At 52.2% G+C, this 251,788-nt stretch overlaps 15 protein-coding genes, 1 long non-coding RNA gene and 1 other non-coding gene across 42 annotated transcripts; 12 read left to right on the forward strand and 5 right to left on the reverse strand.

The window, feature by feature from the left end:
- The first annotated feature begins 15,916 nt into the window (after positions 1 to 15,916).
- On the forward strand, positions 15,917 to 16,984 carry NANOS2 (nanos C2HC-type zinc finger 2). Its single transcript, XM_038528527.1, has one exon. The coding sequence runs from the start codon at positions 15,982 to 15,984 to the stop codon at positions 16,396 to 16,398; it is 417 nt and encodes a 138-aa protein (XP_038384455.1). The 5' UTR covers positions 15,917 to 15,981; the 3' UTR covers positions 16,399 to 16,984.
- Positions 16,985 to 27,919: 10,935 nt separating this feature from the next.
- MYPOP (Myb related transcription factor, partner of profilin) lies at positions 27,920 to 36,061 on the forward strand. Its single transcript, XM_038528526.1, has 2 exons — positions 27,920 to 28,456; positions 33,293 to 36,061. Exons 1-2 carry the CDS (start codon positions 27,958 to 27,960, stop codon positions 34,012 to 34,014), a joined length of 1,221 nt encoding a protein of 406 aa, XP_038384454.1. The 5' UTR covers positions 27,920 to 27,957; the 3' UTR covers positions 34,015 to 36,061.
- A 1,242-nt stretch (positions 36,062 to 37,303) lies between these two features.
- On the forward strand, positions 37,304 to 40,160 carry IRF2BP1 (interferon regulatory factor 2 binding protein 1). The gene has a single exon (XM_038528525.1). It carries the CDS (start codon positions 37,999 to 38,001, stop codon positions 39,751 to 39,753), a length of 1,755 nt encoding a protein of 584 aa, XP_038384453.1. The 5' UTR covers positions 37,304 to 37,998; the 3' UTR covers positions 39,754 to 40,160.
- Positions 40,161 to 48,363: 8,203 nt separating this feature from the next.
- FOXA3 (forkhead box A3) lies at positions 48,364 to 56,369 on the reverse strand. 3 transcript variants are annotated; one of them, XM_038528529.1, is made up of 3 exons: positions 56,160 to 56,294; positions 52,657 to 52,854; positions 48,364 to 50,130 (listed from the first exon to the last, which is right to left on the reverse strand). In XM_038528529.1, exons 2-3 carry the CDS (start codon positions 52,663 to 52,665, stop codon positions 49,147 to 49,149), a joined length of 993 nt encoding a protein of 330 aa, XP_038384457.1. In that variant the 5' UTR covers positions 52,666 to 52,854; positions 56,160 to 56,294; the 3' UTR covers positions 48,364 to 49,146. The 3 variants fall into 3 exon arrangements, with proteins under 3 accessions (XP_038384457.1, XP_038384458.1, XP_038384456.1); XM_038528530.1 differs by having other exon boundaries at positions 52,788 to 52,854; positions 56,160 to 56,293; XM_038528528.1 differs by lacking the exon at positions 52,657 to 52,854 and having other exon boundaries at positions 56,160 to 56,369.
- Positions 56,370 to 57,179: 810 nt separating this feature from the next.
- On the forward strand, positions 57,180 to 94,478 carry SYMPK (symplekin). Of its 3 annotated transcripts, none has more exons than XM_038528531.1 (27): positions 57,180 to 57,314; positions 60,968 to 61,091; positions 61,636 to 61,701; positions 63,138 to 63,191; positions 63,283 to 63,356; positions 65,883 to 66,009; positions 66,919 to 67,168; positions 69,165 to 69,335; positions 70,577 to 70,816; positions 74,331 to 74,485; positions 76,776 to 76,926; positions 78,135 to 78,339; positions 79,674 to 79,824; positions 80,687 to 80,922; positions 81,885 to 81,966; positions 82,214 to 82,327; positions 83,407 to 83,554; positions 84,648 to 84,808; positions 86,505 to 86,613; positions 86,871 to 86,971; positions 87,481 to 87,571; positions 88,281 to 88,382; positions 91,968 to 92,155; positions 93,006 to 93,182; positions 93,369 to 93,464; positions 93,718 to 94,056; positions 94,231 to 94,478. In XM_038528531.1, exons 2-27 carry the CDS (start codon positions 60,987 to 60,989, stop codon positions 94,363 to 94,365), a joined length of 3,828 nt encoding a protein of 1,275 aa, XP_038384459.1. In that variant the 5' UTR covers positions 57,180 to 57,314; positions 60,968 to 60,986; the 3' UTR covers positions 94,366 to 94,478. The 3 variants fall into 3 exon arrangements, with proteins under 3 accessions (XP_038384459.1, XP_038384460.1, XP_038384461.1); XM_038528532.1 differs by having other exon boundaries at positions 57,190 to 57,302; XM_038528533.1 differs by lacking the exons at positions 57,180 to 57,314; positions 60,968 to 61,091; positions 61,636 to 61,701; ... (3 more) ...; positions 66,919 to 67,168; positions 69,165 to 69,335 and adding an exon at positions 69,985 to 70,169.
- Positions 94,479 to 94,639: 161 nt separating this feature from the next.
- On the forward strand, positions 94,640 to 116,955 carry RSPH6A (radial spoke head 6 homolog A). Of its 3 annotated transcripts, none has more exons than XM_038528536.1 (7): positions 94,640 to 95,468; positions 98,411 to 98,648; positions 105,829 to 106,596; positions 107,691 to 107,835; positions 108,567 to 108,684; positions 112,980 to 113,248; positions 116,819 to 116,955. In XM_038528536.1, exons 1-6 carry the CDS (start codon positions 94,804 to 94,806, stop codon positions 113,215 to 113,217), a joined length of 2,172 nt encoding a protein of 723 aa, XP_038384464.1. In that variant the 5' UTR covers positions 94,640 to 94,803; the 3' UTR covers positions 113,218 to 113,248; positions 116,819 to 116,955. The 3 variants fall into 3 exon arrangements, with proteins under 3 accessions (XP_038384464.1, XP_038384465.1, XP_038384463.1); XM_038528537.1 differs by lacking the exon at positions 116,819 to 116,955 and adding an exon at positions 113,603 to 113,798; XM_038528535.1 differs by lacking the exon at positions 116,819 to 116,955 and having other exon boundaries at positions 112,980 to 113,378.
- On the forward strand, positions 115,168 to 122,312 carry DMWD (DM1 locus, WD repeat containing). Of its 5 annotated transcripts, none has more exons than XM_038528542.1 (6): positions 115,168 to 115,634; positions 116,819 to 117,001; positions 119,208 to 119,391; positions 119,614 to 120,476; positions 121,342 to 121,416; positions 121,764 to 122,312. In XM_038528542.1, exons 1-6 carry the CDS (start codon positions 115,194 to 115,196, stop codon positions 121,809 to 121,811), a joined length of 1,794 nt encoding a protein of 597 aa, XP_038384470.1. In that variant the 5' UTR covers positions 115,168 to 115,193; the 3' UTR covers positions 121,812 to 122,312. The 5 variants fall into 5 exon arrangements, with proteins under 5 accessions (XP_038384470.1, XP_038384471.1, XP_038384466.1 ...); XM_038528543.1 differs by having other exon boundaries at positions 119,208 to 119,760; positions 120,062 to 120,476; positions 121,764 to 121,993; XM_038528538.1 differs by having other exon boundaries at positions 119,208 to 120,476.
- A 1,077-nt stretch (positions 122,313 to 123,389) lies between these two features.
- On the forward strand, positions 123,390 to 134,138 carry DMPK (DM1 protein kinase). Of its 6 annotated transcripts, none has more exons than XM_038528544.1 (15): positions 123,390 to 123,803; positions 126,077 to 126,168; positions 126,453 to 126,536; positions 126,627 to 126,722; positions 127,294 to 127,442; positions 127,780 to 127,873; positions 128,526 to 128,732; positions 128,817 to 129,080; positions 129,756 to 129,841; positions 131,105 to 131,216; positions 131,917 to 132,131; positions 132,226 to 132,323; positions 132,489 to 132,535; positions 132,822 to 132,907; positions 133,245 to 134,138. In XM_038528544.1, exons 1-15 carry the CDS (start codon positions 123,644 to 123,646, stop codon positions 133,402 to 133,404), a joined length of 1,950 nt encoding a protein of 649 aa, XP_038384472.1. In that variant the 5' UTR covers positions 123,390 to 123,643; the 3' UTR covers positions 133,405 to 134,138. The 6 variants fall into 6 exon arrangements, with proteins under 6 accessions (XP_038384472.1, XP_038384478.1, XP_038384473.1 ...); XM_038528550.1 differs by having other exon boundaries at positions 128,817 to 129,065; positions 132,818 to 132,907; XM_038528545.1 differs by having other exon boundaries at positions 123,522 to 123,803; positions 132,818 to 132,907.
- On the reverse strand, positions 131,475 to 133,496 carry LOC111097810. The gene is made up of 2 exons (XR_005354563.1): positions 132,963 to 133,496; positions 131,475 to 132,394 (listed from the first exon to the last, which is right to left on the reverse strand). It is a non-coding gene; the product is annotated as an uncharacterized LOC111097810 (long non-coding RNA).
- An 822-nt stretch (positions 134,139 to 134,960) lies between the features above and the next one.
- Positions 134,961 to 139,086, forward strand: SIX5 (SIX homeobox 5). Its single transcript, XM_038528534.1, has 3 exons — positions 134,961 to 135,833; positions 136,714 to 137,516; positions 137,768 to 139,086. The coding sequence occupies exons 1-3, from the start codon at positions 135,028 to 135,030 to the stop codon at positions 138,385 to 138,387; spliced, it is 2,229 nt and encodes a 742-aa protein (XP_038384462.1). The 5' UTR covers positions 134,961 to 135,027; the 3' UTR covers positions 138,388 to 139,086.
- A 701-nt stretch (positions 139,087 to 139,787) lies between these two features.
- On the reverse strand, positions 139,788 to 165,185 carry MEIOSIN (meiosis initiator). The gene is made up of 16 exons (XM_038525549.1): positions 165,158 to 165,185; positions 163,200 to 163,439; positions 161,515 to 161,879; positions 160,295 to 160,365; positions 154,429 to 154,555; positions 148,968 to 149,079; positions 147,205 to 147,342; positions 145,987 to 146,226; positions 144,964 to 145,072; positions 144,030 to 144,130; positions 143,402 to 143,557; positions 142,938 to 143,128; positions 141,838 to 142,002; positions 141,517 to 141,761; positions 140,583 to 140,672; positions 139,788 to 139,972 (listed from the first exon to the last, which is right to left on the reverse strand). The coding sequence occupies exons 1-16, from the start codon at positions 165,183 to 165,185 to the stop codon at positions 139,804 to 139,806; spliced, it is 2,547 nt and encodes an 848-aa protein (XP_038381477.1). The 3' UTR covers positions 139,788 to 139,803.
- On the forward strand, positions 163,225 to 178,211 carry FBXO46 (F-box protein 46). 4 transcript variants are annotated; one of them, XM_038528552.1, is made up of 3 exons: positions 163,268 to 163,357; positions 174,326 to 174,650; positions 175,217 to 178,211. In XM_038528552.1, the coding sequence occupies exon 3, from the start codon at positions 175,295 to 175,297 to the stop codon at positions 177,146 to 177,148; it is 1,854 nt and encodes a 617-aa protein (XP_038384480.1). In that variant the 5' UTR covers positions 163,268 to 163,357; positions 174,326 to 174,650; positions 175,217 to 175,294; the 3' UTR covers positions 177,149 to 178,211. The 4 variants fall into 4 exon arrangements, with proteins under 4 accessions (XP_038384479.1, XP_038384480.1, XP_038384482.1 ...); XM_038528554.1 differs by lacking the exon at positions 163,268 to 163,357 and adding an exon at positions 172,370 to 172,389; XM_038528553.1 differs by lacking the exon at positions 163,268 to 163,357 and adding an exon at positions 172,472 to 172,906.
- A 4,351-nt stretch (positions 178,212 to 182,562) lies between these two features.
- Positions 182,563 to 190,456, reverse strand: QPCTL (glutaminyl-peptide cyclotransferase like). 3 transcript variants are annotated; one of them, XM_038528560.1, is made up of 7 exons: positions 190,170 to 190,456; positions 188,932 to 189,075; positions 187,686 to 187,967; positions 186,073 to 186,234; positions 185,886 to 185,985; positions 185,301 to 185,417; positions 182,563 to 183,318 (listed from the first exon to the last, which is right to left on the reverse strand). In XM_038528560.1, exons 1-7 carry the CDS (start codon positions 190,350 to 190,352, stop codon positions 183,173 to 183,175), a joined length of 1,134 nt encoding a protein of 377 aa, XP_038384488.1. In that variant the 5' UTR covers positions 190,353 to 190,456; the 3' UTR covers positions 182,563 to 183,172. The 3 variants fall into 3 exon arrangements, with proteins under 3 accessions (XP_038384488.1, XP_038384486.1, XP_038384487.1); XM_038528558.1 differs by having other exon boundaries at positions 189,575 to 190,306; XM_038528559.1 differs by having other exon boundaries at positions 186,073 to 186,225; positions 189,575 to 190,305.
- Positions 190,457 to 190,548: 92 nt separating this feature from the next.
- Positions 190,549 to 196,007, forward strand: SNRPD2 (small nuclear ribonucleoprotein D2 polypeptide). Its single transcript, NM_001252412.1, has 3 exons — positions 190,549 to 190,599; positions 192,350 to 192,529; positions 195,742 to 196,007. Coding segments are annotated over exons 1-3 (357 nt in total). The 5' UTR covers positions 190,549 to 190,597; the 3' UTR covers positions 195,917 to 196,007.
- Positions 196,008 to 197,667: 1,660 nt separating this feature from the next.
- GIPR (gastric inhibitory polypeptide receptor) lies at positions 197,668 to 208,627 on the reverse strand. 3 transcript variants are annotated; one of them, XM_038528556.1, is made up of 14 exons: positions 208,552 to 208,627; positions 207,204 to 207,331; positions 206,713 to 206,812; positions 206,159 to 206,266; positions 204,988 to 205,091; positions 203,762 to 203,865; positions 203,417 to 203,561; positions 202,548 to 202,707; positions 202,278 to 202,338; positions 201,889 to 201,958; positions 201,683 to 201,771; positions 201,453 to 201,591; positions 199,473 to 199,514; positions 197,668 to 199,376 (listed from the first exon to the last, which is right to left on the reverse strand). In XM_038528556.1, exons 2-14 carry the CDS (start codon positions 207,273 to 207,275, stop codon positions 199,170 to 199,172), a joined length of 1,401 nt encoding a protein of 466 aa, XP_038384484.1. In that variant the 5' UTR covers positions 207,276 to 207,331; positions 208,552 to 208,627; the 3' UTR covers positions 197,668 to 199,169. The 3 variants fall into 3 exon arrangements, with proteins under 3 accessions (XP_038384484.1, XP_038384483.1, XP_038384485.1); XM_038528555.1 differs by having other exon boundaries at positions 197,668 to 199,514; XM_038528557.1 differs by lacking the exons at positions 202,278 to 202,338; positions 204,988 to 205,091; positions 206,159 to 206,266; ... (1 more) ...; positions 207,204 to 207,331; positions 208,552 to 208,627 and having other exon boundaries at positions 197,668 to 199,514; positions 203,762 to 204,107.
- Positions 208,628 to 215,915: 7,288 nt separating this feature from the next.
- On the forward strand, positions 215,916 to 241,457 carry EML2 (EMAP like 2). Of its 4 annotated transcripts, XM_038528561.1 has the most exons (22): positions 215,916 to 216,266; positions 219,027 to 219,245; positions 219,338 to 219,461; positions 219,633 to 219,737; positions 221,619 to 221,647; positions 221,840 to 221,969; positions 225,422 to 225,571; positions 226,073 to 226,142; positions 226,245 to 226,355; positions 227,415 to 227,510; positions 228,400 to 228,534; positions 229,371 to 229,470; positions 232,148 to 232,302; positions 232,450 to 232,575; positions 234,451 to 234,582; positions 237,057 to 237,124; positions 237,992 to 238,080; positions 238,317 to 238,414; positions 238,854 to 238,941; positions 239,410 to 239,505; positions 240,587 to 240,717; positions 241,050 to 241,457. In XM_038528561.1, the coding sequence occupies exons 1-22, from the start codon at positions 216,095 to 216,097 to the stop codon at positions 241,173 to 241,175; spliced, it is 2,550 nt and encodes an 849-aa protein (XP_038384489.1). In that variant the 5' UTR covers positions 215,916 to 216,094; the 3' UTR covers positions 241,176 to 241,457. The 4 variants fall into 4 exon arrangements, with proteins under 4 accessions (XP_038384489.1, XP_038384492.1, XP_038384491.1 ...); XM_038528564.1 differs by lacking the exons at positions 215,916 to 216,266; positions 219,027 to 219,245; positions 219,338 to 219,461 and having other exon boundaries at positions 225,412 to 225,571; XM_038528563.1 differs by lacking the exons at positions 215,916 to 216,266; positions 219,027 to 219,245; positions 219,338 to 219,461; positions 219,633 to 219,737 and adding an exon at positions 221,017 to 221,116 and having other exon boundaries at positions 225,412 to 225,571.
- On the forward strand, positions 221,405 to 221,493 carry MIR330 (microRNA mir-330). The gene has a single exon (NR_049482.1). It is a non-coding gene; the product is annotated as a microRNA mir-330 (primary transcript).
- Positions 241,458 to 251,788: the final 10,331 nt, after the last annotated feature.

The following is a 251,788-nucleotide window of genomic DNA, read 5'->3' on the forward strand; positions in this document are numbered from 1 at the left end:
GTTCAAGTAAATGCAAAATTTGGACAAGATCAGGGGATTGTATCAATGTCTGCATCCTGGTTGTGGTATTATATTATTGTCTTGTATTATCATTTAGGCAAACTGATTTAAGAGTACACAGGATTGGGACACCTGGGTGGCTCAGTGGTTGAGCGCCTGCCTTCAGCTCAGGGCATGATCTCCAAGTCCAGGATCGAGTCCTGCATTGGGTCCCTTACAGGGAGCCTGCTTCTTCCTCTGCCCATGTCTCTACCGCTGTCTCTCTGTGTCTCTCACAAATAAATAAATAAAATATTAAAAAAAAAAAAGAGTACACAGGCTCTCTATTATTTCTTATGACTGGATGTGACTCGACAGTTTATCTCAAAATAAAAAGTTTAATTTGCAGGGGCAGCCTGGGTGGCTCAGTTGGTTAAGTGTCTGCCTTCGACTCAGGTCATTATCCCAGGGTCCTGGGATTGAGCCCTGCATCCAGCTCCCTGCTCAGCGGGGTGTCTGCTTCTCCCTCTCCCTCTGCCCCTCCCCTTGCTTGTACTCCCTCTCCCTCCCTCTCTCAAATAAATATTTTTTATTTTCTTTAAGATTTTATTTATTCAAAAATAAAAAATAAAATAAAAATAAATAAAAGATTTTATTCATTCATGAAAGACACAGAGAGAGAGAGAAAGGCAGAAACACAGGCAGAGGGAGAAGCAGGCTCCATGCAGGGAGCCTGACATGGGACTCGATCCCAGGTCTCCAGGATCACGCCCTGGGCCGAAGGCAGTGCTAAACCACTAGGCCACCCAGGCTGCCCAATAAAATCTTAAACAAAAAGTTTAATTTTACAGACGCCTGGTGGCTCAGAGGTTGAGCGTCTGCCTTTGGCTCAGGGCCTAATCCCGGAGTCCTGGGATTGAGTCCCGCATCCAGCTTCCTGCATGGAGCCTGCTTCTCCCTCTGCCTGTGTCTCTACCTTTCCTTCTCTGTGTGTCTCATGAATAAATAAATAAAAATTTTTTAAAAGTTTAATTTTAAAAAAATCATTTATGAGATGCAAACACAGGATAAAAACCTGCAGAGTTTACCGTATAAACAGAGATACAAAGGTGCTGTATCCTCAGAGTGTTTTCTGGGCGTACACAGATGGGTTTCACATTGTGGCCGCCAAAGTCAAGGCCCAGGGCCTGGCCAAGACAGGAAGTAGAATGAAAAACCCTTCCATATTAAAATGGGACCCCAAAGTGTCTTTCCAAGTTAGGGCAAGCCAGATCTGAACCTGCCTCCTTGCCCCAACTCCAGGAGCAACAGCCCTGATACTGAGCAAAGCAGGTGAAGGAAATTTTCAAAAGTCCCTGAGAAGTTGTGACCTCAGAATGACTCAAGAACAGATGGACACCCCTGGGATAGATAACTGGGTGAGTCAAAGAACATTAAGGCAGAACTGGATCGGAGGTGGCTCTGATTGGAAGGGTTGTCCCAGAGCACGGCCAAAGCAAACACAGCCTCTGGCGGTATCACATCCCTATCAGGACTAGGGGAAATCCCACAATTGAATGTAAACCTCAGTGATCATCAGTCAGAAATAATCACGTCACAAGGAAATACTACAACACCAGCAAGAGCCAAGAGAACAGAGCAGGTGTAGCCAGACTTCAGGTGCTAGAAAGATTAGACGCTGATTTTAAAGATTTATTTATTTATGATAGACATAGAGAGAGAGAGGCAGAAACACAGGCAGAGGGAGAAGCAGGCTCCATGCCGGGACCCCAACGTGGCATTCGATCCCGGGACTCCAGGATCGCACCCTGGGCCAAAGGCAGGCGCTAAACCGCTGAGCCACCCAGGGATCCCCCTCGACGCTGATTTTAAAAGTTACACTTACCATGTTGAAATAAGGACAGGCCCCCACCTGCTGGGGGCCATCTGCTGAGACAACATCTGCTGAGAATTAGGAAACTATAAAAAAGTGATGGTTTTTTCTAAAGATAACCAGACAACTAGAAATGAAAAAAAGACAAGGGATCCTGGGTGGCTCAGTGGTTTAGAGCTGCCTCCCACCCAGGGTGTGATCCTGGAGTCCCCGGATCGAGTCCCATGTTGGGCTCCCTGCGTGGAGCCTGTTTCTCCCTCTGCCTGTCTCTGTCTCTGTCTCTGTCTCTGTCTCTCTCTCTCTCTCTCTCTCTCTGTGTGTGTCTCATAAATAAATAAACAAAATCTTAAAAAAAAGAAGAAGAAGAAGAAGATTGGGGGATCCCTGGGTGGCTCAGCAGTTTGGCACCTACCTTCAGCCCAGGGTGTGATCCTGGAGTCCCAGGATCGAGTCCCGCATAGGGCACCCTGCATGGAGCCTGCTTCTCCCTCGGTCTCTATCTCTCTCTCTCTCAAATAAATAAATAAATAAATAAATAAATAAATAAATAAAATATTTTTTTAAAAAGAGATAAAGAAAAAGAAAAAAGACAAGCACTGAAATTTAAAACTCAACAGGTGTGTTTAACAGCAGAATGGACACAAAAGATGAAAAGGCAGAAGAAGTCATCCAAGACATAGCATCAGGAAAGGGAGAAATGGAAAACACCGAGGGAGAGAGAGGCTAATAGATAGATAATGTAGGGAAGAGGAAAAAAAAATGTAGGGAAGAGGTCTAACACATATACTTAATGCCAGGCCTAGAAGGAAAGGAGAGAGAGAATAGGGCAGAAGTAATACCTGCAGAATGGTTGAAAATTTTCCAGAACCTATAAAAGACATCAGATTACAACTTGAAGAAGCCAGCAAATCCAAAACAAGACAAAGAGGAATACACACATTGAGAACTCATAATAAACCTGTTAAAAAGCAGCCAGGGAAGGAAATAGATTACTTTCAGCGAAAGTAGATTGTTAAACTGGAGGTGACTTTGGGGCACCTGTCTGGCTCAGTCAGAAAACTATGCAACTCTGGATCTTGGCGTGGTGAGTTTGAGCCCCCTGTTGGGTATAGAGAGTACTTAAATAAATAAAACAAAAAAACCCCTGGGGGGGCACCTGGGTGGCTCAGTGGTTGAGCATCTGCCTTCAGCTCAGGTCGTGATCCCAGGGTCCTGGGATCAAGTCCCATATCTGGCTCCCTAAAGGGAGCCTGCTTCTCCCTCTGCCTGTGTCTATGCCACTCTTTCTGTCTCTCATGAATAAATAAATAAAATCTTTTTAAAAAATAGTAATGTTAATGTCTAGTGGGGTTAAAATAAAACAGAAGAGGGGGATCCCCAGGTGGCTCAGTGGTTTAGTGCCTGCCTTTGGCCCTGGGCATGATCTGGGATCCAGTCCCGCATCAGGCTCCCTTCAGGGAGCCTGCTTCTCCCTCTTCCTGTGTCTCTGCCTCTCTCTCTCTCTCTCTCTCTGCGTGTCTCTCATGAATAAATAAATAAAATCTTTAAAAAATAATAAATAAAATAGAAGAGGATAGACTTAAAATTGCAGACAGAAGTAACTCATATATTGGGAGCAAATTAAGTGGAGTTAAAGTGTTCTAAAGGCCTTATATTATCCAGAAGTGGATGAAAGTTTAAATACAGAATTCAATATGTTAATTATGCATTTGTAATTTCTAGGATAACCACTGAAAGAACAGAAACACATAAACTCCAACTTGTGTTGGGGGTGCAGGATGGGAATTTAATGATTAAGAAAAAAATACCCTGTCAAACAAACAAACAAACAAACAAAAAGAGGAGAGAAACAGACAAATAAAAAGTACAAAATAAAATGGTAGGGGATCCCTGGGTGGCTCAGCGGTTTAGCGCCTGCCTTTGACCCAGGACATGATCCTGCAGACTGGGATCAAGTCCCATGTCGGGCTCCCTGCATGGAACCTGCTTATCCCTCTGCCTCTCTCTCTCTCTCTCTCTCTCTCTGTCTATCATAAATAAATTTTTAAAAACCTTTAAATAAAAAAATGGTAGATTTAATCCCAATATCTTAGTGATTATATTAAATGTAAGTCGATGAATAGGTAAAAGACAAAGACTGTCACACTGGAAATTTTATATGCAATAGCTCACTGGATATGACTCAATATAAATGAGATTTTCTTTCACAAAACTTTCTTTTCTTTTTTAAAAGATTTTATTTATTTATTTGAGAAAGCACAGAGGGAAAGGGAGAAGCAGAACCCTGAGATCATTTAACTGACTGAACCACCCAGGCACCCCAGACCTCTTCTTTTGAAATAATTATTTTATTTTATTAAAGATTTTATTTATTTATTTATTTATTCATGAGAGACACAGGGAGAGAGAGAGAGAGAGAGAGAGAGAGAGAGAGGCAGAGACACAGGCAGAGGGAGAAGCAGGCTCCATGCAGGGAGCCCAATGTGGGACTCGATCCTGGGTCTCCAGGATCACGCCCTAGGCTGTAGGCAGTGCTAAACCACTGAGTCACGGGACTGCCCTGAAATAATTATTTTATTTTTTTTAATTTTTATTTATTTATGATAGTCACAGAGAGAGAGAGAGAGAGAGAGAGAGAGAGAGAGAGAGAGAGAGAGGCAGACACATAGGCAGAGGGAGAAGCAGGCTCCATGCACCGGGAGCCCGACGTGGGATTCGATCCCGGGTCTCCAGGATCGCGCCCTGGGCCAAAGGCAGGCGCCAAACCGCTGCGCCACCCAGGGATCCCTGAAATAATTATTTTAAAGTAGGCTCCACACCCAGCGTGGAGCCCAACACGGGGCTTGAACTCACAACCCTGAGATCAAGACCTGAGCTAAGATTAAGAGTCAGATACTTAACTGAGTTGCTCAGGTGCCCCGAAATAATATTAGATTTACAGAAAAGTTGAAAAGACAAAGCAGAGAGCTCCCATGTATACTTACCCAATTTCCCCTAATTTTACACAACCACCTATGTTTATCAAAACTCAGAAATTAACATTGGCACAATACAAGTGATAAAACTAAAATTTATTCAGATTTCACCAGTTTTGACAACAATGTCTTTTTTCTCTTGCACTATCCATAATCTTTTTTTAAAAGATTTTATTTGTTAATTCATGAGAGACACAGAAAGAGAGAGGCAGAGACATAAGCAAAGGGAGAAGCAGGCTCCATGTAGGGAGCCCGATGTGGGACTCGATCCCAGGACTCCAGGATCACGCCCTGAGCTGAAGGCAGATGCCCAACCACTGAGCCACCCAGGCATCCCTCTCTTGCACAGTCCAACCCAAGATATCACACTGTATGTCATCTTTATCTCTCCTTTGACTCCTCAATCTGGCACAGTTTCTAGGTCTTTGCTTATTTTTCGTGACTTTGACATTCTTGAAGAGTACTTCGTTGAATCAGGTATTTTGTTGAATAGCCACCATCAATTTGGGCTTGTCTGATGTTTTCTCATAATGACTGTAGTTCTAGATTTGGGGGGAAAAGATCACAAAGGGATGATGCCATACTTATCTATCATATTATATACATGATATCAATGTGACTTCAGGGGACATGTTAACTTTGATCACCTGGGTAAGATGATGTCTACCAAGTCACAATATTCTAAAGTTACTATTTTTCGGGATGCCTGGGTGGCTCAGGGATTGAGCGTCTGCCTTCAGCCCAGGGCGTAATCCCATGGTCCTGGGGTCGAGTCCTAACTTGGGCTTCCCACTGAGCTTGTGTTCTCTGTTGCTCTCTCTGTCTCTCTCTCTCTCTCAAATAAATAAATAAAATCTTTAACAAAAATAAGTATGTCTTTAAAAAAATATGTTATGACTCTAACAAAAATATTGGATTTTTGGTACTTTAAACTCTAAAGCTGTACCAAATTACCAGAATGTTGAAAAGCTCCGTCACAATCACCACCAGAGTTCCCATTCACCTTTCCTCCAGTTCCCTCCATGTCCATCTTGATCTACTCAGTTTTTGCTCTGTCTAGAAGTTCTGGGTGGTAGCAGTGAAAAAGTGGCTCAAGATGAGGCTGGAGAAAAACTGAGAAACTATTTCTTGGAGTAAGAGAGTCAGTGATGTATTGGAAAAAGCCCTTGGCTGGGGTAGGTTCCTACCTCAACCCTCCCCAATTCTGTCGTAGTTTTGTTCTCATTCATTTAATCCCCACAAATTGCCCTGATCGTCCAGCTCCATGTAGGGCAGTGCTAGGGGCACAGCTGTTATCAAGACACTCTTGGTCTTGCACTCATGCGGCTTCCAGTCCTGTGGGGGAGACAGACTGGTCTCCCAGACAGTAATAACCTCGAGTAAGTAGGGCTGGAATGGAGTGAACACAGGGGGCTGCAGGAGCCCCAAGGGGGCCCCTGATCCAGCCTTGTGGTCTCAGAGGGCTTTCTGGAAGAGGGAGCATCCAAGTTGAGATTTTTTTTAAAGATTTTCCTTATTTATTCATGAGATACACACAGAGAAGCAGAGACATAGGCAGAGGGAGAAGCAGGCTCCCAGCAGGGAGCCCAATGGGGGACTCAATTCCAGGACCCCGAGATCACATCCCTAGCCAAAGGCAGATGCTCAACCACTGAGCCACCCAGGTGCCCCCAAGCTGAGATTTGAAGGAGCAGTAGAAATTAGTGGGCAGGAATGTTTCAAGCAGAGGGAATAGTATATGCAATGGCCCAAAATGGAGAGAAAGCCTTGAGTGTTTTCTAAAGCTCAGATATGACCATGACCTTCTCCTGCTTACAGACCTTCCTAGGCTCCCCAGGGGCCTTCTTAATGCATAGTTCAAATTCCTTAGCTTGGCATTCATACATTCATTCAACATTTACCTACTCTGTGCTCTCTGATGAGTGTAAAGATCAAAGTAATTGCTAATATTTGTTGAAACAGCTACTGTGTGTCAAACACTGTTCAAAGCACACATTGATTAGCATGTGTTAACGCCTCACAACATCCTTAAGAGGTGGGTACCTTACTTTTCTCCTGTTCAAGATATAGCCAGATTGAAGAATTTGTAACAGCGATTGCAGGAAGTAGAAGAGCTGGATTTGAACCTGTGACTCCAGAGCTCATGATGGCTCTGTGTTGACTCACCCAAGGCACGGGCTGTGGGGAATTGTGAAGACCCATTACGTTCATTCATGCATCTATACTGTCCATGGTATACCAAGCCTGGGAATACTGTAGAGAATATTAGCCAGACACTGCCGTGTGAGACTCACACTCTAGTAAACTAGCTGATGTTAAACTAGCTGATAAACAGAGTAATGACAGAGTAAGGAAATGAGGGCAAGACAGGGGACGGGGGGGTGAGAGGGTGAGCTCTATTGAGACTATGGCCATTGAAGACTCATTTGGGTTTGGGCCAAGATTTGGATAGAGCTAAAGAGCTGGTCTCAAAAAAAAAAAAAAAAAACAACCACAAAGGTGAGTGGGGAAGAAGAGAAGTTCAGGGAAGGGAAAACAGAAAGTGCAAAAGCCCCATGGCACATCTGAGGGTCAGAAAGAAGGCCTGGATGAAAAGAGAGAGATTGGAAATGAGGTTTGAGAGATCACAGTAGAGGCCGTGGGTGCCAGAGGGGATTGTGGATATGGCATTTAGGGACCTGCAGGCCATGGCAAAATTTTGGGACTGAATTCTGAGGTTCACAGAGAATGAGAGAAAGTTTTAAGCAGGAGCGACAGAACTTGATTTGCATTTTAGAAATCTTATACTGTTGCTATGCAATAGTCAACATCCAACCGCTTCCTTCTACTTCTTCCCTGCCCACACCTGCCCAAGCCTCCATCACTTCTCCCCCAGACTGAACCGGGCTCCTGGCATCTACTCTCAACTCCCATAGTCTTTTCCTCCACCCAGCAGTCAGAGGGACCCATTAGATCTTGAATCTAATCATGTCCCTTCTCTGCTCAGAAAACCCCACTGTCCATGGCTCCCACCTCACTCAGAGCACAAGCCAGATTTCTTACAGTAGCCCACAGGGCCCTGCATTAGCTCTCTCTTTTTTTTTTTTTTTTAAAGATTTTACTTATTTATTCATGAGAGACACACACACACACACACACACACACACAGAAAGAGAGAGAGAGAGAGAGAGGCAGAGGGAGAAGCAGGCTCCATGTTGGGAGCCTGACGTGGGACTTGTTCCCGGGACTCCAGGATCACGCTCTGGGCCAAAGGCAGGCGCTAAACTGCTGAGCCACCCAGGGACCCCCCTTGCATTATCTCTTACCACCTACTCCTGCTCTCCTTCTCAATCTACCCAAACCACAATGTTCTTTGAATACCTCAGTCATGCTCTGACCTCAGGGCCTTTGCACTGGCTGTTCCCTCTGCCTGAGACTCTCTTCTCTCCCCATATACCTGTAAGACACACTCTCTCTCTCTCTCTCTCTTATTTTTTTAAGATTTATTTATTTACTCATGAGAGCCACAGAGACACAGGCAGAGGGAAAAACAGGCCTCCGCAGGGAGCCCAATGTGGGACTCGATCCTGGATCCCAGGATCATGCCCTGAGCCACCAATTTGTCCTAAGACTCCCTCTCTTACCTCTTCCAAGAGACCTTCCCTGACCACTGTCTGTCTCCCTATCCCCGTTATCTTTTTTCTCTATAGGACATAGCCTTACACAATATATTATCATTTGTCTGCCTTATTTGTTATAATATAAAATTCCAGTTCTATGAAGGCAGGCGCTTTGGTGTGTTTTGCTCATCGCTGTATCTGTAGCACTTACAGCAGTGCAAGACACACATTAAGTAATCAGCAAATATTTGTGGAATGAATGAGCAAATAGTCTCCCATCGCTGTGCCTCTGCATAGCACTCGGCAGTGAATCTTTAGTGAGGGAATAAAATTAAACATAATGGCTAAAGCTCGCTATGTATGTACCTATGCTAATGACTTTAGCTGTGTCGTCAGCTGTCGTCCTCAAAACAGCCCCATAACAGCAGGTCTGCAATGATCTCCCTTTTGGTCAAACGGAGGAAACAGAAGTCCAGAGAGGGGACATTACTTGCTCAAAACCACACAGCTGCCAAGTGGCAGTGCCAAGATTTCCCCAAGGCCCTCCGTTTGCAGCGGCCACACTCCCAACCACCCGACTGCGTATCTTATTATTCTCATTTTCTGTCTCTTGTTTCCATCGTTCTCTGCTGGAGCCTCTCTCCTGCAATCACTCTGAGTGTGAGGGCGTCCCCCTCCTCTCTCTGCAGACCTGCATTTGAATCCAGGCTGACTGGACATCGGTGAGAGATGTTGCCTCTCTGTGCCTGTTTCCTGCTCTGTAAAATGGGGATATTAGAAGACTACTTGCCAGAGTTGTGAGGAGGCTTCCCTGAGATGCCACAGGCCAGTACTTAATAAATAGAGATCGTGGGGTGCCTGAGTGGCTGAGTGGTTGGGCCTCATCTGCTTTTGGCTTGGGGCGTGATCCCGGGGTTCCAGGATCCAGTCCCTCATCGGGCTCCCTGCAGGGGGCCTGCCTCTCTCTCCTTGTCTCTCACGAATAAATAAAAAATAAATTAAGGGCAGCCCTGGTGGTTTAGAGGTTTGGTGCCTGCCTTTGGCCCAGGGCGTGATCCTGGAGACCTGGGATCGAGTCCCACGCGGGCTCCCTGGGTGGAGCCTGCTTCTCCCTCTACCAGTGTCTCTGCCTCTCTGTCTCTCTCCCTCTCTCTCTGTCTCTCATGAATAAATAAAAAAATCTTTAATAAAATAAAAGAAATATTTAAATAAATAGAGATTGTGAAGACAATGACCTTGACTTCCTTGGTCCTGGGGGAATCTCTTTCACCTCCCCATCTTTCTTTCTTTTAAAAAAAAAAAGATTTATTTGAGAGAGAGAGAGAGAAAGAGCAGGAGCAGGGGGAGAGGGCAAGCAGCTTCCCCTGCTGATGCTGAGCAGAGCAGGAGCCACGGTGGGGAGGGGGGGCGCTCCATGCAGGGGCTCAGCGGGGACTCGATGCCAGGACCCTAAGATCATGACCTGATCTGAGGTCAGATGCTTTGAACCCACTGAGTCGCCCCGCCTCCCCATCTTGGTGTCTGCACAAGGGCACCTCTTGGTCCCTCTGGGAATCCCTGCCCCCTCTCCCCATCTCCCCCACTTTCTCGGGGTCCCCCTCCTCCTGACTCCCCCTCGCCCCGCCCAGCCCCTCTCTCTGGACTTCCAGGCACCAGGCTGAGAGGGAAACTCACGAGTAAACAGGGCAGCCTGGAGTCTGGAGAGTGGGGCTGCCATGGTGGGGGTGGAGGTGGCCATGGAGTAAACAGCATGGCTGATGAATTTCTCATCAGTATCATCTCCCACTTGCCCTCAGCCCCAGCGGCTCCATGGAAGAAGGCTGGTCTGGGGAGGGATGTGCTTCAGTTACTGTTCCAGTAAAACACCCCCAGGAGGGGGAGGAAGGGTAGCCATGGCCCTCATAACAGAGCCCTAGGAAAAAACCACTGGGGAACAGGGTTGGGGGTGAGGGGGCACAGAAGAAATAATAAAGAAAAAAAAAAAAACAGACTTGCAAGCAATAGAATCTGAGAGTCTCCAAACAGCAGGTGCCATGATTAAGGGGAGTCGCAGAACCTCCAAACCTCTACTCCCCGTAGCCACCTCACACATGCAGGGGATGCCACAGCTTCAGGGGTTGGCAGTGGGTCCCCGCGTCCCTGTCCACACCCAAGGACTCACATCTGCTGAGCGTTGGTTCCCAGCTGTGACTTCATGGAAAGCGCTTCGTGCGGAGACCCCTGTACTCACCCTGGTTCCTCTTTCTAGGAGCCCTCTTCTTCCATATGGTCGATTCTGGTCTCTTCTGCCTTCAAAAAGGTCCCATCGATGGTCTCACGTGTTCTCCCAGTGGGAAAATCTGTGTGGCTCAGCTACCCCTGTCTTTGCCAGTTTCCCACCTGATCCTACAATCCCTACACCTGGCATGTCCGTCCCCACTCCCCTGCTTTCTGCTAACCAATTTGCAGACTTTCACAGGAGTCGGAGGATGTCCTGGGTTCGGCTCCAGGACACTTCGGCTTCACTCACTGTCCATATAACCTTGGACAAGCCCCTTGGCCCCTCTGAGCCTCCCGTTGCTCATCTGTAAAATGGGGCTCTTCATACACCCTACCTTACAGGGGTGACACAGAACATGGTGCTGACCTCCAGGAAGTGCTCAGTTGGTTAAGCATTGCCCTTAAAATTACTACCTTAATCGGAGCGCCTGGGTGGCTCAGTTGGTTAAGCATTGACTTTTGGTTTCGGCTCAGGTCACAATCTCAGGGTCATGAGATCGAGCCTTGTGTCAGGCTCCCTGCTCAGCATGGAGTCTGCTTCAGACTCACTCTCCCTCTGCCCCTACCCCCACCTCTAAAAAATAAATAAATCTTTAAAAAAAATATTGCCTTAACTGTGTCTTAATTATCCTGGTTAACATTTTTTTTTAAGATTTATTTATTTATTCATGAGAGACACAGAGAGGCAGAGACACAGCAAAGGGAGAGGCAGGCTCCATGCAGGGAGCCCGGTGTGGGACTCCATCACAGGACCCTAGGATCACGACCTGAGCCAAAGACAGATGCTCAACCGCCGAGCCACCCAGGTGTCCCATAGCTACCATTTAATAAACACATCCAACGAGCCAGGTTCTGTGCTATTTACAACCACAACTGGAGTCTGTTCTCTGGGGCATGTCCTGGCATCATTCCCCCTTGACAGATGAGAAACTGAGGCTAGGAGAGGTTAAGTAATCAGCCCACTTGGCAAGCAGGTGGTAGAGCCAGGCTAGAACCCAGGGCTGGTTATTGAGCATTTACCTGTGATGCTGTCCACCAACTAACCTGAGGTGTTTCATGCTCAAGTGACCCCACTGTCTGACCCAAGGATGCCAACACTCTAGAACACAGAGGTCTGATTCACTTCTTCAGGGAGGTGAACCAGCAGAAAACTTCACAGCCTACTAGATAACCAGGAGTGTACTTTTATTTACAGGTTTCCAGAAAGTGCTTGGTGTGCACATGAATCCAGGGACCTTCACCAGGAACCATGACTTAAAGAACTGAATCTTGAATCCTTCTCATCCAGAGGTGTTTCTACATCTGCAAAATAAGAAAGTGGGGCAAGCTAGACCAGGTGGTCTGGAAGATCCTATGGAACTCTTGGATGCATTCATTTATTCATTCATTGTGTTGTCAAGTATTTATTGAGGCCGTATAGGGCAGTAGTTTAAGGGAAAGACTTTGGACTCAGGCAGACCCAGGTTGGAATCCCGGCTCTGCTGCCTGCCAGCTGTGTGACCATGGACAAGTCACCTAACCTCTCTGAGCATCAGTTGCCACCTCTGCAAATCATGACTACTAATAGCACTTAGCTGAAGAAAATGATGAGGGTTAAGTGACTTGAAATGCATACATGGCCTTGTTGGGGACAGCCTCAGCCCTGCCTTCAGGGGCACACAGTCCAGAGGGAGAGATAGACCCATTCCCAGTCAGTGGTAACTCAGAGTGGGCAGAGCTGGGACACCTAGAGAAGTTGACCCAGGGATTCAGGGTCAGGGGGGTCAGGAGGCCTTCCTGGAGGAGGAGACATTAGAGCTGAATGGTGACCGCCGTTGTGAGCACTCAAGATACAAGAGTCACCATGTGAAAACTTATCATTGGTCTGTGGACATTTAGAGCAAGAAAACAGAACATGGTCCTGAGACCTTCATCCATCGATTCATCTTTTTTTTTTTTTTTTTGTAAGTAATCTCTACACTCAACATGGGGCTCAAACTCACAACCCTGAGATCAAGAGTCGCGTGCTCCACCACCTAAGCCAGCCAGGAGCCCCCATTCATTCTTCTGGTTAATATCCCCTGCTCTGCTCAATGCCCAGCCCTGCACTGCACAATGTTGAGGCCACATTGCCCAAGACAGCCCTGGCCCTGGCCTCCCAGGGCTCACAGGTAACCACTGAGGACAGAGATTGAACAATTCATTATCTAAATCATGACTTCAAAAGGAAATGACAGAAACCTGGGAAATCATATGGCAAGAAAACCTTTCCCATGACATTCATGAATTTCCCCCTTTGTTGCCTCCCAACCATGAGCCCATCCACAGAAAAAATACATTCACTCAATAAGCATTTATTAAGGGGTGCCCAGGTGGCTCAGTCGTTTGAGCATCTGCCTTTGGCTCAGGTCATGACCTTGGGATCCTGGGACCGAGCCCCACATCAGGCTCCCTGCCCAGCAGGGAGTCTGCTTTTCCCTCTCTCTGCTCATCCTCTCTCTCTGTCTCTCTCAAATAAATTAAATCTTTTTTAAAAGAAAATCATTTATTAAGCTCTTTTTTTCGCGATGAACTGATTTTTATTTATTTTTCTTTTTAAAAATATTTTATTTAAATGCAATTTTATTAAGCTCTTTCTGAAGGCACAACATAGTGTCTGCCATCAGGGTTTCTTAAGTGATTTGTTCAGACTTTGCTTCCTGACCAAACTGAGACAATGTGAACTGATGGGGACAGCCCCTCTGCCCCTATTCAATCAACAGCAAACAGAGTAGTGTCCTAAAACACATTTCTCCTATGTCCTTCCCCTGCTTATACCCATCAGTGGCTCCCTATTACTCTGAAGGCAAAGACCAATGGGCTGACTTTGGCCTATATCCCTGGTTCTCACTCTGTGAGACCCAACATTTGCTTTATCTAACATTTTGAAATGTCTCTCTGATGTTCTGAAATAGGGGGCATCTGGATGGCTCAGTCACTTAAGCATCTGCCTTCGGCTCAGGTCACGATCTTGGGGTTCTGGGATTGAGCCCTGAGTCGAGGGCTGTCTTCTCCCTCTCCCTCTGTGATTTTTCTCTCTCTCTCACTCTCTCTCAAATAAATAAGATCTTAAAAAAATAATATTCAGAAATTAAACTCATAGGTACTATAGCCCATGAACACACAGGTTGTATTTTTAAAAATTAATTTTGTGTCCTAACTGAACTCCAAAGGGGAAATAAAAGCCATTTATAATAAAATAATAATCTATTCTCATGTATGCATGCTCAAATAAGGCCAATCTAAAGCACATCTCATTAGGCAGATACTAGCATCTCTGTGTCGACTCCTACAAATGAGACAGGAGCAAACTGTGTTGTTTGGACAGTTGCCACAATCAGCATAGCCTCGGGTGGTGGGGCTTCTAGAAATAGTGAATAGCTCTGAATAACAATGTACACAGTGGTTGCATTCCAGGAAAAGGCAGTGTATCTGAAAATACCGTAAAAGCACTAGTGTTTATATGCAAGACACAGCTGGGTTCTAGACTTGGATCATCATAAATGGGTTTTCCTACATATATGGGTGTCCAGTGGGACATTGGGTGGCTAAGTGGGGCCCAAGAGCATGCGGATTGCTGAGGTATCCGGCATCTCTAGTCCATGCCCAGTAAATCCAGCCACACTGCCAATCACTGTGACAAACCCAAAGGACCCCACCATTTCCAAAACATCCCCTAAAAGCAATCGACAGTCTGATGGCTTCCAGCCTGTGCACACCAGGATGGCTTATCTTGAGATTCTCACTCTGTTCCGTCCACTCCACCCACCTCGCTGTCCCCAAACTTCAGGCCTCCATGTCTCGTGTTCTTCTTTTTGGAAGATTCTTCCTTGTGCTCTCAGCTTCTAGGCCACTTCCCCCAGTCCAGTCTCCCTTGGCGTCCCCTGTCTATATGTAGTTCAGTGGTTTGGGTCTATTATTTTCTCATTTGTTGGCTGTTCCTCAGCCCCCAACCTCCGCAATGGACTGGAAATAGGCACCAGATTAGTGTCGTCACTGCTGACCAGCATCCGACCTAAGGAGCCTCGATGACTCTGCACTAGACAAATGTCAGGGAGACAGAGGTTAGTGGAAGAAGAATTCCTGGAGGTGATGTGGGCAAGAGGCAAGGCTTTTCTTAGCTGCCAACCTCAGATAGGATTTGGGACAATGCACAGAGCCATGGTGGAGCACTCTAAGTGAGACTGTGCCATGCCATGGGCCTCTGCTACCTCTAAGATCAATTCCCAGCATTTCTAGAGTGAAAATGAGTGCAAATTCCAACTGTGCCATCTCCCTCCTGAGTGAACTTAAGTACATTCTTTAACCTCTCTGAACCTCATATTCTTCTCTATAAAATGTGAGTGATTATGCCCACCTCCCTGAGTGGTTATGAGGCTCAAGTCATGTTCATAGATCTCACGTATAAAACATTGAACACCGAAGTGTGCGCTCAAAAAGTATCTGTCGAATAGAGGGCTCCCAGTTCAGGACCTGGGTCAGAGTCCCAGCTCCGTGGCTTGCATGCTCTGTGACTCCAGGCCAGCGAGTTTCCCTCTCTGAGCTTCAGGTAACTCAGTCTATCCTGTGGGGCTCTTAACTGTGTTTCCCGCATAGATGTTGTGAGAGTGAGATCAGATCACACAGGTGCAGCACAGTAGGGCTCCTGGTAAGGACCTGTCATTATTATCCGGAATGTAGGGCGCCTGGGTGGCTCAGTGGTTGAGGGACTGCCTTCTGCTCAGGGTGTGATCCCGGGGTCCTGGGATCGAGTTACGCATAGGGCTCTCTACAGGGAGCATGCTTCTTCCCCTGCCTACTGCTCTGCCTCTCTCTCTCTCTCTCTGTGTGTGTGTGTGATGAATAAATGAATAAAACCTTATTATTAGGAATGGTTCTGGGGTATAGGGCAGCCCCCAGCCTTGGGGTAAATGAGGATGGGGAGCGAGGGGGCATTTGCACACATGGAACTTTATGGAATGGATAGGGAAATTGAGGCCCAGGGAAAGGAAGGGTCTTTCCAGAAGTCACAGGGTAGCCTGGAAGCAGAGCAAGGACCAGAGACAAGGGGAAGGGCCTCCTTCCGATCTCCATGGGGGATTACAGTCAGATGGGGATCCTGGGCAGGGAGTGGGCCCTTTAAATCTTAAGCTCCACCTTTGTTTAGAAGGGTCTTTGGGGGAGTATAAAAGGGGGTGCAGTTCCTCTCTGCTCCAGAAAAGCACCTGCTGCTCCTGCCCACTGGCCCCAGAGCCCTGGCCTTCTTCCTCTAGCCACCCACCACCTCCGCCTGGGAGCCATGCAGCTGCCAGCCTTCGACATGTGGAAGGACTACTTTAACCTGAGCAAGGTGGTGTTGGCACTGATCCAGAGTGGGGGGCAAAGGCCAGAGGCCCAAGGGAATGGGGAGCCGAGACCTGGGCCCCAGCTGGGGCAGGATCAGGGTGTGGGAGGGCCGGGGGCCAGCCGAAGCCTGGCCACCCTGTGCAATTTCTGCAAGCACAATGGGGAATCGCGCCACGTCTACTCCTCACACCAGCTGAAGACCCCAGAGGGTGTGGTGGTGTGCCCCATCCTGCGGCATTATGTGTGTCCCTTGTGCGGGGCCACCGGCGGCCAGGCTCACACGCTCAAGTACTGTCCGCTCAACGGCGGCCAGCAGTCTCTGTACCGCCGCAGTGGCCGCAATTCAGCTGGCCGCAAGGTCAAGCGCTGAGGATCAGGAGGTGCCTACCCCCCTTCTACCCCCAACCCTCCTGGTTTGGTCCCTGCCTAGTCTCTGGACCCTCCCCCTGACTCACCCAGCCCTTTGGAACTTCTGGCTCCCAGAGCTACATCCCTGCGGGATCCTGAAACAACAGGCTGCTGGGGAGCCCCGCCAGCTCTGCCCCCCGGGGCCTCTCAGGCCTGGAGCTCTGTCCTGGGGGTGTCTGTGGATTCTTGGTGAGGCAGGACTGCTGCCCTCTGGACTGCAAGGCCTGGTGGCTCCTTCTGGACCACCGTTTGTGGATCTTTAGTCTTTCTGGGGGCCAGTGTCACCAGCAGCCCCATGATCCCATTCCTGGTGGACTTCTTGGATTATTGGACCTAGAGGACCCAGCGTGCTCTCCCAGGCCCAGCCTAAGAACTTGGAGAGAGTGAACGAGACTGGCTTGGACACTCTAGCCCAAGAACATCAAGATGTGATTCTGACTTGAGACCAGCTTTGTCCACCTGCTTCAGCCACCACATGTGAACTCATGGTTTCACCGTGGACTTCCCTGGATTGTTCCTTCCCAGCCCGGGCAGCCCATCCACCGGGAGCTGGGGACAGGAGGAGGCATGCGGCAGGAGGCAGGGAAGGGGGGGGGGCGAAGGGGGGGACCTTGTCTTGGAAGGCTTATCTGGGAGTGGAGAGCTTGGGGTGCGCTGCTGACATCCTTCAACTCCCCCTGGTAGACCTTGTTGTTCATTCTGTTTCACTGCACTCCCGCCCCCAACACCCCCAACCGCAAATCACCAATGGGTGTTTCCCACAGCCGGAGGGCGGGCAGCTCTCCACTGCCTCCCACCCACCTTTCAAGGTAGTTTGCTAAAAGTCTTTTTTCTTTCTCCCAGTTTTCTTTTTCATTTTTTTTTCGTCCTCCAACATTTAATCAATGAAGCTCCGACAAGAAAGGGGTTTTAGTGCCCAGATGGGAAAGGCAACTGCCTAGATTTTATTTTAGGGGCAAGGAAAAGAAAGAGCCCCGGTCAGATTTTTAAGTTGCTCCGTTTTTGGCTCAGGGCTGGGCCCTGGGTGTTCAGCACTAGTGAATAAAGAGCGTTTCTGGTTGTCTCTGAAGTCACTCTGGTTCTGTCTTCTCACCTGGAGGCTGGGGGAAGGAAACCACGTCTGCCCCAAGGCATGGAAAAAGGGAAGGGGTCTTGGGGTCCTTTCACATGCCCCTCTTCATGTCTCCACGTCTCAGCCTCCACCTTAACCCCAGATTCCATTTTTTTTTTTTTTAAAGCTTTTATTTATTGGGATCCCTGGGTGGCTCAGCAGTCAAGCGCCTGCCTTCAGCTCAGTGTGTGATCCTGGAGTCCCGGGATCGGCTCCCACATCAGGCTCCCTGCATGGAGCCTGCTTCTCTCTCTGTTTGTGTCTCTGCCTCTCTCTCTCTCTCTCTATGTCTCTCATGAATTAATATATAAAATATTTTTAAATTATTTATTTATTTATTCATGAGAGGCAGAGACACAGGCAGAGGGAGAAGCAGGCTCCCTGCAGGGAGCCCGATGCAGGACTTGATCCCAGGGCACTGGGATCACGACCTGAGCCAAAGGCAGACACCTAACCCCAGATTCCTTCTCCATGTCCTTCTTGGGGTTCCCCCCTCCCACCCTGCTAGACCACAGGTCTTCCAGGACCAACTTTATGGTAGTTCTTAAATTCTACTCCCAGACGCTCTTTGGAGAGGTGGTGAAAAATATGGTCCCTAGCCCCTTGGAAATGCCCATATGCACAAAATGTTGCTTATAACATCAGGGCTTCTTTTTTTTTTTTTTTTTTTTTTTTTTTTGGCTTCTTTTTTTTTTAAGATTTATTTATTTATTCATGAGAGACACACAGAGAGAGTCAGAGACACAGGCAGAGGGAGAAGCAGGCTCCATGCAGGGAGCTTGATGTGGAACTCGATCCCAAGACCGCAGGATCACACCCTGAGCCAAAGGCAGATGCTCAACCGCTGAGCCACCCAGGCACCCCTAACATCAGGGCACCTTGTACCCCACTGGTCCACACATATTTACTAGGCACCTATTTTGTGCCAGGCACCTTTCTAGGCATGGATGGGTATATCAGTGAACAAAGCAGATGACACTTCTGGCCTCATGGAGCTGACTTTCTAGTGGGGTAGGAGGTGCACTGACCATCAATCAACAAACACATAATAAAATGGTGGATGATAAGTGCTCTGCAGGAAAACAAGGTAGGGTGAAGGGATGCAGGGAGAAAGAAGAAACTATTTTCCACAGGGCAGTCAGGGAAGGCCTTTCCGTGGAGGTGACATTTGAGCAAAACCCAAACGAAATGAGGAAAGCAGAGAATATCTGGAGGAAGGGAATTCCTGGCAGAGGGGACAACAAATTCAAAGGCCCTGCAGTGGCAGGAGGCCAGCTGTATGGTAAGAGTTAAGATCAGAGAGGTACATGAGGTGGGCAGAGAGTTGAGGATCTTGCAGACCCTGGTGAGAACTTGACCTTCATTGTGCATCCTCAGACTGTGCGTGGCACCATAGACCCCTCCCTATATATGCTAGTCACATAGAGAACCAAAGACCCCAGTTAAGGATCTCTGCTCCCAGGTTCTTTTCCAGAAACACAGCTCTGTCCACAGTAGAGACCCCTCCTCCAAGTTAAACCAAATGATACATAACAAGAAGATGCCCCAACCCCGGAGCCATGGTGTTCCCTGGGCAGCAGGTTGAGCCCCAGAAGAAGAGGGAGCTGCATGGAGCAGGAAGATGATGGCCTTTCAAATGGACCGATGGAGAGCTTCATAGTTTAATAAAGGGACCCCGTCTGACAAAGTGTGGGCAGCAGGTACAGAAAGCGACAAGTGGTGGTACATGCAGTATTTGGGGGCATTACAATGAGTGGAGGGGTGCATGTCAGACCCCGAGAACTGAGGGAGAAAGATACGAGGGTGCATCTGGAGTGTGGAGGATGGGAGGCTCTTGGAGACATCCATGAGCACCTCACAAGGTTGAAGCATCCTGGAAGCTTCTGGACACCTGGGATGGGGCTCAGAGGAGAGAGCTGGAGATAAGCAATTAGTGGTTGTCAAGCTTGCAGGTTTTGTTTTTTTAATGACTTAAGTCATTTGTTCAACAGATAATTGAGTGGCACGGTAGATGACAAAAGGGAAGAACATAAAGAAGCCAAGGGAACAATGGACCCTGACCTCTATCACCTCCAGCACCTCACACCTGCAGAGCTCCGTGCTCCTCTGCCAATGGCTCCTTACCTGCAGCTTTCTCGTGACCTCCACACCAGATTTAGACCCAACTCCCCACTGAGCCCAGACTTTCAACGAGTCACAATATCCTGGCTGCCTTCCTTAGATGCCCAGGGTGAAGGGAGTTGTCTGGATGACATGCAGGGGTCTGGTGCAAATCTTGGCTGGGGGTAAGGGGTCAGTTAGGACATGGTGAGTATCAGGTGCTCAGGGGGTGTTATAGGTTGAATTTCATCCCCCCAAAAAGATATTTTGAAGTCCTAACCCCCAGTACCTCAGAATGGGACCTTCTTTGGACATGGGGTCATTGGAGATGTAATCCTTTTAGATGAGGTCATACTAGAGTATGAGGTGCCCTTAATCCAACTTGACTGGTGTCCTTATAAGAGGAAAGTAGGGGCCTGGGTGGCTCAGTCGGTTTGACATCTGTCTTCGGCTCAGGTCATGATCCCAGGGTAGTGGGATCAAGTCCCGTGCAGGGTTCCCTGATCAGCAGGGAGTCTGCTTCTTCCTCTTCCTCTGACTCTCCCCTTGATCCCCACCTGCCTCTGCCACTCCCCCTGCTCCTGCATGCTCTCTCACTCTCTCTCAAATAAATAAAATCTTTAAAAAAAAAAATAAGAGGAAAGAGGTACACAGAGGAAGACAGAGGCAGAGATTGGAGTGATCCTGCCACAAGCCAAAGAAGGCCACAGAGCTGCAAGAGGCTGCAAGACGCAAGAGAGATCCTCCCCTAGAGCCTTCAGAGGGAATGCAGGAATGCCAACAGCTTGGTTTCAGGATTTCTAGCTTCCAGAACTGGGGGAGTACATTTGCGTTGTTTTAAGCCACACACTATGTGGTATTGTTATGACTGCCCTTGGAAACTGAGGCATCCCTAAAAACTAATACACAGGGGCACCTGGGTTGCTCAGTGGTTGAGCATCTGCCTTTGGCTCAGGTTGTGATCCTGGGGTCCTGGGATCAAGTCCTGCATCGGGCTCCCTGCAGGGAGCCTGCTTCTCCCTCTGCCTATGTCTCTGCCTCTCTCTTTCTCTGTCTCTCATGAAAAATAAATAAAATCTGAAAGAAAGAGAGAGAGAGAGAGGGATCCCTGGGTGGCTCAGCGGTTTAGCGCCTGCCTTGGGCTCAGGGTGTGATCTTGGAGTCCCAGAATTGAGTCCTGCATCGGGCTCCCTGCATGGAGCCTGCTTCTCCCTCTGCCTGTGTCTTTGCCTCTGTGTGTGTGTGTGTCTTTCATGAATAAATAAATAAAATCGTAATCAATCAGCTCATGAGAAGGCTGGAGGCGGGGAGCCACGGGCAGAAGTGAGAGGCACATGGAGCTCTGCAGGTGTGGGTACGTTGAGCCAGGATGCAGAAGGGCTGGCATCCTCTAGCATCTCCTCCATCTCCCATGAACACAGAGACAAGGCAGCTGGGCAGACGGTCAGCACACAAGGCAGCCTCCCAGACTCAGGGCAAGCACACAAGGGGCAGGGTGGTCTGGGAGGGCAACCAGAATCTTCTGCTCTGGGGCTTCATGCACCCACTCTGTGCCTTCTAGAACAGAAGAGAGGAGACAGAGGCTGCACTTCATGCAGAGAAGCAAGTGCTTAGAAGTGACCTCCTCCTTCCAGAACCACTGTGGGCTTAGGAGGGGAGGTTCTATACCCACTTCCGCTGGGGAAGGAGAATCAGATCCACTAAAGATGGATCTAGAACCCCCACAGTGTTCTCACTGTGCCCTGAAGTAGCGCAAGCCTGAGGTTGAATCCCTGAAACTCAGGTTCCCACCGTATGCATGATGCCTGCCAGTGTCTGGGTCTCGGAAATTGAATTTGGGCCCCGTGGGAGGTCCACGTGTCCTGGTGAGCTGGAACTAGAAGTTAAAGCTGATTTCCACAGTTGACCAGAATTGGGGCCATTGTGGAGGATTTTATACAAAGGACAGGAAAAGGTAGCTCTGTTAACTAAAGTATTAACTTTAATCTGCATTGAGCATGCCAAGAGATCACTTTTTGGGTTTCCCTTCCTATTGCTTTATGTGTCTTTCATTTGTCCTTTTGGTCTCCTCCCGCCTTCTTTCTCTTCTCCTTTCTTTCTTCCTTCTGCCCTCTCCCGTCCCACCCTCCCTTCCCTCTCCTCTGTCAGTCATTCTGACAAATGCAAACCTTTCTCCCAGACTCCACTCTCATCATGCACCCCTGCCAATGCAATACCCACCCAGATGTCTCATCATGTTCAAAACAGAAATCCTATTGGCTCGGAATTCACCCAGAATCTGACCACCTGCCCCCAGCCCACTACTACCTACCTGATCCCCACCATGACTGATAAGTTTCCTTGTCCCTCGTGTCCCTGCTTCTGCTCTTGACCCTCCAGAGTACATGTCAAATCCCAACATAAGTGATCCCATTAAAAACAAGTCTGCTTGTGCTGCTCCTCAGCCCAGTCCTTCCATGGTCTCTGTCTCACTATGTAAAAGCCCAAGTCCTGGCCTCTCTCTGGGCTGGAGGCAGGGAGAGGCCAGGACCTCTTCTTCTACCCACTCTTTCCTCCCTCCCTCTTCCTTCAATGCTCCAAGAATATTCCTGCCACCGGGCCTTTGCACTTACCCTTTCCCCTCCTTGGATTGCCCTTGCCCCAGAGAGCCACATGGCTACCTTCCTTGCCTCCTGCAGTTCTTTGCTTACATGTCACCTTCTCTGTGAGGCCTTCCCATGCCCACACTCTGGATCTTTCTTACCTTGTTCTACTTCTCTTTCCTCCTAACACCTTCCACCATCTAGCATGCTTTACTGCTCATTTATTATGTCTGTGGTTACAATGGTCAGTTTCATGTGTCAACTTGGCGAGGACTACAGTCCCCAGCTATTGAAACACTAAATCCTGGTGTTGCCATGAAGGTGTTTTGTAGGATGTGATTAAAGTCTATGTTTAGTTCACTTTAAGAAAGATTATCCTGGATCATTGGGATGGGCCTGATCCAATTAGTTGACAGGTTTAAGGAAGAGAGCTGAGAACGTCCTCTCTTAAATTCAGCTCCTTTCACTTTTTACTGCAAACGATAGTGAGAAGTCCATTTCACATCTTGATTCAACACGCGCACACACACACACACACACACACACACACACCTGGTGCAAAAGTTTCACAAAATAATAATCGTAGTAATAATAATAGGACAATTATTACGCACCTAGGAACTGCTCAAATACTTGATACCTAGTGACCCATCACAGTCCAATGAGGTGGATTCTGAGGTTAACCCCCACTTTCTGGAGAGGAAAAGTAAGGCCTAGAGAGGTTAAGTCACCTGTCCAAGGTTACATAACAAGGAGAGGGAGAATTTGAACCCTGACAGGATGCCTCTGGAGTTGAGCAATTTCCACTATCCTGAGATGCATCTTATCTCCATACCGCGCAGTCTCATTTTTTCCTATTCTGCTTTATTTTGTTTCTTTTTTTTTTTTTTAGATTTTATTTATTTATTCTTCAGAGACACACAGAGAGAGAGGCAGAGACACCGGTAGAGGGAGAAGCAGGCTCCATGCAGGGAGCCCGACATGGGACTCAATCTGGGACTCCAGGACCACACCCTGGGCTGAAGGCAGTGCTAAACCTCTGAGCCACCTGGGCTGCCCTATTTTGTATCTTTAATAGTTGTTGCATCCCATTAAACATTTTTTCAGGACCCACAGTTTGGAAAACATGTCTTAGAAAGGCTTCCCTGATTTATGCCCCATCGCAGGGCCTTGCTCTCTGACCTCCTACACACACACACACAAACACACACACTCACACACCCCGGGGTTCCCCACGCCTCACCTCTGCCCACAGCTCCCTGCCTCCAGCCCTTCTCATGAGCTCCACAGCCCCCCAAACCAGTCTTCTTTGGTGTCACCAGCATCCTGGGTGCCTCATTTTGATGCCCAGCATATTAATTTTCCCCGAGTTGCCATAACAAAGTATCACAAACCAGTGACTAAAAAAAAAAAACAGTGACTAAAAACACAAAGGTAGGGATGCCTGGGTGGCTCAGCGGTTGGGCACCTGCCTTCTGCTCAGGTTGTGATCCTGGAATCTGGGATCAAGTCCCACACTGGGCTCCCCTTGGGGAGCCTGCCTCTCCCTCTGCCTCTGTCTCTGCCTCTGTCTCTGTGTCTCTCATGAATAAATAAATATTTTTTATAAAACCCCCACACACAAAGGTACTCTTCTCCATTCTGGAGGCTAGAAATCCAAAATCAAGGTGTTGGCGGTGTTGCGCTCCCTCTGAAGGCTCTGGGGGAGGATCCTTCTATGCCTCTTCTCTTGCCTCCTTGCTTTCTTCCTTGTCTCCTGCAGCCTCAGCTGCCCTGGGCCTTCCTTGGCTTGTGGCAGGATCACTCCTAGACCAGAGTACTGACGGTCACCTAGAGGGCTCCCTTCCCCTCCCCAGACCGATAGTTACATGCCCTGTACATACTACCTCTCAGATGTCTTCCAGTTCATTTCTACCCTTTGCACCATCCCTGCCTAGTCCCCTCCTCCCCTCTTTCTATCCCCTTTCTGCCCCTGTCCCAGATTTCTCCTTTGAGTCTAGCCAATAATCTTCCCCTTCCCACCTATTCTCTATACAGCTGAGTGGGGTTGGGGGGTATCTTTCTAAAGCACGAATCAGACCGTATCTTTCCTTGCTCAGAACCCACGGCCTGTAGGATTGTATTCAAGCTCCTTAATGTTGCCCATAACGCTCAGCAGGGGCTGTCCCGGACCCCTGGACTCTGATCCCTCATCAGACACATGGTGGGACCTCATATAAACCCAGCCCCGCTGAAAGTCAGCTTGTTACCCACTGTGTACCTGCACTCAGAGAAATGTGATCAGAGAAAACCCGATCTCACTTCAATTTCAACACCAGTAACCCTGAATGACTGGGTCTATTGTCTGTTTCCCTGGGTACTCACTCATTCTTTCAACACTTTCTCCTGTCTCTTCCCTAACCTCAAGACCTCCCTGTCATCTCAGACCCTTCTTCCTACTCTCCTGAGACAATCTAAGGAACTCCTCTCCCCTCCCACTATATTGTGTGGCTGAACAGCCCTTGCCCCTTAGACTACCCTCCACTCCTGCCCTCGGTCCCACTCACCATGCCCATTCCAGGACATTGATCCAAACACTCTCCCCTCCCTCATGTGCACCATCAACCTCCCTTCTTCTGAATCATCCTAAATTGGCCTACAACATAGTATTACAATTCCTATCTTACATAAACCTCTTAAGATCCCAGGCCCCCTTCCAGTAGACCCCTTTGCTGGGCTAGAAAGGATCATTGAGGCTGGCTCTCTCCAAATCTTAATCAATCAATAAGCCCTTTCAATCAATCAATCAATCAATCAAAAAACCCTCTCTTTTCAGATTTTATTTATTTATTCATGAGAGACACACTGAGAGAGGCAGAGACACAGGCAGAGGGAAAAGCAGGTTCCGTGCAGGGAGCCTGATGCAGGACTCGATCCCAGGACCCTGAGATCACCACCTGAGCCAAAGGCAGATGCTCAATCACTCAGCCACCCAGGTGCCCTGATTTATATGTCATTTAATCACTGACATCTCCTAAAGTTGTATCTCAAGACTGAACCTTTCCTCTAAGTCCAGTCTCAAATATCCAACTGCCGATCTGACAATTGTCCTTGGTTGAGTGAAGGGCACCTCAAGTTTGGGCAAACCTGAACTCTCGATCCTCTTGCAGCTCTGCCCATCTTTGCTTCTAGTAGCTCCAACCTTCCTGTTGCTTAAGTCAAAGATGTTGGAGTCATCCTGGACTCCCTTTCTTTCTCCCACTTCCTATACCCAACTATACTTCACTTCACCTCCACAGCTACCACCCCAGCTGGAACCATCACCACCTCTCTCCTGAACCATCTCTCTCCTCAACTCAGCTTCCACTCTTGCTTCCTAAATTCAGTTCCCCCAGAGGAATCCTATTAAACCAAGAACAGTTAGATAGATCATGTCCTTCCTCTACTCAAGGGTCCTCCTGTGACTCGAACTCCTGTAAAGGCCAGTGTCCTTACAGGGACCCATGAGCCCTATGCCATCTACCTCCCTGCCCTGCCCTGCCCTCCCCATTGGCCTCCTCAACGTTCCTGGAACACAGGAGACACAGTCCCATCTACCTCCCTGCCCTGCCCTCCCCACTGGCCTCAACGTTCCGGGAACACAGGAGACACAGTCCTGCTTCTGGCTTCACCGGGTCCCTCACCTCCCTCACGTTGTTCACTCAAATGTCACCTTCTCAGGGAGGTCTCCCCTGGCCACCTTATTTTCAAATTACAGACATGCCCACAAGCACCATACTCCCCAACTCTGTTTCCTACCTCCATTTTTTCCGTAATACTCATCAATCACCTCCTCACTTATGTATCTTATTTATTTTGCTTATTGTCTGTTACTCCCGACTGTGAGCTCCATGAAGGCACAGATGTTTCTCTCGTGTTCACTGCACTTGGAACCACATAGGTGCTCAGTAACTGTTTGTTGACTAGATGAATGAAGCGCCGTTTGTTGAATGACCTTGAGGACTCCTGCAAGATGCAAAATGCATTTCTCGGCCCGACTTAACTCCATCATCCTTTCCTCCAGCTCACCCAACCCGTGTTCTAGATTCAGTGCTGCCTCCGAGCATGCTTTAAGTCATACCTGCGCCAGGATCACCCTCCCCTGCAGACTCTCCCTCTAAATCCTTCCTCCCCGCTCCATGACGTCAGTGTGTGGACGGGCTCCCCCCTCCCACCTCCCGGCAATGCTGGAAGGTTGACGGGTTGCCCTGGTTACTGCACTCGCCCGGGATGGAATATCCCCAGGGTGCCCCGCCCCAACGGGTAATAGTTGGTTGGCGGATCCAGAGCAGCCCCGCGCCGGGGCAAGTACCCGCGGGCGGCAATCGGGGTTTCGTACGCCCCCACGCCACCCACGCCGTTGTCATGGAAACGGAGCGCTTCCCTCCAGCGCCGTCTCCCTCCCCTTTCTCCTAGAGAAAGATACCCAAGTATAGTAAGAGGGTTAGGTAGGAAGACTGTCAGAGAGGCGAGGACGCCGCTCGTTCTCAGCGACGAGCTCTCCATTTCTCCCACCTCCTCCAAGGATTGCTACGCCTGCGCAGACACGGAGCCCCTGGTACCAAAGCGAGGGGGAGCGAGGGCGCGCATGCGTGGACAGTTTTGCGCGTACGCGGCTGTGGCTTCAAGTGAGGGAACCTAACGCCGCGCTAATGTTGCGCCTGCGCAGCTAAGCCCGGCTCGAGGAGGCCCTTGGAAAGCAATTCTGCGCTTGCGCCGTGGGAGGGGCGTGAAACTCAAGCGGTAAGGGCGTTGGGGGCTGACTGGCGCTAGGTGCGCCTGCGCCGTGGCTCTTGGGGCGGCCGGGGGCGGGGCCCAGAGGGGGCAGAGAGAGGAGGGGGGAGGGAAGAGGCCGCAGAAGCCCGAGCCTTGACCGACGGGCAGGCGGGGGCTGCGGCGGCGCCGGTGAGTGACCCGCGGCTCGACTCGGTCCCCATCCTCCACGACCCTCACTCTTCCTGGAGTCCCCCATCGCCTCCGTTGTCCCCTCTAACTCCCGGACCCCATTTCTCCCGGAGCTCCTCTTAATTCCTGGCAATCCTCAGAGCCCCCACAATCCCCGCATACCCTAATCCCTCGTATTTTATAGTCCCCGCGCCTCCACTGTCCTAGAAGCCCCCAGTTCACCGTTAATCCTGGGCATCCCTTCTGAGGACCCCTTCTCAATACCGTTCTTACAGACGTCCTATTGCCCCGGAACCCCCAAAGCGCTCCTCTGCTCCAGATCCCCCTTCTTGCTGCATCTCTCCTTCAGCATCTCCTGACCCCCATCACCCCCATGCTGCTTCGACCCCCGAGACACCCTCATCGCCCCTCCATTTCTCATTCTCCTGTCCCCCCATTCTCCTCTAACTCCTGCAGACACCCTCTCCTCCTTCGCTTTGCCTCCTTTCCCTCCACCCCTCCAGACCCTCCCCCAATTTCCGTCAACTCCTCGGCGTGGCACTTTGCGCCGCGCGAAGCACCGGAGGAGCGCTCGGCGGGTGTCAGCTATTATTAGGCACTCCGAATGTCCCGCGTGGCTCGTCGCCCCCAACCACTCAACGCCGCAACCCCTGGCCCCGGGGACACAGGAGGCGGTGTCGGGGCGGCCGGGGTGGGGCGGGCGGCGCGCGGACGCCGAGCCCCCGCCAGCGCCGTGCGCCCTGTGCCCGCAGCGCCGGCGCCCCCCCATGCGCCAGGCGGCCGGACGGCGGCGTCGGGGGGCGCCATGGCCTCGGCGGCGGCGGGCGAGGCGGAGGAGACCACCCGGCTGCGCAAGCCGCGCTTCTCGTTCGAGGAGAACCAGATCCTGATCCGCGAGGTGCGCGCCCACTACCCGCAGCTCTACGGCGCGCAGAGCCGTCGGGTGAGCGTGGCGGAGCGGCGGCGTGTGTGGGACGGCATCGCGGCCAAGATCAACGGCATCACCAGCTGGAAGCGCACCGGCCAGGAGGTGCAGAAGCGCTGGAATGACTTCAAGCGCCGCACCAAGGAGAAGCTGGCCCGCGTGCCGCACTCCACGCAGGGCGCGGGGCCTGCCGCCGAGGACGCCTTCTCGGCGGAGGAGGAGACCATTTTTGCCATCCTGGGGCCGGGCGTGGCGGGGCCGGCAGCAGGTGCAGGGGCCGAGCAGCCCTCCGGGGCCGCTTCCTCGCAGCCGCCCGCCCCGAGTGCCGGCGCCCAACGCTACGTGCTGTCCGAGGACCGCAGGGACGACCGACGGGCAGGTGAGTTCCTTCCAGCATCACCTTCCCCAGAGCAGACAGTCGCAAAGTCAGCCGCGTGCTCCGCACTGTTCCCCAGCCCTTTCCGTGGCTCATCACATCCTCACTACAACCCTGTGCGGTGGGTGCTGTAATTATTCCCATTTTAAATATGGGGAAACCGAAGCTCAGAAAATGCCCAAAGTCCCACAGCTCATGATTGTGAGTCATGAATGGAACGCAGACTTAAGAGGTCTGGCTCCAGAGTCCACACACCCAGCATTCCCAGCACATTCAAGATTTCATTAAACGCAACATAGGGTAGTGACGATGGAGGCAGACTGTCCAGGCTTCAGTCACAACTTTGCCACTCAGCTGGGTCACTCTGGGTAAGTTACTGCAGGTCACTTTCCGCCTCTGTAAAATGTGGATGAAAGAAAATAGTCCCTACTTCAAAAGCTTGTTGTGAAGATTAGATGAGTTAATATGTGAAAATTCCTTAGTACGGCTGGTGTCTCCTGCACAAGGTCATGCCATGAGTAGGGGAAGTGTGGAGAACAGAGTACAAAAACTTCCACTTAGCCTTGACTTTGGATTATTCTTTCTTCTACAGCTATTTCCCCAACCATCTGCCCTGTGCTGGGCAGTGCTGGGGACCCAATGGTGCCTGAGACATCCCTAGCCCTGACCTCCTGGGGCTGAGCTGTGGGAGTCCAGCAGGGGCACCTGACCCAGACTGGGAGGTGAAGGAAGGCTTCCTGGAGGAAGAGACATCAGAGACACAGAGCAAGAATGAGGAGCTGAGGAGTGTTCCTGGGAGAAGGAACAGCATGTACAGTGGCTTTGAGACAAGAAAGCTTAGCCAGTTTAGGAATTGAGGAGTTTCCAATTTAGGGGAAGGGGAAAGTGAAAAAGATTGAAGAAAGGAAATGTTTTTGAGAAGAGGTCAGAAAAGTCAGCAGAGGCCAGACCATGCAGCAGCTTCTAGGCTGAGGTGAGGGTTTTATCCCAAGCGCTGTAAGAAGTCACCGAAGGGTTTTGAGAAAGAGAAGGTCATGGAAGTGATCAAACAAGTTCAGGACTATGTGATTCAGAGAGGTTCATTCACTTACCCAAGGTCACACAGCAAGTAAGTAGTAGAATTGGGACTCAAATACGAGTTGTGTCCAACTCACAGTGCATGCACTTAACCACTAGGCTAGACGGCCCGGAAATATCAGGAATGATTGATACTGACTGAGAGTTAATGCATATGCCGGAATTAGATCACCGGCAGTTTGTAAGTGAAGGTCAGCACTTTAGACTTTTTATCTTCAGGGTGTTTGGGAGGCCTGAAAGCCATTTTGGGCAGGAGAGAGAGACACAATCACTTGGGACCCTTGTTATCAGTATGAATGTCAAACCTCATCGTTTCTGTGAAATGGCCACATTGAACCAGAATGGAGATGGCAACCTTAATTTTTTTTCAAGAGTTGTACAATTATTGTATTCATTCATTCATTCAACAAATACAAATTGAGCACCTGTTGCCAGGCAGGCATAGTGGTAGATGCTGGGGATACAGTGCGGAAAAAGGCAATTTCCCTTTCCTTATGGAGCTGGCATTCCAGTTATTGGAGACAGACCACAAACAAGTAGCCCCCAAACAGATCATATACCAGGAGATGATTAGAACTAAAAAGAAAAGGGGTACCTGGGTGGCTCAGTGATTGAGCATCTGCCTTCAGCTCATGTCATGAACTCAGGGTCCTGGGATCGAGTCTTGAATCGGGCTCCCCGCAGGGAGCCTGCTTCTCCCTCTGCCTGTGTCTCTGCCTGTGTGTGTGTGTGTGTTTCATGAATAAATAAATAAAATCTTTGATTAAAAAAAACTAAGGAGAAAAATAAAGCATGTGAAGAGAATAGTGAGTGATGAATGTCAGGGCTGCTATATGTAGGGTAGTCAGGGAGGGCATCTTTGAGAAGGTGGAATCTGAGCAGAGACCTGAAGAGAGAAACTGAGCCAAGCAGCTATCTGGGAGAACAGCGCTTCAGCTAGAGGAAACCACACATGCAAAGGCCCTGAGGCAGGAACATGCTTAAAGTGTCCTTGATTGGAACCTCACACAGAGATTACCCACCGTGTAAACTCATAAAAGAGGAACTGCTGTGATTGAAGGACTGGAACCGTGTCTGGGGCAGCCTGAGGCATCTCTGTTGACACTAGAGGGAGACCTAAGGATAATTTCCCTCTCACCCAGTATTTGAAAAACAACAACAACAACAACAACAGTAACAGCATTGAAGATTTACTGTGTGCCAGGCACAGGGTTTGCCAGGCAGAGGCCTAAACCCTGTGCCTGGGGTGATTCATATAATCCCTATGATGGCCCTCAGGGAGATGTTCTGGTTATTGAGTCACTTGGTCCTTTGCTCACTACATACCTATTTACAGGTGGGGAAATTGAGGCCCAAAGTTTGCAAATAAATCCTTTTAAATCTTGTCATGACCCTTCTGTGACCCCCCATGAGCACAAAGGCTGGGCCACTTTCTATTGTTGAGTAGGCTAGAAGAGCAGTATTGCAGAGTCGCTGCAGTCCCTACACCCCTTATGAGGGAGGCTCACTGCCCTTGGGCCCACAGCCTGGTCCAAGGAGTGGCTAAGAGCATGGGTTCAAATCTCTCCTCTCCCATTCACTAGCACTGTGACATCTCTTGGGGCTTCAGGTCTCCTCATCTGTAAAATGGGTTAATAATGACAGCACCTACCCCCAGAGAATAGCTAAGAAGAAGCACCAAAATACTATAGGAGGAAAGCTTAGCTGGTTTGCCTGGGGCTGAGCCAGGAAACTGTCCAACAAGTGTTAGCTCTGGTTATCACCTCTCTCCCCACCTCCCCTGCCTCCCCCACCTGGCTGGCCCAGGGAGGCTGGGCCCAGCATTTAAGTCTAGAGGTGGCTGGCTGTGTCTGTGACAGGAGAGCTGGGAGATCAGATTTGGCCTTGGAGCAGGAGACAGGCTTCCCTGAGGAAGGAGTATCTGAGCTGGCCAAGAGGCCATGCAATGGGGCTGCTCCTGGTGGAGGGAACTGCATGTATGCTGGCTCTAAGCCAAGGAAGAGGGACAAGAAAGGGGTAAGAGCTGAGGCCTTACAGCCTTAAGGAGGGGCTGGACTGATCCCCCGTGGGTTCTGGGGGCCTGTGGGCGGGTTGCAGCAAGGACCTGGGGCCCAGTGCCCCAGTCAGTGCTGACTCCCTGGAAGCCACAGTTCCTTTTTCATTAAATAAAAAATTTTGTGCTGGACATTATTCTAGGCGCTGGGTAAACAGCGGTGAACAAAACAAAGCCCTGCCTGATGGAGCTGACATCAGGAGAAGGAGACAGACAACAAACACAGAGCGACCCCATGCCAGGTGGAGCTAAGTGGTATAAAAGAAATCAGGTAGGGTTAGGAGAGAGAAAAGGACAGAGACGGGAGCTACTGTAGACAGAAGGTCATGGAAGGTCCTCCCAAGGAGGCCACATTGGAGCAGAGGAGCTGAGGGAGGGAGCCAGGCAGGTATCTGGGGAAAGAGCTTTCCAGGCCAAGGAACAGCAAGTGCAAAGGCCCTGAGGCAGGAGCAGGCCTCTTGTGTTTGTGGGTTGACAAGCAGGCCAAGGTGGCTGGAGCCTGGTGAATGCGATACAGAGGGGAAGGGTGCAGATGAGGTCAGGGAGACAGTGGGGTAAATTGTGCAGAGTCTCGGGGGCCTCGAGGGCTTTGATTTTACTCTCAGAGATGAGAACCCCAGGGAACTTTTGAGCAGAGAAAGACCACCCATTTAAAGCATGAACAATGCAGTAGCTTTTCACATATTTATGGAGTTGTACAACCATCACTATCAATTTTAGAACATTTTCATCACTCCAGAAAGAAACCCTGCCTCTCTTAGCTGTCATCCCCAGCTCTGCCCAGCCCAAGGTGACCACTAATCTACTTTCTGTCTCTGGTAGATTTGCCTGTTTTGGACATTTCATATAAATGGATCATAGGCTATGTGGTCCTCTGTGGGTAGCATAGCTGACATGTTATTTTGGTGGGACGTCAGTAGTCCCAGGTGGGAGATGCTGGTGGCTGGACTAGGAGGGGCCGTGGAGGTGGACAGAACAAACAGGTTGGATGTTAAAATAGTTTGAAGGCAGAGCCAGTGACATTTGCACATGGACAACAGTGTCCTGGATGAGAAAAGGAGTGAAAGATTTTGGCCCAAGTGACAGGAAAGACAGGAGCTGTCATCAGGGGAGATTGGGATGGCTGAGGGAGGGGTGGGAGATGGAGGACCAGGAGCTCGGCTCTGGGCCAGAGAATTTGAGGCCTGGCTAGATGACGGAGGGGGTATGCTGTGTACACAACTGGAGGAGAGGTTTCAGGCTGGGCCAGGAAACCTGGGAGCCTCTGTTTGCAGACTGTACAAGTTCCTGAGCATGAATGAAATCTCGGGGGAGAGGAGTCAGGGAGAAGCGCAGCAGGCTTGGGGTTGAACTGGTACAGACACAGCTGAGATAGAACTCCTACCACCTGATAGGACAGAGCCCAGCTTATGCAGCCTGAGAGGTGTGTGATGGGGGGAGTGTCTAGAGCGTTCAGAGCCTTCTAGAATGTTGGTGCTGACTGGCTCAGCAGGGGACTTCCAGGACCCTGTCTCCACTAAGGCTGGCATCGGCCACCAGGTGGTCCTTAAATATATTGACTCTCTCCCCTGTGTTCTCCTCCAAGGCTTGATTTGCCTTGGGTTTTGAAAGGATGGCTCTGGGGCCTGGGTGGGTGGGAAGTGAAAAGGGGAAATCAAGATGGCAGTGGGGGGGTCACTGTCACCTTACCTACATCTCTCTCTCTACAGATACACCAGCCCACAGCAAGGGGGGTTCCAGCAGCCCTGAGCAGTGGGCCCGGCCCTCCTGCAGTCCCCAGGAAGGTGGCTGCCCCCCACCGAAGGAGCGTGAGTCCCCGCCCCCTCCAGCCCTGCAGACGGTCCAGTTGCCCCGCCTGGCCTTGTCTCCACCGCCCCCAGCCCCTCCACCACCGCCGCCGCTGCCACCACCACCCCAGGCACCTCAGCAGGTGCATGTGGCACCCTCGTCCCCCAGCCCACCACCTCCTCCACTGCCAACACCCACGCCCTCGGCCCCAGACCCCTCTCTGGACTTCCTGCGGGCTCAGCAGGAGACTGCCAACGCCATCCGGGAGCTGGCTGGCACCCTTCAGCAGGGACTGGCCAAGCTGAGTGAGGCCCTCAGCGCCCTACTGCCTCTTCTGCCCGGAACCCCAGTCGACAGGCTGCCCCCACCCCTGCCCCCACCCCCACCCCCACCCCCACCCCCCAGGCCCGTCCTGCCCCCACCTACCCCCAAAGTGGAGATCACCCCTGAGCCCGTATCTGTGGTAGCTGCTGTGGTGGACGGAGCGGTGGTAGCAGCCAGGGGGGTGATCATTGCCCCTAGGAGCGAGGAGGGGACCCCCCGGTCACCCCCAGCCCCGCTTCCTCCCCATGACTCACCCCCACACAAGAGGAGGAAAGGCTTTCCTACACGGAAGAGGCGGGGGCGATGGAAATCTCCGTGAAATCTGCTGTTGGGTTTGAGCTTGTCTGGGCTCCTCTGCCTGCACCTCCTCCCCCCAGCTTAGCCCAGTGGAGGAGGGCAATGCACCTTCCCCATCTCAGCTGCACCCCAGCTCCCCTGCTGCAGGGGCACAAGCACCCCACTCCCTATACTAGTTAGTGCCTGATTCTCAGGGGACCTCGTTGATGGGTGCCCCGGCCCTTTCTCCAGTACAGCGCTGTCTGCCTGGCTGCTTCCCTGAACCCTAACTTCTAAGCCATCAATTTTACGTTATTTATTATTGCCCTCTGTGGGTTTCGGAGGGAACCTCTCGGGTCTGCACATAACCCCCTTCCCTAACAACTCCTGGTCTTGACTTGAAGAGAATTGACCCGTAGTGGCCTCCTCGCTTCCCCGATCCAGACTTTGGAGGGGGTGGGAGTCTCGAGACACATCAGAATATGGATGGCAAAGGATATAGCAGTCTATACCCTAGGGAGGGGGGGTGGAGTTCTCATGGGAGGTATAGGTGGGGCCCTCTGCCTCCCATTGCTGTGTCTGACCTCCAGGGCCCATCCCCCTCATTTCTCCCCCGTGGTGACAAGATATGAATAAACTTATTTTTAATACAAGTACTTTGGGCTCCGAGACAGGCCTGGGGTTTCAGCACTGACGCCTGCCCCACCCCTCCATGAACACGTGGCATCCTCCCCTTGAAGTTGGAAGCTGGCCTTTCCTGAAAGCCATCGAGTCCTGTTTTCAAATCTTACTCCTACTTACTCATCCTTCTGACACCTCTAAGTGTCACCTCCAGGAGAACTTTCTGGATATCCTCCTCCAGGCTAGGATGGGTCTGCCTCAATTACTGTCTAGTATCCTGTGGTCCCTAACTGAACACATGCCTTTATCCGTTTAAAGCCAGTTCCTCCATCCCCACCCCCCAGATTCAGGAAGGCAAGAACTGGTTCTCTTTTTTACTCCTAAACCTGCTGCAAAGCAGAGTAGCAAAGTAGCTAATAACCACCACCCTGGATCCGGTCCTACCTGGCCCAGCCCCTGGTGCCACCCTGGCCAACTGTGTGGGCCTTCTTTTTCCTCATCTGTAAAATGGGCACAAAAACGTAGGAGGCTACAGCTGCATTCCATTGTCATTCTTCAGGTCTCGACTCCAATATTCACCTCCTCAGAAAAGGCTTTCCTGGCAATCTCTACCCACCCCATCAGTTAGGCAGGGAAAATCCAGTTAAATAATCATTTGAGTAAACTTAAATTGATTTGTCTGCCTCCATCACCAGGATGAGCCTTGTCAGGGCAAGCAAGGCCTGTACCTAGCTCAGTGCTGTGTCCTCAGCATTGCCCAACACAGAAGAGGGTTGCATCTTTGAGTTAATGGGCAGCTCAAAAAGCAGGGTTGCCATGTATGGTGCTCCTTTCCTGGGCCAGGCACCATGCTAAACATTTTTACTGGTTTTCCTTTAAACTTGAACCTGCCCAATGAAAAGCAGACTCTCCAGGGGTCTCTGTTTTTTTCCTGAGAAGTTTAGGGACTTTCCCTAACCTTGCCAGCGGCCAATCCCAATTCAGCCACCTGAAGCTGGACTCTGGCCAGAACTCTTGATCCCCCCACTGGTGTTTCCTGAAGAATGGCTTAAAGGCAATTCTAGGAGATATGTGGATAGCCTTTTTAATGATTCTATATGGTGTGTTAACTTGATTAAAATGTAGCTAGTACCCCAAAACTGCAGCTAGTACCTAAAAAAACCTACACTTGTGCACATAATACAGACATACCTCGCTTTATTGTGCTTTGCTTTATTGCACTTTGCAGATACTGCTTTTTTTATTTTTTACTAGTTGAAGGTTTGTGGCAACCCTGTGTCAAGCAAGTCAATTGGTGCCATTTTTCCAACAGTCGCTCACTTGTGTCTGTGTTACATTTGGTAATTCTTGCCATATTTCCAACTTTGGCATTATTACTACATTTGGTATGGTGCTCTGTGATCAGTGACTAAAACTCAGAGCTCAGATGACGGTTAGCATCTTTTAGCAATAAAATATTTTAAAATTAAGGTATATATGTTGTTTCTTTGGACGTCATACTAGCGCACGCGCATAGCGTAACCTTCACTTTTAGACGCGCTGGAAAAACCGAGAAGTTCATCTGATTTGCTTTGTTGCTAGATTTGCTGTATTGTGGTGGTCTGGAAGGAGCCTACAATATTTCCGAGGTATGCTTGTATTTCTTAGGATGAGGCAAAAGTAATCCTTTTTAACGCCTTTACACACACACACACACACACACACACACACACACACCCCACCTCAGGGGAGTCAATTTCCAGAAAATAATCCAGGTGGTAAGTGAAATTGTGAAGCTGACACTGATTGGCTAGCAAAATCAGAGCTGCTAGGATAGCAGCAGGATGTGGGAGAGGAAGCAGACAATCCAATTAGTTTGAGAACTACTAATGAATGCAACTCTGACAAGCCATTCAGATATTTTTTGAGCGCTTATCCCAGCTTACAGAGAGCAAGAGGGTGATGGGTGTTAGAATCTGGAGACTTCTCTCCTCCCCTCCCTAACTCTTCCTGCCTGACTCGCACCGTTCCCGATGCTAGTCCGGGGGATGATGCGGGGTGTCCCCAAAACCTGGTTGGTCCGATCAGGTAGTAAGCACTCAAGGTTGTAGAAAAATCACCCCCCACAACTCTTGCTCGCCATCTCTGGCCTCTTTCTCTTCCACCAAATTACCGAGCCGTAGAGGATGAGGATTCCCTCAACCTGGTGCTCCCCCAAAAAGTAAAGCGCCCAGAAATTGAGCCGGGGGTGGGAGACAGCGGGAATGGGGAAGGCCTCCTCTCCACCTCCCAGACAGCGGAAGTGCGTCAGTTTATCCTCCCGGCAGAGCATTTTGGGAATTGTAGTGAAGCGGTGGCGGGGAGGCGGGAGGGAGAAACACCGCGTAACCCTTTGTAGACCGGAGCGCGCGGCCGAGCCGGAACGGAGTTCGAGGGCGCTCCACCACTCTCTTTAATAGATGAGACGACTGAGGCCAAGTCCTGGCCCAGAGGCCTCCGTTCTTCCCCTCGCTCCGGCTGTTCCCGGCCCAATTCAGAGAATGCTACACAAGACAGCAGGAAAACGAGGTGCCAAAGCAGAACCCTCCCTCCCCGAGTTGCCAGCTTTCCCGTCCCCCCTACCCTGCAACCATCCAATCAGAGCCCCTCCGCCCCGCCCCAGAAGCTGCTGCCTCCCTAACCAGTCATTGGCCCACCTTTGATGGGCGGGGAATCGGGCTTCAGAGAGAGCAAGACTTTTGCCTGAAGGTGCACAGCAAGTCCGATCCGACTCTAGACGCCCGAAAGCTTGTCCACTTCCTACCATGTCTGAATCCGGGGTAGCTCTGACCATTCAGATATCATCTCCGCTCCCAAGCCCCAGTGCCCCAGCTCCTCTGAGCACGCCGAGCTCACCGCCGGGCAGCGTCGAGCGGTAGGATTTGCGCGGCTGAGAGACGGCGAGCCCGCTCCTCCGGCGCCAGCCGTCCCCTTTAAGAATCGGCCCCGGCGGGACTACGTTTCCCAGAAGGCTTTGCCGGCGCGTTATGTAACTTTCCCTGCGAAGCGGCCTCTGGGGCAGAAGGAGGTGGAGGCGGCGGCGGCCGTTGCAGCGGCGGCGGCGGCGGGAGCGGCGGGACCCCGAGGCGGCGGCGCCCGCGGCCCATCGCGGGGCCGGAGCTGTGCGCCTCGGCCGGGAGCCCGGAGCGGGCGGAGGCGCCGACGTGCCTCCTACAGGCTTTTCAAGGAGGCGGGAGTGAGGAAAAAGGCTTAGGGCCCAGGGGGCGGAGAAGGGGGGCCGGGCCTGGATCCGCGGGGAGGCCGAGCCGGAGAGGCCTGACTGTGGCTCGCGCGGTCCCCGGGACGCGAATCGAACGTCGGGCGGCGCGGATCGAACGTCGGCGGCGGGTGGAACGCCGGGGCTCAGCGGCGCGCGCGCGCGGGGGTCATGGCGTCGGTGCAGGCGTCCCGCCGCCAGTGGTGCTACCTGTGCGACCTGCCCAAGATGCCGTGGGCCATGGTGTGGGACTTCAGCGAGGCTGTGTGCCGCGGGTGCGTGAACTTCGAGGGCGCGGATCGCATCGAGCTGCTCATCGACGCTGCCCGCCAACTCAAGCGCAGCCACGTGCTCCCCGAGGGCCGCTCCCCCGGGCCCCCAGCCCTCAAGCACCCGACCACTAAGGACCTGGCTGCGGCCGCCGCACAGGGGCCTCAGCTACCGCCTCCGCAGGCCCAGCCCCAGCCGTCAGGGACAGGCGGCGGCATCTCGGGCCAGGACCGCTATGACAGGGCCACATCGTCCGGCCGCCTCCCCCTGCCTTCGCCCGCCCTGGAGTACACCCTGGGGTCCCGCTTGGCTAATGGGCTGGGCCGGGAGGAGGCCGTGGCGGAGGGGGCGCGAAGGGCCCTGCTTGGCTCCATGCCCAGCTTGGTGCCCCCCGGGCTGCTGGCAGCTGCAGTGTCTGGCCTGGGAAGCCGAGGGCTGACGCTGGCACCCGGCTTGAGTCCTGCCCGTCCAGCTTTTGGCTCCGATTTCGAGAAGGAGAAGCAGCAGAGGAATGCGGACTGTCTGGCAGAACTGAACGAGGCCATGCGTGGCCGGGCAGAGGAGTGGCACGGGCGCCCCAAAGCTGTGCGGGAACAGCTGCTGGCCCTGTCTGCCTGCGCCCCCTTCAACGTTCGCTTCAAGAAGGATCACGGGTTGGTGGGGCGGGTGTTCGCTTTTGACGCTACCGCCCGCCCGCCGGGCTACGAGTTCGAGCTGAAGCTTTTTACCGAATACCCCTGTGGTTCTGGCAACGTGTACGCAGGAGTCCTGGCCGTGGCTCGCCAGATGTTTCATGATGCTCTGCGGGAGCCGGGCAAGGCTCTGGCCTCATCAGGCTTCAAGTACCTCGAATATGAACGGAGGCACGGCTCAGGGGAATGGCGCCAGCTGGGGGAGCTGCTCACCGACGGGGTCCGCAGCTTCCGAGAGCCCGCTCCTGCCGAGGCCCTGCCGCAGCAGTACCCGGAGCCAGCCCCTGCAGCCCTCTGTGGCCCACCCCCGCGAGCCCCATCCCGGAACCTGGCGCCCACGCCACGCCGTCGCAAGGCATCCCCTGAGCCCGAGGGTGAGGCGGCTGGCAAGATGACCACCGAGGAACAGCAGCAGCGGCACTGGGTAGCGCCCGGTGGCCCATACTCCGCCGACACCCCCGGTGTGCCTTCACCCATCGCCGCCCTGAAGAATGTGGCGGAGGCCCTGGGCCACTCCCCCAAGGACCCTGGCGGGGGCGGGGGCCCTGTACGCGCTGGGGGTGCCAGCCCCGCAGCCTCCTCCACCGCCCAGCCTCCCGCCCAGCATCGTCTAGTGGCCCGCAATGGTGAGGCAGAAGTCAGCCCCACGGCAGGGGCAGAAGCTGTGAGCGGGGGTGGTAGCGGCACCGGGGCGACCCCTGGGGCCCCCCTGTGCTGTACCCTGTGCCGGGAGCGGCTGGAAGACACCCACTTCGTCCAGTGCCCCTCAGTGCCCGGACACAAGTTCTGCTTTCCCTGCTCACGGGAATTCATCAAGGCACAGGGCCCTGCCGGGGAGGTGTACTGCCCCAGTGGAGACAAGTGCCCCCTGGTGGGCTCCTCTGTCCCCTGGGCCTTCATGCAGGGCGAGATCGCCACTATCCTTGCTGGAGACATCAAGGTTAAGAAAGAACGGGACCCCTAGGCCACCACTGTCACCAGTCTACTGCCTCCCACCCCCTTGCTACCCACCGCTTCTGCGGATAAATTATTCCCTCTCCCCCAGCCCAGTGCTACCCCCACCTGTGTACATACCCCCTTCCTCATCCCAGATGGGTCCCCTGGGGTAGATGCATTGAGGGTGGGGGGAGAAAGCTTGTGGCTTCTGTTCGAGGGGGTGTTTGGGGTCCTACGGCCCCTCCAGTATCCCTCGCCCCTCCTTGGCTTGGCTTTGCTGCTGCTTGTAGTTGGGGGAGAGGTGCCCCCCTCCTCCTTGAGAAGGGGCCTCCTGAAATCTCGCTCTTTATAAACAAAGCAAAAGCATTTTATTGCCCCCCCCTCCCGCCCCCTTTTCCTCCTTCAATAAACCGAAAGATGGTTTTTTTTTTTTTCCTTCTTGGTCCCTTAGTTGTGTGAGATGCTGCGCCCTCTCTGGGACCGAACTGGTCCTGCAGGGAAGGGACTTTGCGTTGTAGCCTCCAGGTGGCGCCCTTCACTCAGGCGGGCCCGTTGACTGTTTTTAGAAAGGCGGACCACAGCTCAAGCGTGCTAGCCATCTGCCCATTTTCCAGATGGCAGAACTGAGGCCCAGAGCACGGGAGGCTCCTTGCGTGGGAACCAGAGCCAACCTAGGGAAGGAGGTTTCCCTTCCAGGCCAGCCCCTGTATCTGCCCAGGACGTGAGGGTACTCCGCGCCCTCCAGGAGAGGGGAAGGAGGCATCAGGAGGCTTCCTAGAAGGGAAGGATAGTGAGTTCTTGCTCAGAGGCAGAGAATTAGGCTACATTGCTTAGGGGGACTGACCTAGGAGAGGAAATTTACCTCTGTGGGGTACCCTAACAGGATTCCTGGAAACAAGGGGACTGCTTCCTGCCTCTGGTGGTGCCCTGAACTGTGCTCCTCGCGCCCATCTTGGGAGACCAGTCTCAATAGTGGCCACCCTAGGACACCGTGACTGGCAGGGTAAAAGGCACAACCCTTGCGGCCGGCCGCCTCTGATGTGCGCGGCCTTGTCCCGCACCTGTCCCGATGGGCTGATCATTAACCAGGACTTCCTGCTCTCTGGCGTCAAGAGGCGGGGCCTGAGCAGCCTGCGGCAAAGCACGGGTTAAGGGGAGGGGGCCGCCCCAAGAGCCCAGCCCCCACCCCTGCAGTCTCCCTCTGCGACCCCAAAGTGGAGATTGCGGGAAGGGGCGATTCGGGGCGCCAAGGCCAGCAGATGGACGGAAAGATGGGGGAATGATAGTGTGTCCTGTGACCGCGCAGCACTGGCACACAGCCCTGAGACCCCAGACTGCCCCACATCTCAGGAACACAGGTGTCCCACCACCTAAGTCTGGAAGACCCTATAGTCTTGACTCATCCTCTTAGCTACCCACGTGTCCCACACATATCTGGCAGATCCACATGTCCCAAATCCCAAATATTAGGGACCCGGAGACTTTGTCCTCAACATCTGGAGGACCCTTAACTTTGAACCCCCAGTTCTTGGGCTGGAGGGAGGGGGTGCTCCCATCCCCTCCCCCAGCCATCAGGCCTCAGGTGTTGTCACCCCTGGTACTGCCAGCCTGGGCCCTGGGCTGGGCTGGGAAAACCAGCCCTGATTAAATATACCAGGCGATAAGCCTGGGGCAAGGGAGACGCTGGCTGGAGCTCCAGGCCTGGGCACCCATCCCCAGCAATCTTGTGGCATCCCCCTGCCCCAGCTCTGCAGACCCCAGCACTAGGCAGTTTCCCCCCATTCTCAGGGCCTCCAAACACCAGGACCCCCTGGTGAGGGCTGAAGAGCTGGGGAGGACACCTGGTCCTTTAAGAACAGCTGGTGTGGGAGGGTGGGCAGGGGAGTCACCCCCAGCCTGGCTGGTGTGTATTCTAGATAGAGGTTGAGTTAACCATTAACAGAACAGACGGTCTGACCTGTGTGGGTGTGAGGGGCTGGATCCATCCCCCCTTCCCCCCTGTGCCAGGGTGGGGCCAGAGTGGAGGGGTTCTGGATTTATTGGGGGATCAGTGAGTAGATGAAGAGACTTCCCAAAAGGAGAAATGGACAGGGAGACCCAGGGAATGATGGTGAAGGTGGAGAGGGAGAGGTGGAGTAGGAGCTATAGAGATCAGCTCACTGGAAGAAGACAGAGACCCAGAGGGGGACAAGAGAGCTTGAGAGACCCTCCGAGATGGAGGAGATGCCGTGGACACAGAGATGCAGACAGACTTTCAGAAAAGCTAAGTAGAGAAATCCCCAGAGAGGTTCAGAGACACTGAGATGCACAGATGAGAAGCCAAGAACAGGGACCTCGAAGGAGGGAGAGAGAGGAATTGAGATCGGAAGAAAGAAAGACTGAAATCAGGGAAAGGTATGGGTTTGAAACAGAGAGTAGAGACATCCTCAAACTCAAGTCCTAGGAGACTGAGAGAAAGAACGCAGATCCATGAAGAAGGGCCAGGCTGGGTCTGACTTGATCACTTGGTCCCCACAACAAGGCCTGGCTCACTCCCACTCATCCCCCAGGTCTCAGCTCAGCTGACATCTCCTCCAGGAAGCCCTCCTGGATCCCCAGGCTGTGTCAAGTGTCATTTCTGGGTTCTCACAAACCCTGCATTCCCCTATCCCAGCCCAGCACATTCTGGATTATCCCTGGGGAATGAACTGTCAGCCCCATGAGGGCAGGGCCAGGGCTATCTCAGTCGGCGCTCTGAACCCAGCATCACCCAAAACAGAGTTAGTTAAAAGGGTGGATAGAGTAATGTGCTCCTTCCCTTCGAGAAATATTCAGCATTCTTTGTGTGACAAGCACTGCGGTAGGTGCTATGGATACAACAGGGAACCGAATGCAGCCCCTCCTCTCATGGAGCGAACATTGGGGTAGGAGATACAGACAGATCCATAAAATGTGACAGCCACGGAGTGGTAAGTCCTAAGGAGAAAAAGTAAACTGGGGGAAGGGGATAGAGAGTGATGGAGGTTGCTGCTGTCAAGAAGGAGGTAGAGGAGGTCTTGCTGAGGAGCTGACACTAAACTGAAAGAAGAGAGGAGGGAGCGAGCCAGGAGGAAATCAGGGGGAGTAGCAGATGCAAAGGCACTGAGGCAGGAGCCTGCTTGGTTTGTTCCAGCAGCAGCCAGGTGGCCAGTACCACTGTGCCAAAGGGGAGGGATGAGGTCAGAAGGGGCACCTGGCTGGCTCAGCCAGTAGAGCGTGCTACTCTCGATCTCAGGGTGGTAGGTTCAAGCCCCACGTTGGGAATAGAGATTAAAAGTGAGATTGAAAAAAAAAGAAAAGAAAAGAAAAAGAGGGATCCCTGGGTGGCGCAGTGGTTTGGTGCCTGCCTTTGACCCAGGGCGTGATCCTGGAGACCCGGAATCGAATCCCACGTTGGGCTCCCAGTGCATGGAGCCTGCTTCTCCCTCTGCCTGTGTCTCTGCCTCCCTCTCTCTCTGTGTGTGACTATAATAAATTTAAAAAATTAAAAAAAAAAAGAATGAGGTTAGCGAGGTGGTAGGGGAAACTCGGGGGGCCTGTAGGCCGTGGTTAGGACTTCAGATTTTATTTTAATGGGAATGGGTAGAGGGTTTCATGTACTAAATGAAGAGAATGGAGGAAATGGGACAGACATAGCCAGGAATCAGCTGGGGTGGACAGCATCTCATTCCCCCATGTCTGGGGCTTCCCAGACAGCCTAGCACCTGGGCCCGACAACACTGTGTGTCCAAGTGAACAAGCCCCAAAGCAACAGCGCAGAAGTCAGAATGACATTAGGTGGATGGACAGACTCCCGGAGAGAAGCCAGGTGAGGACCCGGGGACGCCCAGGGACAACAGACGCGCGGCTGAGACAGTCAGCCAGCCAGCTGAGAAGTCCCATTTCTTCCCCACCCGGAAAGCTTCCCTGGAGCTGGAAAAGTCCCCAGGCCCCCCTGCCCGCCTCGCCCGTGGCGTGCCCACTCACACCTCAGGCAGAGGAAGCTGGCAGGCCCCACAGGAACCTTTCTGTGGGTGGGGGGGGAGTGGAGGCGGGCGGGTGGCAGGGACGAAGGGAGAGGAGTGGCGGGCGGGCAGGCAGCGGGCAGCGGCTACACAAAGGCCCCAGTGTCTGCCCCTCCTGCCCCCGGGTACAGATATAAATAATATGTGCATATACATTTATATATATATATGTATGTATATATATATATATATATATACCAGCGGGCTGGGGGTGGGAGGCTGGGGGCCACACACTTCCCTAGGGGTCCGGGGATGGCAGCAGTCTGCTCCTGTGGGGGCTGGGGGCTCCGAGACACGCAGAGATGAGCAGCCAAGACCGACAGACACAGGCCGAGAGGGACACAGTGACAGGAGAGAGAAACTTACAAAGCGTGGAAAGAGCAACAGAAAGACAGAGACCCAGAGTCAGAACCCAAGGGGCAGGGGGAGAAGGCTGACTCCAATCCAGGCAGATCAGGAGGTGAGGGAGGGGCACCTGGGGGCTCCGTGGTTGAGCGTCTGTGTTTGGTTCAGGACATGATCCCAGGGTCATGGGATCGAGTCTGGCATCGGGCTCCCAGGAGGGAGCCTGCTTCTCCCTCTGCCTATGTCTCTGCCTCTCTCTGTGTCTCTCATGAATAAATAAATAAAAATCTTTTTTAAAAAGGGGGGTGGGAATTAAACTTCACTGCAGGGAAACAGAGAAAGTTGGACGTAGAGGGACAGTGACAGAAGGCAGATGGGGGTCATTCCAGAGAAAGGCGAAGCCGCAGAGTGACTCAGGTGAGAGGAAGTGAGGACAGCAAGGAACAGAGAGAGAGAGAGAGGCCAGGAGATAGCCAGAGAGAGAGAAGCAGATGGAGAGGCAGACAGGGCCAGCCGAGGCTGGGGGCTTGGGGGAGGCTCGTGCCCATGGGTGACGGGCGGGTGAGGGCACATCTCCACTTTGGGGGCAGCACCTGTGGGACTCTGGTACAAGCCCAGTCCTGGCCAGGCCAAGGGGCAGGGAACGGAGGTGAGGGAGGTGGCCCTTGGGTTCCGGATCTTGGTGTTTACCTGTGGCAGGCATTGCAAACAGGCGCCCAGCCTGGCCCACGGCAGGCGAGGGTGGGATGGGCTGGGCCCTCGTCCTGGCACCAGTGGGCCCGACACGCCCACCTGTGGCCTGGGTGGTGAGTAACGCACACGGCGACACCTGGGTAGATGGTGACACATAAGGGAACAGACATGGTGACAAACAGGGACAGATATAGGCAAACCCAGAGTGACAGAGACATAAACAGACTCACAGCACCCAGTGACAGAGACACTGGAGCAGACACAGTGACAGACACACAGGAATAGACATCAGGGTACAATGATAGGCAAACATGAGGTTAGGCACAGAGATGCAGTGACAAGGCACAAAGAGTGACAGAGAGGACACAGTGACAGGCAGGCACATACGACACACCCTAAAATGCTGACCAGAGACACAGCACGAGTAACACATAAGCCTGCGACACAATGATCCTGACATGCTGACACCAAGATAGATGTGTGACATCCAGTGACACAGATACACACAGACACACTTGTAACCCCCCTGGACTGCTGGCTCCTGGGGGTGCTTCCCTCCTCCTGTTGCAGGTTGTGGCAGGGAATAGGGCTGACTCCGAGGGAGGACTCAGGACCCCAGGGCCCTGGCTGTGCTGTCACCCCTCTCATGCTCTAGAACAGCACAGTGATTAAGGGACACTGGCTCTGGGCCAGACTGCCAAGGGTTCAAGTCCTAGCTCCCCCGCTACACTACCCCTGTGACCTTGGGCAAGTGGCTTCACTTCATCCTGCCTCAGTTTCACCAATAATATATAGGGAGTGGGAAGGATTGAGTCAATCCATTCTGTAAGGTGCTCACACAATGCCGGGCAGATGAGAAGCCCCAGTAGCTATTATTATGAATATTCTTTTAACATTATTCTCACACGCCTTCCGATGTAATGGGACCTCTGCCCGCAGCTGGGACCCTGCCCAGGCCCTCTGTTTCCCCACCCATGGGCCCCTCCCTTGGACTGTGTCACCTCAGGCCCACAGGCTCTGTCCAGCTTCACCTGTCCCAGCCCTGGCTTCTCTGTCCCCGTGGCTATCCCTCCGTCCCTGATCCCTGGCATCCTCTGGTCTGTCCAGGCGTCCCACGTCTGAGCGTGGTATTTTTCCACGCTGGACATCAGCCGGCTGTCCCTGGGGTGGGGGTCACACCTGCCCACGCCAGCCGAGCTGGTGGCCACCAGACACCCTGACGGATGGCCCCACCCTCCCCCCAGGACCCTACAACAACACCCGCCCCTCCGGCCACCTGAGGTCCCTACTGGGGCGGCCTGAGGCCCAAGCCTGGGGACAGGAAGCCCCAGGCCTGGCCGCCCTGAAAGCCTCTTTCAGCCTGGGCCTCCTCCCGCCACCACCGACTCCTCCTGCGGAATAATATTTGGGCTGTTGGCCGGGGGGCGGGGGCCAGATCCGGAGGCCGCCTGGGAGAAGCCAGAAACCGCAGGGCTTCCTGCCTCGGGCCGGCCGACTCCGGGAGAGACCCCCAGGCCCGAGGGAGGGGGGCAGGCGCCCGGGGAGACTGAGGGCCTTTCTCTCGGCCCCAGTTGTTTTTTCCAGGAACCAGGAGGAATTCCCCGGCCTGCCCAGGACAGCCGAGGCTGGTGGGACGGCTGACGGGGAGCCAGCACGGCAGGGGGCGGGGGGTGGTGGTGACACGCAGCCGGGCAGGGCGGGCACAGCGACAGAAATAGAGGGCCTGGCCTGCGAGGTGGCAGGTAGAGGCAGAAACTCAGGAACTGGAGACCAGAGAAGGAGGAGTGAGGCTGGAGATCCAAAGGAGTGGGGGTGGGGAGGGTGGGGGACAGACCCGGGAAAGGAGTCACAGTCCCCAAGAGAAGGAGGGAGCCACCCAGGGCCCAGAGAGACGGAGGGACAGAGTCCAAGCAATGGAGTGAATGAGAGAGAAAGCACAAGGCCGACTGTCTAAGAGGTAGACTACAGAGGATGAGCAAAAGTGTTCAAAAAAGCCAAGAGACAACAGCCCAGCCCAAAGAGAGGGCTAAGGACAGAGTGACACAGAGAGAGGACACTAAGAGATAGAAATATGGACACACAGAAACTGGGGGGAGACACTGCGCACACACTCGTAAACAGGCAGCCTTTGGTCTCTGAACGAATGTCTGAGGAACAAATGAATGAGCCACTAGAGAACCAAGGACCGAGAAAGGCAAACCCCAAAGAAGGAAAGACAAAAATAAGACCAAACCTGCCCACCTGCTCTAGCCTGGCTGAATGACGCTGGCCCAGTCCCCTCCCTTCTGAGCCTCAGCTTCCACTCTGTGAAGTGAGAGGCAGGGTGTGCACACCCTCTTCCCCCCAGAGCCACGCGATTAGAGCATCTGAGCACCTGCCACCAGACTCGGGAGCCTAGGGAGAGACCTGGAGGAACAGGGACACCCAGACACCCACCAACCCCCAGAGGCCCAGAGCTGCCAAAGGAGGACCGAGCTCCTTCTCCACACACCTGCCTGCAGAAGAGACAGGGGACCCTCCACACAATAGTGACAGGCATAATAGGAGGGCACAAGCGGACTCTTTTAAACATACAGGCAGAAAAAAAAAATAAACATGCAGGCAGATGCTGACACAGAGGTACACAAAACACACAGCGACAGGCAGGTCTGTGACACCGACTGAGCCACATAGAGATTCCTGGAGGCATCAGGTACGCAAACTGACATATGGAGACGTGCGCCTAACAGTGTGAGACCCACAAGGACCCAGGGGTAGGTGTATAAAGAGAACCACATGCACAAAACAGTAAGAGACGGACGCCTGGTGGCTCAGTGGTTGAGCATCTGCCTTTGGCTCAGGTGGTGATCCTGGGGTCTGGGGATCGAGTCTTGTACCGGGCTCCCCGCAGGGAGCCTGCTTCTCCCTCTGCCTGTGTCTGCCTCTCTGTGTCTTTCATGAATAAATAAATAAAATCTTTAAAAAACAAAACAAAACAAAAAACAGTAAGAGATCCCAGGACACCCACAGGTAACACCCAGAGTGTGAACAGACATAAAAACCCACATGATGGAGCAATACAAAGCATAGGTAACACTCAGGGGTAACAATAGGCAGACCCCAGAGACCCCAGTGGGCACAGTGATATCCTATGACCAACGGAGGCCCACACTCCCCCACCCAGATAAGCCCCAACACACACACACACACACACACACACACAGTCTCCTTTAATTAACACCTTGTTTGTGCCTTCTCCTCCTCCCCAGTTTAACCAAAAATTAAGCAGCCCCTGGGCTCCTCGGGCCTCAGAGCTGGAGGTGTGTGTCTGGGGAGTGGGGGTGGGGAGATGGCCTTGGTCACTGCGGAGCCACCTCCCCCTGCTGCCCTGGCCCCACTGCTGCGGGGGCTGCTATCTGTGAGCAAACTGTCCTTGGGGTCAGGGACAGCAAAGAGCCAAAGGTCAGGTCGATGCCTCCCCCAGCCCTTCCCCCAGAGGCAGCCAGCTCTTAGGGGCAGGAAGGAGAGGGGACAGGGACACAGCAATTCAGGCGTTCAAGCCCCACAGGGCCCACCCGCCAAGGAAAAGAGACATTCAGCAAGAGGCAGAAACAGTGCCTTTAATGGTCAAACACAGCCAGTATCCCGCTTCCCAGGCAAGAACCAGACTTCAGTAGAAGTTCCCCACACCCTAGCCAGTCCATTCTGGTTTCTCCGGGACCAGAGGGGGGAATGGGCTCCAGAAAAAAACAAGGAGTATTCTCACCTCCATCCCTCACTCAACTCACACCAAAGAGACGGGGATGACAATGGCCAACCCAGGGGCTGTGGGAGCTGTCACAGTGCACAACGGTATACTGGTTATGTCAGCCAACCAAGATGGTGGCCATCATAGCACCCAATGTGCCAAAAGGAGATGTTATGCAGGATGGTGGCCAACTTGGTGTCTGGTACACCAAGAAGTCCACCAAAAAGGAAGTGATTGCAGCGCCCAACGGGCCAGAGAAGATGTCATTGAAATGATATCACCATCGCATCCAAAGGGTCAATCAAGAGGATGTCCATCGCCATGTCCAAAGGGCCTACTAAGATGTCATCCCAGATGGCGGCCATCAGAGTGCCCAATGGATGGATTAATCACATCAATCAACATGGCAGTCTTTGTAGTGCCCAGTGGGCACACCAAGACGTCAACGGCAGTTATCACAGTACCCAAAGGATTGACACGATGCTCACAGAGACAGCAGTCACCACAGTAATAGACCAACCAAGATGTTAACTGATGGGACAAGCAAAGTGTCACCAGGAGGATGAACCAGGCCCCAAGCGCCTGATGGTGTGAGCTACAGCCATACCCCGCCCACCATGCTCCCACACCCCTGCTAGGATGCGTTAAGCAGAGAGCGGGAATAGACACCCTGGTAGTACACCCCAGGCTCCCCACCCTCTGCCCCATAGCCCCCAAACCCCACGTCCAGTTTAGGAGGTGCTGGTGTCTGTTCTGACATCAGATTGTTGATGGAGAAAGGGTGGTTGAAGTTGTAGGGTGCATCCAGCTTCAGCTCCCCCGGGAGCTCCAGGCCAGTGAAATAGGGTGTGGAGGAAGGGGGTGAGCCACAGTCCAGAGCCCCCACATCTTCCCCGCCGGGGGCCTCCGGCTCAGGTGGTGGAGGCTGGGGTTGCGGGGGAGAGGTGACCTGGGCAGCAGGGGTGGTGGCCGAGGCGGCGGCCCCTGCACTGTTCTTGGAGGTGGAGGTCCCGCCAGTCCCTTTCTTCACCTTCTCTTCCAGCTTGAAGCGCTTCTGGCGGCGCAGGTAGCAGCCATTCTCAAACATGTTACCTGAGCTGGGGTGCAGGGCCCAGTAGGAGCCCTTGCCCGGCTTGTCTGGGGAGCGCGCCACCTTGACAAAGCAGTCGTTGAAAGACAGAGAGTGGCGGATGGAGTTCTGCCAGCGTTGCTGGTTCTCCCGGTAGTAGGGGAAGAGGTCCATGATCCACTGGTAGATCTCGCTCAGGGTCAGCATCTTGCCCGGCGCCTGCTGGATGGCCATGGTGATGAGCGAGATGTAGGAATATGGCGGCTTGGCGTGGGCCAGTGGCCGCCGGTAGCCTTTGGGCATCTCCTTCCCCGGCACCAGCCCCGCTCCCGGGCCCCCATACCCCGAGCTGCTGCCCCCACCACTGCTGGCACCCAGGCCCGGGAAGGTGGGCCCCAGGGGTGCCGCTGGGGCTGGGGGCGCCAGGGGTCCTGAGGGCAGTGGAGAGGCAGGGAGCCCCCCGGGGGGGTAGGGAGAGCTCAGAGGGTTCAGGGTCATGTAGGAGTTAAGGGGGGCCATGCTGGGCACTGGGGTCACCGGTGAGTAGACCTGCAAGGAAAGAGAGATGGGGAGAGGTCAGTGAGCTGCCGCTCTGCTGGTCAGCAAAGGGTTACCGGCCCCCCTGCTATGTGTCCATCTGTCTGTCTGTCTGCCTTGCTTCTTTTTTTTTTTTTAAGATTTTATTTATTCATGAAAGACGCAGAGAGAGAGGCAGAGACATAGGCAGAGGGAGAAGCAGGCTCCCTGTGGGGAGCCTGATGAGGGATTTGATCCGAGTACTCTGAGATCATGACCCGAGCCAAATGCACATGTCCAACCACTGAGCCTCCCAGGCATCCCTGTCTTCTACAAGTCCCTCCCATCCTTACCTCTGTCTGTAGATGGCTGTCTCTGGAAGTCTCTCTTCCCCATCCTCGTGTACCCCATCCCTGACTTCATCCTTCATCCCCTATGTTCCCATATATTGGAGCTCATGCTTCAAGTGGTTCTCAAAGTGTGGTCCAGGATGCCTTGGGGAATCTCCAAGACCCTTTTAGGGTGTCCAGGAGGTCAAAATTATTTGCATATAATGCTAAGAAATTATTAGCTTTTTCATTCTCTTTTTCTCAGGAGTGTACAAGTGAGGCCACCGGACATGTGACATTGCAACAGACCAAATGTAGAAGCAGCCACAAGAATCCAGCTGTCTCCTATCGAACCAGACACTGAAAAAATTTGCCAAAAATATAACAGTGCCACTCTTCTTGTTAAATGTTTTTAAATGTAGTTATTTTATTTTATTTTAATTTTAAAAATAGTCTCCATGCCCAACATGGGGCTTGAACTCACAACCCTGAGATCAAGACTTGCATGCTCTACTAGCTGAGACAGCCAGGTGCCCTGAAATATAGTTATTAATAAAACAAAATATTTATGCAAAAAATTGTTAGTTTAAAATGACTTAGTTTTAAATTAGTTTAAATTGTTAGTTTAAAATTAAGAATCTGCCTTCGGCCCAGATCATGATCCTGGGGGTCCCAGAATAGAGCCCCACTCCTCCTGCTCAGCAAGGAGCCTGCTTCTCCCTCTCCCTCTGTCTGCTCCCCCTGCTTGTCTTCTCTGTCAAATAAATGAATAAAATCTTTTTTTTAAGATTTTATTTATTTATTCATGAGAGACACAGATTTATTTATTCATGAGAGACACACAGAAAGAGGCAGAGACATAGGCAGAGGGAGAAACAGGCTCCATGTAGGGAGCCCGATGTGGGACTCGATCCCGGAACTCGGGGATCACCCCTGAGCCAAAGGCAGACACTCAACCACTGAGCCACCTAGGCGTCCCAAATGAATAAAATCTTAAAAAAAAAAAATCAATCCATATTTTAAAAATTTCTCAGTTTTAATTTCTAATGCGGTAACTTTTTTTAAACGCAGTAACGATGGATAGACATAATTTACATGAACAAAAACTGTTTGGGGTCCTCAATAATTTTTAAGCATGAAAGAGGTCCTAAAATTGAAAAAATTGAAAACTCCTGATTTATCTAACCATCTCATCTACACGGGTACTCTCTATCACTTTTCGGACTATAGAATTACAGTTGTTTTAGATCAGAAATGTTTCAGGATATGGGGACGCCTGGCTGGCTCAGTCAGAAGAGCATGAGACTCTCGATCTCCCAGATGGTGAGTTCGAGCCCTATACTGGGTGTACAGCTTACTTAAATAAATAAAAGTCTAAAAACTTTTTAAAAAATGTTTCAGTCTGAAAAAATTACATTTCAACCTAATATATATCATCTCGTTACTATGTATCACTGAATCTAAGACATCACTATTTGTTTTTTTTTTTAATATTTTTATTTATTTATTTATTCATGAGAGACACAGAGAGAGAGGCAGAGACACAGGCAGAGGAAAAAGCATGCAGGGAGCCCGATGTGGGACTCGATCCTGGGTCTCCAGGATCACACCCTGGGCCAAAGGCAGGCACTAAACCACTGAGCCACCCAGGGATCTGACATCGCTATTTGTAAGCTGCGGTGTTAATTTTAAGTACCAGTAAGCAAGGGGAAAAAAACATTCTCAATCCCTGGACACTGTTGACTGTAAAACCCATCCCATTTTCAGAAACGTTCAAATGAAAAACATGCATCTTAGCTCAGTGAAATACAGAGGCATTGCTAGGTCTAAGTAACCCTCTCTTCTTTCATCCATTGAACAAATATCTGTTGGCCACCTACTTTGTGCCAGGCCCTGCTCCAAGCACTTCACAGGAAAGGTCTCCCTTTCAACCTTTACAACCAACCGCACCACAGGGGAGGTGCTATGATGACACCCATTGTATAGCTGACCAAGCTGAGGCCCAGAGAGGTCGTCCAGGGTCAGACAGTAAGGAAGGGGCAGGACTCTGAATTTAGGCAGTCGGGCTCCAGACCAGCACTCTGGATCACGCTATAAAAGCAGTGACCAAGACAGACTTCAAGACCTGCCTTCACAGACCTGACAGTCTAGCAAGAAATGAACAAGATAAACACGGAAAACAGAAAGCATGGTGGGTGGTGTGTATTTACCCCTCGCTGTGTGTATTTACCCCTTCCATCCACTGTCCACCATCCTCTCTCCCCTAGTCCACCAACTGTCCTGCTCCTTTCCCATGAGGGGCTCTTGTAGCACTGCAGGGGGGAGCGGGGAAGGTGCTGCTATATTTCCAGTAGGAGCCACCTTTGCTGTGAGTCAGTGGGTCCTGTCTCGTCCCCTGTCACTGTAAGGGTCTGCGGCTCCCAAGGTCCTGAGAGAGAAGGGAATTGCCAGGGTCACGCAGAGTCAGGGACAGGTGACAACCAACTCTAGTCTGAGCGCAGACAGAGAATCTCTCTCTCTCTCTCTCTCTCACACACACACACACTTCCAGGGAGTTCTTTTGTCTCTGGTCTCGAGTCTCCCAGCTGGCTCCATGTGTATCTGTCCATCTCTTTCCCGTCTCAGTACCTCTCCGCTCCTCCCCTCTACTCCCCAGTCTCCTTCCAAGCTGCTTTTCCCAGCCCTATCTCTCCCCACCTCTTTCTTTTCTTTTTTTTTTTTTAATTTTTTTTTTTTTTTTCATACAGAGAGAGAGAGAGGCAGAGACATAGGCAGAGGGAGAAGCAGGCTCCATGCACCGGGAGCCTGACGTGGGATTCGATCCCGCGTCTCCAGGATCGCGCCCTGGGCCAAAGGCAGGCGCCAAACCGCTGCGCCACCCAGGGATCCCTCTCCCCACCTCTTTCTTGCCCCTCTGCTTTCCCTCCTTCTCCTGTCTCTCTTATCTCTCCCCAAACCCCTGCCGTTCCCTCCTCATGACTCTCTCAAACCCCATCTTTCTCCCCCCACCATCTCTCCCTGTCTCTCTCTGCCCCACTCCCCTGCCATGTCTCTTTCTTTCCGGCACTTCTCTGTATCTCTGTCTCCTGGCCTCAGCATCACCGTCTCCCCAGAAGCCTCCCACTAAAACTGGAGTCACAGCTACCCCTCCTCCGTGCACTGGTATCCCCACCACCTTGGCGGATTGTACCCCCTCCCCAGAATAAGGGAAGCGGGTCTTTCAGAGCTGAGGAGAGGCAATGCACTCAGGGGCATCCACAGAGAGTTCCTAAATCCCTCTGTGACCCCCACTCCAATGCTCCAACCCCATCAGGCTCTTTTGTATCACAGAGGAAGGGTGATTGGGACCCCACAGCTGTCCTTTTCTGGGTCCCCACCCACCCGGAAGTCCTCCTTAAGGTCTGACCTTAAGCACTCCAGCAGCCCTAATCCACCCTAGGCTTTCCCACGCCCCAGGGCTGGGATGAACCCCCAGTGTCCGGGTGTAAGCCGGATCTCCCCTGCCAGGGCGGGGCTGAGATTGGGGGGGAAGCCCTCAGGGGATCTGCACCCCCATACCAGGAGGCTGGACTTTCTCTCCTTTCATTTCCTTATTGTTTCTGGGGGAGGGTGTGACAGGGAGTCCGGGAAGGCAGTGTGAAGCCAGAAGCCTCCTCCCAGTCCCAGTCCTGATCCTGCAGCAGCCCCTAACACTCTGAGAGGCTTCAGAGTTCCCATTTCTAAAAGGGGGGAGCTCTTGGACCAGCTGATCTGTGAGAACTGGAGCCCAGTGGGGACACCCCAGGGTGCTAACTTTCCAATTTCCTTCCTGACAGGGAGCCTGACCGGGGGTGTCAATCACCCCAGCAGGAGGGTGCTGTGAGCAAGAAGCAGTTTGGGGACCCTCTCAGTTCTTAGTTGCTGAGCGAGTGCAAATGTTTCTCTCCCTATTGTTCAGACTCAGGGGGAGAGGAGGTGGCTCAGCTGGTGGGAAGGCTGGGGATACCCTATTTCCATTTCCGACACCTCATATGTTAACTTTTTCTGAAATATGCCCCCAAATGCTAATCAACTCTAGACGGTCCCTCAATTTCTGACACAATTTCCGTGCAAATTATTAAATTTCACCCTGTGCCCAGATAGTGACTCCTCCATCCTAGACCCGCACAACTTACTTCTTAAAGATGTACCCCAACCCCAGAAACACAGATCTGTAGCTGGTCTTTTAAAATCATGGCCCCAGGCTCTAACTCTCTAGGGGTTCAGCTAGGATTCCCCCCCAACCCCACTACCTGGGAGCCTCCACTTCCAACCAGGTCTCTGCCTTCCCCACCATACAAATGACACCTCCAGCAGTTCCAGCTCCAGTTCTCAGCACTCTCAATCCCTTCCCTGGTCGGCCTGCCCCACCCCACGTGCACCTCACACCTCCACAGCCCCAGGACTGGCCCCTCCCGGGCACTTTGCCAAGCCCCGCAGGCCTGGGGAACCAGGAGTCCCACCCCGAGCTTCAAACCCCAGCCCCAGAACTCAGGCACAGTGGGGGCCCCTGTAAACACCCAGATCTCAGAATCCGTGGAGATCTCAGACATTCCAGTCTCCTTCTGACTTGAAAGAAGCCTAAAGTCTCTTTCTAAGTTAGGAACCTAAATGTCTGGACCCCCCTAACCCTCCTACCCTCCCCTGCCATTTCATAATCTTGACGCTTGAAAGAACCAGCTAAGAGGGAGCCCTTGCAGCAATAGGACTGGGAGTTAGACTTGGGGAAGGACTTTCCGTCTGCTGAGGTGAGGGGATTAAGATCCACTCCGCCCCCTACTCCAAGGGCGGCCTTGTCAGAGATGGGACAAGAGAGGACATTAGCAATTACTGGAGATTACTGGAATGGGGGTGGTGGTGGTGTGAAATCTGAAACCCTCAAGTCTCCAACAGGGAGTGTCCCTGCTGAGGGTCTCTAAAAACAATTAAACCACTGAAGTTCAGTCGGGAGGGCTAAGGGTCATGAATAAGGATGGGGGGTGGAAATTGACCTCTCTCCTGACAATGCTGTTGCTCACATCTGCTCTCAGGCTCCCAACTCTGATCCCATCTGGGCCCCCATCTATCTGAGCCCCAACTCTTACCCACCTGTTATTACAGTTTCCCAAGCCATGTTTCATCTCTGAGCGCCTCTATCTCTTAACTCTGAGCACCAATACCTTTTTCTGACTCTTAGATCGCCACCCTCAAGATGCTTATGCCCAACCCCAATTCTGATTTCTACCCCCAGGACCCCTCATCTTTAACTATATTCAACCCCTGGGCTCCCACCTCGGACTTTCCTTAAGGGTGACCTTTCTTTTCTCTCATCTCCTTGTTCCAGGTCTTCCCTCCTCCACCCCTCTGCTTTTGGACCCTATTTCCCAATCCCCCAGCTCTGTCCCCTATCCTGGAACTCCGATTCCTATCTTTGATTTTTTCACTTTAATCTCTTGGGTTTGAGGTCCCCAACACCCAAGCTTCACGTTTAAACTATGACCTGACCCTTGCCTAAATTTTTCCGTTTGAGCCCTCGCTCCAACCAGCCGAAACCGCACTCCCATGCCTCCTTCCCCCATCCCTGACTCCTACACCTGGTCTCCGTGTCTCTGGTTCCTCTGCTCCTCAACAGCATCGGGACCCCCATTTGATCCCACACCCCATCCTTACCCCCATTCACGCTCGCACCCTGATTCCTGCCCCCCACTTCCCGCTCCGCCATCCCCGAGGACACACCTCGCCCGCCTCCGGGTAGTAGCTCCACTCGGCCAGGTCATGGGCCTCCATCTTCACCGAGCCCAGCATCCCCCGGGCCTGCGCCCCCTCCCGCCCTCGCTCCGGCCCGGGGGGAACCGAGCGCTTCAGATCTCTCAGCCGGCACGGCCCGAGTTCCGACCGCTGCCCGCCCGTCCGACCGCCCGGGGTCCCAGCCGTCCTGGGCGCCGCGGGAGGCGGCCACGCTTTATAGCTGGGACACCCCCACCCCCCCACCCCCCGCCCTTGCCCGCCCCGGGCTCCCCTCCCGCCTCCCCGAGGGCGGCGCGCTCGGCCTGGGGCGCCCCCTGCGGGATTGCGCGGAGACAGACCTCAGGCGCCGGGAGCCGCAGCCCGAGGCCGTGAGAGCTGGAGGTGGTGGAAGAGCAAGCGAGCCACGGGTGGGCGACACTGCCCATGCTAAAGTCCTCCCCAAGGGCAGAACCCTAAGGCTCTTCTGCCCCAGCGGGTTTCATTATTTGGACAGGAGTGGGCGAACAGCCAGAGCCCGGCATGACCGAGACGGAGGAAAGGGGCCTCAGAGCGCAGGGGACTCCAGAGGTCCGTATGCTACGGTGAGGACCATAAGAGACCCTCGGCCCCACATTCCGATTGGACGGACTGGAAGACTGAAGCTTCCGACAGCTGGAAATGCTCCAGACAGCGTAAATGGCCAGGACCTAAGGTGGAGGGGATCGGGAACTCTGCTTAGACTCCACTGGAGCAACAGGCCACCTCCAGGACCTCGGAGCTTCGCTGCCCGGACTCTCCGCTCGCTCTAACACCAGCCGTCCAGGGACTCAGAACCACCGTGTACTCCATTTCCCAGAAGCCTCTGCCTCCCTTTCCGTCCAGTGCCTCTGGTAAAGGACTACATTTCCCCTAAGGCTTGGCGTTCAAAGGCCGGAAATAAAATGCTCCCGGGCCTCGTCGGGTAGGGGCGGGGGGGAGGCGTAAGGCCTCTAGCGCCGCAGGAGGTAGGGGAGGGGGCGGGCCTCAGTGTGGACTCCATTTCCCAGCGGCCCTGTGTGCGCGGCGCGTGCGCAGTGTCCCGGCGGCGAACGGAAGATGGCGACGGCGGCGTCTGTGAAGAGGCGCTGCTGAGGGGGCGCGAGGGGGACGGAGGTCGGCGCCGCGGTGAGCGGGGGGCGGCGTGGGGGCCCGGGAACGAAGGGAGGAGGGACCCTGACGCGGCAGGGGCGCTGGCCGGCGGGTTGGGGCGCTGAGAGGAAAGGGGAGCAGTGACGTTCGGGACCCCAGTTTCTTCCCCAGCTCAGGACCCTCCCGTGGCTCCCCAGTGCCCTCGGGGCAAAGTTCCAACGTGGCCCCCAAGGCGCGTCCGCCCCGCCGGCCCCGGCTCGGCCTTTCTGCTCGTTCCTCACTCCTCACAGCTGCACTAGCCTTCCGGTTCCTCAAACTCGCCACGCGCCTTCCCGCCTCAGGATTTTTGCACATGCTGTCCCCTCTGCCCGCAACATCCTTTTACCCATTCTGCCTGGCTAACTCCCATTCATCTTTCGGGTCTCGGCATCAACGTCACTTCCCCTGCAAAGCCCTCCTTTCCCGCCCTCCGTCCCGAAATTCGCCTCTTAAACGCCTCTCATAGGTCCCTGTGCCTTTCCTTCATGTCACATGTGGTCTGATTTATCACTGGACCTTTATCTGTGGGGTTTTTTGATTAGGTCCTTGATCGTGAGCTCCACGGGGACAGGGGCTTAGAGTATGTGTTGGTTATCGCTGTGTTCCCAGCACAGCGCTGGTCACACTGAAGACACCCGGTTGATGTTCGTAGAATGAATGAAAGATACTTCTGGGGTTACTTCGTGTATGGGGGGAGTCGTCATACTCCCAGGTGGGATTGGTGTAGTGGTACTCCGTAAGGAGTACACCGGGAGACAAGGGGAAACAATGGTAGTTGGTAATAGCAAAAATGCTATAGACACCCCAAATGTTCTTTAATCGAGAGACTGGCAGAAAAAAAGCTGATAACATCTACATAATAAAATATGCAACTGTGAAAGGAAATGCGGGGTTTCAGGGAGGGAATCACGAAAATACCTATACACTGTGATTAACCCACTATGAGTGGGTTCCAGAATATATTCAGTGAAGACAAATGAAATAGAAGGTAGTGCCTATTATATGCTCCCTTTTTTACAAAAGAAAAGGGAAATGTAGATATACTTTTTTTTTTTTTTTTTTAAGGATAAACCAAAAAGAAGAAGGGGAAGAACACAGGGTTACAAAAAAAAAAAAAAAAAAAATGTAGATCTCAATGTATGATTGTCATGGAGAGAGTGGAAAGGTTGGAAAGGTTGATCATGAAAAGGTTCATTATGTTCTGATAAGGGACAGCAGAATGCTGGTTGTCAGGTGACCATGCCTCTTGGCTTGCACAATAGATCTGGGATAGAGAAGGAATTCCTTTCAGAGAGGCGGTCCTGCACAGTGATGAGGAGGATAGATTCTGCAGTCCTACTGCTGCATCTGTATCTTAGAGGCTCTGAGCCTTCAGTCAAGTGACTTTACCTCCCTTGCCTTCAAATTTCCTCATCTGTAAAATGGAGCTTAAAAACCATACCTGCCTCAAAGAGTGGGTGTTGTGAAGTTTAAATAAGTTAACATGTGGGGTGCCTGGGTGGCTCAGTTGGTTAAGTGTCTGTCATGGGCTCAGATCATGATTCCAGAGTCCTGGGATCGAGCCCTGCATCAGGCTCCCTGTTCAGTGGGGAGCCTACTTTATCCTCTCCTCTCTGCTCGTGCTTTCCTCTCCCTACCTTTGTCTCTTTCAAATAAATAAATAAATAAAATCTAAAAAAAAAAAAAAAAAAGTCAGCATGTGTATTAGAATTGTGCCCAGCACATATTCTTAAATATTAGCTATTATTTTTCAAGCATTCTAGAGCCAAAGGGGGGGGGGGGATCCTGAGTCCAGTAATTGGGGAGGCCCTTTGACATTCACTCAGATATTTATTGAGTACTTACTAGGTGCTAAGCACTGTTCACATGATGGAGATCTTGAAAGTGAACAAACACACACAAATCCTGGCCTTCATGGAGCTTATATGTTGATGATAATAAATGTGGTGTAGAAAAACAGAGTAATAGAGGGAGAGGGAGACGGAATAGATGGAGAGGGAGACTGCCCAGTTAGGGCAGACGTGGAGCAGAGACCCTAGAAGAAAGTGAAGGAGTCCTCATACAAAGTCCTAGGCCTTGGTGAGGATGATGTCTTCGACTCTAAGCAAGGTGTAGCTGTGTGAGGTGACAAGGAGACTAGGAAGAACACTGTTGGATACTCATTCAGCAGACATTTGTTGAATACTGTGTACAATATATTGCATTCCTTTTTTTTTTTTTTTTAAGATTTTATTCATTTATTCATGAGAGACACAGAGAGAGAGGCAGAGACACAGGCAGAGGGAGAAGCAGGCTCCATGCAGGGAGCCTGATGTGGGACTTGAGCCCGGGACTCCAGGATCATGCCCTGAGCCGAAGGCAGACGCTTAACCACTGAGCCACCCAAGTGTACCCAATATATTGCATTCCTTTTAAAAGGTACATCTTTTTCACCCTCCTCAAATTGTCTTTAACAGTTTAAGCAACACCCTTCAGATATTTTTCAGGAGTATGTACGTAAAAATAGTAGCTGTATTGATCTTGTGTTTATTTTGGTATACTAACTCATCTATTCTTCAGAATAGTCCTGGGAGGTAAACACTGTTGCCATCCCTGTTTCACAAAAAAGGAAACGGACCCAGTTCATTTTGTGTATACATACACAAACTTGACAAAAATGGATTGAGTTGCTATATTCTGTGATGCTATAGGCTGTCACAGACATCTTTTTATGATAATACATTGACACTCGCCAGATTTTTTTTTATTTTTCCCCCTCTTCTGCTTTTTGCTTTGTCTTTTCAGGGTCTTTAAAAAAATACGTGTGTATGTATATATCCCTTTATTAAGAAGGGAGCATGTGGCAAACATTGTCTTCACTTTGCGTGTTTTTACTTAATAGATGCTGGAATCCACTGTTCTAGCAATGTATAGAGATTTTCCTTCTTTTTTCATCCCTCATTCCTTTTTACAGTTGCATAGTCTTTTATTATGTGGATTTAACATGGTTTTTCAGCCAGTCTGCCTGTTTGAGAATGCTTGAGTTGTTAATAGTCTTTTGCTGTTAGGAATAATGCTGTAATGGATCCTTATTAAATAGTTTTGCCAAATGTGACTTTGGGGACAGATGCCCTAAAGTCTCTCCTTCCCCCATCCCCTTTTTAAAAAAGCAACTCCATAGTATTCCAGAAAATGGCTGAAATGTGATTTATTTTTAACTAGCCTTTTCTGTTGTGTTGAATACTTAGCGTGTGGAACTCTGTACCTGGTATTCCTCAGAGCTATGTTTTAGAAAGCTTGATGTCCTGACTGGTCCAGAGTACAGTCCAGATGGCAATATGAGGCACTGAAACCAGCGAGGTGGCTGCTGTGTGTTCATTTGTTCAGTCATTCAGCAGTTGTCTGTAGTCAGCCTGCTATGTGTAAAGTACTAGAGGTGAAGCCTGGTACTCCACGAGGTACTGCCTCTGACCTGGGAGACATCAGTCTCTCCCAAATTATAACCCCTACATATACAGTCTAAGACAGACTCTGGGATGGGAGAGGGGCTTCAGAAGATCCCACAGGACAGGACAGAATGGAAAGGAGAGTTGCGACCTTTGTGGATGGCAGAGTGAAGGTCCACCCTATCCACAGGGTCCCAGAGCTTGATCTATCCTCTTTTTCTCCAGGAAGTACCGGACAACAGCCATGGCAGGCAGCAGTGGAGATAGTGTCACTCGGCGGAGCGTGGCATCACAGTTCTTCACACAGGAGGAGGGGCCGGGCATCGATGGCATGACCACCTCAGAAAGAGTGAGCAAAGAGAGAAGGGCTTAGTGATGCCTGGGTGGTTCAGTGGTTGAGCATCTGTCTTTGGCTCAGGGCATGATCCTGGGGTTCTGGGATCAGGTCCTACATTGGGCTCCCTACAGGGAGCCTGCTTCTCCCTCTGCCTATGTCTCTGCCTTTCTCTGTGTGTCTCTCATGAATAAATAAATAAAATCATTAAAAAAAGAGAAAGAGGGGATCCCTGGGTGGCTCGGCAGTTTAGCGCCTGCTTTGGCCCAGGGTGTGATTCTGGAGTCCTGGGATTGAGTTCCACATCGGGCTCCCTGCATGGAGTCTGCTTCTCCCTTTGCCTGTGTCTCTGCCTCTCTCTCTCTCTCTCTCTTTTTTAAAGATTTTATTTATTTATTCATGAGAGACATACAGAGAGAGAGAGAGAGAGAAGGGCTTAGATGGGGAGGCACAGCCCCGGTCTTTGGGCATTCCGCCCTCAGTTGCAGGGCCCACAGGGTGCCAAATTGGGTGGGCTGGCAAAACTAGCACCATCACCTGCCTCTCCCCCTCCTTCCAGGTGGTGGATCTCCTGAACCAGGCAGCACTGATTACCAATGATTCAAAGATCACAGTACTCAAACAGGTGAGGAGATGGGGTGATGCTGGGCTAAGCAACACAAGGGTAGGGGTGGGAACATGTGAAAAAGAAGATATTGCTATAACACTAGTGTCCACATTTAAGATATGCTTACTGTGGTGTCCGGTGCCATACAAGCATGCTGTCATTTAATTCTCACAAAAGTGGGGCACCTGAGTGGCTCAGTGATTGAGTGTCTCCCTTTGGCTCAGGTCATAATCTCAGGGTCTGGGGATGAGTCCCACATCAGGCTTCCTGCGGAGAGCCTGCTTCTCCTTCTGCCTTTGTCTCTGCCTCTGTGTGTCTCTCATGAATAAATAAATAAAATCTTAAAAAAATAAAAATAATAATTCTCACAAAAGCTCTGTGAAGCAGGGTAATTTGGTGCCCAATTTCTACAGAAAGCAGCAGAGTCTCAGAACTTAGAATAATGAGCCTCAGGTCAGTATGCCAGAAGCTAGTTGAACTAGGACTTGAATGCTGGATTCCAGCTCCAAATCCTATACTCTTCATCCTTATATTTTCTCTCTGCCAGGTTTCTGTCTAGTGGGAAAGACATGCAGGTTACCACACAGTGGGAACAAAGTGGACAGGGCTGGGATGGAGGAACCCAGTTTTGCTGTGGGAGTCTCGAGGGGACTGCTGACCCAGCCTAGAGCTGGGGAGTCAGGGAAGGGCTTTCTGGAAGAGCTGGAGAATAAGGAGAAAAGCAGGCTAAGTGAGAAAGGGAGAGTGTCTTGAGAGGAGCTTATGCAAAGGCAAAAGAAGATATGAAGACGTAGAGGGGAGGGGCCAGGTATGGTTCAGACCAGGAGGCAGGTGCAATTCAGAGGTCAGATTGCCTGGGTGAGAACCCTAGTTCTGCTCCTTGCTCATCGTGTGGCCTTGGGTAGCTGACCTGACCTCTCAGCAGTAGGAGCTGGGCATGTGCTGGCACCAGGCTTCTCTGAGGACATCTGTTGGAAGAGTTTATTCCAAAGAGCCTGGCAAGTCCAAGGACATCAGGAGATGGGTTCTCTCTGTCATGAAATGCCTGCTGAATTGCGGCAGTGTGAATGGGGAATAGAAACAGAAGGAGAGTGGAGAGAATTGATGGATGAGTCTCAGGAAGGAATTCGTACAGCATTTCCCTCTTCTTTAGCCCCCTGGTGTATCATGTGCTCACTACCGATTAGGGCCCTGCACCTTATAGGGTCTTCTTATTAAAGCCTCACAAGAGCCCCATGAGTTAGTGTTTAAGATCCCCCATTTTATAGAAGAGCAGACAAACTCAGGGCAAGCCACTTGCCAGGACCATGGTTGGGAGTGGCAAAGCCAGGATTTGAACTGAATTTCTCTGCTGCCTACCTCTATGCTGTTTTTTCCTACATGCTCCTATCTGTACTGATTGGAGCCTGGTTTTATATGTGTGGCTCTCCTCCTCATCCCCAGTGTCCTTCCAGGTCCAGGAACTGATCATCAACAAAGATCCTACACTGCTGGACAACTTTCTGGACGTGAGTGACCAATGAGGGAGAGAGGGTGTGAGTATAGGGGTAACGGGATGGATCCTGGTGCAGTCCTGACCCGCCTTCCTGATGTTGGCAGGAGATCATCGCTTTCCAAGCGGACAAGTCGATCGAAGTGCGCAAATTTGTCATCGGCTTCATCGAGGAGGCATGGTACGGGGTGGCTCAAAGGGAGCCCCTGGGAGTGCTCCTGGTGGAGACAGCCTCTTCAGCTCCCCTCCTGGCCCTGCCCTCTGCTTCTCGGACCCATTTTCTCTCCCATGCACACTGATTGCTCAGCAAATATCTAATAAGGTCGAAATCTTGGAATCATTCGTGATTCCTCTAGTTCCCCCACACTTCATATCAGTCCTTACTTCATATCGGTCCATACAGTCCTTACTGAGGACGTCCTCATATCTATGTCCTCAGTAAGGACTGTTGGCTCTACCTTCTAAATTTAAACAGCATCTGACCATTTTTCAACCACTTCCTTGGCTGTTAAGGTGCTCCAGGCCACCATTACCTCCCACCTAGATGGCTCCAGTGGCCTTCCATCTGCTTCCTCTGCTTACCTAACCCTCTCTCTTCTATTTAATTGAAGAGAAATGCACATAACACAGAATTAACTATTTTTAAATGAACAATTCAGTGGCATTTAGCACATTCACCCATCTAGTTCCAAAACATTTTTATCCTCCCCAAAGGAAATAGCAGACCCATGCCCTACTTCCTCTCACAGTAGCCGGAGTGAGCCTACTAAAATGTGAATCATCTCTGCACTCAATTCCACTGGCCCACTGTCTCACTTAGTTTGAAACCCAGACTCATCCTCACTGTCACCTCATCCTCTGGTGCCCTCCCTGATCTTCACTTACATCCTCCGTCCTCCCTCTTCCTCCTCCAAAAACACTGTTCTCTCAGCTTTCTGTACCCGCTCAAGGGATGCTCACCCCAGGGAGCCACCTGGCTCACTCCTTCACTTCACTCTGGTCTTCCTCAGCAAGCTTTTCCTGGCTTTGCACTATTCTTTCCAGTGTTCTCACTAGTTGAGATTACCTTGATGCTTCCCTTCCTCACAAAAATGTCCGCTCCACGAGAACAGGCCTTCTCCATATCATAGACCACCATATCCCCACACCAGAATGGTGTTGGCACACAGGAGCAACTTAACACATATTTGTTGAACAAAAATTTTAACGATAGTAGTGACCACATGGAAAGCTTACTCTGCCATGTGCTGTGTTAAATCCCTTCCTCTGTTTTCACCTGTAATCTTCACAGCAGCCTTGGGAATGGAGGGTTTGCTCTCCTTTTAAGGAAGGAGAAACTGAGGCTCAGAATGATAAAGTGACCTGTTCAAGCTGAGTCATTTGTTCATTCAACATTTTTTGGATGTTTTGTGACTCAGAGAAAGTAAAATATTTTGTTTTCTCTTTGTCAGGCACTGTACTAAATGCTTCACCTAGTTTGTTACATACTTCAATCTTAAAAAATAACACCATGGGTTAGTTATGTGACCCGTTTATCTAAAGACAGCACTGTGATTCAGAGAGGCGAAGTGAGATTCTTAAGGCCACACAGCCAGTATGTGGCAGGGCTGGGATTTTGACCCATATCTGTAATGCCATTGCCACAATTTGTAATCTCCACCTTTAACTGGGAGAATTTGTGATAAATTTTCTGAGTTTGAAAATAAAATAAAATGTTCAACAGGTATGTGCCAGGCATTTATGTCAGGCTTAGGAAGACAACAGTGAGTAAATACAGATATTGTTTCTGACTTCATGTAGCTGGCAGTTAAGGTTCTTTTTTTTTTTTTTTTTCTTAAGATTTATTTATTTGAGAAAGCACATGCACACAAGCAGGAGGAGGGGCAGAGGGAGAGGAAGGAAGAGAATCTCAAGCAGATTCCTTGCTAAGTGCAGAGCCTGACTCTGGACTCAGTTCCGTGATCCTGAGATGACCTGAGCTGAAATCCAGGATCAGTCACTTAACCGACTGAGCCACCCAGCTGCCTCGAGTTTCATTTTTTTTGGCTGATCAGCTTAGTATTTAACTTCAGATTGTAGACTGTTGTAAAAATTACATTCATGATCTGAGTTCTAGGTGTGGACTTCTTGAATTTTTTTATCCATTGAACAAATATGTATTTCATTCTGCAACAAAAAATTGAGACTCTGCTCATATGACTAGAAAGGGTCCCCCACTTGCAGAGCCCTCAGACTGAAGTAAACGAGCGAACAAAACTCAGAATTGCATAAAGCAAAGTGCTTGAAGGTGATGACAGCTAATATTTATGAATGCTTTTTGTACCATTCCAAGTACTTTACAAGTATTGATTCAGTGTTCACAGCAAGCTACAAGGGAAGTACTCTCCTAAATGAGACAGTGGGTTTGTCTGCATTCACACAATTGGCTGGCAGTCCTGCCCCTGATGTGAATAGCAGGACCCTACTGGAGTGAAAGTGGGCATTGCAGGACAAACTCGAGAGAGGCTTCATGGGTGGCTGTGAAAGTGCCAAGCATTCTCAGTTTCTGGATGTGCTGACCAACGAGACAGATGCTGTCCCTGACCCTGCCCACCTCCACTCATCTCCTGACACACTGACCCCGATTTCCCTTTCCTTGTGGACCGCAAGCTCCCGTCACATATCCAAAGACCACCTTGACCTTGGCCTTTTTTCTCTATTCCCCCAGCAAACGAGACATTGAGTTACTGCTGAAACTGATTGCAAACCTCAACATGCTCTTGAGGGATGAGAATGTGAATGTGGTGAAGAAGGCCATCCTCACCATGACCCAGCTCTACAAGGTGGCCCTACAGGTAAGCAGTCCCTCCCACCTGGGGGTATCCCAGTCTGACAGGTCTCTTTTTTTTAAGATTGTAGATTTTATTTATTGAGAGAGAGCATGCACATGTGGAGCACAAGTGGAGGGCAAGGGAGGGAGAGGGAGAAGAAGACTCCCTGCTTAGCAGGGAGCCCAATGTAGGGCTCTACCCCAGGACCCTGAGATCATGATCTGAGCTGATGCTTAACCCATTGAGCCACCCAGGCGCCCCTGACAGATCTTACTTACAGCCTTTTCAGTTATATGGGGACAAGTCTGTTAAACCAGGGACAGATCAAATTCTTTATGGGCAAAATGTGCTATTGATCTTTGGGAACAGACAACAAAGGGATCTAATATCCTGATGGTCAGGGAATTGCCATTAATCTATCCTTCCATCCATTTATCCATTCCCCAAATACTTCCTTTGTGACTCAGATGTGCTGGGTCCTACCTTTGTAGGTGCTCACAGCCCAGTGACAGAGGCAGATGCTTATCAAAGAAGCATAGAAGCTTCAGTATTGCACTGTAGTGAGTACTATACGGAAAAGCACACACTGTGGTATGGTGTTCATTAGCATTAATGAAATGAATCCTTTTAATCCCTGCCACCATGTTGTGACGTCAGTATTGTTATTCCTTTGTCTTAAGATCTGAGCTTCTTCACTCTGGATTGTCACTGTCTGTGAACCTCGTAAAGGCAGAACCAGACCTGTCTTGCTTACCCCTGGGTCTTGTCCCGAGTATCATCTAGCATAGGGCTTCAGGCAGAGTTGTAGCTCAGTACATGTTTCCCAAATGAATTTATTCATCAGTATTATGGGTCTTCTGCGTAGTGATAGAGTTGGCCATTGATGTCTTGTCCCCTTCTCTCTGTCTCCATTCCTCCTTGGCTCCCTCACAGTGGATGGTAAAGTCACGAGTCATCAGTGAGCTCCAAGAGGCCTGCTGGGACATGGTGTCTGCCATGGCTGGGGACATCATTCTGCTGCTGGATTCTGACAATGACGGCATCCGCACCCACGCCATCAAGTTTGTGGAAGGCCTCATTGTCACCTTGTCACCCCGCATGGCTGACTCAGAAGTGCCCCGACGCCAGGAGCATGACATCAGCCTAGACCGCATCCCTCGTGACCACCCCTATATCCAGTACAGTGAGTGCCACTCATCAACTCGTCCCATTTGTCAGTCACTAACTATGCTAACTTCCTCCCCCTCCTCTCCCTTTCCTTTCTTGGTTTTTCATTTCTGAAGACAGTATATATAAGACATTGATTAAGAGGGCACCTAGGGGGACACCTGGGTGGCTCAGCGGTTGGGCGTCTACCTTTGGCCCAGGGCGTGATCCTGGAGTACCAGGATCCAGTCCCATATCAGGCTTCCTGCATGGAGCCTGTTTCTCCCTCTGCCTATGTCTCTGCCTCTTTCTCTGTGTCTCTGTCATGAATAAATAAATAAAATCTTTAAAAAAAAAAAAAAAAAAGAGCACCTGGGTGGCACAGTCAGTTGAGCATCTGACTTGGTTTTGGCTCAGGTTATGATCGATTGAGCCCATCAGGCTCCATGTTCAGCTGAGTCGGCTTGAGATTCTTTGTCCTTCCTCTCCCTCCCCCTTTACTCCTCCGAGTATTTTTTTTAGAGACAGAGCATGTGCATGTGTAAGTGGGGGTGGGCAGAGGAAGAGAGAGAGTCTTAAGCAGGCTCAGTACCCAGTGCGGAGCCCAAGACAGAGCTCAGTCTCACAACCCTGAGATCATGATGCAAACCAAAGTCAAGAGTTACCTAGGCACCCCTTAACAGTTTTCTTAGTTGCAAATTATAAACATATATATGTGTATACTGAAGTGTCAAGCAAAACATACAGAGTATGTGTAAGGGTGTAAAGGGAAAATACCACCCCCCAGTTCTGCTTCCCAGAGTTAAATACCATTAAGAGTATATGTCTTTCCAGACCTTTTCTATGCAGGGATGGATATTTTATATATGTTCATAGACCCTGTGATTGTTGGCTTTTTTATTATGAAAAACAAGATCCTGCTTTATATTTTCTGTGGAGAAGTTTAGAGTGGCTTATGTTTGAATCCCTGCTCTAACCTTGGGCAAGCCACCTGTTCTCCCTGAGCCTGTGTCTCCATTGGTAAATTGGGATTCATGATTGTGGCATCTACATGGTGGTATAGGTATGAGCATTTGGTAAGTCAACATGGTTGTCATGGTCAGCTATAAACGTTAGCTATTCTTATATATTGTTTTTTCCACTGAGTAGTATTATCTTTTTTTTTTTTTTTTTAAGATTTTATTTATTCATGAAAGACACAGAGAGAGGCAGAGACACCGGCAGAGGGAGAAGCAGGCTCCCTCCCTGCAAGGAGCCTGATATGGGACTCGATCACAGATCCCAGGATCACGCCCTGAGCTGTAGGCAGACGCTCAACCGCTGAGCCACCCAGGCATCCCTTTTCCACTGAGCAGTATTATCTTAAGTGACATCTTCACTTATCAAAGTCATGTTCAGTTGCCCTACAGTGTTCCATAGTGCGGTCATATCTCAGCCTGTTTTTTATTTGCTATTTTAAATAACATGGTATCCAGTATGTTTTTGCATAGAAATCCTCAAGAAAGATATCCACCAAAGTTGTTAAGCATTAACCTTTGGGGGCCAGATCAAGGGGAGTGGTGGTACAAAAGACTTTGAGTGCTTTGTCCATGTGTACGTATGCATATCTTTGTATTCAGAGTTTCACCTCAACATCATTCGGATGATCAGATTCCTATAGTTCGATATTTAAAATCATTTTTAGTCTTTACATTGGAATCCCATGCTTTGAGCATCATCTCTATATTTTATACTTTTTTTTTTTAAATAAGCTCCACCACACCCAATGTGGGGCTTGAACTCATGACTAATCCCTAAGATTAGGCTTCGCATACTCTTCCTACTGAGCCAGCCAAACACCCCTAAATATTTATACTCATTAGTGGACCATCTCATAGGACTCAATCTAAGTTTTCTGTTTTCCCAGCCCTTCCCAACCATCCCAGCCCTTCCCAACCAGAAAGGTCTTTCTCCTCTTGGCCTCAGCACTGCTCTCTCCAGAGTTCAGTGGAGAAAGACCCCCTGCTAACTGGTACTCTTCTGTCCCTCATTAGATGTGCTGTGGGAGGAAGGCAAGGCGGCCTTGGAGCAGCTGCTCAAGTTCATGGTCCACCCCGCCATCTCCTCCATCAACCTGACCACAGCTCTGGGCTCACTCGCCAATATCGCCCGCCAGAGGCCCATGTTCATGTCAGAGGTGATCCAGGCCTATGAAACCCTGCATGGTAGGTTGGTCCCCTCCCTGCCCTTTGTCCGCTGGCCAGTCTGTTCTTTCCTGAGAAAACGTGAGCCAGGTAGTGGGTCCCTGAGGGGTTCATCAGTCTAGTCTGGATGCAGGAGGCATTGTTTCGGCTAGATGGGAATCTTTTGGAGGCATGGAACAGAAACCTGGTTCGAAGTTGGCTTTAATATTAAGGTATGTGTGGAGGAAATGGCATGACGTCTGCAAAATACTTTAAAATATTCTAGCCTTCCCTCACCCCAACAACAACAAAAAAGAGCAGGAAGGATAAGTATCCCAAAATAAGCAAAGTGTTGATGGGTACCTGGTTATTTCTTACAGTCTTTTGTGCATGTATGATAACTGAAGTGTACGGGGTTTAGGTGTGAATGTGTGCAGATCAGAGATCTGTCTCCATTTCTTGGCTCTTATTTTCTCCTTACAGGCTTTATTCTGTTCTGTGTCTCTTTCTTGGGGTAGCAAAGATGGCCCCCGATAGCTCTAGGCTTCCATTCCATCCACTTGGCAACCCCAAGGGACAGAGTGTTTCCTTCCCAGTCATTCCAGCAAAAGTCCAGAGGCTGATGCCTATTGTTCCTGATTGGCTGAGAAGACATTGGCAGCTTATCTCTGAACCAATCACAAGGGATTGCTAAGGGATTGCATTGTTCTTACTGGCCCTGAGTCTCTTGCCCACTTGAACTGAGAATGGAGCCCCGGTGGTTCCCTCAAAGGAAAATGGAAGCATTGTTGGCCGAGGAAGGAGGGAAGGATGCCGGGCAGGCGAAAATACAGGCATCCTCTTTCTCTGTGGAACAGGGAAGGCTTGTTCATCAAGGTGACTGTTAGACATTGGAAAATCATTCTGGTGGCAAGACCAACGAGGTGCACTGTTGTAGCAGTTCATTTGGGGCATTGCAGAGGTGAAGGTGGTGATGATAGCTGTCCCCAGGGGAGGCATGCTGGAATTTCCAGACCAGAGATGTGGGGGAGGTGAGGCTTCATGTTTAATAAAGGGTGGGTGAGCTTCTTCTTTGTTCTAAGGTTGACTAATCCTGATGGAGACCTCTTGAGGGTTTTAAGCATCAGCCCATACACGGGGAAGGCTACACATTAGACCTAAGAGCAAAGGAACTTTTCTAGGAGACCCTGCAGCTACCGCCCAAGCTGGGGCTTGGGCAGTAGTACCTGCAGGGCCCCATAAGCTATGTCCACAGAACAAAGCTCCTGCTTCTTTCCTCGTAGCCAACCTGCCCCCGACGCTGGCCAAATCTCAGGTGAGCAGTGTGCGCAAGAACCTGAAGCTGCACCTGCTGAGCGTTCTGAAGCACCCAGCCTCCTTGGAGTTTCAGGCCCAGATCACCACCCTGCTGGTGGACCTGGGCACACCTCAGGCAGAGATCGCCCGCAACATGCCCAGTGGCAAGGATGCCCGCAAGCGGCCCCGAGACGACTCGGATTCCACACTCAAGAAGATGAAACTAGGTGAGCTAAGGAGCTCGTCCAGGTGTCCCAAGAGATGGTGTCAGGGACTGACTACATTTACGATGTTCAGTTATTTACACTAAACTATGAACTTGACCTATATTGTATTAGTTAATATTGTGTTGTAAATTAAAGTGTATAAATATGACATAGCAGGTATCAGAATAGCATCACCGAAGTGTGTGATATACATGGAAGTAATTATGAAGTACTACACTTATGTTTTCTTTCAGAAGTACCAGAGTTCTCAGAAATATCCTGTTTTTTTTATAATTGGATTTTCTTTCTGAAGTAATTTCTTCTTTTTTTTAAAGATTTATTTATTTTAGAGAGCATACGTGGAGGGTTGGAAGAGGGGCAGAGGGAGATGGAAAGAGAGAATCTCAAGCAGACTCCCCATTAAGTGCAGAGCCTGACTCAGGGCTCGATATTATGACCTGAGCCGAAACCAAGAGCCAGACACTTAACCGACTGAGCACCCAGGCGCCCCTGAAGTGATTTCTTAATGGTTGCATTATTTTGTCAATAGTATCAACCATGGCAGCCTTCCTTACTCCACAACTTTCTAAATCACTGATACTTGTTTCTAGAATATTTATGAGAGAATTGTTTTTTTTTAATTATTATTTTTTAAAATAAGGAATTTATTTTTATATAAGGAGTGAGGTGGAGATCTCTCTCTCCCATAATTAAGCATGCAAAGCAGAGTGTTCCATACCTTAATATATTTAGTACTTACCTTAGGGCTTCTTCCATATCGGCACTTAGGAATCTACTGCATCCTCTTATGGTGGTATAATAGTCTGTAGTGCATGTAGATCACTTTAACCAGTCCTCCTGTTGATGGACATTTCATCTGTGTCCTTTTTTTTTTTTTTTTTAAGTGTAAAGGTTGCTATAGTATCAGAGTCTTGAGTGTATGTCCAGTTATAGGACAGATTGCTAGTAGTGAGATTGGTGAAGCAAAAGGTTTGTGCATTTAAAGCTGTTTTTTGCCCACCAATTTTATTGCTGTATTTCTTTAAACTTTCTATTCTGAAGTAATTTTGAATGTGCAGACATGTCACAAGAATAGTACTGAAAGCTCCTACATACCTTTGACAAAGTGAGGCTCACAAGTCACATTCATCACTCCCCCTTAGCTTCACTAATCAGTTCCTCAGCCTTCTGCTTCATAACCTTGCAATTGCAAAGAGTCCAGGACCACTGTTCAGTAAAATGTCCCTCTGTGTGGGTTCATCTGCTCTGGCTTCCTGACTGGATCTAGGCTCTGCACTTGGAGCTGGAACACTGCCAAACTCATGCCCTGACTGCTGCCTCTGTGTGGTGTCAAGGGGGCACATGATACCAGTTTGTCCCCTTATTGGTGATGGGAGCTTTGATTGCTTGGTCAAAATAGTGTCTATCAGGTTTCTCTAGTATTAAATGCACTTTTCCCTATCATAAATACTAAGTGGGGAGAGATACCTATACTGTGTAAAAATACCTGATCCCCTTCAAATTGTGACCCAGTGTTTTTAACATCTGTTACTGCTCTAATGATTATGAGAAGCTTTCCTTCTGCATTTATTAGTTGGCATTCTGTAAGGAAGAGCTTTCTTCTCTCTACTTTATTATCAGTTAGACTTGTGGATTCTTATTCTTTGGGTTGTTCCATTACTCTTGTTACTCATTTGGTGCTCACATTGCCTCATGTATAGCTAGGGGGAGCCTTTGAGCTGGCTGCTATGACCCTTTGATTTGTCCTGTAAGTTTTTTTGAGCATTTCTAATTTTCTAGCATAACAAGATACTCTGGACTCATCTTGTACTTTCTTACTCCAGTCTTGGAATCAGCCTTTTCTCTAAGGAGCCCTGGTTGCATTTATTTATTTATTTATTTATTTATTTATTTATTATTTTTATTTTTTTTAAGATTTTATTTATTCATGAGAGACACAGAAAGAGAGGCAGAGACACAGGAGACACAGGCAGAGGAAGAAGCAGGAAGCCTGCGGGGAGTCTGATACAGGACTTGATCCCAGGACCCTGGGATCATGCCCTGAGCCAAAGGCAGATACTCAACCACTGAGCAACCCAGGTGCCCCAGCCCTGGTTGCTTTTAAGGATGAAGTAGTTTCAGAAACCAAGATCTGAGCACCGGATGTGCCCATTGCTACTGGGTACATAGAAATTCTTGATAGCCATTGCCAAACTGTTTTGCAAAAAAAAAAAAGCCACACCACTGTATATAACCCCAGAGGTGTGTGAATGCCAGTTACCCCATTCTTACCAGTCCTGGATGTTCCATAAACCCTCTGGGTATAAACAGTATCCTAGGTTTAAATTCATTTTCTTGTACATGTTGGAGTCAGGCTGCACATCACTTTACATTTATTAGTCATTTGGGTGTCTGTGAAGTGCCCATTCTGTTCAACCTTTTGTAACTGAATTATATATGCCCTTGGTCTTGGTTGATGCTGGGTATCAAGTTTTTATTACATGCACTGCAATTTTTTTTTTTAAGAGACTGTATAACAACGGCGCCTGACTGGCTTAGTCAGTAGAGCATGAGACTCTTGATAATGGGGCTGTGAGTTGAAGCTCTACTTCATGCCCTCCAAGCTGGGCATGGAGCCTACTTTAAAAAAAAAAAAAATTTTGGGCAGCCCGGATGGCTCAGAGTTTAGCGCCACCCTCAGCCCAGGGCCTGATCCTGGAGACCCAGGATCGAGTCCCACGTCAGGCTCCCTGCATGGAGCCTGCTTCTCCATCCGCCTGTGTCTCTGCCTCTCTCTCTCTCTCTCTCTCTCTCTGTCTCTGATGAATAAATAAATAAAATCTTAAAAAAAATTTATAACATTAGATCATATTTTTGCCGTTATCTACTTAAATTATCACCCTATTAAACATTCCAGCTTCAAGAAACATCTTTGTACGTAAAGCTTTTTCTCTGTATATTATACCTTTGATGTATATTTATGAGTGGAGTGTTTAGTGTTTATCTAGAAGTTGTCAAAAAGGTGTGCACATTTAAAAGTTTGCACTATGGTCAAATTACACTTCCAGAAGGCCATACCAGTTATATTTCCATAGTCTATACCCCTACTAACAATTGTCACTACCAGTCTATTAATTTTTTTGTCAATCCCGTGGGCTTACTGGGTTGTCTTTACATTTTCCTGATTCCTGGTGAGGTTGAGCAGTATTTCAAAGATAGAGGTTTTTCAGCAATAAAGCTTAGTGAAATTGTTAGGTAACCTTTTCATCTTCTTGGAGTTTAGTTTGAGCAGCGAGGCTGGTATGGCTTATTTCCATTTCCCAGATGAGAAAAGCAAAGCCTGGAGAGGCAGGTCATTCCCCAGGGTCACACAATGCTTTGATGGCAGAGCACGGCTGTGGCCCAGGTCTTTGCTCACTGCACTCCTGCTTGCTGAGGCCCCCTGGGGGGGGCAGGGACTCCCTGGGCTCCCCTGGAGGGGAAAGGGCATATTACTCACTCTGGCACCAGCATCTTGTCTCCTTCCCTCTCCCAGAGCCCAACCTGGGGGAAGATGATGAGGACAAGGACTTGGAGCCAGGCCCGTCAGGAACCTCAAAGGCCTCAGCCCAGATCTCAGGCCAGTCAGACACAGACATCACAGCCGAGTTCCTGCAGCCCTTGCTGACGCCTGACAATGTGGCCAATCTGGTAAGGAGGGAAGGGGGCTGTTTCCCACAGGGCAGGGAGGAAGGATTTCTAGTCCTTTTGCTGCCCTTCCACTCCATACTGCCCACCTCTTCCAGATGACATTGGTCCCAGAGCACCTCTCTGTTGTTTGTGTTAGGAGGGTGTGGTCCAGTGGGCCCTCTCAGTGTTGGATGGACCTTTTCCCTGATCTTTCCTGGAGATCACTTGTCACCATCCCCTGGGAGTCCCTCTTTGGATAATCTGAGTCCCATCTGAACCCACACCTGCCCCCTCCTTTGAAGGGACAATATATTAAGTGGAGAGCAAATCCCATGACTTGTTTTCTAAGTGGTGTGGGATTGGCATTGGTGGGACAGGATGGCCAGTGTTTTCCTTAGATTCTCAAAGATAGCCAGCCCTACAGTGAAAGAACTGCTGGTTTGAGTTGATGGTGGGGACAGCAGGGAGGGTGGTCTCACGTCAGTCCTCACACTATAGCAGCACCCAGACCTTTGCATTGGGTGCTCATGGACAATGTCTCTTCCCATGTTCAACAGCAGTCTCCCGTAGCCCTCCCTTCTCTCTGCCTAGAGGCTCCACAGTGCTTAGTTGTCAGGTGAATGAAGTGTCAGGAATTTTGTTGCCAGGGTAAAAGGAGTTTTCTTTTTTTTTTTTTTTTAATTAATTTATTTATTTATGATAGTCACAGAGAGAGAGAGAGAGAGAGAGAGAGAGGCAGAGACATAGGCAGAGGGAGAAGCAGGCTCCGTGCACCGGCATCCTGACGTGGGATTCGATCCCGGGTCCCCAGGATTGTGCCCTGGGCCAAAGGCAGGTGCTAAACTGCTGCGCCACCCAGGGATCCCCAGAAAGGAGTTTTCTACCCCATTCAGATCTCTTTGGTGAGAGCTCCAGGTCTGGAAATGTGTCTGCCCCCTGCATCATTCCTCCTTGGAAGTTCCACAGGCACCACAGACTCATTATGTCAGAACTGAATGTTTGGAGTTTCTACCCATGCCTTTCTGCAGGCCCATGGCCCTCTCTGTTCTTGGCATACTAGTGTCTCAGGTCCCAACTCAAACCTGGGAGTTGAACTCTTTGCCTCCCACCAGTCCCTCCTATCTTCTCCATCCCCCAGGGCCCCTGCCTGCTCCCTGGCTCTGGCTTCCACTCTCCCTGTGGCAGCCAGAGGCATCTTCCTAAAGTATAGGTTGTGACGCTCCCCTTCCAACCCTGCTGTGGCTCTCTCTTTCCTTCCAGATAAAATTTGGATGCAGCTTGCCTTAGGCCCTCTTTGATGATGCTTCCATTAACTCTTTGTATCTTGTCTGTCCTCATCACGCTGTTTTCAAATTATTCGCCTAAAGTTCTTAACAGGATTCTTTTAGTTTTATCATGCCTGCTGTCTCTGTAGTAGTGTGCAGCTCCTTTGTCCTTAATATTGTGTCCTTAGCACCTTTTTTTGTTGTTCAATCTCGCCATCAATTTGTTTGTGTTTGGTCATTTCAAAGAACTGGCTCTGAAGTTTTGATGATACTCTTTGTAACCTCTTCTGTTTTATTTCTGTTGTCTTTATTCTTTCCTGCTGCTCTCTTTGGATATTTTACCCCAGAATTTTAAGTTAAATGCTTGGCTTAATAGTTTTTGGTTGTCTTTTCCAGTATAAGCATTTACGGATCTGATTTTCCGTCTAAGAACCATTTTAGCTGCATCCCGCACATTTTGATTTGTAGTGATTTCATTCTCCCTGTTCTAATTAGTTTCTTATTTCAGATATATATTTATACCTCGGGAGGGATGCAGGGAGTTCGAAGTGACCTTTTGTTACCAATTCCTGACAAAACTGGATGGTCTCTTGTTAGGATACCTTTTTTTTTTTTTTTTTAGTCAGTTTCTGGTTCATAGGACATTCTTAACTGAACTTGCAGTCTCTGGGTAGGGTGTCACAGCTGCTCAGCCTTCCCCCATGCTGCTCTAATGCCTGGAATCCATAGCCCGCTCCCACTGTGAGGCATCACCCTGTGCCAGTCTGAAACTGGCCCTCCTCTCCGTTCTCAGCCTCGGTGCTGCTTCCCCGGAGAGCCAAAGCTGCCTCAGCCCTCCTGAAGCATCTTGTGGCATCCTTTACTTTCCTTCCTGGTGCACCACACTGCTTGTTTTCTCTCTGACTTCCCCAGAAATCTGAGCCCCACAGGAGCAGGCCCAGGACTTTCGTAGTCTCTGCCATTTCCCCAGCCTTGGCCTGGGTGGGGAACAGATCCTTGTGGAGTCCATGAGTAAGGAAAGGCTCCTCTCCCTGGGCATCCTGCAGGTACTCATCAGCATGGTGTACCTGCCCGAAGCCATGCCCGCCTCCTTCCAAGCCATCTATACACCAGTGGAGTCCGCAGGCACTGAAGCCCAGATCAAGCACCTGGCTCGGCTCATGGCCACACAGATGACAGCTGCAGGACTAGGGCCAGGTGAGTGTCATGTGGAGCTGACCTGGGCCAGGGGTTCGCACAGTGAGTGCTGGGTTCTCCTTACTGGAAGGGCATGGTGCTACCTTACCTCCTCATGGTGGTACAAATGAAACTCACATGAGATGGTAGGTGTAAATAATTCCGGTCCCTTAGATATATTGAGTGCTTACGATTTTCAGGCTCTGGGCTTTGAATCCAGCAGGCCTGGATTTGAGGTCTCAGTTGAACCAGACTACCTCAGCCACTTAATAAGTGTGTGACTTTGGTCAAGTTAACTGAACCTCTCTGTGACTCAGGTGTTTGCCTATGTTAACAATACTAGTGTAGTATAAATTACATACAGAGAAACACAGCTCTTCACTGTACATCTTAGTGAATTTTCGTAAAATGAACACTCCCACATAGCCACCACCCAGATGGAGATACAGATCACTTCCATCTTTCCAGAACATTCCTTCTTACTCCTATCCAGTCAGCACTTAGAGCATCCCACCTCCTGAGATAATCACTTTTCTGCTTTCTGTCTCCCTAGATTAATTTTTCCTGAACTTCATATAAATGGGATCATAGAGAGTCTGGCTTCTTTTGCTCGGCATAGGTTTTTGAGATGCCTGCATGTTGTCATGTGAACCAGTGGTTTATTTTGTATTGCTCAATAGTGTTTCCTCATGCAAATAGGCCATTGTTTGTTTATCCACTCTCCTGTTGATTGACCTGTGGTTCGTGTCCAGCTTTTGACTGTTGTGAATGAAGCTGTACAAGTGTTTGTGTATAAGTGTTTTTTGGGATTTGTTTGGGCTGTGGGGTGGGGGTGGGGGGTTGTTGGGATTTTTTGTTTGTTTGAGTATAGTTGGTGTATACAAGTTTTGGTGTACATGTGCCCTCCTTTATCTTGAGTATATACCAAGGAGTGAGATTGTTGGGTCATAGGTTAGGGTATGCTCAGTGCTACTAGAAACTGCTCATCAGTGTTCCACCATGGCTGTGCTGTTTGATACTCCCGCCCACAGTAAATGGCATTTCTAGTTTGAGCCCTGGTTGTATGCAAAATGAGGATAAAAAGTATGCCTGTTTCAGAATGGTGATTTGCAGACTTAAATGAGCTTTGTGTGTATAAGGCTTAGACTAGAACCTAGCACACAGGAGGTCCCTGGATGGGAGCAGAGGGGTAGAACATTCCTGGAGCCCGTTTGCTACCTCCCCCTCAGGTGTGGAACAGACCAAACAGTGCAAAGAGGAACCCAAAGAGGAGAAGGTGGTGAAGCCAGAGAGCGTCCTGATCAAGCGGCGCCTGTCAGCCCAAGGCCAGGCCATCTCCGTGGTGGGCTCCCTGAGTTCCATGTCTACTCTGGAGGAGGAGGCGCCCCAGGCCAAGAGGAGGCCAGAGCCTATCATACCTGTCACGCAGCCCCGGTGAGTTCCCTGGCAGGTGCAGGACTGAGGGCCTGGGTTTTATTTATTTATTTATTTTTTTTTTTTTTAATTTTTATTTATTTATGATAGTCACAGAGAGAGAGAGAGAGAGGCAGAGACACAGGCAGAGGGAGAAGCAGGCTCCATGCACCGGGAGCCCGATGTGGGATTCGATCCCGGGTCTCCAGGATCGCGCCCTGGGCCAAAGACCGGCACTAAACCGCTGCACCACCCAGGGATCCCAGGGCCTGGGTTTTAGTGTGTACACTAAGTGCATGTGTGTGTGCATGTGTTAAAGACAGACTGACAAACAGATAAACAGGTAGGGCCAGATGAGGATCTGTCTGATTCCCGAGTCAATGCCATACCACGAAACCTTGTCATTTTCTTTTCCATAAAAATACCTCCTTATTTATGTTTAAAGTTGGGATGATGGTATCTCTACGGATCAAGGGAGAATTAAATGAGTTCATAGTGATAGGTAATAAAATTAGATAATCCATGGGGATCCCTGGGTGGCTTAGCAGTTTAGCACCTGCCTTCGGCTCAGGGCATGATACTAGAGTGCCGGGATCGAGTCCCACATCGGGCTCCCTGCATGGAGCCTGTTTCTTCCTTTGCCTGTGTCTCTGCCTCTCTCAGTCTCTCATGACTAAATAAATAAAATCTAAAAATAAATAAATAAAATTTTCCTTTAAAAAAAAAAAGATAATCCTTGAGGTTGAAAGTGAATTTGATGTAAAATATTTAGCATGATTCCTATATGCTAAATGCTTTATATACTTTATACAGGATGACAACAACCGGTAGTACTACATGACATACATGCTACTGGTTGTTGTCATCCTCCTCTTCATTATTATCCAGCTTAGAGACCAAAAACTCCTGCCAGTCCCTGCCCCTCCCCAACCAAGACCTGCTGTCTGGGCCTGATCCTGAACTCTGAGCTCTCCATTCCCCTCACTCCCTCCTCCAGTCACATGGGCCCTTGGTTCTCCTTGAACAGCCAGGCAGGTCCCTACTGGAAGGCCTTTGCACTTCCTGTTCTCTCTACCTGGGAAGCTCATTCCCCTGATATTTGTCTGTCTTGTCTGCTTGCTTCATTCAGATCTGCACTTCCACATAGCCTCCTCAGAGAAGTATTTCCTGAGACACACTTACAAAAACAAAGTGGCCCTCTTCTTATTACCCTATTCCCTGCCATGCCTGAGTCACAAGAGAATTAGAGAAGCAGTATAGTGGGGGGTGAGGTTCTCTATATGGCCTGAAGTGGGTCTGGGCTCCAGAAAGGATGTTTTCAGTCACCGTCTCCCTTTCCCTACTCTTTCATGTAGGCTGGCGGGCGCTGGTGGGCGCAAGAAAATATTCCGTCTGAGCGATGTGCTGAAGCCCCTCACAGACGCCCAAGTGGAGGCTATGAAGCTAGGCGCTGTGAAGCGGATCCTACGCGCGGAGAAGGCCGTGGCCTGCAGCGGGGCGGCCCAGGTGTGCTCCTGTCTCCCTAGCCCATGCTTCCAGACTCTCTCCCCATGAGCCTGCCTCACAGCCCAGGGAAGAGACAGCCCTGGGCTCAAACCTCCCAGGCTCTGGGTCCCAGCTGGGCTGCCCACCAGCCTTGCATGCCTCTCTTCTGTCCTCCTCCAAACGGGGGCAGCAGCAGCAGCTTCACACAGTAATGAGGAGGAGGAAACATACGGACGTGCACATCTTTTGCTCAGCGTGGGGCTGGCTGCCCAGGAGAGCCCTGCAAGTGAGGGCTGCTATTGTGTTCTATCTTCCTGGTGGTAGATAGTGTTCCTCTTCTTCTGTGGATTCAGATGGACCAGGTCTAAATCCTGATTCTCTCATATGCTGGCATTGTAACCTCAGCCAAGTGACTTTCCCCCCATATTCCCCCCATTTTTTGAAGTTTAATTTTAATTAACCAAGAAGTATATAAAGATATCCTCTCTGTTAAAAAAGAAAAAAAAAATTTCCAGGCCATAGAGGCCCCATAAGTCTTCTTTGGCCCCCACCTGCATCCCATCTGCTGCCTCAGAGGTGACCAATGTACAAGTTAGGGGAAGCCTTCAGGATCTTTCTCTGTGTACTTAAGTATATAGATACTACTTTTACAAACTCAGTTTTATTCTATGATGATTGATTTCCATACGTACCTACCCATTTTTTCTCTCCCACACAAATGAGACCTACGGGGTATAAGATTCTTCAGCTTGCCTTCCTTGCGTAACCCCCAGGTCTGCCCTGGAGGTCCCTGAGCCTGGGCAGGAAGATGTGCAAGGCACAATCATGAGGTGCCTGGGATTGCCCAGTGCCACACCAACACATACACCCACTCTCCTGTCAGGTGCGCATAAAGATCCTGGCCAGTCTGGTCACACAGTTTGACTCGGGCTTGAAGGCCGAAGTCCTGTCCTTCATCCTGGAGGATGTGCGGGCCCGCCTGGACTTGGCCTTCGCCTGGCTCTACCAGGAGTACAACGCCTACCTAGCAGCCGGTGCCTCAGGCACCCTGGACAAGTACGAAGACTGCCTTATCCGCCTGCTCTCCGGCCTGCAGGAGAAGCCAGACCAGAAGGATGGGTGAGAGGGACAGTCCTGGCTCTCCTGTGTCCTGCCTTTCTTTTGTGGTTTGATCACCTCCCTCTTCACCAGCCAAATCCAAGTGTCCATCCCCAAGACTCTCTGCTCTCCCTGCTCTCTGGAGACACATACAAGGCAGATTCCGGGTGGGCTCTGGGGCCTACTCCCTGGGCTTATTCTCAGCTCTGCTGGTTGCCCTCTGAGCCTCCATTCCTGTAGATAACAGTGCCTGCTTCATAGGCTTGTTTCTGAGGTTGGCTTCTCCCCAGCCCCATCTCACCTGAATTGCTCCTGTAGCTTCCCTCCTTGTTCTCAACCTCCTGCTGATCTATCCATTCGCAGCAACCTGGGTGACATTTTAGAATGTAAATACTAGTTTACCCACTAAAAACCTTTCCTGATTCTCCACTCTTAGGATAAAATACAGCTTTCTATCTGTGCTCTATGAGACCTGCATAACCCAATTCCTACCAACCTCTTTACCTTCTTTTTCCACTCTTCTACTCCTCACTTCCCCCCCCTTGAACATGCCAAGTTCAGAGCTTGGCAGTTCCTGTTTCTGTACCTGGAATGCTCTCCCCACAATTCTTTGCATGACTGGCTCTTTCTCATCCCTTGGCATCAACTCAGTGTTACCTCAAAACAGCGGTTTTTGTCCACCACATCAGAAAAGTGGTACCTGTCCTCATGCTCCATCATTCTCTCCCATTGCTGTAGTAAATGACAAAAGTTAGGAATCCCCATTTTGACAAAGGTGGGAAACTGAGTTTCAGAGAGAGAAAGTCTCTGCCTAAGTCCCCCAGCTGGCAGGGCTCGAACCCTGCTCTGTTTACCTCCAGAGCTCTGTATCCAGGGGGTTGAGCAAGCTGTATGTGACGGACAGCCCTGCCTGCTCCGAGCTCCAGCAGGATTGGGAAGCTTCTCTGCCTTGCAGCCTTTCCCTACCCCTTCTTTTCTGACAGGATCTTCACTAAAGTTGTGCTGGAGGCACCACTGATCACCGAGAGTGCCCTAGAGGTGATTCGCAAGTACTGTGAGGATGAGGTGAGGACAGCCAGCCCATCTCCCTCAGGCCCTAGGATCGTGATGCATGCAGGAGTCCTGCGGGAGGGGGCGGGGGGCACAGGCCTGTGTTGGGGGTCTGCAGAGCACACGGCCTAGACTTGTGGCAGGGGACTCGGTGAAGGACCCAGTCCTTCTGTCCAGTACCAGATATGAGGGAGGCCAGGGAGATATCCCAGAGGCACACTGCAAGTGGACTAAGCTCTGGTTTCCCTCTCTTCTGCATCAGAGTCGCACTTACCTGGGCATGTCCACCCTCCGAGACCTGATCTTCAAGCGCCCATCCCGCCAGTTCCAGTACCTACATGTTCTGCTAGACCTCAGCTCCCACGAGAAGGACAAGGTACCCCTGCCACCCTATGCTGGGCCATACTCAGCCTTTCCTCTGTCCTGAGCACCTAGCCCAGCCTCTTCCACATGCCCCTGAAAGTCCTCTCTGGGCCTGATGCCCTTCCTGCAATAATGTTTTGGTGGTGGATATTTTTTCATTTATGGGGGCAAGAAGCTGCCTAGGATACATATATACACTCATCCTCCCAGGGAGAGCAGTCGCATTCTCCCTCTTACTCCATGCGTGTTGGGGAGCCCCTTTAAGGCCTGATGCTATGCTGGGAGCTGTGCTGGGACCTTGTCGGGGAGCTGACAGGAGAGGAGCTGTGTGGCCCATTGGTGAGCAGTGAGGACACAGCAAGCTCATGGGGTGGAGCAGCATTAGAACAACAGCACATGCAGCTGTGGCAGCCCTGGGGAGGGGCCTGACCTACCTGATGGGGGGATGAGCAGGGGTGGGGTTTAAAGGCTTGTGGGGTGCAGGTGAGCCAGGACCTGAAATAAGAGTAGATGGTTGTGGCTGAACAGAGCCAACAAAATGTGCACATGCATGTGATAGAGAGGGCCCTTGACCCATCGCTGCCCAAGCATTTTGCCACCTCCTTTCCTGGTGTCACGGGTCCATTCATCCAGCAGACCCCTCACTGCAGACTCTGGCTTGGGCCTTTGGTGCTGCTGGAGACAAAGCAATGCCCAGAGACAGTCTCTGTTCTCAGGGCTCTTGGCAGGTGATGTCTGAGTAAAATGGGATATAGCCAGTGACAAGCATTCTGGGCAGGGGGATCCTTTTGTGCCAAGTCTCAAAGCCAAGGAGAATGCTGTCACTTTTGAGGAACAAAGGAAAGCTCATTCTAGTTGGAATGTAGCAAGCAAAGCAAGAGACAGTAAGAGATAGTGCTGAGCAGGTAGGTTAAAGTGATGCAGGGCCTGATTTGGGCCAGGAAACTTCTAAGCCAGCAATCAGCCTGTGGAACAGGTAATTCAGGTAGGCTAGACCTTTCTCAGTCTTGGGCTTGTTTTCCCACTGGTCCTGCCAAGCTCAGCATGGCAGTCTCCCTCTACTCCACCATCTTGCCCGCACTCTCTCTTCAGGTGCGTTCCCAGGCCCTACTATTCATCAAGCGCATGTATGAGAAGGAACAGCTGCGAGAGTATGTGGAGAAATTTGCCCTCAATTACCTGCAACTCCTGGTCCATCCCAACCCACCATCCGTGCTGTTTGGAGCTGACAAGGATACAGGTTTGGTGCAGCTTCATCAGATGTGTATTGAGCACCTGCTGTATCCCAGGCTCTGGGCCAAGTCCTGGGAATGGAGCTGGATTGAGGCTGAGGCAGCCAGGCAGTAATAACCAGAATGAGCAGGCCTAGGGGCTGTGAGAGTCCAAAGGGTTGTCTCACCCCATCCCCAGAGGTCAGGGAGAGCATCCTAGGACATGAGGTGGTGGATTGAGAGCCAGAGGACAAAGGACAAATAGGCAGGGACAGGGCTCCAGGAAGGGCCAGGCATAGGCCTGTTCCTTCAACAAAGCCTCAGGTCCCCCAGAATTACAGGTGGGAAGACCCAGGCCCCAGGGGAATGGACCATTAAACTGGAAGGTTCAGGGGTGCCTGCCTGGCTCAGTTCGTGGAACATGCAGCTCTTGATCTGGGGGTCATGATTTCAAGCCCCATGTTGGGCATAGAGCTTATTTAAAAAAAAAAAAAAAAAAGTTAAAACCTAGAAGGTTTAGGCTATGGCGGGAAGCACAAGGCCTTCTGGGAGAATAGGAGCCCTGGCATAGCCTGAGTGCCTGGAAGACCTCCCAGGAGAGACCTTGGTTATGTGGGTTGAGGAGATAAAGAGAGTGGGGTTGGGCAGCAGCATTTCAGGCAAAGAAGTGATATGTGCAAAGTGACCTGTTGCAGGCTCTGGGGAGACTGTCAGAAGTAGGATGTGGCCAGAGCACAGAGGCCCAGGGATGGGGGCCACCCCATACAGCCTCTGGCACATAGAGCAAGATGAGGCACTGAGACTTTATCCTGGGCATAGGGTAGTCATGGGAGCATGGAACAGGAGAAGGACAGGGTGAAAACTTCACTTTGGAAAGATTCCTCTAGCTGCTCTGTGAATTGATGGTTAGAGACTAATTGGGACATCAGAGCAGAGGCTCCTAAAAGGGGAGCAGTCCCGGTCTCACCCCATTTTCCTGATGATTGGCTTCCTGCCCCAGAACAGTTTGCTTCCCAGGCTGCCTCCCTTTTGTTCCAGCCCCTGCAAAGAAGGGACAGACAGTAGGGTGGGAAATGGTTCGGAAGAGAGTGGTCCCTGATTCCCCACCCCCTGCCCTATCAGAGGTGGCGGCGCCCTGGACCGAGGAGACCGTAAAGCAGTGTCTGTACCTCTACCTGGCTCTCCTGCCTCAGAACCACAAGTTGATCCACGAATTGGCAGCCGTGTACACTGAGGCCATTGCTGACATCAAGCGGACGGTGCTGAGGGTCATTGAACAGCCGGTGAGGCCCCTGAGCCCACCAGGCTCTGCCCCCCACCCCAAGGGCAGGGCTGAGGCCCCAAGTCCAGCCCTTACCCTGGTATCTCCACCTTGGCATGTGCTAAGCACCAGTGGTGGCCACTCTGGGCCAAGCAAGTTAGTAGCTTATGGGTGGTCCACATGCCCCATCTGCTGATGAAAGAACAATCCTGCAGTTACTAGCCTGGAGTTGGACAGACCTAGGTTCACATTCTGCCTCTCACTTTGTTTTGTTTTCTTTTTTTTTCTTTTCCTTTTTTTTTTTTTAGATTTTTAAAAATTTATTCATGAGAGACACAGAGAGAGAGAGAGAGGCAGAGACATAGGCAGAGGGAGAAGCAGGCTCTCCACAGGGAGCCTACTTGGGGACTCAGTCCCAGGACCCCAGGGTCGCTCCCTGAGCCAAAGGCAGACACAACCACTGAACCACCCAAGTATCTCTCTGCCTCTCATTTCTCACTGTGCAAACTGGCACCTCCTCGGGGAAGGATAATTCAGTCCCCCAAGCTTGTTGCAGGGGTTCCATGAGCTCATATATGTAAACATTCATGTCACTGTCACCGTTTATGAGCTGGGATTCCATTGCTTTGCCAATGGGAATCTTTAGTTGTCATTACACAAGTCCCTCCTGCTCCTCTCTCTGGAGCCACAAGGTCACCCGCATGAGAAGCAATTCTTCTTGCAAACTGGCACCTGAAATTCAGACTGTCTACCCTTCCAATTTGCAGCTAGATTTGAAACATTTTTTTTGTATTTCTCTGTTTCTGCCTTTTTATTATTATGGAAAATTGCCAACATAAAGAAAAGGAGAGACTATGGTATGCTAACCCCCAAATACCCACCAACCAGATTCGGCGGTGTCCTATCCCTCTTTTCAAGGTGAGCCCACCAGACTGTGAGCTCCTGGAGGGCAAAGACTGCCAATTCCATGGACCATTATAAAACCTCTGTTGACAGAGGAAGGCATGAGCCCTCAAAGCCTGGCTGTGCTTCCTGCATTTCTTGCTCACAGAGTGGGGCAGGCTGCAGACACAGGTCAATCCCTGATCTGAACAAGCTGCCATGCTGGGTGCTGGCTGTCACTGATGGCTTTAGAAGCCTGAAAAGTCTTCACCAAGGAATTGGAGGGCAGTTTGGGCATTAGAGGTCGAATTAGGTCAGAGGTGACAGAAAGGGCCCTGCCTGCTAAGTAGGCGGCCAGCACTGGTGAAGGCTTGGGAGCTATAGCCAGTCTGTGCCCTGTGAGATGGGGTAGAAGCAGCACAGGTGCTGCTGCCCTGCTCCTCCCTTCCCTGCATTTCCTCCAGTTCTCTGAACCCCGACACCAGTTCCCCCCCACCCCAGATTCACTGAGGTATAACTGACACGTAGCCTTGTGTTAGAGGCATAAAGCATAATGTTTGGGGATGTGTATATATTATAAGATGACCACAGAAGATTAGTTAACATCTAATTAGTTAACAAACTATAGTTTGTTTTTTTTTCTAGTGATGAGAACTTTGAGATCTCTTTAAAGAGATCTACTCTTTATGTTTCCAGTTCTTGCTTCAGAGTCCCATCATCCACCAGCCACCCTGCCTCTCACACCCGGGCCTCCCTGAGTTCTCCCCTTCGGCCCCCTTGTCGTCCCCACATCACCAGCCCCCTCCCCAGCCTGCCATCCCTCCCTCTCTCTCTAGATCCGAGGAATGGGCATGAACTCACCAGAGCTGCTGCTGCTGGTAGAAAACTGTCCCAAGGGGGCAGAGACACTGGTCACACGATGTCTACACAGCCTCACGGACAAAGGTGCCATCCCCCGGGACCCCCACCTTTCATCCTTTCCTCCATGTCTCAGACCTTCCCCACGTGCCCTTCCCAAGACCTGGCCATCAGAGCTGCTGCGTATATTGCTAAGTGCATTTGAGAAACTAAGGGCCAAAGATTCCTGCTCTGAAATGGAGTTGGCCCTCCCCTTCCCTCGCACACGGCCACCACCATTTCTCCTTCCTCTTGGTGCTCACCCTCACCCCACCTGTGCCTCCTGCTTACTCTCCTGCCTGCAGTCCCACCCTCCCCAGAGCTGGTGAAGCGGGTCCGGGATCTCTACCACAAGCGATTGCCAGATGTCCGCTTCCTTATCCCTGTGCTCAATGGACTGGAGAAGGTATGGCGCTAGATGTCCAGATGCCCCCTGATGAAGACAGGCCAGGGATGGGGAGGAGGCAGGTACCCATGTCAGACGCTAGTGAGCCCATCCCAGGTGCTTGTCAGACTATAGGGCGGTCTCAACTCTTGCTTTTGTCCTCTGTGACCTCAGCCAGGCCACCCCCTCTCTGTGCCTTGGTTTCCTCCTCTGTCAAATGAGGATCACCAAACCCCCCCCCCCACACACACACACACCAAGGCCTAAATGTGCTTCCCCTACCCAGGTCTTGTTCCTTACAGTCTGGGGGTCCTGGCAAGCCTTAGTCTTCTCGTTTGTAAAGGGGATGATGTGGGTGGCACAGGAAGGCTCAGATGGGGAGTGATGAGGGTGGGGCGAGTCAGGCCCAGTGATGGGGAGAAAATTCAACCCCAAGGGACCAGAGGGAGTGAGAGGAGGGAAGTATCAGAAGGCGAGCAGTTGGGATGGGGGTTGCTATCTGACCTGCCTCCCCTGCCCTCCCCCTGCAGAAAGAAGTGATCCAGGCTCTGCCAAAGCTCATCAAACTCAACCCCATTGTGGTGAAAGAGGTCTTCAATCGCCTGCTGGGCACCCAGCATGGTAGGTGACATCTTTGATGTGGTCAGAAAGAAGCAAAGCAGAACTTTTTTTTTTCTTGGTGGGGAACAAAGCAAAGTTTACCGAGCGATATAGTACACAACTCCTGAAGAGGGAGGATTCCCAAGAGTGTTGCTCAAAGAACTTTCAACTTAGGAAAACTACACAGTGACTGGGATGGATTCTTTTCCCTCACCCCAGGGGCTGGTGTTACGGAGGGAGTGGAGGCTGCCCATTGCACACATAGCATGTGATCTCGAACCCACACACAAGAGCATCTGGGACTCTCAAAACCGCACCAGCGGAGTGCCATGTCTCCTAGCTGTCTCCACGCAGCATCGCCTCTAAGTGCTGCCAATGAGCCCGTTGCCCAGCCTAGCCTGTGCTGTGCAGGGGTCCTGTCCTTCTGTGGTCACAGCCCAAGGAGGAGGGAGAGGACCTGCTGGAGCACATCAGATGTTGCCCTAGGAGGGAGGGACCCCACGTGGGGTGGGGAAAGGAGAGCAGCAAGGTGAAGGCCTCAGGCTGTGAAAGAAGGCTTCCTAGAGGGGGTGGCATTTTTCTTCCCCTGTTCCTCTGTCCTCCCAGGCCCATCGAAGCAGAGGGTGTCTCATCTTCATTCACCACTCCCCTAATCTGGGAGACCCAAACACACCTTTTAATTTAGGTGTCCACGCTGTCTCCTTCCCCTTCCTACTCCCTCCCACTGCAGGCGAAGGGAACTCGGCCTTGTCCCCCTTGAACCCTGGAGAGCTGCTGATCGCATTGCACAACATCGACTCGGTGAAGTGTGACATGAAGTCCATCATCAAAGGTGAGGCGCTCCCCCCCACTTCCCCCAAGTGGCCTGGCTGCTGCGGACCTGGGGAAGAACCTCAGTCACTCACATGTCCCCGCTGGAATCTGCCAAGTTGGAGATTATGCCACCTGCAACCCCATCTCGGCTCTGGACACCTACCCTCATTCCTTTGCCTCCCTCCCTTCCCTGCCCCCTCCTTCCCTTCCTCCATCCAAGGAACTGGTGCCTCTGCTTTGCGCTGGCACAGAGTAGTCCTCAAGAAAGGTGGGGAGCCCCTTCCTCCCGAGTCCTGGCCCAAGGAATGGAGGAAGCAGAGCCCTTGGCAAAACAGGGGCAGAAAGACACCAGCAGAGCAGATGGAGCACACCAGGGCAGTTGTTGAACCAGGAGTAGATGCCAAGTCCGGCCTGGGCTCCAGTTGAGGCAGGAGAATGTGCCTCCAGAGCAGGGGGTTGGGGACAAACTGGCTGCTCACCTCAGTCAGCAGTTTGCTAATAGCTGCCTTCACCACTCACCGAGCACTTACACTGAGACAGGCTATCCTGAGTGCCTTACAGGCCTGCCTGCCAACACACACCACCCACTACCTGGTGAGTATGCTGACTTCCATCTTATAGATGAGGAGGTGGTGGTTCCAGAGAGGTTGAGGAACTTGCTCAGGGCCATACACAAGCTGAGTGAGTGGTGTAGTGGAACCGCAGAGTCTGACGCCCGGTAGACCCGAGCTGGAATCCAGCTCTACCAGTTCCACTCACCTGGGGCACGCTGGGTCTCGGAGCACCACCTCCCGTAGGAGGACTGTTTCTGGCCCCAGAGTCATGCTTTCCCACCAAGGTGGAAGCCCTGACTATCGCCCGCTCTACTCAAGACACCTGTTCTTTGATTCCTCCTCTTTCCTTTAAGAGCAGGGAGGGAGTGACACCCCCCCCCCCCCCCCCCCCGGTCCATGACCACCCCCAACCACCGCTTAGCTTAGCATCTTGCCTAAAATAGCTCCTCCGTGACTACTTATTTCCTAGCCACCCTCAGCAAGTTCTCTCTCAGAATCTTTGCGGTCAAGAGAGGAGCTTGCGGAAGTCTAAAACTCACACTACAACTGAGGAGGAACGAAGGCCTCTAGTAAAAGAACAGTAAAGTGAAAAGAGTCTCAAAGGGGATCATCCAGAAGTGGCCTTTTTAAAGTTCATTTGTTTATTTAAGTAAGCTCTACACCCCACATGGTGCTCGAACTCACAACCCCGAGACCAAAGGTCACACACTCCTCCAACTGAGCCACTCCGGTGCCCCAGAAGTGGCTCTTTTGCAGGCTGTGGCCCCTTTGATGGTGTCGGGGAAGCTGGGGCCTATCCCAAGGATGATAGCCTCACACAGTTTTGCATACAATGTGAGGGGATTCACAGATCCCACTAACCCCTTTAACAGACCCATATTAAGCCCCAGGGGAAAAAAGAACCTTGCCATAGGTTGCTCGGGTGGCCAGCAGCCAGGTCCCTGGAGATGTCCTCAAGGCCCGGCCTTTAGAGGCCCACCGATTCCTTCCTTCAAGCCTAGGCCTATATAGAGCCTCCATGCTGCTAAGCATGAACCTTCCAGCCACTCTCCCTACCTGCTGTTCATCCCCAGCACCCAATCTGGTGAATTCCCAGAGTACATTTCTCTGCTCAGGCTCCCGTGGTTTTCCTGGATGCCCTAGTAACCCCTTTCAACTCTAAGCTCCAGATCCCAAAGTCCAATCCTGTTTTGTACACCATTGGAATCTCCCATGCCTGATAGTATAAGCATTCAGTCATGGCATGCACTCCCCACTTAAGCCACGCTCTTTCTCTGGTGAGCTGGACCTGTCCCCAGTGGTCTGGTGCAGCAAGTAAAAAAAACTGAGTGCCTCTGCTGAGCCCTCTGCCCATGCAGTGCTGGGGACACAGCAGTGATAGAGACAGCCCTGGTCCTGCTCTCCGAGGCTCACAGACCATCTCCAGACAGTAAGAGCCCACGCAGTGAGCAGGGCTGGAACAGGGGAGCCCCAAGAGGACACCGGAGCTGAAACCACAGGGGGATGAATAGGGGTGAGGTAGACCCTGACCCCAGAGAAAGGAAGAATATTTCAGGGGCCAGCAGATGTGCTGAAGAATATTTGCAGGGGCCAAGAGATGTGCTAGCGTGGCCTGGTTCTAGAACTGCAGAGATGAAGTGGACTAGATCTTGTGGTTTAGGGGACGGGACCTGGTTAGGAGAGGTCAGGCTTTAAGCAGTAAAAACAACCATGCCTGGGCCCCACCCACACGGGGTTTCATAGGTCACAGTAGTAGATTGGACTTGATCTCTTGACCTCTGGGAGGTACAAGGTCAGGTGAGCTTCTGAAAGGAAGGACCCCTCCACCTGCTATGGAGGATGGATTAGAGGGCTGGGTGGGAGGCCCAGAAGGAGACTGAGGCTAAGGGGGAGAACGGGGGTTGGTGTGGACCTTTTTAGGCAGAGCAGCAGGAGCCAGCCACTAACTGGAAGGGAGAAGAAAGAGCTTTCTTGGTTTCTGGTAGGTTCACTCTGGCTTCTGTGCTGTCCTTCTACACTCTCCTCTGCTCCGTTAGCCTAGATACCTGCCCTACCCCACTCTAGTCTCCTTCCTGCCTGTGTTCCTGTAATCCCTCCATCCTTCCCCTGTTCCTTATAGGAGCCCCCTCATTCCTTATAGGCACCCACTCCTGTTCTCCATTAGCCTCTCAAGGATTGGGGGCCTCTCTTCTGGCTCAATAAAGACTTCCTGGTTGACAGACTCACATGGCAAGTGGTGTTTGGGGAAGAAGGGATTCAGAGGCAGTTCCTGGGGTCTCCCCATTAGCACAATGGATTGGAGCACCGCCAATCCCACTGGTTTTGGGGTACCACGACCCATTCATGAGGGAACAGACCCCACGGTCTGCCCTGGCCTGCCTACCTTTGTGGATCTCCTTATTCTGCCAGCCCTCCTCGGGCCCTTGCTGGCACTGGGTGTTGAACTGGGGAGCTCTATGTATGCCCACACTTCTTCTTGCTCCTTCCTCCTTTATTACTGTGCCTCCCACATGGCCCTACCCCTGGTATCTCCAGCACCAGCACAAATCCTTAATGCTTGGTCAGAATTGGGAGTGGGCAGTCCCTTGACCATCCTGCTGGTGGACAGCATCTCCCTTCTCCAACAAGGGGACTTATGGAAGTCACAGCTGCCTTCCTCTCTGGTAGAGATGGAAAGGGGAAGCCAGAATGGGCCTCCAGGCACTGGCAGCCTGTCTTTCCTGCCTGAGCCTTTCCATGGGTTGTCCCCAAAGAAAAAGGGCCAGGGCCAAGGTCTGCCCACTCTGCCCAGCCATAGGGCTTTTAGCAGCTGGATCTGTCTCTTCCCATGGACCAACAGCTTAGGCCTTCCAAAGACCAGGCCACAGTGTCCCCTTGGGGACTTGCTGGGTGAGAAAGTCTCTGTCATCTGGAGCTTCAGGAATGAGGGTGAGACCTTCACTCGCATGGGCAGATGAATGGGCTCTTCAGGCTCTCTAAGGGTGGTGGGGCTCCCACCTCCCAGGGGTTGCTGGGCAAAGGGGATAGGCCCACTCTCCGCCTCCTCACAGCCACCAACCTGTGCTTTGCGGAGCGGAACGTGTACACATCGGAGGTGCTGGCCGTGGTGATGCAGCAGCTGATGGAGCAGAGCCCCCTGCCCATGCTGCTCATGAGGACCGTCATCCAGTCTCTGACCATGTACCCCCGCCTGGGGGGCTTCGTCATGAACATCCTGTCCCGCCTCATCATGAAGCAGGTAACCCGCCCCTGAGCGCCGTAGTCCACTGCCTTCAGTACACTGAGGATAGATTGGAGACAGGACCCCAGGCTTTTCCAGCCTGCTCAACCTCCCCCGCTGCAGAGGGAGCCAGGATGAGGCGAGTGCGCTCTATGAGATCAGCCAGCTCCTTTGCCCTGTCCTGAGCCAAGACAGTACAGCCCAACAGAGGTCGCTAACTCAGCTCAAGGATGCAGTTTGATGGGTGATAGGCAGGAACAGGTGGTAGGCTTCACGGACGTCCCAGGAGAGGTGTAGTGCCCCAGGCTGCCACCTCTGCACCCAGCCAGGATGCGTATTAGAGCTGAAAGGTGGGCCTGTTTCTCATGAGAAGCTACAAATCTGGGTTTCTAGAAATACCATGATCAAATAAACCCCTCTCACAAGCTCTCAGATTAGATTCAGCCTACAGGTTGCATGCACACTTTGCAACATCTGGCTTAGAGGTGAAATGCAGATTCAGACAGCGCTGGGTTCAAACCTTGGTTCTTCCTCACGGTACCTGCCTGACCCTAGACAAGCCCGCACACCTCCCTGGGCCTCATGGTTAGCAGGGCTGATGTCACCCATCGGGGCTGCTGCAAGAGTAAAATGACCCAGTGCTCACATGAATGGGTGCTCTGTTTTCTTTCTCTGAGCTGCCCTGATGCCTCAGCTGCTTGGGATCAGGAAGAGAAAGTCCTCTGGAGGGCTGGAGGTCAGGGCTGGAGGTAGCCAGGACTCTTGGATAGTAGGGATTTGGGCCCCATCTTGGTAAGGTCTTTCTTTCAGTTTCTGGGGTGGCTGCCTGCGTGCCCCCTCAGGACCACTCCCTCCCTGCCCTGTCCAGGTGTGGAAGTATCCCAAGGTGTGGGAGGGCTTCATCAAGTGCTGTCAACGCACCAAGCCCCAGAGCTTCCAGGTCATCCTGCAGCTGCCACCCCAGCAGCTGGGTGCCGTCTTTGACAAGTGCCCAGAGCTCCGGGAGCCCCTGCTGGCCCACGTCCGATCCTTCACCCCCCACCAGGTACCCCAGGGTGTGGGATGGGTGGCCCCATGGGTTCAGCCCTTGAGGACTAGATGGGGGTGGGCCGAGGGGAGCCCTGCACTGCCACAGAAGCCCAGGGGCTCTGCAGGGTCAGGGACCAGGGATCCGGGGTGTCCACTAGGGGTCTGAGCACTCCATAGAGCCCCCAACCTGCTCTTCCCCTAGCAAGCACACATCCCCAACTCCATCATGACCATCCTGGAGGCCAGTGGCAAGCAGGAGCCAGAGGCCAAGGAAGTGCCTGCGGGGCCCCTGGAAGAGGTGAGGGCCCACAGCCTCCCACCCCCCAAGCCATCAAGGCCCACCCTGTCCCCCTCCTCACCCCAGCCATCTCTGTCTGGTGGAGGCTCCTGCTGAAAGGGATGGGAGGTGGGGAAACAATTGCCCCTTACATACTCCCTGTGCCCACCCTGCTGTCTGCCTCAGGGTGCTTTCTGGGTCCTTGACAGCAGCCTATGACCTGGTCCGCCCTCCCCCCGACTCTGAGTTTCTGTGTGCCATTCCCCACCCCTAGGACGACCTGGAGCCTTTGGCCCTTGCACCAGCCCCAGCCCCGCGCCCCGCTCAGGACCTCATCGGCATGCGGCTGGCCCAGGAGAAAGCCTTAAAGCGTCAGTTGGAGGAGGAACAGAAGCTGAAGCCAGGAGTGGGAGCCCCCTCGTCGTCGTCGTCATCGTCGTCGTCGTCCTCTTCCTCCACCCGGCCAGGCCCTCCCCAGCCCGAGGAAGCCATAGATTTCCGGGAGGAGGGGCCCGAGTGTGAGACCCCCGCCATCTTCATCAGCATGGATGACGACTCGGGGCTGACCGAGGCCGCACTCCTGGACTCTAGTCTTGAGGGGCCCCTACCTAAGGTAGGGATGACAACCTCAAAACAGCAAAGGAACAAAACAATTAGGGCCCCCGGGTGAAGGGTGTATGCCAAGTGCCCAGGGTCTTGGGAAGGGGAGGGTATAGCCCTAAGGAAGCTATGGAGGTAGGACCACGCTACGCTATCCTTGACCCGCTCCCCCTTCTCCTGTCACCAGGAGGCAGCGGGCGGGTTGACCTCAAAGGAGGAGCGCAGTCCCCAGACCCTCGCCCCTGCCGGAGAAGACACCATGAAGACCCCCAGCCCCGCCGCCGAGGAATCCGGGGAACCCGAGACCAAGGGGAACAGTTGACCGGGCTTGGTGGGGAAGGGGAGTGGGTCAGGGAGCTCGGGAAGGGCGGGGCGGGGCCTAGCCGGCGGGGCTTTGCCTTTAAAATTAAAAAGATCGCGGGTCTGGGGCGTGGATGCAGTCTCTCCTCTCTACCTACCTGTCAGCTGTGAGACTGCACAGATCAAGTGAACGCCCCCAGGTGCTGGCGGGAAGACTGTCAGGCCCTCGGTCGTGGGGGTGCGCCTGCGCAAAAGCCAACCCCTGGCCCCGGCGTCCCCGCGCGCCCCCGCGCGCCCCCGCGCGCCCCCGCGCGCCCTCCCCTGGTAACGGCCCGCCCCCTCCCTCCTTAGAAACGGGCGCGGCTGTAGAGGCTACCGGGCTTGTGCCGGCAGGTGGGCGACTGATCTGGCCTGCCTGTCTGCAAGCCTTCCTCCAGGAAGCTGTGACCCTTTTTGAACTATGGGGGACCCACCGCCCGACCCTGAACCCCCCTCCCAGCAACCCTCAAGTTGGAGGAGTTCCCAGACCTCCCAGCGGCGCAGTTGGGAAGTCAATCAGTTCCAGCCCAGCGTCTCTGAGGAGGTGCAGCAGATACCCCTCGATGGCCTGGACCTGCAAAGCAGTCAAGGGATCCCCGCGAGCCAGACCAACCTGCGGGGCTGGTCATCAGGGGCCAGCCTGACCCAACCGGAGAACTTGATGTACCAGCCTGAGGAAGCCCCGTTGGGTGGTCTAGAGTACCCATCCCTGAATATGGGCTTTCCCTCCGAGTTACAGCCCCAACCTTACCTGGAAGAAGGCGAGAGCCAGGCCACCCGAACGGCCAGCCTAATGCTGCAGCAACTACAGCAGGGCCAAGGCAACCTCTTCCAGCAACTGGACTCTTCCTACCAGCCCGACTTATTGGGCCAGTTCAACATGTACCAGAGAGAAGACCTACAGTTCGACCAGGGTGCCCAGCATGGGCCCTACATGAGGGATGACCCCACCCTCCAGTACACGCCCTCTGAGCTGGGCTTCATGCCCTTCAGTATGGAGGTGCCTGAGCCAGAGCCTCGGGAGCTAGCTGTGCAGAATGCCAAGGCCTACCTGCTGCAGACCAGCGTCAGTTGCAGCCTCAGCCTGTGAGAAGGGGCTCATGAGTGGGGAGGGGGTGTGACCCAGGCAGGGAGAGGCCCCACCCACCCCAGCCCCATCTCTGCCTAAGGTTCTGGGGTCTCTTCAGACAGGAGATCACCCCTCATGGGTCACCAGTGCCTGTTCCAGGGGCATCTAACTCAGACCAGGAGTCAGGGGATGAAACTGCTAACAATAGCTAACATTTACTTACCAGACATTGTGCCACCATTCACACATTAGCGCCTGGTTCTCACAGCTGAGGTTAGCACACCTACCTTTCCTGTTTTATAGAGGATAAACCAAGGCAGAGAAATTAGGTCCCATATCCAAGATGATAACAGCTAGGATGTGGCAGATGCATGTAATTTGGCTCCTGAGGCCCAATTATCCACTAATTTTTTTTGCCTGGAGAAGGAGCTTGCCAAGGCCACTTAGCTGTCCCCATTACATCTTTGTAAAACTTGCATTCTAGTGGCAGAATGGACAATATAAAAAGTGATAGGCAATGTTAAGAGCTTAGGGGAAAAATAAGGCAGGGTAAAGGGGGGGTTAGTGAGTACATGTTACAATAGCATGAGGTCAAGGAAGGCCTCAGAGGGGGTAACTTTTGGTCAGGGACTTGAAGGAGAGCATCTTGCACGTAACTGGAGGAGAAGTTCAGGTATAAGATACAGCACGTTTAAAAGCTTTAAGGCTCGCTGTGTTTGAGGAACAGCAAGGAGGCTGGTATGACTGGAACCAAGCAAGAAAGGGGCAGCAGGAAGAGACAAGGCTGGAGAAGTAACAAGACTTGCTAAAGGACAAAACTGACCCCATGCCTCTCATGTGCAGAGCTTGCCATGGCCCCCCAGTGCCCTCAGGGATAGGTACATGCCTCTCATAACAGCCATTCAAACCACTATTGGCTCTCCAAACTTCATCTCTAGATCCTAAATCAGGAGTTTAGTCAAAACATCTAGCTCTTCCCCACAGTTCCTTCCCACCCTTGGGAGCTTCCTATTGAAAAGCTGGCAAAGTCTGACCTCTCCTTACCTTTTCCCAATTCAGTGATGGCTCTCCAGCATAGCCCAGACTGCTGCCAAAGGGTTTCCATCCAGCAGAAGGTTAGACATACATGCTTTGAAATCAGACCAGCCTGGTTTCAAATCCTGGCTGTGCAACTACTGTGTGACCTCATGACTTCAACTCTTCTGAGCCTCTGTTTCCTTAACTGAAGAGTAGGGATCATGATTGTTTCTCAGATGTATGATTGTGGTGAGAATCCTGCACTGCTCTCAAGTGTCCAGCATAGTTCTGGGCTTGGGTGCAAGGAAGCCATTACTGTCATCACTCTGCCTCCTCTCCTCCCACAACCCCTCCGCCCACTCCAGCCACTCTGACCTCCTCAGTGTTCCTCCACTATGCCAGGCTCAAGTCATCTGCATGTGATTCCCAATCACATCCCCTGCAAACCATGGCAGTTTCAGTACTTTCTTTCCAATCCTTTTTACCTTTCCTTTCTTTTTCATGTCAGATTGCATTGGCTGGGACTTCCAGTACAGTGTTAAATACAAGCCTTGAAAGCAAGCATCCTCATTCCCAGTCTTTTCACCATGTTTGGAGTGTGCTGTAGGTTACTTGTGGATCCCCTTTATACAATTATAAAAATTACCTTCTATTCCTAGTTTGCTGGGCTTTTTTTTTTTTTTTTTATCATAAATCGGTGTTGTATGTTATCAAACACTTTCTCTGCACTGGTTGAGGTTATCTTATAAATGTGTTTTAAGATTTATTATTTTAGAGAGCACACACAAGTATAGGGGGAGGGGCTAAGGGAGAGAATCCCAAGCAGACTCTCTGCTGAGCAGGGAGCGAGCCCCTCTCAGGGCCCCATCCCAGGACCCTTGAAATCATGACCTGAGCTGAAGTCATGAGTTGGATGCTTCTGACTGAGCCACCCAGGTGCCCCAACTTGTTATATATATATTAACATGATGAGTTATATTTTTTCTACTTTTCTATATCAGCCCAGTCCTGTTATTAGCCCAGTTTAATCATGGTATGTTGTCTTTTTGAGAGCAACTTTTTGCTGGATGCCAAATGCTAATATTTAGCTCAGGATTTCAGCATCCAGGGGCCCCTGGTTGGTTCAGTTGGTTAAGTGTCTGCCTTTGGCTCAGGTCGTGATCCTGGGATCTCCCTGCTCAGCAGAGAGTCTGCTTCTCTCTCTGCCTCTCCCAACCTGCCACCTGTCCCCTTGCTTGTGCTCTCTCACTCTCTCTCTCTCTCTCAAATAAATAAAATCTTAAGGGGCAGCCCTGGTGGCTCAACCATTTAGTGCCGCCTTCCACCCAGAGTATGATCCTGGAGACCCCGGGTTCAAGTCCCACATCAGGCGCTCTGCATGGAGCCTGCTTCTCCCTCTGCCCCCCCCCTTTCTCTGTGTTTCTCATGAATAAAATCTTTTAAAATCTTAAAAAAAAATCAGCATCTATATTTCTAAACGAGATTGGCATGGAATTTGCCTGTCTCCTAGTTTCCTTGAGTTTTATTAAGATTCTGTTAGACTCATGAAATGTCTCAGGGCCTATATACCAGTTGCCCCCTCTGACTGAAACACCCCTAATATCTGTATGATTTGGCTCCTCACATCATTCAGATCTCAGCTTAAATGTCACCTTGGTGTGACTTTCCCTGGCCTCCCATATTCACAATGGGAAGCCATCTATCCCTGGCATTCCCTGTCCCCATTCCCTGCTCTGTCTTCACAGAAGGACACACTATATATTTTGCCTATTGGGTTAATGTCTGTCTCCATCAACGAATGTCAGCTCCACCAGGACAGGGACAGTTTCTCTTCTCCACGAGGGTCCCCAGCGCCAGGCACAGGACCAGGCACATAACAGTGAGCTCACTGAGCTGAGCTAGTGCTGTTTCCCACCTCCCACTCCCTCCCCGCGGGAGGCAGGTATGAGCACCTGGTGAACCTGCTGACCAAGATCCTGAACCAGCGGCCCGAGGACCCCTTGTCCATCCTGGAGTCGCTGAACCGCACCACGCAATGGGAGTGGTTCCACCCCAAGCTGGACACCATGCGGGACGACCCCGAGATGGAGCCCACCTACGAGATGGCGGACAGACAGAGGGGGCTGTTCCTTCGGAGTGGCGCGGGAGGCGAGGGTGAACAGGAGTTGGAGGAGGAAGTGGTAAGTGAGCCGGTGGGAGGGGCGCGCGGCGCGACGGGCGGTGGCCAGGGCTTAGGCACCCCTGAGCTCAGGTCTGCAGGTGAGGGAGCGCACGCGGTAACCACCCAGAAACACAAACGATTTCGGTTTCATGTGCGCACCGGTCCGAGGGGGCCAAGACCAGTCACTGAGGGCTTAGAGTGCTCGGCCCAGGGGCTCGGGCTTTTTCCTGAGCGCCCTGGAGTGCCCTGCAAGCATCTGAAGCAGAAGAGCTAGTGGGCTCTGCTTTTTAGAAACCTGACTCCTGCAGCCGCCTCGAAGTGGAGACTGGAGTCTCTTACTGTCTTTTCTTTAATCCTTCCTCCCGAGAATAATCTGCTTGCAGACCTCCTGGAGTCTTCTCAGGACTGAAGTGCACCACACCCCCACCCCGCGAGTCCTTGGACGCAGTTTCCCCTTTTGTTAAGTTGAGACCCTCTAAGAATTCTTCCACTCTTGGCCCCTTAACATTTCGCTATCCTCAGAATATTTAATTCCACAACTATTGCCAGAATTGGTCAACAGCCGAGAAATCAGGTAAAGTGTTCTTTCCCTCTCATGCAAGAAACATTTGTGGAGAACCCTTGTTTAGATCCTTCGGATACCTCCTAGGCCCTTGCTAAGAGCTTGAAGAGCACTGTCTCCTTTCATCCCTGAAGCAACCCTGCAAGGCAAGTGCTACTTATTCCTATTTGTGGAGGAAACACGTAGGGTCAGAGGGCACAGAGGAAGCACCATGACCTCCAGAGCCCCTGCCATACACAACCTTTGCCCTGTCTGCAGCTGCTGCTGCTCTGTGCTCACTTCCAGCTATGATTCTGAGACTCCAGGATTCTGGGGAAGGAACGCGCCACCCATGGGCGAGGAGAGCCCAGGTGGAAATCCCAAGTCTTGGGCATGAAGTTTTACCTGGGAGTGTGGTTTTAAATTTCAGATCTGGGGGCAGCCCGGGTGGCTCAGAGGTTTAGCGCTGCCTTCAGCCCAGGGCGTGATCCAGTAGACCCGGGATCCAGTTCCACATTGGGCTCCCTGCATGGAGCCCGCTTCTCCCTTTGCCTGTGTCTCTGCCTGTGTGTGTGTGTGTCTTATGAATAAATTTTAAAAATCTTAAAAAATAAATAAAATAATAAATTTCAGATCTGGAGGCCCCACCCACTTAGAACTTCACCTTTCCTAACCCTTCCTACCCTGCCCCCGGATCTAACCCATATCTAAGGCACTATCTAAGGCAGAGAGGGCCCTGCTGCACTCCTGGGAAATTCTATCCCTTGGGAGGCTCTGCCCCTTTATATGTGTGTCTGGACAGGGGTGGTCCCCTGAAGGCCCCACCCCACCCCTTTAGAACTTGGGAGCTGGAATTCTTTTTTTTGTTGTTTTGTTTTTTTTTACTTTTTTAAGATTTTGCTTTTATTTTATTCATGAGAGGCAAAGGGAGAAACAGAGCAGGGAGCCTGATGTGGGACCCGATCCCAGGACCTCAGGACCACGACCTGAATCAAAGACAGACACTTAACTCACTGAGCCACCCAGGTGCCCTGGAGCTGGAATTCCTTTATATATATATATGTATATATACATATATATATACATATATATATATATTTTTTTATTTAGTCATGAAATACACACAAACACATAGAGGCAGAGACAGGCAGAGGGAGAAGCAGGAGCCCCATGTGAGACTCCATCCCAGACCCCATGATCATGCCCTGAACCAAAGGCAGAGGCTCAACCACTGAGCCACCCAGGCATCCCTGGAGCTGGAATTCCTAATGCGAGGTCTGCAAAAGGGCAAAATTGTGGGCATTTGTGACATGTACATGTCTCTAAGAAAAGACTTAAAGAAATTCAGCTTTTTGTGTTTATTTTTCTGATAGAAATGAGGCTCTCATTTCCCTTTTCCTATTTCTTCTAAATTGCTAGCTGAGATCCTCAACAGCCTTTGTGGAGTAATGCATTCTTTCCTTACCGCTTCCTTTGAAATGCCATCTCTATGATTTATTTACACCTATATGGACTTGATCTGTTTGTGGATTCTCTTTTCTTCACCTTCACTCTGTGTATGGCTCTCTGCTCTAGAACTCTCCAGCTTGCTGTGTAACAGCCACTGCAATGCAGATTTGGCTATTTGGTAGCAGAAGGCTCCCTGTCACTGTGCCTCTGTTTCGTAACAGAGGCTGGTTATTCTTCCATTTATAATTTCAGACTAACTTAGGGCACACCTAGCATGAAGTTGGCCTGGGGTTCCCTCTCTCCCTCTCCCTCTGCCTCTCTCACCTCTCGTTCTCTCTCTCTCTCTCTCAAAATAAATAAATGATACCTTTAAAAAGTAACTTCAGACTAACTTTAGTATTACTGCATCACATTCCAAAAACTAACACTTTACTGTACCTGTTTGACAGCATAGATCACATTAAGGCAGGAAGTAGATGATGTTGCAGAACTGGAGACAAGTGGTTAAAACAAGATAGAAGTTTCTCTCACACCTGATATTCACACCTGATATTCAAGCAGTCCACAGCTGAGAAGGTTGGCTCCCCTGGGAAGGGGCACTGAAGACTGTCTTCTCCCCCATTCCCAACCCCCTTCCTTGTTTCTACACCAAGAGAACAGTGGTGGGGTTTTTTTTTAAGATTTTATTTATTTAGGGGATCCCTGGGTGGCGCAGCAGTTTGGCGCCAGCCTTTGGCCCAGGGTGCGATCCTGGAGACCCAGGATCAAATCCCATGTCGGGCTCCTGGTGCATGGAGCCTGCTTCTGCCTGTGTCTCTGCCTCTCTCTCTCTCTCTCTCTCTCTCTCTCTGTGACTATCATAAATAAATTAAAAAATTAAAAAAAATTTTTATTTATTTATTCATGAGAGACACACAGAGAGGCAGAAATATAGGCAGACAACCAGGCTCCCTGAATGGAGCCTGATACGGGACCCAATCTCAGGACCCCAGGATCATGCCCTGAGCCAAAGGCAGATGCTCAAGATGCCTGAGAGGCTCAGTGGTTGAGCATCTGCCTTTGGCTCAGTGCAAGATCCTGGGATCCTGAGATCTTGATTGAGTCCCACATCGGGCTCCCTGCAGGGAGCCTGCTTCCACCTCTGTCTGTGTCCCTGCCTCTCTCTCTGTGTGTCCCTCATGAATAAATAAATAAAATCTTTAAAAAATACAAAACAAAACAAAACAAAAAACAAACCAACCAAACAAAAACAAAGGCAGATGCTCAACCACTGAGCCACCCGGGTGTCCTGAGAGAACATTTTTCAGCATCATAGAAGCCTGGGTATAAATCCCCTCTCTGGCCAATGCAGTCAGTAAGGCTTGCTTCTGGCCGCAAATGCTTAATTGCATCAGGCTCCCTGCAGGGAGCCTGCTTCTCCCTCTGCCTATGTTTCTGCCTCTCTCTGTGTGTCTCTCCTGAATAAATAAATAAATAAATAAATAAATAAATAAATAAATAAATAAATAAAATGGACCAAGCATTTCAGAAAAACATTTAATTACTTCATTTGGCCAAGAGTGGGCAGAGTTGGGGCATCTTGTCTGTGAGATCACTAAGAATCCGGCTTTTCCCTCCCCTCTGCTCTGTGTTTGGTCCTAGAGCCCATCACTTGATGTTCAAAAAACCATTGCTACAGCCTCAAACATCATATCCCCACACCAGTGTCCCAAAAAGGAAGGGAAGGAGCTTGTTTTTGTATGTCTTTAAAAAAATTTTTGGGGGGTGCCTGGCTTGCTCAGTCTGAGGAGCCTGCGGCTTGATCTCAGGGCTGTGAGTTTGAACCCCACGTTGGGGTAGAGATTACTAGAAAAATAAATAAACTAGGGGCACCTGGGTGGCACAGTCAGTTGTGTTGACTCTTGGTTTGGCTGGGTCGTGATCTCAGGGTCATGGGTTCAAGCCCCCAGGTTGGGTTCTGTGCTCAGCACAGAGTCTGCTTGAGAGTCTCTCTCCCTCTCCTTCTCCCCTTCCTGCTCATGCTCGTTCACTCTCTCTATATCTATCTCAAATAAATAAACAAACTTTAAAAAATAAAAATTAAAAATAAAATTTTAAAATTGGGAGTAAAAGTTTCCCAGAAGCCTCTCAGAAGACCTCTGCTTGCATCTCATTGCCCAGATTGAGTGACATAACAATCCCTGGCTCCAAGGGAGGCTGGGAAAACAACCTTGGAGCAATGGAGAAAGGGCTTGGGGATGGTGCTGGCTCAGCCAGCTGACAGGACTGATTGACCCTTTTCAAGCCAAGAGTAGAGATGTGGCTGGGGCCCACGGCAGAGCTGGTATTCAGGGACCCCAGTGCCCATACTTCACTTTTGCCCCTCTCTCCTCCTGGCCCTCTCTACTTCACAACATACAGCTGCCCCATAGCAGCTGAGTTTACTTTTTAAAAAATACCATCCAGTTGCCATCAGGAAATCCTTTCTCCCAGATCATAGATGGGATCTTCCTGGAAACTGGGAAGAAGAAAAGAAGAAGAAAGAGTCTGGCCAGAGAATCTGGGTTCAAACCCAGTGTTACCAAAGGAGTAATTTCTAGGCAGGGTGAATGCCAGCTGTACTCTAACTCAGTCACACATTATGGGCAGTGAGGGGAGTAGAAAGAGAAGCAGAGTCTGATCTGTCATTTTAGGTCAGTTTTCCACTCTTGCTGCAATCAACAGTGGCCAAGGTGGAGAGATAATAATTTAAACATGATTGGTAAGGGCACTCCATTGCCGTGTGGACTGGGGGGCGGGGGGTGTGGATTAGGCGGGGAGGATTCTCAGAAAGAAGGTGATGCCACTGGTCCATGGGCCAGGCACACACTCCCAAGAAAGTTTCCTAGGCTCATTCCTTTATCTTCCTTCCTGTCAGCAAGGTGTCTTAGAATTAAGTTGGACTCAGCCCTCCCTGACTTGCTGGTGTCAACATCAATTAGGAAGACAAGCTTTAAATAAATAAATAAATAAATAAATAAATAAATAAATAAATAAATAACTAAATAAATAAATAAATAAATAAATGGATCCCTGGGTGGCGCAGCGGTTTGGCGCCTGCCTTTGGCCCAGGGCACGATCCTGGAGACCGGGGATCGAATCCCACGTCGGGCTCCCGGTGCATGGAGCCTGCTTCTCCCTCTGCCTGTGTCTCTGCTTCTCTCTCTCTCTCTCTCTGTGTGACTATCATAAATAAATTTTTTTAAAAAAAAGGAAGATAAGCTTTTGCATTGTGTTTACAATTGAAGGAAAGTACCAACTACTTTCAAAAGAACAATTCTCCTATTCTAGAATATTGGGCTGTGCCTCTATGGAGCTGAGATAACCAATAGCACAATCTCAGTGGCTTAATATTACACAATTTATTTCTTGCTCACATTACCTGCCCATCCAGAGTTGGCAAAAGAACTTTTTGCTCATCAGCTGCTTGAGATCCGAGGATGATTTCTTGATGGAGATTGCATTGTGCCACAGGCTTCCACAGTTGCAGAGTAAAAAGCACATAGCCAACCCCACATTGGCTCTTACAGCTTCTGCCTGGCTGTGACATGTGTCCCTCTCTGTCACTGCTGCTTCAAGTATTCAGAACAAGTGACACGGCCCCTCCCTGAGTACAATGGGGATAGAGGTGGGAGCCTATCATTCTCCTTTGGGGAGGGACTGCAAACACTTGCAGACCATAGTATGCCTATGTCCAGCAGGCATAGGGAGAAGATGCAATAAATTGTTCATCTTTTTTTTTTAAGATTTTATTTATTCATGAGAAACACACAGAGAGAGGCAGAAACATAGGCAGAGGGAGTAGCAGCTCCCTGCAGGGAGCCCGACGCGGGACTTGATCCCAAGACCCTGGGATCACACCCTGAACTGAAGTCAGATACTCAACCACTGAGCCACCCAAGTGTCCCAATAAATTGTTCGTCTTAACACTATTCACAATTGGAGCTTTTATGAAAATGAGAATGCAATATATAAACCTTTAGGAAAAAAACCTCAGTATGCTTGTCACCAAATCTTTCACAGCAACTGTTGTGATTTAAGCATCAGCATCATATTTACACCAAACATCTGTTATGGATTGCATTGTGTCCTCCAAAAATTCTTGTGAAGGAGAAAGTATCCCTCCTCCAGGTGCTTCAGAATGGGACCTTATTTGGAAGTAGGGTCACTGCAGATGTACTTAGTTAAGATGGGGTCATTGTGGAATAGGGTGAGCCCCTAGTCCAATAAGACCAGCGTCCTTAAAGGAGGTTAAATGTGGACACAAAGTCTCAGTCATCCACTGTGTGGCTCCCACACTTACCTATTTCAGTTTCAGTCACACACTTAAGGTGAACCCATGTTGTTTTCTTATTTTTTTGTTTTGTTTTGTTTTCTTATTGATGCTCTAACGAATTTAGTGGCTTAGATTTCTGGACCTGAACAAAAAAAAGTATTCAGGTTAGCCTTGTGGCCATATGGTTATGGGGGTGGCTGGACCCAAACCTCAATGTTTTCTAGTCCCAGTCCTCAACTTACTTACTCAACTTACTTGAGTCTCAACTGTCTCTCTGTCTCTCCCCTTCTGTCTCCCTGAACAAAGCAGATGGTGAAGGAGGAGGCAATGAGGGCAAGACTTATCATGCCCATCCTCTGACATCATTGATTCCTGAACTCAAAACCAGCCTCTTCCCTTAATTTGCTATATGATTTAGGGTATCTGTTAAGGGTGCATTTGGCTGCAAGTAACAGAAAACTACTATAAGTGGCCGCTTTGTCCCATAGAACAAGAAGGCCAGGAGGTAAGGCAGCTTAGTGATGCCACTGGGGAGAGGCAGTTTCCACCTTTCAGCTCTACCATCATTAGGGTGTGGGACATTGTCTCCCATTTGTTGCCTCATGGTCCCAAAATAGCTGCTGTGCCTCCAGATTTCACATCCTGTTCCAGGCAGAAGGAAGAGGGAAGGATGAAGGAGTAAAGGATTTTCTCCTAGTGGTTTTTCGTTGTTATTGTTGTTGTCGTTTTGCCTTTTCTTTCATATAATGGACATCCTCCCCAAGGACTCGCCCCTACATCTCACTGACCAACCGTGACCAACCCGCACATCAGCAGCTGGGTTACAGAGTAGTTCCCTTCTCTGGATTTTAGAAGAGTCAGGCTGGGGAGCCAGGCTTCAGCCTTCCCTCTGCCCTCCACCCCACCCCTCCGCAGGTTGAGACAGCGGTGCCCAACATCATGGAAACGGCCTTCTACTTGGAACAGGCTGGTGTGGGCCTGAGCTCAGACGAGAGTTTCCGCATCTTCATGGCCCTGAAGCAGCTGGTGGAGCAACAGCCCATCCACACCTGCCGCTTCTGGGGCAAGATCCTGGGGCTCAGCCGCAGCTACCTGGTGGCTGAGGTGGAGTTCCGGGAGGGCGAGGAGGAGGCGGAGGAGGAGGAGGTGGAGGAGATGATGGAGAGCACCGAAGGCATGGATGCTCATGGCGGCGAGGAGGAGGGCGAGGAGGACGAGGAGAAGGTCATTGACATTATCCCCAAGCCCATGTGGAAGCCACCGCCCATCGTCCCCAAGGAGGAGAGCCGCTCAGGCACCAACAAGTACCTGTATTTCGTGTGCCAAGAGCCGGGCCGGCCGTGGACACGGTTGCCGCACGTCACGCCCATCCAGATCGTGCAGGCCCGCAAGATCAAGAAATTCTTCACCGGCCACCTGGACGCTCCCGTCAACAGCTACCCGCCCTTCCCGGGCAACGAGGCCAACTACCTGCGGGCCCAGATTGCACGCATCTCCGCCGCCACACACATCAGCCCGCTCGGCTTCTACCAGTTCAGCGAAGAGGAGGGTGATGAGGAGGAAGAGGGCGGCGCAGGCCGCGACTCCTACGAGGAGAACCCTGACTTTGAGGGCATCCCGGTGCTGGAGCTGGTGGATTCCATGGCCAACTGGGTGCACCACACGCAGCACATCCTGCCGCAGGTGAGGACCAGGGACCCCAGCCTCTTCACCTGGGGCATAACCAGGGGCTCCCCAGCACTGCTCTCCGCCAGACGCAGTGCTGAATAATGTGCATTCGCCCGTTGTTTCATTCACTCTGGGGAAATCCGCTGACAGTGGCAGAGACCTTCCGGGGCCACGTGCATCTTGGTGGCCTGCATTTTTCAGATTTTTGAAAAGGTGACAGCACACACATTCTAGATATCATGCAGCAGCTCAAGCTGGGGTTGGGACTGCAGTACCGCTCAGAGACTTTATTTCTATTGCAAATTGCTTCTCATTAGTTCAGGTTGGGGTTGCTGCCAAATGACACACACACAAAAAAAACGTGTGCTTTTCACAGCTTTTCAGAATTTGGAATTGTGGATAAGAGACTGAAGACCTGGCTTTCTCAAATGCCCGACTTGTTGGACTCTACATTCATTCATTCACTCATTCAAGGAAACAGCTGCTGTGTGCTAGGAACTTTTTATTCATTCATGTATTCAACAAACTTCTATTGACTCCACCTACCTCACTCCCTGTTGCAATATTTTATTGAATCCAAATAACTTTTTAGATTGTTATGACTATCATTCCCATTTCATAGTTGAGGCAACTAAAGTCTGCTCTATGCTGTGCACTTCGGTTCACTCATTCAACGAACATGAATCAGCCCTCCAGTGCCTCATGGAACCCAACAGCAGTCTAATGAGAGAGGCCCCTATGACACCACTATTTCACAGGTGAACAAACAGAAGATCATATGGGCTGCAGAATGTCAGCTCCACAGGGCAGAGATGGGAAGGGTCTCTTCTCTCGAGGATGTATCCCCAGCACCTACCTGTATATAGTAAGCACTCATTAAATACATGAAAAATGAGTGGATGAATGCACAGTTGGGAGCCACACAGCTAGCAGATAGCACGCATCTCCACCTCACCACTACAGCTCTCTCAGGCTGTCCTCCCTCCCGCAACGCTGCCCATACCTGGGTCCCTGAGGACAGGGCCAGTGCCCAGTGTCCTTCCTGGCCCCTCACCCCCTCCCAGAGTCCAGATGCCGACTGACCTTCCCCTTCTTCTCCTCCCCTTCAGGGCCGCTGCACTTGGGTGAACCCTTTGCAGAAGATGGAAGAGGAAGAGGAACTGGGGGAGGAGGAAGAGAAGGCAGATGAGGGGATGGAGGAGGTGGAGCAGGAGGTGGGGCCCCCGCTGCTCACCCCGCTCTCAGAAGATGCAGGTAATGGTCCTCTTCCTTCATACATGCTAGCCCACCAGCCCAGGTGGAGCCTGGGGAGAAAGTAGGGGTGGGGGGGACAAGAAGACTGCCGAGGGCATCTCTCTGAGCCTCAGATATTGTCTTCTCTATAATATGGGGCTGGTGACAGTGACCCCCTCTTGGGGTTATGGGGACACGTCCATCTTGAGAGTCATGTCAAGCACATGGCCATGTTGCAGATGGGAGGAATATGATGTTTTGAGCCCCATGTGGGTTTGGGGGAGAGAGGAAGAGAGAGAGTTAGAGAGGCTTTCCCCCAAGGAGGCAGGACCTGAGTTGGATTTTGGAAGCCTGGAGAGGAATTTCCTGAGGTCAGGGCCTCAGGTCCCTGGAGGAAGGGAGAAGGAGAGGCTGAGAGTGGGTGAGTGGACACAGCACAAATTTGAACCCAGATCTCCGGGAGCCCAGGGCCTGTGCTGTGCCCTCTGCACTGTGGCCCAAACCAGTAGCCAACCTGGAAGGGAGATCATAGCATCTCCTGCAAGGGAGGTGAGGTAAGTATACCCACTTCTTGGGTGTGGTCACTGAAGCTCAGAGAGGTGCGGTGGCTTCCTGGGGCCAGCCACAGTTCCCTTCATGCCTCTTCCCTATCCTCCTCCTTTGCTCCCTCCCCTTTTTCTGTCTCCCCTCCAGGGGGCTGTGCAGGGCTTCAGGAAGCTCTGACCTCCCTGGTGCTCTCCATTCCCCTGCAGAAATCATGCACATGTCTCCCTGGACTGCCCGCCTGTCCTGCAGTCTCTGCCCGCAGTACTCCGTGGCTGTCGTACGCTCTAATCTTTGGCCAGGGGCGTATGCCTACGCCAGTGGCAAGTAGGTCTTCTCCTAATCCCTTCCAGCAGAGAAAGCCCCTCCAACTTCTTCAGAGTCAGGGTGAGGACAGGGGGCGGGGCGGAGATTGGCAGGACCCCCTTCAGGAAGCCCCCAGGGCCGACTCCCACACTCAGCTCCAGGAGTTCCACTAAGGCTAAAATGAGAAATCCTCGGATAAGAGAATGGAGAATCAGAGAGAGAAAGGAATGGACCCAGGGTCACACAGCACATGCAGGATTCAAACCCTGGATCTCTGGCCTCCCAGCCCAGGCTTCTTGGCTATATGGGTCACAGAGCTTGAAAGGACTCAGGAGTCCACTTTGAGGTGGCTGTGACAGGAGCAGAGGCTTGTGTCTGGGGGAGTCTAACTCCTTCCCTGGGCCCCCTGGACAGTTCTTCCAATTTGAATGTTCTCCTCTACTGGGCAGAAGTCCTCCCAACCAGGATCCCCCACCAGCTGCTCCCAAAAGGTCTGCAGGCTGAAGTCACTCCTGCATCTTCCCACCTGCAGCTACACACTCACCACCCACTCACTACACATCAAGAGTCCCTGGGTCTCGCCCACCAGGCGCATCCCAGCCTTCCTGCTTAACCACTTAGGGAGTGCACCCCGCAGCCATCGGGCGGGCGCACTTACCAGCTCTGTCCACCAGATGGCATGATAAGTTTCCAGAGATTTTTTTAATTTTTCCATCTCTGTGATAAACCTATACTTTGTTGGATCCTATGATGAGATTTCAAGTAATCTTGATACTTCAATTACATTCTTGGCATTCTCCCCTCTCCAGAAACAAGGAAGAATCTCGCCTGCTTGTTTTTGCCAACCCCCTTCTTCTGGCCACATCCCAATTTGCCAACATCTGTTCTTTTCTTTCTTTCTTTTAAGATGTTTTTTTAATTTTATTTTTTTTAATTTTTAAAAAGACTTTATTTATTTATTCATGGTGGGGGGGTGCAGAGGGAGAATCAGGCTCCATGCAGGGAGCCCAATATGGGACTTGATCCCAGGACTCCAGGATCATGCCCTGGGCCGAAGGCAGGTGCTAAATGGCTGAGCCACCTGGGAATCCCAAGACTTTATTTTTAAGTAATCTCAACACCCAATGCAGGGCTCAAACTCATAACCCTGAGATCAAGAGTCACATGCTCCATCAACTGAGCCAGCCAGGCGTTCTGCCAATATCTTTCTGAAAGCAACAGATCCAAATTTGGAACTCCATTCACTCATCCAACCTTCACTCACCCAAACACCACTCAATCATTCATCCCTCCAACTATTTTTTTAAAAAAGATTTTATTTATTTGGGAGAGATAAAGAACGTACACAAGCACAAGTGGGGGGGGTGGGCAAAGGGAGAAGCAAGAACAGATTCCTCACTGAACAGGGAGCCCAGATAGGGCTTGATCCCAGGACCCTGGGATCACAACCTAAGCCAAAGGCAGACACTTACCAATTGAGTCACCCAAGTGCCCTGCTCCTCTTTCTTTTTCTTTATAAAAGACTTGGATGTTACTGTTTGATAGCTGTATTTTAGGTCCCAGGCCCTTTATTGAAAAGATGATGTGGATCGTGCCTCTGAGCAGACAGAAGAAGCATAGACATTAATCATACAGCACACACCCCCTCAGCTGAATAAATACCCCGTTACAAACTAAGTACCACTGGGGACAGTGGAGGGACCAATTACAGTTGGAAATTGTCATCTTAAGGGGATCAGAGTAGATTCCTGGGAAGAGCAGCCTTGATGTGAAATCTTTGGGAAAAGAGAAGTAACAAACAGGGAGAAAAGCAGATAGAGGACACTCTAGACCAGAGGTTCCCGGACTGGGAGTGCACAGGATCTGGTTAAACTGCAGGATCAGGTGGGCAGAGGACTGGGGTTGGGGCCTGAGAGTCTGTCTTCCTTGCAAGTTCAATCTCACGGGTGAGGTTTCCAAGGAAGTAGTATATTTGAAGGCTCTGAGAAAGACCTGGAGGAAAACAACTGTCTCCAGAAGACCAAGGCTGTGATAAAGGGCAAAGCCACAGAGCCTTCATGGCAAACTCTCCATTCCCCTTTCCCCCCAGCCCCCTGCTATTCCTCTCTGCCTCTCTTCCTATCTCCTGGTCCCCTTCCTTTTCTCCCATATTCTCTTCTAATTAAAATTCTGGGAACAGGTAGACTGGGAGGCTTGGACGCACCCAATTATGTTTGTGTTTATTATCAGTCTCCTCCTTCTAGAATGTAGGCACCACAGCAGGGATTCTTGCTTAACGTGTTCACTGCTGGGTCCCCACATCTAGACCAGCACTGTCCAACATAAATAAAATACAAGCCACCTGTATCACTTTCGATTTTCTTTTCTTTTCTTTTTTAAGATTTTATTTATTTATCCATGACACACAGAGAGAAGCAGAGACATAGGCAGAGGGAGAAGCAGGCTCCCAATAGGGAGCCTGATGTGGGACTCGATCCCCGGACCCCAGGATCATGACCTAGCCAAAGACAGACGCTTGATCACTGAACCACCCAGGTGCCCCCCGCCATTTTTTACTTTTTTATTTTTAATTTTTTCTATTTTTTAAATTAAAAAAATTTTTTCCAGTGCTAGTCACATTCAAGAATAAAAACAAAATTCATCTTAATAATATATTTTATTTCACCCTAAATATCCTAAATGCTATCATTACAACATGAAATCAGTAATGTAAAAATTATCAAGCTGTTTTGCACTCTGTCTTATTTTCATACTATGTCTTCAGAATCTGCTGTGAAGTTGACACTTACAGTACATTCCATTTGATGCTACCTTTTCATCAGAAGTACTTGACCTGTATTCATTTTTTAAACGGATTTTATTTATTCATGAGAGACCCAGGAAGGCAGAGACATAGGCAGACGGAGAAGCAAGCTCCCTGCAAGGAGCTCGGTGTAGGACTCGATCCCAGGACCCTGGGATCACCACCCGAGCCAAAGGCAGACGCTCAACCACTGCCACCAGGTATCCCTTGACCTGTATTCAGATTTCACAACATTTACAGTTGACATAATAGATTCGGGTACCCAAGTTGCCCCAGGCATGCTTAGACATTTGCCAATAACCCTACTGAGTATCAGTTTTATTGCTTAAATGTAAGTTCATTAAAATGAAATAAAATCCACTCTGACAACAACAGAACACACATTCTTCTCAGGTGCACATAGAACAGCTTCCAGGGGGATCCCTGGGTGGCGCAGCGGTTTGGCGCCTGCCTTTGGCCCAGGGCGCGATCCTGGAGACCCGGGATCGAATCCCACATCAGGCTCCCGGTGCATGGAGCCTGCTTCTCCCTCGGCCTATGTCTCTGCCTCTCTCTCTCTCTCTGTGACTATCATAAATAAAAAAAAAAAAAAAAAAAAGAACAGCTTCCAGGACTAGACCGTGAAACAAGTCTCAATACATTTACCCAGATACTGGTCATACAAAATATGTTCTCTGGCCACATTGGGGTGAAATTAGAAATCATTAACAGAAGGAATTTGGGGGAATTTCACAGATATGTAGAAATTAACACATTCCTAAATAACCTGGGGTACTGAAGAAGAAATTGCCGGCAAAAATAGAAAATCAGGGCAGCCCGAGTGGCTCAGAGGTTTAGCGCCACCTTTGGCCTAGGGTGTGATCCTGGAGACCCGGGATCGAGTCCCACATCGGGTTCCCTGCATGGAGCCCGCTTCTCCCTCTGCCTGTGTCTCTGCCCCTCTCTCTCTCTCTCTCTCTCTCTCTGTCTCTCATGAATAAATAAATAAAACCTTTAAAAAATAGAAAATCAAATACAATTTAGGCACCTGGGTGGCTCAGTGGTTGAGTGTCTGCCTTTGGCTCAGGTCCCGGGATCGAGTCCTGCGTTGGGCTTCCTACGGGGAGCCTGCTTCTCTCTCTGCATATGTCTCTGCCTCTTTCTGTGTGTCTCTCATAAATAAATAAAATCTTTTTTAAAAAAAAAATCAAATACAATTAGAAACTTAGTGGTAAAAAAAAAAAAAGAAAGAAAGAAACGCGGTGGTTTGGTCACACTAGCCACATGTCAAGTGCTCAGTGGTTATATGTGTTGTCTTAGAGTGTGACTCTAGACACGCCTGGCACTTAGGAGTCAGATGCTCAAAAAAGATTGAAGAACAAACACCCAAACAAGAGAAACCCTGTGGGCAGATATCACCCCACCACCCATCACTTTGCAGTCATGCTGTGCCCCCAACTGGGCCCTACTTTCAATGAAAGCCCAGGCTGGGGCCTTCAAGAGAGGATTTCCCAGTATCTCTCTGCCTTTGCAGGAAGTTTGAGAACATCTACATTGGCTGGGGTCACAAGTACAGTCCCGACAACTTCAACCCACCCCTGCCAGCCCCCATTCAGCAGGAGTACCCCAGGGGCCCAGAGGTCATGGAGATGAGTGACCCCACTGTGGAGGAGGAGCAGGCCCTCAAGGCAGCCCAGGAGCAGGCCCTGGCAGCAGCAGAGGAAGAAGAGGAAGATGAGGAAGAAGATGAGGATGAGGACCTGGATGACTGAAGGGGACTCCATAGCCCCCTCCCCCAAGCAGGTAGATAGCAGCTTTTCCCTTACACATTGTTAGCAATGCGTTGGTTTTTTCACGGTTGTTTTGATTTCTGCCCGTGGAGGGCAGGAGTAGAAGAGGAAGGTAGCTGCTCTAAATAAAATTTCCCCCAGCATTATGGCCTAGCTCTTCATTTGTTCGTTGACATGGCCTCCAAGTTAGGGCTATGGGCTCTGTTGGGAACAGACATGGCCCAGCAGAGTCTCTCTGTTTCATTTCTTCCTTCATCTGGCCATCAAACAGCTATTGAAGGGCTTTTGGTTAGCTCAGCCCTGCACTGGGGACACAGAGGTGGCCAAGGAGCCCCAGCTCTGCTTTCCTGGGGCTCACATTCTGCAGGAAAGATGGACACATCCTCCAGCAGTGACAAAGCAGATGGGGGAGCCCAGAGGACTGACAGAGCTCCTGAGCCGACTCTTGAAGGGTCAAGGACAAAGTGAAGAAGAGCATTCCAAGCAGAGGGAACAGCATGTGCAAGGACCCAAGGGCAAGAGAGAGTTGTATTGATGTCATTTCCGGAATCTCCATGTTTGGACATGATGTGAGGAGTTAGTGGTGAGTGATGATGTTGGAAAGAGAGATTGGCTGGAGCAGATCACTCAGGGCTTTACTTTGCCCTGAGAACAGTAGGGAGCCACAGATGGGCTTGGAGCAAGGGAAGGCCCCAGTCACATTCATGCATTAGAAAGACTTTTCTAGATGCCAAGTGGAATGTACATAGAGGGGCAGGAGGAGAGTCTGGGGAAGCAGAGACAAGGCTGATGCTGAGATGGCCCGAGCAAGAGAGGAGGACTTTGGACCAGGGCTATGCAGAGAAAGGGACTGGAAAAGAGGACTTCAAGTGACAGAATGAAAAAGACTTGGGGTCCGGAAGCAGGGGGTGAAGGGAGACGATACAGATCTAGGGAAGTCTGCAGCCTGGGTGACTGGGGGCATAACAGTGTGAGCTCTCAGGTGGGGGGATACAGGAGAGGAGCAGGATTTGCAGAAAGATGTCAGTTTCATTGTGGGACTTGTTGAGTGTGAGATGCCTCTGGCACCTTCCGGTGAGAAATCTGAGAGACCACTAAGAATGGGTCAAAGAGGTTCTGTGTTGGGGCAGGGTGGCTTCAGGAGAAGTGAGGGGCACTGTCGATCAGCGGAGGCTCGTGGGATCAGCAAGAGCTTTTGGGATTACTAATCAGGACATGCAGGCATTGTGGAGACCCATGAAAACTCTGGAGTCAGAAGAGAGTGTTGGAGGACCAAGTGAGACTGTTGAAGATAGTGAAGTCATGGAGATACGCACCGGAGGCTGGTGGGAAATGTGGAAATGTTTGGGGTTAACGTTAATTGGTAGTAGGTTGGATGAAGTCCTTGGAGTTTTATGGAGACGCTGGAGATCATCGGGATTTGGGGGATCATCAAGGGTGGGGAGGAATGTCTGGAGATGCTGTCGCCTGTCGGGGATTTTAAGACGTCAGTGGGAAACACTGAAGGTCAGGAAGGTGTATGTTGGGAGTCTAAGGAGGCACTGGAATCCCTGCGGTCGTCTGTGTCGTGATGGCAAAGCCAGGTTATGAACCAGGCCATCTCTTGAGGGTCCCTCCGTTGTTAGGCAAACGGTTCCCAGGGCGCCAGTTGCTAGGGATTTGTGCTTTTCCCTGACCCCGCCCATTTTCCCTCTGGGCCGCGCCCCCCAGCCAACCACACGTCGGACGCGGGCACAAACGCCACGCCCACCTTTCGCCCCGCCCCCTAGCCCCCGAACCGTTACCCGAGCGACAACCGGAGCTCATCCCGCCTTCAGATCCTGTTGCCAATCGAAGAGGCGTCGCTCGGGTGACCACCCCACCCCTTCCGGCGCGGGCCCGCGGCTTCCGGCAGGGGGCCCGGCGGCGGGCGGCGGTCCGGCAGCGGCGGGGCCCGGGCTGGGGGGGGGGCGCCCAAGATGGCGGCGGGCGGCGCGGAGGGCGGCTCGGGCCCCGGCGCCGCCATGGGGGACTGCGCGGAAATCAAGTCGCAGTTCCGCACCCGCGAGGGCTTCTACAAGCTGCTCCCCGGCGATGGCGCCGCTCGCAGGTCGGGTCCGACTTCCGCCCAGACCCCGGCGCAGCCCCAGCCGCCGCAGCCCCCGCCCGGCCCTGCCTCCTCCTCCGGCCCCGGCGCCGCGGGCTCCGCGCCGTCCCCGCCGCCCGCAGGCCCGGGGCCAGGGCCCGCGCTGCCGGCCGTGCGCCTCAGCCTCGTGCGCCTCGGGGAGCCCGACAGCGCCGGGGCCGGGGAACCGCCCGCCACGCCCGCGGGGCTCGGTGCCGGAGGAGACCGCGTCTGCTTCAACTTGGGCCGCGAGCTCTATTTCTACCCGGGCTGCTGCCGACGCGGGAGCCAACGGGTGAGCGGCCTGCATCGTGGTGGCCTCGGTGCTGGCAGAGAGGATAGGGCCCCTTGAGGTGATCCAGAAGTGATAGGAGGGGCCCTGAATTGATATGGGGTTCTGAGATAGGCATCCTCGATGTGACAGACCTCCCAGGGGGATGGGTGCCCCGAGGTAATGCAAAACTCTAAAAGGTGGTGGGAATTTGGGAGGCCCTCTGGTTATGCGTAGGGCTTCTGGAGTGGTATTTTGGAGAGATTCGGAAGTGATATGGGATCCTCCATGGTTCTGAGTGGTAGGGAATCTGCAGGTGATAGGGAATCATGAGGTGATGCAAGCTTGAAAGTGATGGAAAGCCCAGGGATTTTGCAAGTCCAGAGGTGTTAGGAGGGGATCTTGAAACTTTGGGACCCCAGAGGAAGAATAATTGTGGAATTGATGGGGCATTTAGAGGTGATGGAGATCCTGCAGGGGTCCTGGAGATCATGAGGGTCCTGGAGAGAATGAGAATCTCTGAGCTGATGGGGAGCTGGGAGTGATAAGAGCCCTAAGGGGACATCCTCAGGTGTGATGGGTGTCTCTCGAGTGATGGAAGTCCCCAAGAAAATGAGACCCCTGGAGGTTATGGTGGTCCCCAAAGGTGATGAAGATCCTGAGAACCCTGAGGTGATGAAGGACCAAAAATGTGGAGGACCATGAGATTTAATGCATCCACAAACTGTAATGGGAGTCCTGAGATTTAGGGACTCCAAAGTAAGGAGAATCCTGGGATGTGAGGCCTTAAAGTCCTGGGGATTGGGGTGACCCTGTGTTTTGGAGAGCTTGGAATATTGAATTGCTAAGATCGGAGTTGCTGAGTTTACGGGCCAGGACTGGAAAGGAATTGGAGCTCAGGGACTGTGGGGACCCCTAGCCTTGATATTGCATGCAAGGGTGTCCCTAAAGTTAGGGGGATCCAACTTTGGAGGGAGGCACTGTGGTCTCGTATGGGGTGGAGGAGGGGGGAACCTTCCTGCCTGTTTTTACTGGCTTTATGATTTGGGTCCCCCTTCCTGTCTGTGGTTGCCCACTCACCCACCCACCTACCCGCTTCACTCAGGGATTTCACCCTGCTTCCTCTTAGTGGTTTCCCCTGACCTCAACACCCTCTTCCTTCTTCTCAGTGGTAAAAGCTGTTAACTCCTTTTCTCCCATTGCTCAAGTCCATTGACCTCAACAAGCCAATTGACAAGCGGATCTATAAGGGCACCCAGCCCACCTGCCATGACTTCAACCAGTTCACTGCTGCCACAGAGACCATCTCCCTACTGGTGGGGTTCTCAGCTGGCCAGGTGCAGTACCTGGATCTCATCAAGAAGGACACCAGCAAGCTATTCAACGAAGAGGTGATTATGGGCCCCAGGGCCTATATCGGCTCCCCCTCCCCATTCACCACCCATACACCATTGCCATGAGACTGCAGCTGCCTGGGGAGCTGCAGAGGCCTGAGAGGGGCACGATACAGGAGAGACGGGACAAACTGACAGATGGTGCGGGTTCACAGAAAGCAGCTAGCATGATAGCAGCGAGTAATGACGGTGGCACCTGCTGTGCTTGGGGCCTGCGCTGTTAGCCCTTTGTGAACACATTACTCCTTTGTGTTCATCCTTGAGTTAGGGATTGTGCCCATGCTGCAGGGGAGACACCGGAGACCAGTTACTAGTTGAGACTTGTTTCAAGTCAGAGTTCTTGGTCTTCAAATTCTAGGCCCTCGGGCATTGGAGTCAAATCCTTACAGCACTGTTTACTCACTGTGTGGTGTTTGGAGAGGTGACTGTCCCTCCTGAGCCTCAGTTTTACTTCTCTGCAAAATGGGATTCTCATCCCTGCCTCACAGGACTGTTATTATGAATTCATATGTGGAGATAACGCAGTCCTGGCTAGACCTGGTGCCAAAGGACATGCCGAGGAACGATCTTACCCGTGGGCGAGGGCTGCTCTTGTCCTCTGTCTTCTCTCCATTCGGAGGAGGTGTTCTCAATATACAGAATATACAAATGGCAGAAGGGATCGAGGTCAACAACAGTAAATGGATTAAAAATGCCCTAGCTCATCCATTCACAAAATATTTATCGAGCGTTTGTCCTGTGCCAGGTCTTATTCTAAGTATGGGAATCTCACATCTTAGTGAACAAAACAGAGGGCCCTGCCTTTGTGGGGCCTTCATCTAACAGTTACCAAGTTAATTATGCTGTATGTCAGAAGGTGGTGAGTGCCACAGAGAAGAATCCAGCAGGGAAGGGAGATGTAGAGTGCTTGGTGAGGTTTAAATTAAGTAGGCTGGTCAGGAAAGGCTTTACTCGGGGATGGCATTGAAATAAAGACCTGGAGGAGGCAAGAAAGTTATCAGGGGAGGACATTCTGAGTAAAGAAAACAGCTAGGACCAAAGCCTGGAAGCAGGACAGCAGAAAGGCTGTGTGGCCAGAGCAGTTATGGAGGGGAGGGTGGTAGTTGGGTCCTGAGAAATAACTGGGAGAGACTTGCCTGTGGAGGGTCTGGAGGGTCATGGAAAAACCTTGGCTTTCAGATCCTTTCTTGACCAGAGTTCATTTTAGCCAGAGAACACAGAAATCGTTTAATTCTTTAAGATTTTATTTATTTGAGAGAGAGCACGAGTGAGATGAGGGGCAGAGGGAGAAGCAGGCTTCTTGCTGAGCAGGGAGCCCGATGTGGGGCTTGATCCCAGGACCCTAAGATCATGACCCGAGCCAAAAGCAGATGCTTAACAGATTGAACCACCCGGGTCCCCCAATTTGATTATTTTCAAATGTTCCCAAGAATGAGAAGCAACTTAGATGCCTGGGGAAGAAGTTAATTCATTGTGTACAGTGGGTGCCAAGGAGCTTCAAGGCTCAGTTCTCTCTGGAACTCTGCTTGAGAACAGCTGCCATTGGTTAGTGTTAGAGTGCCTGGTGCCAGCTTACCTTTTAACAGCATCTGTCTGGCAACAGAGTGGCAGTGGTGGCCTAGTGGCCAGTTAGGCCAGTGCAGGGGTGGTTGAAGTAGATTGGGGGGCAGGGGGAAAAGAGGGCAGGTTCTGAGTATTAGCGGAGGATTGGATATGGGTTGTGGGGGGGAAAGGAGCAGAGGCACATGAGCAGCTGGCAGTTGGGGCTGTCACTCCTGTGTCCAGCAAATCATTTCCAGGCACCTCCTGTGTGCACAGGTCTGTGCTCTGGGGCTAGACCAGTGGGCCACACTGATAAAGATCCCTTCTTTGGGGGAGCTGATGTTCTGTGAATTGATCTCTTGCTGAAGCCTGACACAGTAAAGACAGTGGACATAGTTAGATGAGAGTTCTCTGGAAGGCAGGACTGTCCCCATACTGAAGACGGGACAACAAGGCTCTGTAGAACTCCCTGTGACTGCTTCATAGGCAGCCCTGCTTCCTTGGCATTCCTTTGGCCTGGTGTCCATCCTTTGTCTCAGTGTGGGGGCCCTCTCCGAGGAGGTCCAGGCCATGTGTGAGGGCCGTTTCAGGGAGCCAGGTCGGGGAGGAGGTCTGCCAGGAGCAGACTGCCTTCCCCGACCCCCACCGTCTCTCCTGGCAGCGGCTGATCGACAAGACCAAGGTGACATATCTGAAGTGGCTGCCTGAGTCAGAGAGCCTGTTCCTGGCATCACATGCCAGCGGCCACCTGTACCTGTACAATGTCAGCCACCCGTGCGCCTCGGCCCCGCCCCAGTACAGCCTGCTGAAGCAGGGCGAGGGCTTTGCCGTCTACGCTGCCAAGAGTAAGGCGCCCCGCAACCCTCTGGCCAAATGGGCAGTGGGCGAGGGGCCCCTCAACGAGTTTGCCTTCTCGCCCGACGGCCGGCACCTGGCCTGCGTTAGCCAGGATGGCTGCCTGCGCGTCTTCCACTTCGACTCCATGCTCCTGCGGGGGCTCATGAAGAGCTACTTTGGGGGCCTGCTGTGTGTGTGCTGGAGCCCAGACGGGCGCTATGTCGTGACAGGTGGTGAAGATGACCTGGTCACCGTGTGGTCCTTTGCTGAGGGCCGTGTGGTGGCCCGAGGCCACGGCCACAAGTCCTGGGTCAATGCTGTGGCCTTTGACCCCTATACCACAAGGGCCGAGGAGGCAGCGGCGGCCAGCGGTGACGGTGAGCGGAGTGGCGAGGAGGAAGAGGAGCCCGACACGGGGGGCACGGGCTCAGGGGGGGGAGCCCCCCTCTCCCCACTGCCCAAAGCCGGCCCCATCACCTACCGCTTCGGCTCTGCTGGCCAGGACACACAGTTCTGCCTGTGGGACCTCACCGAAGACGTGCTTTACCCGCACCCGCCCCTGGCCCGTACCCGCACCCTCCCTGGCACGCCTGGCACCACGCCCCCCGCCGCCAGCAGCTCCCGGGGTGCCGAGCCAGGCCCCGGCCCCTTGCCCCGCTCACTGTCCCGCTCCAACAGCCTCCCACACCCGGCGGGCAGCGGCAAGGCAGGTGGCCCAGGCGCCGCCACGGAGCCAGGCACACCGTTCAGCATCGGCCGCTTCGCCACGCTCACACTGCAGGAGCGGCGGGACCGGGGGTCGGAGAAAGAGCACAAGCGCTACCACAGCCTGGGCAACATCAGCCGGGGCGGCAGTGGGGGCAGCAGCGGGGGGGACAAGCCCAGCGGCCCCGCCCCCCGCAGCCGGCTGGACCCAGCCAAGGTGCTGGGCACTGCGCTGTGCCCACGCATCCACGAGGTGCCACTGCTCGAGCCCCTCGTGTGCAAGAAGATCGCCCAGGAGCGCCTCACGGTCCTCCTCTTCCTGGAGGACTGCATCATCACCGCCTGCCAGGAGGGCCTCATCTGTACCTGGGCCCGGCCGGGCAAGGCGGTGAGTGGCCCCACGCCAGCCCCCTGGGGCCCAGGAAGAGGCAGGCATTGGCAGGAGGGCCTGTCACAGCCACAGCCTTTAGCCCTGAGGGATGAGGGGAAGCCAGGGAAATCTCCAGTGTCCTAGAGCAAGACTTCTCAGATCTTAGAGTAGTGGGCTTTTAGAACTCTCCATGGCAGCAGAGAGAGGCTTGGGTAGAAGAGACAGCTGGGAGTGGTGACGACCATGGCCAGCTATCTGAAAGGCAGCCAGTGGACCCGGCACAGGCAGGTCTTATTGCTTGTCACTCGAAGCCAGATCTGTGTTTCTCCTGGAAATAGGATTTTTGAATTGTGAAACCCTTGAATGCGGGTCAAATTCTGTGGGCAACACTGAGTCTGTGGGCCCACTTTCTGGTATGGATCTCAGACTCTGGATCTAAGCCCGTCCACTGGAGTCACAGCTTGTGGAATCCCACTGGAATCTTGGGTTCCAGTGCTGCTCCCTCTGTGACCCTGGGCAAGTCACCGTTCCTCGCTGACCTCCGTCACCTCTTAGGGAGCCTGAAAGGTGGGTGGTGGGTGGATGTATCCATCTCCTGAAGTAGCCATGGGCTTCAGGAAGGTGGGGAAGATTCCAGTAGGGGAAGCACAGGCCTGGCACCTTCCATCTTTGGAGCTCTTGTCTCAGGTGGTTCAGCTCTGCGGGTTTGGGCTTGTACACCCAAGATGCTAGGTCTGAGGGCCGAGGCTTGGTTCCCTCAGAAAGTGGTTTCAGAACTGTAGGGCCTTGAATCCTTAGAACTTTCTAATGCAGTCTCAGAGGCAAGGTCGTTGGGATTTGGGGAGTCTGGTGAGTCCTGAAAGAGACCCCTCTATCTCCCTAGTTCACAGACGAGGAGGCCGAGGCCCAGACAGGGGAAGGAAGTTGGCCCAGGTCACCCAGCAAGTCAGTGGTAGAGGTAGGATCGTCCCTGAGTTCTCTCCCTGTAACCCCCAAGTCAGAAAGAGCCCCAAGTTATCCCCATCCTCTCCACCACTACCCTATCCTTTCTGCTCAGGACCAGCTGAGGATTTCAATTATTGTCTGAGAATACCACCTGTGGGGCCAGGGAAGCTAGTGGAGATGGGAGTTTTCTAGAGCAGTGGCCTGGGGGCGGGGCTTGGCCTCTGGGGGTGCTTGGGTGGACCGAAGGGCAAGGCCAGGTGGCAGCTGCTTTGGGAACTCCTGGCTGGCTCCCTCCCTGGGGGACTGATGGGAGCCCCAGGCGGCCTCTAACCCTCCTGTCTCCCCTCTCGTCTTCCCCAGGGCATCTCCTCCCAACCAGGCAACTCCCCGAGTGGCACAGTGGTGTGAAGCCATGGATGTCGGGGTTCCTCACCCATGTTCCCTGCCTCCTAGCCATAACCCTCCCGCTGACCTCACGGATCAATGTATTAACAAGACTAACCATGATGGATGGACTGCTCCAGTCCCTTGCCCTGCACAAATATGGGGGTCAGAGGGCCCCCCAGACTGGCCCAGACACTTGGGGGGATGTAGTGGCCCGTGTGGCCTCAGCCTTGTCCCCACCCACTGCCAAGTACAATGACCCCTTCCTCTGAAACATCAGTGTTCGCCTCCTCCCTGTCCCCAGCATGTGACTGGTCACTCCTGGGGGAGAAGCTCCCCACCCACAAGCTCTGCAATGTGCCCCTCATCCTGTGGGCAGGGTGGGGGTGGCCCACCCCTGCCCTGGCCCCCACCCTGCCCCTGCTGTTGTTTGTGCTTTTGAAGAGTGTTAAATTATGGAAGCCCCTCGGGGCCCTCCCTGTCCCCCAGGACCTCTTATTTATACTAAAGTTCCCTGTTTTCACAGTGTCTCTGTTCCCTTCCGGGAGGTGTGGAGGGAGTGTGCAAGCGTGCATGCGTGCACTTTCACAGCAGTCCTAGAATCCGGCTGCTTCAACCAAAGCAAGAGTTAGGCCCAACCTCTCCCCAGCCTAGTGCCCGCCCTGCTCTATTCTAATGCAGGAACAACTGAAGGCTAGGGAGGGACGCACTCCAGGCACACAGCTCGTGCGGCCTGGGTACCGAGAAGGACGGAGCCGCAAATGGAGGAGAGTGCCCCTAGGGCCCCCTTCCCAGTTGTTTGAAAGTGCCAGAACTGGTCAGTTCAGGGGGTGGGGGGGTCTGCCCAGATGGGTCCCCCAGGTAACTCGCGAGATGCCCAGAGTGTGCAGAACTCCTGGCCTCCTGCTGCCTCCAGGCCTCCTGGCCCCTGGGGCGCAGGCGTCCAGAGCCAGCTGGAGATCGTGGCCGCCCCCCCACCCCAGCACTGTTCAGCCCTACAGAGAACAACAAAAAGCCCTCAAGGCTGGCTCTCCGGAGCTGCAGGGAGTGGTGTCTTCCCGCTCTGCCCTCCACCCCCCGAAATGTTTCTGTTTCTAATCCTAGCCTGGGCAGGAATGTGGCTGTGCGGCCTGGGTCCAAGGAGCTATTTTGGGGGCTCCTTTGCCTCCCCCCGAGGCTTTGGCCAGCGGGTCACCCCTGGTCCTGGCTCCTGAGGGCCTCCCTTCCCAATTCTCTCACCACCCCTTCCCCACCTCCTGCCAAAAAAAAGTCAGTGTAAAGCAGAGGGCCTGAGGGCTAAATTTAAACCGTCCCAAAGTCTGAATCTGCGGCTGAGTCACCCGCGAAGCTCCCCTGGCCTCCTGCCCCCCCTTCCCAGGCCTCACCCCTTTCTCCCCCACCCCAATTCCAGGGCTTGAGAGGGGTGTTACACAATCCTCCTGAACCTCAATTGGCCCCCTCAGAATGGGAGGGCTCATCTTTGGCATCTGCCACACCTGTAGCTTCCGCTGTGCTCCGCCTTTTTTTGGGGGGGCAGGCATAGTGCAAGAGTTGAAGTTCTCCACCCCCATCTCACTCTGAAGCTTTCTGAGGGGCCCCGGAGGGGAGGGAATTGGGGGGCCTGGCTCATGAGGGGTTAAGGCTGGGAGGCGGGAGGGGGCCGTACCCAGGGGTGGGGAGAAGGGGAGGAGGCCTCAGCAGCAGCCGAGAAGTGGCCAGAGAGGCCCAGGGGACAGCTGGGGACAGGCAGACATGCAGCCAGAGCCCCAAGGCCTGGACAGGGGCTGCCAGGCCCCATAACGGGAAGACCCCGAGCCCCCGGCCCGGGGAGGGGGCCATGGTGCTGCCTGGCCGACATGTCAGCCGAGGTGCGGCTGAGGCGGCTCCAGCAGCTGGTGCTGGACCCTGGCTTCCTGGGGCTGGAGCCCCTGCTCGACCTTCTCCTGGGCGTCCACCAGGAGCTGGGTGCCTCCGACCTGGCCCAGGACAAGTATGTGGCCGACTTCTTGCAGTGGGGTGAGTGCCTGCCTGCATGGGTGCCCCAGGTTGGGGGGGCGTGGGGGCAGGGCAGAGGCAGAAGATGGGTCCGGGCACAGTGGCTGATAGTTGGGGGCAAGATGGACGTGGGAGAGCCTCCCATTCAGGAGCCCAAAACTTGGCCTGGGTCCCAGGGTTGCCATGCCCCTACCCCTGTGCACCCTGGCAGGGCTGGTTGGGGTCAGCAGAGGCTAGGGCAGCCGTGACTCAGAACCATGACCTGGGAGCCCTGGGTCAGGCTGGACTGGGCACAGCCTCCCATGGTCCTCTTGTGCCCCCTCCCCAAAGTCTAGGCGTAGAGACATGCCAGGAACCCCCCCCCCCCGCCCACCACCAAAATGGGCCCCATGGCCCTCCACCCTGGTTTCCCAGAGCACTGGGGCAGGCGGAAGGGACGGCATGGGGCAGCTGCCAGGGGCGCGGCCAATGGGCAGGTGTTTGGCGCCAGCCTCTCCAGCTGCCCCAACAGGTGCCCAGGCACTGGGAGGGTGCGGTGACTCAGGCCCTGGGGGAGAACCAGCTCTGCAGACAGGCGCTACCCAGCACCCCCACCCCCTGGATGGAGGAGAAATAGTTTAGGGTTCCTCTGGGTGTACCCACTTTCCACCCCAGCCCTGGTTGTTCCCTCTTGTCTACACGGGGCAACCTTGACTCCTTCCAGCATCCTAGGGCCCCTGTTCTCCTGATTTCTGACCTTCCAACTCTCCCACAAAGTCCCTCCTGGCCAGGTCTTTCCCTGGAGACCGGTCTGGAGGGAAGATGCTTCCACCTCAGCCTCTGGCCTTGTCTGCCCTCACCCTCTCCCCCCAGGGACTCAGGCTCACTTGGTTTTCCGTCTCTCTGACACTCTGACACTCTGCCCCTGCACTGGTTCATGCCTCGGTGGCTTGCTCTTGGTCCTTGGGCTCTGTATGTCTCTGCCTTCCTGCCCTTTCCCTCTCCCTCGTTTCTTGTGTTCATCTCTCTCTGATCAGGCCCCGCTCCTGTCCCTCCCATTTCTCAGATAGGAAGGTGGAGACCAAAGGCCAGGCCATTCAGCCCCTGGAAGAACTTTCTGCCCACCTCCCCCAGCCCTTAGTAACTCTCTCAGCCTTAACTTTGCAGAGCATGAAGTTGAGCTAGCAGGGTAAACTGAGGCCAGAGCGTGGGACAGGGGTCTGGCTCTCTCTTAAGGAGCACTCCTTTTGTGGCCCGAGCAGCATCCTGCGGCCCCTCCCCTGTCAGGCTGCCGGGGAGGGGGAGGGGGCCCGGGTTCCTGCTGCCTTAAAAGGGCTCAACGTCTTGGCTCTCTCCTCCCTCCCCCGTTCCTGGGCCCTGGCTGGTTCTTCCCTGCCGGCCCACTCTCCCGGAACCTGCCATAGGCCCACTCTGTCTCCCCTTACTGTCCCCCGAGCCCCTCCCTCTCTCTGTCCTGCCCCCCTAAGTCCCCCACCACCTCCCAGGCCTCCCTCTCCCAGTGGCCGGGTCTCTCCTCCACCCGCCCCTTCCGCCCCCCCCCCCCCCACCTGCCCTCTTGAACATTCCTAGCTGTAGGACTTCGGGCTACTCTCTTCACCCCATCTCAGCCCTGATCTCCCCACCCGCAAATGATGGGCAACTAGAGAAGCCCGCTTCCTGGAGATGAGGATAGAGCGAATGCACTAGAGCCCGGAATTTGGGTCCATGCTGCCTTTGTCTTCCTCTCCTGTTTCTTCCGGGGCCCCACCCCCAAATCCAGTGTTTCCCAAAGTGTGGTCCAAAGCCACTAGCATCTAAATAGACCTGGAGGTACTGGACTAAACTGAATGTTCCAGGACAGGATCAGAGACAGATTGAGAACCCTGGGGTGGGGGGCCTGTCCGGCGCTCCCACTCCCGCGGGAGTAGGGGTGGGGCCTGAAACGGGGTGGGGGGCAGCCTGAGGACTAGCTTACTATCTTCCTTTCTTCAGAGCCTCCTTTTCCCAGAGCCCGCGCTCTCCACCTGCACCCACTAGAGTCCCTCCTGTCCAGTGCACTTCCCCTAAAGGAGTTCCTCAGGCATCCCACATTTTTCTGTAGGAGGGCAGTTTGGGGTCCCCCAAACCTCACTTAGTGTTTTTGTGGGGAAGCCCTCGGGAGGCTGACAGTCCCAGGAGAGACACAGAGAAGAGAAAATGAGGGAGAGGAGACCGAGGGAGGGGGTGGAGGAGACTGAGGGGCAGGGGGTGGGACGTCCTCCTGACTCCCGGGTCAGTCCCAGTTAGCCTCGGTTCTCACCTCCCCCGCCCCCCAGTGGAGCCCATCGCGGCGAGGCTTAAGGAGGCCCGACTGCAGAGGGATGACTTCGAGATTCTGAAGGTGATCGGACGCGGGGCGTTCAGCGAGGTGAGCCTGGAGCGGCGGCTGCAGGCCCGCGGAGCAGGCGACACGACTTTCCGTGCTGTGGGCGGGACCCAGGGGTTTGGGGCGGGACCTTAGAAATTGATGAATGACCGAGTTGAGAAAGCCTACACCAGCTGGGCGGGGGCGGGGCTTGAGGTCGTGGGCGTGGCGTTAGCCGTGGGGCGGGGCCAGGACTTGGTTGTGTCAGGGGCGGAGAAAAATTCCTACGAGCCCGGGGATTGCGCCTGCCATCTCCGCCCCCCCAGTCACCCCGTTTCGGCCTTCAGGTAGCGGTGGTGAAGATGAAGCAGACGGGCCAGGTGTATGCGATGAAGATCATGAATAAATGGGACATGCTGAAGAGAGGCGAGGTGAGGGCCAGGGCTGGATGTGCAGGGCGCTAGGATTACCCACCCTGGCTCCCGCTCCCTGCCACTTAAGTGCCTCTGGGTGCCCCGCAGGTGTCGTGCTTCCGCGAAGAGAGGGACGTGTTGGTGAACGGGGACCGGCGCTGGATCACGGAGCTGCACTTCGCCTTCCAGGACGAGAACTACTTGGTGAGCCTCAGGCCAGGGGGGACTAGGGAGACCGACCTAGTCCTGACGCTGTCAGTGAGGCTGACAGTGAACCAGGCAGATTCAGGGAGAGGAAGTTCTAGGCTTTGGGAGCTGCCTCCAAATGGCTGCGGGTGTCTCTGGGTGTGGTGGGAATTGGTTTTCCTTTCCTGGGATGGGAGATGTCCCTTACTGTTTTTTTCCTGGACTGATTCTGGGGGATCCTGTAAAGATGCCACTGTCGGGGGGGAGGATCTCTTACCTGGACTGGGATAACTCTCTACAATCTATATGGGGGGCCCTGGGCAGGGTATCTAGCCTCTGTACTTTGGCCACTGGGAACTCTCTGGGCTTTTTCCCCTCTCCCTGTCTAGTGACATCCTGGGAGAATTAGGTTTTGCGGGGGGAGGGTGTGTGTCTCTGATTTGGCCTGGGAGATTTCTTGGGCTCTCTAGGAGCTGGGGTTGCGGGATCCCTGCCCAGGGATGGGGCATCTGCGGCAGTCTTTGTCCCGGGCTGTCAGCCGTCAGTGCCGAGGGGTGCGACTGACCCCCCATGACACGCCCCCTGCCAGTACCTGGTCATGGAGTACTACGTGGGCGGGGACCTGCTAACGCTGCTGAGCAAGTTTGGGGAGCGGATCCCGGCCGAAATGGCGCGCTTCTATCTGGCCGAGATTGTCATGGCCATAGACTCAGTGCACCGGCTGGGCTATGTACACAGGTGGGCGCCGCAGGGGCTGAGGGGCGGGGACTGGGGGGCGGGGCCCAGAGAGGGAACCAGAAGTTGCACCCGGGTGGGGGGCAGGGTACCGCAGAGGTTGGAGCCCAGAGGGGGCGGGGCCCGGGGGGAGAACTCATTGGTCTACTGGGAACAGGACCCGAGGAGTGGGGTTCAGAATCCCCTAAGGGGGGTTGAGGGGTAGGGCCCTGAGAGGCCACAATTGGAGAGCAGGGTCTCCCTAAGAGGGGAGGACCTTGGCCGTGGGGCCTGCAGGGGTGGAGCCTGGTGAGATGGATGGGAGAGGCTCACTTTTCCCCCTTACCTTCCGTTTGCGCAGGGACATCAAACCCGACAACATCCTACTAGACCGGTGTGGCCACATCCGTTTGGCCGACTTCGGCTCCTGCCTCAAGTTGCGGGCAGATGGAACGGTGAGCGGTGCCCCGCTTCAGGCAACTCGGGCCCCCAGTGAGGAGTGGGCTCAGGTGGGGGGACCGGAAGTGCAGAGTGCGGGGGCAGGGCTGAGGCGCACAGGTAGTTAGGGTGGGGGCCCCATCAGATGTGGAGGGGGAAAGAGGGTGAGAGGCTCGGGGTTAGAACAGGCCAGGGGGGATCCCTGGGTGGCGCAGCGGTTTGGCGCCTGCCTTTGGCCCAGGGCGCGATCCTGGAGACCCGAGATCGAGTCCCACGTCGGGCTCCCGGTGCATGGAGCCTGCTTCTCCCTCTGCCTGTGTCTCTGCCTCTCTCTCTCTCTCTCTCTCTCTGTGTGACTATCATAAAAATAAATAGTAAATTAAAAAAAATTTTTTTATTTATTTATGATAGTCACAGAGAGAGAGAGAGAGAGGCAGAGACACAGGCAGAGGGAGAAGCAGGCTCCATGCTCCGGGAGCCCGACATGGGATTCGATCCCGGGTCCTCAGGATCGCGCCCTGGGCCAAAGGCAGGCGCCAAACCGCTGCGCCACCCAGGGATCCCAATAAATAAAAATTAAAAAAAAGAACAGGCCAGGGGAGGGACCAAGCACTCGGGGCGTGGCTAGGAGGGGCGGGGCCGAGCCCAGCTGTGGACCTTTTGGCTCAGGTGCGGTCGCTGGTGGCTGTGGGCACTCCGGACTACTTGTCCCCCGAGATCCTGCAGGCCGTAGGCGGTGGGCCTGGGATGGGCAGCTATGGGCCGGAGTGTGACTGGTGGGCGCTGGGAGTGTTCGCCTATGAGATGTTCTACGGGCAGACGCCCTTCTACGCCGACTCCACGGCTGAGACCTACGGCAAGATCGTGCACTATAAGGTGAGGACCGCCAGAGAAACCCCTGATCTCCCTCCACATGTACTGCCAGGCTTACGTCCCCCGCCTTCCCTCTCCCTCGTGCAGGAGCACCTGTCTCTGCCGCTGGTCGATGCGGGGGTCCCTGAGGAGGCTCGAGACCTCATCCAGCAACTGCTGTGTCCCCCTGAGACGCGGCTGGGCCGGGACGGAGCAGGTGATTTCCAGAATCATCCTTTTTTCTTTGGCCTTGACTGGGACGGTCTCCGAGACAGCGTGCCCCCTTTTACGCCGGATTTTGAGGGTGCCACTGACACGTGCAACTTCGATGTGGTGGAAGATGGGCTCACTGCCATGGTGAGCGGGGGCGGGGTAGGTACCTGCAACCCCTGCTGGGCAGAGGGTATCCCCCCTCCATCCCTCACCCATAAAGTTGGGGTTAGAATAGTACCCATCTCCTCGGGTCTTGAAATCATTCCTCCCTCAGAGCACCTGTTCTGTGACCTGCCCCACGCTGGGAACCCAGCGATGACCTGGGTTCACAGTCTAGTGGGGAACATAGACTGGTCCCCAATGACTCCCCAGAGAGTTCAGAGGTGAGATGGGGGAATGCAGGGGGTGGGGCTCCTGGATTCAGCATGGAAAGTTTTGGAGGGCTTCCTGGAGGAGGTGTTATTTGAGCTGGGACCTGGAGCGATGAGAAGTGAGAGGCAGGAGAGCACTGTTTTGTGGAGAAATCTCTCTTAGGCCTTCTCTCAATTGTGATACAAGCTATCCTGAGTGTGTGTTCAGCTTGGGTGCCTTGTGCTGGGTGCTGCTGGGGACACACAGGGACCGAGCCAGTCCTGGTCCCACCCTCATCCACTTACAGCCTAGAGAAGTATATAATTACAGTGTGGAGAGTGTCCCGAGGGAAGTTATAGGATATATTGAAAGAAAATGAGGGAGGGGCCACTTCAGATAGGCTCCAAGCTGGGGTGGGGTGAGGAGCAGGAGACCAGCCCTGACGAACACCGGTCACTCCACATCTGTGTTTCTCTTGTACAGGAGACGCTGTCTGACATGCGGGAAGGCATGCCACTGGGAGTCCACCTGCCATTTGTGGGCTACTCCTACTCCTGCATGGCCCTCAGGTAGGCACTGCCCCTGGGCAGCCTGTGAGGAGTGGCAACACCCAGTGGAATTGCAGGATCAGTCTTGGAACTTGACTGCCTTGGGACCAAGGACTATTAGGACTCCAGAGGTGTAGGACCTTGAAATCTCAGACTATAAGTAATGCAAAATTACAGATTCAGTTGTAAAGCCTCAGAGCCACAGACTCAGCCTTCCAGAAGCTTCCAACCTTCCACTTTTTGATTTCTAGTACAGTCATGAGAATCAGAATTCTCAGAATCTTAGAAAATAAGAATTTCAAGAATAAGAATTTTTTTAAGTCACTCTTAAAGGAATACAAACTCGTTGGACCACTCGTATAACCGCAAGCCTTTTAGAAACATTAATTACACAAACAATACCTTGCTTGCACAAGTAAATTAGAACATTTGGACAAGGAAGAGGAAGCCCACCATCAACGATGGTCCTTGGCTCACATATACGCACTCATACCTGACAACTGTGAGAATGTGCTGTGTTCTAGTCTGTTTTGTTACTGGACAGTGTATAGCAAATGCCACGTCTTATTCTGAATGAATGAATGAAAGCGTGAGCCACTGGGCAGTATTCTCACAGGGCGGGGCAGGACTCAGTTGATCTGGCTTCTCTGTTATAACCCAGGCTGGATGAACAGCTTTGGCTTGGTCTCGGTGAGCACCCAGGCTCATGATCGGGCCTTTGAGACCTGTTTACACGGGAGGGAGCCCTGGGCCGGAGGGGACATCCACTTTTACTGCAATTTCATATTCCTGGAGAGGTTGTGACCCCTTCCCAGCAGCTGGGTATGGCAGGGGTTGGGGTGCTGATGACTAGAGTCATTGTCCTGGGGTCCCACACCCAATCTAAATACCATGTCTTTGGAGGTGGCTAGAGGTGGGTGGGGTCCTCCTCCCTGTCCTGACGCCCTAAGGAGAGGAGTCCGCAAAGGTCCAATGGAGAGAGATGAGCAGACCCCAAAGCATGGGTGTCTGGACCCCAGGATCTGCCAGAAGGTGAGGAGAGGCTGGCTCCCAGGGGCATGAGGCCACGTGAGTGGCAGGCCTTTACTAACAAGAAGGGGACTTGTCACACCAACCTGGCAACTTGGCCCTTTCTCTCTGCCCCTCTCCCCTCACACTAGGGGGTCTTCAGGGTCTGGCTCTCCCATGACCACAGGAGAGGGAGTCCTGGCTCTGAACCCAGGGGATGGGCAACCTCCCCAGGGGGCCCAGCTCTCCGTCCCCTGGCCCTGTTCCTCTCTCCAGGGACGAGGAGGTCCTAGGCCCCACGGCCATGGAACTGGAGGCCGAGCCATTGCCTGAGCCACCTGTGCAAGCGCCCAGTCCGGAGCCCCCAATGTCCCCACCAGAGGAAACAGTGAGTCTTTTTGAAGGAGAAGGCCAGTCAGGGACGAACTGGAGAGCAGGCAAGGGCTTCCGGAGTCTTGTGTGCTGTGGAGTGCTAAGCCCTCTTGGGGCTCACTTGACAGAAGGGGACAGAAAACAGTAGAGACAAAATTACTTCAGTCAGAAATGATCGCTATGAAGAAATTAGAACAAGTCATTGTGTGGGGGAGGAGGGGGACTCCACAGGAGGAGGAGGAGGATTGCCCATGGGAAGAAACATACCCACTGGTCAGCAGACAAAACCTCAAGGCAAAGGTTTATTCTGGAACAGGAAAGCAGGGTGGTAAGGTGACTTGTTCTAGGAGCAGTGGGAGGTGGAGGGTGAGGGGAGGGGAGACTGAGGCCCACAGGAAACAACCAAACAGGGCCTTTTGATGAGGTAGGCCTTGCCCTGAGGGTGCTGAGGGGCCCGAGGGGAGAGGGACAGGGACAAACTGGGCTAGAGTTTTAGGAACAGCCCTTTGGTTCCTGGGTGGAGGGTGGGTGGGAAGGGCCAGGACCAAAGGCTGGAGACAGGGACAGGAGCTGCGGTTGGTTAGGGGAGGAGGAGAACTGGGTCAGCACAGGAGCTGTGGGGTTCCAGAAAGTTCTAGAGGACAAGGGAGGATCCTAGCCCAGGTCCTGGGTGCCGCAGGAGCCACGGGCAGCCCTAAGTGCGATCGCGCCCGCAGGCTGAAGCTGCGGTTCTGGAGGCCCTTCCGGAGGCCTTTCCGGCGGTGGCGGCGGCGGCGGCGGCGGCGGCGGCCACGGTGGAAGCCCAGGTGACCCAGGTGACCCAGGTGACGCTGCGGGAGCTCCAGGAGGCCCTGGAGGAGGAGGTGCTCACACGGCAGAGCCTGAGCCAGGAGCTGGAGGCCATCCGCACAGCTAACCAAAACTTTGCCAGGTCGGGGTCAGGGTCGGGGCGCCGGGCTGGTCTCTACCGCCAGCAGCCTGTCCCGCTCGGGTCCGGAGTGCTCACGGCCTTTACCTCCCCACAGTCAGCTCCGGGAGGCCGAGGCCCGGAACCAGGACCTGGAGGCGCGCGTCCAGCAGCTGCAGGAGCGGATGGAGCTGCTGCAGGCGGGGGCAGATGCAGGCGAGTCCCTCATGCGTCTCCTTTCCCGAGGGCAACGCGGGGGAAGGTGGGCCCACGGCGTGTGTGGACACCTGGGGGAGGGCGAGGGGCCCAGGCTGGGGCACGCCGCGCCACCGCCCTCCTCCGTCCCTCCACGCGCCCTATGCCTCTCTCTTCTCCTTCCAGCTGTCACGGGGGTCCCCAGTCCCCGGGCCACGGATGCACCTTCCCATGTAAGACCCCTCTTTTTACCCCTGAATCAAGCCTGCTGGCCCCTCTGCAGACCCCGTACCCCCATCCAGGCTTAGGGACTACCCTATCTCTTGGGGCTCCAGGAGGCAGACACCCTCCAGCCCCACGTCTACCAGATATCCCTCGGTCCAGGCCTCCAACCAGGTCCCCTCTAGGATCTCCCTAGATTCCTTCCCGACTCCCTCCACTGTCTCTCGCCCCCTGCCGAGGGCGGTCGGGCCGGGCTGGGCTCGGATCGGGTCACCTGTCCCTTCTCTCTCCAGCTAGATGGCCCCCAGGCCGTGGCTCGGGGCCAATGCCCGCTGGTGGGGCCAGGCCCCATGCACCGCCGCCACCTGCTGCTCCCTGCCAGGGTACGTCCGGCTGCTCACGCCCGCCGCCGCCGCGCCCCCTCCTCGCTCCACGTACCCCCAGCCGCCTCTGCTTAGCTGCGCCTCTGTCGGGCGGGGCCCGCCGCGGGGAGGGAGGGTGCCCGAGCAGCCAATCAGCACAGGCCGCTAGGAAGCAGCCAGTGGCGAGTTCGGACAAGACTTAAGGCTTGGCCAGCGGACCAACCGCAGCTGCCCGCGGGGGCGGGGCGGCGTGCAGAGGCCTGTGGACCCTCCTCCGGGCGGAGGCGTGGCGAGTCCCAGGAGCCAATCGGCGGGCCGTGTCGCGGGGGGGTACCTGATCCCGCCCCTTTGTCCGCAGGTCCCTAAGCCTGACCTATCGGAGGCGCGTTCCCTGCTCCAGTTCGCCGTTGCTCTGGCTGCTGCCGCCGCCTTGGGCTGCACTGGGTTGGTGGCCCGCGCCGACCATCTCGCCCCGGTCTGGCGCCAGCCGGGAGCCGCCTTCGCCCCCTGAACCCTAGAGCCCCAAGCCGGAGGGTTGGGTGACCTGGGCACGGCCCAGAAGCCGCTCCCGCCGCCTCCCCGTGCGCACCGCTCCAAGCGTGGGTCTCCGCCCCAGCTCCAGCCCTGTGATCCGGGCCCGCCCCCTGGCGGCCGGGGAGGGAGGAGCCGGGCCCGCGGTCGGAGCACGGGGCTCCTGGAAGGCTTGTAACCGGGAATGCCGCAGCCGCTGCCGGGGGGGATGGCACGCCGCTTCCTTCCTACGGCCTGGCTGAGCCCCGACACGGATGGGCAAACTGCGACCTAGAGGAGGCAGCACAGGGCCGGGGTGGGCCGTCAGTGTTGCCTGCCCCGCCCCCTCGGCTCGCAGACCACAAGTCCTTGTGCACGAGGCCCTGCTGTCCCGTTCTAAGAACGTTCTCTTCCCGCGGCGAACGTCCAGTGCGAGCTCAGCCCGCTCTCGGGAACCTTGTGCTTTTGCCAGCCCCGCTTTTTCGGGGACTCCCGCGCCCTCCTCACGTAGGCTGCTCTCGGAGCCACCGCAGGCTCCGCCTGCCCGCCTCGGCAGTTTGGGTATTTATTGACCTGTCTGTCCCCCGACCCGCTGACAGGCTCCAGGACCCCAGCGCCCTAACCCACGTTTTGGATGCACTGAGACCCCGACATTCCTCAGTATTTATTGTCTCTCCCCACCTAGGACCCCACCCCCGATCCTCGCAAATAAAAGGCCCTCCCGTCTGCCCAAAGCTCTGAACTGCGCGGTGTCCGCTCTCTTGGCGTTGCGGGAAGGAGGCTGCTCGGTGGGCCAATCGGAAGGCGAGTGGAGGCGGCCAATGGCCTGGCGGGAAGCTAGCGGGGACGCCGAGCGGACGAATCTGGGCTGGGGGTGGGGGTGGGGACGGCGAGGGGCGTGGCCCCGGCCCCCGGCCAATAAGAGAGGGCTAGCGAGCCACCGGGAGGCACCGCCCCCTGTCCAGCTGTGGCCCAGCTGTGCCACCCGCTCGCCTGGAAGAAGGGGGCTGGGCCGCCTGCGCGCGCGGCCATCCTCCGCCCACTGCGCCTGCGCGGGCCACGCGCCTGGGTTCCAGAGACTTGCTCAAGAAAAGTTGCTGCAAACTTTCTAACCCGTTTCCCTCCGCCCCTTCTCCCTGCCAGACCCGCCCCCCTGCGGAGCCGGGAATTCCGAGGGGCGGAGCGCAGGCCGAGATGGGGAGTGGGGGGGCCTTCAGAGGACTCTGGAGACGGAGGCGTGCAGAAGCTTAGTCTCGGGGCGGAGGTGGCTTCGCGCCCTTAGCCCTCCCGGACGGCCCGTTACCTTCTCCGTTGTCCCGATGGGGAAACTGAGGCCCTGAGCCTGAGGCACACGCGGGGGGAGGCAAAAAGCGCGGCCTGAGGCGGAGGGAAAACAAAAGGAGAATCACGGAGAGACGGGGAGGGGGGCGGGCACTCACACAGACACCGGCACCGAGACCCAAGTGGAGAGCTGGGCCTTGCATTGCTGCGGGAGACGCGGGGTCGTCGGCGGGGGAGAAGATCGGGGAGCGCGAAGGGGAGGGCGGAGAGGGGGGACGGGCGGGGGAGGGGGCTGGGGAAAGCCCGAGGGAGGAGGAGAAGGAGGGAGGAACTTCCCAAAGTTGCAAAACATGGCTACCTTGCCTGCGGAGCCGAGCGCGGGGCCGGCGGCCGGGGGGGAGGCGGTGGCGGCGGCGGCGACCGAAGAAGAGGAGGAGGAAGCGCGCCAGCTCCTGCAGACTTTGCAGGCGGCCGAGGGTGAGGCGGCGGCCGCGGCCGCGGCCGGGGCCGGGGCGGGCGAAGCGGCGGCGGGAGCGGAGGGCCCGGGATCCCCGGGCGTCCCCGGGTCGCCCCCCGAGGCCGCTGCCGAGCCGCCCACGGGCCTCCGCTTCTCGCCCGAGCAGGTGGCGTGCGTCTGCGAGGCGCTGCTACAGGCGGGCCACGCCGGCCGCTTGAGCCGCTTCCTGGGCGCGCTGCCCCCGGCCGAGCGCCTACGTGGCAGCGATCCGGTGCTGCGCGCTCGGGCCCTGGTGGCCTTCCAGCGGGGCGAGTACGCCGAGCTCTACCGGCTGCTCGAGAGCCGCCCCTTCCCCGCCGCCCACCACGCCTTTCTGCAGGACCTCTACCTGCGCGCGCGCTACCACGAGGCCGAGCGGGCCCGCGGCCGCGCGCTGGGCGCAGTGGACAAGTACCGTCTGCGCAAGAAGTTCCCGCTGCCCAAGACCATATGGGACGGCGAGGAGACCGTCTACTGCTTCAAGGAGCGCTCCCGCGCCGCGCTCAAGGCCTGCTATCGCGGCAACCGCTACCCTACGCCGGACGAGAAGCGCCGCCTGGCCACGCTCACCGGCCTCTCGCTCACGCAGGTCAGCAACTGGTTCAAGAACCGGCGACAGCGCGATCGGACCGGGGGCGGCGGCGGCGCGCCTTGCAAGAGGTGAGGGGACCCGGGCGGCGCAGGTCCCGCTTTCCCGGGGACGCGCTACCCACCAGCTACCCCCCCCCCCCATGCCCACCGCTGGAGTCCGCGCGCAGAGCTCCTGGGACACCTCCGGCTCACACCTTCGGGCGCCCCCCAGGGCGCGAGGGAGACGTGTGGACGGAGCAGGCGCGCGCCCCGGGCCCTCGCCCCGACCCCACCGCGCCTGTCGCGGAGGCTGGGAAACCTTTTCCCTCCGCTCCGCTCAGAGCTCCGTCCCCTGTCCCATCCGTGTTCGTGGCTGGGGCGGAGGGGGGGGCGGGAGGCATTGAGAAAACGGGGGCCGGGGCCGGGCCCTTGCCCCCCACCCCGCGTGGGGGCATCAGCCTTTCGGGGCCGCGGCTCTTCCTCACCCCCCAACCCCCCTCTGGGCCCAAACAGCGTGGTCCGTCGTCTGTCTTTGTTGTGAAACGTGAACCTTCCCCAGCTCCGGTTTCCCTGTAACCCAAGCCCTTCCCCTCCCACCCTGCGCGCCGGCCTCTCGCTCCCTTTTCTGACGCCCCGGGCGGGGGGGCGGGGGGGGGGGAGGCACCGGGAACTGACGGGCGGCAGCCTCCGCACTCTCCCGGCGGGCGCTGTGCTGCTTTCAGCCCGACCCCGGGGCGCCGGGCGGCCGAGGGGCCGGGCGAGGAGCCTCCCGGGGCGCCCGCTTTAGCTTTAAGAGCAGGATCAGTGCTCCTCTGCAGAGGCTCCAACTTGGGTGGGGGAGTCTATGACCCCCTGAAGCCTTTGGCTGCCAAAGATTGGCCTGGGGAGGAGGTGGGGCGGCGAGGGGCTTGCTGGCCAGCGGGGAACCCCGGCGATCGGGGCCACAACTCACAGTCCTTTCTCTGGCCAGCGAGTCTGACGGGAACCCCACCACGGAGGACGAGTCCAGCCGCAGCCCCGAGGACCTGGACAGGGGGGTGGCTCCGGTGGCCGCGGAGGCCCCCGCCCAGGGCTCTCTATTCCTGGCCGGGGCCGCCCCGCCCGCGCCCTGCCCCGCCTCCTCGTCCATCCTGGTGAACGGGAGCTTCCTGGCGGCGGGCAGCTCCCCCGCCGTGCTCCTCAACGGGAGCCCCGTCATCATCAACAGCCTGGCCCTCGGGGAGGCCTCCAGCCTGGGCCCCCTGCTGCTGGCGGGCGGCAGTGGCGCCCCTCCTCCGCAGCCCGGTGCCCCGGGGCCCGGCGAGGGCAAGACCTCCCTGGTCCTGGACCCGCAGACCGGGGAGGTTCGACTAGAGGAGGCTCCGCCCGAGGCCCCCGAGACCAAGGAGGCCCAGGTGGCCGCTTCTGGGACGCCTGCAGAGGAGGCCGCGGGGCCGCTGCCCCAAGTGGTGCCTGGGCCCCCACCGGCTGCCACCTTCCCCCTGCCCCCGGGACCGGTGCCTTCTGTGGCCGCTCCCCAAGTGGTGCCGCTCTCTCCCCCGCCGGGGTACCCGGCAGGCCTGGGCCCCGCCTCCCCGCTGTTGAACCTGCCCCAGGTGGTGCCCACCTCTCAGGTGGTGACCCTGCCCCAGGCTGTGGGGCCGCTGCAGCTGTTAGCCGCCGGCCCGGGCAGCCCCGTGAAGGTGGCGGCCACTGCGGGCCCTGCCAATGTGCACCTGATAAACTCCGGGGTGGGCGTGACGGCCCTGCAGCTTCCTTCGGCCGCTGCGCCAGGTACCTCTCGCCTTGCCGGGGCCTCAGGGTGGGTGCGGGCAGGGGCTTCTGGGAGGTGGGCAGCCCCTCCCTGGCACCACCTGAGTCAAGTGGTGGCAGGAGGCCCAGGCCACGCAGCCCCGGCGCCACCCGCAAGGGGGCTCCGAGAGGCCTCTGGCTGGTCCCCTTCCCACCCCACCCCCCCCCCGCTGGTGCCCCCCAGAGCGTTGTCGTCTTCACCCCCACACCTGGCCTACCTCTCGTCCCCACAGGAAACTTTCTCCTGGCCAACCCGGTGTCCGGCAGCCCCATCGTGACGGGCGTGGCCGTCCAGCAGGGCAAGATCATCCTCACCGCCACCTTCCCCACGAGCATGCTGGTCTCCCAGGTCCTGCCGCCTGCCCCCAGCCTGGCCCTGCCCCTGAAGCCAGACGCGGCCATCTCGGTGCCCGAAGGAGCCCTCCCGGTGGCCCCCAGCCCGGCTCTCCCCGACGTCCACGCCCTCGGCCCGCTTTCCGCACAGCAGCCGCCGCAGCCACCGCCCGGCCCCGCCACTGCCGCCGCAGCCACCAGCCTGCCCTTCGCGGATTCCTCGGCTCTCCTCCCGGGCTTCCCGGCGCCGCCGCCCGAAGGGCTCATGCTGTCGCCCGCGGCCATGCCCATCTGGCCGGCAGGGCTGGAACTGAGCGGCGGCACAGAAGGGCTGCTGGAAGCAGAGAAGGGGCTGGGGACGCAGGCCCCCCACACTGTGCTGAGGCTGCCGGACCCCGACCCCGAGGGGCTGCTCCTGGGGTCTGCGGCAGGGGGCGAGGCGGATGAGGGGCTGGAGGCCGAGCCGAAGGTTCTGACGCAGCTCCAGTCGGTGCCTGTGGAAGATTCCCTGGAACTGTGACCCCCGCCGGGCCTCCTCGCCTCTCCTGACCATGGTGCTCAAGATCCAGGACGGCCCGGGAGGAGGGGGCCGCTCACACACAATAGCTGCGAGCTGAAGATGCCACACACTACGGTCCCAGATGCCCGGCTCCCCGGCCGCTGAACCTCTCCAAGCCCTGCAGGTGCCGGGGGACTCGCCCCTGTCCACTCCTGCCCGGGGACACTGTCCTCGGGATCAGTGGCCTCCTCTGTTACAGCCCTCTCCTTGCTCTGTGCCCCGAGTGAATGGGGGAGGTTTGGGGGTCCTGACTCGGGGGCTATGCCCCCCTCAACCTGGTACTAGCTGTGAGCTGAAAGCCCTGCCACATGGCTTGATGGCCAACCCCTCGAGCCCTCTCCCTGTCACTCCTTAAAACACTATTAATAGCTCCACCACCACTTGGAGCCGGAGGGCGGAGGCCAGACAGTCCTGTGCCCGAGCCTAACCGAGCCTCCCGGCTGGGCCCTTCCTACTGCAAAGTGAGCAGGTGTGTGGGGAGGCCCGGCTGAGGCTCCTCCTGGACTAGAGCCCTCCCTACCACATCCAGCCCCAGACCAAAGATCCCCCTCCCCCCTGGGGCACCCCTGACCCTGTGTCTAGTTTGTATCATAAATCTTTATTTTTCTAGGATATGTTATGCCTCCGTTTCAATTAAAATAAAGTTAACAACTAGAATCTCCTGGGGTGTGTGTTACCTTCTAAAGCACTTGCCCAAAGGAGACACTGAACCCTAAGAAGGCCCACCTGAGATTGGAGCTTTCTGACGGCTGCTCCCTGACGGGGCCGGGGGCCGGAGGTCAGTTCTGTGCTGACCGCTTGAGAAGCTGCGGGTCCTGGGGCCTCTGGGTCCCGCAGAAGGGGCACCCCCGCACCTCCCAGGTTCTGAGGAAGCAGGGGACCAAAGGAGCCTGCCTGGTCTTTCTTGCTGGTAACAAGGGTTCCACTTTATTTTGTTGCGAACAATAAATAATCTATAAATAGAACAGGGGAGGGAGGCGTGGGGTGAAGTAAGAATGAACAGGGTTGAAATGGCTGGACTCGGGTGGGCGCAGCAAACCCCTTCTCTGAAACTTCACCTTGCTGCCTTTCCCGCAGGGCTCCCTTCCTGCCACCTCTGCGGCTCCCAGGATGCAGCCCAGGCTGGGGAGGGGCGGTGGGAAGGGCAGTGGGCTAGGCAGGGCGAGTCCCAGCCACTCTAGCACCAGGCAAACGCACACAGTAACGGGCTCCAAGAATCGCCCCTCTCAGCTGCCCAGGAACTGGCCGAGGGGACCTGCTCCAGGAGGGGTGAGGCCCCAGGAGGACAACCTCTTCACAGGCTCCTGGTTGCAAACCAGAGCCGCAGGAGCGGCAGGGCCAGGGCCGGGGGGGGGGGGGGGGGGGGGGGTCACCCTCTCAGTAGTGTTGAGGGGGCAGCTGAGAGGCCAGGTCTGGGGACCGGCGGGCCTTCTCGGCCAGCAGCTGGTAGAAGGGCTTGGGGGTCCCCCAGTCCTCGTCCTCACTGCTGGAGCTGTCCTGCTTCACGATCCGGTTGTGCTGGAGGCTGAACCTGCGAGCTTTGATGCTGGGGGCAAAAGGGGGGTGGATCGGGGTCACTCCTTCCTTCCCCCTCTGGGGTACCTAGCTCACCCCCCAGAAACTGGGCTGATGGGGAGGTGGCAAGGGCCTATTCCTTCCTTGGTCCCCTCAGAGCAACCCCTGGGCCTCCCAGTCCCGTCTGTACAATGGGGCCGGAGCCCTCCCTGCCCCTGCTACAGGGCGATCTAGGGCTGTGTGCTTCAGGGCCCATGAGAAAGGAGCAGGTGGCAGCTGTGCCACCATGGACGGGAGAGGGCGGCAGGGAGGGGCCAGGAGGGAGGGCGGAGGGGTAGTAGCAGGGAAATGAGACCCAGCTTCCTGCTCTGAGACTCCCTGTGGCAGGAGGGGCCCAAGGGGTCCCGACTGAGGCCATTTGCCCTTCCAAGCTCCGCCGCAGAGGTAGAGCACCTCCTACCACCGTCATCCCCGCCCCACGGATTTCATAAGAGCTCTCAACACCCACATCTTCCACCCCAGTAAACTCCAACCTGTTTCCCACATCATGAGGCCCGAGGCTCTGAAAATCAGAGCAGGAGTGAGGAGCCCCGGAGGCCCCTTTGCTCTGCCACCCGCGCCTCTGGGCTGGGGCCCCTCACCAGTACGGTCTCCGCTCCTGCTGGGTCATCACCCGCCAGAGCTGGGCCAGCTCCTTGGTGGCAGCCGTGGATGCAGTCCCAGGACAGGCTCTGGGACAGGAGGGAGGGGGTGAGGAGAGGCCTGCAGGGCAGCCCAGTCTGGGCGAAGGCCAACAGTCTGACCGCAGGAGGCCCCCTGCCCTCTTGGGGCCTTGGCTTTCCTGCCTGAGAACCCGGGTCTCTTCTATCCACCATGGCCTGAAGGAGCTCAGGGCACACCCCCTGGTGCTGAGGTGTCACAGGGGGCTGGATGAACTGGTTGTTGGGAAGGGGAAACTATGTCTCGGGGCCTGTAGGAGACCCGTATCCACGGCTCCGGGTGCCAGGGCCTGGACTTCCTGTCAGGGCACCAGCTCTTCGCTGGCCATCGAGAGGCCCCACCCAACCCCCACCCCACCTTCGGGGCTGGGTGCCTCATCTATCCAGTCAGCCCCTAGAACTTTGGCCAGAAACCTTAGAAACGAGGGGCTCTCCTCCCACCGGGTTGCTTGCTGGACATGACCTTAGGGTGACTCTTCCCCAACCCCACCCCACGTGCTTGAGAATAGAGCCGAGCCAGGAGAGCAGAATGGAGAGAGGAACGAAACTTCCAGAGGCTTCGCATCATCTGAGCCCCAGGCCCAGGCCCACCGGGGGGGCAATCTACCTCCTCCCCTTCTTTCAGGCTGTGGTAGCCCTTTTCCTAAGCCTGAGTTGGGTCTTGCTGCTTACAATTCATAGGCTTTGACTGCAGCACCAGGACCAGGGGGCAGGGATGTGGCTGAGGAAGGGTCAGGGGGTCATGTCTGGAGGGGGGCAAACGTGCCAGATGACAGGAGCAACACATTCTGGGGGCAGGGAGGGGTGGACGGTGCAGGTCAGGCCCCACCCAGGGCCCAAAAGGACCCCCACCCACCGGATGTACTGCTTCCGGTTCATCCTGCAGAACATGATGAAGCCGTTGACACACTTTTTCTTCATCTGGGGCTGGCAGGGGGCTTTCTTGTTTTCCTTGGGCTTCGTCGGGCCCCTGCCTGCACGGCCCTTCTTGGCCTTCCTTCCAGCCGTGGGCAGGGTTGTGGTCCGCCGGGTGGGGGTCCACGTGCAGTCTCTGTCCTCGTCGCTGGAGGACGGCAGGCCCTCAGGGTCGGCCTGAGTGTCCTGGTGGGGGACAGGGAGGTGAGGGCAGGCCGGGGACGGGGAACCATCCCACCACTGCCGCGGCTGCCCCCCTCACCTCCTGCTGCTTCCATTCCGACTCAGTGTCCGTGTCTTCAGAGCTGGAGCTGGACGGCACCTTGCTATTCTCGCTCAGTGACAGGTAGCAGTGGTCTAGCGACACTGAGGACTGGCACAGGCCATGGGGGTCGGGGGCATCTTCGGGGGCCTCCGAGGGCATCTCCTGCGGTGGAGGGGGGGCGATGGAGAAAGCCGGGGGGTGTGAGGGGAGACCAAGGCATCCCTTCACATCCCCACTCACTGCTCTCCTAGGACGTAACATGAGCATCAGAACCAGCTCAAATCGAAGACTACCTCGTCCATATCACCCCTGACATTCAAGCAAATGTTCCCAGGTTCCCACTGTGGGTCAGAGAGGGGCCGGCTGGGGCTCACCCCCGTTCTGGGGCTAGAACTCTTAACGCCAGAGTGTGGCAGCCCCGATGCCCCAGGCAAGTCTTACCTTCTTTGAGCATCGAGATCACCTACAGTGTGGCGGTCACCACACAGGCTTGCAGGGCTGAGAAGCACCTAGCACAGTGCCTGGCGCTTACTAAGGGCTCTGCTAAGAGTGTCCACTCTGGTCTCTGGTGCAGATTCAGTTACTCATCGGAGGAAGCAGGGGAGATGGAGGAAGAGTCATCTGGGGACCCGAGCTGGGGCGGGCCTCTGCCAGCCAGGCGATGAGCCGCTGGGGAGAACGGCAGCTGGAGCTCACCCCTGGGGCCCGGTCGGGAGGCTCCTTCCAACCGAGGATTACTGAGCTTATTCTGTTTTCAGTTTCCTCATCTGTAGACTGGGGTCACAGGAGACCCCAGCTCACAGTTATGTGGGGTCTTTTATGGGCACCTGGATTTTAGCTCTTATTCTGTGCCTGGTTCCTTCGAGTTCCCGGCACAGAGTGGGGTGACTGGGGGCCAGCAGTGACTGTTCAAAGGGTGGGCAGATGGGGGCACAGACGGTAGACATGTCTCCAGAAAGACGAGGAGAGGTGCGAGCAGATGGACAGTGAGAGGGTGGGGGAGGCAGCTGGCTGGTGGTGGAAATGGATGAGTCAGTGAAGCAGGAGAGCGATGTACATGGAAAGAAGGATGGACATGTCTGTGGACGGATGCCTACCTTGTTCTGTAGCGCCTCAAGCATGCTGTCAGAAAGTGAAGGCATGGGATCTAGCCACACTTCTTCAAAGAGAGCTGTCGGGGAGGGAATGCAGGGTGCCAGCTGGAGTGGAAACACCTCCCTCCAGGCACCCAGGCTCCGTCCTGCCGTCCCATCCAGGATCTCCTGCTGTCCTTCTCTGGATCTCCTGTCTTAGGTCCAAATCCGGCTCACAGGCCAGGTCCCCTGGGGCACCTCCATGCTGAGCGGAGGGAGTAGGTCCCTGACGTGGGCTCCTGGAGGCTTCCCCTTACTGAGGGGCTTCCAGGACCACTGCCCCACAAGGCCACAGGGTTCTGGAGGTGGGGCCTGGATGAGATGCACCCTGGGGTACCCAGGACTCCCGAGCCCAGGGCGGCACACTTGGTGAGTATCACCATGTTTTCTGAATGGACCAAGTGTCAGGTCCAGCCCCAGATGCTCACCTTGGGTCAGGAACTCGGTGCCATCCTCCAGGATCTGTTCTGGCGGTAGTTTTCCTGGGGAGCTGAAGAGGGAGGGGCTGAACCCTAGGATCTCGCTTGGGTGTCCTGTCACACTCCAGTTGGCAATCTGGGGAGGCCCCAAGTCCAGCAGGCTCCCTGGAAAGGAAACATCAGGATGTGTCAGAGATGACCCTCTCCCCCAGCACAGCAGCTGGCTTTGGAGAGATGATGTTAGATGTCAGGGAAGGGTGACTCTGTCAATTGTTCATTTTGAGTGCTTCAGAGAGGAGATTAAGAGACACAATGCCTGGCGCTATGTCATGGATGACCAAAAAACAGCAACAACAACAAAAAAATCAGTATCTGGTGTGCCAAATCTGGATAGACTGATTATAGCTACCTGGAGCTCTGTGTTAAGAAAGATTCTGAGGCAGTGTCTGGGCTCCACAGAAGCAATGTGTGCAGGAGCACCTGCTGGCACAGACCAGCAGGTACACTTACATACCGCTATGCTCACCAGATGACTAGACCCTGGCCCCCTCTCCTCCCACCACGGTACTGCTCAGAAGGAAGTGCCCAGGAAGGGCCGCACCCTAGCGACAATAAGGAGAGATGGAGTTTTGGTCACCATGGGGGCTGCCCTCCGGGGTCCAGGCAGGAAGCCAAGGGTCAGCATCTGGGGAGTCCTTGTCCAGCTCCTCACTGGAATCATAGAACACCAGCTTCTGCCTGCAAGAGGTGGAATTCAAAAGGTAGACCAGGACCCCTGGGCCAGGAGCTGCTGTGCAGCCTGGGTCGAGCCATGTCCCCCGGGGTGTTGCCCACTGTGCCATGAGATAGAGGTCCCTCTGTGCTGGCTGCTGGGGGGTTGCAGGGGGGCAGTCAGGAAGCTTAGTCAGCTGAGGCACCTGCCCTCAAGGGGCTCCAGGCCTGGGAGGAGAGGCAGCTGTCATCATGTGCTGCCACCTGGGGAGCAGGGCTGTGAGGGGCCGGGTGGGTTCCAGTTGGACAGAGGGGGTGTGGTCTGGGGGAGGACCACACTGTGCTCAACCTGAAGGGTGGTGGTTTTCTAGGTGGACAAGAGAAGCAGTCTCATCAGGAAGAGGAATCAGAGGGTGAAAAACCTGGAGGGGCCAAGGCCATGGCTCCCGTGGAGGGTGAATATTCAGTGGTGTTAAGGGTAAGATTCATGGGAGATGGACGGGGAGGGGGCTGGCAAGAAGTTCTCAGATGCCAACTAAGATATTTGGGCTCTGCCCCATGGGCACTTGGGAGAGCTTAAAGCCATGAACTGTCATGACCGCCCCTCAGGCAGCTAGGGAGGACGAGCTGGAAGGGTGAGATCGGAGGCAGGGAGGCTGGCCAGGGGCTGCAGCTCTGCAAGGATGGCCCAGAAGCAAGGCTCTCCTTTGAGCCTCTGCCGCCTGCATGAAGCCAGGCCCACGGTGCTCTCTCCACAGATGCCAGAGAGGATGTAAATTGAGCTCATTTCTCACTACCCCTCAGCCATTCCAGACCAGACGCCTCAGCCTCCTCCACTCAGAGCCCTTGGGTTCTCTTACCTGGGATGGGGCTGGGTCCTGTTGAGAAAATGGATCCTCTCGGCCCCTTGCTGGGCCTTGAAGGCACAATAGAGGCCATCACCCGGGCCACCGATTCTGCAACAGCAGCCTGTGGGGCAGGGGCCGGGGGCAAGTCGGGATGCTTACTCCTGTGCCTGGAATAATCCCGGGAGTCACACATACAAGGGTGGAGAGGTGCTACCGTCTGGCACAGCCTCTGCCTCCCTCCTAAGACCTCAGGCGCGGGGCCTCTGTGTGCGGCTGTGGGGTGCCCCGAATGATCCCTTGGTTTCTGGAACCCCATGTCCCTCTCAGAAGCTGTGAGGAAGCCAAAGTCCTGCAGTGGAATAATGTCAATGAAGACGATGAGAGCAAACAAGCGGAGAGGGCTTCCCACGCCAGCTCAGTTTTAGGCGTTGCATAGACTATTCAGTAGCCCTTTGCTGCAGGGTACCATTATTAGACCCAACTGAGACACTGAGATACCAAGTAACTTGCCCGAGGTCATACAACCGGCAGAAGGGCTGAAAAGCCCTTCCTCCCCTGGTGGGTCAGGGGCCTCCTCTGGGCTCCCACGGCCTCCTCAGCAACCACGGGAAATCTGGGTCACCTTGGACTCCAGCTCTTGCACACGGCCTGGTCCAGAGATGCTCAGGGTGAGCAGGTGGGGGACAGGATGGCTCGGGGCATCTGTTGCCTGCCAAGTGCCCCAGTCTCGCCTGGCGCTCTGCTGGGTGTCACCACACCCTTTCAAGATGGCCCAGGGATAGGAGTCACAAGAGTGACTGCCTGCCTTCCTCCGGTTCTGTGACCCACAGCCTTGCACGAGGGCCACGCTGATGCCGTCCTACCCTTCCGTCCACAATGGGGCCCGAAGGGAAGAAGACAATGGGAGAGAGGCCCAAGACAGCATCTCTCTTGTCCACCTCGGAATCCCCAGCTGCTGGACTGGGCTCAGAAGACAGCAGGTGCCTGACAGGTAGTGTATAAATGACTAAGTTAATGGTGAGGGAAGGGAGCAACCTGAGAAGTCACAGTGGATACTGTTCTCAGCCATGTCCAGCAATGTCAGCTGTCCTCCCTTTCTGTCACCTTGAGGCAGGGATGATGCAACTTTGGGGTGACAGCAGGAGCTGGCACATCTTGAAGGGGTGGCAGTCCCCACCGCATTTCTTCCTTGCTGCTCTGGAGATAGGGTCATCCATTTCTTGGGCTTGTCCAGGGCCAGAGAGCGGCGAGGGTTCTGGGCCCGGGTCTGGCGTTCTGGGGGAGCAGACAGACAAGTGTCAGAAGGGGCCCAGAACATGGCTCAGGTTGGGGGCGTCTTTGCTCTGGGCCCCACAGCCTCTTCCAAACTTTGTCTAGCCTGGTCACTCACCAGCCCTTCCCAGGTAAGCCTGGATCCTCAGTTAGAGGTCATCTCAACTGAAGCTCCCTTCCCCATCCACACGTTCAAATCACCTTACAAGCTCAGAGAAAATACTCATGCCCAGGCTCCACCCAAGGCCACTGAACCTGACTTTCTGGGTGTGAGGTTTAGGCATGGGCATTCTTTTTTTTTTTTTTTTTTTTTTAATTTTTAGGCATAGGCATTCTTTACAGTACCCTGGATGAGTCAAAGGAATATGCAGCCAAGACTGGAAATCATTGATTAGGTCACAACTCCCATTTTATTTTATTTTATTTTATTTTATTTTATTTTATTTATTTATTTATTTATTTATTTATTTATTATTTTTTTTCACAACTCCCATTTTAAAGACAAGTCAACTGAGGCTTGCAGATGGGAAGGGACATGTGGTCCATTAGTAGCAAGACAGAGGTTGGCCTGAGGATGCTTGCTTTCCACACTCGGGTCTTTCCATCAGCCCATGCTCCCTGATGCCCTGGCCCAGGATGGATGACTGATTGTAAAGACAGTTAAGTGCTAACAGCCGCTTACAATCACTGAGCATTGACTGTGTGCCTCTCCACTCAGCATTGCTCCAGGGGTGTGGACGCAGGCTCTTTAAGATCAGCCTGTGTCCACCCCCAGGAAGCAGAGGCTCAGAGAAGGAAAGCAACCATGCCAGGCCCCAGAGCTAGTGAGATGAGGGGCCGGGAGCTGAACCAGGTAGGTCTCACTGTAAAGCGCTGTTAGGGGACTCTGGGTAGCTGACTGGGCCTCCCTGGAGTAAGATGGCTCTGGAAAAGGAGCTTTGCTCCCATTTGACCTGGCTTCCTGTCCAGCCTCACTTGTACCTGAAAACCCTGTCAGTTTCTTCTTCCGGGGTTTCCGGCAGGCTCCCTGAAGACGGGACTTCCGAGAGTGTGGGGAGCTTGAAGGGGTGGAGTGTCGCCGCCGCATTGCGCCTGAGGCCGAGTTCCGACCTGCACAGCCTGGAGAAAGAGTCAGGTCAGAAGTCCCCAAATTCATGATGTCCCATCTCCTCCTTCCAGACCATGCTTCCCAATCCTGGGCAGAGGGCTGGACAGCTCTGGTCTCCAAGCTGACTTTACAAATGTGGAAACTGAGCTCCCAGGGGGAGACTGCACTGGTCTGAGGTTGCACGGCCAGGCAGCAGAGGTTACAGGGTGAAAATTCAGGTTTCCACAGGACCATTCTGGGTTGGCCAAGAAGGAAGATAGACTCAACGCTTCCCAAATGCTTCCCCACCATCAGCATCCCAAACCAATTCCTCTTCCTACCTTCCACAGAGCAGTGAAGGCCACCCATCCTGGCTCACCCAGGGCCTCTCCATCAGGCCTCTCAATTCTCCCTCATTAACCTCACCCAAAGGTACCACTTCTGTCCACAGCCTGACCCGCAGTGTGAGACCACTCTGTCTCTTGTCCAGATCACTCCCAAAGGCCTTCCTACTGACCTCCCTGACTCTAATAATCAACAACCAATTAATAATCAATCCTGCTCACTAGATATCAGGCACCTCTTCCTAAAAAAAAAAAAAAAAAAAAAAAAATCTGATCGTGGCTTTCCCCAGCTTTTAAAAGTCCACCAGTTTTTCTCATCTTGGTCTCCCTCCCTTAGCCAGGCGCTCAAAGCCCTGCAGGGTCTGGTACCTGCCTCACCTCCCCTCACTCCCGCCTATGGATTTGTCATGCCAGCGACAGCAACAGCACCCAGCACATCATGCAGCACTGGATGACCAACTTGTTGCAGGCACCAGGTGACAGCACTTTCCATGGGTACTAACTCATTTAATCCTCACGACAAACACAGAAAGGAAGTACAGTGACCCTAGAACAAGCAGGGTTTAGGGGAGCTGAACCCCGTGCTGTGGAAAACCCCTCTCTAATTCTGACTCCTCCAAAATCTGACTATTAATAGCCTACTGTTGACCAGAATCCTTACCAATAATATAAACAGGTGATTAGCGTATATTTAGTACATTATACGTGTTATATACTGTATTTGTACAATAAAGTAAGCTAGAGAAAAGTGAGTGTTAAAAAAAAAACTCATAAGGAAAAAGGCTTTACAGGACTGTACTGACTGGATTTATCTAAACACATCTGTGTGTAAGTGGGCCTGTGCTGTTCAAACCCGGGTTGCTCAAGGGTTGGGTATACTAGTATTGGTTTCATTTTGCAGCTGAGCAAACTCAGGCACAGAGAAGTTAAGGTCACAAGACACGTGTTTGCATCAGGACCTGGTTCACAAGCCTGTACATATCGTCTTGATGCGACAGTCTCTCCAAGCACACCAACTGCCTGCCTGTCCCAGACATTCCACACACATCTTCTCGGGCTTGCATTCTGCTCACTGCTGCTCTGGCCTGCCAGGGCGCCCCCTGCTACTATTTGCACAGGCCCAGGTGCAAGGCCCCAGACACTCCTTCTCTGAGTTCACAGCATCTTGCACGTCTCTCTGACTTTGTCTGCTCTGCAAGGCTCTGGGATCCCTGGGGACCTGGGCTCATTCATCATGTAAGTCAGTTGGTGTCCCTGACAGCCAGGACAGTGCTTGGTATGTAGCAGGCCTGGGCCATGGTGACTGCACTCACCCCCATGTCCGCCTTCTCCATTGGTGGTGTGGAATTTGAGCAAGGCCTTGGCCACATCGATGCTTCTCTGGAGGTACTGAATGTAATGCAGGACATGCAGCAGAATCTCCTTCTGCTCCCAAAAGAAAGACAGGATTGGGCACAAGAATGGGGGCCCAGGACAATGTGAGGCTGCTGGGGAGCCCACTCCCCACCCCAACAATTCCTCCATTGGCAGACATACTTCTATTCTGTTTAGACCTTGCTGTAGCTCAGGGAGGGATTTGTTATAGCTAAGGAAACTGAGGCTCAGAGTGGTGGTGTCATTTGCTAAGGTTAGAGAGGAAGGGGCAGAGCTAGGATCCGAACTCAGGCTGCCTGCCTCCTGGCCCAGTTTTTTCAATACGTACTGTTTGGTTTACCAGCCCTGGCCCTTTGCACATGCTGTATTCTCTATCTGCAAAGCTGTCCCCTTCCCCCGCAGGCCTCCACCTCCCACACTGAGGACTTATCCTCCTCTGAGCCTTAGCACAGTGGTCTCCCCTTCCAGAAGCTTTTCCACCTCCCTGACCCCTCTTACACAGGCTTGGTCAGATGTCCCTCCTCAGCACTCTTGTAATGCCCTGGGCCTATTTTATAATTATCTGTTCATGCATTATTCTCTCTCTCTCATAGACTTTGAACTAGTTGAGGGTAGAGGCTGTAGCTAAGTGATTTCTGTATCCCTCGCTCACAGAATTAAGAGGTGGCTTAGCCAGTGATCGCTGAGGATTATCTCCTCACTGGCACTGAGCACGATGCCTTCTGCCCACCAGGCATCACCCAGTCAGCCACCCAGTACTAAGTCAGTACCAGAGACACAAAGCTAAAAAAACTACTACCCACCAAGGGCCAGGTATGTAGGGGTGAACCAGAAATACTTTTGTTTGCCTTCATGGAATGTATAATCTATTTTTTAAATATTTTATTTATTTATTCATGAGAGACACACAGAGAGAGAGAGAGAGGCACAGACACAGGCAGAGGGAGAAGCAGGCTCCATGCAGGGAGCCTGATGTGGGACTTGATCTGGGGTCTCCAGGATCACACCCTGGGCTGAAGGCGGCGCTAAACCGCTGAGCCACCTGGGCTGCCCCTGGAATGTATAATCTAGTGAGGACAGTGACCCTTAGTAAATTTGTAAGTCATACAAAATTATCAATGGTGTGATAAGCATTATGAATAAGAGTGTAACAAGAGATTCTGAAATTGGACTTGAGTGTCTGGAAAGACCTCCAGCATTTTTAAAAAAGATTTATATATGTTAGAGAGGGGGAAAGAGCAGAGGGAGAGAGAGGATCCAAGCAGACTCTGCCCTGAGTGCAGAGCCCAACGTGTGGCTTGACGCGGGGCTCAATCTCACAACCCAGAGATCATGACCCTAAGACCACAACCCTGAGATCAAGCCTGAGCCGAAACCACAGAATTAGACACTTAACTGACCCAGTGCCCAGGCCTTTAGCATTTAAAGAGACCAGAAGAATGACAAGAATTAGCCTGGTGAAGAGGTGAGGGAAGAACACCAGTAAGTATTTCTTGGATTGAACTGGATCTATAGAACACCAATAAAACTGTTAGTAGCAATCTTCCAAACCCTAGATGAGGAAACATGGTGCCACAGAGGGACTGGTGTGAAACTCTTCATAAGCTTGAATACTGATGGTCACTGAAACAATGTGACCTGATCCACGGAAGGAAGCTATAAGGAACATGGGCAGGAGACTGTCACTTTTTTTTTTTAATTTTTTTTAAAAATTTATTTATGATAGTCACAGAGACAGAGAGAGAGAGAGAGAGAGGCAGAGACACAGGCAGAGGGAGAAGCAGGCTCCATGTACCGGGAGCCTGACGTGGGACTCGATCCCAGGTCTCCAGGATCACGCCCTGGGCCAAAGGCAGGCGCCAAACCGCTGTGCCACCCAGGGATCCCGAGACTGTCACTTTGGAAGGACCTGGATCCAATCTGCCACTTCCTGGCTGTGTATCGGGAGCAGGCCATTTTAGCTTTTTGAGCCTCAGTTTTCTCATCTGTGCAATGGGAATGAGAATATTTCTTGAGGCTCAGACAATTATCGTTAGGACTGAATAAATTAGCTTGTGTGAAATCGCCCAGCACAGAGCCTGATACGCTAGTTGCCTAATAAATACTTCATCGATGATGGAATGAGAATACTTTCATCAGGTTCTCAAAGGATTAAATGAGAACTTTTTCTAACTTTGAAAACCGGACCACAGGATTTTCAAGAGCAGACAGACATTTTATCTCCAACATCAGGCTTGGCACATCATTGGCACGCACTAAAGCTGAAGTGTCTATAATCTGTAAAGTAATATGAAATTTTTTTGAAACATTATTATTAATAATATAAAGGTTTTATGCAGAACGTAATTGGATTCAGTATATTCCAATTAGAGATCAGTAATTGATGCTTCAGGAAGGTTAGCTTGTGGGCCACAGCAAGGTTTCAGATCCCAGAGACCTTCTGAAGGGAAGATCAACGGGTCCTATAAGTATCTCAGCTGAAGGAATTCACTCTCGCTCATTCATTCATTCAACAAACACCTATTGAGTGTTGAATGACCAAGCAGATGAGGATGTGTACCTTTGGAATGACACACATGTGACTCTTTCTGCCATTAACCAGCCGTGTCCTCTGGGCAACATGACCCCTCTGCGCATCAGTGTCCTCACACTGGAATATGAGCACACCCAGATGCACCTCTCAAGCCTTGGGGTGGGGGGGGTTAAATGAGAAAAATGTATATAAAATGCTTGGCACTCAGGATCTGACACCTAGAACCCTCAGTAAATTGGGAGAAGTTGTAGTTGTTGTCTGCTCTGTGCTGGCCCCACAGATGCTAGGGATAGAGTTGTTTCCACTATGGCAGTATGGTCCTTACCCCTCATAAAACCCCTCATCTAAAGGGGTCAGAGGTAGGGCACCTGGATTGTTCAGTGGTTGAAGGTCTGCCTTTGGCTCGGGTTGTGATCCCAGAGTCCTGGGATCGAGTCCCACATCGGGCTTCTCGCATGGAGCCTGCTTCTCCCTCTGCCTATGTCTCTGCCTCTCTTTCTTCGTGTCTCTTAGGAATAAATAAAAAATATATATACAAAAATAAAGGGGGGATCCCTGGGTGGCACAGCGGTTTAGCGCCTGCCTTTGGCCCAGGGCGCAATCCTGGAGACCCGGGATCGAATCCCACATCGGGCTCCCGGTGCATGGAGCCTGCTTCTCCCTCTGCCTGTGTCTTTGCCTCTCTCTCTCTCTCTCTCTGTGTGACTATCATAAATAAAAATAAATAAATAAATAAATAAATAAATAAATAAATAAATAAATAAATAGATGGGTCAGAGGTAAAGAAACAGTCACAGGATTGTGCCGAGGGCTTTGATGGTCAGAGGGAGAAGAACTCCCGGGACCATATGGGGCAGGAGCCCACTTCATCAGTCAGGATGGCGAGGAAGGATGACACAGACTTAAGCCGTACCCTAAAACGCAAACATAGGAAAGGCAACACATAACAGTTCAATCCATTCATTGAGCGTCAGGCTGAGCATGTCGCATAGCCTTGGCACAGGTCGTGGCGACGTGCTTCAGGCAGACGGGTACATGGGGAGGCTGGGGAGTGACCAGGACACAGGTTATATTTGGAACAGGAGTCTCAGGATGGAGCCTAAGAAAGGATGATGGTGGAGAGGAAGAGGGATCATTGAGACATCAGAGGATTGATGGTGATGAAAGCAGCCTGAAGCCTGGGGAGAAGTTCATGAGGTGCAGTCATCTGGTCAGTGATGAAATGTCACCCATCACCTGAGTCGACTGTTACTCCTTTGGGGCGGGAACTATGACCCAGTCATCTCTGCCCTCCCCCCCAAGAGTTTATTACAGTACCTATGCACACCACATACACAGATGTTTGAGGACAGAGGAAGAAATTCCTCAAGCATTTCTGAGCACCGTGGTGGTCTGCTTAATGCCTGTCCCCGAGCACATCCATGTCCTAGACCCCAGAGGCCTGTGAATATGCTGCCGAATATAACAAAGGGGACATAGCAGATGTGACTGAATAAGGATCCTGAGATGGGGAGATTGTTCTGGATTAACCGACTGGGCCCAGTGTGGTCCCAGGGGTCCTGACAAGCAAGAGGCTGGAGGCCGAAGGCAGAGAAGAGGTGAAGTGAGGATGGAGGTGGAAGAAGAGCAGGAGACAGCTTGGAAGATGTTATGCTGCTGGCTCTGAAGGGGCCGTGAGCCAAAGAACACAGGCGGCTTCTAGAAGTTGGCAAAGGGAAAGGAAACGGATGCTCCCTGGGAGCCTTAGAGAAGGACCAACTCTGCTGACACCCTGACTTTAGACCTGCGTGGCTTATTTGGGGCCTCTGCCCTCCAAACCGGGCGAGAACAAATTTGCGTTGTTTCGAGCCACTGAGTATGTGCCACTTTGTTAGAGCAGCTACAGAAAGCTATGGTACAGGCCGACCACCACGAGACATGTAGGAGGGAGAATCAACACAACCTGGTGGTGATCCGAGGCACCAAGGAGGTTAGGGTGGGGGTCTGGCATTGTTCCCCAAACACCCACTCTCTTGAGCCTTTCGGAAGGCAGGTAGCCCATTCTAGGTGGGAGTCAGTTATTCTTAAGTTCGAATCCTAATTGTCCTGACCACATTCTGAGTTCCCGGAGGATGAGGAGCCGGTCGCGGGTTCCTTTGGCTCCCCTCGTTGCAACCAAAACATTCAGCTTTTGACCTCCAACAGCCTTTCCAGAAATGATGATGAGTGAGTGAATATGTGACGGAATGAGAGGAACTATGGTAAGAAAACACGGCACCAAGCCTTCAAGATCTCTGAATCCCTTTATACAGTGTTCCCACTGGCGGCAGCTCAGCACAGTATAACATTTCCCCAGCAGCCACTGGGGACATACAGTGGCTTTATCTCTTGTTACCTTGTGAAGGTGATGCCCCCAGGACACAGGACTAGGGACCTAGTGAGGGAATTGACATTTCTTTGAGGACTGTCATGGCTCATATGTCATTCTGGCCTCAAAATATCTCTGGGTAGTAGATTTGTCTTCGTTTTGACTGAGAAACGTGATGCTTGAGAGGCTGATAGGCTGAGGGCCCTGCCCAGAGTCCGGCCGTTTCGGGCCATCGGGCTCGAACCCAGGGCTGTTTGACTCCCAGAGTGATGGCCCTTACCCCATGGTTTGCAGATCTTCCCTCTCCCACTTGTCCCTGCATCCTTTGCAAGAAAGGATCCTGAAGGGTCCTAGTGGTGGGACCGCAGAAATGCCCACTCTGGGCAGGACCATGCCCATCTCAGCATTGTCATTGAGAGGGTCTGCATCGGGGCCCCGGAGAAGGGAGGGTAAGCTGGGTACTGATATTTGCAGACCTGCTCCCCTCACCCTCCCGCCTCCTCTCCTTCAATCCCCGTACCTTGGTGAGCTTCTTAATACCCGTCTTCAGGGCTACAGGTAGCAGCAATGCCAGCTCATGCAGTTTGCTGGTGTGGTTTTTCCTCTGCCTCCGGGTTTGGGCCGAGAGCTGGTTTTGGTGAGGACATCTGAAACAGAAACTGGCCCCTGATTCCCAAACCACCGGCCTTAATGTTCCTCATCTCAGAGAGGCTCCCCGTCCCCAGGCCCCCAGACAGAATCCTGGGCATCATAGGTCTCATCAAATCTTGCCCATTCCCCTCCCAATCCCTTCTCTCCTGCCCCTGCCCCTGCCCCTGCCCTAGGTCACGTGTGGACATCCCCCTAGCTCTCCCAGCCTCCTCCCTGGCCTCCTCCAATCCAGCCTGTTTACTAGACCCAGGGTGATCTCTGAAGCTGCAGATCTGGCCACGGTTTTCTCATCTGTGCAATAGGAATGAGGATATTCCTTAAGGCTCAGAGGATTATCAACAGGACTGTGTGTGTGAAATCGCCCAGCACACAGCCTGATACTCAAGTTACCTAGTAAGTGCTCTGAACCTCTCGATACCATCCTATTATTAAGGACCAAGTGTAAACTCAACATGGCTTATAATGCCCCCTCCAGACCTGGCTCTGCTGACCATACTGGTCTCATCTCTTACTTTCTTTGGTTCTCTCAAATCAACTGGCTCTGACTCCACTGGACAGATGAGGTACCACTGCTAAGGGCCCTCAGCCCCATGCTCATACATTTCTCTGAGAGCTGGGGAGGGGGTGTGGACCACTGTATCTCTAGCATCCAGAACAGGGTCTGGCACACTGTGGGAACTCACTGAATATTTGCTAAATAAATAAAAAGGGTATGACAGAAGTTGACTCCTGGGCTAATGCAAAACTTCCAGGATCTAATCCCTGAATTCATAATTTATAATATACCTCCCCACATACACCTCTACCTCTCTCTTGACAGATGGGGACACAAAGACATTGGAGTCTCTCTCCCAAATTACAGGCCACTGCCACTACTCACATGACTCCTTTGGGAATGCCCAGACATCCCCATCTCCACCAGTCCCTGTGTCACCTTCCCTCAGGGCTCTGTTCAATTGCCACCTGTCCCAGGAAACCCCTCCCTCACCCTCTTCTCCTGTTCTGAATGTCCATAACACTTTGTCACCTGCGGCCTGGCCACGCCCAAAATACTCTATTGATTATCCAGCGGTGTTTAGTTCCTACTCACACCCACAAACTGGCACCTCTTCTTTGCCAGACCCTAAAATAATTTTTCTCATGCATTCATTCAGCAATTACTCATGGAACACCTACTAAGTGCCAGGAATGCTGTTAGGTGAGGGGATAAAAGTATAAAAGCCAAAATCCCCTTCTAAGTGCCCACAGTCCCGTCAGGGATAAAGTCATTAATCAAATTGTCACACAAACAAACATAAAATTCCAATTAGGACCAGAACCAGCTATATAACTTGTTGGGGAGGGGAGCCTTATGAATGAAAATGTGGGGCCCCCTTTTTAAAAATGAAGAATTTCAAGATGGTGAGAACAGGGCATTAAACCAAGCCTCAGGCTCCTCTGTAACTGCATGAGTCACACACCCAGGAAGTTGGCCCTGATGGAGACAAAGAAGTGCTGCTTGGTGCTATGGAAGCTTGAAACAGGTGGCTTTGAGCCACTCTATTTTTTTTTTTTTTTAAGATTTTATTTATTCATGAGAGACACAGAGAGAGAGCGAGGCAGAGACACAGGCAGAGGGAGCCCGATGTGGGACTTGATCCTGGGTCTCCAGGATCACGCCCTGGGCTGAAGGCGGCGCTAAACTGCTGAGCCACCCGGGCTGCCCTACGTTTTCCCTCAGGAAGTAAACCTGGCCAGAATTAGTTCTGAAAGATGAGTGGAGATACATAGGTGAAGAGGGAAAAAGCACATTTCGGAGAGAGGGAACCTGTGCAAAGGTCCTGTGGCATGAGGAAGCATGGAGAACTCAAAAGAACTAGAGCTGCAGTGTCTGGCATACAGTAAACAAGGAGTCTTGTGGGGTGAGACAAGGCTGGAGGAGATGGGGCCAGATGAGGCAGGGTCTCAGAGGCTCATAGTAGAAAAGTTTTGCTTTTATCTGAAGCCCAACAGGAAACCACAAAGGGGCTTTATGCAGGGAATGATACTATTAGTGCCCCCTCTCAAAACCACTACGAATATAGAAGACTATACATATTTGTCAGCTAAATGAAGGAATGAAAGAGAAAAAAACAAACAAACCCAAATCTCTGGTCTCCAGTTACCTCCTGGTAGAAACCATAATTTTCAGAGGCAAGGGCATTGGGGTGCTATCTTTGGAGGTAAACGAGGTAGGGGGCACTCTAAAGTCCTGTATAGCCCTGATATTTACTTTTTGTACACCACTTGCCTTCTGTTCTAGAGGACTCCCTGGAAGCCCCAGCGAGAGGACACAGAAAGCAAGGAAGAAAAAGCATCCAGGCTTATTAAAGAGATAGGTGTTCCCTGAGCGTGTCTGAGAAAAAGAGTTGCGTACAGTAGTCCTTGGGTGTTTACTTGGGGTTTTGGCAAAGCATTGAGAGCCTTCTATGTGCAAACACAGAAGTTGCAGGGGGAAAAAAATTCGAGGGAGGAAGAGGGTGACGAGGCATCACAAAATCTTGGCATCTGCTAGGCAGTAGTCCTAAGTAGGTGTGACCTGGGCTGTGCTCCTAGAGCAGGAGGCCTCCAGGAGCTGTACTTCCTCCCAAGGCCGTCCCTTTCCTTGCTGGATGGTTCTGGTTTCAGACAAGTTCTTTCCTCATGAGATTTGTAATTTTCACCAATCCCAGCTCTGCCCTCTGGGTCTTCAAGGAACAGGCCAGCTCCAGCCACTTGGGTCCTTTTTCTGTTTCTCTAAACTGCCAAGTTTCTTTCTGCCCTAGGGCCTTTCCTATTCCCTCCACCTGGAATGTTCTTTTGCTCTGATTGTTGTATGGCTGTTTTTTTCTTTGCCATTCAGCATTTAGCCTAGATATAACCTCCTCAGAGGGGCTTTTCATGACCAACAGATCAAACTAAGTATATTCTTGGTCACATCCCCGTATTATTTATCAAAATCTGAAATCTTCTTTCTCTGTTATAAACACCACAGGGCAGGGATTTTTGTCTAGTTTATTAATTGTCATATCATAGATTGACTTACCCTTTAGACACAGTAAGCACAGTACCTGTCTGGTGCCACTTTTAAGAGCTCATAAAAATGCTTTCTTTCTTTTTCTTTTTTCTTTATTTATTTTTAAGATTTTACTTATTATTCATGAAAGACACAGAGAGAGGGAGGCACAGACACAGGCCCAGGGAGAAGCAGGTTCCATGCAGGGAGCCTGATGTGGGACTCGATCCCGGTCTCCAGGGTCATGCCCTGGGCAGAAGACAGGAGCTAAACCGCTGAGCCACCCAGGGATCCCTCTTTTTCTTTTTTAAAGATTTTATTTTGGGGCACCTGGGTGGTTCAGTGGTTGAACATTTGCCTTTGGCTCAGGGCATGATCCCAGGGTCCTGGGGTGGAATCCCGCATAGGGGTCTGCACAGGGAGTCTGCTTATCCCTCTGTCTATGTCTCTGCCTCTCTCTCATGAATAAATCAATAAAATCTTTTAAAAAAAGATTTTATTTTTAAGTAATCTGTATACCCAATGTGGAGCTCGAACTCACAGCCCCGAGATCAAGAATCGCGTGCTCCACCGCTGGAGCCAGCCAGGCATCCTAAAAATGTTTTATTTTCTTTTAAAATCTATGCTGATGGGCAGCGTGGGTGGCTCAGTAGTTTAGCGCTGCCTTCAACCCAGGGTGTGATCCCGGAGACCTGGGATTGAGTCCCACATCGGGCTGCCTGCATGGAGCCTGCTTCTCCCTCTGCCTGTGTCTCTGCCTCTCTATCTCTGTGTGTCTCTCATGAATAAATAAAGTCTTAAAAAAAATAAAATCTATGCTGATGTTGTTGTAAACTAAAACTTTAAATATGTTTTTAATGGAGGAAGGGTCCCAAGAAGGCAAAATTGCTTAGGGCCCATGATAAGTTGTATGTGGCCCTGGCCAAATCCCTAGCTTCTAGAATAACAACCAGCACTTAGTGTTTCCTCTTCCCTGAGCTAATCAGCCTGAGCCCTCCCTAGTTTATTTTACAGGAGCTGGAAAAGCCAGTCCAAATTTCTCATATTAAATAAAGGAAAACCAAGGCCCAGACCCTAATTTGCTTTAATGTGTGCAGAGATTTAAGAATAAGAGCTGTCCCAGGGACACCTGGGTGGCTCAGCAGTTCGAGCATCTGCCTTCGGCTCAGGGCATGATCCTGGAGTCCTGGGACGAGTCCCGCATCAGGCTCCCTGCATGCAACCTGCTTCTCCCTCTGCCTGTGTCTCTGCCTCTCTATCTCTCTCTGTCTCTCATGAATAAATAAATAAAAATCTTAAAACAAAACAAAAAAAAGCTATCCTAAAGTGGGACATAATGGGGGACGATCCCAAGAGGCAGCATAATAGTTGGTTTTAAGCTCTAGCATTTGAATAAGACAGACTTAGAGTGAAATCCCAGCTCTGCCCCTTGCTGTGTGACTTTAGACAAATGTTTTAACCTCTCTGAGGCGGTTTTTCACTCATTTCTAAAATGGAAGTGGCTAGAAAGTTGACAAATGGAGTGGAAGTACCGTGTTGGATAATTATAGTTGATAAAATTGTTTTTGGTTGACCAACAGTTAATCCCCCTTGTCTGGTAATACTTTCCTTTGGAACCACCCCTCCCCCACTCTAGGTCCATGTGGTTCAGAGAGGTCGATTCCAGCCTCCCGCTCCACTAGGCAGCACAGAACTAAGGTCCAACTGGGAAGAGTCACAGTGATTGGATCAGGATTGGGGTCATAACCCATGTTTGGCCAAACAGAATCAAGGGATTCCTAAAAGAGACTCTCTGCTGGGGTTTTCAGGCTGGTAGGATATGGCCCTGGAGCTTCTGGGAGCTATCTTGCCCTCACAAAGGGAAGGCCTGCTTGAGAAGGAAGCCAACACAGGGCAACAACAGAGCCAAGAGAGGCAGGTTCCTGGCAACATTATTTAGCCCTCACCCAGAACCAGCCAAGCTTGATGCCCCTGAATTTTTAGTTCAAATGACCTGATGAATCTCCTTTTATGCTTAAGCTGGTCTTAGCTAGGTTTCTGTTACTTGCAACTAAGAGTCTTTATTAATATAGTGACCCCTCCCCACATCTAGAAAGGGGGGAAAAGACTCCCTCCCAATTGTTGGTAACCTCTGGGATTCCAGGAGGAATGGGCTGCACGGGACAGGCCTTCTTCATTTTCTTCATCGTGCTCCTTCTGAGCACAGTACCTATGTAGAGAACCTGAACAAAGCAGATGCTTAAATTGGAAGTTAATAAATGAATGAAGAGATGGATGGACAGTAAGTCATTCGGGGAGATAGTGAGGATAAGATGAACTCTGGCTCTCTTTTCTTTATCCAGGCTTGGGAGGGAAGGAGAAATCTGATCAGACTCTCCATTTGCTGTGAACATCCCTTCTATGAGATTCCTAACACTTAGGAGGTGCTTGATGAATGAATATATGAATAAAAGAAAGGAAGGCAGGGCATTTACAAAACTCAGAATGTCAAAGCCTGCAGGGCCTCTGAGATGATCTTTGGCAATTACCCAGAGTTCTCTCATCTTAAAAATGGTGGTAATATTCACACCTACTTCCTTGTGGAGTTGTTGTAAGGATTAAAGGACAAACAAAAGGGCTTAGCAAAAGTCTAACAAACAGTAAATGCTCAGTAAACATTATTGTTATTTTTCAACCAGAGTTTACAAAGCTGGAAGGGAGATAGGCAGGGGAGAGCCCTTACCTGTCACTGGAACCTAGGGAACTGGCTCTGGGCCATTCAGGGGAACACAAGTTTCTGCTGGAGCCCCACATCTGCAAAGAGGGAAAAAGAAAGAATTATTAGTTACCTCTGGGATTCCAGGAGTAATTGGCCACAAGGTGGGCAGCCTTCATTTTCCCCATGTGGTTCCTTTGAGCTCTCAGAGATCCCAAGAGTCCCCAACTCCTAAGAATATGGGCCCAGAGACCAAATTCAAACTCCTAAACTCTAAACTGAAATTCATGAATCCCAAATTGTAAATCTGGGTCAAGTCGTGATCCGCACCCAAAACTAAAAGCAGCAAATTCCCTAACTTTAACTTCAGAACTTTGGTCTTAACATTTAGATATTAGACCGTCAGACCTGAAAACCGTGGTTTGAGATTTCTAGACTTCGATGTTAAGACACCAGAACTATGACTTTAATCTCCCAAAGTGAGGATCTAGAACCCAAAAAGGTGCCCTCCCAAGCCTAAAAACCCTAAACTCTAATATTGAGATACTCTAGACCTCCAAACTGTCCACTTTTGATCTCCAAAGACAACCCCCATCGCAATCCCATTAAGATCACAGACTACAAACCTTAATAGAGAACCCAAACCCTAAAGTAAGAAACCCAAGTCCCCCATCTCCCCCCTCCCCACCCCGAGCAAACAAGTCTCCCAAATTGACCTCGGGTCCAAAAATAAAGATCTCTAGACCCCTGAACGCCACTTCAGACCTTCAAATTGTGTCCCTCCCAACCCTAAAATTGAAATCTCACATGTGAGTCTCAAAATTGAAGCCCCATACTCAACATGGGGACTTCAGGCCCTAAAATTTAATCCTCAAAGTCCCTAAACCTCATACCTCATACTCTATACTGAGATTCTAGAACTTGAATCTATCCTGAGGCTTCAAACTTCCCAAATCAGACCTCAGGCCCCCAAGTTATATTCCAGAACTCACAACTAAGACTTCTAGATCCTAAAATTACGATCTCCAGATTTCAACAGGAAAGCTTCCAGTCACAAAAGCCAACACCTTCAGATTCTAATCCAAATTATATCTAGATACAAAGCTGGAGATCCCAGATCCTATCTCGTGACCCTAAAGCCCCCACACTGTTCAAACAGAGCCCTCCCTATCTCAGACTTGAGCCTGGATCCCCAAACCCAGGCCCAGCCTCAAACCCGAACTCCAGCTCTGCTGCCCCTGGCCTGCCTCGCTCTGAGCACCGGGCTCGCCCGCCTTCCTGTCCTCCTGAGAGCCCCCGAGGGAGGCCACGACCACAGACTGCTGCTCCTGAGGGGACCCCAGGCTCCCTTCTGGCGGGTTGGTGGCGGGGCGTCCCCCGCCCCGTTCTCCTCGGCCTCTAGCACCCGCCTCAGGACGTGCAAAATGGCGTGAGGCCCCCCCTTCTGGTTTCACGCCAGCCCCACACTCGGGAGCCTGATCAGATAGCGTCTCGCGCGCGTCCCGGGAGGCTGGTGGTGCGCGCGAGCCCCAGGCAGGCCTCGGCCACGGCGTTCCCCACCCCGGCGTGGGGTGGGCGCGAATCCCCTTGGCTCGAGGCTTCTGCGCGAGGCCTGTGGAGGAGACCAAAAGTGAGCAGCTGAGGCCAGGCCACGCCCCCAGCAGTTCCCGCCAAGGTGTGCTGGGCGCGAGACTGGAGAGGGGAAACGGCAGGGTGCAAGTGGCCGTGCGCAAGCGCGCCTGGGGAAGCGCCCTGTCTTCCAGCCCGGCTCGAGCTTGGCCTCGCGCCTCACGACAAGGCCTTTGCTGGAGCGCGCCAAAGTGCCGGCCAATCAGCGCTCAGTCAGCTGCCCGCCTTTTCCGCGGGCCACGCCCCCGACTGGCCACGCCCCCTCTGGCTCCAGCCCGCCAGAGACCGGGGATCCTAATAAGGAGGCGGGGTCTCCCCAACTGCCAACTCTCAGGAAGAAAGAGAGATCTAGTCAGCCTCCTTTCTGGCCCTCTTTCCACCATTTTCCTTCGCTACATATCTAATGAGGGCCTACTGTGTGCCAAGGATCGTGCTAAAGTTGGGAATTTCGCCGCTGTCTTTCCGGTGCATTCGGGAAGGCTCACAGATCTTGAGAATCTAGTGATGTTAAAGAGCAATAAATTGAGAAAAGATTCAAAGAGGAGAGCCATTGGAATTGGCCCTTAGAAGCTGCTCTCCGCACAGAGACATATATTCATTCCTTGACAGCAAACGCTCTATTTTAGAAACCTCTTCCTCACGGCGGCCGGTGAGGATGGCCTGGAAAATATAGCTTGAGGGGAAGGGATGTAACGACCTAGTGGAGAGTAGAGGCCCTGATGTCCAACACACTTACGTTCAAACCACCTTCTTGCTCTGTTGCCATGGAGAAGAGGCGTCACCTCTTCTTGCCTTAACTTTTGCAATTTTGGGATAATACTTGCCTTGTCTGCAGGGTGTCTGGCAGGTGGTTAGTATGCAGTAAATATTGCACAACACTTGCTCTGGGTGCTTGAACGAGATATGCAAAAGTGTCTGTCCTCATGGAGTTTCTGTGATGTTGACTAATTCCTAATTCACGGGAACAAGTGAAAAATTAGTGGAGGTGATGGTAAGAAAATCGGGGGAGGAGATGGAAAAACGTTGGAGAAAGTACAAGGCACTATTAATTATTATGTTAATGTGCAAAAGTAACTCGATACACTTGCTCCTTCTCAAACCCTTCAGCCCTCACAAATGTCTCTGCAGTTTGCTCAATTTCTTTCCAAGGGCCCCGGGCCAAAATGGAGGAGGCTGGACTCCATCTCCCAGTGCGCCTGGCGGGGGCGCTCTCCCGCGCCTGCGCCGCAAAGCGCCCTCTCGGCCTCCGGGGAGTTAGAGTAGTTCCTGTCCTCAGCCCGCCCAATTTGCTTCCTTTCCCCACCTCCAAGCGGGATCATGCTGCCTTCTGGGAGGTGTAGTCCGTGGCCGCTCGGACTCCAATTCCCAGCGGGCTTCGGGGCGGGAACCCGGAAGGGGAGGCTGGAGAGGAGCGAGTGGGGGAAACCCGCGTAGCCGAGAGAGCTGCGGCGCGGGGAGATGGTGAGAATTTCGAGCGGGGGCCGGGGGCGCTTGAAAGCTGGGGCGGGGGTTCGAACCAGGTGCGAGAAGAAGGAGGCAGGGGCTAAAGAAGGGGCTGGACGAGGAGAGATCGCTTTGGGGAGGGGTTCGGGAGGAATGGGAGCCGGAGGGAGTAGTAGAAGAATGGGGGCTGGGGAGGGGTCTTGGAGGTGGGGAGGGAGTCGAGCTTTGGGATTGATTGTAAGGGAGGTCAGAGCTGGGGAAGGGAGTCCCGAGTTGGAGAAGGGGCTGGGCGTCCTGGCAGAGGCCCTGAAAGGAGCAATTTCGAGGCAGGTAGCCTAGGGGATGCGGAAAGGCTTGGGGGTCAGGGCTAGATGGATAAGTGGGTCTGTAGGCTCCGAGAGAGAGACCAGCTGAGGATGAGGTGGGTTAGGGCCTCCTGATCGGATTGGGGGCAGGAGGGCAAGCTGAGGTGGCGGGGGAGAGAAATCAATGGTAGAGTGCTGTGTTGGTTAGGCTGCCGTGCTGGGCATGGGGTGGGGAGCATGGCATTAGGCGCCTGGATGTAAGGATAGTTTGCCTAGACTAGCCCGAGACTCCAGAGAAACTGGACAGAAGGGGCCATAGAGAGACTTTTTGCACTCTCATTTCTTCAGTGGGATCTCAGAAAGTATAGTGCTTTCTGTGCTTTGACAGTCCAGCATTCAGATCTCTTACCCTGTCACTCCTTTGTGACCTGGGCAAGTCTCCCCTCTCTGGAACTTGGTGCCCTTATCTGTGTTGCGGGAACAACTTGGAACAACTTGCCACCGAGAAGAGGGGAGGCTCCTTAAGATTGTTACCCTCCCTTGGCAATAAGTCTTTAGTCTCCGGAGCTCTTGGTGGGAAGTTCCCCACCCCAGGAATGTGACTGGGTCACAGGTGCTAATGGATTCCCTCCTTATCAGGCCAACCCCAGAGGCGTTTTTCTCAAAACCTGGCACTGATCTGGGCACACCCCAGCTTAGAAGCATGCAGGGGCTCCCCACAGTAGATTACAGCTAACACTTACTGTTTAGGAAGTGCCTGGCTCTTTTCTTAACTCATTTAATTCTGACAGCACCCCAAAGGTATAGGTGCAGTTAGGTTGCAGAGGCACAGAGAGCTTAAGCAACTTTCCCAAGGTCATCCAGCATTAAGTGGTAGATTCGGGATTCCAACTGAGGCATACTGGCTCAGAATCTGCTTTCACCACTCTGATTTCTCCCCTCCTCTTATACTGAAATACAATGTTATGAGTAGGGCAGAGACTCCAGAAGAGAAGTGGTCTTCAGTTCAAATTTTAGTCCTGCCATCCATTTGCCGTGTGTCCTTGGGCAAGTCTTTCAGCCTTTCGAGAACTATAAAATGGGATCAGTAATCCTAGGAAGGTTAGAGGCTCCAGAGAGGTAATAAGCACATAAGGTTCTTGGAGTAAGTGCTCAAATACACATGTGTTGTCATTTTTTGAACAGGGAGTGGGAAACAGACTTGAGAAAGAACATAGGAGACAGAGACCAGTGAGGGATACATTAGCTAGGTTGCGTTTTCTTCCTCCCACAGGCTACCCCCATATCTGGCTCGTCTTTTTTCTCACCCTCTACCCTTGGGCTTCAAGTCGAAGGGTGACTCCCCGATGGGGTGCTCAGAAACTCAATCTGTCCCCATCCCGATCCCCAGCCAAATATAAATAATTCACTTGCTGATGCCCAGCCTGGCCCAACTCCAGGTATTTCAGTGCATAGGAAATATTTCTGACAACTCTATTTTCTCCCTCCAACATTTTGGTTATTCCAGCCTTACTGGGCAGTTTGGCAACTTTGTAATTCATCTTGAAACAGTTTGGTTCATTTGTTGTGAGGCTTCCTGAGTTTATCACTAAAGTTCTCTGGCACTGATAGGAAAGCTTGTGGTTAAAAGTATTGGCCTTAGATAGGCCCGGGTTCAAATCCCTACCTCTGCTGCTGTATGTCCTTGGCCAAGTTGTGTTCCCACCCTGGCCCTCAAGTTTTCTTGTGCAAAATGGGGCCACATTCCAAACATGGGGCTCTTGTAAAGAGTTGATGAGGTTAACATCTATAAAATGTGTAGTACATATGAAGTTCTCAAGAAGTCTGAGGTCTTTTTATGATTTTTATTTAAAAAAAATTTTTTTAAAGATTTTTATTTATTTGACATGGGGAGAGAGAGAGCACAAGCAGGGGGAGCAGCGGAGGGAGAGGCTCTCTGCTGATCAGGGAACCCAATGTGGGGCCCAGCCCAATGCTGGGATTGTGACCTAAGTCAAAGGCAGATGCTTAACTGACTGAGTCACCCAAGCACCCTAATTTTTATTCTTTTAAGAAAAAACTATGGAGCATGTGCTTTGGAACCAGAACGCTGAGATTTGAATCCTGGCTCCATCACACACACTTAGGCAAGACACTTAACCTCTCTGGACCTCAGTTTCTTCTAGAAAATGGGCATTCATTCCCTGAGTGCTCCACAGTGTTGATAGAGCACCTACTCTGTGCAGACAGACACCCTGCCTTGGGGAGCTCCTTGTTGTCACAACGCTGGTGGCATTCGTGCTTATTTTTCTGATTTGGGTTTCCTCTTACTGATTCATTTGCAGCCCCTCATGCTAGCTCTGCCTCCTTGTCATTGCATCATTACTTTCAGGGGTCTTTAACACTTTGTCTTCAGCTCTCAGTGAATTATCTGAAAGCCTCTTGATCTGGGGGAAAGTTTGGCAGCCTGTATGTCACATCTGGGTCTCCTGGGGTAATGTGACACCTCCCCCCCCCTTTCCTTTATTTGTCTGTCTTAGGAAATTTGTCTGCTTTCCAAGTCATTTTGCCTTTTCTGAAAATCTTCAGTGTGCTTTCAGCCTGTGCTTGTCCGAAGCTTACTCATACAAAATGATATTTTTACCATTTCTAATGGTGTATTTCTAGCAGCTTGGGTAATGCCATATGACTCCTAAAACCACAAGTTTTCTGAAAGGCTTGGCTCATCACCTGCTCCATGATGCCATCCTGACCCCTCGATTAAGATCAGAACTGCACTTCCAGTCCTCTTACTTGCTATATTTGTTTCCCCACAGCCCTTGCCACCTTGGAACTTACTCAATTTTTACTGTCCCTGTCACCAATTAGTATGTCAGTCCCACGAAGGCCCAGGATTTTTTGTCTCCTTTTCCCCGTATACTCCTAGTGCCCAGAGCAAGTGCCTGGCACACAGTAGCTGCTCTGTAAATATCTGTTTGATTAATAGTTTGGAGACCTAAAAAAAAAAAAAAAAAAAAAAAAAAAAAATAGTTTGGAGACCTAATACCCACCAGTATCAAAGGAATGACCATACTTTGGTGACTGTGAAGGACCAGGAAAACAAAGAGGGTTCAGAACATAAAGAGGGTTGAAATTTTGGTTTAGTCAATGATTTCCAAACTCCTAGGTACTAAGTCTCCCCTTGCCTTACTTAATAAGCCCAGAGCCTGAATATTGAGCCTCTCCTTGGTACCTAGCTGACACTGAGCCCTCTGCTGGGTTGATTGTGAATCATCAGGCAACCCGTGGGTGGATACTGTTATTAGCTGCATTTTACAGTGGAGGAAACTGAGGCACCAAGGGTTAAGCACCCTACCTATGGTCACACCCCCAAAAGTGGGAAAGTGGGGTGTCTGCAGGCCCTGCCTGGGTTCTGCCTGCATCCCAGATCTCTAGATCCTGAGGATTGGATGATTCCTACCGTTGGGGAGAGCCGTTGGAAAGGAAGATTTGAGAGGGAGAGAGGCCAGCAGACCCTGAGGTCAAAAACCCAAGGGAGGGATGAATCAAGATTATGGACAGAGTGGGGGTGAGGGTCCAGGGGGTGGGAGATGGAAGGAGCAGGACCAGGAACAGAGCCCCAGTATCCTGCTACCAATTCCCGTGTGACCGTGAACCAGTGCATTCCCTGACTGCCTGCTCTGTGCCCGGCCCTATGCTGACCTGACCCTGACAGCCCTGACCCTGGGACAGAGGCACCCCAAGGAGGGGGCGGGCCTCACTCGAATCAGAGTGAGGGGGGCCAGGCATCCACTTTGTATTCCCTTCTTTCTTTCTTTGCTTTATTCTTCTATAGTTGACATTGTTTCCAACTTTTTTCTTTTTAAAAGATTTTAGTTATTTATTTGAGAGAAAGAGTGAGCATGCACCAGTAGTTGAAGGGGCAGAAGGAGAGAGGGCATCCCAAGCAGGTTCCATCCTACTACCCTGAGGTCGAGATCTGAGCTGAAATAGTCAGAAGTTCAACTGACTGAGCCACTCAGGCACCCCTTGTTTCTAACTTCTTGGGGTGCACACTTAGCTTGTTCATTGCTAGCCTTTTTCTCTGTGCATTTGTGGAAACAGGTTCTCTCTAGACCTCCTGCAAGCTGTCCTCCCAGGCTCTCCTTTCACCTTTATCTGGGGATTCCTTTTGCCTCCCTTCCAGGCTAGACCTGTTTCTTTGATCTGATAGCTCCTTTTCTTCATTCACTGCTTCATTTTGGGGAAGCAAATCCTCCGGTAGTTTCCTGAGAAGGGCTCCCAGACATGGTATTTTTGTTTGTGCAAACTTACACCTCTCACAGAAAGGTTTTAAGCAGGGGAGTGATATGGTCCGATTTATGTTTGAAGCAGCAGTCTCTCTGGCTACAGGGAAAGGATAGAGCCTAAAGAGCTAAACTAGGCCAGTGAGCCAAGTGCGGAGGCTGGAGCAGCTGTGCTTTTGAGGAGAGGTCCCAGCCTTTCAGAAACCCACAGGCTAGAGGGGGGAGAGGCCCTTACCCAGTTCATTGTCATTCAGCAATGACGGTGACAGGTGCTGCCAGCGGAAGTCTCAGGAGGAAGAGAATCCTGAATAGCTTGGGAGGACACTGGAATAACTCCTGGAGGAGGTGCCATCCTGCCTCCATCCTGGGAGCAAGATTTCCACACGTGGACTTGGCTGGAAGCAGCCAGCTTTTCCCAAGAGGTCCCCAGTAGCTCCTGTGAAGACAGACAGTAGGGTGGTGTTAGAGGAGTCTGTTCAAATAAACATGCATTGCACACCTCTGATGTGCTAGGGCATGACTTCTCAGATGTGCCTATGAATACCCTAGAGAGCTGTCAAAGTGCATGTTCTGCAGGTGTAGGGCAGCAAGAGAGACACCATTCCTAATGCATTCCCAGGGGCTACTGTTCCAGGGAACTCACTCAGAGGAGCCAAGAGCTTGGTGCTAAGAGTTGGGGATCCAGCAGTGAAATTAAGTAGGCAAGAATACTGGTCCTGGGGGAGCTTTCCTTTTAGTGAAGGGAAACTGACAATAAACTTTATAAATAGGGACTCCTGGGTGGCTCAGCGGTTGAGCATCTGCCTTCGACTGGGGGTGTGATCCTGAGTCTGGGGATCAAGTCCCGCATCAGGCTCCCCACAGAGAGCCTGCTTCTCTTTCTGCCTATGTCTCTGCCTCTGTCTCTCTCTATCTCTCACGAATAAATAAATAAAATCTTAAAAAAAAAACTTTATAAACAAAGTTTCTAGTACATTAGATACTGATACGTGCTAAGGAAAAAAATAAATGGGGAAGAGAAAGGTGAGTGTGTATGGCCATAGGTGAAGGGCACTGCAGTGTTGGAGGACCCAATGAGATGATCCGGACAAAGTCCTACTCAGTGACTAAACCTGCTGGCGCTTCCGGAACTCCTGCCACAAAGCCAAGTCTGAGGGCAATTGCTTCACCATTCCGTGCCTCCACGTCCTTGAAATGAGGTTAAAAATAGTGAGATGATAATGAAAATCCAATGAGTTAATATTTGTAAAATGCCTGGAGCAAAGCCTGGCTCCCAGTGCTGGGGTGTGAACTGCCATTGTGATCAGTTTCTCTCTTGATAGATTCATGTGGGTCATGATGGTTTACTTGGATGTCTGCCCCCCTTTCTCACAAGCTCCTTCTGGTGAGCTCAGCGTCATCTCTGCATGCTCAGCGACTAACTCGGAGCCAGCACACAGGAGGGCTTTGGAATGTCAGATAAGGGATGTAAACTGGATTCTGGAATGGCTGGGGGCATTCCACCGAGAGTGTTGATCTTGTGGTTCAGTTCCTTATCAATTTTATCTCTTCAGCCCATCTCTTACGGAGAGATCTATTGCAGTTTCTCATAAGAATTGTGGATTTGCTAAAGTGTGTACCAACAAAGCGTATTGCTTTTTTGCTTTATATATGAAGCCATCATGTTAGCATGTATATTGAGAACTTTTGTGTGTAACAGTTCAGTTTGTTTCGTTACCACCTATGTGCCTACTTCTACTTTTTGCTTTTGTCAGCTGTTACTTTTTTTGTTAAGATTTTACTTATTTATTCACAAGAGACAGAGAGAGGCAGAGACATAGGCAGAGGGAGACGCAGGCTCCTCACTAGGAGCCCCATGCAGGACTCGATCCCCAGGCCCCAGGATTACGCCCTGAGCCAAAGGCAGACACTCAACCGCTGAGCCACCCAGGCGTCCCTGTTACTTTTTTTTTTTTTTTTTTTTTTTTAAGATTTTATTTTGAGTCAGGGCTTGAACCCACAACCCCGAGGTCCAGGGCTGAGCCAGCTGGGCACCCCCCATTACTGTTTTGTCTTTTTAATGATATTGTCACCCTTCTACTTGTCTCTTGATTCACATTTGTCTAGTCTTTTTCCATTTTTAAAATTTCCAGGCTTTCTGTGTCATGATGTTTTACAAATAGATGGATCTTCATGGAGCATTTTCTGAAAGCAGACCTAGTAAAGGGCCTTTTTGTAGAGAGCTCAGTGTGGGGGAATTAGAAAATTGTGCCCCAGTGACCTAGGACACAGATGGAACCTGGGTGTGAAACAAGGTTTACACTTTATGTTTAAAACATACATTTTTAGGACATGTTGCTGCAAGGGAGGGAGCTTTGCTCTATTCAGTCATTACCATGCTGGCCAGTGCTGCTGGGGACACCTGATGACCCTGATTACTCTGGCCCTTCTGGGTTCCCTGTCCAGTAGAGGAGACTGATCCATCCCTACACAGTGATAACTCAAAGTGGTCAGGGCTAGGATTTGGGACCCAGAGGCCCTCCTCTGGGCGAGTGGCAGGTTTCCAGGAAGGGAGCTCAGGCAAGCCCTCTCTGTTAAAGCTACATTTGAGCAGAGACACAAATGAAATAAAGAACTGAGCCATATGGATATCTGGGGGGAAAGCATTCCGGTTAGTGGGAACAACAAAAAGACCACGGAAGGGGAGAGCTTTGTGACTCTGGAGTAAAAAAGCAAGTTGGCCAGTGTAGGAGCCTAGAGGTGGAGTCTGACCCAGCCTGGTGGATCAGCTTCTTGGAGGATGGAATGGCTGAACTAGGATGCCAGAGAATAGATAGCAAAGCAATAATAGAGCACAGTGATCCTGAATCAGATTCTTTGGGTTCACATCCCTGCTCCAACTCATACCAGTTCAGTGCGAGCAACCTGTCCTGCTTCAGTTTCTTTATTCCTACAGTGGAGAGGCTAATAGCTTCTACTGAGGATCAGACAAGGCCCAAGTACTCTAACTTCTCTCTTTGCCAGATCTGGTGCCCACCTGGGTCCACTGGGGGTGTGGAGGAGTGGGGAGGGAAGAGGTTGGACCTGCTGGGTACCTGGGCTTTTTTCCCAAGGGCACTGGATAGAGTCGTGGTAGGTTTTGAACAGGATAGGGTGGGGTCTGGTTGGTGCTTTAAGACCCTCTGGCGGTCAGGCACAGGATGATAGGAAGCAGGCAAGGGGGGGGGGGCAGGTTGGTGGGGGCACAGCTGACTCCTGGATTGATGCTTGCGGTGGAGCCACCTTGGGGTGTCTCTTGAATTGGCCTGGCATTGAAAGGATCTAGACCAGCAGTGTTCAACAGACATACCATGCTAGCTGTATGTGTAACTTAAAAACTTATAGTAGCTACATTTTAAAAAGCCGAAAGAAAGAGAAGTTAATTTTTTCTTAAGATTTTATTTATTTTTTCATGAGAGACACAGAGAGAGGCAGAGACATAGGCAGAGGGAGAAGCAGGCTCCATGCAGGGAGCCCGATGTGGGACTCGATCCTGGTATCGAGTGATCCACACGTATTTCCTAATTCGTAACAGAAGCCCCCCCACCGCCAACTGCAAAAAAAAAAAAAAAAAAAAAAAGCAGTTGAGCCGAAGGCAGATGTGCTTAACCGTTCAGCCACCCAGGTTTACCGAGATGAAGTTAATTTTAAGTATCTTGTTTAACTAAAGTATATCCTAAGTATTATTTTAACAGGTAATTAGTATTTAGAAAGCATTATTGAGGCATTTAATATTCTTTTCTTGTACTGAGTCTGAATCAGATTTGGGGGGCTTGGTTGGAAAGGCTGAACAGAAAGGTGCCTTTGGCCACACAGCCTGAGCCTTGAATGCCAAGCCCGGAGGCCGAACCCAGTGCCGCAGGAGTCGTCGCAAAGTTGTGCCATTTGTTCTTCAAGGATGAAGTGATCCCGTTGCCCAGTTTCCCCCGCAGGGAATCTCGCTCTTCAGGGTTCCCAACCAAAACCTGGGCGCACCTCTCTGCCCGGTTTCCTTCCGCCCTCGAATCTCCATCCCCGAGCCTCTTGGCCCTTTAAATCTCAACTGTCAATCAGAGCTCCTGTTGAGAGGGAACGTCGTGCAATAAACCTCTCCTTTGAATACCGTGGCCTCTGTCCCGGCCTTGTTCCTCCGTTTTAGCAAGAAGTTGGGAATTGTTCGACGCTCTCTTACACTCGGCCCTTTCCACACCCCCGTCACCTCTCGCCTACTCCTCCCTCTTTCGAAGTTAGGCCCCTTCGCCAAGGCCTTCCTTATATGGGCACGGCCCCGAACGGCAGCCGCTCATTGGCTGGGGGCGTCACGCGCGGGTCTGTCAACAAAGGGGCGGAGGGAAACTAGTCGCCCGCTTGGCCGCGCGACGTCTGGAGGGAAGGAGCGAGGGGGCGGGCCCTCTCCCTCCCGAGCGCCTGCCTGCGTGCGGCCACCCTCTCCCGCCGCAGGGGGGCGGGGCTCAGGGATGGGGTACTTTGGGGGCGTGTCTAGCTTTCGAGGGTAGTCTGAGTGGGTTGGCGGGGTGGGGGGGGTTACAAAACTGAGGGGCTCCCTTTGCACTTAAGCGGTATTTGGGGGCTTGAAGTGTTTGTGCATGGATGTGGGGGATTCTTGGGGTTCCCTTGGGGTTTAGGTTTTGGGTTGTTTTGTAACGTGGAAGTTTCAGTTGTATTGTAGGGGTCTCCTTTGTGGTTTGGGATGGTAGGTGGGCGTGTGATTTGGGGAGCTCCCGGAGAGACTTAGAAGCAAAGTCAAGAAGCCAGGAGTGCCCGTGTTGGAGCCGGAATGCCTGGGCTTTCGCCTTTCTCGAGTTCTTCCTACCTGTCTGACCCGCGATTTGGGGTTAAACCTTTCTGTGCCTCATCTGGACACTGGGACTAATACACTGCCTGCTTCCTGGGGACCGGGGAGGATTAGCAGGAATTGTTAGAACAGTACCTTATAAGCTCCATTGAGCCATGCGCCTTGCAATAAGCACGTGTCATTGGTGAGGATTCTTCGGGAGTGTTTGCGGGGGTGGTATTTGGGGCTTTGGGAAATACGTGGTTTGGAATTAGTCTTATGTGTTAGGGAGCTTTTATGTTTTCATGAGGTTTTTTTTTTTTTTTCAGTTGGCGGTGGGGGGGCTTCTGTTATGAATTAGGAAATGTGGAGATTTAGAAAGTGTTTGAAGGGGAGTATAGGATTTCAGGAAACTGGTCTTTTGGGGCATGTGTGAGGTTGGGAGATTGCTGTGTGTGTTGGAGTAGTCGGTAGACGTGGGATTTGTGAGGCTTCCTTGAGATTGGGGCCTTCTGTGCTAAGGGGATATTTATAGGTTTGGAAGTTTAAATTAGGATTTGAAAGGGTCTGGATATTTGGGGGAGGGCGTTTGTATTCTGGAGATGAGGGTAGGAACTGATTGGAGGATTTCAGGGAGTAGCCAAGTTGTAGATTGTATCTATAGAAAATGGCTTTTGCTGTGTTCATGCCTGTTCCTGGGCATTTAGATGTGTTGGTGGCTGGTAAATTTAGCCATCTATAGGTGGGCTCAGTCCATACTACAGGGGTCAGCAGACTTTTACTATAAAGGACCTGATACTGACTATTTTAGGCTTTTCTTTAAAGCCATATGTCCTCTGTTGCAACTACTCTGCCATTGCAGTGTGAAAGCGGCCATAAAGAGATGAGCATGTTTCAGTAAAATTTTACTTGGAAAGATAGGCAGGGGGCCGTATTTTAATAAGTAAAACCTTAAAAAGAGAGAGAGAGAGACAGAGAGAGATGGAGGATTATGCTACCTGTTGATCCTGCAGTGGAAAGTGGTCATGTCAGACTCATTAGCAGAATTGCCTCCAGATTAGATCATGCACGAAGTCGTTGCAAAATAAAATGGTCATTGTTGAGAGAGCCCTGAATTGAAACGTTCTAAAACCAAGTTTGAGGGGCTATTTTTTTCTTTTCTTTCTTTTTTTTTTTTAAGATTTTATTTATTCACGAGAGACACAGAGAGAGAGGCAGAGACATAGGCAGAGGGAAAAGCAGGCTCCCTGCGTGAATCCTGATGCAAGACTCGATTCCAGGACCCCAGGATCATGATCTGAGCCAAAGGCAGACATTCAACCACTGAGCCACGAGGTGCCCCTTGAGGGCCTGGTTTTATGCTAAGTAATCCTTCCCTACTCAGTCTGCCAGTGTCCAACTGGAAGAGAAAACTAGACTAGAAAAGGCTTTCTTCTCTCAGAGCTCTGTGCCTGTGCTTAAGGGAATTAATTACCTACACAGTCTTATCAAGTGTGTGCATTTTTCTGGGTGAGGATACACAGCTTTGAGAGATTCTCAGGGAGCCCTGGGACTCAAACAAAGTAAAGAGCCGATTTCTTTTTTCTTTTCTTTCTTTAAGATTTTATTTATTTATTTATTTTAGAGAGCGCCAGAGAAGGCGCACGAGCTGGGGAGAGAAGCAGAGGGAGAGGGACAAGCAGACTCCGTGCTGAGTGCGGAGCCCGACGCGGGGTTCGATCCCACGATCCTGAGATCACGACCTGAGGCGAAACCAAGAGTCAGATCCTCAACCGACTAAGCCACCCAGGCAGCCCAAAGAGCTGATTTCTTAAGGGCCTGTCTGGCTCCTCTCACCTCAGATTTTCTTCTTCCGTCCAGCCTACTTCATTCCTTCCTCCGTGGGCTCAAGTAGCCATACCTGTGGGCAGGGCTGGGAATTCTTGTCTTTTCAGGAACTGGCCTACTAGGTGAGCAAATGGAAGAAGGAGGAACTGTTAGTTGGTACTTTCACTTAAGTTCAGGGTTATGGCAGCAGGAGGCCTCTGGATCATGAGTCGAGGCAGTTGGGCCATGTAGTATGACCTGCAGGGTTGGAGCAAGGTGCTAGCTTCAGTTACATTCTGGGTGTTTATTTTATTTTGTTTATAGATATTTTACTTATTTATTTAGAGAGACAGTGAGTGCAGGCAGTGCGTGCGTGGAAGGGGTAGAGGGAAGGGGAGAGAAGCTCAAGCAGACTCTATGCTGAGTGAGGAGCCTGACGTGGGGCTTGAGCTCAGGACCCCGAGATAATGACCTGAACCAAAACCAAGCCGCTCAACCAGCCGTGCCACCCAGGCCTCCCTGTTCTGGGTGTTTAAAGACCAGCTCTCATTCCCTCTATAAACCCTCCATTTGCTCACCTGTGTAGTGGGGCAGGATTAGAGTTCTTAGTGGGCTAATTTGGTCTGTCTCCTCAGAAGTTAAAGTTGGGGTGGTAGGAAGAGGGCAGGCTAGTCCCCCAACTCCCCAACCTTCTCTTCCCTGTCTCCAGGTAGCCTGTGGAACCTCCCCTGACCATCCAGGTCCTGCGATGCAGTGAACCCCTGCTTGTCTGCCACCGTTCTCCGGAATGGACCGCAGCAGCCTCCTGCCCTTCCAGCTGTGGTGCCCCCGGCCCTTTGGCACCTACTCGCAGAACCAGCCGCGCCCACCTACTGCAGCCCTCAAGCCATCGGCCTGCCCAGAGCCAGGCAGTGGGGCTGAGCCAGACCACGGGCCTGCCCACTCAGAGAACACCCCGCCTGCCTTGGCCACAGAGGCCCCTGCCTCCCAGCCTGCTCCACTCCTCTCAGCAGCTGCTGCTGGCGATGAGGGCCGAGTCCTGCTGGACACGTGGTACGTCATCAAGCCCGGGAATACAAAGGAGAAGGTGGCCTTCTTTGTGGCCCACCAGTGTGGTGGGGGCAGCCGGGCCAGCTCCATGAAGGTTAAGGGGCACTGGGGCAGCGACAGCTCCAAGGCTAAGCGGAGGAGGCGCTGTCTTGAACCTACCAAGGCTCCACCGGACCCAGGGGGCCCAGAGGGGCCCCCCGCTGCTGAGGGGGCCCCAACCTCAACTGGTGAGGACGTCGACCTGCTCTCTGTGGCTGAGATGGTAGCCCTAGTGGAACAGCGGGCCGCCCTGGCCCTGCAGAACTACCCTCGCCCCGGCACCCCAGCGCCTGTGGTCTTTGTGTCAGCTGAGCAGGGTGGGCCTGCCAAGGGGCTGGGATCTGAACGGCGGTCTGGTGGTGGGGACTGCAGCCGTGTGGCCGAGGCGGTGGCCCACTTCGAGGCCCAGCGGGACAGCCCTCCATCCAAAGGCCTCCGCAAAGAGGAGCGTCCTGGGCCAGGTCCAGGGGAGGTACGCATTGCCTTCCGCATCTCCAATGGCCGAGAGCCCCGTGCACCCGATGGCAGCTTGCCCAACGGGAGTGGGGGCCGGCCCGGTTGTGCCTACCCTGGCAGCCCAGGCCCCGGGGCCCGAGCCAAGGACAAGATCACCTGCGACCTGTACCAGCTCATCAGCCCCTCCCGGGACGCCCTGCCCAGCAATGTGGAGTTCCTTCTGGCTCGGGCGGATGAAGCCAGCGAGGGGGAGACACCAGTCCCTGCCAGGCCTGAGGACACTCCCCCAGCACCCCCTCCACCCCCTGCCCGGGACTGCGGAGCATCAGGCTTCCATGTGGATGTGGTGGTGACGGGTGTGGTGGATGAATGCATCTTCTTTGGCAAGGACGGCACCAAGAACGTCAAAGAGGAGACAGTGTGCCTGACGGTCAGCCCCGAGGAGCCGCCCCCACCTGGCCAGCTTTTCTTCCTCCAGTCCCGTGGTCCAGATGGGCCCCCTGAGCCACCCCCGGCCGACTCACCAGCCACCGCACCAGGCCCGGATGATGCCGAGGGGACAGCAGACACCTCTCTGTGCCGCCTGTACCGGCACGTGTCACACGATTTCCTGGAGATTCGCTTCAAGATCCAGCGGCTGCTAGAGCCGCGACAGTACATGCTGCTGCTGCCCGAGCACGTGCTGGTGAAGATCTTTAGCTTCTTGCCCACGCGGGCCCTGGCAGCCCTCAAGTGTACCTGCCACCACTTCAAGGGCATCATTGAGGCATTCGGTGTGCGGGCCACAGACTCACGCTGGAGCCGCGACCCACTGTATCGCGATGACCCTTGCAAGCAGTGCCGCAAGAGATACGAGAAGGGTGATGTGTCGCTCTGCCGCTGGCACCCCAAGCCCTACCACCACGACCTGCCTTATGGACGTTCCTACTGGATGTGCTGCCGCCGAGCTGACCGCGAGACGCCTGGCTGCCGCCTGGGTCTGCACGATAACAACTGGGTGCTGCCCTGCAATGGGCCAGGTGGCGGCAGTAGTGGTGGCGGTGGTGGCAGCACTGGCAGCAGTGGGGGCCGGGCTGGCAGGGAGGAAGGGAGGTGAAGCCGGGGGAGGGGAGGGGAGAGCCCACCATGCCCACCCCTCCCCCCTCCCCCGGGAGCTGAGGGCCAGAACTGGGTCACCAGCCTGTGCCCCCCAGTCCGGGCAGTGTTGATCCCCACCCCCTCCAGAACTGAGATGGGGTTCAGGGGGATGATTGAGAAAGCACTCTGATCAACTGACCCCTATTGATTTTCTACTCTTCAGACCCAGGGCCGTTGACCCTCAAGGAGGGTGTTTTTTATCAGCATCTCAATTTCTCCTCCATTCAGCCCCAACCCCCTCCCTGCCACTCTCCACCCCAGGGACCCACCAGCAGGGAGCAGAAGGCAGCTAATTTTGGTACTCCGCAAGGGTTCCCCCATTCTGGCCCCCTCCCGCCCCCCCTCCCCCAGGTCTCTGTCTCTGGAGCCATGTTCTCCCTCAAGAGGCTGCAGCATGCAAGGTTGGCACCTTTCCTGACCCACCACACCCGGGCTCACCTCCTCTTTAGGAATTGGGTCCCACGGGATCACAGATCAGATGTGGCGGCCCTTTTCATGGCAGCCTGCCATTTCTAGACATTGGCTCCGTTAAAACAATAAAAATCACTGTTTTCTCCTTAACCTAAAGCTACCAGTTTCTTCACTTCCCCCAGAGGGGAAGAGAAGGGGAAAAAAAAATTGAAGTATAGATTCCCCTCCCCCATCACTGAAGCTATTATCATCGCTTCTTCCCTCCCCCAAAAAGCTGTGAAGCCCTTTGCCTCGCTCTTGACAGCGTGGGGGGCCGGTGGGCAGGGACTGTGAGTTTGCATCTCTGGATTGTTTTTACTTCCACTCTGGGTACTCATTCAGGTGTGGGGGTCTCTCCAGCCTCAGCCATACATGTTTCTTCAGAATCCTTTGGTCAACGGAGACCTTGATTTTCAGGCAGTTTGGTCTGGGGTATTTTCGTTTGTTCTGTTTGGGGTTTTTTGTTTTTGTTTTTTGTTTTTTCATCTTTGTGGTTCTGGAAGCTTCTGGTGTGTGGCATCTGACCAGTTTTGAATTGGTCCTTTCTATAAAATCGATATTTATAAGGCTGGGCCCAGACTGGTTTGTGTGTTGTTCAGGGAGGGGTTTGGGGAGAGAAGGGAGCCAAGGATTACTGCATGGTGAGCTGGAAAAGATTGGGAGAAGGATCCTTAGCCAAGTCCCTTAGCTTGAGATTATTTTTGACTCTTCATCTGTGTCGGTTTGGATTCAAAATCTCAAAATAGTAGTAGCTTAAGCAAGATAGTTTTCATTTCTTTAGAAATCCAGAGTGGGCAGCTATGGTGGCCCTGAAGTTGTCAGAAACCCAGGCTGCTTCCAGCTCACTGTCCTTTGGCTGTGGCCCCGCTAGAACTCCAACCATCACCAATTTGCAGGAAGAAAAGGCCTCCTTCCTCGCAGAAGTACTATATTATACCTATATGTATATCTCACTGATCCAAACTTCAGCCATATGGAAGGGCTGTGAGGGAGACTGGGGACATGCAGTTTTTCAGCTGGGTACATTATGCAAAAAAAAAAAAAAAAAACACCCCTTTTACTAAAGATCCATATAATCAAAGCTTCAAAAAGTCACTTAATTATTTACTAAGTAAAAAGGGGAATTGAGTGATTTTAAAAATTCAAATATAAAGGAAGAGGGAAGGATGGATATTGAGAGATAATTAACAGTATGGTTTTTGTTTTTGTTTTTGTTTTTTGTTTTTTGTTTCGAGAGAAGAAGAGAGAATCCCAAGCAGGCTCCACATTCAGTGTAGGAGCTGGACACAGGGCTCGATCCCATGACCTGAGCCAAAATCAAAACTGGGATGCTAACCATCTGGGCCATCCAGGCACCCCAACAGTCTCTGACATCCTTTTTTTTTTTTTTTTTTAAGATTTTATTTATTTATTCATGAGAGACACAAAGAGAGGCAGAGACACAGACAACTCCCACAGGCAGCCTGATGCAGGACTCGATCCCAGGACCTGAGGCAGGCACTCAACCACTGAGCCACCTAGGCGCCCCAACAGTCTCTGACATTCTTATCAGGAAATAAAAATGACCAGAGAGACTAGGATGTTTCATAGTAGTTACTTTAATACTTAGATTTTAGAATCAAGAGACCTGGGTTTGAGTCTTGGCTTGGCTTTGTGGGACTTCAGTTTTCTCTGGAGGGGCCAGATTATTTAGACTCTCCTGCTGAAAAGAGGTAGTCAAAAAATCAAAACCATCAGCTAATCAATATAATACAGTTAAAGGATGCACCACGCCAAAAATGTAAGGGAAAGTTATGTGGGTCCCTGAAGCCACTTTTGCTCTGAGGGCATTTGCTTGGGCCAACAGACCTGGGTTTCCTATTGGTAGTCTTAATGGAACAAGCAGGGGGAAGTCAAGGCCAAGGTGGCGGATTCCCCCAAGGTGGGAAATCTAATAGGAGCTGGGATCCCACCAGACTACAAGCTCAGGTGAGGATTATGACCCAGAAGACTGCAGAGAAGATGTTCTAAACTGCGAGGAGGACGCAAGACCAAAGGAGGGAGAAAGTGGACCCTGAGAATGTGTGGACACAGGCTGACCCTAGGCTCAGGTTTGTGGCATCGTCCGTGTGTTCCGGGGTACTTCTAAGCTCGGCTGTCTGGCAAACACAAACAAATCCTCCAGGTTAAGGAACTGTCTTCTAGAAGCCCCACAAATGATTTTTCAGACAATGAGTATGGTTAAGTGATCAAACATGTATGGAAATAAAGCAGCACAAGCAAGAATCAGCAGAGACAACAGAACGAAAGACGACTCACAGGGACTTCGAATGGTGAACCTATCAGTCACAGATTAGAATATGGGTTTCCCCAATTTTCCAGAAACTCAAATTACACCACTTTTCTCTTATAGAAGACCTACCTTAATACGGAAATAGCTTTTTTCATAAAAGTGAAAATCCTCTTTAGATCACTCCCTTAGAACATGTACTAAGGTAGGTCTTTTGTGAAAGTGCAGTGGCGTGACACAAACTTTTGGAAATCAGAGAATACTCTGCTTACAGTTTATGAAAGATTCCACAGGGTTGCTCTGCTTTGCTTTGCTTTTCTTTTCTTTTCTTTTCTTCTTTCTTTTTTTATTTTTTAAAGATTTTATTTAGTTGAGAGCATGAGCAGGGAAGAGGGGCAAAGAGGAAGAAGCAAACTCCCCACTGAGCAGGGAGCCTGACGTGGGGCTCGATCCCAGGACCCTGGGATCATGACCTGAGCTGAAGGCAGACACTTAGCTGACTGAACCACCCAGGCACCACTGGATTGCTCTGCTTTTGGCTAGCAAGGCAAATGTGTACAAGAGCTTGGAAATCTCTGCAGGCAACCCAGAACTAGATAATGGCCTAGCAGATGGAAAAGGAAAAAAGCCACAGACACAATAACCTAAAGTAAAAATTCAGTGCTTGGCCTCAATAGTAAATAAGACACAAGTGAAAAAAAGATTTATTGAAAATCTAGCTTTTTGGACCTAGCTCTAGAGCTAGGTCCAAAAAGTAGCAGAGGCAGAAACAAACCAAAACAAAAAGAAAAAAAACTGAAAGAATGTTACAAAGGATAGAGTGAGACTAACACATTCAGTTGCCCTTCTAGAATCAGAAGAGACAATGGTGCAAAGATAATATTTCAAGACAGGATGGTTGTGAATTTCAGACTGCTGAATGACACCGATAAACCCAATGAGTTATAAGTAGAATGAATTTTTTTAAAAAGTGCACCTAGACACGTTGGCAGTGAAAGTGTCCAGCCATGTGATCTACAGCCATTAATTGCTCTGAAGCTATCTTTTAGTGAAAAATGAGAATACCGACAGTCTTTTAAGATTGATTTGTGAGATGCTGGCACCTAGAGTGTGCTCAGCCTTTGTGTTTATCAGGTAAACCTAGTGGCCTCTTTGGAGTGCGAAGTTTGGGGGATGGATGGAAGTTGGGGAAAACACCCTGCCAAGCACCAACAGCCTCATCTATGGAATGGGTCTAACAATCCCTGCCCCACATTCAAGGGGGAAAAGTGCATCAGGCCCCCTTCCCCGGTGCCTAGTGTGCAGTACTCAACCGGGAGGTCTTGCAAGAATGCACTGAAAGCCTGGGGCATAACAACATGTGACTCCCAGTCTCTTAACACAAGAGGTGATGGTCTCACCTACTTTCAGGGTGGCTGTGAGGCTCAGGGGAGAGAGGGTACTTTCACATGTCTGGCACTACACCTGCCACACAAAAACAAACAGGAACCATCCCTGTGGTTTGAGAGCCTTGCCACCCTGGCTGTTGATGTCTGTCAATTTCTAGTTCTAAACTTGGGACTCGGGGATCCCTGAGTGGCTCAGTGGTTTGGCACCTGCCTTTGGCCCAGGACTTCATCCTGGAGTCCCAGGATCGAGTCCCACATCGGGCTCCTGGCATGGAGCCTGCTTCTCCCTCTGCCTGTGTCTCTGCCTCTCTCTCTCTATGTCTATCATGAATAAATAAAAAAAATTTTTTAAATCTTAAAAAAAATAAACAAACTCGGGACTCATGCCACCTCCACCTCAAAGAGGTCATTAGCCTCCCCCAACCCCCCTGCCCCTCCCCAACCCCACTCTAGCTTGCAGTCAATTAAACCTCAGGAGGAGCTACTTTTTGCCAACCATCTGTTGGTCTAGCACAGGTGATCTCTGGGAGATGGGACATGGTATCAGGAGCCCAGGTTTGTGTGAGCATGTGGGTGCTGTAAACAACTGGATCGTAATTCTCAGCCCTACCCACCTCCTTTGCAAAAGAACAGAAATTGTACCTACCTCAGGACTTGGACAGAGACCACATGGTCTCCCTGTTAACCTACCAAGGCTCCAGCAGAGTCACAAAACTGGCAGGCACAGAGCCCAGCAGAGGTCTCCCTTCCTAGGTGCCCTCCCTTTTATGGTTTTCTTTTGAGTAGGTTTGCTAAGTCGCAGGGAACATGCCACTCTATCCTTATGGACATCATCTCCCCAACTTCACTGATCAGGAGACTCCCTCAGGTGCTCATGAGAGTCCTAGCCCCTCCCTGGAGTTCTGATTCAGCAGGTCTGGGGTGAAACCTAGGAGTCTGCATTTTTTTAATAAGCACCCCAGGTGAGTCTGAACATGAGCTGGGTTGGGAAATACTTCCTCAAAGCCATCACTGGGGTTGCAGTGACATCCACCATCTCATACGCCTATGCCCACAACTGAAAGGGAAAGGATGGTTTGGTAGAACTAGTTGGCAATAAATCCATCTTACTCATTCTTTCTATGAACACACTCAAACTGTCACAACCTAGTGTTTCCCAAAGTATCCTTTGTGGTACCCTAGTTCTATGAAGTTCCGAATAAAGGGGTTCCGTGGGGGAAATACTTTGGGGAAACAACACTGCATTCATTGTCTTACACTTGAAAATTCACATTGTGCAATGAAGAAACTCATTTAATGTCTCATCCTGCATCTTTGATCCCCTTTTTCACGAACCACCTAGTTATGCTAATTCTGTAGAATATGTTTCACAGAAACACTGGTTTATTGCTCTTGGGTCTGACAGACTCGAGTTCCCAACTATTGGCTTCTACCTCCTCTGTTCCTGCTTACCAGCACATCCCCTGTGGACACCACACAGCAATCTGTATGGACATTAAACCATAAGCCACAGAGAATTCATTTGGTGGGGTAGTAGTGCTGCCCCAAATGCCAGTCCAAGATGTGCTAACTATAAAACAGCAGCACTGGCCCCTTGCAAACCTTCAGACCAAGAGCTTCCTTCAGGACAGGGTCTAAGTTCTTACTCCTTTGGCTGTCACCCTCACAGCAGTCTCGTCTCTTTTGTGTCTTTGAAGAGTGACAGCTTGAAAGAGCCAAAGGAAAGAGGGTCTTCCAATCATTGCACAAGTGGAACCAAAAAAAAAAAAAAGGATTATCCAGCATATCCCAGGCAGCCTGGCCTGAGCTCCACTGGTTCCAAGTGTCCTTGGTGCGTCCTGGCTGGGCACTGCTCCTTCTGAATCAGCCAAGGAGGCTAGAGCCCCAGATATTCGGCCAGGAACACGGCGAGGATGCGGCTCAGATTGTGTACGGTGGGTGGGTGCAGGTTGGCCTCAGAGTCATCGGGGGTGTGCCAGACGGAGGGGAAGGGCATGGAGATGAGGTGGAGCACAGGGACCCCTGTAGGGGAGAGGGGAAGCTTGGTCAGATCTGTGCCTGGGTAAACTCGCCTCAGCCCCACCCTGAAGATACTCTGTCCTGGCATGTGAAGAACCCTGAATGATGATTTTAAGAGTGTGAGGGCAACATGTTAGTTTTTTAAAAAGATATATCCAGTATATCTATTGTTCTCACACACAGATTGTAGAAACTCAAAACCTAATGGATTATGCAAAAGGCCAGAAGGGAAAGAGGTCTTTGACATCATATTGCCAAGTATATCATAGGTTCTTTTTCTCTTCTTTATTTATAGCTTGCACCTTTAAAACATTTTTCTTTTTTTAAATAACTTCTAAAAAAAAAGAAAAAATAAATAAATAAATAAATAACTTCTATGCCCCACGTGGAGCTCAAACTTACAACCCCGAGATCTACTGACTAAGCCAGCCAGACACCCTTAGCTTGCACTTCTGTCATACATAGTTCTATTCCAGGCCTTCATCTAAGGCCACACACACCTCCACACACAATTTTACCCATACAGTAATCCTTTACAATAGTCCTATATAGGGCATCTGAGTGGCTCAGTCAGTTAAACGTCTGCCTTCAGCTCAAGTTGGGATCCTGGGATTCTGGGATCCTGGGATCAAGTCCCACATCAGACTCCCCACTCTGAGGGGAATCTGCCTCTGTCTCTCTGTCTCTCATGAATAAATAAATAAAAATCTTAAAATATATATCCAACATTTATCCCTATTTTATAGATGAGGACACCAAAGCACAGAGGCGGGCAGAATGATTTGCCTGAGGTCCTGCCTCTAGCAAACAGCACAGTGAGAATTTGAACCCAGGCCACCTATCTCCAAAGTCTGTGATCCTAATCCCTGCACTAAGATGGCTTCCCTGTCCTTGGAGCACTTCCCTTTGTGTGTGTCAAGATTCACTAAATGTCTGTCCCACCACTAGACAGGACCCAGACAGATTATGGCCCATCACTGGACTGCTGACACCTGGCCCAGGACCTGCATTGGGAAATAATCACTGAAAGAATCAATAAAGAAGGCACTCTCAGGAATGGCATATTTGTTGAATAAGTAAATCATAAAATTTATTTTTTATTTTTAAAGATTCTATTCATGAGAGACACAGAGAAAGGGACAGAGACATAGGCAGAGGGAGAAGCAGGCCCCATGCAGGAAGTCCCATGTGGGACTCGATCTCAGGACTCCGGGATCACGCCCCAAGCCAAAGGCAAACACTCAACTGCTGAGCCACCCAGGCATCCCGAGAGTAAAAATTTAAAAAGCAATTTTTAGCACTTACTATATTATGACATGTACTGTATGAGAAGGCATTCTATGTACCTAATCTCATTCAATCCTCCCAACCCCATGATTATGAATATCCACATACAGGTGTGTTTTCCAGAAGACACACAGGAGACAGGACCAGAGAGCCTGAGTAATCTGCCAATGGTAAGTGGCAGACACTAGAACCCAACCCTGTCTGATTCTAAAACCTATATTCTGAACCCCTCTACCAGAGGTCTTCAGTCCTGGTTGTGCAACACAATCATCTGGAAGTTTTGTGAAAATAACGCAGAGACCCAAGAGTGTGGTTTAGCAGGCCTGAAATGCAACTGAGCATTTCTCGAAGCTCCTCAGATGATTCTGCTGGGCTGCCAGGACCTTAAAAGCCAAGTACTGGAATCTGGGTTCATGGAGGCACTGACAGTAGTAGCTAACATTCTTTGAATGCTTACTGTGTGCCGGGTACCGTGCAAGTAACGTCTTTAAGTATATGAGCTCATTCGATCCCCTCAACAACTCTGAGATAGGAGCTATTAGCATCCCCATTTTACAGATGAGAAAGATAAGGCAAAGAAAAGTTTAGGCACTTACCACTAGTCCCCAACCCTGGGAAGCGGTCAGGGCCAGGTCCTACCTGTCCTTCCCTTGGATGCCCCCCACCTACCTTTTACCCCACCCCCCCAAAGCAAGTACCTCGGCGGAGGAAGGGGATGTGGTCATCTTCCACAGAACCAGGGGGCTCCCCGGGCTGGAAGTACATCACTTCCTGGGGATGAGACTGCAGCAGGTTCATGCGGTGAAGGCGCTTCTCTGCAGGTGGTGGGGATTAGAGAGCAAAGGTCAGCACCTCAAGGTCAAACGTTCCCCTGCTCACAGATCAGGGCCTGGCAGGAGGCTTGGGGTAAAGCACTGATAGTCCCCCAAAAGGATGTAGTTAGCTAGCCCTACTACAGGCTGTATTCCCAGTTTCCTCTATTCTCTCTGAGGCTAGGAGGGAGATACCTCTATTATTGTTACTATCATGCCCATTTTACAGATTGGAAACGGAGGCTCAGAGATGAATGAAGCCACTTGCCCAGGTTCACATGCCGGTAAGAGGTGGAGCCAGAATTCAAACCCAGGGCTACTGGACCCCAGAGCCTGTGTGTAATCACGACACCTGATTGCCATGGGATCTTTGTGTTTCTGCCCTAGTGCCTTGGGGAGAGAGTCAGGAGGTAGAGGGCAGTCTGGATGACCCCTCAGAAAGCAGGTGCCCCCCTCCACCTTCCCCCTTACCGATGCTCCTCAGCCGATGGAACCAGCGGGCTGTATGAGGGAAGTGACTGTAGAAGTTTGGATTCGGGGCACCCAGGAGATCAAGGAGCATGAAGAGCTCCTAGGGAGAGAGAGTCCAGGTGGGGTGTTGCAACCTTGCATCGCCCACTCCCTCCCTCACCGGAACCCAACGGGGCCCTGGTCTTACGATAGCCTGGATCCTGGTGGGGCCCGGGCTGTGGGGTGCAGACTCCATGAGCTGGGCCAGGTGCCGGGAGCCATAGAGGGAGTCTGTGGGTCCCCACTCCTTCAGTGCTTCTTCACCATCCAAAAAGAGCAGCTGCAGAGTCACCGGGGCTTCCTGTGGGAGCTGGTGGTCAGGGCCAGCTTGGTTCCAGGCCTCAGCCTTGACCAGTCCACCTTCCTGCCCACTTGCACCACTGAATAGGGCAAACTAGGTGTCCTCACTCGTAGAACATGGTGGCCAGAAGTGTAGACTCTGAACCAGACCACTGGGGTTCAAATCTGGCTCGGCCACTTTATAGCTGAGTAGTTTTGGGTAAGTTCCTAACATCTCAAAGTGTCAGATGACAAAATGGGGTTAATAACAATTCTAATCATACAGTAGGATGCGAATCCAGGTCCTAGAATAGTGCCTGACATAGAGTAACCAAAAAGAGTCAGCCCTATTATTATTGTTACTCCTTAGGCTCATTTAGCAGAAGAGACAGACTCACAACGAATCCTCATACAGTGAAATGCACATGGGACGAATGCTTCCAAGAATTATGGGATTCTAGGGGCACCTGGGTGGCTCAGTGGTTGAGCATCTGCCTTTGGCTCAGGTCGGGAACGAGTCCTGCATCAGGCTCTCCCTGCAAGAAGCCTGCTTCTCCCTCTGCCTATGTCTTTGCCTCTCTCTCCATGTCTCTCATGAATAAATAAAACTTAAAAGAACTATGGGGTTCTAAAAAAGCATAGGAAGGGAGTTGGGGAGCATGTTGAGTCAGCTGGGAAGGGATGTCTGTATGGAGGTGAGTGGGAGCTGGCCTGGTGAAATGGGGCAGAGGGAAAGGTGTTCCCAGGCAAGAAGCAACATGGCCAAGTGCCGGTGCCAGATCAGAGAGCTTTGTGAAAAGGCCTGAGGGATGAGCAAGTGCCAGGGAGCTTGGGCTTTGTTAGAGGGGGTTTGAGCCATGGAAGGGGCCTGAGCAGGAGGAGGAGATTTGTGTTTTCTTTCATTTATACATTCCACACATTTCTCTTGACATCCTAACTTATGCCAGGTAATCCTCTGGGCCCAGGGAATACAGCAGAAGACAAAAGCAGCAAAAACCCTGCCTATTGGGAAGATAGACAAATGCAACAACATAAAACACCACAATGCTTGGGACAGTGACAGGGAGCTCTTTCAGGGTGGATAGGAAACCATCTCTGAGGGGGTGACATCAGAGAGGACATTTGAATGAAAGGTGACATTTCTAGCCAGGAAGGTATCTGTTGAAAGAACATTCTAGCCAGAGCAAACAGCAGGTACAAATGCTCTCAGGTGGGAGTAACCCTTGTGAGTGATGAACGCAAAGGTTCTACATGGCCCCATGAGGGCTACTAGAAGGCATAAGGTTTATGCCTGCAATGAGGTGGGAACCATGGGAGGGTATTGGGCAGAGGAAAGCTGGGATTGGACATTCAGGGGATGAAAAGTCCCTGTGACTACGTGTGTGGAAAAGAGGTAGGAAGACATGTCCAAGCAGGGAAGGATGGGGGCTTGGACTAGGGTAGAGTCAGCCCCAGCCCCCCACACCTTCCCTCATTCCTCACCTGCTCCTTGGCCCTACTCAACTCCCTGTCGAGGGCCTGAGCCAGCTCCAGCAGCAGGGCGCAAGGTACAGCCGAATCTGTTGCCCCCACAAAGGGAACCGACTCAGATGCGAAGAGCTTGGAGTCATAATGGCAGGCAAGGGTGAGGTGACGGGCAGCCCCTGGGTCCAGCGTGGCCACCACATTGCCAAAGTCCAGTGGCCCCAGGGGTGTCAAGGCTGTGAAGGGGTCCAGTTCCACATGCCAGCCTGCTGTCAAGGTCCGTAGTGTAGCCTCCAGGAACTAGTGGCAGGAGAGAGGTGGGAGGATGGGTGGGGACTGGGGAGGAGGTCAGGAAAAGGGCCATGTGACCTGAGCCATGCACAGCAGTTGGGCTGACTCATAATCCTCACTTTGGTTTCAGTCATTCCCTTGACATGCTTTTGCTGAGACCCTACAGAATGCCAGGTGTGCCGTGACTCTGCAGCTCGATGCCAAGATAATCTTCAAATCACTAACTGTGTGCCAAAGCCCTGTTCTAGGAGCCCTATAGGAATGAGGACAGTCAATGGCTCCATTTCACAGATAAGGAAACTAAGGCACAGAAGGTTAAGAAACTAGTCCAAGGTCACACTCCAAGTGGCTGATGTGGGATTTGAACTCAGAGGGTAAGTATTCAAATGACTGGATGCTTTCTGTGAGGCAATATAGAGATGTTCTTGTGCCAGCTCTGGAATCAACCTGAAGTTTGGGTTGAAACCCTAGGTATACCATTTATTAGCTGTGGGATTTGGGTAAAATGCCTAACTGCTCTGCTCCTCAGTTTCCATATGCAGAGTGAGGATTACATTGGTACTCACCCCACAGAGCTGTTGCCTAGCACACACTCAGCTTTTGGGGGCCGTACAGAGGGCAATACAGTTGTGGTTACCAAGGTGGGATTCTAGATTCCGATTAGCTCCAGTCAGAGCCTCAGCTGGGGGTCTTAGCTGCTTGGGGGATTTGGGGCAGAATGCCTATTCCCACCTGTGTGGCTCAGTGGTTGAGCCTCTGCCTTTGGCTCAGGTCGTGATCCTGGGGTCCGAGGATCGAGCCCCAGCATCGGATTCCCCGCAGGGAGCCTGCTTCTCCCTCTGCCCATGTCTCTGTGTCTCTCATGAGAAAACAAATACAATCTTAAAAAAAAAAAAAAAAAAAAAAAAAAGAATGCCTAGTTCCAATACCCTGGCAGGCTGCTGGGTCAGAGGTGGGAGGTGGAGCCCTTTACCTTTCTGACTTGGAGATTGCCGGGGCTGCCCGGGGTCCGCACAACCAGCAGGGGGCGCAGATAAGTGTTCCAGAGACGGTGTGGGTCCAGTTGCCCCACCACCCGCCGCAGCCGGGCTTCGGAGAGGCTTCCGATCAAGCGGCCCTTAGGAGGAGGGAGCAAGGAGAGGGAAGAGAAGAACCGAACGTGAGGGCAACCCCCATTCCAACCCTAACCCGGACGCCATCGCACCTAAGAAGCCCCGGTTCTTCTTCCTAATTCGAACCTCCAGCATCGGAGGTTTCCAGAAGAAATCCTAGGCTAAGGAAAGTCCCTCTAAACCCACCAGGTCCAGCCCACCTCAATCCTGATGGGGAAATCGAGGCCGAGAGAGAGGAAGGGACTCTTCCAAATAGCTGACTTTCAGATTGGAACCCAGAATTCCCAGTGTTACTACTGCAGACTCTCCCTCTTAGGTAGAACCACCTATTACAGAACAAGCCCAAAGCCTCAGTTCGTTAGCAACGGGCATGCGCTCTATCGACGGAGACCGCAGCACCTGCAGCTTGGGCCAGACGACACAGCCACGTCAACCTGAGACCTCAGGGAAGGGGAGGCGGGGAATGAGGGCTCCCGCGGTGCCCGTGCCCCTGCCGGGCCTCACCCGCAGCTCCCGGCCCCGCGGCAGCTCCTCAGTCTGGTGGTGCCAGCCGCTCCAGATGGTGTAGGTCGCCGAAGCCAGGGCCAGGGCCAGCAGAAGCAGAGGCAAGAAGTGCGCCCGCGGGAGCAGGCGGCGCTTGGGCGGGGAGGGCGGCTCCAAGAGGCCACGTTCCCCGAGCCGTAGCCGGGACCGCCCGCGGCCCCCGGAAGGCATGGCAGCTTCGCCCCGAAACCGGTCCCGGACCGCGGATAGTTTAGGCCCAGCCAAATCCCACCCCATGGAATCACCGAACCAATAAACACGAAGAGCGGCTGCACCATCCCACCCACCCTCGGTCAGTGAAACCAATGGCGACCCTCACTCTGAGAACACGCCTTCCTGTCTCCCTGGGGCTTTGGGGTTGGTTCCCCTGAGGGTTGCACAACCCAAAAGGGTAGTGCGAAAGGGAGAGGCTCCGCCTCAACGGAGGAACGGAAGCCAATGAGCAATGTTTGATCCTGAAAAACGTTGGACCAAGGAGCAGGTCTCCGCCCCTCCCGTAGGAAGGCAAAGGATTGGTTACTCGAAGTCGGAAAGATCAATAGACACGTAAACGAACCGACACCGATGGAAAAGGGGCGGTGCCCGTCCCAGAAGCGAGGAGCCGATTGGCTACACGGAGGCCGCGCCCCCGAGGGCGGAGCCGGCGGGCTTTTGGAATGCCGTGTCCTGTCCCTTCTTCAGCTTGTGCCGCTCTACAACGAAACGATTTGAGTCGGACCCGCTTTATTCTTCTCTCCATTGTCTTCTCTCCATATGGTCCTGAAAGACCCTGAGCTACTACGCAGTGCTTCTACCCCACGTCTGCGCGGGGCCGGCGCGGATTGCCACGGCAACAGGCCTCGCCCACACCGTGCAGGTTGGGATTGCGCAGGCGCCGACGGAAGTCGGCCACAGGAAACGGAAGTCCCGCCTGTAGCCCTCTCTTCAGAGGCAGGAGCAACGCGGGGAAGACGGAGCTGATCTGCGAGCGCAGCCGCTACCACCATGTGAGGCCCGGCGGGAGTGGGGTCGAGGGCGTAGATGTGGCCGTTTGCCGGTGGTGGGCGAGGCGGGATCGGAGGCAGAGGTTTTAGGGGTAAAGTACGCACCGTTCTGACGAGTTTGAGGATGGGCATGGGGCCTTTTACGGGTCCTGAGTTCGAGGGAAGGCACTTGATCAGTTAATGAGCCGGGATTTCCCCGATAATGAGTCTCGCTGAAATGGATTTTAAGGGGAAGCAAAGAACCTGGGAAACGGGAGTGCGGAGTTTTAGAAATAACGGTTTGAGGTACGGGACTTACCCGGACAATTTGAGCTGGAGAAGTTCACCTCATTCGCGACTTTTTCGGCTCACGAATCGCCTTAATGATTTTCCTGATTTGGTATTCATTCAGCAATTATTTATTGAGCACTCATGTATTAGGCACTGCTTTAACTACGTGAGATACATCAGTGACTGCGACCCCCATCCCGCAAGAAAAATGCCCTGCTGCAGCTTATGGGTGTGGGAAAAGGCAGACAATGAACACACCGGTGATAAAAATGTAAAGTGTATGGCGTGTGTTAGGTGATCAGAGCTAAGTGAGTAAAGAAGCAAAAGAGCAGGATCCAAACAATGGGGAGTACTAGTTTTGAGAGAAAGTAACTCAATAACCAGTGCAGGACACATTGAGAAGGCAGCAGTTGAGCAGAGACCTGAAGAACCTGAGAACCACAAAGATACCTGGGGAGGTATCCAGGCAGAGGGAAAACGAAGGGAGATGCCCAAGGTGAAAGTCTGTCTAATATCTTATATATTTTTTAAAGATTTTATTTACTTGTGAGAGACACAGAGAAGCAGTATCCCCACAGGGAGCCCGATGTGGGACTCGATCCCAGCATCCCTGGGTCAGGATCTTTTTTTTTTTTTTTTTTTAAGATTTTATTTATTTATTCATGATAGACATAGGGGGAGAGAGAGGCAGAGACTCAGGCAGAGGGAGAAGCAGGCTCCATGCAGGGAGCCCGATGTGGGACTTGATCCCGGGACTCCAGGATCGTGCCCTGGGCCAAAGGCAGACGCTAAACCGCTGAGCCACCCAGGGATTCCCCCTGGGTCAGGATCTGAGCCGAAAGCAGATGCTCAGCCATTGAGCTACCCAGGCGCCCCTTGCCTAATATCTTAAAGGACCACCTTCAAGGCCACTGGCTGGAACAGAGAAGGATGGGAAGATGCCAGGCATTGTAAAAACTTTGGGTTTTACTTTTTACACAGAGATGGGAGCCATGGGAGGGTTTCGAAGAGTGAAATGATATGACTTAGATTTTGATACAACCTCTGGGACTGCTGTGGAGAACAGACGGTCAGCGGCATGGGCTGAGGTAGGGAGACAAGTAAGGCTCTCAGGAGAGAGATGATAGAGGTTTAGGCCATGGTAAGAAACAGATTCTGGGTATATTTTAGAGGCAGATGACAGAATTTGCTGACATTGAATGTAGGATGTGAGAGAGAAGAGTCAAGTTGATATCAGGGTTTCTGCTCAAGGAACTAGAATGATGGAGATGAGGAAGGCTGTGGAAAGAGTAGGTTTGAGTGATTGGGAGATCTGGAGCTCAACTGAGGATGTATACGGTTGGAAATGTCTATTCAGCATCCAGCTGGTGATGCCATGCAAGAGGGACTGAGCAGGGGGGTGGGTGGGTTGGGGAGACATCATGTGACCACCCACGCTCTAGCTCTGGGCCTCTCACCTACGGGTTCCATGCTTGCCCCTCAGGAGCCTCCTCAACAAACCCAAGAGTGAGATGACCCCAGAGGAGCTACAGAAGCGGGAGGAGGAAGAGTTTAACACGGGTCCGCTCTCTGTGCTCACACAGTCAGTCAAGAACAACACCCAGGTGCTTATCAACTGCCGCAACAACAAGAAGCTCCTGGGCCGTGTGAAGGCTTTCGACAGGTAAGCACCTGGGTCCTGGAAGGTGTTCTGTCTTGGAAATGCAGACACAGTTCCAGTGTGAGGAACCCAAATACAAGGTTTTCAGAGTCCTGGGGCATAAGCATATTCAGACCTCAAAGTGCAATGGTGTCTTGTTGTCCTTCCAGCTGTGCAGTACAGTAGTGATGGGCATGTACTTGGGAGCCAGGCTTCCTGGGTTTGTGTCTCGACTCTGCCTCTTAGCAGCCATGAAACCTTCAACAAGTAACTTTATCTCTTCCATTCAATGGCAGTAATTCTGGTGATTGCAGAGATTCAGTGACTTAATACATGTGATGTGTAATACAGTCATTAGAAGTACAGCATCTGGCACCAGGAAGCTCTTATTAATCAGGTTTTGCAGTTACGATATAAAGTACCATGCCCCAAAAGAAAAAAATAAAGTACCATGCCCAGTACTTTTTTTAGGCTCCAGAGACACAGCAATGACTGAAAGAGGACTCCTATACTTAAGAGAGCTTATGCCATAGGTAGGGAAACCAACAGCAAGCACACAAACAATGTGTCATAAGAATAGTAAAGGCAGGTGAGAGTGTGGAGTGCTGGGAAGGAGGTGTTGTCCTAGACGGTAACGCTAGGGGTTCCATAGGAAGAGACCGTGATGAACAGACCTAAATACAATGAAGGAGGAAGCCAGGGTCTGAGTGTTTCAGCCAGAGGGAACAGCAAGTGTTATTTCCTCTCTCGGCCTCAGTGTCCTTGTCTGCAAACTGTGCGTCATAAAAATACCCCTCATAGAACAGTTGTGAGGATTAAATATTTCTGTAGGAAGGGTACTTGGCTCAGTAGCTAACATGATAAATGCTCAATAAACATAAAACCTGCAGCCTTCAGTTAGCATTTGGGAAGTGGTATGGCGAAGTGTAAGTCTAGAATGTTTTTGCCACGAGCTGTTACATGACCATGAATAAGTCTTTTCACTTGGAGCCTCGGTTTCTTCTCAAGGAGAATAAGAGTGAGAACAGGAAGTATTGGGCCCAAAAAGGCAGATAGACCTAGATTTGAACAGGGCTGTGCCACTTCTAAAACATCATCCCACTGCGCCAGTGTCCTGCTCTGCAAGCTGGGGGTGATACTAGTGTTTACCTTCTGGGGGTGAGATGTAGTGAGAATTACTGGCTTACTGCTTCGAAGAGGGCACCTGGGTGCTTAGTAAGAGCACAATCGGTGGTGGTTTATTCATATACATTTGTGTGTCCACATCTTTTTAAAGATTTACTTCATTTATTTTGGGGGGAAGGGGCAGAGAGGAAGAGTTCCAAGCAGACTATGCTGAACAAGGAGCCTGATGTGGGGCTCACTCTCATGACCTGAGATCATGACCCAAGCCAAAACCAAGAGTCAGACATTCAACCAACTGTACCACCCAGGTGCCCCCCCCCCCATTTTTTTAAGAGGACTTTCCCCCAGTTCTTCCTCATATCCCCACATCAGCTTCCCACCCTAGTGTGTATCCTGCCACAGTTCACTCACTCACGCTCAGCACACACACACACACACACACACACGGGCTTCTTTGTGGTGTTAAATAACAGCTTTATTTTTTATTTTTTTAAAGATTTTGTTTATTCATGAGAGACAGAGAAATAGAGACATAGGTAGAAGGAGAACCACACTCCTCATGGGGAGCCCCATGCAGGACTTGATCCCAGCACCCCAGGATAACGACCCAAGCCAAAGGCAGATGCTCAACTACTGAGCCACCCGGGTCCCCAGCTAACAGCTTTATGGAGGTGGAATTGACATGTTGTCATATCATAAATGTAATTGTTTTTAAGATAGAATCTTCCATGTGCTACTCTGCATCTTGTTTTTCGTACTTTTCAGTGATCTGTGAACATCCCTGCAGGTCAGCTAAGGCATTCTTAACCCTGTTACTTATTGTATTAATTATGTTCCTTTCTTGAGTGAGCAGTGCATGCAGTTGAGGCAAAATTCAAAAGAAACGAACGTGCTCAATGAGGAACAAGTCTTTTTTCTCCCTGTCAGTCAGTTGCCCTCCCCAGGAATCCTTCCACGGTAAATTCCTCAGGTCCCCTCACATGACATCAGACCAACAGACACAAGAGTGTGCTTTACTTTATTTTAAATCACTGCTAATAGCAAACCACACAGTTTTAGACCTCAGCTTTTTCACTTGACAACATGCCTTGAAATGTTTCCATGTGGGTATGCTACTTCATTTTTTTTTTAAGCTTATTTTTCTCTGAATTGCTAATGTATTCACAGGATTCCAAAAACAGTAATAGCAGTCCAATGATAACATTCCATGCAGCTTGTCCCCGGCCTCCAAGTGTCTTCCAGGATTCTGTACTGTACAAAGCAAAAGGAGGCAGGCAGTATAGATGCTTCTCCTACCCCCTTTCTTCCCTTCAAAAGATCACTTGCATACTTGGTTTTGTCACTCAACAGTCTCTCGTGGATATTACTCCACAGCAAGGCACAGAGCTTCCCCACTCTTAAATACTTTATTTTTCTTGCCACTCAGTAACATTTCCTTCTATCTTTCTATCCCTTCACCTGGCTTTAATTTTTCTTCATAGCAGGGGTTGTAACCTGACAGTGTATCAGATCCATCTGTTTACTTGCTTAGCATTCTTCTCTCCTCACATCCCATCAGGGCAGGGGTTGCATCTGTCAGCTTCACTGCTGTATTCATTGCAGGTGCTTGCTGAGTGGGCTAATCTGTACTGTCCTCAAACGTGTCCACCTGGCACCCTGAGGAGATAGGGACCAAGCACAACTGCGGCGGAGGCATCACATTCCTCCATAGGCCCCAGGGACCTCTGGCTCCACAAATAGCAGCAGTTCCTTTGCTGATGCTTTCAGAAGTACTTAGAGTTGAGAAACACAAGCAGACCCATTTTGCTTACCTTTCCCCTGGGTCAGGCCCCCTTCTAAGTCTTTGCAAGAATGCTGTATTGGTTAATTTATCTTCACAGCAGCCCTATGAGGGAGGCACTGTGAATGACTCCATGTCAGAAAGCAGGACATTGAGGCACAGAGGAGTGAAGTCCTTTGGCCAAGCCTCAACCTGAAGACTGGCAGAGGTGGTGTGGGGGGTCCCTGGCTGTCCTTGTCCCAGGCCCTCACCTTCATCCCATGTGAGCTGCTGGAAGAGGGGTGGGCAGAAGGCTTCTCCCTCACTCCTGGTGCCTGCCCTCTACCCCCAGGCACTGCAACATGGTGCTGGAGAATGTGAAGGAGATGTGGACCGAGGTCCCCAAGAGCGGCAAGGGCAAGAAGAAGTCCAAGCCAGTCAACAAGGACCGCTACATCTCCAAGATGTTCCTGCGTGGGGACTCCGTCATCGTGGTCCTGCGGAACCCACTCATCGCTGGCAAGTAGCGGCCTCCTCCCCGCCGTCAGAATTTGCTCCCTCCTGCGAAGACCTGCCCTTTGTAATGGGAATAATAAAGTCCTGGGTTTTGTCTAGTGGCATCTGTCTGTTCCCAGAGCCTTGTGACAGGGACAGGCTTGGGGAAGGGAGGCAGCTGGGTGTGGCGCCAGGTGCTAGGGTGCAGACTTCTCTGATCCCGTGAAGAGGCCCTGTCTCTGCCCCTCCTCAGGCCTCTTTTTCCCCATCTGTGAAGTGAATGGGTTGGATACAGAGGGCTCTCTTTCCCTTCTTAATCTTTTCTAGCTTCTCATCGCTGCGTCTCTCTTCCCTTCCTCTGCCTCTCTCTCAATAAGTTGAGGTCTGGCTGCAGTGCTGGGGACACAGCAGTACCCAGGAGAGCCCTGACCAGCCCTCACTGAGAGGAGAAGGAGGATATAGTTAGAGTAGTCAGTACCCAAACAGTGGTAGTGATTGCCACTAACACCTGCCAGCTGTTAGGGTGCCAGGCCCTTTCCTCTGTGCTGAGCAGACACTGTTCATTATGACCTCCATTGCCAGAGGAGGGAACTGAGGTACAGAAAGGAGAGAGCATTCCCCCGAGGGGATCCAGCCAGGAAGTGGTGATGGTATAATTCAAACCTCCCCTGTGCCAGAGCCTGGGGCTTAACCCTGAGCTCCACTGCCCACAAATTACAACTTAATTACCCTTGGGAGAAATTTTCTGACACGTATGGAGATAGAGGTGGGACGGGGGGGCTCACTTATTGTGGGGGTATAAGGAAGATCCTTGTCTTGCTCTGATTCGCACACATCGTGCTCTCCCCCACCCATGTCTCTGTGTTCTGTCTCTACCTGCATCTCTTGCTTTGTTCCCCAAATAAGACCAAATACTGGGTGGGTGCAGGGGTTTGCAGGCCTCAGAAAAAATGAGACGTCTGATACACTGAGTTGTGAAAGCACATCCTGAGTTAGTCCATGAGTCCGTAAGTGACAGAGCAAGGGACCCTGTAGGAGAAGGCTTGACATAGGGCAACAGCTATGAGGTTATAAAGATGCACGTTTACTGAGTGGCTCACATCTAATGAGAATAGTCATCTGGTGGGTAGATACTAGAGCTATCTGATTTTATGGGTGAGACAGCTGAGACCCAGAGAGAGCAAGTGCCTTGCCCAGGGTCACTCAAGAAATGATGGAGCCAAGTTATCTGTGATGTGGCAGTAGTGGTGCTGCTGCAGGAGATACTCCTGCCCCACTCTCCACCCTGCAAGGATTCAATTCTTGTGCAGGAGCTGGGATAGCACAAGCCCTGCAATCACAGTCCTGGGTTCAGATCCAGATCCTTGCCCTGCTTCCCCTTCTTGTTGACTTATCCTCCCCCAGGAAATGGAATTTGGTTTCCCTGCCCTGCAACCTGGCAGCAAAGTTCCAGCCTCAGGCACCCTGCCTGGCATCAGTCTGTATTTCCTCACATCTTCACCCACCCCTGCCAAGTTGTCATTGGGTGAAAACAAAAACAGAATGCAGGAAAAGCATGCACCATGCACCAGGAAGTATCCTAAGAATAACTCACTGGAATCTCAGGCAACCTGCAGAATATAGGTACCATCACTACTCGCTTGCCAGAAGTGGAAACCGAGGCACAGGTTGGGAATGTTTCCCAAGTCACCCAGTGAATAAGTAGCCAAGTGAAGTTTAAACCAGGCTGGTTTCTGCAGCCTTACTATTCCTATACTATCTTTTAGAGAAGCAGCCCTCAGAATTGTTTGGCACACACACAATATTTTAATTGTATACATTGCAAATAGTTAAGTATCAGGAAATCACATGAACAGTCCCAATCAGGATTTCTTTTAGGCATGGGGGACAGTGGTGGTGTAATGTCCCTGTTCTTGTGGCAACACATGACTGAAGGGGTTGCAAGGCTACCACAAGCACACAGCCCACCTCTCATTTCTCTTGATGACCTAGGGGAGAAGATTGACCCACCTCTCATACACAAAAAAGTACAGCTATTTCTCATGCTTTATTTACAAGGCCCCTACCTTAGCACCACACCCACACACACACCCCAAACCTATGAAGAAGGACTCCGTTAAGCTGCTGTGGGGCACATCTGTCCAGGGGACTGGGGACCCCAAGGGAAATAACACCCAGGTACTAACTAAATCTAAGTGCAGTTCTAAGTGGGGGAAGGATTTAGGAGTGAGGGTCTTGTGTGTGTACAGGTGGTCCAGACACAGGCTGTCGGTTTCTCTCCATCTCTCCCAGTCTCCAAGGGCTGCCCAGGAGGGTGGAGAGGTGCGTCCATACCCGCAGCCGGCAGTGGTCTGTCCTAGTTGCAGCTCTGAGGCCTGCCTTGAATGGTTCATGTTTAGTCTACACATGAAGTCCTCCTTTCTGGCCCCCAGTGCTGCTCACATTTCTCTTTCCATCTCTCACCTGTCCTGTGAGCTCCAGGGCATTTTTCCCAGCCCAACATGTCCAAAGAACACTCTTGGCTCAACCCCCACTGAACGTCATCTCCCTCTCTCTTTCCACCATCCCAAACCTAGGAGTCTTCTTTGACTTCTCTTGCTGCACTTCCCTCATGCAAAACATCAGCAAATCCTCAGCTCTACCTTTAAAATAGTGCCAGAGCCCAACTACTTCACATGCTTCTGAAGCTGCCACTCCTGCCCCTAATAATCTGTTCCCTCACATAGCAGACAGAGGATCTGCTTAAAACATTAGCCCAGAAAAAAGAAAAAAAAAAAAAATTAGCCCAGGAGACGCTGCTGCTAGGAATCTTCAATGCCCTTGCCTGCTTCTCTCTCCCCACATCTCTTGGCCCAGATTCATCCCACTCCAGCCATGCAGGCCACCTGTCTGTTCCTCATGCATGGCTGAGCTCTTTCTTGCCTCAAGGCCTCTGCGGATGCTGCTGCTTCTGCCTAGAATCCTCTTCCCAAAGCAGTCTCCTTCACCTCTTGCAGGTATGGCTTAAGTGCCACCTCCTTGGAGATGCCCTCCTGCCACCCTAGGCTCCCTTTAATTGTTCTTCTTTAGCCAGTTCCACAGTGTATGTATAACTTGTTCTGTCTTTGCTGCCCACCCCCCTCAGTTGTGAACTGTGAACTCTAGAAGAACAGGGACTTTGTCTTCTGTTTTCCTCCTCCCACCACACCCCAATTTCTCTAGCGCCCTCCACACCTCCACACTGGGCCTGGTACACAGCAGGTGCTCAATGAATACGTGCTAAAACGGACACAGGATCTCCACTGCCTAGCAGTAGCTTTCCAAGACCCGGCTGGCCTCGTCCCCAGACCCCGGCAGGGTCCCCAAGGACCGGGCACCGTCAGCGGCGACCCGGCAGGGGCCTGAGTCCAAGGGCAGGGTCCTGGAGGCGCGCTCCGGTGGCTGGCGCTGCTCCTCCCCGAGGCTGTGGCGCAGGCGGCAGCGGTGCCAGCAGCGGCGGATCTCCGACTGTACCTGCAATGCGACGGCGCTCAGAACCTTCCCTGCGTTCCCGGCCATTCCCTGTGCGGCCGCCAGAGGGCGCGGGCGGCGAGCCGAGGCCGTCCCTACCTCCTTGTTGATGAAGCAGTACAGGATGCTGACCAGGAAGCCCTGCCGGAGGACGCAAGGGGTTAAATCACAAGTGGGGGCAGGATCACAGACACCCCCTGAATGAGCTCGGACCCTTACCTGGTCCCAGGCAACCTAGGCTGCCACTACCCTGGTCCTAGGCCATATCAGTCACCCTCGAGCTCCAGGCTCCCCTTTGCCTGCCTCAGTTTGTTGAGCAAGAAGGGGGTTAATTAAAAGGGAACCTCCGAGGTAGGCCACCTAATTATGATAACAGCTTCCCCATTTTCTGACCCACTTGGGCAAGTGCTTAACCCCTTTGTGCCTCTATTTCTTCATATGTAAAATGGGGTCATATTATAGTGCTGGTTGTCAGAATTAAGATAATCCTATGCAAGAAGCTGGAGTGCCCAGCACACAGTGTAAAACCTTTTTCTTAAGCTTCTTATAACCTTTTATTATATATATTACATATTATTAATAAATTAATTTACTTAAGAATTATCTTTATATAAGTTTATACATTTTGCATATAAACTTTAAATATAAAATATATAGGGACACCTGGGTGGCTCAGTGGTTGAGCATCTGCCTTTGGCTCAGGTCATGATCCTGGGGTCCTGGGCCAGGATCGAGTCTCACATCAGGCTCCCCTTGGGGAGCCTGCTTCTTCCTCTGCCTATATCTGTGCCTCTTTCTCTGTCTCATGAATAAATAAATAAAATCTTTAAAATATATATGTAATATATAATTACAAATAAATTGGTAAACTAGGACAGCCCCGGTGGCACAGCAGTTTGGTGCCGCCTGCAGCCCAGGGTGTGATCCTGGAGACCCGGGATCGAGTCCTGCATCGGGCTCCTTGCATGGAACCTGCTTCTCCCTCTAACTGTGTCTCTGCCTCTCTCTCTCTCTGTGTGTGTCTCTCATGAATGGATAAATAAAATCTTTTTAAAAATTAAATAAATTGGTAAACTAATACAATGAATTATTTATGTTAAGATCTTACAAATCTTACTATTCATTTTCATGATCCTGTTAAAATCTACCTCTGATCACCTCCCTCTGCTCCCGTGGCTCCTGAATCACTCACGGAAAAGCCAAGGTACTCACTTGGCCCAGGGATCTGCCCGGGTATGTTACCTCACTGTCATGTCTCCCCCTTGCTCCCTGTAGCTCCCACCACTTCAGGCATGTTGGCCTTCTTCCATTGGGAAAGGTACTCTCTTCCATGTTAGGGGCCGTCTTCTCGGTGAGGCCCTCACCCACTGTCTATAACCCCATATTTTGTCTGCTTCTCTATTTTCTTGCTTCCCCCTACCCCCACTTCTAGGAATATCTCTCCATCTGACATTCTGTATATTTTATTTACATAGGATGTTTAGCAATCTGTCTCTCCTGATAGAGGGTAGGGACCATTTGGTTCTTGGCCCGGAAAAGTGCTTGGTACACAGTAAGTGTTCAGTAAATTTTTCCTGAATTTAATGAATGAATGAGCCTTGTGAGGTGAGATCAGTATTGTTTCCACTTAGAGATGAGGAAACTGAGGCCCAGCAAGGAAAAAGCATGGCAACTAGGGTTAGGCAGGCAAGCACAGGGTTGTTGGCCTTGAATTTTGGTGCCTCCTTACATTTTGTGCCTCAGGCAACTCATTTACCTACCCTAGACTTAGACCCTAGGTGAAGGCCACAGAGCTGCAAAGTTGGCCCTGTGCTTGCCTGGGCTGCAATGCCCTCCATCGTCTCTAGGAGGCAGTACTGCTAAGCCTACCTGCTTTGTTCTCTTGGTCCTTCCTACCTCCCCAGCTCTGGACAGAGCTAGCTCAGTATTTTGCCCAGAATATATGAATGAACTTGTGAACATGTTTACACCCTATTGGGTGGCCGCATCAGTGGACGATTGCAGCCCCATGCTCCTCTGGGGAGGAGGGCCCCAGGACCAGGGGTGTAACCCCGGCACCCCGACTTATCGCCTTAGCACCTGGAATGAGCTGAGGAAGATCTCAAAGCCGAGCTTGGTGAAACGGAGGGCACCCCGGGCCTGTTCCTCTGTCACCGGAGCAAACACCACCTCGTGGACGCCCAGCAGGGGCACCAGCGTCAATGTGGAGCGAGCCAGCCTGGAGGTAGAGGGTGGCAGTGGTCCCCCTGCCCCAGGTCCTCTGTCTCGCACCCCGCCCCGCTCCCTCCACGCCCGTCCTGCTCCCTCACCTCAGCCGGTAGTCCGGGCAGCGCATCTGTCGCGTCCTCAGCTTGGACACGAGGATGCCAAGAATGCGAATAAAGATGAGAAAATTAATCTGCAGGGAGAGATAGAGGCTGAGCCGACCCAATCCTGTCCTGGGGACAGAGGGTAGGCCCCCATTTCCCAGGGTGGGAAATTCCAGAGGGCCAGGAGGAGTCAGAGTCGGCCGTACCAAGATGGTCATGAGGATAGGGGTGCGTATGATCCACCAAATGGCCTTGACATCGTTCCGCTCCCAGCACCTGGGGGTGGGGGGAGTAGAACTAAGAGAAAACCCCAGGACTCACAGGGTCACGCACCCTCTCTCGCCAGCTCCGCCCACTTTCCTGAGCGCCACACCCCCGTTCCTTTAAAGCTGCGCCCGCTACGATCCAGGCCTCGCCCCCATCCCGCCCTCTTCCAGGACACCACCTTTCCTAGCTCCCCATTCCTTTAAATCCCATCCACACCCTCCCAGCCCCTACTTGCCCTCCGAACCTCCCCACGTTTCCATCACAACCCGCCCAAGTCCCTCAGAACTCCGCCCGCCTCCCAGGCCCCACCCCAGACCCCAAGACTCACTGCGTGTTCTCGTACAGGTACCTGACGATCACCCAGGGAATGACGAAAAGCGCGGGGGCCCCTGTGCAGACCCCGACCCCCGCCCCCCACCCCGCCGCAGCTGTCAGCGCGCGCACGGGCCCCGCCAGGCCCAAGACCCGCGGAATTTCCCCCGCCAGGATGGGGAGGCGAAAGCCCAGAGAAGGAAGGAGCACCCCTGAGGTAGACCAGCAGGGTAGTTGGGGGAATGGAGACGTGCCAGGTTGGGCAGGGGACAGGGTCGGGGCTCACCCCAGCCGAGGAGCAGGTAGCAGCGGAAGTGGCCCCCCTCGGAACCTCCCACGAGCACCAAGAGACTGTGCAGATAGACACCCTCCACCAGCAGCCACGTGTAATTGGCACCCACGCAGTACTGGGTCACGATCTGGGCCGTACGGCAGGCAGCTAGGGCCTGGGGGAGGGGGCAGTCAGGGCCTCCAGGGTGTCCCCAAGCCTTCCTCCTCCATCCACCTGGTCATTCTTCCACCCTATCTCCTGCCCTCGACTATTTACCTCCTGCTCTGCATCACCAGAGGATGGCGTCTGTGATAGATTTCTCTCTCCTATTCTCTTTCCCTACCCCCAGAGCTGTCCAGCTCTTACCACTTTAACAATTGGTATTTCCCATCTTGTTGTCAGTTTCTCCCCCACCCCAAATTCCCCCCCAACTATGGCCTCTCTCAGGGACAGCACCAGGACTCCCCCAGCACATAGCTTCTTCACAATCGGCATGACCCAGCTCGCTACGGGAAAGTTTTTCTCACCTGAAAGTTTTTCTCACCTGAGCCCCCAGCCTCTAGCCTCTCCACCTTTGTCTCAAGTAACAGATTGGTATCTACCAAATCCCACCCCCACGGGTTAGTTTCTCCCATCCTGCCACACCCCACCTCCAGCAGAGGGACCCTCTCTCCTTTGTGAAAAAGTCCAGGGAGATAATGAGGAAGGAGGTGATGGGGTGGACTAGGAGGAGGCTGAGTTGGAAGGACCCCTCTTCAAATGTGTTTGGAGAGCTCCAGAGAGATAAACTGTTGATAGTGTAGGAGGTAGTAAATGGGTTGGGAATCTCTTGGCCCCACCAGAGGAGGCAAAATCCCAATTTAAGAAAGAGGGGAGATGCTCACCGGGTTCCACAGGACGGGGCCCTGGTCCCCAGGGTAGGGGCCAGGTGGAGGTAGCAAACGGTCTCGCGTGAGGATGGCCGCCGCCCGCAGCATGAAAGACGTGAACAGGTTGATGTGGATGTAGTTGCGAGTGCAGCGCAGCCGCCTAAGGGATTTGGGGCACAGTCTGGGGACCCCTGGATACCTGTCCTTGGCCACACAGAGCTCCTTAAATCAAATCACCTCCCAGCCTGTCCCACAGAACCACCATTGGATGCTTGTTGCTAGGGGAGCCTGACTACCCCATCTTACTAGGCAAACTGGAACCCAGTCTCTGCTGCTGTGACTCAAGGCTAGAGGTCCCACCTGAAGAAACTCAAGATGAGCAGGGCTAGCAGCAGTGTGGCCAGGGACAGGGAGTAGCCCACGGTGTACATGACCTGCAGCCGCTCCAAAATCAGCCGTTGATCCTAGGTTGGGGTAGGAGAGTTCAGGAGGGTAGGAGGACACAGGAACAGAGTTCAGTGTTTCCCCCAGGGTCAGAAAGGGGCCCTGCTTTTTGTTCCTGGCTAGCATCCCAGTTTCCTCTTGGGGATCCAACAACCCTTGTTTGAGTGGGGCCGACTCCACCTCTCACTCCAGGGCTAAGCATGTGACCAGCCAATCAGAGCATTCTATATAACCCCCTACACACACAGACACACACACACACATACACAGTGATTAATGCAGAGTGGATGCATGACCCAAAGTGGCAATCCTTGGACATTACATTAGAGCTATTAAGAACAAAGTTCAGTCTCCTCACAGTCTTGCTTGGTTGATGGTATGTGAGCCTCATGCTAATTAAGAGGACCACACTTTTCCACCCCACAGAAAAGATGAGACCAGCACAGAGGAAAGCAAAATCATGGTGTGGTGAGAGACAAAAAGATTCCCAACAATATCTTTTGAGCACTAGATCCAGCTATGCCTGAAGCTGTTGTCCTATACTTTTCAATCACAGAAGCCAATATATTTCTCTTCTTTCTCCAACTTATTTAAGTTAGATTTCTATCAGGCAGCCTCCTTAGCTCAGCAGTTTAGCTCCACCTTCGGCCCAGGGCATGGTCCTAGAGACCGGGGATCACATCCCACATCAGGCTCCCTGCAAGGAGCCTGCTTCTCCCTCTGCCTGTGTGTCTGCCTCTCTCTCTTTCTCTCTCTCTGTCTCTCATGAATAAATAAATAAAATATTTTTTAAAAAGTTAGATTTCGGGATCCCTGGGTGGCGCAGCGGTTTGGCGCCTGCCTTTGGCCCAGGGCGCGATCCTGGAGACCCGGGATCGAATCCCACATCAGGCTCCCGGTGCATGGAGCCTGCTTCTCCCTCTGCCTATGTCTCTGCCTCTCTCTCTCTCTCTCTCTCTCTCTCTCTCTCTCTCTCTCTCTGTGACTATCATAAATAAATAAAAAAAAATTAAAAAGTTAGATTTCTATCACTTGGAACCTAGAGTCTTTGAATAGTACAAGGGGTTTCAAGTTTAGCCTGAAGCAGCTGCCTTTTCATCTCTCCCTGCACATTCTGACCTGAATCCCTCAACACTTCTTACCTGAAAAGCCCCATTCTTCTCTGGGTTCTCACACTGAGAATGGTCTCTCCAAGGTCCCCATTGGCCATCACTGCCACACTGGCGGAGGACAAAGCCTGCAGCCACTGTGGGGACACAAAGGAAGGGGTCAGAGGCACAGAGAAACAGAGACTGAAACAGAAAGATAAAAGTAAGACAAAGGCAGAGATAGCCAAAGTGATGTGATGATAATACACCCTTATGCATATTAATTAAACTAATATTCCTAACAAGCCTATGAAAATGACACTGTTATCAACCACATCTTACAAAAGAGGAAGCTGGGGCACCTGGCTGGTTCAGCAGTTGGGCGTCTGCCTTCGGCCCAGGGCATAATCCCAGAGCCAAAGGATCGAGTCCCACATAGGGCTTCTGCAGAGCCTACTTCTTCCTCTGCCTCTCTCTGTGTGTCTCTCATGAATAAATAAGTAATTTTTTTTTTTTTTTTTTTTTTTAAAGAAGGTGGGCAGCCCGGGTGGCGCAGCGGTTTAGCGCCTCCTTCAGCCCAGGGCCTGTTCCTGGAGTCCTCGGATCGAGTCTCACATAGGGCTCCCTGCATGGAGCCTGCTTCTCCCTCTGCCTGTGTCTCTGTCTTTCTTTCTCTGTGTCTCTCATGAATAAATTTTTTAAAAATTTTTTTATTTATTTATGATAGTCACATAGAGAGAGAGAGAGAGGCAGAGACATAGGCAGAGGGAGAAGCAGGCTCCATGCACCGGGAGCCTGACGTGGGATTCGATCCGGGGTCTCCAGGATCGCGCCCTGGGCCAAAGGCAGGCGCCAAACCGCTGCGCCACCCAGGGATCCCTCTCATGAATAAATAAATAAAATATTTATTAAAAAAAAAAAAGGAGCTGAGGCATAAAGAAGTTAAATAAATTGCTCCAGGCCAAATAGCCAGTTAGGATGGAAAGACCAAGACGCCCAGAGAAAATAAGAACTCCGTGATCCTCAGAGAGATGGAGAGAGAAGGGGCACTAAGTGGCAGAGCCAGGGTTGGTCAGGCAGACGGAGACACCCAGCCAGAGAGGAGCAGGAGATCAAGTGTAGGCGAACTCGCAGTGGGGGGGTGGGGAGGGGTGCAGTGGTGTCTGGGGCAGGGTTAGAAGTTAATTTTGTCAGGGAAGGGCCTGGGGTCCAGGGGGCACCTCACCGTGACGGTGCCACGGCAGGTACCAGGGGCAGGACGCACGGGCGGTGACGTTGGGTGCAGCGTAGTCCCAGCAGACGTACATATCGAAGGACGCGTTACAGGCGAGGTCTGGGGTGGGCGTGGAGGCCGGACGTCGGGAGGACAGACTGAACATAACCCAAGGCTTCTCGGCGGATCACAAGCAAGCTCCTCCCTAGCCCCGCCCACCTGGAGTGGCCCGGGGCCGGCCCGGCCGCCGCCCCTCTCACCAGACCCCAGGCTCCGCCCCACTCGCGCCCTTCGGCCCCGCCCACCGCGTGCAGCCCCGCCCGAGGCCCCGCCCATTTCAAGCTTCTTCCCAGGCCTCTCCCACTGGTCGGAGTTGCGTCCCTCCGCGCATTCAGGTCTAGGTCCTTCCCACCCAAGCCAAGCATCACTCAGGCAGCTCCAACCCAGCCCACCCCTACCCCAGACTTCCTTCAGGCCCCCCTGAACCGTCAGCCCTAGCCCGACTCAAGCACACCCCCCTCGGCCCTAGTCCTTCCCGCACCCCCGGTCCCCGCTCCCAGTCACACCTGCTGGGGGGTCCACGGCTTCCAGTGTCTCCTGGCACTCTCTGCGGTACCGTTCCCAGCGCTGGTACAGCTCCCCCGCCGTCTGACCGACAGAGTCTGTCTATGGAAAGAGAGCAGGGAGGACACCCCACACACACTCGACCGATCCCCACTCTCAGGCAGCAGGGTTCAAGTGGGCTAGAGACACGCTACAGGGATTTGAAGAGGTTGCCTTGTTTTGTCCGGGAGTCTTGGGTGGCTTAGAACTCTCTTCTGAGTCTGGAGGGGTGCCTAGACCAGCGGAGTTGCTGTGGAGGGCTGAAAACTTTCAGCAAAATTAGGGGAAGGAGTGGCTGGAAATCATCAGGAGGATTTGAAGGGGAAAGAAGAGAGACTGGAAACAACTTGAATCTAGGCAGTCTTAAAACTCTCTCTTGCAGCGCGGGGAGACTTAAAACCGTCCCTAGACCTCCCTTCTAGCCTTGAACTCCTGCGGCTCCTCGGGTCCTCACCTCCGCCCTCCCGAGCAGCGGCCTCCACGACGAGAGCAGCAGTAGCAGCCGCCAAGGCGGACAGATCGACATTGCGAGGGCGGCAGGGCATGGGGGGCGAGGGCCTGGTCGCGTAGGGGCAGTCCGGCCTGAAGGGTCAGGAGGCAGAGTCAGGAGCCTCTGACCTCCGCCTCCAGCCCCAGCGCCACCCGCTCTGAGCTTCAAATAAGCGGACTAGGAGGCAGGGGCCCCCTCCCCAGGCCCCCAGAAGTGATGACTCGAGGGGTGGGGGAGGGTGGGCGAGGCCAAGATCCAGCACGTGATTCCTAGGCCCGCCCCCAACTGTTGCTGGGGCAGCAGCGGTGGAAGGGGGGTGTTTGCTGAGGGCGCGGTTGCCCTAGAGCTGCTCCCAGCGGAAGCGCTAATGTCACCCTGAGTCTAGACCTAGAGGTTCTGGAGAATCTGGGGGCTGCCTTGGAGAGGAAGGCATAGAAACTGTCTGGCATGAGCTAGAAATAACCGTCGGAGTTCCCACTCTCCAAGCCCAGAGGGTTTTCAAATGGCAGATCGGGAGGATCCCGACCTTATAAAACTTGACCGCTGTAGGGGCACCTGGGAAGCTCAATAGGTTAAGGGTCTGCCTTTGCTCAGTTCATGATCCCGGAGTCCTGAGATCAAGCGCCATATCGGGCGGGCTCTGAGCTCAGCAGCATCTGCTTCACTCCCTCTGCCCCTCCCCCTATTTGTGCTCTGTCTCTGTCTCTGTTTCTCTCTCTCTCAAATAAATAAATAAAATCTAAAAAAAAAAAAAAAAAAAAAAAAAACTTGCCCGCTGTGGATAAAGCCCAGAGTCCATGGAACAACCCTCTCCCTAGGGACTAGAGAGGAGCCAGACTCTGGGCTTAGGTTTGCAGGGGCCCACATGCCTGAAAATCTGTCTAACCCCAGTAACTCCCCCACAGCACCATGTGAAGAAAGGGGGAAGCGGGGAAGATCTCAGAGGGAGCCCCAGAAATGGTTAAGACAGAAATACATAAACTGAACAGAATGAGATAACACAGCAAGAGACCAGAAAGCAGAAGACAGACAAAAATGTGGGTTAGGAAACAAACAGGGGATAGAGACCTGGTGAGAGACACAGAAAATGATCCAAGGAGAGATAAACGTAGAGAAACCGAGCCATCCAGAGGCTAAACAGAGATCGGAGACACGGAGACAGAGATATGAAGAGACGGGCAGACGGAACGATGAGGGGCACGGAGAGACAAAGAGACAAAAGCATGAGCTAAGACACAGAGAAAGAGGGGACCCCGGGGACTTGAGTGGGACATGAGGGCAGGGGAACGAGCTGGGATGGGGAAGCCCTCACCTGTCCCCAGATCTTCCCTTGATCACTCACTCGGGCTGCTGCTGCCTCTGCTGCTGCCTCCACTGCCTCTCCTGGGCTCTGGAGGAGTTGACAGCCTGGGGTGGTGGGAGAGGGCGGGGCCAGGGAGCAGGAGGGGGAGCTCTGGGGCTGAGACCCAGAGTCTGGGGCCAGCAGCACGTGAGGATCATTGCCGCTCAAGGTCACGTGGAAGAGCAGTCACAGAGCCGGGCCCACAGTCTTTCACACTGTCCCACCCATCCCACCCATCCCACCCAGCCATGGCACACAGCCAGAGTCACGCAGCCACACACAGTGTCACACGTAGTCCCATTCACCAAGCCATGGAGAGGCACAGCACGGAGGCACACACTGAGCCTCACTGCAAATATATTTTGCTGATGGTCACTTACAGTCACGCAATCCACAGTCACATTCAGAGAACCAAGGTCTCTCCCCTACAGGTTGACAGGCATCCACAGTGACAGCCGTGCAGCTGGAGTGCAGGCTCCTCCACTCACAGAACAACACAATCACCACTTCCCACAGTGCTGATGATCCTGGGCAGTCACACACGCAGTCACACACGCAGTCACACAATCATTAGGTCCCGTCACAAACGCCTTCTGTCTCCTCACTGGCAGTCACCTCTAGGTCCCCAGCATCACTCAGCAAGCTTTGGCATAGAGCAGAGGCTAGAAGAATGACCGTCGATGACAGACACGCACCCATATGTGGTCCCTCACAAACATGTAATCCTTTGGTGCCATCACCTGTGACACACAAGGTCACACAACCATACCCATTACCACTCTCACAGTTCACACGGTCACCAGAGTCTACAGTCATATCCCAACAACATACCTTCTCCAACTGTCACTAAAGTACACACTCTCGGTGTCACGTCGTCACGCTGTCACCCTCACAGGGTCACATCCAGAGCCATGAGGATACGGACACTCAACTCTGCACCCTGTCCTCACCCGCACTCATGAGTCCTACATAGTCACACACACATCACATGCCACGATGCCACCATCACAGCATCCTACGCATCCCCACAGATGCACAAAGGATCACACACCATCATGTTGTGATCACACTCGAACCCACAGCCTCACTAGGTCTCACGGTCACGGTCACCACCAAATCATACACCTTCCCACAGTCTCCATTTCCAGTCTCTTCCTTTGCCCTAAAACACAGGGAACATCTCATCTACATGAGAGGGGAAGCCTTAAAAACCGAGTTCCAGTTCTCAGTGTTCTCATCCCCAGTAGTCTCATCCCCCACTAGCACAGATTCGTGCACATTAGTCAACTAGTAACACTCAGGAACACACACTCCCCTGGGACCTAGGAGATAAGTGGGGCAGAGGTGAATATGCCCACTTTGCAGAAGAGAAACTGAGACCCCAAGGCACAGCCAGGGCAGGGAGTAGGGGGGATGCGTACTGCACCAGGAGACGGAAGGAGACAAGTCTAGGAGAGCGGGGTGGCCAAGGGGGGGGGGTCCTGGCTCCCTGGCCTCCAGCTGGCCTTCCTGCTCCTTGCCCCACATTCCTGGCGCCCTCTGGGTCCTGGGAAAGGCTCAGTTCATGGAGTGGAGAGGGAGAGGGGTCTGAGATAACCCAGCACCTCAGGGAGAGGCTGGGGTTGGGAGGGAGTCTCTCCTTGGCCCCAAGAGAGCCTGGGGGGCCACTTGGTTACGGTTGGGAAGGTGGGGCAGGGGGGGTGGCTGCGTAGGGGGAGGGGAGAGACTGGGGAAGAGGGGAGCTGTGGAGAGGAATTAAGGTGGTGAGAGAGACAGGAAGAGAAACCAAGGGCCCAGAGAGACCAGAGACAGACAGACAGGAAGAGACTGAGACGAGAGAGACCAAGAGAGACAGAGAGGAAGAGATCAGAAGAGACAGAGAAAGATACACAGAGAGACAGGGAGAGAGACATAGACAATGAAAGAGAGAGAGGACAGAGAGTTAGGCGGACAGGGACAGTGAACAGGCCACACTGAGAGGAAGATGGGGAGAGTGGAGGGAGAGAGAGCCTGAAAGGTGGGCCCTGAGGAGAGGCGAGCCAGCTAGGATGCTGCTGTGGCTTGGAGCTCCTCACTCGCCCCTGCAGGGGACCCCGGTTCACGAGGTGCACAGGAGAGGCGGTGTCCAGGTCCCAGACTGGCCCTCTGCCCACTGCAGCCCTCCTGGGTTCTCTGCATTCTCCCAGGGTCCGGGGAGAGAGCAGCAGGGACACACACACACACACTCACACACATGTGCACATACATACACATGCATGCACACGCAGCCTTCTCTGATTCCCACACCTCTTTCTCTGTGTATGTCTCTCTCTCACTGTCTCCCATCTTTAACCTTTCCCATTTCTCTTCCCCTTGTCCCATCTCCTATCAGCTCTCAGGGTGCCATCTCTGGGTGTCTCTCTCTCCATTGCCTCTGGTCCTGTGGCCTGGTGGGTACTGTGGTCGTCCCACCCCCCCGCTGGGAGCAGGCAGTGACCCCCAAGGGACAAGGTGGCTGGTGGCAGGGAAGAAGCTGGAAGGCCTATGCCTGCCCTGCTGGGGCTGTGACCAAGCAGAGCCTGTGGGAAGCAAGCAGGCGCCTGGTGTGCCAGCAGATGGTACAGGAGAAATGAGGCAGAGAGAGATGGGAAGAAGGGGCACCCCATGGGGGACCAAGGCCAGAAATGGGAGGCTGCAGGGCCCCCCCTGAGATTCAGGACTGCAGATAGATGAGGCCTGAAAGACCCACAGAGATCTACAGAGACGCGTGCGTGCTTGCACTTGCAGATACACACAAATATGGTCCAGAGAAAGCAGGAACCCAGAGACAGAAAAGAGACAGAGATCCAGAGACAGTGGCCTTGAGAGACAAACACAGACATGGGATCCAAGTGAGAGACAAAGACCCAAAGAGAAACCAAGATATAGTGACATGAAACCCAGAAAGAGACAGTAAGAAACAGAGACAGAGACCCACAGAGATGAGACGTGAGAGATAGAGATAAACAGACAGGAATCCAGAGAGAGAGAGATGGAGATAGGGATGGAGGGATGGTTCAGATAGAGAGGTTTGGAACACAGATGGGGGTGGGGGTAAACTCTCAAAGACACAATCAGACAGAGATGAGGCAGAGATGCCTAGCACCCCTCGCCCTCTTCCGGGAGGGGTGCTTCTCCCCGCCCCCACCCCAGCAGCCCGTTGCCATAGAGACCTCCCCAGATCCTGAGGGCAAATATTGTCCTGGCTAGAAGCAGCGGGGCTGTGTTGACATAATCTCCTGCTGGTGGGGTGGGGGCTCTAGGGGCCCAAGAGGCCAGGATGGGGACAGGAGAGCAGAGGGGCTCTCAGCCGGGGCCCCAGACAGCTCCAACTACCCCCTACCCACCTTGGAAGCAATGTGTAAACCTCCCCACCCTGGGAAAAGACACTGAGAGATTAAAACCTGTAGCCCTGGCTGCCCCCTGGTGGTAGCGGGCCAGCCCCGAAGCTCCTTTCCCAGCGTCAGGAGCAGGCTGGGCTGGGCATTTTTCTCCAGGTTTCTAGAATCTTCCCCCAGCCTCTGTTCTGGCCCAGGACCCTTCTCAACCGAGTCACATCCCTCTTTTTTTCCATCTGCAGCCCCTCGCATAGGACAGCTAGGTGGCCAGAGTGGTCATACTAAGGCACAAACTCTCTCATCCCTCTCCAGCTCAGAACCTGCCATGGCTCCCTAGTGCCCTCAGGAGGAAGCTCAGGCTCCCCTCCACCACCTCCAAGGCCTTTGCTGAGCTCCCCAGCCTCCTCTCCAAGATGTCCCAGCTCTTCAGATTCTTCCCCAGCCCTTGACCTTTGTACCCACAGTATTCTCTGCCTCAACTGCCTCCACCCAATTTCTGTGGAGTTTCCCAAGCCTACCTCAAAGTTAGCTCACTCACTCACTTATCCATTCAACCAATAACGACTTCCTCTCCCGGACTCTGAGCTCTGTGAGGACAGGATCAGGGTTCTTTCAGTCGCTTATGGGGCCCCACGGATCACCCAACACTGGTTCGGCACAGAGCAGGGCTCTATTCATTTTATTGGGTACTTATGTATCAGGTTCTGGACTCTGGAGGTCCCAGAGGCCCGGCCCTCCTGCCCAGCTCAGTCATAGACCCAAATAGGGAGACAGATTTTTTTAAAGATTTTATTTATTTATTTATCCATGAGAGACACACACACACACACAGAGAGAGGCAAAGACACAGGCAGAGGGAGAAGCAGGCTTCATGCAGGGAGCCCAACGTGGGACCTGATCCCAGGTCTCCGGGGTCATGTCCCAGGCTGAAGGCTGCCCGGGAGACAGATTAACAGAAGGAGAGATAGAAAGAGAAACACAAAGAAAAAAGAAAGAATCAGAAAGATGGGGGAAATCAAGCTGACAGAAAAGCAGAATGCAGGCTTAGTAGCAGTAGCAGAGAAGGGAGGTAACTTGCTTTAGGTGACATAGCTCCTAAGGGATGGGGATAGAGGACCCATTTCCAGCCAGAGACATAAAAGGAGACAGGCGGAGAAGAGAGAAAAGTGGCCCAGAAGGAAACCTAGAGGCAGAGAGAAAAGATGAAGCCAAACAGGGAGCCCTGCCCCCTCTGCCCTGGCACAGCCGCCCCCGGCCCCACTCTCTGTCTTTCAGGCCTTTGACATCTCCCTGCAAAAGTGCTTGTAATTAAACTAGCTCCATTAGCTGTACCCAAAAGCCACTGTGCTGAGCACTTGACAGGACTGAGCTCACTGAACCTGCTCCTCTCCCCTGGGAAGTGGGTGCTGGAATGGCTCCCATTTTTCAGAGAAGCAAAAGCTAGTGGGCCAAGGTCACTGAGCTCACACAGATCCTGACCCCTCGAGGGCAAGGACAGATTCACTTTGTGTGTCACACCCGGCCCCCCCAACACACACACACACATACACACACATACATACAAGCACACAACCCACTAGGCTGGACTCCTCTGCCTATAGTTCCACATCCCTCCCCCAACATGCGGAGCTTACAGGATCTGAACTCTGGGCTCCCACTGGTAGGTATCCCCTACTGGGGGCACTCCAGTAACAGCCCTTAGCACACCACACGCAGCCTGTGTAGACTTCTGAGCTCATGGAAGGTAGAGGATGGGACAAGTAGGAGTTTGGGAGGTGGGATATCTGGGTTCCTGGTTTGCTTCTATCAACAACACAATCAGCTGTGATCATAGAATGATAACGGCCCAGATCTACTTTGGTGTTACTTTGAACTCATTATTTTTAATCTTCGTCTCAGAGCCGGGGGCTGTGCTTCAGGCTGAAAAGCAGGGAAGACCCTGCCCCTTCCAATCTTTCTGCATCCCTATTAGCTGAGGGGCCTGTGCGACAGGCTTTCATTGGTCCCTGAGAAATGAATAGGAGTTGCTATCATTTACGTGTGCCTAGGTGTGCCAGGCACTGCACTCCTGTGTGATTTACATCTGTGGCCTCACGGGGGCTCACAGAGGATACGGTAACAAATTGCAAGCATCTTCCCACATCTTGGAGGCCCTACAGGATCTGATGGGCCCATCACCTCCCTGACCTGGTCTACCTCCTGCTCTCTTCTCTCTCTGCAGCACCAGCCTCACCAGGCTTCTTGTTGCCCCAGGAATATGCCACACTCATACCTACCTCAGGACCTTTGCACTTACTGATTTCTTTGTCTGGAAAGCTCCCCCCACCCACAACTTCATGCATGATTGCTTCCTTGTCATTCACATCTCAGCTCAAATGTCACCTCCTCAGAGAGACCTCCCCTTGCCCCACTCTCCCCAAATTAGCCTCACCCTCCTGCCCTTGGTCACAACACTCATTCTTATCTCTGGAATACCAGGTTCTGAAATTATCTTACCAGCTCTGTGCCTGTTTCTTCATCTGTAAAATGGTGGCAAAAATAGGGCTCGTAGTGAAGGTAACTGAGTGTTTGGCGTGTAGTAAGTGCTCATTAAATGTTAGCTATTATTACTTATTTGTTTTGTATATGATGGCCTACTTCCTCCATCACCCTGCAAGAGCCATGAGAAAAAAGTCTGGGGCTGACTTGGTTTCCTTCTTTCTTTTTTTTTTTCTGACTTGGTTTCTACTGAAATTCTAGCACCTAGAACAGAGCTTGGCACACCAAAGATGCTCAGTAAACATTTTTGTTCCCCCTCTTTTTTTAATCAGTAAGATTTTTTAAAAAGATTTATTTATTCATGAGAGACGCAGAGAGAGGCAGAGACACAGGTAGAGGGAGAAGCTAGGCTCTCATCGGGGGAGCCGGATGAGGGACTCGATTCCAGGACTTCAGGATCATGACCTGAGCTGAAGGCAGAGGCTCAACCACTGAGCCACCCAGGAGTCTCCAGTAAAGATTTTTGAGTGAATGAGATTGGGAGGCACGATATGACCGCCCACTTTCCAGATGCGGAAGATGAAGGTCAGGGTCACAACCAGAAATTGGTGGAGTCAGGTCCATCGGATTCCAAAGCTCAGGGCTTTCATGGCCTGCTGGTGCGTACTGTAAATAAATCTCTTCCCGCTTTGGGCTCTCTTCTCCTTCTTATAAAACATGGCCTGGTTAGGACTAGGTGCTGACCTTCAATGGGGACTGGGGGAAGGTGGTCCACTATTCTTTAAATCCATTGTCAGGTTTTCTCCCCTCCCCTCCTCCCCCAACATCAGAGCCAGCTCCGACTGACACCGCCAGCTTTCCCCGGCGTCACAGCGGGGCCTCTGTCAAAACCCGGACTGGATAATGAAGCTGTGGGAGATGAGGGCTGTAGGGGAGGAACCAAGGGACCTATAAGAAAGGAAGGAAAGGTTGGGGATGGACAGCCAACCTGGGGGGAGGAGCCTAGATCTCGGGGCGGAGCTAATCCTATAAGAGGACCAGGTCAAGGGCTCTGGGGGCGGGACCCTATGTACTATAGCTCCCGGATACCTTGGGGGCCGTGCCAAAAGCTCTGGGGGCCGCAATAGAACTTTGGCTCCCGCAGGATTCTTAAGGTGGAGCCAAGAGCCTGGGGGCGGGTCTACATCTAATAAACAAGGACTCTAAGAGGGCGGAGCTAGTGGATATCTAGGAAGATTTGAGGCTTTGGAGTTGGCTCCGGTTCTGAGAGGGGGCTTTTGGGAAATTCAGTAAAAGATCAGAGAGAAGGTTTGGGGCTTCTGGGAGTGTCTTGCTTCACCCTATCTTCTTCTCAGAGCCGGGGGCTACGCTTCAGGCTGAAAAGCAGGGAAGACCCTGCCCCTTCCAATATTTCCGCATCCCTATTGGCTGAGGGGCCTGCGCGACAGGCTCTCATTGGTCCTGAGCTGGCGAGGAGGGGGTCTAGAGAGAATACGCGCCGGTTGTGGGCGGGACCAGACAGTACCTAGGGGGATCTAAGCTCGACCAATCCCGGTTCAAGGATTGTGTTGGGGGGCCTGGCAGGGGGTGTCCCGACCCCCCTTTCCCGGCATCCTGGGGGATGACCCCGGTGCCAGGCCCGGCGCCGGCCGCCTGATGCCGGGCGGGCCGAGCCGGGGATGCTGGAACGAAGGGCGTTGCTATGGCAACGGGAGGCAGGGCCTGGAGGGGGGGACCGGGCCCAGGCTGGGGCTGGGGGGGCCGGCGGTGGCTGTGGCGGGGCGATGGCGGAGCGCGGCCCGGCCTTCTGCGGCCTCTACGACACGTCCTCGCTGCTTCAATACTGCAACGGTGAGACCCCTCCTCAGTTCCGACCCTGGCTCCGCCCAGGGCCGGACCCATTTCTTCCTGCCCCAACCTCCTCCTTCCAAGTCTCCATCCTCTCCCCTTGCTGAAGATCCTCCTTCCTTACCCGCCGCCACAGAGGACCCCGACCCCAGAGCAAGGTCCCTGATCCCCAAAGCCCTGATCCCAGTTCTCCACCCATCTCACCCTCCCCTTCTCCCCAGGTGGCTGGATGAAGAGGAGAGGACAGAACGTTCAGGAGCTTGGGGTTTGAGGGTGGAGGCCTGGAGACCAGGAACTCTGTTCTATCCCCTCCCAGTCCTCTGGGACCCTTCCCCTTCTCCCTGGCAGAGGGACTGACAGATTAGGGGGGGTGGCATTTGGTGTTGTTTTGTGGGCTGGGTGTGGGAGCAGGTAGGATGACCAGAGGATTTAGCCTCCACTCTACCCCCAAATCCTCAGGCCCCACCACTCCCAATCAAGACTCACCCCTTCTTCCTAGACACCCTTTCCTTCTGCGTGAAGGGCCACTGAGGGCCACTGTGAGCGTCAGGCCCAGATGAGGGGAGCAGGAGGTGGAGGGGAAGTGGAGGAGAGGTGGAGGTGGAGGGGAGAAGAGAGCGCTGGTCTCTGGGCAAAAGGGCTGCGGGTGGGTGGATGCTCAGAATGGAGCAGAGGGCTTGAGTTAAGGGGGGACGGGGTTGGCCCAAGAATGCAGCTGTGGCCTCTCTGCGAGGGGGCTTGAAGGACCTAGGTGAAAGCACATCCATTTCACTCAGGGGGCCCTGAGAAGGGACTCCAGTTTGGAGGCTCACTCCCCTGGTCACGCTGGAGTTGGCAGAGGACCAGGATGCTTACTTTGGCCCCCTCTGCCCCTCTAAGAGGCAGGCTGCCTAAGCCTGAGTCCAGGATCTGTTCTGCGGCTGCAAGGCTGTGTGTCCAAGCGCAAGTAACTTCATCCCTCTGGGCCTCAATCCGCTCCCACCTCCCCTCCTTCTCAAATGGATATAATACTACCATTACTAGAATTGCCTGGAGCAGTAGGTACCACAAGAATAGTTAATTGCATTCTGGGTTTACTGAGCATGTACCATGAGCCAGGAAACTGTGCTAAGTGTTTTGTATGAAGCGTCCTGCTCACTATAACGTTAGAAGGGGTCTCTCTTTTTCTCTCCCTCTCTCTTCTTTTCTTTTTGGGGGGGGGGTATTAGTAATGGTAGGTAAGAGGGGGCCTGGCACAACGAGGTGATTGGGCTCTCCTGCCCCTTCATCGAGTGACTGGGTGACCTTTGGCGAGTCTCTGCACACTCCCCCGGCCTCCATTCTTAGTTTCCTCCTTTGGAAGACGTGATGCCAGCGGGACGGGACCCCTTCGGAGTTCTAAGTCCTGACTGCTCCCTTCCTCCGACTTCGGGAGGCCCCCACCTTCCTCTGCAGGGCCAAGCACCGGACCAAAGAGGCGCTGGGTGGGGGGCAGGGCGGGCGAGGCCGGGCTGGCGATTGGGCCGCTAGGGGTGGCGGGGGGGGGGGGGGGGGGGGGGGGGGGGGGGGGGGGGGAGACGGAGGGGAGGGACGGACCCGGCTGCACTGCAGAGTCCAGCGGGCGGGCGGGCGGGGCGGCCTACGGACGTGGGATGGCAGGTGCGACCTCCACGTCCAGTCCTTGTTAATGATACCACCTTTACTTCCACCCGGCTGGGAGCCAGGTCTTCCTCGGTTGTTGGCAGCAATGAGTCTGGGTATGAGTGGTCTGGGAAGGAAAGAGGAGGGGGACACCTCAGCCCCTCCCACTTGGGGAAAATGGATTGGGTGTGTGTGTGGGGGGGTGATGGAGGAGTTTTTTTGGCTGCACCCATGGGCTGGAGAGGAGAGGGAGAGAGAATCTGGGGCGTGGAATACAGAAGCGGAATAAAGAAGAGGAACAGGGGAGAAGCTCCGGCTGGGATAGAGAGTTTGGTTGTCAGATCCCCGCCCGCATCTCCCTCCTGTGGGTCTCCTGGGTCTGAGATGCGCTGCCTGCAACCCCCAAATCTACCGCCAGGGGCCGCAGAAACTCTGTCCTTGTAGCCGACTCTGGGGTCGAACCCCTTGGTGAGGAGATAATGGGAAGCGGAGGGACCAGGCATGACATTTTGGCTCAGAAAGTCGTAAGAAACAGAAAGGGAACGTTAGTACCTGCGATAAAATATTAATATTCGTCAGAGGATGTTGAGAATCAATTCTAGAGCGATAGTGTCACTAGGAATAAGTTGGTGTCATTTTAAAAATATTGATATGGGGGCGCCTGGCTGGCTCAGTCGGTAGAGCGTGCAACTCTTGATCTCAGGGTTGTGAGTTCAAGCCCCACGTTGGGCGTGGAGCCTACTTAAAAAAAAAAAAAACTAAAATATTGGTATCACTCACAGATATTTAGCATCTTAGTCATAGAATCTTAAAATCAGAGCCGAAAGGCTCTTGACTGTTAGAATCTTAGAAAGTAAGAGAGGAAGGGACTTCCCTAAAGGTCACACCTCCAGGGCGGGCAGAGGAGTGTGGGGGCATATATGTCTGAGAGCGGTGGGGATTTCCTTCCCCTCGGAGCCCTCTTCCTGGCCCATCTGCCAGCGTCCCAGGCAGCTGCAGGTTGAGGGAGAGGAAGGGGCGGTGGCTGGCCCCTCTTTAACTCGGGAAGGTGGAGGGCAGGGGGGCGGGAAGGCGCGCGGGGGAACACCTTGGGCCTTGGAGCTCCGGAGTGGCCCCCGCAGCCCGCGCTACCCTTCCTTCCAGATGACAATTTGTCGGGCACGAGCGGCATGGAGGTGGACGACCGCGTGTCGGCGCTGGAGCAGCGGCTGCAGCTGCAGGAAGACGAGCTCGCGGTCCTAAAGGCGGCGTTGGCTGACGCGTTGCGTCGCCTGCGGGCATGCGAGGAGCAGGGCGCAGCGCTGCGCGCGCGGGGAACCCCCAAGGGCCGCGCGCCTCCACGCTTAGGCACCACAGCCTCGGGTATCTTTACCGGACCAGAGGGATGAGATGGGGAGAGGTCAGGACCTGGACCTTCATACTCACTCCTTCTGTCCTCTAACCCCATCCTCTAGTGTGTCAGCTCTTGAAAGGGCTTCCCACCAGGACGCCCCTCAATGGTGCGGGACCCCCGCGGCGCGTGGGCGGCTATGCCACCTCTCCATCCTCCCCCAAGAAGGAGGCGAGCTCCGGGCGCAGGTAAGGCACGGAAGCCGGGGTCCCTAGCCTTCCTCCAAGACCTGTGGGAGATGGGGGAACTCCTGTGCCCGAACTCCAGCCACGGAAAGCCCCAGGAGGGTCTCGCTCGCCTCGGACCCTGGTCTGCTAACCTCAAGGCTCCGTCCCTAACTACGTGCTCTCTCTTCGCAGCGCCCGCCGCTATCTGTCACCAGAGCGCCTCGCCTCCGTGCGCCGCGAGGACCCCCGCAGCCGCACCACATCTTCCAGCAGTAATTGCAGCGCCAAAAAGGAAGGGTAGGTGTCTGGGGTGGGGTCACGTCACGGAGGGTGCGGCCAGGACCCCAGATGGTCATGGAAGAGGGGATGGGGAATTTGGGGTGAAGCCCCAAGCCACGAGGTGATGACTTAGAGCGAGGCCATCTAGCTCAGAATGCGGGCACAGTGACTGAGGCTTGGAGAGACCGATCCCGAGGCAGCATGGTCCAAGTGGAAGGCGCAGCCAACATTGAGGGGTGTGGTCAAGCCTTAAGGGGCTGGGCCAGGATTTAGGAGACAATGAGGGGTTAGGGTCTCTAGGGAAATCAGGGAGGAGCCAGGCTTGTGGGCATGGCCCTTAAGGTAAAAGTCCATATTGAATCTTAGGGGTGGGGCCAAGAGCAGAAGCCTCAAAGGAGTATCTGCAGGGAACAGGGGAATAGAGGGAGGGGTATGATCTGGATTTGAGAGCATGGCCAGAGTGTTAGCCAAGGCAGAACCAGAACCTGGGCTGCAGATCACCGGGCGGGATACCAGTTGGTGACATGTGTGATACTAGAAGAGAGTGGAGCAGAGTCTGAGACTAGGCCAGAGGGGCGGAGCCATATATGGACGTGGCCAAAACTCCAGGAGGCGGAGTCAACCTGGAAGCTTTGAAAGGACTCAACCCAGGGTCTGGATCCCGGTAAAGAGGTAGTAGTCAGAATGCCTGGCGGACCCGAGGCGGGGAGAGGGCCGGGAGGAGCAGTCAATTATCAAGAGAGGAGTCAACTTTGGGGACGGATCAGAAAGGGAGGTGGGTGTGATCACAATGTTGGGCGTGGTCGATTCCCTGGAAGCTGGACCACACTGAAGGTCTGGGAGGAGTGAAAACCTAAGGATGGAGTCCCGATGCTGTGGGCCTGGGGGCTGAACTAAGGCTGGAGCTGAGTCACAACCACACGTTTCAACCCCACTCAAATAAGAGCAAACATGCATATAGTGGCTATGTGCTAGGCACCACTCCAGGCACTTTGCGTGAATTAACCAATGTAATCCTCGCAATCACCCCGCGAGGTGGGTACTCTTGTTATCCCCATTCTTAAAACGGGGAAACCGAGGCAGAGGTTGGGCAACTTGTCCACACTGCTAGGAAGTGGAAGAGTTGGGGTTTGAACTCAGACAGACGTGCCCCCTATCCCTGTTCTCAAACAACACTCTCCCCCATCCCCCCCACCCAAAGAGCCTGGTGTCAGGACCCCACAGCCCGGGATCTGAGACCCAGAGTGACCGGCCTGCTCCCGGGGTCGGCCGCGGAGGGCGGGGCAGGGCGCGGCGGGGCAGGCGCCTCCCAGGGCCGGAAGCGGCGGAGCCCGTCCCGGCTCCACCCCCGGCCCCGAAGCTCCGCCAGCCGCCGCCATGAGTAGCTTTGGAGCTGGGTGAGACCCTCTCGCAGACCCCCTCCTCCCTGCACTCCCGGGGCCTGGATCCCCGGTTTCCCCTCGGCCCCGCCAGGGACCCACCCAGGCCCGCGAGTATCACCCGGTTCCGCCGGCGAAGGGACTGTGGAGACACGCCCCTTCACCGCTTCCCTTGCTGCTTGAAGTTTGGGGCGCTGTGGGACTGGGGGTGGGGAGCGCTGGGAGCGCGGTGCTGCTTAGGAGGGAGGGGTCCCTGGTGACTCCCGTCTTCCAGGATCGCGTCCCTGCCACTTCGTGCTGTGTGATCTTTGGCGATCACTGCCTCTCTGGGCCTGTGTCTTAGGCTCTGCAAGATCAACCGAGCAAAGCACACGGCCTGCAGAGAGGCAGCGCTCCGCTCCTTACGCGGCCCCCATTATTCATCAGAGACCACCCGGGAGCGGTGGGGGGGGCAGTGGTTTCTCCCCTTTGTCTGACCTGCCTGCTAATTAGGGCGCTTTCTCTCCCCATTTCCTGACAGCAAAACCAAAGAAGTTATCTTCAGCCTGGGTGAGTAGGGACAGGGGGAGGGGCATGGCTGGGGATGGCTGGAGGTCAGGAGACCCGGCTTCCTGAATCTTTGCCTCCTTGGCCTCAGTTTCCCCGCCCATTTTTTTTTTTTTTTAAAGTGAAGCCTGAAGGGGAGAGGGAATAGGGATGGGGGCTGGTGCAGGGGCCTGACCTCTGGGGGTGTCCTGGCAGAGGAGGGCTCCGTGAAAATGTTCCTGAGGGGGCGCCCTGTGCCCATGCTGATTCCTGATGAGATGGCGCCCACCTACAGCCTGGACACGCGCTCCGAGCTGCCTCCTAGCCGGCTCAAGCTGGACTGGGTGTATCCTTTTGCCCTAATCTCTTCCCCGCCCTTCATCCCCCAGTCTGGAGGGGCCATCTCCAGATGTCTTTCTGGTTTGAGACTCCAGGAGGGAAGGTCTTTGCTCTGAATCAGGTGGGACTGGCAGGGGTCTGTGGCCTGAAGGGTCAGGATGACCTTGGAGTCCGGAGGAAGCAGCAGGAAAGCAGGTTAGCTGAATGACCTTTTATGATTCAGGAAAGCAGCAAATGTTTGCTGAGTGCCTTCCATATGTCAGATACTCTCCTACATCGCAGCCATCAACCTGAGCTCACCTTCTAAGGAGGGGGCGGGGAAGGGGTGGGGAGAGAGCAGAAGATACCAGAAGCCAGTGGTCAAATAAGGTAATTTCAGTTAAGTAACGAATGCTGGTGGGTGCCTGGGTGGCTCAGTGGTTGAACATCCACCTTCAGCTCAGGTCCTGATCCTGGGGTCCTGGGATCTGAGTCCTGCATGTGGCTCCCCACAGGGAGCCTGCTTCTCCCTCTGCCTATGTCTCTGCTTCTCTCTCTGTCTCTCATGAATAAATAAATATATACTTTTTTATTTATTTTATTATTTTATTTTTTTATTATTTTTTTAATAAATACTTTTTAAAAAATGTAATAAATGCTGGGAACACAGGAACCCAAGGTCATGTGAAAGGAGTCACTGTTTCTCTGAGGAGGGGGCCTTTGAGCTGCGTAAATTGAACAATTAGGAGCCAGCATAGGAAGAACTAGAAGAATGTTCCGGAGGGATGGCAGGTACAAGGGCACTGCAGCCACAGCGAGCTTGATGTATTTAAGAAACAGAAATTGGAAATGGCGAAGAAGAATCCTATCTTCGGAGCCTGGCAGGAATGGGTTGAAACCTCCGCCCAGCCTCTGGCTGGCTGTATGACCCTGGGCGAGTTGCCTCGCCTCTCTACCTCAGCTGTGTCCTCTAAAAAATGGGTTTCGTGATCTCAGATTCGTAGGGCTATGAAACAGTGCGTAGGGTGCCAAGCTCAAGATATGTGGTTTATAAACAGAGATTGATAAAATAGTAACTACTCATTATTGATGACTTAGATGCCAGGCACTGATCTAAAGTGTTTTATGTATAGATATGATGAATGATATGATCCTTCTCTTGTAGAATTGAGAATATATTTGTACAATGAGCAGCATCTGAGAGCTCTCTGAAGCCTGCAGTTTGGGAATTATGACCACCACTTTCTGGATGAGAAAACAGTCCAAGAGGGGGCACTGAGCACTGTCCTGGGGAGTCAGAAGTGTTCTGAGGCAAAGAACTCTTGATTCTGTGGCCCAAGCTTTTTCTAAAAAGCCCAGTGGGGCTAGGGGTCAGCATCCTAGGGACCCAGTATCTGTCCTCTTCTCTTGGCCTTGGTTCTGCTCTGGAGGAGGCAGGGATCTTAGAGGCCAGGGTCTCTTTGAGACAGCTGGAAATATTCACGAGACTCAAAGCATACTCAGCTGTTGTGCCAGGCTGGATCAGCTGAGGCTGCAAAAATCAGTATGGACCTCAGATGCCCCATCTCGGAAATAACTGCAGGGTAGAGCAGTTTTCTGTGGGGTCAAGATACACATGTCAGCATTCATTCAGATATTTTCTTTTTTTAAAGATTTAATTTATTTGACAGAGAGAGAGCACAAGCAGGAGCAGCAGCAGAGGGAGGAGAAGCAGGCTTTCTGCCAAGCAGGGAGGTCGATACAGGGCTCCATCCTAGGATGCTCGGATCATGACCTGAGTAGAAGCAGAAGCTTAACCAACTGAGCCACCCAGGCGCCTCTGGATAATTTCTGAACATCTGGGGCCAAGGGCTGGGGACTTAGTAGTCACCATGACCTCTTCCCCTCCTAGGGCTCCCCATCCAGTGTGGAGACAAACTCTTTGACAGTGACAACCCCCCGTGAGTGAGGCTGGGATGGGGGACCCCAGTTGGGCAGCTGGGTCAGGGAGGGCTTCCCAGAGGAGGAGTTAAAGAAGTGAATGAAACAGCCCAATCTTGGCCACCACGGAACTCACAGTCTCATTGGGGAATAGGGACAGTTAACCAATTAACCAGATAATTACTGAGTGACATGAGGCCAGTGTTCGAGGAAGTGACAGCTGAGAAGAGTAGCAGGTAGAGTGTACTAGGCAAAGGGAAAGGTCATTGTCAAGGCCAGAGTCATGATCTTGGCATTTTGAGGAATTCCAAGATCAGAGAAGCCCTGTTGAGATCAGGAAGGGACCAGCCAGGCCAAGATGGGGGGAGCCATAGAAAGTTCTGAACAGAGGAGTGTCAGTCATTCCTTTCTCAATACTGAATTCTTATGTCTGTTCTGATCTGGGCACAAGGGAAATAGCAGTGAACAAAACCGACAAAGATTCCTGCTGTCCTGGAGCAGATACTCTAGTTGGGGAGACAGTTAAGCTGGGTGGGATTCCAATGAGTGTACAACAGAAATATGAGTGGGAGAAGGGAGTGGAGGCAGTGAGGGTCCATGAGTTTGCAGTTTTAAATAGTATGGGTAGGAAAGGCCTCTCTGAGGAGCTGGCAGTAGAGCAGAGACTTGAAGAAGGTGAGGGAGCCATGGAGAGATGAAGGAGAGGAGTACTCAGGTAGAAGGAACAGCAAGTGCAAAGGCCCTGAGGTGAGAACAGAGAGGGAGGCCAGTGTGAGTGGAACCAGACTGAGGAATGAGGAATCGGCCCAGATCAGACCAGGCCTCGTGCCTGGGCTTTCGTAAGGATTTTGACTTTTGCCCTGAGTTAGTTGGGACCCATGGGAAGGTTGGAGCAGATGTGAGCTAACTTAGTGTTCACAGGTCTTAACAGGATCCTTCTGGAGAAAGGCTGGGAGGGGGAGGTTATATCCATGTTCTGTGGCTGCTGTAACAAAGTACCACAACTTGGTGGCTTAAAACAGAAAAAGTTTTACTCCCACTTTTGGGGGCCAGAAATCCAAAATCAAGGTGCCAGGAGGGTCACAGTCCCACCAGAGGCTCTGGGGAGAATTTGTCCCATGTCTGTCTTCTAGCTTTTGGTGGCTGCCAGCAGCGCTTGGGGCTCTTTGGCCTGTAGCCACTGCACAGCACTGCAGACTCTGATTTTCCTGTGGGTCCCATCCCACCCCCTTACATCCCCCGGCCTGTTCTCGGCTTTTCCTCTCTGATTCTTAGAAGGGCACTGTCTTTGGATTTAGGGCCCACCCAGATAATCCAGGATAATCTCATCCTGAGATCCTTAATTACATCTGTAAAGACTCCCTTTTCCAAGTAAGGTCATATTCATAGGTTGGGAGGGTTAATATTTTGGTAGACCTAGTGTTGGGGGTGGTATACCCCCGGCGGGGGAGAGGGTCTTAGTAGAAGCAGGAAAACCTAACCCAAGTGGGTGCTCCCTGGTAGTCAGTGCACATGTGGAATGATAAACAGGCTCCTTGACCGGCCCCTGGGCATCTCCAGCTATGGCTACCGCGGCCGGGACTGTCGGGCCAACCTTTACCTGCTGCCTACCGGGGAGATCGTGTACTTCGTGGCCTCCGTGGCCGTGCTGTACAGTGTGGAGGAGCAGAGGCAGCGGCACTACCTGGGACACAACGATGACATCAAATGGTAAGACCTGGGAGGGGCGGTGGGGGCGTGGGGGGAGGGGCCAGGACTTTGCTGGGCCGACAGGCTGAACTCAGGGGGAAAAAATGTGGATTGATTATCAGTATCTTAAAGGTCAGTAAGTTCCCTCAGATGCCTGGATGTTGCACTTCTTTCGAAACCTCCTAGGTGGTGCCCCCAGACAATCCCACAGCATGTTGGAGCCAGGTAGAGAGAGCCCCTATAAGTGGGGGCGCTCTCCTGGCCACCATTTGGGTGCAGGCCTGAGCCTGGCAGGCATTTGAGTTAGAGACCCCAGGCTTGCTTCTGAGGCTGAGTACCCAGAGAGTGCCCCCCTCCTCCCTTACCCTTCCGGAAAGACAAAATAGATGTTTATCACTCAGCCAACTTGTGGAATGAATAGCCCAGGCCCTGTGACTTCAGCCTGCCACGGGAGGGGTGTCCAGGGCCCGCCGTGAGCCCGCTCCCTCCCACTGAGCCCTGTCCATCTGTCCTCTCTCTCAGCCTGGCTGTCCACCCTGATATGGTCACCATTGCCACCGGGCAGGTGGCAGGCACCACTAAAGAGGGGAAGGTAACAGACTGGAGGGGGCAGGACTTGGAGACTCGGGCGGGGTGGGGGTGGGGGCAGACAGCTGGGCCCCCCCCAGGTAACAGGCCTCTTTCTTCCTTGCAGCCACTACCACCACACGTGCGCATTTGGGACTCAGTCTCCCTCTCCACCTTACATGTGCTGGGCCTGGGGGTGTTTGACAGAGCTGTGTGCTGTGTAGGCTTTTCCAAATCTGTGAGTCCTGCGCCACCCTTCGACTGCCCCCCACCTCCAGAGTCAGGAGTTAGCGCCTATCTTTGTGACCTCACGGGGATGCTCTTAGCCCATGTGAGGGGGACTCACATGTCCTGATTGTCCCCAGACGAACTCCTCAGCAATCCTTTGATCAGCCCATGCTCATGCTCATGCTCGTGGCATTATTTTTGGCACCAACTTTCATTCTTGAAAGGTCCTTATCCCTTAGGCATTGTGAGCCAGTGTGTAGGGCCAGCGTGGTTCCCTGTGGGCGGCCTGGGTGGATGTTGGCAGGATGGGCGTTGGCAGGTCTGGGTGAGATAAGCACAGAAATGGAGAGTAAGCCTTTAGGAATTTGTAGAGCAATTTGATATTTCCCACAACATCCAAGTCTGAGATCGGTGGGCTTTTTCATCATATTTTACATTTTTATCAAAATGTAGTTTACCTAAGTATTGACATGCAATGGATTGAGGAATAAAAAACAACTGGTCCTCCCACCGATTGTGTAAGAAACACTTGGATTAGAGCCTCAGAAGTTTTCTGAGGCCTCAGGAGTGCTTTGAGAGCACTGGCTGTGAGGGGAGAAAAGCTAGTTTGTTGTCACACGGTGTGTATATGGGGGTGGGGTGGGGAGCCCTACAAAATCAAAACCTGTTCAATCAAAAGTATAAATACCCAATATTTTACCAACTTGATTGTTGAAATTCATGTACATAAAAATCATGCCATCTAAGAGGGCAGATTAAATGGTTTCAGGATTCCTGACCACGTGGTGGCTGCAGAGAAAAAGTAGCTGAGGGCAAATGAGATTAATTTCTTCGGGAGCAAGTCATTTCAAAAGGGAAAATTATAGAAACCCTTTAAGATGTGTGTCTGGCTGCTGGATAGGGAGAGTATTTGAATGTGTTTCATATATCGTGGGCCAGGAGCTTTGAAAATCTTAAAACAAGCCTGAGTGGGGAATGCTTCTGTGGGCAAAGTGTTGGGATGGATCCTGACCCACCTTCTCTGCCCTCCTCCCACCCCCACCCCCTGCCACCTCTCTCCCCTTTCTAGAATGGGGGCAACCTGCTGTGTGCAGTGGACGAATCCAACGATCACATGCTCTCTGTGTGGGACTGGGCCAAGGAGGCCAAGGTGGTGGATGGCAAGGTGGGATGATTGTTCTCATCCTCTCTCCTTGGGGTGCCTCTGTGGGACTGGCTGGATCTCAGCAGTTAGGAGTCTGGAATCGGATAGACTCATGTTTACGTCCAAGCTTTACCATGTGGTAGCTGTGTGACTTCAGGCAAGAGGCTTACCTTTCTGAACCTTGATTGCCTCATCTGTAAAATGGGGATAATGGTAAGATCTTCCTAGCAGGGCCCTGACTTTGATGTTGTGATATGAGGTGGCTGAACCAGGCCTACCAAAAAGGTCCATACGAGGCAGCTACTGACCGGAGCCTTGCAATGTCCAGGACATTGACTTGGATCTCTGGTGGTGGCCTGACTTCTAGCTGAGTATGAAACATGGTAGAGGGGACAGCTACTTGCCCAAGGTCATGTGCCTATTTTTGTTATGGGGCAGGAGATCTAGGTGCTGGTTGGGGCCCACAGTTCGGGGATAGAGACTCAGTGATTGAGAAGCCAGGCTCTGGAATCAGATCTATGTGAGTTGATTCTGGATTTGACTCTTTCTTACCTGGCTGCATGGCCTAAGGCAAGAGACTTCCTCTCTTTGAGCCTCACATCTTCATCGGTAATGGAGGGCACTAATGAGCCTTACCTCACAGGGTGCTGTGAGGATTACAGGAATTAATGGATAAAGTGCTTAGCACAGCACTTGATGGAGAGTCGGGGCTCTCCAAGGTCTGCTTTTATATTGATGAAGATGGCAATAACACTTTACTGGCTGGCCCTGCCTCCTGTACTTTAGTTTGCCTTATACTAAATATAAGGTTGTGGAGTGCGTAACCCATGCAGCTATATAGGGCAGTCCTACGTGGGGTGGCCCTGGTGGCTTTGAGGTCCTCATTCAGAATCTCCCCCACTCCCCAAAGTGCTCCAACGAGGCTGTGCTGGTGGCCACCTTCCACCCCACAGACCCCACCCTGCTCATCACCTGCGGGAAATCCCACATCTACTTCTGGAGTCTGGAGGGGGGCAGCCTGAGCAAACGGCAGGGCCTCTTTGAGGTGAGTGCCAGGGGTGTGGGGATGGGCTGACCCTGAGAGAGGCAGGCAGAGACACCCAGGTAGACAACAAAACGAGGGTCCCAGAGGCTGGAGATTATGGGGATGATGAGATGTTACCTCAATTTCCTTATCCATACCGGGAAGATAATCCTCCTTAACTCTAAAGTTGTAAGGATTCAATGGGGTAAAGAGTATAGCAGCTCCTGACAGGTAGTAAATGCTCATTAAGCAGTGCTGTGCTTGCTGAGAATATGGAAAAACACAGAGGTCAGAGGCTGACTGGCCGACCGAGATATGTACCCAGACAGAGAGATGCTGAGCAGGAAGTAGGGGGCCTGGAAAGGAAGATGCAGGGGCACCTCCGACAGGGCTGGCCTGCCTTTGGTAAGAACTGGGGCCCTGAGGCACAGATGAAACAGAGAGATTGAGGAGAGGGAAAGTGGGGTGAGGTAGAGAGAGGCGCAGGGGTGGAGCGGGGAAGCCAGGGACAGAAAGAGGGGGAGACCTGGGACAGACGGGGGACCCTGGGAACAGAGGAAGGGAGACCTGGGGATGGACAGAGGGGGAGACCCAGGGACAGAGAGAGGATAGAAGAAAAGTCAGAGAAGAGGCAGGAAGTGGGCCCAAGGTTGGGCAAGGGAGACGAAGTGGTCAGAAGCTCTAGACCATGGAGCAATCCATGCAGGCAGGCTGGAGGCAGGATGCTCCACACTGGGTCTCACCCCCAAAAGCATGGAGGGATGTCCCCAGGACCACGGTCCTGGATGGCAAGTGAGCTCTGGGAAGCTGTCTGCTTCAGCAGCCTTCTGACACCTTCCCCTCTTCCTCCACCCTAGAAACACGAGAAACCGAAGTATGTGCTGTGTGTGACCTTTCTGGAGGGTGGCGATGTGGTCACCGGGGACTCTGGGGGGAACCTCTATGTTTGGGGCAAAGGTCAGTGTCACCCCACCTGTGTGGTCCAGTCCTCCCTAACTCCCTTTGGCTCAGCCTCCCTCTGTCCTAGCTTGTGTGGAACGTAAGATAACCCAGGCCAAATCTTCACTTACCTAATTCCCACCCCCAGTCGAGGCCCAGCTTCCCTGTCCCCATCTCCACGAGCTCTTGACTTACTCCCCAGCCTTGTCTTCTGCAAATCCCATGGCAGGGAGCAAGTTTGAATTATAAACGAATGAGCTGGTTAACCCAGATGCAAGTGAATGGACGGATAGGTGTGTGGATGGGTGTGTGGAGAGGTGGTTTGTCCCAGAGCTGTGAACGAAGAATAAGGGAGTGAATGAAGGGTTGTTCTACCCAATGAGTGGAAGATTAAGTGTCTTCCACTGTCCTCCTTAATGGCGAGTGATGAGGTGAATGAACAAGTAAATGAATGAATTGTTGTCCCAACCGATGGGTTGGTGTGTTGGCCCAGCAAAGGCTAATGGGGTGAATGAAAGCTTGCCCCAGCCTTTGCATGAATTGTGAAGGAAGAAATGAATGGCTTGTCCCAGCAGATGGATGGCATGAACCAATCAGTGAGTTTTTTGGCCTGGGTACGTTTGCTTTCACATACATGATGCTCCTTATTCAAGGCTGCACAGATGAAAAACCATAGGCTCCTGGAGCGCCTGGCTGGCTCAGTCAGTAAAGCGTGTGACTCCTGATCTCAGGGTTGTGAGTTGTAGACCCATGTTGGGTGGAGAGATTACTTAAAAAAAAAAAATCTTGGGGCACCTGGGTGGCTCAGTGGTTGAGCATCTGTCTTCGGCTCAGGGCGTGATCCCAGGGTCCTGGGATCAAGTCCTGCACTGGGCTCCCCGCAGGAAGCCTGCTTCTCCCTCTGCCTATGTCTCTGCCTCTCTGTGTCTCTCATGAATAAAGAAAGAAAAATGTTAAAAAAAAATCTTGAAAACAAAACAAAGAAAAAGAAAAACCATAGGCTTAGAGAAAGGGAATGACCCAGCAAATGACCAAGCCAGGCACCCTGCCCCACCGCACATGAGTATATGGGAGACAGGCCTGAGTCAGGTGTTGCTTTATGATGGAGACTCAGTTGTCCTATCAGTAATATGGGTGTAATACCACTACCTCCATTACAGTGCTGTTTGGAGCTTCCCTTGAGCTTAGACAGCTGAGAATAAGCTCTGAACAGTTGGCAGTGTGTCTTTCCCAGCAGGCTATGAGCTCTCTAAGGGGAGAGACTGGGTCTGATTAATTTCTGTATCCCCAGACCCACCACAGAGTCCGTCCCATGGGACTGCGGGGTGGTGGAGAGCTAAGAGGACAGGATGGTATATGTACCCGTGATACCACATCTAAGTTGAAAGATGGACACTGAAGAGGACTGTCCCTCTGAATCGCTGCCCCAGCCTCTTCCCTGGTCCCTGGTCTTCAGTCTTGCCTCCTGGAATTCCCTTTCTTCTCAACCAAGTGTAAATCTGACCCCATTCTTCCACCAAACTCTTCCATTGCTCCTTAGTTCCCTCCAAACAAGGTCCAGGTTCCTCACTGAGTCCTCTGAGACCCTGTGTGGTCTGGCCGTACCTTCCCTTGCCCCTCGTATGTTACATGTAATCACACCTGATTTTTTTTTTTTTAAGATTTTATTTATTTGAGAGTGAGAGTGTGCGCATGCATGTGTACAAGTGGGAGAGGGGGGGAAGAGGGAAAGGATCCTAAGTAGACTGCACTGAGCACTGAGCCCTAGTTGGGGCTCTAGGCTCAATCTTATGACCCTGAGATCATGATCTGAGCCGAAACCAAGAGTCAGACGCTCAACCAACTGTGCCACCTGGGTGCCCCAGACCAGGTTTTTTATGGTTCCCTAAACAGTGCATGCTCTCTCCTCCTCTCTTCCCTTTGTGCACATTGTTCCTTCTGCCCATAGTGCTTTTCCACCCTCTGTTGTCCTAGCCGACTCCTACTCATCCTTCAGATCCTTGCTCAGCCATCTTCTCCTCCAGGGAGCCTTCTTCAACCACCAGGCTGGGTATCCTCTCTGGGATCCCACAGTCCCCTGGGTTTCCCCCCATCCTAGCCTCAACTACCTTGGGTTGCCACTGACTAGTACTAGATCTGTCTCTGAAATTGGACTCTGAGCCCCGTAACAGCAAGATCTGACATCATCTTGGTCACCACTGTGTCCCCAGCCTGAAGCTGGGCCCAGAGTAAATTCAAGTTAAATAATTGTTGATTGAGTGGATTAATGGATGAATGAGTGGATGGTCAAATGGACAGATGAGTGGATATATGGGGAAATGGGTAGATGGGCTGGAAGGCAAATGGGCGGATGTTTGGATAGAAGGATGGATTGGCAGGTGGATGATAGTTGGATGAAAGGGGAATGGATGGATGAGAGGTGGATGAATGGGTGGTTGGGTCAGTAGACAGACGGATGGGTAGAGGAATGGATGGGTGGATGAGGGGGTGGATGGATCAAAAGTGGAAGGATAGATGGGTAGACATTAGTTCAGATGGTTTAATGGATGAATGATAAGATATTAGAATAGATAGGTAGTGAGTGAGTGACTAGCTGAATGTAGGATTGGGCATTCTAGGTGCTTTCAGGGGTCAATACAGGGACAGCCTTCCCATGCTTATCCCTGCCCCTGGCCCCCCCTCTTCACCCTCACAGGTGGGAACCGCATCACACAGGCGGTGCTGGGCGCCCATGATGGTGGTGTGTTTGGGCTCTGCGCCCTGCGGGACGGGACGCTGGTGTCCGGAGGAGGCCGTGATCGTCGAGTGGTCCTCTGGGGTTCCGACTACAGCAAGCTGCAGGAGGTGGAGGTGAGGAGTGGGGAGAGGCTCCTAAGAAGGTGAGGGGATCTCCTACCCCACCAAGGCTCTGAATAGACCCTCCTCTCCGGCTGGTCTCCCCTCACCCCTTCCCTGCATGGTCCTACACTCATCTACCCCCACCCCCTCCACCCTCAGGTCCCAGAGGACTTCGGCCCAGTGCGCACCGTGGCGGAGGGCCGGGGGGACACCCTGTACGTGGGCACTACCCGCAACTCCATCCTACAGGGCTCTGTCCACACGGGCTTCTCACTGCTTGTCCAGGTGAGTGCTCCTCCTACATCTGTCCTCCTCCTCGGATCTTCCCATCTCTCTTCCCAATTCTATTTCACCCCACCTTCCTGCCCCATCCCTTTTCCTCTGGCCTGCCAAACCCCACTCAGCTCCCCTTTACCTGCACCCACCCAAGAAACCCACCCCTGTCCCAGTACCCCCTCCCAGGGCTCTCTTTGCTCCAGCAGCGAACGAGTTACCAGCTGGCGCAGCAGAGGGTCCCCAGGACCCTGCCACAACCATGCCACCCCTGCCCTTCTGTTCAGGGGTGGCGGCCCTTTCTGTTGGTTAAGTGTCCTGGCTGGTGGTCACATGGGCGGCAGGTGCCTTGGGCCGCACACCCCGCAGGTGCCATCTCCACAGATCTGAGAAGGCCCTCTGGAGTCTGCCAGTTTTTCTTCTTGCAGCTTAAATGTGACTTCTCCCTCCTAGTGTGCCCAAACCCTATCCCACACCCAGTTAACACCCCTCCACCCCAACCTACCCCTACTGGGGGGGATAATAGTATGGTAGTTGTGAACAGGAATTCTGGAGTGGGACTGCCTGGAGTCGAATTCGCAGCCCTGCTGCTGTTTAGCTGTGTGATATGAGGCAAGTGAGCCACCTGTGTGCCTCCATGAAGCGAGACAACCACAGAACCTGTCTTCATGGGGGGTTTGTAAGAACCCCATGAGTCAGTTCATATATAGTTTATCTATCTATCTATCTATCTATCTATCTGTCTGTCTATCTATCTATCTATCTATCTATCTATCTATCATCTATCTATTTTTCATATACAGCATTTAGAATGGTGCCTGGCCCAGAAGTCCTGGCCAAAATTACTCCTTGATCAGTAGTTCTGCTTCCCCCACTTATCCTTTTGTGCATTTTCCCCGTCAGGCTAGCTGAGATCCCTGCTCCTGCATTTAGATCTCATTCTGGCTCTGGTTTCCATAGAACGTGAAGGAAAACAAGGGTTAGAGGGATTTTCTAGATGACTCAAGGCCAGAAGGGACCCAAGAGACTCCTAAACATAGTAGCAATATTACGTATTATTGATTATTTATTAATAGATTAATGTATTAGAGCTTTATTATCAACATTAAAAATTACACTAATGTCAATAATTATATTATTACTGCTCATTGTTATCTAATATTAATAGTGTATATTAATAATAATAGTTAGCCATTTCCATTTCGTGAGCGCCTCGGACACTTTGCACCCATGATTCGAATGAGCACAACAGTGTCATGAAACATATACGGTGATGAGTCCCCTTTTACAGAAGATTAAACTGAGGATCCAGGGAGAAGTCATCTGACTGTCAGTAAGATGGGGCTGAGGTCAGACTGACCAGGCCGGGTACCTTCCATGGGATCCCACAGCCTTCTGGAAGCCACCTGACTGCCAGGGTTGAGCCCCCACCCGGCATGTCTCTTGTCCCCCCAACTGGAGAAGACAGGCCTGGGGGGAGGGGCAGCATTTGCCTCAAGCCATATACCAGGGCTAGGATCTGCTGTCACAGCCTCCTCCAGACACTCTGGGGAAAGGATCTTCTGTGTGGGGCACCTGTGACCCCAGTGTATTGCTGGGGCTAGTCTAGCTTTTTTTTTTTTTTTTTTTTTTTGAGAGAGAGAGAGAGAGAGAGAAAGCACAGGAGGGGAAGCAGAGAAAAAGGAAGAAGCAGACTTCCCACTGAGCAGAAAGCCTGACGTGGGGCTTGATCCAGGACCCCAGGATCATGACCTGAGCTGAAGGCAGACTCTTAACTGACTGAGCCATCCAGGCACCTCTGGTCTAGCACTTCTTTCTGCCACCAGGCTTAGTGGGGAATGGACATGGATTGGCGGTCTCCATACATCTGTCTCCTATTTCTGCCAGGGCCACGTGGAAGAGCTGTGGGGCCTGGCCACACACCCCAGCCGGGCACAGTTTGTGACATGTGGGCAGGATAAGCTGGTGCATCTGTGGAGCGCGGAGTCCCACCAGCCCCTGTGGAGCAGGATCATCGAGGTAAGGGGATGGGGCCCCGGCACCCTGGTCTAACAGAACCGTGTGTCTCAGTGGGTCAGGGCTCAGTGCATCAAATGGAAACCACATCTGGTGTTTTTAAGCAGACAGGAATTTTGATATATATAAAATTTTATTTTAAGATTTTATTTATTCATGAGAGACAGAAAGAAAGGCAGAGACATAGGCAGAGGGAGAAGTAGGCTCCTCACAGGGAGCCCGATGCGGGACTCGATCCCCAGGCTCTGGGATCACACCCTGAGCCAAAGGAAGATCCTCAACCGCTGAGCCACCCGGGGCATTCCAGTTTTTTTTAATTTTATGTATTTATTTGAGAGAGAGAGTATTCATGTGTAAAAGTGCAGGAGTGGGGGGGGGGGCGGGGGAAGGCAGAGGAATAAGCAGACTCCCCCACTGAGGGCAGAGCCTGACACAGGGCTCTTTATCCCAGGACCCTGAGATCAGGACCTGAGCCAAAGTCAGATGCTTAACCAATTGAGCCACCTAGGCACCCCTAAGCAGAGGGGATTTTTTAATTTTTATTTAAAGATTTTATTTGACAGAAAGAGAGCACAAGCAGGGAGAGTGGCAAGCAGAGGCAGAGGGAAAAGCAGGCTCACCTCTGAGCAGGGATCCCAATGCAGGGCTCCATCCCAGGACTCCGGGATCATGACCTGAGCCGAAGGCTTAACTGACTGAGCCACCCAAGGTGCCCCAAGAAGGGGATATAATACAGAGAGTTGGGTGCTTTCAGATTTACTTACTTAGAAGTTCTGGGAGCAGGTTCTCCCCTGGAAGGCGACCCAGAGCACCATCACAGAACCAATCTACCAGGGGAGCCTCTGCCTCTCCAGTCAGGAGGGTGGGGTCAGGAACACTGAGTTCAAGAAAATGCCATCGTCTTAGCTGTAGCCCAGGATCCAGGAAACTGTGGTCACTGCGAGTGCTAGCTCTGTAGCTGCTCTGTTCAGTAAGTGTGGCTTATCAATTAACTTTAAAATATAAATATAATCAGGAATTCAGTCCGTCAGTTGCACTAGCTACGTTTCAAACAAGTGGGTAGTGGCCACTGTATTGGGAAGTACACAGACCATGAACCTCTCCATCATTGTGGAGGCTTCTGAGGGACCGGCTTGCCCTAGAGCAACCCACCACTGGCTACATTTGCACTGGATACTGGATACTCTGTGCTCTTACCCTTCAAGGCCAGTGACAGCTCAGGAGCATAGCAAATGCCATTGCTTTCAGAGCCCAAATGCTGAGTGGAAATAGAAGGGCAGGACCTCTGCCTTCTGTCTTCCAGAGCCCACAAGAGCACAACGGATCACCTGACCCAAATCACAGTGGGACCCTAGCTGCAAAGGATTCTGGGCAGTGTAATTTTTAGGCTCCCCTGCCTATACAGTGTGGGACACTGGAACCTCAGTCCAGCATATCCACCACACCACTGTTTGAGGCTTTGCTCCGGGAATGCAGGGTTAACTCTGATCTGGGAATGCTTAATGGCCTTTGAACTTCTCTGAGTCAGGGATGGTGTGGTCTGGAAATTGTAAGGGCCATGTATCATCGTCCTCATTGTGGCATCGAACCACCTGGGAGCTGATAGAAACACAGAATCCTTAACCCCGTCCACAGAGTCTGATTCAGGAGGAGATCTGAGTTTGGGACCAAGAAATCTGCAAGTTGGTAATGAGCTCCCTTAGATTCTTCTGATTCGGGTCTGTTGACCATGCACAGAGAAACTGGCTTAGCACTTTACCCCACTTCATCCTTTTAATTTCTCACAACCTCCACAGGGCAGTGGGGATAACTGATCCCGCTTTGCTTAGAAATAGATGTAGAAAGGTAAAATCACTTGCCCATCATCCTGTGTAATTATACTCATAACCAGCCTTTGTGGGGCACTTCCTGTAAGCCATCTTGCAGTGTGTGGCAGCGGGTTACTAGAGGGTAGCACAGGAAGGTGAGGGCCCTCGGGTCAGGCTGAGTTGGCTCTGAAGTCCGGGATTGATGGCCAGGTAGACTGGAGACCCCAGTTCTCAGCCCTGCTTCCTTTTTTTTTTTTTTTTCTTACTTTTTTTTTTTAATAATAAATTTATTTTTTATTGGTGTTCAATTTGCCAACATACAGAATAACACCCAGTGCTCATCCCGTCAAGTGCCCCCCTCAGTGCCCATCACCCAGTCACCCCCAGCCCCCGCCCCCCTCCCCTTCCACCACCCCTAGTTCGTTTCCCAGAGTTAGGAGTCTTCCATGTTCTGTCTCCCTCTGATATTTCCTACCCATTTCTTCTCCCTTCCCCTCTATTCCCTTTCACTATTATTTATATTCCCCAAATGAATGAGACCATATAATGTTTGTCCTTCTCTGATTGACTTATTTCACTCAGCATAATACCCTCCAGTTCCATCCATGTTGAAGCAAATGGTGGGTATTTGTCATTTCTAATTCAGCCCTGCTTCCTGTCTTCCCTTAGGACCCTGCCCGCTCTGCTGGCTTCCACCCCAGTGGCTCTGTCCTGGCCGTGGGCACGGTGACTGGCAGGTAAAGCTGAGTAGGGGATTTGGGGAGGGCCTCTCTGCTTCCCCTGAGAAGTGTCCCTTGACACCCACCCCCCTACCCTATGTCCCCAGGGCCCACAGAATCTGTGATTAAGAGACTGTTCACCAATGACTGTTCTCTCAACATTTCTCTGGAGTCTGCCTCTCTCTCCCAAATCTTTTTTTTGTTTGTTTTTAAGATTTTATTTATTTATTTGACACAGAGAGGGCACAAGCAGGGGGAGAGGCTGGCAGAGGGAGATGGAGAAGCAGGCTTCCCGCTGAGTGGGAAGTCTGATGTGGGGCTTGATCCCAGGACCCTAGTCATGACCTGAGGCGAAGGCAGATGCTTAACCTACTAAGCCACTCAGGAACCTCATCTCTCTCCCAAATCTTTTTTTTTTTTTAAGATTTTTTTTTTAAACAAAGATTTTATTTATTTATTCATGAGAGACACACAGAGTGGCAAAGACATAGGCAGAGGGAAAAGCAGGCTCTATGAAGGGAGCCTGATGTGGGACTCAATCCCGAGACTCTGAGATCATGCCCTGATCCAAAGGTAGACGCTCAACCGCTGAGCCACCCAGGCGTCCCATTTTTAAGATTTTATTTATTTATTCATGAGAGACATAGAGACAGAGACATAGGCAGAGGAAGAAGCAGGCTCCATGCAGGGAGCCCAATGTGGGATTCTATCTGGGGACTCCAGGACCATGTCCTGAGCTGAAGGCAGACACTTAACCATGGAGCCACCCAGCCGACCCTCTCTCCAAATCTTTTCTGGGGTCCCTCCCTTAAGCCCCACAGATTGCTGCCCCACCCCCCCAGATCAGCTCCCATCCCCTCCCCCAATCATGCTTTCTCCTTAAAGATGGCTCCTACTGGACACAGAGACCCATGACCTGGTGGCTATCCACACCGATGGCAATGAACAGATCTCAGTGGTCAGCTTCTCTCCAGGTAAGCGGCGAGGCCCAGCGATCTTGGAGAAACCAGGCCTGGAAACTGATGCTCAGTTCCTAGCAGGGGGCAGGAGTGGAGCTGTGTGGCAAGGCCTAAGGGCCGGTCTAGGACTGTAGCGGGGCTGGAGCTCGGGACAGCTGAGGAGTCTGGAATAGCGGGGTGGGGGGCTGAATCTGACAGAGAAGGGGGTAGAGCCTGGGTGCCTCCTCATAGCCCCCCTCCCCCTCCCCCAGACGGGGCGTACCTGACCGTGGGCTCCCACGACAACTTGGTGTACGTGTACACGGTGGACCAGGGCGGCCGCAAGGTCAGCCGCCTGGGCAAGTGCTCGGTGAGTGGGCAGTGGCCCCCAGCCCGCGCCGCCACCCCGTCCAGGGGCTGCAGAATTAACCAGTTTTCTCCTTCAAGGGAGCACAGCTTCAACGCTACTGACTCTGCCCTGATCACTTCCAGGCGTCCTAGCCCCGCCCACACATTGCCCACCCCCCCTTACCCCCCCAACCCCTGTGTTACAAGCCCGCCCCTCTGTGTCTAGCTGTGCCCACCTGTTCCAAACCCCACTGTGTTCTAAGCCCTTTCTGTCTGGCCCCGCCCATCACGGTCTGGCCCCGCCCCCGGTAGTCTGGCCCCGCCCCCATGCTCCAAAGGCTGTGTATCCTTCCTTTAGCCCCCTTGTGTTCTCACCCTACCTCTGTATTTTGCCTTCCACCTTTCCTGGTCTCATCCCACCCTGTCCAGCTCTAACTCCACCCCTTCCCCTCCCCCCTCAGGGGCATTCCAGCTTTATCACCCACCTGGACTGGGCCCAGGACAGTAGCTGCTTTGTCACCAACTCCGGCGACTACGAGATTCTGTACTGTGAGTTCTCCAAAACCCAAAGGCGGTGCTCCTTCAGCCTCCCTAACTTACCTGTGCGATTTGCAGACACTTCTTACCTAACTTACGTGTGCGATTTGCAGACACACTTACCTGTGCGATTTGCAGACACTTCCCAACTTCTAGGGAAGGGAAACAGGGCTTTCAGATCTCTGTCCTCTGGCTCCCGTACTCAGGGGCTGTTCTGATTGATTGGTCTCCTGGCTTCTGATTTCTTCCTCTTCCTGGTTCAATGGGTAGAGTCCGGGTTTCTAAGCAGATGCCCCTGCTCAGGCCTTGAGTCGTCACCATCTAGGATCCACCCCTTCAGCCAAGTCAGGAGAGGTGGAATGAGCCCTAGGACCTTAGCCTCCTGTCTCGGACCTCTGTGTCCCTGGCCTGTGAAATGGATGGGTTAAGTCAGTAGTTTTTCCTGCTCTAAACCCTCAACACCCCTGTTTTCTGCTCCAGGGGACCCGGCTACTTGTAAGCAGATCACCAGTGCAGATGCTGTGAGGAATGTGGAGTGGGCCACAGCTACTTGTGTCCTGGGGTTTGGTGTGTTCGGTAAGTTCTGGAATGGGGGAGGTCCCATTGAGAGCAGGAGTTCCAAGAAACATCATTGACTGGTGGCCTTTGTAATCTCTTGGTTACCCCCAGGGCAAAAAATTCACTCTTTTATACACAAGGGCAGTTTTTGGGTAAGAGGAAGGGCAGGGTGAGGTGACCGTTTAGGGCCATTGGAGCTGTAATGAAGTGAGACCAATAGGTGGTGGGCCTGGCCCAGAGACGGTCACACTGCCAGTGTCCCAGCTACCCATTTGTTCAAGCATCAGTGCAGCCAACAGTTTCCCTGAGCACCTCTGTGCCCAGCCCTGAGCGGGCCAGAGCTGGCACACAGTGGTGACCGTGACAGCTCCGGCCCTGCCATCATGAGCCTCACAGTCCAGTGGTGGAGATGCACCTGTCCCCAGACAACCCCTAGTAGACTAGGCTGGGACTGGGCTGACACCTGGCCCCAGCCTAGGAGGGAATCATGGAGGGCTTACTTGAAGGAAGGGCTGTCGAAGCTGGACCTGGAGGATGAGGAGGTATAGTGAGGAAGGAAAGCAGTCTCTAGGCACAGGGAACCATAGCATGTCTCCCACAAAAGCAGGGAGGTGCCATAAAACTTGGCATTTGGAGAAATCCAAGACAGGAGGGCTAAATCATTGCAGAATTCAAGGAGAACTGCAGGGAGGAGGAGGCTGGAGCAGCGTGGTGCAGAGCCTGGGGATCATACTAAGAAGCCTGAGCTTTCTGGGGTTCCTGGCTGGCTCAGTCAGAGGGCATACGACTCTTGATTTCAGGGTCATGAGTTCAAGCACCATGTGGGGCGTAGAGATTACTTATATAAAATAAAACTTCAAAAAGAAGCAGCAGCAGCAGTAGCCTGGGATTTCTCCCAAGACCAGCTAGAGCCACAGAAGGGTTTTGAGCATTGGAGAGCCAGGATCAGTTACGCATTAATAAAAGATCATTCCAGTTCTCGTCCCTGGCTAGAGACAGGCTGGTAGGAGGAAGGCAGGGAGGCTGGGGCCTGCTCACCTCAGTGGTCCCTGCTCCCAGCTGACATCTCACCCCACCCCGCCCCTCGTCTTGCCCACAGGGATCTGGTCTGAGGGAGCGGATGGTACTGACATCAATGCGGTGGCCCGCTCCCACGATGGGAAGTTGCTGGCTTCAGCTGATGACTTTGGCAAAGTCCACCTGTTCAGCTACCCCTGCTGTCAGCCCCGAGTGAGTCTCCCTGGGGGGCCGGCAGGGTGGGGATACCACGGCACTGGGAGCAAGAGTGAGGCAGCCCTCTTCAGGCCTCAGTTTCCCCATCCGTTCAGGGAGCCAGTGGCTTGGTCCCAAGGGTTATTCTCAACCTCAAAGTTGGTAAATTTCAGAGTCTGTAGTAGCGCTAACGCTCTGCTCTGAGAGCCTATGATTCTGAGCTCTTTGCTTCTTTGAGCCTTATTAACACAAGACATATCCATTGAGCACCTACTCTGTGCCTGGCACAGGGGCTGCAGCAACGAACGTGACAGATCACCTCCTTTCACTTCTTTCTTTCCGTCTCACAGGCCCTCAGCCACAAATACGGCGGACACAGCAGCCATGTGACGAATGTGGCCTTCTTGTGGGATGACAGCATGGCCCTGACCACGGGGGGCAAGGACACCAGTGTGCTGCAGTGGCGGGTGGTCTAAAGGAGGCAGGAGAATCCCAGGGATGCGGGGCCAGGGGAGAGTCGGGTGGCAGGGCTGGAATTCTATTTTCGGGAGATGTCTATTGCCGAGTAGAGTAATATATACCCAGAGTATGTCTATAGCAGAGGGGGTTATGGGGGTGGGAGGGTAGGCTGACAAAAGTCGCTATTTATCGGGGCGGGAAGAGGGGTCACATTGCTTTGGGGGAGCCATTAAAGTATTTGATTTGGAGTGTTTTTTAAGTTTATTCTTTTATATCATCCAGAAATAAAGACACATGCACTGAAGTGGAGCGTCAGGGTCTGTGTACATGTGTCCATAGATTCGGTGTCCTTAAGCACGTGCATGGGACGGGGTGTATGGCGATGACAGTGCTGCGATGAGGGACGAAAGAGGACTCAGTTGGCCCACATCGCCAAACAGGAAGGACAGATGTGCCTCTGGAGGTCAGGGCCATCAAACCAAAGATTGGAGGGCAATCAGGATGCTCCCTCCATGACCTTCTCTGACCTTTTGCGAATCAGCATCTTTCTCAGACCAGCATCCTCCACACCACAGACACAAAGGGGGGAGGGGGTGCTTCAAGGTGCATTAATTGCCAGCCTTTGGCCTCAAATCCGAAAAATCCCAGGGAGAAGTTGTGATTGGCGCATCTGCAGATCCTTCAACTTGGCCTGCTGCTTGGGCTACTGTGATTGGCTCCATTTGGGTGAAGATCAGGCCCGGGACCCATCCTTGTGGCCAGGGGGATGGGATTGTGTGAGAAAGGGGAAGCCTCCCCCTGAGCCACAGGTTAAAGCAGAGCAAGGAACCCTTTCAGAGAAGCGGGCAGATGACATTAAGTGTCTGGGAGATGGCATATGAGGGCTCTGGGTTGCAAGAGCCAGAAACCCAACTCTCCGGCATAAATAATAATACGTTACCAGGTCATGATAGTGGGTAGTCCAAAAGGGGCCCAGCTGGATCCAGGAGACTCAACTGTGCTTATCAGGGTTCTCCTCTTGGGGATTTCTCTTAGTATCCACAAACTTGAGCGCATTTTTTTAATATATTTTTTTAAGATTTTATTTATTTATTCATGAGAGAGAGGGAGAAGCAGACTCCATGCAGGGAGCCCGACATGGGACTCGATCCCGGAACTCCAGGACCACGCCCTAGGCCGAAGGTAGTCACTAAACCTTTGAGCCACCCAGGGATCCCAACTTGAGTGCATTTTTAACTGTTTATTGACTTTGAACAAACATGCAGAGAAGCACACTCATCATCAACGCGTCTGCTGAACTCGCAGACTGATGCTATTCATGCAGCCAGCTCCCAGGTGGATGAACAGAACATCCCCAGCCCCCCAGAAGTCCCCTTGTGCCCCCTTCCAAGCGCTGCCCCCCAGAGCGACCGCTACCTCAACTTCTCACACCACAGAATGGTTAAATCAGAGGTCGGCAAACTGGTTCCCTGCAGGGCCAGGTAGTAGATACTTGAGACTTTCTGAGCCACCCATTCTCTGTCCCAACTAACTCTGACACTGTGAAAATGGCCACAGATAATGCATACATGAACAAGCCTGGCTGTGTCCAAATAAACCTATTAATGGATCCTGGAATTTTAGTTTCTTGTCTTCATCTGCCACAAAATACTATTGTTTTGATTTCTTCTGAACATCACGAAATTCATAAGCTATCTTAGTGCACGTGCCATATAGATACAGAACAGAGAGAGAGGGAGCAAGGGAGAGAGGGAAAGATTTCTTATAAGGAATTGGCTCATGATTATGGAGGGTGAAAATCCCAAAGTCAGTAGGGTGAGTCTGCAGGCTGGAGACTCAGGAGAGCCAGTGGTGTAGCTCCCATCTGAAAGCTGGGCTGGCTGGAGACCCAGGGAAAGCTTATGTTTTTGTTTCAAGTCCAAAGGCAGGAAATAGCCACTGCCCTAGTTCAGAGGCAGTCAGATAGGATTTCTCTTTTACTCAGAGGAAGGTCAGCCTTTTCTATTCAGGCCTTCAACTAATTGGATGCGGCCCACCCACCCTGGGGGGAGCAATCTGTCTTACTCAGTCTAACCATTTAAATATTAATCTTGGGATCCCTGGGTGGCGCTGCGGTTTAGCGCCTGCCTTTGGCCCAGGGCACGATCCTGGAGAGCCGGGATCGAATCCCACGTCAGGCTCCCTGTGCATGGAGCCTGCTTCTCCCTCTGCCTGTGTCTCTGCCTCTCTCTCTCTCTCTCTCTCTGTGTGACTATCATAAATAAATAAAAATTAAAAAATAAATAAAAAATAAATATTAATCTTGAAGGAGACCTGGGTGGCTCAGTGGTCCTGCAGGCTCAGGTCTTAAACCCAGGGTCCTGGGATCAAGCCCCACATCGAGCTTCCCATAGGGAGCCTGCTTCTCCCTCTGCCGTCTCTACCTCTCTGTGTCTCTCAGGAATAAATAAATAAAATCTTAAAAAAAAAAAAAAAAAAGTAAATGTTAATCTCATCCAAGAACATCCAGGATAATTTTGACCAACTGCCTGAGCACCTCATGACTCAGTCCAGTTGACACAGAAAATCGACCACCATAATAAGTACGATCCATCAACCAAAAAAAATAATAGAAAAAAAATAGATCAGAGTTCTCAACAGGAGTCTCTAAGTAATCGGAGCTAGAGAAGTTTCTCTTATGGAGGCAAGACCCTTGTGAGGTTCCTTTTCTTCTGGTGAGGTCAGAGGAGCCGCAGGATTCAGGGTGTTGTGGCAGTAAATAGAAACGTGACAGGAAGAGCATAACGATCTCAGAAGGGGTTGACTGGCTGGCTGAAAGCTTGCGTGTTTTTGGTGGTGATGTCTGTCCAGCATCAAGGAGCCACAAGGTCAAGAGGGGCACCTTGAACTAGCTCAGCAGAAACATCAAGCTTAAAAAAAAAAAAAAGCATCAAGCTTTGAGGGCCCCCAGCTATTGCCTTTGGACGAGGAGGAGAAATCTTTGCTTTTATTAATTAGCAACTATTTACTCTGGAATGCAGCTGTTTCAGCAATTTAACTGTTGTGGCATCTTTTATGGTGCAACACACTATTTTTTTTTTTCAAGTAGCACGGGAATAGGATTTATCTGGTGCTTATCATTCGGTTTAATATCAGCTGTCTGTGAGATGTATGGCCAGTCTCAAGACTCTATAAGAACATAGAAACCAGGGGCACCTGGGTGGCTCAATCCGTTAAGCTCAGGTCATGATCCCAGGGTCTCCGGATGGAGCCCACATCGGGCTTCCTGCTCAGTGGGAATCTGCTTCTCCCTCTGCCTCTACCCTCCCCCCAACCTATGCACACTTGCTCTCTCAAATAAAATCTTTTTTTAAAAAAAAGATTTTATTTACTTATTCATGAGAGATAGAGACAGAGGCAGAGACATAGGCAGAGGGAGAAGCAGGCTCTCCGCGGGACTTGATCCCAGGATCACCGCCTGAGCCAAAGGCAGACACTCAACTGCTGAGCCACCCAGGTGCCCCAAGAAATAAAATACCAAAAAAAAAAAAAAAAAAAAGGAATGTAGCAACCAGTACTTATTTGATCCTTATCAAAACTATGCAGGTCAGCCTTGTGGGCTAAAGGTGATCATTTTTCTGCTTCTCTCCCTCATTCTTTCCTCCACTGACTTTGAATCTTTTTTTTTTTATTTTTTTTGACTTTGAATCTTTAAGGTTATTGAAAGGCAAAGGGCACAACACCTGTAAATTCTTCAAGCCGGCAGGGGTCATAGAGATGTCCCTACAAGCAACTATTATGGAAAGGCCATTGCTATAGAGTCTAGAGGGGGCATAGGGTGAACCCGTTTATCTTAGGGTTATGAGTTCAAGCCCCACCTTGGGTGTAGAGATCACTAAAAAAATAAGTAAATAAAGGGTTTTTTTTGGTTGTTTTCTTTGTTTTTGTTTTTGTTTTTTTTAGTAAATAAACTTTAAAAAAGGATCAATATTGGGCACCTGAGTGGCTCAGTGGTTAAAGCATCTGCCTTTGGCTCAGGTCATGGTCCCAGGGTCCTGGGATCAAGTCCTGTATCGGGCTCCCAACAGGGAGCCTGCTTCTCCCTCTGCCTATGTCTCTGCCTCTCTGTGTGTGTGTCTCTCATAAATAAATAAATAAATAAATAAATAAATAAATAAATAAATAAATCCTTTAAGAAAAAGGATCAATGTTATAATAATAATGTCTGGTAAGAAGACCCTTTGAGGTGGACCACAGTCTATCCATTTAACCAATCATTAAGTGACATTGTAGAGTTTTTAAGATAATCAATGTGGTTATCTATATCACTAAGTAATCCTGTTATATTTTTGTCATAGTCTGGAATGTAGATGCAATATTCCATTTTAATAATGGCACACATTCCTGCTTGTGCTGCTGTTCAAACATCTAATGCCATTCAATTTTTTTAAAGATTTTATTTATTTATTCATGAGAGACACAGAGAGAGAGGCAGAGAAGCAGGCTCCATGCAGGGAGCCCAACATGACTCGATCCCAGGTCTCCAGGATCAAGCCCTAGGCTGAAGGCGGCGCTAAACCGCTGAGCCACCCAGGCTGCCTGGTTATTCAGTTTTGTAGAATTGTGTTACACATTTGGGTTACTGTAGCATTTAACAATGTAAAGCTACTGAGGCACCTGGATGGCTCAGTCAGTTAAGCATCTAACTTGATTTTGGCTCAGGTCATGACCTCAGGGTTGTGAGATCGAGTCCCCTGTTAGGATCATGCTGGATGTGGAGACTACTTAAGATTTTTCTCTCTCCCTTTGCCCCACCCTCCTGCTCATGTGTTCTCTCTCTAAAAAGTAAAAAATAATTTAAAAAATAAAAAAAAATAATGCTACTTTGAGAATCATTTAAGGTCTTAATTGTGTATTTATTAAAAGCCTCCATGTGCCATTTGAAATCTTCTAAACCTACTGATGAAAGAAAACAGATGTCAGATGGTCATAGCAATGGAACAGAGACCTTGGTTCATCATGGTTTTCTTTTTTTTTTTAATTTTTAATAGATTTATTTCAGAGAGAGAGAGAGAGGGAGCCAGTGAACATGAGTGGGGGAAGGGGCAGACGGACAAGCAGACTCCCTGCTAAGCAGGAAGCCTGATGAGGGGCTTGATACCACAACCCTGAGATCATGACCTGAGCTGAAGTCAGACACTTAACCAACTAAGCCACCCAGGTGCCCTTAACCTTTTTTTTTTTTCCAAAGGTTTTTTTTTATTTATTTGACAGAGAGAGAGCAGAAGCAGGGAGAAGCAGCAGAAGGAGAGGGAGAAGCAGGCTCCCCACTGAGCAAGGAGCCCTGATGTGGGGCTCAATCCCAGGACCCTGAGATCATGACCCGATTCAAAGGCAGATGCTTGACCGACTGAGCCACCTAGGCACCCCTAAATTGAACTCTTAATAGCATCTTGAGGGCCAGAGCCAAGCCAAATACATGTTGTCAGCCTTGCCTGCAATTCCTGTAGAGTGGGTGTGTTCCTTTTCTGGAGGTCACCCAAATATCCTCAGGTTCCTGCACCTTCCAGAAAGTGATATTTTGTACCCACTGATAAGGCTGCTGGGGACTCTGTAAGCAAGGTATCAGGACAACATTTCCAAGAGCTCCATTGGTTCCATACAGTCAACTTTAGTACCTTAAAACTGTCCAGTCATATCTGATTCTATGCATGTTTCTCTCAAATGTGATGTTCCAGTCAAAGCCTTGGTAATATAACCCGTGTTTCCAATGGTATCCTGTTACAAGGAGAACAGATTCTCATTGAACTTATGCAAATAACTGGAATTGTTATGAAAGAAAGAATACCCACAGAGAGCTTCTGAATTCTGGAGGGTTCAGGTAGGGAGAAAAGTTAAACGTTCTAACTTGTTCACAAAGGAATACTTTATCATATTGCTGTAAGTCATTCATATCTTAAGAGAAAGTTTCCTAGGGTCGCCTGGCTGGCTCAGTCGGAAGAGCATGTGACTCTTGATCTCGGGGTTGTGAGCTCAAGCCCCACATTGGGTGCAGAGATGACTTAAAAATAAAAATCTTTAAAAAAAAAAAAAAGATCTGATAAGAGACTTCATTATAATGCAAGTGACAAGGAAATCCGGTTGTTTCTGTGACACATATTTCAAGAATTCAAGTAATGACCTTTACCAGGACAAATTAAAATTTCAGGAATTTCATATATTTTCTGGATAGTTATCTTATTTACCCATTCAGGACAACCTAAGGGTTATCATTATTTGTTTGACATGCTTTCCAAGTAACTTAATGGGGGAGGAGGGGCCTCGGTGGCTCAGTTGGTTAAGCATCCAACTCTTGGTTTTGGCTGAGGTCCTGATCTCATGGCTCTTGAAATCATGCTCTGTATCTGGGCTCTGGGCTCCGCTGAGTCTGCTTGGATATTCTCTCCCTCTGCCCCTTCTCTCTCTCTCTCTCTGGAATAAATAAATACTTTTAAAAAATGAAACAAAAAGGCCACCTGGTTGGCTTAGTGGTTGAGCCTTTGGCTCAGGTCATGATCCCGGGGTCCTGGGATCCAGTCCTGCATCAGGCTCTCTGCAGGGAGCCTGCTTCTCCCACCTATGTCTCTGCATCTCTCTTTGTGTGTCTCATGAATAAATAAATAAAATCTCTAAAACAAAACAAAACAAAAATGAAACAAAACAAAAAACTCCAAGTAACTGTAACATACCAAATAAACAAGCCTGATTAGTCAAAAGGCATTCATTTGGAATTTAAATCTTGGGAATTTTGTGAAAAATCTCGGAAGGTTTTAAAGCACATGCCTAAATAGGATTACAGGTCATTACAAAACTGTATTTCACCAAGATGACAATAAGGAATTCTGCTGGAAGTTATATAGCTGTTAGCAAAAGTCAGTTCCTTTAATATTGAGCCATTTTAACTTTAAGTAATCAAAGACCTAATAAAGACAAAACATAGAAGCTTTGGTTTTCCTGGCAGATAAAGAAGAGGGAAAAAAAAACTGTGTTTACATTTTCATGTCAAGAGCAGACCAACCATCCAAGAAAACTCTGTAAGAGAAAGAAAAGCAGAATTTCAATCTTATACCAGTGTACTTTTAAAATCCTATTCATTTCAATCTTAGTCCTGACCACACGTAAAATTCTTCCCCAAATATTTCCCTTCACAAACCTTCTATAACTTTCTTTTTTCTTTTCTTTTCCTTTTTTTTCTTTAAAGATTTTTTTTTTAAGTGATCACATCCAACGTGTGGCTTGAGCTCATGATCCCGAGATCAAGAGTCCTGTGCTCTACCGACTGACCCAGCCAGGCACCCCTATAACTTTCTTTTTCATTCAGATTTTGTCCTAACTTTTCTCTCCAAACAACCATTTTTTTAAAAGATTTTATTTATTTATTCATGAGAGACACAGAGAGATGCAGAGAGAGAGGCAGAGACACACGCAGAGGGAGAAGCAGGCTCCCTGCTCCATGCGGGGACTTGACCCCAGGACCCCCGGATCACAACCTGAGCCAAAGGCAGACACTCAACCACTAAGCCACCCAGGCACCCAACCAGTCTTATTTTAGGGCACAATTACTTTCTTTTTTCCCCTCAACAAAATATATTGTCATTCCTTATGTCTTTCTTTTTAAAACCACACCATTTCTTGCATAAGGAGTTCTTCCCTTATTTTTGTGAGTCTTAATTACATTTAGCAGAATTTTTTAACTCTTAGAAACCTTAGTCTCTAGTGAAGATTAAGTAGTAAGCCATTGTGAACTGTTAGGCCAGAATTCTTTAGATCTGAAATCCATGAATACATTTCATAATTTCTAAAAACATGTGTTTTTCCATAGTACAACCTTTTAATAAAGCATAATGCATGTTTACAACAGACTCAAGTATCCTCGGTTACTCTTACTAAGAAGCCAAAAGCATAAACCTCTGTTCAGTAATCGATGCTTCCGTATTTTATCTTATTTGGAAAAGACTTAGATGTCCAATAAATTCAACCCCATTACCATTTAACTTAGCAACACTTCAAAGTTTCAGGTTACCAAAGATTTTGAAAACTATTTACAAGTTTTGCCTATAAACTTTTTTTTTTTTTAATTTTTATTTATTTATGATAGTCACACAGAGAGAGAGAGAGGCAGAGACACAGGCAGAGGGAGAAGCAGGCTCCATGCACTGGGAGCCCGATGTGGGATTCGATCCCCGGTCTCCAGGATTGCGCCCTGGGGCCAAAGGCAGGCACTAAACCGCTGAGCCACCCAGGGATCCCAACTTTTTAATTTATTCAATGTACTTGTTCTTAACAGTTACTTAACAGAAAAATCTTGATATAGACAAAATTAACCATCATTTAAGTTATCTTTTTGTTGACAAATTGCAACAGAAATAATAAATAGCTTATTTGACCTTTAAACTTTGGTAGAATGAAAGTTTTTGGGTTTTAAAATTTTTTTAAAGATTTATTTATTTATTCATGAGAGACACAGAGAGACAGAGGCAGAGACATAGGCAGAGGGAGAAGCAGGCTCTTTGCAGGAAGCCAGATGTGCGACTTGATCCCGGATCCCGAGATCACACTGAACTGAAGGCAGGCGCTCAACCACTGAGCCACCCAGGCATCCCAGATTTTTTTTTTAAAGATTTTATTTTTAAGTCATAACTACATCCAGCATGGGGCTTGAACTCACAATCCGATATCAAAAGTCACAGGCTCCATGGACTGAGCTAACCAGGTACCCCTAGAATAGTTTTTATTTTTTAATTTTTATTTTATTTATTTATTTTTAAAGATTTTATTTATTTATTTGATAGAGAGAGAGCATGCACACAAGTAGGGAGAACAGGAGAGGGAGAAGCTGACTCCCTGCTGAGCAGGGATAGGATGAGGGGCTTCATCCCAGGACTCCGGAATCATGACCTGAGCCGAAGACAGATGCTCAACCGACAGCCACCTAAATGCCCCTAAAGAGGTTCTTATATTTAATGCTGATAACTCTACAGATGTTTACCTTAATTAAACCAACAAACTTAAATTAGTTTAAATACTGAATGTTAAAAAAAAATACTGAATGTTGCACCTGGGTCCACTAAAAGTCAGTTTGTCCCCCAGTTGGTCAATTTTAGGCACCTGTGGGGAAATCTAAAGTGGGCGGTTTAAGTCCAGGGAGCAGTGCTCTTCACTCTTTGATAGTGAGGGGAGCAGGAGCAGGTGCCAATGGTCTGAGGCACTGAGGATAGAATAGGAGCCAGTTATGCAAGTGGAGCCCATGGTGGTGCAGAAACAGGAAGATGGGGGATGGAGGCAGAATAGGTGAGGTGCCGCCAGCAAGGCTGGAGGCAGATAAAAGCCCAGAAGGCAGAGAGAAAGGACCCTGCATCCTAAAGCTCATCATCTTGGACAGATGAACAGACACGTTTTTTTTTCTAGCAACAAGAAGTAAAAATAGGCAATCCACGTCCAGCCAGAGAAGACAGGCAACCTCCCCGAAACAAAAAAAGGTGTTTTGGCAGCTGCTGGGGAATATTCCTTAAAGTCCCTGATCCGAGGTGGACTAACTAGACAGTTGGCTCCAGTTATCCTGTCCCTTAACCCAGAAACGAGAGAGGGAGAAAACCTGGCATAGAACCAGAGGCCCGCAGCAACTTCCATCCGGTCCTCTCTATTCCAGATCCATCCACAAAAGCAGAAGCAAACAGAGAGGAGCCGAGTGGCTCAGGAAGGACAGAAGGGAGGAGGCAGGTACAGGATTGTGGCAGCCACCTGTTCACAGGACATGGTGGGGGCGGGGCAGAGGACAGGCCAGAACACAGGTGACACAGCCAATCAACAGCAGAGACTGAGGCAACTGGGCTGCTGATGGATTGAGGACCAGAGGGTGAAGACAGGGGTGTCCTTGAGTGTGAACAGATCAGAGTTTGGGGTACGGGGCCTTAAAGACCTGACCATAATAAGGGATTCCGGTCTATTTTTCTGATCAGACTTTCCATCCCGTAGCTTATATCGAGGCCAACTGTGTTACAAAAGGAACAGAAAGGAAGGAAGCACACGAGGTGTCCTTTTTAGCCTCTTCCTGGTAGATCAGAGAGAGGAGAACAAGAACAGTGACTAAGCAACTCTCCAGCAAGAGTGGGAGACTCGCCGGGGAAGAGGGTCATTGAACCTGCGGCTCTTACACTTTGTCCCTTTGCGGTTGCCAAAAAGATGTCGCCTGGCGAACTGGGGAGAACCCGGGGACCCCCGGGGCCACCTGGATGTAGACACCAGACCCCAAGGAGTCCCCCGAGGTTTTTGGTCTTGTCATGAGGAAGAATTCGGGGACAGACACAAGCAAGCACAGTGGGAAAGTGTATTAAAGCAAAAAATAGGCTCTTGAGATCTGGGAGCAGGTGAGCTCACCAGGGAGAGTCGTGGACCCTGGGGGTTGGGTTTGGTGCTTTTTCTTTAGTTTTCTTTTTAATTAATTGATTATTTATTTTTAGGTAAACTCTACACCCAGTGTGGGGCTCAGACTCACCACCCCAGGACCAAGGGGTGCACACTCTCCCGACCCAGCCTGCCAGGCGCCCCTGCTGCTTTTCCTTCGAAACCAAATTCACTCCAGGGCACCTGAGTGGCTCAGCCAGTGAGCCAC

This window comes from Canis lupus, chromosome 1 (assembly GCF_011100685.1).
Source record: "Canis lupus familiaris isolate Mischka breed German Shepherd chromosome 1, alternate assembly UU_Cfam_GSD_1.0, whole genome shotgun sequence".
NCBI classification, from domain to species: Eukaryota; Metazoa; Chordata; class Mammalia; order Carnivora; family Canidae; genus Canis; species Canis lupus.

Bases quoted from the DNA above. Each gene is read 5' to 3' on its own strand.
- NANOS2 (XM_038528527.1), top strand. From the start codon at position 15,982: ATGCAGCTGCCAGCCTTCGACATGTGGAAGGACTACTTTAACCTGAGC.
- MYPOP (XM_038528526.1), top strand. From the start codon at position 27,958: ATGGCCTCGGCGGCGGCGGGCGAGGCGGAGGAGACCACCCGGCTGCGC. The intron at 28,457-33,292 runs GTGAGTTCCTTC...CTCTCTCTACAG, and splicing joins CAGGGACGACCGACGGGCAG to ATACACCAGCCCACAGCAAG.
- IRF2BP1 (XM_038528525.1), top strand. From the start codon at position 37,999: ATGGCGTCGGTGCAGGCGTCCCGCCGCCAGTGGTGCTACCTGTGCGAC.
- FOXA3 (XM_038528528.1), bottom strand. From the start codon at position 56,228: ATGCTGGGCTCGGTGAAGATGGAGGCCCATGACCTGGCCGAGTGGAGC. The intron at 50,131-56,159 runs GTGTGTCCTCGG...CTTTCCTTGCAG, and splicing joins ACTACCCGGAGGCGGGCGAG to GTCTACTCACCGGTGACCCC.
- SYMPK (XM_038528531.1), top strand. From the start codon at position 60,987: ATGGCAGGCAGCAGTGGAGATAGTGTCACTCGGCGGAGCGTGGCATCA. The intron at 61,092-61,635 runs GTGAGCAAAGAG...CCCTCCTTCCAG, and splicing joins GCATGACCACCTCAGAAAGA to GTGGTGGATCTCCTGAACCA. The intron at 83,555-84,647 runs GTTTGGTGCAGC...CTGCCCTATCAG, and splicing joins TGGAGCTGACAAGGATACAG to AGGTGGCGGCGCCCTGGACC.
- RSPH6A (XM_038528536.1), top strand. From the start codon at position 94,804: ATGGGGGACCCACCGCCCGACCCTGAACCCCCCTCCCAGCAACCCTCA. The intron at 95,469-98,410 runs GTGAGAAGGGGC...CGCGGGAGGCAG, and splicing joins GTCAGTTGCAGCCTCAGCCT to GTATGAGCACCTGGTGAACC. The intron at 98,649-105,828 runs GTAAGTGAGCCG...ACCCCTCCGCAG, and splicing joins AGGAGTTGGAGGAGGAAGTG to GTTGAGACAGCGGTGCCCAA.
- DMWD (XM_038528538.1), top strand. From the start codon at position 115,194: ATGGCGGCGGGCGGCGCGGAGGGCGGCTCGGGCCCCGGCGCCGCCATG. The intron at 117,002-119,207 runs GTGATTATGGGC...CTCTCCTGGCAG, and splicing joins GCAAGCTATTCAACGAAGAG to CGGCTGATCGACAAGACCAA. The intron at 120,477-121,341 runs GTGAGTGGCCCC...CTATCTCCCTAG, and splicing joins GGGCCCGGCCGGGCAAGGCG to TTCACAGACGAGGAGGCCGA.
- DMPK (XM_038528544.1), top strand. From the start codon at position 123,644: ATGTCAGCCGAGGTGCGGCTGAGGCGGCTCCAGCAGCTGGTGCTGGAC. The intron at 127,874-128,525 runs GTGAGCGGTGCC...CTTTTGGCTCAG, and splicing joins AGTTGCGGGCAGATGGAACG to GTGCGGTCGCTGGTGGCTGT. The intron at 129,081-129,755 runs GTAGGTACCTGC...TCTCTTGTACAG, and splicing joins CCATGGTGAGCGGGGGCGGG to GAGACGCTGTCTGACATGCG.
- SIX5 (XM_038528534.1), top strand. From the start codon at position 135,028: ATGGCTACCTTGCCTGCGGAGCCGAGCGCGGGGCCGGCGGCCGGGGGG. The intron at 135,834-136,713 runs GTGAGGGGACCC...TTCTCTGGCCAG, and splicing joins GGCGGCGCGCCTTGCAAGAG to CGAGTCTGACGGGAACCCCA. The intron at 137,517-137,767 runs GTACCTCTCGCC...TCGTCCCCACAG, and splicing joins TCCTTCGGCCGCTGCGCCAG to GAAACTTTCTCCTGGCCAAC.
- MEIOSIN (XM_038525549.1), bottom strand. From the start codon at position 165,185: ATGAATTACAAAGTTGCCAAACTGCCCA. The intron at 160,366-161,514 runs GCAGGCCAGGGG...CCCTCTTTGCAG, and splicing joins AGCCCGGTGCTCAGAGCGAG to ATGTGGGGCTCCAGCAGAAA. The intron at 144,131-144,963 runs GTAAGAGAACCC...CACCTCTTGCAG, and splicing joins AGGACCCAGCCCCATCCCAG to GCAGAAGCTGGTGTTCTATG.
- FBXO46 (XM_038528551.1), top strand. From the start codon at position 175,295: ATGGACCGCAGCAGCCTCCTGCCCTTCCAGCTGTGGTGCCCCCGGCCC.
- QPCTL (XM_038528558.1), bottom strand. From the start codon at position 189,850: ATGGGGTGGGATTTGGCTGGGCCTAAACTATCCGCGGTCCGGGACCGG. The intron at 187,968-188,931 runs GTAAAGGGCTCC...TCCTGCCACTAG, and splicing joins GCAATCTCCAAGTCAGAAAG to TTCCTGGAGGCTACACTACG. The intron at 183,319-185,300 runs GTACTTGCTTTG...TCTCCCCTACAG, and splicing joins CATCCCCTTCCTCCGCCGAG to GGGTCCCTGTGCTCCACCTC.
- SNRPD2 (NM_001252412.1), top strand. The intron at 192,530-195,741 runs GTAAGCACCTGG...CTCTACCCCCAG, and splicing joins CGTGTGAAGGCTTTCGACAG to GCACTGCAACATGGTGCTGG.
- GIPR (XM_038528555.1), bottom strand. From the start codon at position 207,275: ATGTCGATCTGTCCGCCTTGGCGGCTGCTACTGCTGCTCTCGTCGTGG. The intron at 203,866-204,987 runs GTAAGAAGTGTT...ACCCCAACCTAG, and splicing joins AGAAGAATGGGGCTTTTCAG to GATCAACGGCTGATTTTGGA. The intron at 202,708-203,416 runs GTGAGCATCTCC...CCCCTCCCCCAG, and splicing joins GCCCCGTCCTGTGGAACCCG to GCCCTAGCTGCCTGCCGTAC.
- EML2 (XM_038528561.1), top strand. From the start codon at position 216,095: ATGCTGGAACGAAGGGCGTTGCTATGGCAACGGGAGGCAGGGCCTGGA. The intron at 219,246-219,337 runs GTATCTTTACCG...CCCATCCTCTAG, and splicing joins CTTAGGCACCACAGCCTCGG to TGTGTCAGCTCTTGAAAGGG. The intron at 226,143-226,244 runs GTAACAGACTGG...TCTTCCTTGCAG, and splicing joins GCACCACTAAAGAGGGGAAG to CCACTACCACCACACGTGCG.